Source organism: Anticarsia gemmatalis, chromosome 2 (genome assembly GCF_050436995.1).
Source record: "Anticarsia gemmatalis isolate Benzon Research Colony breed Stoneville strain chromosome 2, ilAntGemm2 primary, whole genome shotgun sequence".
Lineage (NCBI taxonomy): Eukaryota > Metazoa > Arthropoda > Insecta > Lepidoptera > Erebidae > Anticarsia > Anticarsia gemmatalis.
The window spans coordinates 1,902,187-2,190,544 of record NC_134746.1 but is presented as its reverse complement, the minus strand read 5'-3'; the positions used below and the strand labels follow the sequence as shown (position 1 = coordinate 2,190,544).

At 33.6% G+C, this 288,358-nt stretch overlaps 1 protein-coding gene across 2 annotated transcripts; it reads right to left on the bottom strand.

Annotated features, from left to right (window-relative positions):
- Window positions 1-155,249: 155,249 nt before the first annotated feature.
- Window positions 155,250-253,118, bottom strand: LOC142979107 (neuroligin-4, Y-linked-like). Of its 2 annotated transcripts, none has more exons than XM_076123862.1 (11): window positions 252,923-253,118; window positions 192,957-193,468; window positions 187,928-188,145; window positions 173,004-173,156; window positions 170,794-170,994; window positions 169,153-169,651; window positions 167,139-167,229; window positions 163,292-163,462; window positions 162,658-162,809; window positions 160,375-160,493; window positions 155,250-159,924 (listed from the first exon to the last, which is right to left on the bottom strand). In XM_076123862.1, the coding sequence occupies exons 2-11, from the start codon at window positions 193,322-193,324 to the stop codon at window positions 158,909-158,911; spliced, it is 2,988 nt and encodes a 995-aa protein (XP_075979977.1). In that variant the 5' UTR covers window positions 193,325-193,468; window positions 252,923-253,118; the 3' UTR covers window positions 155,250-158,908. The 2 variants fall into 2 exon arrangements, with proteins under 2 accessions (XP_075979977.1, XP_075979985.1); XM_076123870.1 differs by having other exon boundaries at window positions 163,301-163,462.
- Window positions 253,119-288,358: the final 35,240 nt, after the last annotated feature.

Below are 288,358 nucleotides of genomic sequence, written 5' to 3'. Positions count from 1 at the left end.
ATGTATATACCATGCAATAGGTAGCGAACATTATTGTTATATACCGAGCACATTTTAATACTTTAAGCTACTTAAAAAAATCTTATATAAATTAGAATACACCAATTTTCAATTCCAATCAATAGACTTTATTACTTTCATTGAATTTAACTAAAGCACCTGCTTAATAAAATCCTTTCAACTTTCCTCTACTACATAAAACGGCTTACTATCTCCTTGTTACACTGTACAAGGAAGGAAAACTACTCAAATTGATTACTACATTACTACATACATACAAATTGGTTCTAGACACTCAGGATTGTATGTATGGATTAGAACACAGCTCGGCGAATTAGATTAAGCTGTTCTCGCGTAATATGCTAAGCGTTTCTAGTGAAACGTTTGCGTGTATTGATGGAGGTGTGTGGTGTATGTAGCCTAGTTATTTTGATTACAAAATATGTTTTTGTTAATATAGAGGTAGAAAGTTTTAGATACCGGCATGCTGCCTCCGTGGCGCAGCGTGAGTTCGATTCCCACACGGTATAATTATTTAGATCCACAAATAATCGTTCAACTACACAGCTAAATATCATTGGTTTATATCATAACTAATCATAAATGTTATTGGTATTAAACAATGTCAAATGTCAATTATAAATTATTCGTGTGAAAGATTTCGACTCCTGGAGGTCTCTTCTTGAACTTTATGAAATGCCCCAGAAACACGAAGATAACCTCTATGATAATATACCTTAGTCATGATGACAATCTAAAACGGTATTAAAACAAAATATAACAACACTATCTAACATAAAACAATTGCGTGGGGTTATCGCAATATTATACTAATTACAATGAATTTATTCGAACTTTCTCGAACATACTGTTATGATATGAATGACATACAAAGATTAGACTGTTTAAATGACTGTGTATACAAATACGATATTTAAAAACTTAGTGAGGTTCAGATGAATGAATGAATCAGTCAGACAGTCTACGGCTTGAATAGCTATGACACTTCATAGCTATTCAAGCCGTAGACTGTCATATGTATTGGTATCAACCGGCACCGAGTTTTTATGTACTATCAAAATTACAGAGAGACGCTCAGTTTAAATACCACTATGCGGCCACCCATCTCCAGAAGTTAAGCTCTTACCTACTTGCTTGCAATACTACCCCCGGTTTCTTAAGTACATTTAGCGGTAGTTTATTTATTCAGGGGTTGCGAGGTGTTTGATCAAGTTTTAATTTCTGATAAAAGTTATTTGATTGTTTCGTTATAAGGCTCGGCTTTGCTTCTACTACCCTTATCTGTTTTAATGGGCGTAAATACGTGCTTAAGATATAAAGATTGAAGAAACGTTACATAAGAAGAATAGTTAGAGAAACATATCTATGCAAGAAATACTTTCAAATAATAGATGAAGAAAAACTTAGCAGAAATATTTAAACACAAAACCAAAAATATTTTATATGAAAAAAACGTGTCTTTTTCTTTCTATTAAATATTTTCCTTGCTCCAAACGACGCTGCAGGCAAATTCTATCTAAAATTCGAATCAAAAATATACATACACACCCACTCAAAAAAGTATGGAAGCCAATTTGATTGGAGTACAAAAGTTCTTTTTGTTGAACAACTTCGTTTGGCTTCAGCCCAAGTTTCATGTTACATTTTTATCTCCATACAACTTTCATTTAATCTGTTTCGGCTTAAAACTTTGAGCACCAATTTTAATTTTTGGACTTGTGCAAGGATCGTAATTATTTGAGTGGAGGTGCACGGTAATTTTCTATTAAAAAAAGTGTCTTTTAAGTAATTCACGCTATTTATTATCATGTATAATACTTATCACGCCTGCCGATGGTGTAGACAGAGGTGTATGAAATACACCCACACTTCGCCAGTAATGATGTTTATTTCTAAATACAATTCTTTTAAAATAAACCAAACCCTTTAACGGATTCTTATCATAGCTAACACCAATAAGAGTTTCAAAAAGAAAAGACGGTAGAACTATATTTCTTAAAACTGAGTTCTAACTCAGTAGGTACTAAGTTCTTCGACTTACAACGCACGGGGCAATAATTTATGCGATTGTGAATATATATTAGTACAATTGCATAAAAAATGTGTTCCAAGAAAAGAAACCTATTGTAATAAGACGAATCTCTTGTTTTCATATCAATAAGTGATATTTCTTAGAAACATTTCCAAACTCTATTTCCGTACCATTAGCGAACTCCAAACGTCCATTCACGTCTCCAAAAATATCTCAAGGCAGTAATTCTGCGAAGTCATCACTCAGACGGTACAAGAGTGTCTGACCACTGGCTTTAAGGAAAGATGCGAAAAAGCAATATATGTCGCACTTGAAGAGGGTAGCCAGTATTGTTGGCAGCTGATTTTCATTACTGTCCGGCTGTACACCTGTCTGGTGTCTGGCTTAGTTACTGTTTTGTGATACACTGGTTTAAGGGGTGTTTATGTTGTATGTGTTTTTTGTGAAGTAAAGGAAGTTGACACGCTCCTGTACTGGGTCTTATTTCGACTAGCCTTGAAATGTCTTTTATATTTTTTTAGAATTGTAAACTACTGTAATTATAACTAAGTTTATCTGCAACAAAAAAGGTCAAAACAATGTAAAAGAGAACTGACGAAAATACCAAGATTAAACTATTATTTCATTGCAGTTAGTAATAAACTAAGTAAATTTCATGATGAGCTTGGGTTGTAGACGAGTAAGATAATAGGGTCCAAAAAAAATTAAAAACATTGAAAGCTAAACATAGTTTCTAGAGGTATTACAACAAAATTAAGATTGAAAGATAGACACAAGCATTTTTAGTAGCCACCTCATTGTATGTGGATTCATCACTTTTGGACATATATGCAAAACGTGTGTAATAGTATTTAGTTTTACTAAGAAAACACTTACGATATAAACCCAGTGTTATCGTGAAATCACCTTTATATATTTCCAGTGATTGGTCCCGGGTGCTAAAGTTACACAATATTCTTTGTTTGTTCCGTCGTGTTTGGGACTCTCGTTGCCAAGAGCTGAGCTGAGTGGGACGTTGGAACCTCGCCTAAGTATTCAGTGATATTGGTTCAAGTCGCAGGTATCGCATTTGCTTTTTTAAATGGATTTTTGTGCAAGAATGAATTAAGTTTTCGAGCGCTGATATAAAACATAGCATGATCATATATGATTTCCTGCACTGTTTTATGCTTCAGAATACCACCTATAAATAAATAAGTAAACATATAAATAAAACTTGTGCTATGATAAATATATCATTGGACCACTCATACACGATCATACGATTCCAAACTAAACAGAGCTTGTACTGTGGTAACGAAATAATTGATAAACATACTTATAGAATTCTAATTACACATTTATATAACTTAACAAAATTTACGTGAACTATGTTTTTTTAAATAGTGCGCATCAATAGATTAACTTCATAATTATTTCGTAACATACTTGCGCACTGGGCAGACATTATCGCGGCGAATAAATAGATATAACCACTTAGGGCTTTTATCAATAGGACATAATATTATCATTATTATCGATTAAAATGCACAATTGTTGTTTATTTATAGACTTTCAAGTATTCAGACAACTGTAACAATGACTTGTTGACTTATCATAGTATTTTTTATTAGATATTACCTATCGCACAGTATCATAAAATGTGTACACTGTCTCATTTTTAAAACTTTACAAACAATAATTAATTTTTTTTTTTCGTGAGGGCATACAATCCGCACTTGGCCAGCCTGCTGGACTTAAGGACTTACCCCTCACTCGCTCTGGAGTTATGGGATGAATTAATATTTTCGAACAAAAAGGTCCAACTGAAAATATGACTGTAGATTTTAGACTTTACTTAGACTAGAGATTTTCCAACTTGAGGTTTCATTTTATGTTTTTCAATTGGTCTAATCTTATACAAACTATCGAAGACGTTGGCCAAATAAAATCAAATTGTAGGAAATAACTATTTACTGTCCACAATTCGAACAACAATCCCAACATTTTTGTATAATGAAATTTCATTTAAGCTCCAGTCAAAATCCTCTAGGTTCTTTCCTATTTGCATTTATAAAGGAATCGAGTTCAGTAGTTTTTTTGAGGAAATAATACCAAATGTATATTCATTTCGGGATCAAGTGGGACTAGTCTGAGTCAATTTTGTTTTTGTGATCGGTTACAGCGGGTAAGTTTTGTTGATTGATCAGTAGTATTTACATATTTATAGTATATAGAAGTTCTTAAGCATATAGGTCCTGTGGTTAAAGTACAGCCACAGGATGGTGATAGCTAAGTGTTATAAGTTGACACCTCCCAGGTAAGTTGCTGACCGTTCAAACCCTAGGCAGCACATCAATTACTTTTCGAAGGTATGTGTGTGTATAAAAGAAACTTTTACATAAAGAATTGGGAAATGTTGGGTATATCCCTTAAAATAGTTTCGGTCAATGGTTGGTCGAAAGTTACTGCACTAGTAGATGCAGTTGTTGCAATTGTAAAGGTCAAAAATTATTAGTGATTCAAATCGTGTTTCATTCTGTACAATCCAACTGTCATATTTTTCAAGACCTAATTTAAGCATCCACCTAAAAAATGTCTGAGTAAAAATATTACTAATACGTACAAAACATGGCCACGCCGGGTCGTATTCAATATGAAATGATAATTTTCTGTTTTCTAGTCCTCTCTCGTATAAGCTCTAGGGAATTAAACATCTCAATATTCATACGGGTATCTTTCCGAGATTTTTTCGGAGAAGGCAAATATTTGAGCTTGAACTGAGACGGGAAGGGTTGTTGCTTTAAGAACTTAGGTTTTATTTATACGAAGAACATGTATGATACTTTTTGGGGCTCCATACCTAAAGGGTAAAAACCGAACACTATTACTAAGCTTCTACTGTTTGTCTGTCTGTCACCAGGCTGTATCTAATAAGTCGTAATAGCTAGGAGGCTGAAATTTTCACAAATTATGTATTTCTGTTACCGCAACAAATACTAAAAACGAATAAAATATAACATTAAGGGATACATGAAACGTTACGGAACCCTTCGCACGCGAGACCAACGCGCACTTGGCCGGTTTTTGGTGTTCTTGGAAATAAATATGCGCGTTTTGTTCTGTAACTGGGTTATGTTAATCTTTACTCAATGTGTTTGTTCGTCTTGAAAGGTCAAATCGGAATTAATTTCGATGTAATTTGGATCAAGATGTTATTATTTGGGGTATAGACTACTGGCTTTTTTATTACTTTTAATGTCCTATTGCATCTAACTCATATTTGATGATGATCTTAGAAGCATAACGAACGTACAATTAAAAGTAAGACTTTTATCGGACGCGAATTATCTTTAAATATCTATCACAAATTTCCGGCTGAGTGGATCTCCCAACGTATATGTAAAATAATCCTACTAGTAAAATATGTAGCTGTAATTTAGCACGTGCGCTATATTTTAAACAAGCTTCATAAATTCGATGCAAGCAACAATTTCCAGTTGAAAATTTATTCAAATCTGCATAGTGTAATAGGCGCGCAGTTCAAACGAACGCTTAATGGGATGCTAACTAAAATTTCAACGGTTTTCATAAACTACAAATAATGTTCGAAATATCGGTAACTTTTGTGTTAAGGGGAATATACACGGACATGTTTTGATACTTGTGGCATCAATTGGAATGGTGCTTCGCTATTATGTAACAAGTTTGTCTTTTAAATCTGTTTTATTGATTTAGAGACATTCCTGTCACAGTGCTGGCTCTCGTTATGGTTTAACACACGAAAACTAAAAATGCACATTGTATACATTGTTTAATAATAACATAGTAAGGTGAAAATCTAAATCAATCATTCAATGATTTTTATTTTAATTCTAATTTTAATAGTGTTTAATACTTAGTTTTTGTTTTTGTGATTTTATTATAATTAAAATTGTAAAAAAAACCTATGGAACCTGGTTCTGAAATAAAGATTTATTATTATTTTTATTTTTAGTTTATACATTTTGTATCTCGGCTGTTGCCGGTTGTTTTAGGGAAAACACGGGCCGAAGCCAAGTGTTAACCTAAGAGTGTGAGAGTCTTGATGTATGTGTGGGTTCGTGTGATAGTGATGATGTGGTCTGTTGTGTGTATGTAGGCGCTGGACTACTTGTATGATCATCAGTTTGGAGGAATTTCCTGACTATTCTGCACGTGTTCAGAATAGATGCTTTTTGTAGAGTTGTGTATATGTATGGGGGGAGGTCTAATGATTTTAAAGATTGATGTAGTTGCTTAGGGATGACGCCAGTCGTGGAAAGGACTATTGGTACTATTGTAACGTTGTTCAACTGCCACATTCGTGTAATTTCAATTTTGAGGTCAATATATTTGGAGAGTTTTTCAGCTATCGTGTTTTGTTGATTGTGTGTGTGTTAGGGATTATTATTATTTATTCATTCAAGTAAAGAAACCCATGATGGTCAAATACAGTAGGTGATTTTCCGCCATTTCGGATGGTAGAGCCATATACAATCCATAGCTTAAACAGTGCATGTAAAACATTGAAGAACCGAATAGTTGCGTGCCTATAAGGGTCTCCACAAACTGTTCCAGTAATTTATTTCGTAAATGACGGACCCCCCACTGGTAATGAGTCTTGTGTCACAAGGGACATCACGAACATACAACCGATGAGTACAGCGTTACAATAATTAGTTCACATGTGTCGCATGTGCAACTGCCTTTATCTAGCACTTTGAAAATTAGCTTTTAATGAAACATTTGATACGGTGTCATATTGCAAGTGTGTTTTGTAATAGTGTGTGTATTTTTCAGCTGTATTTCGCACTGTTTCAATTTAATTGGACATCGTTTTAGCTCGATGACTTTTAAGGGGATGATTTTAAATACAACTTCCGCACTAAGAATTGGTCTTGTGCCGCGGGGGCTTTTGCAAACATACAAACAACGGGCATGAAATTGTTTCGCGTGAACTCGAATCTACGACCTCCCGACGCAATGGTAGCGGCGTAGCGACCTTAACCACTGCGCTATGGAGGCAGTCGAGTATTTAAGTCTTCGAAAAATGTAGGTCTATAAGGTAGTGGGTATTATTATTGCATGATTGTGCCAAGTATCGTAGGTTTGACTGCCAAATTTGCGTGGGTCAAGCAAATATTTACACAACTGCGAGTATAATGTTTCAAGTCAGAGTGTGCTTTGTGTTTGTACAAAGATGGAAGAATAATACTATGGTAAGTGTAGTAGCTGTATTATGATGATAAAGTGTTTCGAAAAGTCAATTAAAAATCCCTTTAAGTATAGGGCCGGTAGTGTATTCGGCTGCTGATCATGAGATTTCAGGTCATGGTCCCCGGTTCGGTACTATTGGTCTTTTCGCATTTATATAAGATTATATTATTTCTCGTTACGTACCTGGTAAATGGATAGAAAATTACCTCTTAATACAAGAAACCTACATTTAAATGGCGAAACGTGGGTGGATTTACATATGCTCATATGAAAATATCTTAAATAGGAAAGATTTAAAGCTATTAACTAAATCCTGCTAGTAGAAATGGATCTCCGTGGCGCAGTGGTTTAGGTCACCACGCCGCAACCATTGCGTCGGGAGGTCGTGGGTTCGATTCCCACACGGGACAATTATTTGTGCGACCCACAAATAATTGTTTCGGGTCTGGTTGTGCTTTGTGTCCGTTGTTTGTATGTTTGTAAAAGTCCCCGCGACACAAGAGCAATTCTTAGTGCGGGAGTTGTCTTTTTAACAAGAAAAAAAAAAAAAAAAATTACCACTTAAATGAAGTATTTAAGTGTTTATTAAATACTGTAAAAGGAAGTCAATCAACATAGACATCTCTGAACCAAAAGTCAACATAATCAAACTTTTTCCCACTCAAATATCATTACCAAGAACTTAAATATCTTACTGCGCTAAAATTGGAAAGGAAATCTAATCTAAGCTTATAAATTCCGAGAAATTTTCATTAAACTCAGTCACATGCAATCATGTCCTTAACTTTCCAAAATTTCATTTTGTGAGTATAGATTATGTTTGTGGATATCACCAATAGTCAATATCATTCTGTGCACTAACAATATTAGCTTTTAATAAAGAGTCAGGAAGCGACCCGTTATTGGAGCCATGTTAGGTTGCAATTATTGCTAAATTGTATCCCCGGGTCCTACTATCGGAAATTTTACGAAGAAATAAGTATTGGTAGATATTGTGTATCTGGGTGATATTTTGATATGTATTAAAGGATGTTTAGGTTTTTTATTTTTGTTAAATAGAGCTATAGTACATACTGATTTTCGGAGCACATTTGCTATAAATATATTTTAAAAAGATTTTAACGTTTATGTTCTTTAGTAGGATGTCAGTTGGTCTTGGCTATATAACTAACCAACGTCTGAAAAGTGTAAGCGGAACTTAGGCATATAATTTCTTTCAGTACTTTTCTTCTTTAAACATATCCTTCACATTTAGAAGACTATACTAAACTATATTTTTAAGAACTTTACAAAACAACTTCTCAAACTACAACCACTTACAAAAATTAAGAGTACAGTCCAAAAGCTTAAACATTCTTGAAACTAAAAAGGCAAGGAACTAGTGTACAAATTACAATAATTTAAAGTTATAGAGCAGTTGGCCGTATACCAGGAAGACAGAAACTATCGGCACACTCGGGGTAAGTGTGGGCCGCACTTAGACGACGTACAATTTATGTGTTACTTAGCAAACGGGATGGCCAAGTTGGGAGTACGGCTTTGAAGGCAGCGAGTATAATAGCAGGTATATTATTTATTCACGACTTAAGAAGTAATTAAAGAAACAGTCAAAACAAAAAATAACGTACATGATACATTATATTATGACAAAATACAGGTATGAGTAAAACTTCTTCATGCGCAGCTTGTGAGGATTGTCCATAGATGGGTGACCACCTACTGGTATCGTGGGTGTATTTGAGTTCAGCAGAGCACGTTAAAAGTGTTCCCAGTAGCTCTAGCAAAATTATGAATAAATCATGTTATTTCTTTCCATGATAAACTTCCTAAATAATAAAAAATCCTATATTAAGAAAATATCTTTGTTTTAAAATTCACAGACACAGCTACATTTTATAAAATAAATACTATTCTAGTTGTCCCTAATAGGTGAAAATGTAACAGAAAACTACATATTCGAATATCTATTCGACAAAGCCTACCGAAATGCCACAAAACCACGTAGCAAACTGCAATTTGCGTCTCTACGAATTCGCACATAGCATGTACTTTGTATTTACGCATGACGACGTGCCTCGCACACGGTTGCCGCCACGTCCCCGGCACGTTGCCGCTCCGTCGTGCGGCAAAACAGCTACGTCACAGTGAATGATAAACGAAAGCCGAAGACGTGACTTTGACGAGAATGTGTCTTTGAGAACAGGTAATAAGTTATTTATTATTTACGTGATGTACAATTATTAAGTGTGTCACTGTTGTAAGACAGACTGTATGAGTTGTGACATGATTTATGTAAAGAAGTAAGCAAGCGTCTTGGGGAAGGGGATTTTGCACACATCATAGCGGTAAAGCTGCGACAAAAGGAATTTAAAAAATAGTTTCTCATTTTATTGTGATGAAGTGAACACGGTTGTTTCGTTACTCGGATTTCAATGTTAATTTATTTATTGTCTCTCGTAAAATCATCATGAATTTTTGAATCCAATCTAACCTTTAAATACATCAAGAAGCGAAAAAAAAGTTTTACATCAGTCTATAATGGTTTAACGGCTAACCTGCTCAATACATCTAGGCAAATTAGCAAGTTACAATTTAGAGTGCTTTTAGTATACACAAGAGAAGCACCTAACAAAAGCCATTTACAATAAAAAGCCCAAAAAATCCCGCTAACTTCGAAGCCCAACAGAAGTGTTATCAGATGGAAAAATAACATCGAAACTTTTAGCGTCCAGCCGTTTAAGTGGTTGGTTTGTGACCAACGAGTCGGTATGTCGTTGAGTAGCTGCAGTGTGTTGTACAATGTATGACCGATACACGTCAAGAGGAAAGTTACGGTTTATGGTTTTGTAGAAGTTTGGCTTAGGTTGCGAGTTTTTTTTCTGTTGCTTAAGCTTTAGTAAGGCTTAATTTGAGAATACCTTTGACCTGTGGGATAGTAACGGGTAAAAAACGTTTTCGTCAGTGGCCTGTGTTATATTATTAAGTGTCTATTTAAAATCATTTCGTAGATTGTAAGCTTAAAAATAACAGTACTTTTGCCATAGCATTTTTGTTAACTTTACTTTTTGAACCTTTTAAAAAATAATTTCCTTTAAAATATTGGGGCCTTTAGCAAAAAATGTCCTTTAACAATACAAAACAATATGTTCCAGAATCCCCACTATACCGAAAACAATCATCTCTTGTGTATCCAGTTCCTGTTTGGTTCCCTTTGAAGTAATTGTTGCGTGAACGCGTACTTAATTAGACACGTGTCTTTGTGGGCTTGCCCTGTGCGGCTTGTGGACTTAAGATTTGTGCAGTTGAGTGGAAACATTCATATTAACTGACGAAAAATACACTGGTAGGTGAAACACAGTTTGTTAAGTGGTAAAAGGTTAGGATTTGATTCGACGGAAAAGTGTTCACTTTCTGTAGCATTACATGTAGTAGAATTTTGAAGTATCTTTAAGATACTTTCGAATTTATAGATTGTAGAAATATTTGCCGAAACAAAAGTTCTTTACACTATGAATCTAGCAATTAAATCGATTTATAAGATTAGTTTTAAAAGTACCTAATCTGCATTGTTGGTATTTGCAATAAGTCAACCTCACTTATTAGTAACTAATCCAAAAACAGAGTGATAACAATAATGCTAGGACATTCTTCGTGTAATTTCCTAGCTGCTTAGTCCCTATTATTATTATCTTCTACTCTTTGAAGTTCTCACTAACACTATTCACAAGATAAATGTATATCACATTTTTCTATAGCTTATCAGAAAGTCTTCCTTTCCTTTGAGCCGTTCAAAGCTAAATCTCATGAGCTTGCTAAATTAGATTGCGCTTCTAACTTGAGGGGTTTGGTTGAGATAGATCGTTTGATTAGCGTTAAGCTAATGTTTGCGAGAACATTAATTAGGTATTCCACCCAGTATCTTGAATTCAAGGACTAAGGCTTTTGCTAGAAATTTTAAGATGCCGACTTGTTCTATTACCCTACCTTTTGAATATACAAACTTAAACTGCACAGACCTATTTTTATAGCAGGTTTCAAAATGTGTTTATATACAATAATGTATAATCAAAATAATATACATACATAAAGGCATTATCTCAGTGTCTATCGCCTATCAATCATAAAACTCAGTTTGCCGGTTTTAAGTTTTCCAATTTTTGATGCCATCTTTCTCAATTCCATCTTAGAGGTATTCTGAGATGTTACAGCAGATATAATGAGTAAATAATAAAAAAACATTTCTACTCTAAATGCACCAACAAGTTTTTTACCGTTCTTTTTATTATTGTGGATTGAATGTATCGTGTACTGAATTTATTGCAATCACAAAATGTTCAGGATTTAGGCAAAGTTATTTAACACTAAAATACTAGTTACAAAACTAAAGCTCTCATGTATCGGATACCCAAAACTCTACTGTTCATAGTAGTTTCAAATAGAATACCAATCGATGTGAACGTAAACAAATATCGTCGAATCTCTAATTGCCTTCGAGCGCGTTATTTTATTTATTTAAATACACTCTGCCCTTCTCCGCAGTATTGATGGTCGTACAAACCTTACCAACATCATTTTACATTGCAAAACAACCTTATACATAAAGAAATAGGGTCTATTTTCGCGCGCGGTGGTTGTAAAGCCAAGTAAGCACACGTCCCCGGAATAGATTTATATTCAATTTAACTTTTCGCTGTTAGGTTTCCATTGGTCACAATAAATAAGGTGGTGATAGTTCGGTACGTTGTTACGGATGTTAAAAGATTGTTCTGTAGTGCGGATAGTTGTGATTTTGGGATCCAAAATGGCTTTAATATTGCCTATTATGGACATTTACTTCCCTTAACTGGTAATGTTATTTGTTTAGGCGTTTGTGTTAGTATGTGTCTTTGTTTAGAATGATTGGTGTATTTTTAAGTGGTTTGTAGCAAATTAAATATTATTTGAGACGATAATATTATTATAGTTTTTTGAAGCTCAGTGGCTGTCAATAAAGAACTAAATAGTTTAGCTCTTTGTTTACCTTATCAGTTTTGAAGTAATATATTACGGAGTTATCTCTGCCGTTAGTGACTAACTTTAATATTTTTTATAAAGAAGTACGCATTCCTAATGTGAAATCCAAAAAATATTTTTATTCATAAAACCAATTAAAATGTAACATCACTCACCAATTTAACAAATAAATTACTCAGTTCAATGCAACACAAAAATTCTAAACATACAATTTCAATCACAATTAAAAACATGAAACAAACAAATCGAGCAACAAGTTGAACTTTGACCCCCAAACTATGCAAAATGTACATCAAAGGGATCACTGGAAAGCATTCAATTAAAATTTACGTACGTTTGTCGGAATCCGTATCAAATTGAAATTGCTCGCGATTCACTCAATCATTGAGATGGGTGTTATTGTGTTAGGACTTGGCGCTTTCACTACCGTGTGCTAGTGTGTATCGGTATGTGAATAATATTTTCTTGGTAACTGTTATTTAATGTAGATCTATTGTATCCCATTAGAAATTATATAATAATTCTGATTTGAAAAATGTTGAATCAGTTTGCTATATTGGTCATGAGCATAGGTCTAATTTATTAGTAATTTTTTCAGACAGTGTTTCCCAAAGAACCTTATAAAAAGGTAAAATTTCGGGCTAAAAAGAATCATACCTAAGTTATTTGTTAATTATATATCATACTTTTTTCTTTATAACATTAAAATAAAGAAAAAAACTGAAAACATTGTGCATTGTACAGTACCAACTGGAACAATTTCCTTGTTCTTCTTGAATAACGTTAACTTAAGCAATGAGAATTTCGACAAAGACTAAACGCAAGTAATTAGGCTAATTTTATTACCTTAAAATATCTTCCATCTCTTTCTTGCACCGTACATCAGAAGAGAAGGTAATGAGACTAAATTTAGCTCAGTTTCAAACTAGAATCTCGACAACTTTAAAACAACGAAACAAAGTTCCGAGTTGCAGATTTATTTAACCCCGTTTATACAAGAAAGTTTATGTACCTAGTTGTAGGTTGTTTTCCAAGGAAATTAATGTAAATATTTTGTTAAAATTACCTGAGTGGCTTGTGTAATCTTTTACTTGCGTTCATTTTGGGAAGCGTTTCTGTTTAATGTATCTGTGTATTTAAGTACAAATTAAAATTATTTTGAGTTGTAAAATCATTTTCAATGTGAATTTTAATTTGGTTTTTATGGATACCGTTCAATTCTTCAATAAATTGTGCAATAAACGTCACATAAACGCATTGTTCATAATTTTGTTACATTAAAGCCGATTCACAAGCCAATTATTGAAAAATCTATATATGGTTCTATAATATTGAAATCTCGCGACAGGCGTGCTAGCCATGTTAATAGTTTGAATTAATTGTAGCGCGATTTTCTACCATTATTGACTACCGACATCCGGCTTGTCATCGAGAAATGTTGTACAACAATCTGATCAAATTAGTAGAGAATCGAGTTACATGAGTGCTAGATTTAAAGTGACACGAATTCGATAGCGATTTGATAGTCGGGATGATAGTAGTAGGCCCCATTATAGCGACGTTACAATCGAGTGCATAACAATCGCGACATTACGTCTGTCGCGAGCAATGACGTTTAATGCGTTGATTGATGACGCTGAATCAGACAATGATGTGCAGTCTAGCTGTTACTCTGTATCCAGTTAATTATAGCTGCTATTTGGAGCTCTAGAGCGGGAAAGTCTTCTGGAAATGTATGTCGAAGTAATTTTCTATACTGGTTCGAGATTTTAATAATATTGCCCCAATACTATTGTAACCCAAGTGGCGATCACGGAGTTGGATTTTCGGATTTGTTGAGGGCATGTAAAGTCCCCAACCCATACATGGGCAGCATGGTGGACTCAAGGCCTAACCTCTCCCTCGATTGGGAGGAAACCCTTTCCTAGCAGTAAGACAAAAATGGGCTAAAAAATGTTAATCTGGTATTTAGTGACGAGCCCGATATAGCCATTATGTTCGCTCCTTTAATATATGTATTGTATATTATAAGATTGAAAGGTGAAATATTATACAAACCATTAGTTATTGATCTGTATATAGTTGCCATTGAGAATTTGTGAACAGAAACTTGATCAGTGCCTTTGAAAAAACTATTTTTATTGGTTTCAAGTATCAATCGTTACGAAGACGACATCACAGAAAATTCGTAACCTCGTTTCAACCCTTCCTTCTCACAAAACACCATCGCTCAAACAAAAATACATACTCATATAATTTCCTTAAACTTTCAGTACAAAGCTACTCAAAATGCAAATATCATGATATGCCTTTATGGCACAAGTTGAGTTCATTAGCATTGGAATCTTGCAGCACAGCTGCTACTTCGGAACTAAGTACTGGCGTACATGAAGTACGATACTATTCGATATGATAATTTGTTTTAAGGTGTTTGGAACTTCAGAATTGCTTAGTTTGAGGTAATGGGTGTGGGAAATTTCGTTTGTGGAGTTCTGAATGTATATTATACGTTATATTTCATTTACAACAAACGTGTAATCGTGTGTGTTTGTGCGGACTCACTCTGAGTATATTATACATTTTATTTAGTGATTTACTACCACTACATACAACTTTTCTATCGGCTCGGTGATCATGTATGACAATATGTATTGTTAAGTTTATAGCAATCTTAGCAAGTGGAGGACTTTGTTCTCTTCCTACCCCTATAGAAAAAAGGTGTTTTTGTATGAATGTATTTAATATATAGAAGCAATGATAGCCGAGTGGTATTAGTTGCACCTACTACGCTAATAATCTAGTGAGTTAATTTAGGTTATAAACTATCTGTGTACTTACCCAATTTCTTTAAAATCCTCCTACGTTTTTTTTATGAAAGTGTAACAAACATACATAAGATACAAATTTTCGCATTTATATCTTTTATTAGTATGATTCTTACGTTCATCCTCACAAAGTTTCACACTTCAAATATTAGCAGGATTACTCTACAAAAACAACTACATGCAATACTATATCATGACCTGTGATAACAAACTTGCGCAACACCAGGTATTGTGCTATTCTTTTCAACTTTGAAACAAGGACAAAAACTCGCAGCGTAAATAGATTCAGCTTATCCAGACCTTGTTAAACTAAAAGCAAGCGATAACTTTTACGATTTAAACAACTAAGCTGCAACTTGTCCGGCGTTGTACGGATCTTTAGTCGTTCACTGTTATTCTATTTACTTGGTTTTTATTTCTATTTGTATTGGTTTTGTGTTGTAAAAATATTAGTTATTGTGAATAAATACTTTCATTTATTAGAGTTAGTTGTCAACCTAGTTTAAATGTTGGTTAAGCCATCCAGGATAACCTTCTTAATATATCCAATTATTGGCTGATCGTGCGGTTCCAGTAAAGTAGGTACTATGTTTGTTCCCATATTTTAAGCACTTATAGTTTTTTCAGAGGTTTCATACTCTATGTTTGATGCTTGATCTTCAATTATTATCGGCATGCTAAATTGCATTACAATCAGCTTAGTGGTTTGGCTTACAGCTAATCGTAAAAATAGACCCATTGGTAAATATTTCGAATCTATTGAAATCGTCTAGTAAAGCTTAAAGACTTGTGTTTTACGTTATTTATTATACAATATAAAAACCCACGCTTTATCGATCGCATCTATACTAATCTATACTAATATTATAAAGCTGAAGAGTTTGTTTGTTTGTTTGTTTGTTTGAACGCGCTAATCTCAGGAACGACTGGTCCGATTTGAAAAATCTATACTAATATTATAAAGCTGAAGAGTTTGTTTGTTTGTTTGTTTGTTTGAACGCGCTAATCTCAGGAACTACTGGTCCGATTTGAAAAATTCTTTCAGTGTTAGATAGTCCAATTATCGAGGAAGGCTTTAGGCTATATATCATTACGCTACGACCAATAGGGGCAGAGTAGCAATAAAAAATGTTACATAAGCGGGGAAAATGTTGACCCATTCTCTCTTATGTGACGCAAGCGAAGTTGCGCAGGTCAGCTAGTATTTAATACAACGTCAATACTCATTAATTTGTCTAAAACATAGATCATAGCAACAAACTCGTAACGAATCTGTTTGCGTTCCAATCAGCTGGTAAGTCGACAAAAACAGCCGCTTCAACTCTCTAGTTAATTGGTTACTGTTTACACGGAACTAATTAATACATTATCTTAGGGGACTCTCTATCTGCTTACAAGAGACTGTTACTAATGGGGGGGAAGATTTATAGGGAGTTTAGATGAATTAAATGTATGGTCGTTTTGATTTCATGCTAATTAGTATAAACGGTAGTTACTTGTTTTAAAGCTTCGCTACAATATGGCATTTAGTAAGCCAGGCCAAAAAATAATACTTCTTTTTTAGCGCCTCATACCATGCAGTTGGTAAAACTGGCCTAAAACGCAAATTACCAGTCACACATTAAGTCTAGTCGCCTTACACTCATTACAGACTTTATTCAGTATTCTATAAAAACATGTGAATCAACGTTTTCATTAAACAAATTGTTGCAACACCTTAAGTTTCCATATTAGTGATTGCTATATTCAGTACATTTTCAAGCATCAAACAATAAACCATATATGTACATCTACTCTCAGAACGAAAATAATGGCTTACGAACTTATGATAAAATAACAAAAAGGAGAATATTGTACAGTATCTACTGAATATTTTTGCTAGTACCTAAATAATTCTGAAGCCACAGGTCTCACGCAAAACTTCTAAAAAAAGGTTGTAATCCATCTACAAAACTTGCTATTGTCCTCCTATTAAGAAACTGGTCGTTAAGATTCAGATAACGCCTTAATTGCTACCAAACCAAATTTCTTATCTTTGCCAATCTTTTCTAAAAAAACTTTTCAGATAATGACTTTGTAAAAGGTTTGAATGAACCATGATAAGGCACAAAGTTTATTTATCTTACCATCGGTCCAAGTGTAAGTTTAGATCGATGAAGAATGGATATAAAAGTCGTAAAAGTGCAAGATAATAAATCTTGATTTGTGCGATTCATTGGGAATCTGTTTTGGGACGGGATTACTTTTTGAGCGAGACGATTTATAGCGTTTTCGATGTTTGGTATATAAAGATAGCTAGTTAAATATGTACAATGTGATTTATAGGGAATTATAATCGTGTTTTGTTTAAAAGTTTAGTGTCTTGCGTCTGGTTTAAAGAACAATTTTATATCATAGTGGTTGATTGAAATAAATTGATTGGCTCAACGACCCAAAATGTGTCTTGGCCTCCGACACGAGAGAACGCCACTTTGCCCGATCTTTGGCCACTTCTTGCCAATCCCCGGCTTGAAGCTCCCTCAGATCCGCCTCCACTACATCCTTCCAGCGGTATCTTGGGCGCCCGACAGGGCGTCGTCCTGTCGGTCGACCTAAGTACGCTCTCTTAACACTACGATCTTCTCGCATTCTCTCGACGTGGCCGAGCCAACGGAGTCTGTGAGCTTTTATTTCTCCTATGATGTTAGGATTGGCTACGAGTTCCTCGATTTCGGCATTTTTGCGAATCCGCCAGCTCCCATCGGGTCTCTGCACGGGGCCCAAGGAAATAAATTGCAGTATTATCTAATATGTGCACGATATACGAGTATTTTATGCTTAAAATTGATTGTTTACTTAATGAAAATAGTGCGAAATTCAGTGTTAGTGAGGTGAGCGGTGGCACATTTCCATAGATAAACACAATTCATACTAAACTATTCTCAAGTAGAAACAAACGAACTTTATAAAAATATGTGTTATTTAATCAACTGTCATAAAGGTACCTTTACCAAAGTACTTTGAAAACAAATATTACTCAACAATACATATCTTCATACGTCATCGTGAAGGGCACGTTCACATAACAAGCGCTCAACGCGCGTTTACAAGTGCTAACATTTTAAGGTTAAGCTACGCTTACCGAGGTTGCTCTGTGGATGGGTGACGAACTTATACAAATCGAGTGACTCCGTGTTTCGGAAGGCACGTTAAATTGAGGGTTCCAGCTGTCTTTTAGATAGTCGTTAACAGTAGATAGAAGCTTGAAAGTCTGACAACTAGTCTTACTGAAGGGTATCGTGTTATAACCCAGATGACTGGGTTGTGGTCAGATAGGCATTTCCATCCAATGGTTGCCTAGAAAAGATTGCCACTGTGTGAGAAGGCCGCCATTTGTACTATTATTTTAATTTTATTTTGTTTTTATTTTTATTCAAGTCTATTCTTTTTCTTGTATCTTCTTCTTTATTTTATTTATTTATTCAGTACAATAAAGAGTATTTTCTGATATGATACACATGCAAACGCTTTAACCTGAACAAAATGTTGGTAGTTGTAAACGTCGGTTACCAAAACGCACGTTGAACGGTTGTCATATATTGTGAACGTCCTCTAAGAAATATTTTTCGTAAACTTACTTCCATATAAAATGGGTTTACTGATAGTCTCATTGTGCCCGAACCTTACAAGTTATGGACTTATGTATAAACTAGAAAAGAAGGCATATTTCTTACCAAATCTGTAAATATACGACACTATATTGTTGGCGGAGTATTTCATAATATTGTGTATATCTTTGTTTGTGTCGTGACGAATAATCCTAAGTAGTTTTAGGGATTGTGTATCCGGACCTAATTCTTGAAGAAGATAATATATTTTTGTTTATCGCCTAAGTTATTTAGGCATTCGCTATATTTAAGGAAGTAATTTTCATCTTCATTTTTGACACTCGTAGATTATTATCTAATTATTGTTTCCTGTCTTATGAATATTTTGGGATTAAATAATAAAACCTATTACATTAACTACTTCGCGACTAACGAGAAAGAGATTTTTAAGGGCGTTAACAGATTAAATTACCTTACAGTCGAAATTTTTTCGAAACGCGACGATAACGCCCCAAAAATCCGTTACCATATGTTACCAGTAATCAGTCAAGCACATCACAATTCTACAAGGTATTCAACATTTCTAAATGTTTATTTTAACACTTGATAAAGTTTGAAGAAGTTTTGCATCTTTTATAACAGAAAAAATATTATGTTTGTCTTTCTATACCTACCTAAGTCTAAACGTAGATACCAAAATATGTATTTACTTATTCACATTTGTCTACATCTTCAGGGAAATCTTCCCACTAATATTTCCTATTGTTCAGTAATGCCTTATTTCTTCAGTAAATAGATAGTATTTTGTATTCCTTTCTTATTTAGTTGTAGATAATGGCAACATCTGGAATATCTAGTTTTTATCTATTGAGTAATGTCTCATTGATGTAGTCTGTTGATCATGTAATATGGTATTATAGTCCGACAACTTAGTAAAAAGCCATAGAATGTACGATTTGTCGACATATAGTTTACAACAAAAAAAAAATCTGACACCACCGTCAGTTGCATATTATTATGTCTGCGGGTGACTAATGTTCTAAAGTCAGAATTTTTATACTTTCGCCAGCCGTGAACCCTGCATATAAGGTTCTACACTAAGTTGGACGATGTTGGACTATAGGAGCTTGTATTAGAAATTGAGCAATTTAAGTAAGGATTAAATTGGACCATGATGATGAAATATTTGGCTACACTATAAAAAAGACCTGCACTGTGGACCGGTTTCAATTTAACTAGTCACCGCCGCCGTAGCTGAATATCGGCAAAGAGAACATTATTTTTATTAATTTATCGAAAACCGACATGATTAAACGATATGATTGACATTTGATAGTTCTTTAAATTTAAATATCTTTAAATATAAAAAATACATTTTTTCCAGAGTTCTTGAGAATATCTTAATTTTTATTCAAGAAAAATAAAACATTTTTTTCGCGAGAAATAAAATGATGTCTAGATGTCTATCTAATTTATTTAACGTAACATGATCTTAAAGAACCAGAAGGTTAGCTCAGAAACCTGATGCGAACCTGAAATTGATCCTTTTGACGAACTAACTCAAATACTTCAGTTTTAGTTCAGGTTTATTTGTACTCAATATGGTTTAGTTACTTTAATGTTTGTGTTTCGTATCTGCTAATATTAAATTTAATTACTTACTCAAAGTCTAGACTATATTTAGATCATAGGTAGTACAGATTTATATTTAAGGATGGTTTTTATTTTAGGCTTACTGTACGAATGTAAACCCATACGAATCGTGGCGTTTGTTTTTGTTAGACTGACGTACATATGTGTTAAGAGATATAGTACAGTGAGTGGTATTTGATTTCGTGAGCTCAAAATATCGTTAAACTAATATCCATTACTTTTTACCACTCATTTTTTAACTAGAAGGGAAATATATTCACCAAGTAACAAAAATATATTTTAATTACCAAGGCAAGGCTGGTATATAAGAACGTGGAGATAAAAAATAAATAAATTGTACAGTTTTCTTTACACCTTCCGTCCTGTAGTGCAATCTAATTATGTGAAGCAACTCGCCGCTTGCGGGCACAATCTAAGTGAAGAGCATGTCTGAGGTAGATGCGGTAGTTATTCTGTTCTGAATAAATTTTGTGATGATTATGCAGCTTTTATGAAACAATTAACAGGCAGCTCTATGTTTTCAATAACAGTTAACCCCCATTATCATAGAGCATCGTACATGTTTTCTTTAACGCGTTTTGTCACACAGCTGGGCACGAGTCTTCTCCTAATAATGAGTTTAGGGTTCCAGACATTCAGTCTACCAAGCTGGAAAAATGCGAGTTAGGGACTTAACATGCTCTTCAAAACGTGTGTAATAAAGAACTTTTAATCATGCAAGGTTTCCTCACGATTTTTTCCTTCACCGTTAAAATAAGTAATAATTTTATTATACACACACATCTTCGAAAGTTATTAGTTTCTAGCCTCGGGAATGAACTCTCGACGACTTGCATGTGAGGTACAAGCTTAGCTCGGGTAGCTATCATTGCTTGGGAAACTTACTTTAAGGACTAATAAAATCAAATCATTAGTTTACTTACGTCTAATACTGGCTTTGAAGACTGTAGAAAATTACGCTACTGTACAATTATTACCACTCAAACATACCACATCTCGGTCTTCGTACATCATACAAAGAGGAGTCGCAATACGAATAAAAAAAAGGTTGTATTTTATTACAACGTCGCCTGTTGGTTCAATTTTGAAATTCAATTTAGATTTTAACTTCAAGTTAAATGTATCAAGTACTCTAACCGTACTGTTTTTGTAAGAATTAATTTGTCGCAATTGCTTTGAAATGTAATTTTTCAAGTATTTGTTCCTTGTTTTCTTGGTCTTCCGGTTTTGAGACAAAGGGGTGAGGCAAAAAAAATAAAAATAGGAATTCGTATTTTTATTTAACACTTGCTTCTATTAAAGATTGAAAATATATAGTCGACAAGAACCTAAAATGTGGACATAGAATCATAGAGTTACTTGTAACGTTTTTGTCTACACGTTCTGGTACGTAAGCATTTCAAATTTTACCTGTCAATGATCCACTGCTATAGGCAATGGAGGGCCTCCAAGAATGAGCGAGCAACCAGGCTCTAAATTAAACTCGTTGGTCAAAAACAGTTTGGAAACTTTACATTCCTTTAAACTGTTTTAAAGATCTCTATTGCTAACTTCTCTATCATATCAAGAAAATACCCTTTCCCGGTACAGTAATGAGTAAAATATATTAAAAGACCTCTTGGGCATGCCTGTTTTCTTAACCATGTTTTTCATCAACAGAACAAGCGATAATCATTTCTAACGAACACATAACTTCGAAAAGTCATGGTTGAACCATCAACCACTTGCGTGGAATCACTGTGTTACCGAATAGCAGTCATAAAATAGAGAATTCAATGAAAACACACACGATACTCGCACCAGTTTCTGAGCTATGAAAGCTAGTGATTTAAGCGTAGAGGCCGTGTCGTCGCATAACGAGACGACTTAACTAAGTGAACGTTAACAGCTGTCTACTTCATGCTTTTATTATGAAGAGGACAATGTGTGTTATGTCTTGATATATATAGATTATTTACAAAATTATTTAACAGTCATTAGGATTATAAATAGGTAGTTCATCTCAAATGAAAGTATTCGAACCATAATATTAATAAATTATCAGTATTTGACAAGGGTAGTAAATTAAGGTTTAATTTCTCTAGTTTTGAGAAGAGTACCACGCCCTGCAGTGGGATAGTACAGATTGAAACACCGTTCTCGTGAAATACCAATTCATATAGGTTTTTATCAGTTTCATATAGCAACAGATGCAAATAAACTTCAACACTCATCAACCTACGTACACAAAGTATCAAAATTACATTCCTTAGCTAGATTTTATTGTCCTGGAATACAAAAATACCTTTATTTTCGTATTTTATAGTCCCTCGACAATAACGAAACCTCACCTCGGCGCCTCATTACACAAAAAACGTTGACGTCATTACCCGCGCTTCATTTTTCAATAAACATCATTAAACATCATTCATTCCTGGTCCGTCAACTGAGAATTTATTAAATTTTCGTCCACTAAGCCCAAAGAACCACAATGACGAAACACTTTCAACGAAATGAAAAGTATCACGTTTATAAACGCCACCCATAAATTGAAGGATTTTCAACACTTAAGGAAATTGAATTTATATTTTCTTTGCGGTTTTGAGGTTTTGATTATGGGTAAATAGAGCCTGTTTTTTTATAAAGCTTAATATTACATTTAATAAGAATATAAGGAAATACAAGAATAAGCAGGTATGACGTTTATGATTAGAATTAATTACACACAAATCATAGCAGGTGTGGTAGTAGTACCTACTTATTATTCAGTGGTTTGAATTTGGACTTAGACTTATTTACAATATGCATTGTTTTTTTTTATATTTTCTCTGTTAGGAACAAAACATGTCTTGTAAAAATTTGTGGAATGCAGAATATTTTAATTTAAAAAAGAAAATACTGTATGAAAATTTCACACACGAACGAACATGATTTTAACATACATACATTATGTGGTATGTTTTGGAAAATTCAACAAGAAATACACACAAAAATATGTAACAAACTTCGCTACAAAACTAGCATGCCAAATTATATTTTCATTAGTACGAGGAAACATTTTTCTCAATGTTTAGGCGAAAATAAGATTTAAGTGAAAGCCACGCTAGAGCGGACACGACTTGCGGTGGCGCGAGAAAATAAGCACTTTCTTCTTTAGTCGCAGTAGCACTAATGCAGCACTTTTAGTTTTTCTTCTATTTGTACCTCTCGCTGTTACTGTAGACTCAAGATGCATCTGTGAATAATTCGGAAACATCATATTCGGTAGTAAATAGGCCATATTAAAGATTGATCCTTCTAGAGGCTACTCTAGACCTGTCCTAAGCTAAGTGGATGTTTTTTGGAGTGCATGCATTTGTTTTGATGGTTTATCAAAATAGGAGTAAGAAAAGATAGGTTTCTACGCATGGGTTTATTGTAATAAGAATTACTAGTAATAAACCTTTTCATCATTAATTGCAGATGTCGACATTTCACTTAAGTGCACGAGTGTGGCATCTGGTGAGGGAGGCAGCGACATTTTTGTGGCTAGTTCGTTATGTGTCTTTTGCTTTTTAAATTTAAAGCTATGTAGTTGCATTTTTGAATTAATTATGCTGTGAGAGTTGGCTTTCAATATATGCAGTAAATAATAAAGTATTTTTGAGAAATGTACTACTACGTCATAAACTTTCCTAAACCAATACAAGTAAAATAAAATCTAGACAGTTTTCGGTGGTCTATATAAAAATGCTGATCAGGATGTTTTGATTCTTTACTTAATCCTTATCTAAATTACGTCTTCTAAATAACTACAAATCTTTATTATTCTATAGATACAACAAAATAAAATAATAGAGTAGTTATTATTAGTATATAGAAGTAATGTGTGGTGAACCTAAACTCCACCTAAACTCCTTCTACTCTATGGTAGATGCCATATATTAATCATATAACGATTTGGCATTCTCTGTCAATATATATATCAAACACGTAATGCTTGTATTTTATTAATACATAATATTGGCGACGAGAAAAAACTGAACCTAAATGGAAAAATTACGTAAAAAACGGAGCACCCTACGTGGGATGCTCACCAGACTCGATACCTACATCGAGCAGAGGGCGACGATGTCTGACGAGGACATCACCGCTCGCTCCGCAGCCTTGAAGGACACCATAACAGCACTGCGAGAGTTACAAGAGAAGATAGAAAACAAAACCATAGATGATAACGATGAAACAGCGTATTTACACGAACAAAATTACGGCTACGAATTCGAAGAACTTCACACTATTTTAGTATCAAAACTTTTAACAAAAAAAAACATTATTCAAGGTCAGCGACAGGAAGACCAACATAGAATATACCAATACCATAAGATTACACCAAAAATACAATTTAATCCTTTACATGAATCAGAAACGTTCAATAACTTTAAAAAACGTCTGGAAGTGTACTTTAGACTTAATGAAATTACTGAGCCTCACATGAAGACAAATATTCTTCTGTCTACATTATCACCAGAACTCCATGAAAAATTATGTGATTTAATAGCACCAGACGAACCATTGAATAAGACATTTAACGAAATTACTGAAACACTTGACGACTACTTAGACCCAAAACCTAGCAAATGGGTTCTACAACATAAATTTATATCGAGAACTCAAAAATCGGATGAAACAGTAGCGCAATACGCCGCAGATTTAAAAAAGCTCACTACCAACTGCGAATTTAAATGTCAACACTGCCAGAAAAACATTTCAGAAAGCTTTTTATCTCTTCAACTCATAAGAGGATTGAAAGATAGCGACGCACGTACAAAAATTTTACAAGACCGAACAGTATGTACATTTAAACACCTGACACAGATTGCAACATCTATTGAAATGAGTAAAGCAGAAAATACATCAATGCTTCCGAATGAACAACCAAGTAGTGACAATATCAATAAAATTTCCACTGATTCCTACAATAATCCAAAAAAATCTCCTTTTAGAGGAATCACACCAAGAGATTTAAAAGGGAAATGTTTCCGCTGTGGTTTAAATCACGAAACCAAGAAATGTAGCGCTATAAACATAACATGCTATAAATGCAAGAAGGTCGGACACTTAGCTAGTGTGTGTCTACAACGGCGCTCAGATGCGAAGCCCAGTAAGACTACACCGGATATAAATCAATTAAACGACTCAGCGATAAGCGATGATGATGAATGGAATGATATTAATGTTATATCTGGTGAAACATCCGAAAAATACATGATAACGGTACACATTGAACATGCTAAGATGAAAATGGAATTTGACACTGGAGCCACACTTACTTCTATGTCATTACGAGACTACAGAAAATTGAAAATCGGCAAAAGAATCTGTAAAACTAATATAAAACTCAAAACATACACCGGCGAAGTAATCGAACCTGCAGGTGTTGCATACGTTCAATGCAGATGCCAAGGAAAAGAATTCCACGGTAAATTATACCTCATCAACAACAACGTTGACCCCGTTTTTGGCCGGAGTTGGATGAAAGAACTCGAAACTCTAAATTTAGCAGACATAAAAACCTTACAGCAATCCGAAAATCTAGAATTAGACCAGCTTTTGGAACTTTACAAGACATCAGTATTTCGATCCGACTTAGGCGAAATACCCAATTACAGAGGACACTTAAATCTACAAGAAAACACAAGACCAATTTTTATCAAACCACGTAGAATACCGTACGCTTTAAAAACCAAAGTGGATGAAGAGATCGAGCGACTATGCAAACAGGGTGTCATCACGAAAGTCGACCACTCTGATTGGGGTACTCCAGTGGTACCAGTTGTCAAACCGAATGGGAGTATCCGATTGTGCGCTGATTATAAAGTTACACTAAATAAAGTCATACAAGATGAACAATATCCAATACCTATGATAGAAGATATATTTGCAGAGATGAACGGAGGTAAACTATTCTGTACACTCGACATCACCCAGGCATATCTCAACATGACAATGGATGAAGAAAGCGCAATGCTACAAACACTAAGTACGCATCGAGGCACTTTTAAGGTGAACCGCCTAATGTTCGGCGTTAAGGTCGCGCCGAGCCTTTGGCAGAAATTTATGGATAAACTCCTTCAAGATCTCGAAGGTGTAAAATGTTTCTTTGATGACATTATCATTCAAGGCATCAACAAAGAACAATTACTACAGAGACTTAAGCTCGTGTTAGACAAACTAAAAGAAAGTAACTTACGAGTAAACAAAAATAAGTGCCACTTTTTCAAAACAAGCATCGACTATTTGGGACACACTATCGACAAAGAAGGTCTACACAAAAACAGAGAAAAGATTAACGCAATAATTAAAACAGAACGCCCAGTCAACACCGCAGAATTGAGGACATTTCTTGGAATGGCAAATTTTTACAACTTTATACCCAACCTATCATCGATCACGAATCCACTGAACAACTTACTCAAGAAAGAATCTAGTTTTCGATGGTCTACAGAATGCGAACAGAGCTTTATACACATTAAAAAAGAAATTCTAAGCGAAAGAGTACTTATACATTTTGATCCCAAGAGGCCCTTGGTTCTTGCAACAGACGCATCTCCACTGGGAATCGGAGCAGTACTATCACATAGACTCCCAGATGGATCAGAAAGACCGATAGCATTCGCTTCCAGAACACTATCGGATAGCGAGAAGAAGTACAGCCAAATTGACAAAGAAGCTACTGCCATATACTGGGGATTGAAGAAGTTCTTTTATTATTGTTACGGTAGAAAATTTATCCTAGTGACAGACCATAAACCACTGACAATAATTTTCCACCCACATCAAACGTTACCAGCAATGAGTACAATGCGATTATTCCACTACGCTCATTTCTTATCTGGATTTGACTACAACATTGAATACAGAACTTCGCCTAACAACTCAAATGCAGATTACCTATCCAGGTTCCCAGTAGAAAACACAAAGGCAAACAAAATGGACCAGAATTACAGCTTTCAACTTCAACAAATACATACCATTGATGTCAACCCAAATATCATAGCGAAAGAGACAAGTATTGATTCCGATTATACACCATTAGTACTCGCATTACAAACTGGCCGATCACTTAAAACGCTCGGTTACAATGATAATGAATTTACTTTACAAGATGGATGTATACTAAGAGGAACGCGAGTCTTAATCCCAAAAACATTACGCGAACGAGTGCTGGACGAACTACACCTCGGTCACCCGGGCATTGTGAAAATGAAGCTACTGGCCCGCAGTTTTGTATACTGGAAAGGAATTGACAATGATATCGAAACAAAAGTTAAGTCCTGTAGAACATGTAGATTACAACAAAATGAACCAGAGAAAGCACCACTACACCACTGGGAACACCCAAAGGGCCCCTGGCAAAGGCTTCATATTGATTTTGCCGGACCTGTTTACGGATACTATCTTTTAATAGTTGTAGACGCATTTTCGAAATGGACAGAGATTATACCTACTAAATCAACGACAAGCTCTTGGTGCATCCAAAAATTGAAAGAACTATTTTGCACCTATGGAACACCTCTACTCCTTGTCTCAGACAATGGCCGACAATTCGTATCGGGAGAGTTCGAAAAATTTCTAAAAGACTGTATGATTTCGCACAAAACCTCTGCTCCATACCACCCTGCAACCAATGGACAAGCTGAACGATACGTACAAACAGTCAAGAGAATCTTACGAAGCTTAGAGGGAGAAAGGGGTAATCTTCAAGAGAAACTTGTCTTGGTAAAAACTCGCCTCAGACGGACACCAAACTTGAATGGTCAGACACCTTATCAGTTAATGTTTGGAAGAGAAGTTCGAACAGCATTACACTGCATGTTTAGAAACACCCATAAAAAAACTACATCAAAACATCAAGAGATCAAGGTCAGACAGTTGGAAGTCGGCGAACGAGTACAGGCCCGTGACTACACGAGTGCTAAGCACCATTGGCAGTTTGGTACTGTCACAAGACGTCTAGGCCGACTTCATTATGAGATCCGCACCGACAACGGCGATGTCTGGCGCCGACACCTCAACCAGGTGTTGGCTGCATCTTATATTCAGCAGAACAGCTAAGAGGTTAGGAGGGGAGAAATGTGGTGAACCTAAACTCCACCTAAACTCCTTCTACTCTATGGTAGATGCCATATATTAATCATATAACGATTTGGCATTCTCTGTCAATATATATATCAAACACGTAATGCTTGTATTTTATTAATACATAATATAATGATTATGTATTAAAATTTGTACATTCATTTTAACATAATATATTTATAAATATCGGATTTAAAGCACTATTTATCTCTACAAAATACTATACTCCATCCACATACAAAACAGAGCGATAATAAAATCAGCGTGTACATAGGGCGGGGACACACTCATCTATCAACGCGAGCGGTAATTGACGACGCTCATTAATAAGGCCAGCCGGGTGTGTTTTCCGCCTTAGTTGCGTATTGGACATGTTCCTGTCCCCGACATGTGATGCTCTGCAGCCACTGTTTTGGTTCAGATTGGAGTTTTTAGGGAATGCCTATATGGATAATGACGTCATAGTACTTTTATATACATTAGCAAGCTGCGCTCACCGGTCGTTAAACGATCTGTGGGTTAAGCAACCGTTCGTGGGTCATTCTATGGATGGGTGGCCGCATGGTGGTATTTGGACTGATGGTCTCCGTGCTTCGGAGGGCACGTTAAAAGTAGGTCCCGGTTGTTGTCAATGAAGACAAAAGTCGTTAAGATACGTCAAAAGCCTTTAAGATCTTTAACACTAGGTTGACCTCTAAGCATACGATGGATAGGTAGGTTTTATGCATTCGTCAGTTTTATTGCTAATACACACGTATCTTCGAAAAATCATTGGTGTGTCACCTGTGAACCTGAGACCACTTGCGTGGGAGGTGCCATCTTAATTGATTACCTTATATTAATTTGCCATTGCCATATTGCCACCACCTCGATTACCATCAAACACTGACTGTCTTGAAGTGAAATCGATATTAACCCTTCAATATAACATCACCTTCTTAATAGGCCTGTTTAACCCTATAAAATATAACAACTTAATTTAGAACAAGTTACCCCGAACATGATGTAATTTTATTACAATTAGTGTAACATTACATCGTAACATTACCTTCCTTGCACGAATAATAGCGCTATAAGAGTTCATATTTAGATAATTACATTAATTTCATTTGAAATGTGTGTTTGTTTCGTACTCACTTGAAAACGGTTGTATCGATTAGGATTAATGCCAGTTTATATAAGACATAAGAATATAGAAAAGACGTACGTTTCAAAGAGCAACTAGGGCGTTGAGGGCATAAATTAGTTATAAACCATGTGTGAGCTTAATCCTTTTAACATCAAAACAAACCGAGTAACTGCCGTGATTATTCTGATAAAGGTATTCGAAGGACTGAATGCTATAGGTCACTTTTAACCGCGCGAAATTATCTGATTGCTAAAAAAGGCGTGTATTACCATAGTGTAGGTATTACTTTTAACTGGTAACAAACGGCACAAGCAAAGTCACGGGCAACAAGCACTACGCAATAAAATTTCATACAACACTAAACCTTACGGTGTTACAATTAACTTAAAATGGCTTATATTCATTGACCTAGTTACCAAATTAAATTGAACTCTATTGCCGTTACCTTAAGGTGTATTTTTACTTGTGTTCTGTATGAATATTTCATAAAGGTGGTGCTACACAAGTCTACAAACCTCATTATGTTATGTAGTAATGAGCAGTGAGTTGCAGATTCCGTTTTGTGACAGTTTATATGTGTGGGCGTACCTTTGTTACACAGCGGTTTAAGTTACAGGAGAAAGAGATTCACTTGTGTTGAATTTTTGTCGCATTTTTTAACAAAAATCTGCAATTTTTACCTCTTATCGCAAAAACTGTTTAATATTTCACTTAGAATTAACATGTTTAACCCAATTTAAAAGAAAAAGTCTTAATTTTTTATAGGTCTACTAGGCATTGCCCTTTGTAATGTTTGAAAAATACATCAAAAGTAAGCTTACAATACACATATTGGTGTTTATTTCTACAAATCTGAAATGAATCGTGCTTAATGTTTTCAAAAAGCTTGTTTGTTAAAAAGTTTGTTTTACAATTTTAAACCTATAAAATTAAAAACATTAAGACAAATAGTATAACGGCCTTGAACACTCGCTATTGCTTACTTCTTCCACCATATAACAAAGCCTGTATTCAGTTGTTAGTGCAGCTCAAAGTCACGTTCACGTGTTACAATGTCGTATCGGTACTATTAATACATGAATCATGCACATTATGCGATCGATACTGACAGAATGGCACACCTCTCTTTAGAGAGAGCTAAATTGTGATCATGGGGGGTAAAACTAAGACGAAATGTCAAATTATTTAAGGTGACATTAGCCTTAGCCCTCTTACGCACGGTTAACCGCGCTTGACAGATAATGGTGGTTAAGTGCATATAATCACAGGCGGTTGCTTACTAAACTGTAACCGCGCGGCTAGGCGCTCCCGCGAACAACTGCTAGTGTGTAAGTGGGTTTAATGCGTAGGGATATATGCGCAGGGTATAACTGCCTCTGTGGCGCGGTCGGTTGTATATGCGACTGCGGTGCGAGAGGTCTCGGGTTCGAATCCTGGGTCGGGCCAAAAAGTCTTTTCTGAGATTTTCTGTTAAGAATTTCTTAAAGATTGCCCGGAGTTAGGAAGTTGAGGTCGAAGACCTCCGTGCCTCGGAGAGCACGTAAAGCCGTCGGTCCTGCGCCTGACCTCTCACTGGTCGTGTCGGTTGTCCGTCCCACCAAACTATGAGAGTGATGGAATAGAAAGTGTACCTGTGTATTGTGCACACACTTGGACACTATAAACAAAGTCCTGCACAGATTGCCAGTTTCAATGAAACTGACCGCCGCGCCCGCCGTAGCCATATATCGGCTAGGAGGACATTATAATGCGTAGGATAGTGATTACCGTTTTTTTACGTACGGCTATGTTGATAGTAGGCGCGTAATATTAAATGCATTAGCTTTAATGGAGAAATTGGTAAATCCAACAGTTCTTAAACTGTTACTGAAGGAATTTATAGTGTCTTGGGACCCTCTCTCTTTCCAGGATGACATACTTGCTAGCATTAGGAAAGTAATGAGTTACACTTATAATATATAATTAATCAATTCAGTTCTGTTTATAATGTATGCTTAAGTCGACACAAATGTAGCAGCAAAATGCAACAAAGCTCACTATCAGAGTACTAAACTAAAGTATTGTAACACTCAGTTGTCAACTCTTAAGTGTTCGCTAACTGTGAGTGGTAAGGAGTCACGTACGTGGAGATAATTTGTACTAATTCTAACGTTTGTCGCCTTTGTTCCCGGTGCTCTGTACAATATGTCACGGTTGCATCTCAAGAGAGAGAGATATGCAGGTTTAACTGTTTGAAAGTTTATTATTTTAGTTTAAAATATTACGGTTCGTATGGACTTTTTGTACTCCTCTTAAATGTAAGAAGCATACAGTGGCGTGATACTTCACCACTATCGACTAAGAACAACCGGTTAGCTATTGATAAAATTTCGTATGAAAATTGGATCAGCGCCTCTAGCGGGCGTTGTAGGAACTAAATTTTAAGTACATTTTAAATATCCAAAACTCTGTATTCGATAGTGCTTGCTAGAACACTGCTTGTATATGATAAGTTCATAGAGAGAGATATGCACGTTTAACTGTTTGAAAGTTGAATTGCTATTTTAGTTTAAAATATTATAGTTTGTATAGACTTTTTGTAATTATTTCAAACTAGAGGCCGCCCGCGACTGCGTACGCGTGGAATTTCTTTCCGTATAAATCCCGATCCCTCGGGAACTCCGGGATAAAAAGTTGCCTATGTGTTATTCTGGGTCTTTAGCTACCTAAGTGCCAAATTTTATCGTAATCGGTTTTGTAATATTTGCGTGAAAGAGTAACAAACGTCATACATACTTACTCACAAACTTTCGCATTTATAATATCAGCAGGATGTGACAAACGTACATAACGGTAGTAGGTATAAATCGGTTAATATAATAAACTGTGTAAAATGGATATCTGTTCCTTATTTATGTTAATTATCAGAACAATTAAGATTAAAAGCTGTTGAAAGGTTTTCTATGAATTGTATTTGAAGTATTTGTTACAATTTCAATGTCAAACACTCGATACTCGATTTTATCTACCGACTGTAGAGCATCGCGCTACAAGCTATAATATGCAAGTAAAATTATCTAAAAATGTGCAATTAGGTATGTTTGTAACACAATCATACAAAATTTATAAAAGGGTTTTGCGTGAAATCTCTAACTCAGATAACCTGAATAAAAAATCTATACTAATATTGTAAAGTTAAAGAGTTTGTTTGTTTGTTTGAACGCGCTAATCTCAGGAACTATTGGTTCGATTTGAAAAATTCTTTCAATGTTAGATAGCCCATTTATCGAGGCTAGGTATATATCATCACGCTACGACTAAAAGGAGCAGAGTACCAGTAAAAAATGTTACAAAAATGAGGAAGATTTTGACCCATTCTCTTATGTTGACGCAAGCAAAGTTGCGCGAGTCAGCTTGTCATAGATATAATGCAGATTTTTAAATAACAAAAAAATCTAATGTTTATTTTACGCTTACAAGCGTACAAAACTTAATCTAATTTCTCCATTCTATCGGAATTAGACCACAAAACATTCAATTTCCTTTCAGACCCTTCTCAGGTAGGCTACACGTCAAAATAGTACGTTCAAGTAAAGGGTCTGGCAAACACAAAAAACTATCTAGACTTCACAACAGAATGACTGGCAGAAATAAAATGATTGTGTCTTTTAAATACAATCATTGTTGAATAATTCCAAAAGCATTTTTTTTAATTGACTTCTTTATTTTTGTTACCTCTTTTCTTACAAACAATATAAAAACATAATACTATCTCCCCATAACGAGAAGAGACGCGTACCTTATCTAATACGGGAGGAGTAGGGCCTCGAGTCCACCATGCTGGCTTAGTGTGGATATATAAACATATATTTTGCACTTTCGTGCATGAAAGGCTTAATCACAACATTTTCCTTAACACTTAAACAATTGATAATAATGTTTTTTATTGCATTCATCGATATCTTTGAAACGTCGTTTAAGTACCTATATGTTGCCAAGATTTAAAACCTCGACATCTTAAGGAAAAAGCGTATAAGAATATTAAATATTTATTATTCATCTTATTCACAATTTCATTTACTACTAACAAAATACATGTCATATTTTAAACCAAGCTTTCAAAACTATAATTAACGCGTACATAAGGGCATCTAATTACGCCCTAGGTCTCCTGAGATCTAGTTATATCACATAAACAAGTTTACTTCGTACAAAGCCTAACGACGTCACGTGATATTTTATGTTTATATAGTAAGTACTGTGTAAGTTGTTCACTATCAAATTGGGTTTTGTAAGTTGCAAAAAGATGTTTTCTGTACCTCGATTGTCTACTACTATCGACTACCGACAACCGGATAGGGCGGATAGCTATCGGAATTTTGACATTTAGAATGTACTGCCAAAATGTTTCCTACGACACCCGTCTGAGGCGCTGATCAGATTTTCATACAAAATTTCTCGGTGACAGGTCGGTAGTCGGTAGTCGATAGTAGTAGAGAATCTAGCTACTGATGTTAAATGGTAAACGATGTCTACCGCGATTTCGATATGTATCGCTTTCTTTAAAACAATTTTACAATAGTTTTTTGAAAATATGTTACGAAAGCTAATAACATTTATATAAAATATTTCTTTATCTCTGAAGCGGTGAGCCTCATTATAGCTAAACATTTTTTTATTATTCGAGATCAGTGCAACAATTACTATAACATATTAGGTTCACGGTGCTTGTTACAAAAAAGACTACAAAATTACTTACTTTAAACTTTCCATTACATGTGTAACAGAAGGTTTTAGTTTCTTCTTTGTGTAAATTCTTATAGCGTCATCATCATCATCAACCATAATTTTGCGTTAAATATTTGTACATATTTAATTTATACTTAAGAAACTGAATACACTAGAATCTAAACATGGCGCGATCATCTTGCCGTGCATTCTCCTAACTTGCATCCCGAACTTTCACCTCAAACTCAATAAAAACAGCTTAGCCTCAACAAAAGCTCGATCATTATTAGCCGCGCTAACGAAGTGGCTAGCTCATCCAATTACTGCTATATACCGCTGGGTGTAACTAACGTAAAGGTGCTGTTACATTACGTAACTAGCGGGTGTTTAGAAAACTGGTGTTAAACTTGAATAGTTAAATTGAATTATTCATGAACATTCTTTTTACTAATCGTACATTTTTAAGTTTGTAAAGGTTTGTATATAAATTTATAATACTTCTTCCATAAAAACTACTTAACATCTTTGATGAAGAAACATTGTAGCGACTATTACATACATACCTAAAATATACCCTAATTTTTAACCCAAGATTTTTTATACGCCAACGAAGTGGTGAGCATAGCTAGTTAAAAATAATAAAGGTCAAAACAACCTGGCCTCTAAGATAGCGTAAGAATAAACTAGTTCATCTTATGATTTGAAACACGATTTATTGAGATGTATGCAGGTACGTTTGTTACTTATTAAGCACTAGCTGACCCCCGCAACTTCGCTTGCGTCACATAAGAGAAATTGGGTCATAATTTCCCCCGTTTTTGTAACACTTTTTACTGATGCTCTGCTCCTATTGGTCGTAGCGTGATGATATATAACCTTTAGCCTTCCTCGATAAATGGACTATCTAACACTGAAAGAATTTTTCAAATCAGACCAGTAGTTCCTGAGATTAGCGCGTTCAAACAAACAAACAAACTCTTCAGCTTTATAATATTAGTATAGATTACCTACTCAGTAGACTTCATAATTGATTCAATAAATATAATAATACTTTGTACCCCAAAAAATATTTTCTAACTCGCGAGTAACTAGCAGTGTAAACGTATCTTTATTGTCACTATGCAACTAATTTGCGGGTAGTTGTGATTGCACTCGGATGACGCGACATTGATAGCCTCATTACATTAGATTAAACTCACATATTATTAGGGAAAATAACTTAAAAACGAAGTTTAATTAACTTAACAAATAATAAGAGATTGAGATGAGGTGGGAGTGAACTGGATTTGATGATGGGTAGTATTTATGAGATGCCTGTAGGAAAAAATAATGTGTCAATGAAATATTATAAACTAGATAACCCGGCAAACTTAGTTCCAACATATTTATATGTCAAGGTGTAGACAGAGGTGTAAGGGAGACCTGTATTAGCTTTTATTAAAAAATAGTACATATATTTTTATAGGCAAAAATGCATCTACGATTTAATTTTGAACCTAAAAGCTTTAATAAGACGCAACTCCACCGTTCTACTTTATAACTAACCCAACAACAAAGTCCCAACCATAACGCTCCCTTTTATGTCACTTACCAAAAACATCCCTTGATTCACCCAAAGGCACCCCAAGGCACCCCAAGACATCCCAAAACATCTCAAAACATCCCTAACAACCCAACAAACTATGATAATCACACAATAAGGTAAACATAAAAAATAATTCAGTACGTCATTACACCAATAGATGGCGTTGTAAATAATAAAATATCGACACTATTTTTCAGGGGAAGAAACCGTTAAAATATTTAACGTCCATTATTCGTTTTCTGAAAAATGCGGGTCCCTTCCGTGCCCGTACTTTGTATGCAAATATGAAGACGGAGTTAGTTTTGGAATGTACGGGAGAGAAATTGAAGCTGTGTTTTTTTGTTTGATTTTTTGTTTAAGGTGTGTGGTGAATCTATTGTATGGGCATAATGTTAAAAAAAATGCATTACAAAAAGGATTATAGTTAGTAGTCAGTACATAAAAGTCTTTTCGCATTATAGTATGTTTGAACTTGTAATAAAATCTCTTTGGCTTCAAGAATCACAAATGAGTTCATTAGGTTTCTTTCAGTGAGCTGGTGAGGTACCCGAATATCGAGCTCTTTTGTGTAGAAAAAAGATTTTACTACAAGTTCATACATACTATAAGGCGAAAAGACTTTTTCCCCGAACTAATACATTCATTTCTTGAAAAAAAAATTTTTTGTTTAATATTTTTTTTCACTATTTGTTAAAAAAAATTAAGCAAACGTCCAAAGCTACGTATCAGATAATTTAATATTTTCAGTTCAAGATTTTTCACGATGCTTCTATTTTCACAAAATGTTTTAAATTTGTACTAAAACAGTATTGTTTTTTATTATAACCGTCGAATGGCCAAATTTCTATAAAACATTCAATAGCTTCAATTTAGTTCAATAAACATTTGATTTTCAATTTGTCACTAAATGTTAAACTTCCCTTTCAAATAAATAAACCCTAATACAAATTATATTAAAGTTCATAATTTAAACCGAAAGCAAATAAATATTCAATTAAACCATTCAAAACTAATTTCTATAAACCTATTATTTGATTCTTGGTAACGATCAGACCCTTTCATAATTTGTATCATAAATATTTTCAAAATATAGCTAAAAGACCCTTTTAAATTAACTAATAATGCTAAATACAATTTGCTATAAACACGCGAATGCAAACAATTTGTGGCAGAATATTAGCTTATGCTGACTTGCTAAATCATCATGCAATAGTGACGGTTTTATGTTTAAGTTTATCAATAATGAGTGGGTATGTAAAGTTAGCCAGAAAATTTATGCCCTGTATGAGTACGCTCATTTGTTATTTGCGGCAAATATTTTGCATTAACGTAAATTTGATATTATCAAATAATATTTATGAAGTAAACTTTTCTAGAAAACCCAAAGGTCGAGTTGGTTCCTCGAATATTTGAAACTGTACAGTATTCTTATCTAGAAAGGTGTTTCTAGAAGTTTCCTTAGGTATAATTATACTCACAACTAAGTAGTTTAAGAATTCACATAGTTAAATTAAATTGTTACAAACGAGTAGTTTAAATAGAATTATACAATGAGTAGATATTATTAGAATGAGCATTCGTAATACTTATTTTATTAATAAATATTTTTTACTTTATCAACATTTAAAAATGATCGAAAACACAAACTTTTCGTAGCCTTATATTATTTGCTTTCAATTATCGATTTGAATTATTATATATACCGCGAATATATGTGCGTGTGTGATATTATTGATGCAACAAATGTGTGTTTGTGTGTGCCTGTGAGTGTGTGTATTACGACATGTTGAATGGCTTCTTAACCTTTTACTTTCAAATATCTATACGAGCAAAGAAAATAACATGATTAAAAAATGCACTTAGACAGTTTCAAAAGAATTCTCAAAGTACACTCACACACATAAATGTGTGTACACTGACCGTCTAGTGGACTTATAAGTAGTGCTAAAATGTTATAACAAGTATTAAGAACTGTGCTGAAAGCATTAGTGTTTGACTTCGTCGCAAATGGCGTTGAGTTTGAAAACTATTTCTAGGAACGAGGATTCTTTGAGTGTTTATATAAATTGTAATATTACTGTACTTCTGTGTATTTTGTAAGAGCTAAATATTGGTGTTAAAATATAGTAAATAGATTATATTTGTCTTGTTAAAGTGAAATACTAATCATATTGGAATCTAAGAAGTGAGATACCAACTTAGAAGATTGTAAAATATTGGCCATTTTTTAAATTAGAGATAGCACCCAGTTGGCTGAACAAGTAATAACTTAACTACATGTACTAAGTTTTTTTTTCAAATGAAAATGTTACTCGTAGCTTTTGAAGCAAAGTATATGCTCTTAAAAGATAGGATAAGCCACGGATAAAAAATAGCGAACAAAAGGATTTTTGGTCCCAAAAAATAGAATTTTCTCGACAAGTAGGTAAGTATTTAATCGAAATTTATTGATAAATAGATGACAAAATTCATATGTACATATATTTGTGACCAACTGTACATACTTTTAACCGCATTGTAAAGTAGAATTAACGTAACATTACATAGATTTATCATTATAATTGAAATGACCGAGTTAAATGAATTCAAATTCATTTCCATTTCGTAATGCAAATGTCATGTTTGTGTCATCCTGTCATACAGAATTACGTTTGTTATAGTATTTATCATGTGTAATCATGACAATACGCGTAGAACAATCATTATTATTCATTTATGTATATGTGGGATATTTTCACTGGTTTATGCTATGGAAATTCCATTATTTCAATGGAAAAAATTGTATGGAGTAGATTTTGGATACACTAAATACCACAATCGTAAGAATGGCAGTTTCATTGATTCAATAATTGCATTGTGGGTGCTAAAAAATGAGCTGCAAAACTATTTGAACACACAGCAAACATATTATAATATTATAGATTCGTAGTTAGATTTTTCTGGTTGATGAAGTTGCCTGTGAACTTTAATTCTTAGATCATGTATGTTGCCTTAAAAAAACATTTGAATACGGTTGAACGGATATAATAAAACAAGGCTGTAGTTTATGTATTGAAAAAGGACATAAGCTTATTTTTTGGCAGGCGAAATCGCTAGGTAAAATAATCATCTCATTATGGACTCAAGGCCTAAATCCCCTGGTTACAGGAGGAGACTTTTGCTCAGCAGTGGGTTTAAGTGACGTTAATGAGTTAAATTAATTATTATTATTTATTTGAGCAGTACCGCTCATAACTGACTCCCGTATATCCCATCAACTAAGACTAAATTCTCGTACGTATAATACGTACATATTACGTGGGCGTTACAAAAACGTGTGATAATACCCCGTTTATGACCTCTCTGATATATTGTGGTTGTCTGACGCGAACGATATATTTATATACTTCTTCACATTTTCAAACTGTTTCATGCGTTGGAGTAAATTAAAGTGCAGTGGTTTTTAAATATGAAAATTTTTAAGGTAAAAAATGGAGTTTTTATGTGTGGCTATGAATAACTCTTTAGGTGATAGAAAAATGAGTGGTTTATGAACACTTAGTTTCGTTTGACGGTAGGTAAAGCAGCGAATATAGCCATTTCCGTAGGCGGCGAAAATTGCACCGTGCTTTGAAGTAACGTTAAAAGATGGTCCCTATTGTGCCCTGAATTTAATAAAAAATAGTTGGTGAATACAAGTGCAACCAGACCGCAAAACAACTGTACGTAAAGCCATAGTATTTTGTGTATGAAAATCACACTCACGACCTCATTACGCCACAGATATCGTTATGACCAAGTAACAGCAGTAACTGAATATTTTAAGGCACGAAAATTACTCCCAAAGAAATTCCTTTACACAAAGGTCCAGAGAAATCTGTAAAATTAATACATAATAAACGGAATTACTATCCGGTCTTGCTATAACCGTTTATAGCACTATTTAAGCCTAAAAGCTTTTAGTACGACCCATTCGAAACCCAAAACTAAGCCCAAGTATTTAAAAGCTCTTTTCATTATTACCTACTTGTGTGGTTCTAGGAATCCAAAAATCTCTACTCTAAGATTAAAGCTTTGAGATAATTCTCGCAGTTATCATTATTTATTAATACTTCGAAATATTAATATTGAATTTTTTTTATGTTTCAATTAGTCTAGTTAGTAACAGATTTAAAAAAAAATCGTTACACTTTGGGTATAATTTTGGGTATACCGACTAAAAACCTGACGATGTTCCTTCAACTGTTCTTGAAAGTAAGGTGGCTAATACGCGGTACCTCCAATTGCATACTCAGCGTCATACTCTTTGCTAGGCTGGGAATGGAACCCGGGGCCTCGTGATCGGCAGCCACGTACTAGTCATGTAGCCAACGAATGTGGTCAATCTCAAAAACTATTTCGTGTCATACCTACATTTTTCTGATAACTAGCTTACGCGCACCTCCACTCGCGTACTAAAGTTCATCTCTAATGTAAACAGCTTAGGGGGTTAGTTTTTTAAAGATAATTAATCTATATTGATGTATGGATGTCAATGAAGCAAAGAAAGTTTGTAAAGACCGTATCAAGTGCTGCTCTGGTCTCTGCCTACTTCTATGGAAATAAGGTGTGATTTTATGTATGTATGTAATCTACGTTTCATCAATAGTATTCAAACATTTTGCCGTGAAAATGTATAAGACTGACAGAATATGGGGTATAAAACTATACTCACATAAGGAATCGTTTTAGAGAGTCGTTTAAATATATGAACTCATAGTAGAGGGTTAATAGCGACATCTATTTGTGTGGAAGATCGCAGTTTGTGTGGCCACTGTTAATATACGACCGGTCAGCTTACACTTGGGTGGCTATTACACCAATGCGTAATGTACTGTTAAGTTTTTGAGTTTTGGAAAATATGTCAATGTCATTCCTCGGCATGTTTGTGGTTGAGATTTCATAAATCGTGTTTGTTCCTTTTGGTAAATGGACAATAATTGACATGTTAATATTTTATTTTGGAATTATATATCTGTTTTTCCGAAAACGTGATGTATCAATTAATTATTATTTCTATTCTTCGTAATAAGTATACTACAACTCAATCAAATCATGTTATTCAATATTAATCTTCTTCAAAAAAAAATTGAATAATATTTAGTAGACCCATGATGAAAATACAGTTATTAAAATAAATAAAATGTTTTTCTATAAGTTAAATAGTATGTTTTAAATTGTTCAGTCTTTTATCCTACACTTCGGTGTAACTTCACCCCCAAATCTGAGGTCACAACGTTTTACCAATGGCTTACGATTATGTCGGATATCGGGAGTCAGTATAAAAATATGCGTACACGACGTGACGAAACGTTCGCGTCTGTGTAAATGTGGTTCGGAGATATAGATGGCGTTGTTCTGATATATTTACTTGTAACTGTGTGTAGTCTTGTTCTAGATGTATAATGTTTTGTGCAGTGTGTACTGTGTATTACTATAATTGTATGTTATAAAGTTTGAGGTTTCGCTGTTGAACTTCTTATTGTAGTTTAACAACATAGTAGAAAGCCTTGTCAGCATTTTTTCTTCTAGCAAAGGTATACAAGATTCAGAATTTAGAACATTAGTGACCTGACTTATTGAGTTGATGGTAGCCTGCATGACATAGCTACTTTCTTAAAGAAATAAAAAGATTTATAAATTTTACTCTAAGTAAATATTGCATCTCGAGGTTCTCTACTAAGTTGTGGACTATATATTCAACTTTGAGCCTAGACCGACATTACTGCCTTTTCAGAATAAAAAATATATCAATTTAAATAACAAATGCTTTGATTCAAACTATAAAATAAGACACATCTTTTCAACAATTATAACTATTCGTAATTTTTCAAGTTTATTATTTACGAAAAGACCAAATGAAATCTATAAAGAAAATAATCAAGTAACAAAATCATAGGCAACAAAATATTCATCTATTTCTAGACATTTCATACTACTCAAGTGTTCTTACAAAATCGCTGAAGTCTTTGTTCAAGTGGCTTGTTGAAATAATTCCTATTTGTGTGAATTCTACGAATTGTTTCCAAGGCTGTGTTGTTGTTTTGACTGCGATAAGTTTTAAGTGGATGTGGAGTAGTATGATGTTGTGTACAAAATTATAATAATATTATTATTAGGTTGTTTCAAGATGAGATGAAGTCGTTTGCTGCATGCGTTTAATACAACTTGACGTAATAAATATTATTGTTTAATTATTCAAAAATATACTGACGGTTATTGTCTATAGTTATTACTTATTTATGTGTACTGTTTATAGACTAAAATCAATAAATTAGGTCGTAAACTGCTACGCAAAGTAAGGGAATGTAATTTGTTCCAACGACGAAAAATCACGTAGGTCACCGATCTATGTATGTAGTTATCAAGACTAAACTGTCCTCACAATTTTATTGTTCTTATTTTCCAACCACTGAAGGCGAGAATCATTGCAATGAAAATTTCGAGACTAAACGCGTCTATCTCAAAACAGTAATTTGTAGTGCATTTCTAAGTATATTTGAAATCCTAATAGCTCAGTACGGAGGTCCAAGTTTCACTTGATCCACAGTCACTCGTTCATTCAATGTTCAACGACCTGCCTCGCTCCACTGCGCTCTGACTTGTTGATGCATCGGCCAGTACGATATGTTTCGCATTTGAATATACTGTAATGTATTAACAGATTATATTACATATCTGACACTTCTTGGGCATTCAAATATCTCTGGTTTAAGGCTGAAACCCAGCTGCAAGGGAACATACAATTTATCTAGGCAATAAAAAAGCATATAATGAAACACCGGGATATAGTTTTATACTCTCACAAATTGTCACATCATCATCATCATCATTAGCATTATGGACTTACATCTATTGCATATAATTTAATATATTAACGATGGATGTACTCCTAAATCAATTCTGTAGTTTAGTTTAAAACGCAACTAACATTTTTTTAATCACATCATGTGTAACATCATCAGTGGTAACATTTTAAAAACCTCTTATTCTCATTTTGTAAGTTCTTGAGTGACCATCTTCAAAATTTTACCAAGACAAAAGATAGCAAAACTACGTGAAACTACAATAATGTACTAATTAAATATTATTACAAGGCTCCAATGTTCTAAATATATGGGATACATTCTATATTTATGATAAGACACCTCGAAACGCATCGTCAATATTTTCATTAAAACTAAGTCTACATCTAAACAATCTCATAAACATACTAATATAATAATGCATAGAACAACATTTTTATTTCTAACACGTAGTTTATAAAAGTGGATGTATGTGTTACGTGAGGCGAAGGATTTAAATTTTGTAATAAACATAAGACGACTTTGGAATAATGACTGTCTTGGAAACGTGACTCGGAATCGTGAGGATCTAGATTTGATTCTAGTTTATGGTACTTTTTCAGATATAAAAGAAGGCAAATCCATGTGTTGAACTGTGTTTTATCCAAGTGAATACTTCTTTCCATGGTTAGGCAAATATTGTTAACTATTTCGTTTAACTCCTCGGTAGGGTAACAATTAAAAAGTTTTCTCCATAGAAGCAATCAAGGCGCTGCTACAACGCATAAAACTTCGGTTAATGTACGGTAGATGTCGCGTGAATCTCTGCAATAAATGATAGTATCGGGAGTTTAAAACGTACAATCACCTTATAGATACAATACCGACTGCGCCTACTCATATTATACGTGCATATATCCTCCCAGTGATATGTCATAAGTTCTGTCACGTTAATACATAGTGCATCGCTATTATGTATTCTGTACACGAACTTCATTCAACTAGACGTACAGCTCTGCTTTGTATGTGCTTGAAGACGAGGTACGTGTTTGCTTTGAAAAAATACGTAATATAAAGGAAACAAGCGTATTTCTAAGACTTCACACGACGCCATGGTTAATTATACTCTAGATATTTTTTATTTACTAGCGATCTGGCCTTCGAATAGTACAATTTTATCTCGTTGATTGGTTCGTGGGAATATTGATCCCATCGATCCCATATAAACCTTATTACGACAGTTAGAAACGTATCAAAAAGAGAATTATCCAATTTAGTCTAGCTGCTCAAAAGTTATGCGCGTACATAATATGTAGGTACATTTCGGAGATTCATTTTTATTTTTATACATAGATTTGCTCTAGATATACAAATTAAAAACAAACGCAACACTAGGCAGCTAAAATCATAAGCGATGAAACAACCACTTTTGGTTCTAATAATTATTTGGTGTTTTCTCACGGAATTATAATTAGGTTCTCAATCATATAATCATATTGTGCCTGTTTTCCCTTTGCATTTCCTTTACCAATTCCTAGACATGCAAAGTTTAGTTAAGTCAAGGGCGAATTCTGTTAATTTTAATAAACACATGGGTCACTTAGCTTTAAAAATGTTATTGGTGTGATTCCTTGGGTTCAAACACTCGATTACTTGTACGCGAATAGTTAAAACATTCAGATAAGTACTATTTCACAATAACTGTTATTAAAAACGTGTGTTTATGTATGTAAGCCCATTTTATACATGTAAAAGTTTATACAGAAGCGTAAATAAAAATAAACACAGTAATATCCATTGAACACGCAAACCAGTGGCAATTAAAAACAAAAAGCACATCAAAGGGTTTACTAAATAAACGTATTAATAGAAATAAATGAAAGAGCAAAAATCACCCAAACCCACTGATGTTTATATCAAAAATTGTGGAACAAGTGAACCGTGAAATGCTCGGTAATCCGTGATTAATTCGAACGCGATTATAGCTCAAAGCGATGAATTAATATGGTTTGAGCGGCGAATTATACTATACTTGTATGTTGATAGTAGCTAATGTTCGGAAATCTGCCCGTGATCACGTTTTTTTTGATAACGGTAGATTTTGTCATACTACAGGGTGTAATCTATAACCTTTTTGAATATATCTAATTCGCTTGAGCCGTTTTGACGTTTGGCAACACTACATACACGCTAAGATACCTTAACAATAGTTTATACTCCGTTTCAGTATAATATTATGATCACAACTTCATCAAAATTGATTCAGCGTTAAAGTGTAAAACAGGGAGATACTCAGATTTTTAATTTATCAATACAGTGTTAGATAATTCCCACGAGCTCTTGCTTAGATTACGTGAGGTAGTATTTCAAGTGTAGGTGCATGTTATTTTTGGTACATAATCTAAAACGCTGCCAGGCTTGATAAAAATCCTAGTTTGCGACAAACATTCTCATTTCCATGAGATTTCACATTCATAACAATAGAAGCATATGTTTTGAAGAAACTGAACTATTAAATAAAGCAACTTTTACAAGCAAATCATCTCGCAAACATCTATGAATGCATAATGATGTATTTGCAAGCAATTATAACATGCAGAGTAAACATTCATGAATACTGTTTCCCATTCAATTACATGCAGCTCTGCTATCGTGCTATTAGCATTAATCATCTACTGGATAATGTCTATGTATTATCTTGCAATTATGCCTATATTTAAAGGCAATAGAAAATATCGTTTTGATACAAGTCTTAATAGGTACAGTATTTTTTGTTTGACGTAAGGTTGTTTACCATTTCTGTGTTACATTTCGTTAAAATTTGTCCAGTGGTTTAATCATTAAACCGATACAGACAGGCTGACAGAATGTTACTAGTGTTTCAAAATAACGAAAAAAATATGTCGTAAGGTTGAATGCTACTGTTTGGGCTTAAAGTTTACTACCTCAGCTTTGATTTCCAAGCAATCTTAAATCTTTGCATTTTAAAAAAAGTCTTAAACACAATAATTATTGGAACAGAAAAGGTAATTACAGTTGGCGTGAAACTCGAAAAGTAGTAGTAAAAGTAGTTCTGTGGTAGGAAACCACATGTACAACTTTTCATAAATAGTAGAAAAATATAGAAGGTGTGCTGTTAAATAATAACGCTTCTAAAGTAACATTTTTAAATTCAACTATCTTTCAACCAATCTGCGCAACATTAGCGCTTATTTACTTCAAAGGCAACTGCTTTTTTGACCTGTAAACTGCAAGCCACGGAACCGCTAATTGCTAACAATAAAAACAAAACTGAAACTATTGGCTGCCAGTAAATTTACAAGTGAGCAAAATCGAATATAAAAAGTCCAATTAACGTGGCCACAGAGATCGCTACTTGTTGCGGTGAAACGGTTTTCAAATCAGATAGATTGTTAAGGGAATGACGTGAGATTTTATATGACTACGTCTTTATTAGTTGTCCTAAAAAGTATTCATAAAAGACTATGTAAACAAATATTGACAAACACAAATTCAAGTATTTTTTTTAAAATGAATTATGAATGATGAAATGAATTTAAACAATCAATTGTTAAAAGTGATTCTGTCTTCCTCATTGATTTAAAGTGATTCTGTGTTTTTCATTCTTTGGCAACGATCAGTTTTTACTTGAAGTATATGCCTTCCACGCAAGTGATCGAAGGCTTAATCATAAAACAAGCATCAATCTGAAGTAATGAGTGTATCAAAAGTTAATTATTACTTGTTTACAGGTAATAAAAACCGGGAGACCAATCTGATATGACAAAAAGTGTTGTGAACAGCGCACACCTGCACTTGACTAGCAAAATGGATTTTAATTTAACTCAAACCTATTGCTCGTGTTACTTTCTAATAAAGCATTTATCGTATATCTGCGTTCAACACAAGGATGTTAGTAGGCATAGTTCAAAAATATTATACCAAAAGTCAAGCAAATAAACTTTCTTAGACTATTCCTATGTAGGTAGCTGCTTACTCCACCGATAAATTTAACGCATACTTTACTACAAACCGTTTAAATTCGGACTTCGCTTTAACAGAAACTATTTGCATTCAGTTTGAACGGCAAACGAGAACGTTCCCGTAACGATTTCACTATATTTGTGATTTTCAAACCTACAAATATCTATCAGTTGCAAATAGAGCTAGCGGTGTGTTAGTACGATAGTGTGTTTATTGAATACGATTGTGTTGTTGATTTAAATGTGGGCAATATAATACATATATGTTGGTAGTTGTGTAGATTATTGTGATAGTTCAGTGAACTGTACAGTATCCAATTTCCACAATTTACAAAAAGGTCATAAAGAAGCCATATTAAGTTAGTCTACTATTTCGCAATTGTTTACGTAATTTGTATTCCAAAATGTTTGCATTGCTTTCAAAATATTTTTATTTTTTTCTGATGATAATAGAAAACCGGTCGTCAGCGAAATTTTATTGCCATTTTTTTTACACCTACTACGCGTAACATGTATGTACAAATTCTTCGAAATTTTCGTTATCTAAAGACGTAGAGTCTCATGTAACTTGAAACGCCAACGTTAACAACTTTAACGAGTCATGTTCTTTCCAAAGGGCGATATCCTCAGGAAACAGCAACAGAAACTTTCTGAGAATCAAACTAAATTCGGTGTTCAGTGCTACGGGCATGTGACGTCAGCGCTACGGTTGCTACGCGGTTGTAGCAAACGCTACGCGTGGCTACGCGTATATAGGCATCGCCTACGCGTGTGTGTTTATTTTAGGAGTCGTGTTTCATTTATAATGAGTTTTCAGCCATTTTTAAAGCCTTTTATTTTTTGTATCAGTAATTAATTATATTTTTTTTGTGTTTGCGTTGCTATCTAAAAATGAGGTGCAAGATCGATAAATAATAGTAGGCATTGGGATGATTATTCTAATAAAGAAGAACCTTAAATATACTAGGGAGATTCGAAAAACGAGCCTGGCACCTAACTTTTATACATACAACTACTAGTTGTGTCGACGAAGAACAAGATACATTACATATAGTTTTATGTTTTCTTACACGGTTATTTATAACTCACACATTATTTCCTGAATTCTCAAATTCAAACCTTCTTAACGAAAAAGATAATAAATGTCGTTTTAATCAGGACTCACTTAGAAGCATTAAAAATCCGTCTTGTGCCCAAAAGTCCTATTTAAAACAATTGCTATAGAACCCTCGTTCACGAAATGGATGGCAATGTCTGTTCACGGTAAATTGAGTCTTAAAACTTAGACGATAGGGGAGAGAATTGATAATTGATTCCGTCGATAATTGGAACCCCGAGTGATGTCCTTAAGGGGAAATTATTTAGGATACGTTGTGTTACTTATCTTTAAATTAGCTCCTTTTTAATGTGGATTTTAGCGATTTTGTTGCAAAATCAGTAGGATTTAACAAAAAAGTTGCGCTTTGGTACTATGTATTACGCGACTATTAAACATTCTTTATATACACTCATACAGGTCAGCCTTGGAATGAAGGACTCTAAAAACTGAACAATATTCCACTAATCTAATAAACCGACAGTGTTTTTCGGATTGCAATTTTCTATAGTATGTAATGAAATGTGCATAATCAAAAAATAGACGGCGCGAAAAGATATGTTTTACATAATATTCCAGCCATCTTCAGGTCTCAGGACTTACACACTTGGAACATATTCACTCTCCCGTTGTCTTTTTCTTTATAAATAGATATCTTACCTTAAAAAGACCTTCAAAATATTGGACAATATTTCTTCAAAAACAAATTCTCTCCAAAAATCAGTGACGCAGAAATACTATAGAAATCCACAAGTATTCTGTATGTCACAATGGTGGATCGTCGTTAGTTGCGAGCACCTTTCATTTGTGTGCAAACGGGCCAAAGCTATGGGGATTTGAATGGGCATTCCTGGTGTTGATACGAAGCTGTGGCTCTCAACATTTTTATTACTCAATTTTAGTTTTAATAAAAACTACGAATGTACATATATTGGAAAAAAATGTTATGGTGTTTTGAGGTGGTTTTCCAAAAAATGTAATGGTAGTTTCACTTCATTAACTGTATTTTTGTTACGAAACTTTTTTGATTTCGAGACGTGTGCAAATTAAAAAATATTAGGATATGATGTCGACTAAAGGCCGCAAACCTTCAAAGGTTACCTCTAATAGACTTGGTTGCCTGACTGTCTTTATTGGATTTTTTAAAATGTAGTCATATACCTTTGGGGATTAAGAAATAAGAGTACATACTGTCAACCAGAGCATGCAAAGTTTTAAAAGTAACCATTATTTACCTACATTAATCCTTATTCAAAATTTGACCAGAAACTATTCCAAAGAAATGTTGTAAAGACATAACTTTATCTTAAATCTACATAAAATTTTTTTATATTCGGTTGAGTTTGAGAGCCACTGGTTTAGTTCGTCCTTGGCAATGTTCCGGTGTGATCCATTGTGATTATTGAAGGTGTGTGGGGCGATTAAAATATCTTGTGTTGTGTTCAGTGTACACGTAGGATAGTACTATAGTGACTTATTAACACTGTGTATGGAATAGAATAGAGTCAGCCTGCGACCACTGCGAGTGCAACCTGCACTGAAACGTTAGGTATTTTAAGGTAAAATGCGTGTTCGCGAGAGTTTAAAAGTTTTGACTGTGTATGAAACTTAATGATTTTAACGTTAGGATAGGAATGAGATTGTAAAATAAAAATCAGTAATAAACCGGCAGTCCTGTATGACATGATTTATGGATGTAAATGTAGTAAAAAAAAGTTTGTCGGGATCGTAGTATGACGTGGCGTTCTTTGAATTCTGCCTACTCCCACGGGAAAAAGGCGTTATTTTATCTATACTAATATATAATATTATAAAGCTGAAGAGTTTGTTTGTTTGAATGTTTGTTTGTTTGTTTGTTTGTTTGTTTGAACGCGCTAATCTCAGGAACTACTGGTCCGATTTGAAAAAATCTTTCAGTGTTAGATAGCCCATTTATCGAGGAAGGCTATAGGCTATATAACATCACGCTACAGTCATTAGGAGCGGAGTAGCAGTGAAAAATTATACAAAAACGGGGAAAATTATGATTCTCTTATGTGACGCAAGCGGGTCAGCTAGTATATCATAATATAGTATAAAGATATGTATGAATAACTGAATGTTTGAGGTTCTATTTCTGGGTGGTCATTGGAATATTCCAATTTCCGTAGCAAAATTCTCAGTAGCAGCCCAGACTGTTAGATGTATGAAAATAGGCGTACCATAATACAATATCCTAGACTTTCTAGTTGCATGGTTACGAAATATAAAATAAAAGAACATGTATTGCATCTTAAATTATTTGACGTTACGGCCCATTTACACTTATTACATTCTAGTGAGAAAGTATTCTAAAAAAAAAAATCCCACGAAGAATTGGGCTAACCGCACAAAGATTTAAAACAGTAGCATTTGAGGTGCTCTTTTGACCAGTCCAGTCTCATATTTCATTCTACCTAGATTGTATGAAATCTTTTCCATTACACAGAATCTTACGTATATCTAACAAAATCTATCAACCGTCAAGAATATTTCATACATAGAAGTTATTTTCCAACGTATTGGAAAAAGGTCCGGTACTTCAATAAAGAATCTATTTAGGCCTTCTATAGTAGTTTTATTGAAAGCTTTTCGTTTAGGACTATTTCGATGGATCAAAAGAGCCTTTGAAAGAGAAACGTCGTAAGAGGTTTGATGTTGATATGATCTTACGTCTTTCTGTCTTGTGATTTTGATATTGCGTATTGTGTCGAAATGGAGACCAATTTCACGTTTGAAATAATAGTTTGTGGTTCTTGTATGTATGTTTGTTAAGTTAAAAGTATTTTTTTCAAAAGCGGGTAAAGCATGTGATATCCTAATTAATACATTATTCCTTAACGATTCTTCAAATACGTCTGTTATATTCAAAAATGTTATTCTAAAAGACATTCATGTTTTACCCATGTCACCAAGTGGACGACTGCAATATGACAGACCACCATACTTCGAGCTTCGTTAGAGCAATTGAAAAAATGCTAACAAAAACAACCGAATAGCACTCTTCTACTAGTATCACACTGTCACATTTTGGCAACTTGGTTCAGTTGTTTTAGCACATTCAACTGTAGACAAACTAAAACATTCGTATTTTTATCAACGAGCGTTTTACTGATTTTAAATAATGGCAAATTTTGTTTAAAAAAAATGGTAGACTCCCCTAGCATATTTTAATTGGCCATAGTTAAACGGAAAGGATCCAACCCACACTATGGGTAAAATGAGTTATGTATACCAAAACACTCGTTGAAGTTAAAATTTTAATATCACGGAAACAATCCAAGTAAAATTCAAACCCACCATGAAGTTATAGTCCTGAGTTAGTCCCCAAAGTTAAAGTGATCTGAACTTAAAAGTTAAATATCTCGAAACTACGCCTGTGTGGGTTGGATCGTTTCCGTTTAACTATGGCCAATTATCAAACGCTTGCCATTAGTACTGACCATACAAACTCGGACAATACAGACATAGACATAATACTATAAAACCATCTAATTCTAACAGAGACAATGTTTTTCTTCTCTCAATCAACACCCGAGGTAAACAAACTGTTCTAGCCTGATAACCGAGCTGAATGCACGCCAATAATTAGTGCGCGATGAAATTAGATCCGGCTGCAGTAATTGCAGTTATAATTATCAGTTCGCAACACGCTTGCTTGATGAGATCGTGTTATTATAATATATTAATATGTTTGCTGTATCTCATTTGATAAGGTAGAGAGTTCGTGTAATATTAATGTTGTTGAAATTGATTGAATGGTATTAAACTTTGTGTTGAAAGATTGATGTGGAGCTTTTTATTTTTGTAATTAATTCAACTACTATAATACAAAATATTGTTTAAGCTATAACTAACACAATTGAATTTTGAAAAGCTTGGCTCCATTATTTAGATTTTTTCTTAATGGCGTAAAGATGAAAAGATTTTAAATTGCAGTTAGAAATTTTGAAAAAAGTCATCTTGTTTTTTAATTACGTAAATATACCAACCACGTTGCAATTTAGATTTTCACAAATAACCGACTCCCAAAAACAGGAAAGCAATTTCTCATAAAATAACAAATTTAGTTAAATTCTGATCTGATAAAGTGTTGGAGGGAAGGTCCCCGAATTAATTTGAAAGATAAGAACCGGCAATAAATAATAGGAACGACTGCAAATAGAGAGACTTCATAAAAACTTGCTATTGTACCGGCTCCTTAAGAATTTCTTTGTCCAAAAATTTCAATAGACAGTTTATTTTTTATTCAATGTGAAAATGGGTTTGCTTTTAAGATAAGGAATCCTTTTTTTGGTTTGTTACTGAGTGGACTATTTTTAGATGGGAACGAAAAGGAATTTTTCTTTCTGTTTCATAACGTTGAATCTAATATTGTTTTGGAGCTAATAAATAGAATGCATTTTGCTGCTACTTTCTGCTACCACTACCAGGCATTTTCAATTGTCTGTTTTAAAATATTTCTTTCTTATAAATGTATAGACAATACTGTTTTAAATTTGTACAAGCTGCTAGCTTTATTATTAGATCTGGTGAATTATTTATAATACAACATAATTAAAACTTAAAATACTAATAACTACTACTAATTTTTTATTAGCGCAAAAAAGTAGTAGTCGAATTTTTTACTTACTTTGATTTTGAGTTTACTGCTATCGAACAATTAAAGAATCACGCCAAATTTATTACAATAGAGCAACTAAGTACAAAAATATTCGACAACCCTTTCTCCCCAAGCATTTGCAGCTATAATTCGCCGCCAATTTTTCGCATACATTGAAACAACTTATCAAGACACAATCGGGTACATCTTGATACACGTCAAAACGTCCGTCTGTCCCAACACGGGTCCGCTCACATATCAGAAGGTAAAACTACTTGAATTTGCTTGGATAGTGACGTTTTGTTCCGGGCCTGTGATGGTTTAGGAAACGGGTTAAGGTTAACGTTGATTTGGTTAAAGATTTTTAGTAACACTTAGGAGTATATATTTGTTTTTATTTTTACAGTATTAACAATTTTTAAAGTATATAAAATATTTATTTCGTATTAAACGTGTTTTAATCGGTCATTTGTCAGATTTCGCAATACTTTAATAGTTATCATGAACGATTGGAATCTTATAACAAACACACATCACAAAGAAAAATAGGGTGGACCTTTATGACAGTTTTTTTTTTGTTAAAACATCAATCAAATCATTCAGGAAACCACGGCATTAAGAATGCATGTTAGCGCTTATTTCCGAATGGTTTTCGACCACTTAACATACAACACAAAAGTCTTTACTTCGTATGCATTTATCTTTTTAATACATAGTTGCTCGCCCTTACGAGTGCATTATTTTAGTATTCATTAGTACTCGTTGTTCTTCCAGAACAAAACGATGATACACGTACAATAAATTCCCTCTAGCTTCCACCTAAAGACGAACGACCAACTAAAATGATCCCAGCAATAATCTTCCCAACACATAATCATTACGCAAACAATGGACCTGAATAATTTCAGAAGCCTCTACGTTACGAGTTAAAATATTTACATTTTCTAACCAAACAAAGCTAGGTTGTTGCCCAAGGGAGCCATTGAATTAAGCTACACAGCCCCTGGCCATACGAGCTATGTTTGTGTACCTACAGTAAGATCGTTTTAGTTCTTGATTCATGATAGGTGTAATTTGCTGTTGTGTGTGAGCAGTTGTGTGTGTGAGAAGATAGTTTTGAATGTGTGTGTGTGAGAAAAGATAGCTTAGAATGTGTGTGTGTGTGTATGTGAGATGATAGTTTATTTGTGTGTGTGTGTGTGTCTCTTTCTGTGTGTAAGGAGGTTACGAGGTTAAGTCAAAATTTGATGTGCCGTATTGAGATATAATTCTGATGGGCTTTAAATTTTGATTACGCTTGTGGTGCAACAATTTACGGGGTAAAGTACACAGGACTGCGTGTGGAGATTTATATGATATTTTTTCTGTCTAGTAAAGTAAGTTATGTGTTATACTAAAATACTTTTTATTGACTGTTATAGAATTTAAGTATTAATCCCCACGTGAAAAAAATTAAGATTGTGTAAAAGTTATTAAATTGATTGTGTAAAGTTATAGTACCAAAATAATAATAACTGACTTTTATTTCTATTTTTATAGGTTGGACGGCTGAGGAATTTAAACTACCTCGTACAAATTCAAGTAAGTACATTTTATACAATTTTGTCATCTTTTAAAATTAAATCAAGAATAGTTCAAGTATCACGCGACTGAACAATAAAAAGCGTAACAGTTCAGTTTTCACTTAACACGGCGCGGATAACATCAGATACAATTTCCTGACGCAAGCAGGTGTTCGTGTGCGTTTCCATTGTAGGCTTAAATATTGACAAGAGGATCTTGTGTTGCTGTACCCCAAACCTATAGTTTTGCGCTTGAAATAGTTTGTTCTAATTTTATGCATTCGTAAATTGGTTTTTTAAGGTTCCTCAGTGGCAACATCTTCATACAGGCTTTTATGATACAGAAACCGACTGTTTTTTATTAAAAGTGTCGATCCTTTCCGTATTACGTATATTGTGTGTGTGTATATTTATTCTGTAACCTACGAATAATCAGACTCGAGAGACGTATTTCGAGTTATTCTATTTAAATAGCAGCACGGACTTAAGTAAAGAGAGAACCTTAAGCTTTATCAGCTTAACTTATATGGTAATTAGATTAACTAAATAGTAAGAAAATAAAATATTTTTAAACCACACCAGATAGAGACAGATCAGGAGACAACTAGTTAAGTCAAATAAGCATATTGTATCAATCACATTTCCACCCACACATTTTAAACATACGTGCCCTAATTCACAATCCCAGTCTTAGCAAATGACTTGCCTAAATTGTGACTGTCCCTTACAATGACGCGAGAAACGTCGTACTTGATCTTAAGCTGGCGTTGATGAATGGAACATTATTATTGTGTACATACCTTTATAATCCGAATTTCCGAGTTTAATCTTTCACTGGATTAGTGCGAACTTGCGTTAGAGAGAAAGGGTAAGTTTGACGTCATAAGAGAGAATAGATTCGAATTTCAGTTTTTTTTACATAAATGGGGATCGTGAAATGTTTTTGAGTTTTATTTGTATTGTACGCTTGCCGTGTGAAAAGTGTATTAAATAGTCATATTTCGAATTGTTTTCATGTTTCTGATTTCACGTAAAATAATCTTTTCCCATGTATTGAACTATTTTTTCAATTTGCTTGCGCACACGCCGAATCTGAGTCCTCGTGCTTAGCAACCACACACATTTAAAAACCGCTTGGACCGCACTGATTCTATATTCACGATTGTATCAAACGTATATTTGAGTCGCATGTCGTTAGAAAATATAATAAGGCTGATTAATTTTCTAGACATAAAAGACGCTCCCTCTCGCAAAATAATCGCGTCTCCCAATTCTTAAATGCATTCCGTATACATTACTTATCGTACCGTACCAAACAATGGATTCAAACACCACTCCGTTGTTAAGGCACATCGACACGTAACTTCGAACGCGTCACTGGCTAGGTTTAATTCACGCCAAATTGGCCTTTATTGCGATACGAAGGAATCGCACGACTTTTACAAGTGCTTATACTGAAAGACAATAGGGATGTGATCATGTTATTGAAAATGTATTTGTTTTTATTTAGAAGGCATATATACCTAATGTATGTGTATAAGTAAATGAAGGAAAGAGGTACCCTGAGGTATGAAACTGCGTTGAAAGGACGCCCGCGGAGTCCCATACAAGTTTAACCAGCGCGGGCACCCGTCGCGGCCTAAGACTTATTATGTTAAGGGCGCGTCGAGTAGTAGTCGCATAAAATGGCGTAGCACAAGTTTTGACACGTGGTTTTAATGATATTTGACGTTTAATACCATCAAAGGCTAAGCTCTTCTTTCGATAATTATAGTCAGTCTCCGAAACGACAGTTGCAATCGAAATGATAATTGATTCAGCAATGCTAATGGAAATTACTCATACGTTGAAGGCACTCGGTGCTTCGAAAAAGCAATCCTTTGGGAGTAAAGTTATCGAGTTCTGAATTTCCTACTGTATTGTGGTTACTTTGTATTTCAGTACATGGTGAGACAAAAAGGCAACAAAACTAAAATAGGTTTTTTTTTTACTTGCCGTATCGTATACCCAACCAGCATGCAGCATGATGGACTCAAGGCCTAACCCATCCATCATTTAGGGAGGGGCCGCTTGCTCAGCTGTGGGACATTAATGGGTATTCCAATATACCAAGTGTCAAAGATTTTTTTGGCAATCGATGGCTGTGATTATAAAGTTGCAGTCGTCTGAAGCATGGAAACGTTCGCCTTTAATACTATTAAGCAGACAATCGTCTATGAACAAACCGAGAAGAGATTTGCTTATAAAATTTTGAATTGTATGTTGATCGTTTTTAATAGTTGTCCAGATTTAATTACGTGCGCTACTATAAGTAAACCAACAATATCAAATGACTAAACAAATTTCGATACAGTTTTTTCCACAGTAACGAGTATAACAGGCACGTAATAAAACAAAACCTAGAACTTATTCATCAAGCTAATATTTTTCATGTCGAACCGAAGGGCAAGTAAAAAACTAATACACGTAAAGTAAGATAATAAATCAATCACTATGTCTCCTAGACATTTTGTTAGAAGCTTCTTTGTTTATACATTGATGTTCAATAAATTATGAAAACAGCTTAGACAAAGGCTTTGTTGTAAGCCAACTACAAGTTTTTTGTCGTGCCTTGGGTGTTATAAAGCAATTCTTATAAAAATATATAATTTCGTCTGTTGTAGCAAACCTGACTCGCGTAGATCCTCTTAAAGTCTGTCCGTCTGTTAGACTTCAGATAACTATTTAATAAGTTTTTTGTCGTGGCTTGTATATTATGATTATGAAGCAGCTCTTATAAAATTATATAATTTCGTCTGTTGTAGCAAACCTGACTCGCACAGATCCTCTTAAAGTCTGTCCGTCTGTTAGACTTCAGATAACTATTTAATAGCCACTATGGTGTTCATTACTTTTTCCATTGGATAATGATTAACACGTTGCACCAAAAGAGGAATGGACTAAATAGTGACCATTAGTTTGACGTACCCTAGTTGTAAACTGAGATACCTGATACGCATACAGACCCGTGAACGCATAAGAATGCGAAAGGCAAAAAGCCAGAGTGTATTAATAAGAGCGATCTTACAAAAATAATCAACAAATCTATACCAAATCCAAGCTAGATTTATCATAATCATAGGGTAAACCTACCATTACTGTGCCGTCAACTATATAGTAGTAACAGTGTCTGATGTCAGGCAAACGATACGTGTTGGTAATTAACTGACGCAAATTGGCTCTGCTACCTCGTATACTAGGTGTCAAAGTTGTAACTTGAACGCACTTTATGGTATGTTGATATTAATATTTGTTGTTTATATTGATAGTAGTTAGGAGATATTAATCTGGAACTGATTCTAACATAACATAGCTCTGCTTTTCGCAGCAAACGTGTTAAACCAGTCTAGATCGAAAGTGAAAAAATTGTATGAAAAATGGTAACATTTTTGAAGACGTTTTGGTTTGTTCAGTTTAATCTATTGATTATAAGAGAATAATATTATAAATAGAAAGTAATACATAATAAATAAGAAAAGAAAATGAGAAGTATTCTTCTGAATTCACGATTGTTTCAGTTACTGTTCTGTAAAAGGGGTGCCGCAACCTAAGGAACAAAGCAAGGATTTGTGTGGTTTTCAAAATTATTTTTAAAATCAGGAACTGGAACTTTGTTAAGGAACGACTGAAAGCTAGGATTATAATAGGTACACCTAACTTTAAAATTATCTGCTTACTAATACGATCTATCATTACCTCTATATCTATCAAATATCCCACAGAAATTAACAGAACCACGTATCAATAAGTCTCATTCAATGCAACCACATTTTGCGTCCCATTACCCACTTACGCGTTTCGAATTCTAATTCCGAATTAACTTCAAAATCCATTGCAATTTCGGTAACATGAAACTGACAGTCCCAAATTCCGTGGTCTAATTGAATCAGGACATCAATCACTAGTACGGTTATAATAAATTTGGCTTGTGTTTAAATCACTACAGATTTGGAAGGCATCAGGAGGCTGCAATTCATTAAGTGGACCTATGTGTCTGAATGTGTTTGATATATGGATGGAGAACGCGTTATTGGCTGTGGGTTAAGTAAAAGAAGGTAGCGGGCTTGTTAGCAACTCACTTACAACTATATTACATCGAAGGTTTTAGTGCTCATAGCGAATAAATATGACCAGTTTGGATTAGTAATATTGGACACTATCAGTTTGCTGACAAGTAATATCCACTGGAAAGTTCGCTTACGCATCGTTGCTTACTTATCGTACGCATTGGCAGTATCAGTGAGGTTCAGATTTAAGTTACTTCAATATCTTTGCGACTGCTCAACGTTGTTTGTAACAATAATTATTTATCACTAGCTCTTACAGTGAAGGTTCGCCTTTGAGGAAATCTTGCGTAACACAGTTTTTTAATAGACGCTGCCTGCATGAACGGACGCAAGGTCGGTTCTCTGCTTTAATCTAGGGAAATTACACTAAGTTAAATTAAATTAGACTCTCATTGGTATCATAATTTCGTCATTTTTTGCTCTACTTAAATTAAATAGATACATATATCACTGAATAACTTATCAATGATTTTAGCCATGATAGAGTACAGCAATAACGTCTAACATCTCATAGCTTGCACCCAATATAACGGGGTGATTTGTAGCCGGGCACGGTGCGTGATCGGCCGATTCACTCGCGCCTGTTCATTATTAAACGCAATTACCGAGTGCTGTACTTTGTTTTATTTTCCAATTGTTTTCTCTCTTATGCCTTTTTTGTTGCTTGTTTTGTGGAGTTGAATTGTTTTTGCGTGTGAATTTCGATTGAATAGGCTCGGTATATGAAAGGTTTTGGTACAGTGTTGTAACGTATTTGAATCGTTGGGAATCAATGTTTAATTGCAAACTGTATAGTTGTGTAATACGCGAAAATTGGTATAGTTTTTTTTACTGTTTAATAACTCAAATTCATAATATAAAATATTGTGCTCGAGACTTATAAATAAATAAACTTTGCAAACGATTGAAATGTTTTCAATCGTTACCTGATAATATTTACAAAGGCAACATTTTCGTATGACATGTAAATATTAAAATAAATAGCCAAAAAGACACCCTGCGGCCAAAACTGTCCACAAAAAATAACCTTCCATAGGTACTAAAAATACACCAGTGACGGCAATAAAAAGTCCAAAAGCCAACCCACAATCCGTCAATCAAATATTTCGAAATCCCTAAAAAAATTGAACATGTTAAAATCAGACACGTTCATACAGAGATTCAAATAGTGAATTTACAATGATTCCTCGCTTCTGAATGCGTGGATCCCTTTACAATGTAGATTAGTTCCGAGTAGGAATAACGCGAGACCGGAATGTATGGCTCTGATGAAAATTTAAACGGTCAAATGTTTTTTAAGTGGGTGATGAATTTTAAAGTCAGCGAGATGTGTTGCCGATTGGAATGTGAGATGAATTTCTGTAAGGATAAGTTTGTTTTTGTGTTGTTGTTTGTTTTGCAGATGTTGGAAGAAACGTTACGATATTTTGTTTTAGCTGCGTAGCTTTACCTGAAAGGTGGTTGTCTACCAGTTGAATAATTCATTAAAATAAGTAAGGAGAGTTTGTAAGGATCTTAATAAGTAGCGTTCTTTAGTCTCTGCCTACGCTTATAGGGACAAGGTATGTATGCATGTACTTTTTGGCCAATGTCGGAGTAGCTGAAGAGGTCATTGGACCCAATCACAGTATCTACCTACAAATAAAGGACGGACTGTTCTATAAATTTCCTCTAATAACATGGACATACCCTTTAACGTATATTACATCCTCATTTAAACCACTATCAGTTATGATTAAAGCTCGCACGATGCATTAGCGCGTCATCAGTATGGCCGTCAAATCGACGTCGAAATGGCGCCGCATTGCCTTCAAAGTGCCGCGCTATGCCATGTGTAGAGCATGTGGTCGTCTAGTCGATATTATGTCAGTGTTACGGCGTCAGCAGACACAAATTGTGTTTGGATTTCCGTTAATTAATGTTGCAATTATGCGTATGTGTATAGTAATAGTCTGTTGTTATAATTTGATCTGAAACGTTTTGTATTCGGATTTTGGATATGCTTGTAATCTATTGAATGTAGATCGTACAAAATTACAAAATTTATAAGTTTCTTTGTTAGTTCTTGTTTTACAAATATGGATAATTGTTCTCCTAAAGTGTAGGCACCTTATGGATAACATTTCGTTTTAAAAAGAAGATTGAAAGTCGCTTTTTTTGGATCAATTTTTATGGTTTAAATTTTGTTATGTTTATACTTTTACCCCATATTACACTACAATAGGTAACACAGCTGCACGAGTCGTGAACATTACTTGCTCAATTCCAAACCACCATAATTCTCATCTAATCTAACCAGCAGTGTAACTTAATACACCATCGTTCCCTCGTCTCGTATCTTGCGATTTTTCTTAGTTTAGTAGCTAGACTAGACTTTTAGCGAAGCATACACTGTATCTGTAGCTAAAAGCTTCATTATTATGTCGCTATACCTTCAGGAATAGGTTTGAGTAGCTAAAGAGCGTATCGATGTATTATCTAGAAAGAATTTTAGTATAGGATTTTAAAAATCTGCTACATAGTAGTCAGTTACAATATAGAAGAATAGTTTTAAGATTTTGTGTAAAAAATCTACAACGAGAAGGTTTCTAGCAGATCACCTGATTTAGAAATTTTAGTATGAATAAAGTGTTTATTTTTTGCCTTCAATAATAACTTTATTCGTATTTGCTCAACATGTAAGAGGTGTACTAAAATAAGCCAACATTTGGATGTTCAAAATGGGGGACGAGTTCTTCTAAGAATATGAAGTTTTTGAAAGAATCTAAATAAATAAATAAATTCACTCACTTAGCTAGTAAGATGTCTACCATTGGCCAAGTTAACACTTGTAATCTTCTCTCATAGTAGTCTTCGTAGTAAGCTAAATTTATTTTACTTTTCTGTCACACAAAACTTTTATCGTTACACTAAGGTATCCCCAAATGTATTCAGCATTTCTCCACACACAACGCACCGATAAATCCCGCTTAACAACTCAGTGAATATTAGTCCATAAGTCGCTTTGACTTTACCCCGACTTTTAAACTAAAACTAAAGGTCGTTTATTAAAAGGGTAATTTAGTAATTTATATTTAGATTTTAATTATTTTGAATGAAAGATTGTGTTAATCTTTTCGTTGGAAAATATTTTGAAGAGTCCTAGACGGTTTTTTAAAGGCTTAAAGTTCGGCTATTGTAGTACTTAGTTTGTATTAAATTTTTAAAATTAATCATTTTTTGCGTGGTTAATATTAATGTTTTAATATTGGGTTAAAGTGGTTTTACGCAGTTAAGCATTCTCAAATCTAGACTTATTAATATAAAATATCAATAATAACTTACTGACTGCAATAATTTTTTTATAATCCTTATTTCCAGTAAACAGTAACCTAATAGTCTCAACTTTGAACCAATTGGATTAGATGTTCAATAAAAACTTTGTGAAACCCAGGGATTTGTCTTTCTTGCGCCTTACTGCTTTTGCCTAAGAGTAGTTAACTAACTAGTAAGTACATAAACACATTTTGGTATAGAAATACGGTGTAGTGACGTCACATTTTCGTATTTTCGTTGGTACCGAAAAAATACATAGCCTGAGATTTTTAGATGAACCTATTAATTTTGCATCTTTAAGTTCAATATTTTTTTTGTTCAACGAGTCAACTACCCAATTGATCATACCTATTTGCAGCATTGCGTCGCATCGCAACTGTCGCTTACACAAGACAACGCCCAAAACGACAATATAATCCAAAAGCAAGTGATCTGATTTGTCTACCTAATTACAAAAATACCTTATTAAGTCGCGTAGTCTATTTCTCAACTCCCTTGTGCCCCAAAATTCATATCCATCCCACAAGCTGTCATTAAAAATACCTTTTTCAAAATACAAACAATATCTGGTCAATTCCAGTGTTTCGGCGTAACGCAGGTGGACAGTACGTAATGGAAAACGATGGATGGGACAGCCGAGACAAAGAGGAATGGTGACGGCTTTATTTAGACCGGCGTGGATTGCCGTGCCGTGATTTGGACTGATGGCTCGAATTGAGCGGGACTAGAATTGAGCGAACTTGTATCTCGAATGCACTTACTTTAGAAGCTGGAAAAAAGTATTGGAACTACCAGCGTATGTTTCAAAACCAAAATCTAGAGTTGGTCGGTAGGTTTATTTAGGTTTTTAAGTCTCTCTGCCTGACTGTCAATCTGTCTGCCTGTCTGTCTCGTTTTTATGGCTAAGTTTTGATAGTGTGCGATGTTGGCTGTTATAAGACCCGGGATCAAATGTAGGCTATGTATTTAAAATAACCCCCTAAATTTCTGGCCATTGGCCGAGTTTACCAGGATTTCTTTAATTCATCCGGCTATTAGAAACAGTTGTTGCATAGACAACTACAAGTTCTATATTACTCGAAATACGATTCCACAAATATCTTACATTTCTATTCACAGAGAACACTAAAGTCAGCAGTCAAATGAATAGCGAGCTTAGAGCTCATTTAAAACCGCTTAACAAATCGACGCGAGTGAATCCTCGAAACACTCTCTAATTAACAAAACAAAGTGCAAACAAAACTGCTGTTTTGTTTTAAAAGGCCAATCTTTTGTCTTTAAATAAATGTGACTGGCTTTTGAGTAGTAGTTTAAATTTATTGTCAATCCTTTTGTGAAAAGGGCTTTATAAATACATGCATAATATCACGTACGTTATACACGCAGGTGTAGGCAGAGTCTGAAATATGTACATCCACGTTTCGTCGTTATTTATGTTAGTCCTATGTAATACTGGGCGAGCATATTGCCACTTACCGGGTACGTAACCAACTATAATAGTATATTGTGAGTATACAAAAGTATTTTGACCAACTTGGGAATCGAAGCCGAGAGCAACAGTCGGATTCACCACCGACTAACACACCATATGACGGGATTGCTTTCCATGTGCACGAAACGGCAAAAGAAGCAGTTACTTATTAAAATAAATTCAACTCAAAGGCACAAGTTTCATCTCAAAACAAAAAAGCACACAAAATACCAAACCAAATCAATATTTACCATATTTTGGGGTTTTTAGAACTCTAATTTTGTTGAAAACCCAATATTGTCACTGCTAAAATCTTTATTAAACAACAATATCCAACGCGTTTCTAAAAACTATACCAATGTTAGAATTTCATTTCCTTCAACATTGACTTCAAAATCACCTTACATCGATACTAAGAAAGATGAAAACCCGATAACATAACCTTTTAAAACGAAAATTATAATTTTCGTTTCGGAGAATAATTATTCTCCGAAGCCTCAAAGTAAAAACAAAACTTATCTCCTATTATTTCTGCATTTTAATTTTAAAGTATTTGAAATCGGATTTCACCAAAGATTTCTCCACTGCATCTGTTGTACAGAGTTTAAGCGAAATTTGATATCATTTCTCGTTCATTTTGAAAGAAAACACGCAACATCTGCGCGAAGATTTTAAAATGTGCTCTAAGATGCTAAAATTTTCATATTTTGTTGTTCATTTTTAGTGGTTTTATCGTGAAAGACGTTGTGTTTCTATTTATTTGATGTGAAATTTTATGAGTTTTATTATTTTGCTGTTATATTGTCATTCAAGTGAAAATACTATTATGTGCTCTTTCTTCCCTCGTAGCAAAACTATTTGGTTTTCGTTCAGGAAATCTAACAATTTCTTATTTTTCTTTAAATGTAGGTAATAACAATTCTATTCATGTCACAAATTATTTGTTAAGGGGTCACAATATGTTGCTAATAAAGAAGATAACTCAATGATTGAGCAGACTTACGATCAAAAGCGTGTCTTCGAAACCTCACCCTTAGGACTAGTGATATGAAATACCTTTAACACAAGTCTGCAGAAGTTAACAAGATTACTAAATTTATAGCATAACTAGTATCTTAAGTAATCTTTATGAAAAAAAACCTTAGTAAAATGTGCAATCTCGTCTGCATTTTAAAAATACGGAGGTGTAATACACTCTTGTTCTTCATAATATTTACTTGAAAGTTCACCCAACACTTAATTTTCCTCTCATAAAAAATATACTCGGTATTCACTACTTTTTTATTAAGTTTGCCCTCATAAAGTCCACGATATGAATAACATTAAGCACAAATTACGGTTTTTACGCAAACTTTTTAAGACCCCGGAACAAAATTAATAATAAACTAGATTATGAAATGTAATTAAATACTGTGTTGCTTTACTTTGTGTAGTGTGTGCACAAAGAGTTGTGATAACGTTTATTTAATTTTTGCAGAAGTACAATTTTTTATTGTTTTCTAAAAGCAAACTTGTGTCCGGTGATTGCATGAAAGAGACAATACACAACTACATCTGGTACTAAACTGTTTTCCGAATGGGAATCAAACCCACGAAGGTTAGGGCGTAGCCACCGTCTAAATACATTCTTTTGTCAGGTATATAAAAGGCGTCGGGCAGCAAATAAGGTATCCTAATCTTTAAATTTTCAATCGCGTATAAGACCCGTTACATTATAATATTATGTGTACTAGTCGTGAGAGTTTAAAAACGTTATATAAAAGGTATTTTAGTATGCAGTATCAACAGAGAAGCTACATGCAAATGTATTAAATAATACGACCAAGATCATATTCTCATATATCTCTCTTCCATGCTATGAATCCCATATGGTAGAGGGGTCAGCGTTCCTGATCTTTCACCTCCACTTCACTTTGTCCTGGACATCGTCTTCTAAAACCTTACACTTACTCATATCTTTTTGCACTACAGTTACTCATCTAGTTTTGGACAAGATCACAATCTCGTATATTTTATTAATACTGATACACAAAGTTCATTCTTTTTCGCAGAGACACGAGTAACGCCTACGCAATGTCTGACGTCACAAAACTGTAATATTTCACCTCGAGGCTAATTAGTCTGTGTTCAACTAGTGGACCCGTCTTGTAGCTACAGACGTCTGTCCGTCAAAGAGACTGTGACGTCACACTGCGAAGTTTCCAGCAATACTTTTCACGTTTCGGAGTTCGAAGTTTTGGTGCAAGATTGATGTGGGATTTATTGTTTACTGTATATTCTTTATTTGTCTTGTAGGGTTTTCCTTCTACTATCGACTGTGTGTCAAATATTTATTAAAATGCAACGGGTCTTTAACGCGATTGAAAATTAAAGGTTAGGATACGAGCGATGCTCGCTTGTGACACGGGCTGACTCAGCCTTGCGTTATAATATGTGTAAAACGCTTGAGAATTTGAAATCGTTAATGTTTGACAAATTATCGAATACCAATCAGTGCTCCCAGCGTGTTGCGCAGAAACTATATTTCTAATGTTTGCTGTTTGATAGTACCAGGCTTATAGAGGTAAAATCACGCTGCAGTTAGATATGGTTCTAATCATTTTTGTTGCACTACATACATAAAATTTCGCCTTTTTAGCATAGGGGTAGACAGAGACCAGAGAAAGCCCCTAGGTACGATCCTTCCCCATCGCCCAGTGATTCTGTCACTGCAATTAGTCACCTTCAACTGTTTTGTTCGCCGTGTCGACGTTTTCTGCGGACGTTCTGTGTTTTACATGCAGAGCGTTGGCGGGGGGTGTCTGTGGGGCGAGGAAAACAGTTGAATGGAAATAACAGGTATGGTCGTACCTTTAGTCTGGTAAGACATCGGCCTAAGGGAGTACACCCCGACAGAAAAACAACACTGATATGATGGCGAAGAATAAAAAGAATAATTATATACCCCAGGTGGGTACCTCTTACTCCGTAAGGGGAGAATCCCACACCGATTCGTCGGTCTGTCCCTCGTATTCTGGGGGGGACAATTCCCGCCATTGTGCCATTAACGACACATTAGAAGATAGTGATGGAGAGAGAGCACACACGTGCTCGGAGAAACAGGTTCAAAAATCATTGAATCTACATGTAGACAACCGTACGGAAATGGAAGTTCAGGAGAATCGGGAGAAAGATTTTAATAGTTCAGCTGCATTTACGCGGCCTGCAACTCCGCGGAGAAAGGTGACACGACAGCAATACGAGTCGGAGGAGAGCGACAGTTCTCTCATGTCTTGCGCCTCGGTTAATTCCCAGTCCACCGGGACATTGAGACCGCGAAAACGGAGGCCTCGCGATGAAGTGTCAGATCAACGGGCTAAGCAGCCTAGAGCAGACAATAATGTGGTAGAGAGAGACAAAGCTTCCAGGAGATCAAAAGATACGTTGCCTCGTGTCGAGGATATTGTTGAGGAGCTGAAGGATCAACCAACAGCACAAATTGATGCCAGAATTATGGAATCAGTATGTGCTGTAGAGAAAGTTGCAGATACTTCGCGTAATTTAAAAGGCGAGTTTGTACGCGAACTTTGGTTAGCTGCGAGAAACATGCAAGCAGCTTCGAGGGAACTGAGTACAAGGAGCAATGTAGTAGTTTTGGAAGGACTTCGGCATGAGAACCAAGAACTTAGGACTCAGCTGGCCTCTTTGGAAGAGAGAATGAGCACTATGTCCTCAGAGCTAGCAAAGCTTCGTGAAGAGCGCAGTAAGTCACAGTCCAATAGCATGTCACTAGAGACTAGACAGCAGGAAATAATTGCAACACCCACTCGAGGAGTGAAGCAATCCAATGATCCGGCAAAACAGCAAAAAAAGCGAGACGTCGTGCCAAGGTCAAGCAATTCACCTATGGAGCAGTTGGCAGCCATAATGGATCACAAATTGCTGGAATTTCGCACCAATATAATTGCAGAACTGTTCCCAGGGAGGGCCATTAGACCAACCCTGGGACAGGAGACGGTGAACAAGGAAGGATTGAGACAGAATCACACAGAGCCGCTGCCTGCAAAGAAAAAACAGAAGGCCAAGAGAAAAAAGAAGAAGAAGGGGCAGTTGGGTACTCAATCATCACTAACACCTGTATCTATACAACCTTCTGTACTGTTAACACCTGAGTTACAGGAGTCGACGTCACCAGCCATGGAAACGTGGGCCAAAGTTGTAGGGCGCAAGCAGAAGAAGTCTGAAGCAATAGCAAATAGACATGCTCTTCCAGATAAAAGGGTGGAAACGTCACGCATGCCTCGACCTCCGAACACTGCTGCTGTGACGATCAGTGTACCTCAGGATTCAGCTGTTACTATAGGGCAGGTTATGGAGGCCGCAAAAGCGAGAATAAGTTTGAGTGAGTGTGGTATTGCAGAACTACGACAAAAAAGGGCGGTAACAGGAGGATTAGTACTGAAAATCTCTGGTCCCGAGAAGTCAGCCAAGGCAGATCTTCTCGCTGACCGTCTGAAGGTAGCGCTTGCAGACCTGGGCGCAATAATTGCACGTCCGACCAAAATGGGCGAAGTGCGGGTGATGGACCTAGATGAGTCTATTAAATCTCATGATATTGTAGCTGCAATAGCTGAGGCAGGTGAATGTTCTCAAAGCGAAGTGAAAGTCGGTGAGATTCGCTTTAATTCATCTCATCTGGGGACGGCCTGGGTGAAATGCCCTCTAACCGCAGTCCGGAAAATATCTCAAAGCAACCGAGTTCGGGTTGGTTGGATTATGGCAAGGGTGAAAGTACTGACAGCAAGGCCATTGCAATGTTACCACTGTCTCGAGATAGGACATGTAGTAGCACAGTGTCCTAACCAAGCTGCCGACCGGAGTAAGTGTTGCTACTTTTGTGGCGATCGAGATCACAAGGCACGGGAGTGTTTAGCGAGCGTTCCAAAATGTCCGGTCTGTGCGGACCTAGGTCAACCCTCTAATCACAGATTGGGAAGCAGGAAATGCTCTCCACCTAGACGAAAGATGGCAGTTAGAAGAAAGTCCTCTACTGCTTCAGCCACAATGACTTCTATTCCATTGTCGGCTAGTGTAACGTCTCAGTCGGATGCTCATCCGGCAGGGGAGGTAATGGAGGCTTAACATTCTTTCCTCAACAAACTATTTTGCAGGGTAACTTAAATCACTGCCGCGCAGCACAAGATCTGCTAATGCAGACAGTTGCGGAGTGGTCTGTTGCCCTAGCGGTAATAGCGGAGCCTTATTCAGTCCTTGATCATCCACGGTGGTTTGGGGCAGAGGATGGATCCGTTGCTATTCACTGGGCCGACGTGAACAATGGTCACCATTGTAATCTCCTCTGTGTCGGAACTGGATTTGTTGGTGTAGAGTGGGGTTCAATGATTGTAGTGGGCTGCTACATTTCTCCGAACAGTGGTTTAGCCGCTTACGAAGCTTTTTGGATGCATTAACGAATGCTATCCGCGGCTATTTAAATCGTCCCTTACTTGTTCTGGGTGATTTTAACGCACATTCCAAAGAGTGGGGTGATCGTCGAGATGATGTAAGAGGAGAAATATTATTGGAATGGGCGGCAGGACTAGACCTTCGTCTGTTAAATCAAGGTTCGATTAGTACCTGTGTGCGCTGGCAGGGGGAGTCTATCGTTGACTTGTCATGGGCGTCTCCCTCGGCGGCACACATGATTTCGGGATGGAGAGTCGCGGAGAACGTTGTCAATTTATCCGATCATCGCCACATTATCTTCAAAGTAACCTTCCAACGCATGACGGGCGGTTCACAGCGACGTGATAATAGCCTTGTGCCAAGTAGTAGCAGTTCTGTTCGGCGTTGGTCTCTTAAGCGCCTCGATCGAGATATGCTAGTCGCTGCATGTCATGTTGTAGATTGGTCAGCAGGAGACGAAGATATGTTGGCTGACCCGGAAGTGCATGCATCCTGGTTCCGGAACATTATGATATCAATCTGTGACACATCGATGCCCAGAGTCAAACCGGCTAAGAAGGGCTCAGTGTACTGGTGGTCAGACGAGATCGCGCAGCTACGAGCTGCTTGCCTAAGCGCTCGGCGTCGGTTTCAACGAGCGCGTAGAAGACGGCGAGCTACACCTGACGACATCACTGCAGCTTATGCAGTTTACAGAGATGCTGCAAAGGCGCTGCAGGTCGCTATTGTAGACGCCAAGGCTCGGTGTTGGAATGAGCTTATTGAAGAACTGAACAGAGACCCATGGGGACGTCCTTATAAAATCGTTTTAGGGAAGTTGAGACCGTGGGTCCCTCCTCTGACGACCACTCTGGAACCAGAATTTGTAAACCGCGTTGTAGATGCTCTCTTTCCGAGAATCGATAGTAGTTCCTCAATCTCTATCCTTCAGTCAGAACGGCCGGAATGGACTGATGACCTTGAAATAACAGAAGGCGAATTGGATATGGCTATACGTCGTCTTGCAGCCCGTAATACCGCTCCGGGTCCCGACGGCGTACCAGGACGAGTCTGGGTGTTATCCATGCCGATAATTGGGAATCGACTCAGAAAACTTTTTACCAGCTGCCTACGTATTGGTGTATTCCCTAGTGATTGGAAAGTTGCAAAACTGGTTCTTTTAAAGAAAGAAGGTAGGCCTATTGATTCTCCATCAGCGTTCCGTCCAATATGCTTGTTAGACGAGGCGGGTAAGCTTTTTGAACGTGTCATTGCATCCCGCCTCAACGAGCATTTGTCGCGCGTGGGTCCTGATCTCTCAGACTTTCAGTTTGGGTTTCGTCGGGGAAGGTCGACAGTAGATGCGATCCAACGTGTCCGCTCTTTTACGGAAGCCACTGTTCAAACGGGGGGAATGGCGTTGGCTGTGAGTCTAGACATAGTCAACGCTTTTAATTCTGTCCCTTGGCTGGCGATTCGGCAAGCACTCATTTACCACAATGTCCCTCAATATCTAAGAGTGATCGTTGGGGTCTATTTGCGCGATAGGTGTATAGAGTTTACTGGGCGGGACGGAGTCATGGTTAGAAGGGATATTACTTGTGGTGTTCCGCAGGGATCGGTATTGGGACCCTTACTGTGGAACCTTGCATATGACGCGGTACTTAGGATCGACCTCCCCTCTGGAGTGAATGTCATATGTTACGCAGATGACACTCTAGTTCTTGCTCGGGGGACAGGTTATCGAGATACGGTTCAGCTTGCCGAAATTGGGGTTTCACAGGTAGTTGAAAAGATTCAGTCGCTAGGCCTTCAGGTGGCAGCTCATAAGACCGAAGCTATGTGGTTTCACAATCTTCGCGGAGGAGTGGATCCACCGAATTCGTACATTCGGGTAGGTGAAGTAGAAGTCCGGGTAGGTCATTGTATGAAATACCTCGGTCTTATTCTGGATAGCCGCTGGAGTTTCAGTGAACACTTCGGAAAATTGGTACCCCGAGTGCGTAGAGTTGCAGGTAGTCTGCACAGACTGTTGCCTAACATTGGAGGTCCTCGGGAAGAAGTCCGTCGTCTTTATGCAGGCGTTGTGCGGTCCATGGTACTCTATGGGGCGCCCGTATGGTCACACGATTTAGTCGGTGCCTCACGCTGCAGAGCTCTACTTAATAGCCTGCAGCGTGTGATGGCCATTCGGATCGCTCGCGGCTATCGGACTATATCATTTGAGGCAGCAACAGTCTTAGCTAGCTTTCCACCCTTTGACATTCTTGCAGAGATGGATGCTAGAGTTTATGGTCAAGTTCGTGGCATCGACTGGGAAGCAAATGACAGTACGTCAGCTAGATCGTCTGAAGTTGTACGACGTAATGCGCACCGACAAGCTCTTGACACATGGCGAGCGAGACTGGGCGAGCTACCTAGCGCGCGTCAACGCGCTGTTGGAGCAATATTGCCTAATTTTGAGGGCTGGATTAGTCGCCGATGGGGCAGCATTACTTACCGACTAACTCAGGTGCTCACGGGGCATGGATGCTTTGGCGAGTATCTGAATCGAATCGGGAGGGAAGAAACGGCACAATGTCATCACTGTGCAAGCGATCGGGACACTGCTCAGCACACACTAGAGGAATGTCCGGCATGGATAGCTGAGCGTGGCATTTTGGTACAGAAGGTTGGACGAGATTTGTCTCTACCCGCCGTAATAACGGCAATGTTGGCAGACAATGAAGGTTGGCAGGCTATGGTCTCTTTCTGTGAAACAGTCATGCTCCAGAAAGAGGCCGCCGAGCGGGATAGGGAAAGAGCCGATCCTACTAGGCGAAGGAGGCGGCGTCAAAGTGGTGGTAGTAACCGCTAGGTGCGAAGCCGGATTTGGACCGTAAGCGCTTACAGTAGGGGCTGTAGGCTCTTGGATGCGGTCTGGGATGTATAGGTGGCACCCAACTAGCACACAAGCGCTATAACAAGCTACACAATGGCTGGTTAAAGGATTTTTATAACGCCTTAGGCTCCTTAGTAAGAAGTATAGTGGTTCTATAAGCGGCTACAGATCTCTTGTAGCGTCAAATAGGCCCATACTGTCCAGCTTATAGCTCGATATTGGATCTACAGTGGTCGTAAATAGTAATTATAATAGTACGTAGTATAGTAGTAGTACAGGAGCGCTAAAATAAGATGAAGGTGGTATAATCGCGCTACAAGAGCTTTTTCGCAGCTTCGTGGCGCTTACCAGCTGTTGTACAGAGGTGGTTAGCGCCACGAGCGTTCGAAAAAGCTCTTGCAGCGCGATTATACCACCTTTACCTTATTTTAGCGCTACTGTGTAACGGTTATAAATGCTAACGCTCTAAATTAGTAATATGGTCGGTTTATTATGGTGTAAACTAAATATATTTTTTTAAAATGAATCATCAGTGACAAATGAGGAGACATTTTATTTTTACGGATTGGATTATTAAAATAACAAGTAGTCTATCGCTTTTATTTCTTTGTGTACGTGATATGAAAGTGCGAGTTCCAGTTTGCTGTCAATATATGTGTATATTATCGTCAATATTTTCATGCGCCCTCAAAATATTCAGTTTTAAATGCAAAAATTATATAGATATGTGGATTTGGAAATTGTATTTTGAACATAAATAAGACTTTGAGGGTTACAGATAATTTAATTAGGGTTATAGGTAATAAAAAATGATTTTAATTATGTTAACGTTACCAGGCTATAGATTTATATGATCTTCAAAAGATCGTAATAACCTCAAAAAATATGTTTACCAAATGCTATAATGGCGTCTCGATCAAGCAGCTCTCAGAGTTGGTTACATCTGCTCTAGCGCCTTAAGCTGTACAAAGGCTCTAGTGTTTGCTGTTGTAGACCTCAAGGTTCTGCAGTTGTGGCATAAGAGTGCTTCAATATAACTGTTTTGGTCGCACACCAGCATTTTACTCGTACTTTTAGGGGTCAGTCGTTGAATATTAAAATAGTTTGAAAATCATTTTTTTTTTAATTTATTTTATTTATTTTATTTATTTTATTTATTTTATTTATTTTATTTATTTTATTTATTTTATTTATTTTATTTATTTTATTTATTTTATTTATTTTATTTATTTTATTTATTTTATTTATTTTATTTATTTTATTTATTTTATTTATTTTATTTATTTTATTTATTTTATTTATTTTATTTATTTTATTTATTTTATTTATTTTATTTATTTTATTTATTTTATTTATTTTATTTATTTTATTTATTTTATTTATTTTATTTATTTTATTTATTTTATTTATTTTATTTATTTTATTTATTTTATTTATTTTATTTATTTTATTTATTTTATTTATTTTATTTATTTTATTTATTTTATTTATTTTATTTATTTTATTTATTTTATTTATTTTATTTATTTTATTTATTTTATTTATTTTATTTATTTTATTTATTTTATTTATTTTATTTATTTTATTTATTTTATTTATTTTATTTATTTTATTTATTTTATTTATTTTATTTATTTTATTTATTTTATTTATTTTATTTATTCTTTAAAAACTTTGACAGACTGAACCATCACTGCACCTATGTAAATATATTATGATAATAATTTTAAGCTTTAGTATAAAGGTATATTACTCGGTTATAGCGCTTTAGGTGCTTAACATAATTCTGTAATCCCCATGGCTGTAAAAATGTTTCGAATGATACCTTATACATCTATTTGCCGTACAGAAGCCATATAAATATCTGATATAACGCTCAAGGCGCTATTAAAGACCTACGCAACTCTTTTATAGATGAGTAATACACTAGCCCTAAAAAAATCTGTTATAGAACCTAAGGCATTACAAAAAGCTTATTTACGCTCTTGAGCGCTATAAGCGCAACGCATAACTCCGTTTAAACTCCTTTATCTCCTAAAGTCCCCTTATACAGTTAACGGTGTTATAGAAGATTCCATTAACTCAGTTATACTTCCCTAGGCCGTCTAGCGATGCAATTACATGCTCATATATCACTATAAGTCATTAGTTTCCTACTAAACGGCTACTGTCCCGCCTAGCTGTTAAAGGGTTTTTTAAATAGCTAGTATACAACTTATAGAGAATTGTACAGCATTTGAACGACTCTTATGCAACTATCAGGCTGTATAACGACTGTATAAGCAGCTTGTGTGCTAGTTGGGCAACTATGATGATCCGGGTTGCTACCAACATGGAGTGGAGGCATATTCTCCGAGTAAGGGTCTTAAGGCAAAATGCATATGGGGGGCACTGGAGTGTTTTTTAGGTCCCAGGGTTCTCTCAGTAGCGCATGTAACGGATGGTTATCGGGGTGGTTTTTTAGTGGAATCACCACATAACCTGCTATTTCCTCCCCTAGGGATAGCAGGTATCCGAAGGGATTTTTTCCCCCCGTAAAAAAAAAAAAAAAAAAAAAAAAAAAAAAAAAAAAAAAAGGTACGATCCTTACAAACTAAAATAAAAAAAACCTTTCTACGGCTCTTCAGATTCTGAGAAAAAGAGTCTCACCCCACAATTAAATTAGACGCTGCTCGAGTAAGAAAAACATAAGAGAAATTTGAAGGGCCTTTTAAATGTTCATTTGAATAAAGATTTATATAAACTCTGCACTCATTAGTCGATACACCCATAGGCTTTTAACGTACTAAAGGCTTACACTAAAACCGTTAAGTTTTCAACACAAACATTGAAAGTTAGAGTAATTAACAGAAGCATTGTTAATTAACGGGTTTCATTGGATTTGGAGCGACGATTTGTAAAGCGGCTTTTAATCAATTGTGCGAACCATTCGATTCAGTTTGTGGGACTGTCATTTGAGAATTATTGTGGGATATTTTTGGCGTAGGCTTTTGTAGCTATTCATAATTTTATTTGTTGGTATGGTTACGTGGTAAAAACGTATAGAATTATAATATTATTATAGGTATTTTGTGTTGCTGATAACCACAGTTTTTTTAAATATCATGTTGACTATACTAAAAACTGTGTAAAAGAAAAAATAAACGAAATCTTACACAACGTCAGTATTTTATTATCTATTGACACAAGCTGCATTCCGCCAGGAATCGAATGAAAACTCTATAAAATAAACAATTCCGTATCTATTGTACCTTTACGATTGTATGAAAGCAGACAATAACCATTGCGCCGTACACAGAAGCCTCCGGGCTCGTATATAACACAATCTGTTGCAAATCCAATCAAATCCTCTCAAGACAGGATGCAGTGTGACAAAGAAACAATCGTAAAGCTTAGCACCACCATAATCACACGCACACACATGTGCACATGTACACACAAACACATACACACACGCACACACACAACCTTATATTTTATGTAGGTACAGTCGTAAGCGTAAACATTCTATCCTAATTTTAAATATTATTAACCAACAAAATCTTTGAAATGATGTATTATTATTTTGTATTATTAATTATTATTAAACTTCAGTGACGACTTGAAGCAGCGTAAATTTACTCAGGTCGTAATTGTTTTCGCGATAACACAGGATTTAATAAGAGTATTTATAACATTTAGTATAAGGTTTTAATAAGCATTAGTTTTAAAATGATGCTTTGCACACATTTATGCTAACGACGGTACATACTCGCACGTATTCACTCATACGCATACAAACACACACATACGTAGAATAAGAAAATCACACACATGTCATCATGTCCCCAACACTCCGGCGTTGGTGACTCCTTTAAGCCAGGTGTTAGGCCACACATACCTGAATTTCGAACCGAATTTCTTGACTAACATACCAAATATTGCCCAGTTCTAGGAAATAGCTGAACCGTTCTTGTTATTGTAAGATGGCTTCGGTCATGTCGTCCTTTAAGCCCATACTATAGAAACGAGAGGATTTCGTGTGCTTTAAATTTGTCGATATAGCAGCGGAGAAATTTTACTACGAAAATTTGTGAGTGACCTTGTTAGAGCACTTAATTTTTATGTTAGAAAACTGCTATTTTTTGTAATCCTATTACAAAATACTATTGAACCCTTTTTAATCTCGTTTCGAGTATTATGTCTGTGTTTGATCAAAGTTTGTCATTTAAGCCTTCCAGGTAAAGGCAATTTTAACAAATAATTTCTAGGTGTAGATATTATATTACCAGTCTGAGACGTGTACGCTTCCAGCAATCCATGAGACACCATAAGCCAAAAGTTTTATTACGACACACACACGCACACACACACATACTCATAAAAATGTTCACACACATGACAATAGCGACTCTCACACACGGAAATTCTTTCAATTTCGATTCAATTTAGATTTCTTGCGAACGCGAAATACAGGCTGTTCGATTTTTGGAAACGTATTTTAGTTTGGTGTGAAGTTGTGGAGATATTTTGAATGGTGCAGATTTTTCCAAAAGCTTTTTTTTCGATATCGTTTTGTCTTTTTTCAGACAGTTCATACTCTGTTAGAAAACAATATTTTACGTTGAAATTTCTCTGTACCAGGTGCCGTTATAGTTGAGTTAGTACCAAAAACTGTTTCATTGAAATGTGAAAAGAATTGAGCGATGTGTGAATTCTGTTGCCGTCGGATTTTATAGCTATAGGTGTGATAATCTTTTTGACTAGCGCAATATATGACGGAATACAAAAAAAGCGAATGTTTTTTAACTGATTTTAATTTTACTCAAAACATCAGATACATTTTAGAACCTTTTGTTAGAATATAGTGAAAGTCAGGATCACTGAAAATAGATGGCTGCGATGAAATTATGTTTGTTTTGTTGCACGTGACATCATACATTGGCAAATCTTCTATTGTAAGTCTATTACAACTCGGTGGTATGGTAAATAGTCCCTAAAGTGATAATTATTTTTTATACACACATAACTTCAAATAGTCATTGGTGTATTGCGCCGGGTACGAAACCTCTACCAATTGCGTGGAAGGTGCAACTTAAACCTCCTTGCTGTCGGCTTAACTTAAATTTACTTAATCTAAAACATTTCTTACAGTAATTAAACAAAATATTTCCAACAACAGTAGGACTCATAAAAGGGAGTATTTCTAACAAATCAGCATCAATGTCCCTTTGTTTATACCGAGGTTTTAATACAAAACGTTATTTTAATGTTTCGTAACACGCGATATGACATTCAACCAGATTTGTGGCGAACATTTTGAGTAAATAAATGCATTAATTCATTGGACTATTATACTTGTTGAATAGTAGCGTGCTTTACTTTTAATATTAACCCTTTGACCTAACGGGGAATAAGAAAATACGTAACGTTTGCGATGTTTTTGTAAAGACTAAACTTAAAAATAGATTTTAGCAATTCAAACACGGTTATCTGATTCCAAACTAAGCAGAGCTTGCGCTATGGTAATTTGCCAAATGATAAACATACTTATATGCTACTATATTCATACTTATATAAATAATCTTTCAACCAGCTTCATTGCACTATGTAAAGAATCTTTCAACCAGGCAACTCATTGCTCATCACACTTAATATTTGTCCTGGGTAGGTTTAAACTTACCACACGCGGCGCTGGGGTTTTTGCGGCATTAGCCACTGCGCTAAACGTTAAGTTAATGAAATAGATATATAATGAGTGCGACGTTTTTATGCCAACTAACGTGTTCAGATTCTTTTGGAACAATGCAAATTAAAAGACAATTTTCGTGAGGAAGCTTTGCATATCCGAGAATTAATTAAAACGGTTTACGAAGGAATGCATATACCCCTAACTGCATTTTTATTCGTTTTTCTTCTTATAAGAATTTGGAACGCCTTTATTCACCAGCGCCGCAGAGCTGGGCAAGACTCTCCTCTTGGACGAGGACATGGTTAGGCCTTGAGACCACCACGCTGGCCAAGTGCAAGTTGGGGACTTTACATGCCTCAACATATATGTATGTTAAAATTTTTAGACATCCATCTTTTGTTACGATGTTTTCCATCACTGAATATTTATTTTTATTTTATTTTACTGATGGGCGAAGTTAGAAACATAGATACAAGTATTTGCATTAGTCTTAATAACTAAGTATTCAACAAACATATTAATTGACTCATGAACATTATCCCGATTATACAGCACGGCAAATTTTCAAGATCAAAGACTACTCAAACTGTAGACTACTTCACATAAATTGAGTTAAAAATAGAACCTACAAGTACATTATCATCTCAAAACTTGAATTGAAGTAGGAACTACGAATTGAATTAGGAAATTAATTAAAATAATTTCGAAACACCCTGTACGTCACCTGTCCCTCGAGATAAGTCGAGTGTTTTCAGCCATCGAAGGTGTCGAATACTTGAACGAATGAAATGATCTAAAGACGGTATTCATCAACCGTTTGAACAACCAACATTTTACTTTCAACCTTATGTCTAGAAGATTACAGTTTAAAATGATTTGATAGTAAAATTATTTGTAAATTCGAACTCAAAACGAAGTGTTAATTTTGAGAGCTTTAAACTAAGATCGTTTGTTCGAAAATTTCGTGCGTACATAAAGTTTTGTAATTATTGACGTCTAGTTCGTATGTCTGTGTGGGTGTGAGAGAGATGAAAGTAATGTTGTCTCGTTCTAGTTGAGAGATAAAATAAGTAGTTTCTATGTTGATTGGCTTTTATACTGGGTAAGTTTATTTACTTGAGCATAACAACAGCTGAGTGGCGTCTCTTAAAATTTGGATAGTGAAGATATTGTTTTAATACTTGAATTCTCTTTGAGTTATAAACATGAGAAGGTTTTAGGAAATATAAAGATTGCTATTGCGTCTCTTTAGCAGTGACATATCCAACCAACCAATAATGTAGAGCTAGAAAGTGTTTATAATTAAGTCTATATAAATTCTTGTTTCTCTATGGGCTTCTGCCCATTTATATAGAATTTATATAGTTTGAATTTGGGTCTAGATTATTTTCGTGAACTGCATGGGCAGCGTAATCACAGGCCCCAGTTAATATAAGTTACTATTAGACAAGTTTTACTTAAGTTAACACTGATACCAAAATATGCACCATTAATCCACTTAGTAAAAAACACTACTCATACATCACTATCGGTGTACAGTTTGCAAAAAAGTATCCAAACTTTTATCGTTATAAAAAAATAACAGTTAACATAGTAAACAAAACACCTGGTGTCATGTAACGTTATAAAACATATTTTTATCCGCACAGCTTACCATCTGGTCACGTCGCATCCGACTTAGTATCCGCTTTAATTTCCGAACGGCATTTAACGTGATTTCGTGCTCTAACGACTTGTAAGGAGGGGGTCGTATCGATATTATCGGTTTGTCGATAGTTTTGTAGTGTGGGGGGTTTGTCGATGAAGTTGTGGGCTTCTTGTCGTTTTCGTAAGTGTTATTGCAATCAGTTTTCTATCTTATTTGTGGCGTTAAACGGTCTGTGTCGTGGTTCAATTAGAGGAATTTTATTAGTTAGGAGTATTTTTTATTAATAATGTATTGTTATACAATTGTTTGTTATCCTGAATAAATAAAAATAAAAATAAAAATAAAATAGAAGTGAATAACTACAACTTTTAATGTTTTCACTCAACACGTCAGTTATTAAATAGCTGCAAATATAAAAGTATATAACAGAAACATTTTTTTTTAAGTAAATGAAGGGTGATTTCATTCGCTTGTTTTGAATCGTAGGCATTAAGAGCTAAGAGTAAGTTAATACACTATCCACAACCCCAAAACTACTACTCATTCACATAACTACATTAACCAAAAGCCCAAAAAATACAAAAATCAGACCAGCCAATAAAGTTTCGAACGAGCTATCGTAGCTAATTGAATTATCGATAAAACACCACCCCTCCCTAGTGCCAGTGCGAATGAAACCAGAAAAAGTAGCGGCTGAAACTGCGGCATATTATAATTTAATTGTGGTCTTCGAATCGACGTCATTTTTTAATTTGTTTCTTAATTAGCAAACGGTTTTATGGTCTGACGTGTATTGTGATGGAGTAACTAATTGGATTGTTCAACGAAGTGTTTTAGAATTGACGTAATTTATGATAAATAGTAATTTAATTTTATGGCTTTAATGACTTGATTGTTATATTTAGATAGCTGACCCGCGCATCTTCGCTTGCGTCACATAAGAGAGAATGGGTCAAAATTTTCCCCGTTTTTGTAACATTTTTTACTGCTGCTCTGCTCCTATTGGTCGTAGATGATAGCCTGATGATATATAGCCTATAGCCTTCCTCGATAAATGGGCTATCTAACACTGAAAGAATTTTTTAAATCGAACCAGTAGTTCTTGAGATTAGCGCGTTCAAAAAACAAACAAACAAACAATCAAACAAACAAAGTCTTCAGCTTTATAATATTAGTATAGATAGGTGTTGGTTTAAGCTTAGCTTAATTTTTCTAACTTTTATTGTAATAAACGTCGTTTAAACTTTGATTAGTTATACAGCGTTTTGTTAATTCCAACAAATTCTTAAAATATGTAACAGTGAAAAAGACACCTAATTAGATCTTACATGACATGTATTAGTAAGAGAAGATATAAATATAGTGGATTTGTACTTTTGTTTACAACATGGTACAAAAGTAAACTTATAATAGAGGCAGGTTCAAAATAAATATCGCTAATTATTTACTGCATATTTGTTTTGCAACTTAATCTTTTTTTTAACGTTAGTGCAAAAATAATTTAATTTAAATAACAGCTGGTTTCTAAAGAAATGTTGAATGAAATTGTGTGAAATTATTTTTCGAAGAACGATTCCAATCTCTAGTCGTTCTGGGAACAAAATATATATTTTTTATATTTTTGCAGATTGCAATTGTTCAAGGAAATTTTTAAATCTATTGTTTAATCATTTCTACTTGTTTTTTATGTGAAAGTTTTTGTGAACGGCTGGACAGATGTTTTCATTAATGTTTCACGCATTAAAATTTTGATACAATTTGTTGAAATTTAGTTCATAATTAATAAAAAATCGTTGTTAATTACAAATTTTACTACTGAAGTAGAGTTAAGCCTTAGTTTGACAACAGCACAATTGTAAATAAAGACCGCATAATATTAATTCCGTAAGATTTTTCAACGGAAAAGTTGCTTAGCTGAATTGAAATTATAGCTTTTTCTTCAGGGTAATTCAAACATAATATCATGTTACGTTAACAAGAAATACATTCTTAATCCAAACAGTACAGTCTAAGTATTTCTTCGTATTATAAACGGTTCGCTTACCACAACGAAACGTAAGAGCAAGTGTACATTGTAGATTGCGCATGTATTGTTCGTCAATACACGGGACGAATGCTCTCTGAGAGTTCGATGCCATCGTTAAAATTTGCCCTATTCTTTTATGTTTCACCATTATGGGTTCTATTTGTTATTTAATCAATTTTTTTTAATTTCAAATAAGCATAATGTGTACAACATTCGTGACTGATGTCAGTTTTTCCATCGAGATTTATGTACAAAAATGCCCAGTAGTTATTAATTTCTAACCACCTAAATACTATTTTATATAAGAGATTAAAACACCAATGTTTGAATCCTATGTTCAAAATTCATTTTAGTCCATGTTATTGCTTATTAAGTATTGTCTTCATGTAGGGTGGAGCTTTTTACGAGAATAACTAATGTATACACCTGTTTACAATAGGTCCGCTTACCGCAATGAGATCGTACAATAAATCACTGGTTGGAAAAAAATGCAGATACGTATAAGTATAGGATTCGTGAACAGCCAAGGAATTATGATGAATGTTATAGTTGCGTGCCCTCCGTTGTGCAAGGGCTGGCCCTTGTTAGTTTAAATGTACATTATTATACAGTTTAGAAGGGTTCTAACTTACAGTAGGGGTTGAAAATGGGGGAGAAATTATTTGGTGAATTTTTCGTTACAGGATTTCTTGTTGAAGGAAATATTTTTTTATGGTTAATTTATTTGTATTTTGTAACAATAACAAGAATAAAAAGCATGAGTAAAACAATAACAAATATGAAAACTGCATTTTAATTGGTATAAAATAAATTGTTAATGAAAAAAAAATATGTATTTAGAACAACGAATAAATTTATTTGACTCACTAGAGTCGCAGTTTTAATATCAATTAAGTTATGAAAAATCCACTTCTTAATGTAGCTCAACTAGACTTAATTTTAAACTCAGCATCAATGCTAATTATATTTTTAACTTAACTCTTAACAACCTGTCAATACTTAGGCTTAAGAAAATACTGACTTTTATTAAATTCTTCACAAAAGCCTTAAAAGTTGACTAGTTTAATTAATCTTATTTTAATCTGGTTTGTAACCCTTTTCAGGCTATTATTTAGGGCTGGCTCTAGATAATCGCCTTTTGGATGTTTTTTTGGTGGTTTACCAGTTCTGAAATAAGCCGTTAACTGCAAACAGCACACGACCGCAAATTATTAACTGTGTTCAACTGTAACTTTGCAGTCTAAACGCTGATTATATAAAATAAAGAATTGTATAGTATGTAAATGATAACGCGAATACGCAAATATTCATTAATTGGATGTTCATTAAAATAAAATATAATTTATTACATGAAACATCACAAAGAAAACCACAATATGAAACAAAAGTTTATTCAATAACAATATCAATTAACGACTTTTAGTTTTCAACCGCATTCCTTTGACAATCGACTTTTTACAAGCAATTACCTTCAACCCGTGGCTTTGTTTATACATACCAATGATTTAACTTGATATTTTAAGTATTTTTTTAATAATAGACTAGATTTCAAAAAAAAGTGTCAAAAGAGTCAACCCCTAATTTCACCACTTTAAGACCTATTTTTCAAACTATTTTAAACGCTAAAATATTATCATAAGCAAATTGTTAGCCTATTATGTCATTCATTGTCACTCCCTACTGTACACCCCAGGGGTGGATTAGTATAGTATAAGTCCTATACCTTAATTAATCATGATTGAAACGAATCCAAATAAATCGATAAACACTTTAGTCATGAAAACGTAACATACATTATAATTTATAAAATTACTGTAGCATCATAAAAGCGGCCTAAGTACAAGTTCAACCCTAACAGCAAGGCTCAAAAGAAAATGTATTATTTGTAGCATTATATTAATTACCCGCAACTGCGCTACCTGAAATTATTACAGACTAAGTATGAAATTAATTATTGTAATACTGGGGTAATGCAGATTTTGACAGGTAAGGTACGGCGCACGCTAGGCACCGACAAATTGTAGGCGTTATAACCTGACTTTCCACTGAATGAGAGCGAGATAGCTAAGCGATGAGCAAAATAAAATTGAACTAAAACTTAACTCTACTCTACATTTTGCAATGGTTTACCTAAGTATTATTATTTATTATGAATTGAACAATTTTTTTCACCTTGTAATGAAATAAGTTACAGTTTTTAAATAACAAACAATACAATATGAATATAACTTCGTTGTACATTTTAAAAAAAATAATTCACCCAAAATTTATTAAAAGAATATTTGTACGAGCAAGAACCATAATATTAAAATTCTCGCATTAATAGTTATACAATGCAAAAGTCATGCTAGTGAAAGGCACAAATGACAAATGCATCATAATCGTATTAAAAATATACCTAAGTTTCAATATGAGAGATTCCTATCGGTTTCATTTTAGTAACACATGTCCTTTGCGATAAATCTCATGCTCAGTGGAACAACAGCCTAACACTCGAAGTAAAGTGTATGTAGAACAATGTTATGGTAATAAGGCTTGCATTAGAGGTTGGTAACGTTCGTGAATTATTTTGACGGGGAAGTGTAATTGTTTCAATGTTTATGAAGATCTTGATGTATAAATATTGCGGGATTACGTCGTGTTTATGTAAATTGATTTTACTAGTTTATGTATTTAAAGCTACTTATGTGTGTAATGTAATGGAAATATGGGCGTAATGTTGTGTTAAAAGCATTGTATTAATTTCATTTTTGTTATTTGTGTATTTGTAAAATATGTTTCTTATTATTTATTAACGTTTGTTAGGTATAGAAGCAAATTAATTATATAGTCGAAATAAACGATTTACCTACACATTTTTCATTTTACTGGGAAAGACCTTTTTTTAGAATTAGAAAGAATTAGAGAAAGATCCTTCAAAAAAATGTTGTAACACTTTCTGTCGTAGCAAAGGCTTGTGCGGTACTCTTAGATAGGTAGGTGTCAGCACACGTGGTTTTGTGCTAAGAAATCATAATAAACGATTAGAAAATGAAGTTCTATAGCTTTTTTTCTAATTTTAAACAAATACTTCGCAAAACTTCAGACTTCTCAATTAATTTAAAAAATTTAATTATAATCTTGTATTCATCAATCGTAAATATCTATATAGAAACACACGAAACCACATCTCTATAACATCTTTATAATGTTCGTAATAGAATTAAGATTCCGTGGCCCATATATCAAATGACAACAGCAAAGTACTCAATAATAATATGGTAATATATTTGATCAGTTTCACAAATTAATTGGCTCATTTAATATTGAATCAAAATACCAGATATGGTTCATAATTAAACCACAGAAATTGGATTTTTGTGGCCTCTGATTAATCAATTATCTGGGGATTTGAGGTGACCGAGATACCTAGTTGTGAGATAATTATATTACTAAGATGATTATTAAGGTAATTATATATTTAATATCTTGCTCGAGAAGATTAGTGTTATTAGCTTTGTATGTCTAACTATGTATGTCTAGCTGATTTGCGCGTACGTGTTCTAAGTACCTTCTTTTCTGCCTCTTATGTGATGATTTATGAAAAAAATGGTTTCTTTTGTTTGATTCCTAGTTTTTCAAAGACTAGGGTAGATGGTTGAGCCTTCACAGCTAAATATAAATACAGACATTTACTTATTTTTATTATTCTCTAATATAGTTTCAGCGTTGTTCAACTTTATAACATGCTCAAAATATACTTTTCTAGATTATGTTTGTAAGTATCACACAAAGTGGCATTCTTTGGTCTCGACTTACCTCTATTGGAAATGGTGAGATTTTATGTACGTACATATTATGTATCTTTATTCTATATTTTTGTCAGTACGTACAAAAAACCTATGTAACACATAAAATCCCAAATTAAATTTCCCAACACTTTCAAGATTAATCCCTTAAAATCTTTTCTTGTAACGCACGCTTTTAACCGTAAAGTGACAACTAAAGTATGTTTATAGCCCGTTCCTCGCTCTAAAGACGACGTAAAAGCAGTATTAGATACAGTGTAAATAAATTCACTTCGGGCGCAATAAAATCATCCTGTAGCATGGAGCAGGTTTAAGACGTAAAATTTTGGATGCGAGTGACTGTTTTATTGTGAGTAGGGTGTTGTTTTTGTGTTAGAATCTGTGAGGTACCTATGTATGTATGTCGTTGTATGTGAAACATTTCATTAAGTTTATCTTGTAAAATAGCTTCCACTTCTTGTTTTTGCAAGACGAATTGTTGAATTATGTTGTGTGTTCATTAGTGTTGTGTTTTTTTAATGCACAAGAAACTACCTGCTAGAATAAGCAGCTCAGCCTAAGCGTCCCCAACAAAGTCATATTTTGATTTTAATGACGATAATATATGTACCTGAATACTTAAAGTACTTATTGATAGTAAATCAACAGTTTATAAGTTATTTTGCTTCGTAGATATTGCTTGCAGACCATTTTCCACAAGAATATCGAACCCATATCATACGAGAAGACAATTAGGCCATCTACACACATTACAACGATACAGAATCCTCGCAAACATTTACAAAGTACCCTAGGCTTTCATGTGCAACCATCCTACATCTTGAGGCTGCTCACGTTCGCTATGAGGCGAAGTGGCCTGGGGGGCAAATATTGTGTGAAATAAGGTTCCACTGTATGTTTATATGAAATGAGTTTGGCCTTTAAAGTATACTGTGTATATCTTGATATATTTTAGAGGCTATGGGTTGAAATTGGGGTTACATTTTTATGAAGAAAAAATAAGAACATGAAAGAAAATTGAGTTTAAAAAATTTGCTTTTTTTGTAAAATAAAATGTTGTAATTTTATAAATCGGTAGTGTATTTTTTGGAATTAAAAGAAAGTAGTAGATATAAAACAATTTCGGAATTCCCACTTCGAGTTTTACTTTATCATCTACAGCTAATAATTTAAATAGATAATAGAGGCTTCCATAACCAATTGCGCTCACCGGTCGGTAAACGATCTGTGGGTTAAGCAACCGATGGCGCGGTTATTCCATAGACCGCATAGTGGTATTTGAATTGGGCGTCTCCGGGCTTCGGAGGGCACGTAAAAAGTCGGTCCCGGCAGTTGTCTACTAAGACAACAGTCGTTAAGCCATGTCAAAGGCCTCTCGGGCGGCTTGAGCAACTTTGACACTAGGTTGACCACTAACCATACGACAAACAAACAATCAAACAATTTAAATAAGTAGAACAAACAATACGAGACATAAAAATTGTATGAGCATGATAAACATTTTGAAATAAATTTCAACTTTAAAGACGCTTTAAGTTGAAAATAAATTTTATACGAACATAAGAACACTTAAGTATCTCTTAACATACATACAAACATAAACTGACATAACTACATACATACAAAACACATTACCAAACAAATAAACAACATCATCAAATAAAAACTCGTCTACGTGTGCTACGAAGTGCTACAATATCGTAGACAATTTGTAGACGCTGCTACGAGCATTTACTTTAAAGCTCCACTGAATATAACAAAGGCTTACCGACAAAGAAATATAAACTGATGTGAAATGAGAGATACTATTTACGAGTTTAAGGATATAATCTGTATTATTTCAAAATGATATCACAGGTAGAAATTGTTCAAGTAAACATTTTTCAGAACCGAAAGAAAATTTTTAAAATACATAAATACCTATATTATGTTTGTTTTTATTCGGACATCACGTGCGGTTATTCCATTGGAGATATGAACATAAGGCTATGTAAAGCTGTTAACCCTGACGTTACCTATAGCAAGTATTACTTTGTATATAATCTAGACCAGTGAAAATACTGGATGCAGTGCAGCCATTTACTTAGCTGTTGTTTGTTCGAAAATTGTTATATACAGGCATAATAATAATATGATTATGAAATAAAAGGAATTTGAAATGATTTTAATCTAAACTATATGTCTTAAACAATACAAATTACGAAACTACTTTAATAGAGATCAAATATTTTATATGTTTAGATAAAATAATGTAACAGTAAAGGTGACAAGGTCTACTGTCTGTCTTAGATATGAATGAAACAAAAATAATATGCTATATAAGCAGGGATGGTAGTTAGAGCATTCATTGAACTCTGATCGCCCAGTGAGAAAAGTGCATGCTTACTCGTACGTATGTATGAAACCAATTATAATAAATTGTTTAGGACTTAATTTCTTGAATATAACAAATGCGATGTTTGTCTCGATGGATTTGTGCACGTATGTATGTTTGTTACTCTTTCACGAGAAAACTACTCAATGGATTTTAATTAAATTAGGTTCACTGATAGTTTATAACCTAGATTAACACATAGGATACTCTTTTCCCCGGAAAATCATTTCGATCGGACGTAGTCGTCAGAAGCTAGTTTCTAAATACTACGAAAATAGTACTTGAAACCGCATTAATCAATCAAATTAATCTGTACACATCTGATCAATTGCGTCACAATGAACGATTAGATGTTGTAATAAGCCGCACATCAATATTGATAATGACAATATCCTAAGGTTGTATTACTAGTCAATATTAGTGTGGCTTATGGGTAATGTGATGGGTAAATAGATGACTATGTGCTTTTGGTTATAGGGTTTGAAATTTGAAAGTGACGTGGAAATATCAAGTCAGTATCAGATTTTTAATAATAACGACATGATACTGGATGCTAAGAAAATTAAAATATTTACTTGACCGGTTCGAAAAACATATAAAAATATCAGGACTTAGTTGGATTAAACCGACCAAGGAACATAACGTGCACTAAATATAATGCCTATTGCTAGACATGTATTTGTTTGTTGAGGGACTAAAACTCACGAAAAACATTTGCATATAATGCAATGGGGAGGTCTCTTGACAGTTTTACATTGTGGCAGAGGTAATTACTAATCTAACACGTTAATAGATGCGACTAAGCCGACTTGCGGCGAAGCATTTGAAGGTACTGCACCTTAAAACTGTATAGTCAAATTGAAAAGCCCCGTTAAGATGAAATATTCCACTAAAATCAATTCGTGTCTATAATTCCTATAGTAAAACCTTAAGTTTAATTTTACTCGACATAATAAGTAAACCAGAATTATTCTGATACACAGATACACCAAAACTTCAATCACAATAGCGTAGTACATCATTATTTCCATCTAAAGTTAGTCAGTTTTAGATTGCTAGACGCGAGGTAGACGAAACAAGAGTCGTATCGATATTCCAATAATGTACGTGAGCACTCTAACTCAATGCAGTTACTGTCACAAACAAACTTGCTTTTATAGGTAGAGTCGACTCTACCAGTGATCTAAACAAGTGGGTATTTCGCAAAGTGGGATATTCTGTTTGCAGTTACTGTCACTAACTGGTGGGAAACTGGTTCTATGTAATTGGTAGAGTCGTTTATGGAACAGATTTTTATAAAAACTATTTTTTAAGAAAGTTAGGAATATGTTTAGGCAAGACATCAAGGACAGTGACTGCATTTTGAAGTTCAGTTGTCACAGGATTTTGAAAAAAAAAGAAGATATAGAGGTATTGCTTCTATATTGTTGTGTGTCTTAAAATAATATCTTTAAATTTAATTTGGTGCATGAAATATAAAATTCAAAATTTACCATACTAGCACATAATTTGATTACAGACCACACCAACCTGACGCTCATATTCTCTTTAAAATATTAAGATAGAGTCAATTCCTATAATAATTTATTCAAGCAATTCCCACTGAGGTTATAAATAAAGCCGTACTTATTACTCCGGGCAGATGGATGTCACAAATACGTTGAATATGAATGTGACTCTACGTAGAGCCAAGACGCGCCCATCGAGCGGCCAATAATCTACGAGAGCTGAGCATACACTCGTGCCTGGCTGTTACTCGGTCGCTGTCTCCGTAATAATTACATTTTTACTTTTGTTTGAAAGTTCTGTGGTTTCTGTCTACCCTTTAAGGGAAAAGGGGTGATGATATGTATGTTTGAAAGAATAGTGGTAAAGGTTTTTGTGTGCTTTTTTATGTTTTCTTCAACGAATTTTATAGTGACAACAATATTGTTAAGAATGATCCTGAATAACAGCGATAAACTTATTATATTCGTATTCTTATGCTTCATAATGTTGAATTGAAAAGAGTTTAACATTGTCATTTACTATAGGGTAAAACACTTGAACACCCCCTATCTTACCCTGATTATACGTATATTTCGAGAAAAATCGTGATTTACTTTACTACAGTAATAATAAACTATAACGACCTCACAAAGTATTTTATGTTATTTATTAAATTGTAATTTTTATTTTACTTGAACAATTATAATAATTAAGAACATTCTTAAAGAATAAAATACTTCTTAAAATACGTTATCAACCTCAAATCGGAAATCTACATTTAATAATAAAAACTGCCCAATAAAATAACGGAGACACATCTCTCCGTATAGCCGTAGAGCTAACACAGACCTAAGTAAACACACATGTTTGCAGTCCGCCTTACGATCCCTCACTACGAGGTATTGTTACCTACGTAATGCATTGTGATGGTAATTATGTATGAAACATTAATGGTGAGTTTATTGTGTGGCTTTACCGGTTATGTACATGTTGAAAATTGTATGAAGGGCTGTTTTATTTTGTAATCTGTAAAAACATGTTTTCAGTAGAAAAAAAATGTACTGTACTGTGCCTCGATTCTCTACTACTATCGACTACCGACAACCGAACTGTCATCGAGAAATTTTGTATGAAAATCTGATTAGCGCCTCTGACGGGTGTCGTAGGAAACATTTTGGCAGTACATTCTAAATTTCAAAATTTCGATAGCTAGCCGGTTGTCGGTAGTCGATAGTGGTAGAGAATCGGGGTACTGTACTACTGTGATATCTGGTAGTGAGCGTGTGATATATAAAATGATCTGAAAATAAAAAGGGTTTCACGCATTTTTCAATAACTATTTCATTGCGATAGTAGTTGGCAAACGTCAGTAAAATAAAAGTGATATTTTGTGTTTTACTAGTATATTTATGTTAGAACATGCTCCTAGATATAACTCTCATATATTTTAACGAGTAGAAGGGTAGTCATTACAGCTGTTCATACAGTTATTTGTAATTATCTTTTGTTTTTTTCTCTTTACTAAACACAACAAAAACACATCAAAACATGTTAGGAGCGGAGTGTTTTAAGTCTAATTTGGCTCCAAAATAACATACAGTTATAATTTTAAATCAATAAGAAGTCCATTTATAATCCAACCAAATCGAATAACAGCAACAGCCGCGAGTATCAAGACAAATTCTCTATGACAACCAACAAATCCATAACTCGTAAGAAACACCTGTATACATAAACGTACATACTACGATACAAACGTCAACCCTTTCACATGGACCCTTATCACGGTGACGTCACACGTCGCGTCTTGTCTTGCCATGTAACGGCTGAAGCGCCACGTGGTTGAATTATTTCAGATTACGAGACGGTTTTAAATACCGAGCACTGATTTTAACCGCGTTTAACCGTTTATCGGTATTATTAATGATGAAAAAAATAGTGTATTTTTTAAGGGTAGCTTAAAAATACAATTTTGCGAAAACTGTGAAGTGCCAATAAATGACAACAAATTTATACACGGGGTCGCTGATCAGTGTTTGTACAATGTTTGTTGGCAGCTACTTAATTGTTACCAAAATTTTACCAAAATCACCCATCTTACGTAGATTTTGAAACCCGTATAAATAACCACCGATGGTTGCTGCAATCTGGATGAAATGTGTAGTTAGCCAAAGTTCATAATACATATTTACAAATTCTCAAAAACAATTTTCATCAAAAGGACGAGATCGTATTAATTACAAAAAGTAAGATTTTGACTTTTATTATAAAGTTTTACTTAACGTTAGAGTTTTCACTTAAGTTAAAGTTTTTCGTTGTTTTACACTTTTGATTGTTCATCTTTAAGATCTGAACCAGACACTGAAGCATGAAGTTTTTTTACTATTATTTATTATTTTATGAAGCGGCCATTACTAAAAATGCAAAATCATTAAAAAATCACGTATAGTTATTGTCATTGTTTTACTTTCCTTAAGTATTTTGCGATCAATTTGATTTTATTCAGTTTTAATGAGACTTTCCTCCTCTCATTTTTTCTCAATCCATCCGTCACTTCACAATACACCATAATCTTTTATTCTTCATATATATTTACCTACATTTCCCACAGAGGTTTTTGGTTAGCAACAACACATAAACCTGCTTATTTACTCTCTACATATATTATGTACATAGAACGATAGTTATAAATCTCTCAAGGGAGCGATGTTCGTGCATTTGTCAGGCCGAGTCCCTTGTCGCTCCAGGTTCTGGCTTTACTTAAATTAATAATATTGTTTTTCTGTGTTTAGAATTTAGTTTTAAGATGGTTTGGTGAACGGATTTTAAGCTTAAATACTTTAAAATCTGATTTTGTTAAGAGCTACAGAATATGAAAACAAGAAGGCAGTTTCTAATATATATCGTAGAAAATTAATTAGAAAAACTCCATCCTTTACTTTATTCTTATACATCCTTTACTTTATACTCCTATACTTATTACTTTGATCCATATTGCTAACCAAAATCTTAATTTAGAATTGTAAATTAAGACAACAGTTTACATAGAAAAAGTTTACTATCACGAAATAAAATACGCATCTATGTAAAGCGTGTATTGTATCTTAAAAATGTTGAAAAACATCTATAACCCAGTGTTTGATTCACACAAGCTGTACGGCTTAAAGAAAATACGAATGTCCTTCACATCTTCCCTGTAAAACCTTTCTAAATATAGCCGACAGACTCACTAATAAAAACATGTGACCAACAAAAAAACCCGTTCATATCGTTTAACCAAACATTTTGTTCCGTTGGCCTTATGGTGGCATTTTTTACAGCGACACACGACTGCGACATTGCCATCGACACACACGATTGCGACTAGTTGCGTACTAGTCAATAAATGCCAGTAGTGGTTTTAAAATACGCTTGAGGTACTGATCAATTCACTGAATAACTTTGCATATTTCTTAGATAGTGGAAGGTAATTGCTCCTTTGATGTCAGTGCCCGCTGGTCCTCACAGTCTTGAAACACAAAAAAGAACCAGTAAGATTTTTGCATCTCAGCTACAATCAATTCAAGCCTTCGTGTGGTTGCGCTAAGAAGTAGTTCGATTAGTGGTTTTGACAACAATCCCGCTGATTCTCGGGTTGGCCAAAGTCAGTACTGTAAGCGGTGGAAAACAAGTGTTTTTCGCTTTATCTCTGTCTTCATAACAGGTTACGGCAGCGCTATTCTCCACCACTTGGCATACCATTAGCTATCGATAACCGTCTAGATATTGAAAAATGTCGTATAAAAATCGGATTAGCGCCTCTAGCGGACGCCTTAGGAACTATTTTTGCTGTACTTTTTAAACTCTTGATACCCAACAGTTACTGACTGTAGACAATCGCGCTACTTAAAATATTGTTGTGCGACCCGATCGCAGTCGTCGCCTGCGGTTGCTAGCATTAGGATCCCACCTTTAAGGGTCACCCTTATCAATGGTGTGGACACTGTAGGAATGGAATTGTCATGGTGAACGTGGTCAGAATGTTAGAAGGCTTTTATTTTGGAGGCTTCAAGTGTTGTTTATGTGATGACGTGGGAATGGGGTTTGAGTTATGGCCTACGTGCTGGATTTTGACTACAGTGACTTTTAAATAATGCTTTTGCATTTATACAAAAAAAAATACTCTTGAAAGGGGTTTTTAACGTATGTTATAATACAGCTCTTTAGTTATGATAATCTGCATAAGGTATATATTATGTTTGTATTAAGTTTGTTTCAAAGTCGAGAGAATTTCAAATGAAAAATTTAACTAACGTCCATAAAATTTGGTTTGGTTTGTAGTAAGTACCTTTAACTGGTCCATGGCCACTAGTACTATTAGTACTATAATGTAAATGCTAAAATCTCTCTCTCTAAACTTCAAATTGCATAGTACCTACTTATCATGAATAAAATTGTAATTGAACTTAATTTCATGTGGACCAAGACGTGGGAGGCCATTAGTATTGATTAAAAAAAATTATTCCATGTAAATATTATTTTAGTATAGAAATAAAACGACTATTATAAGTGCACTTTAACTTAACTCTAGTAATTTCCTGTATTTAAACAAATTACTTTCTTAGTTGGAAATTACACTGTAACCGCTAACCAACAGTTTTATTACATTGTACTTATTCAATTTTCTTTCAATTACCTTATCAAGTACGAGCGGGGTGCATGCTACGCTAATTTCGTTCTAGTTAAAATTAAAATTGTGTGTACTTTTCTTAAAAGAATGTATACTTTGCTAACTTTAAGGAATAAAAGGACTTATGCAAGTATTTTTTTTTATTATTCTTAACGCAATCTCAGACTTGTGAATACATACGAATGTGTTTAATAAAATGTAACACTTTATTTTTTTAATAATTTCAACCCGTTTACGTCCCACTGCTGGGCATGGGTCTCCTCCCGTAATAAGCGAGGGGTAACACTTTATGCCATTTTGTAAATGTATTTTATACACACGCTCAATTAGTAGTACTTAGTTTACCCATTACAAAATTGTGTAGGTTTGACACATTTTCGGTTAATTTGGTAAGGTTTCGCAGTAGACCTTAGTCGAGGTAAAATACAGACTGTGTTCAACTAAAACGTAGTAAGAGAAGTAGACTAGCCAACCTGCACAAACTAGTGTAAATAATATTTTTAACTACTTACTTGAAATAATTATTTACATAACTCAGCATTCGAAAATATTTTATCACTATAGATAGATACTAATGAATTAAAATCCCACCTTAATCTTTGCCCTATATTATCTTCAAAGATCATCAAATAACAACAATTCCCCACAATCTATTATTAAAGACCAAAACACAAACGTGAAATTTGAATCCCATTGACGAAGCCCAATGCAGAGATATTAATTTAATAGCGCTTATTTTGATTATTAAGCTTTGATGGGAAATAAAATTGAATTTGTAGAGCAATGGAGCGGATTATTGAGGGTCTATTTGATTATATTGTGACGTCACGGCTCAATCATCTTTGGTTACTAATGGATTTTTGGACAAATATATTGTTAATTGTGTTAGTTGAGGATTAAATGGGTAAATATGGGGTAAATATATAATATATGTTACTCTCAAACTAAACTTTAATGTTTTGATATTTGGTTGTGGAATTTAGAAATGATTTATTAAGTAATTGCCAATTTCTTTAGGAGCAGAAAACCTCATCTGATTTGTGAAGTAATTCTTAGACTACCCATAAAATGAGTTAATTTGTTTCAAACACGTCTATAGTTAAACTGCTGAACCAATTTAAATGACATAATTTTGCATGGAGATTATTAGACGAACTTAAATATAAGCTACTTTTTTGGCGACAATTGTTATTTGATTTAATTTTCTCCATTTTATTATAAAATTTTATAATTAACATGTTTATATAAAATTTATAATTATATATATTTAGTAGTATTATCAATTGTATATTGAACATCCGTTAGCGTGAGTAGTAACATAGAGTACTTTGCATTTTAGTGCAGAAATGGGACGCAAACACGAAAAATTAGCCGCAAGATTTATTTATCCAACTGTAAGCATCCAAGTTAGTCTCGTGCTTCGCTACCGATATACAATGCTATAAATTACTTTAAACAGTACAAAACATGACTCTTATTCGCAGAATATGTTATAAATATAAAGCGTAAGTTCTCAGCAGTTGTTCAGTAAATTATTTCATCTTAATTGCAATTAAAATCTTTGTAACACAAGCGTTCATAAATTAATTCAGTATTCTATTTGTTTTATATGTGATGTATTTAATTGTATTTTATGTTCTTAATTAACCGCTATGTAGCATGGAGTGGTGTACAATTAGATGATGTTTTGATTTTGTGTATTTTCAATTTATAATAATAATATAGATAAAATGGTAAGCGTTGTTATTATTCAAAATATAAATACCTGCATTTAGCTAAACACATAGAATTATTTTAAATTAAATATTTACACAAACGAATTGCTTAGGTTATCGTCACAACTCATACCTTGGGTGTATTTTTAAAACAAAGTTATATTTTGTGTTATCCAATGCGTTTCACGAAACGACTCGAATTTGTTTATAGTTTATGATGATAAAATATCTATGAGCAGGTTATTTTTTTACTTACTAACTAGTTAATTTATTAAGTACGTAAATAAAATTCCTTAGAACAAATTTTAGTTTGGGACATGACATCTCACTTCTTTCCCATAGGAGTAGTCAGACACTAAAAAAACGCCAATTACTACGATTTCGAGAAACTTTGTTGCTTAATTTATGTTTCGGGATAACTTAGTAGGTACCCGTTAGCGGTGGTTCTCTATGACAATGTGTGGATGAGAATCAGACAAGGGAAGTCTGTAAGGATCGTATGAAGTGACGTTCTTAAACCTATCTAAACCTATCCCTACGGTAAAACGGCATATTGTGCATGTAGGTATGTTTTTATGTAAAATCTTTAATATTTTCTATACTAAAATAAATAGCCTAAGAAAACATATTCCAAATATCCCTATACCATCCCAATCTTTTGAAACCAAACATTTACAATGACACAAGACAGGCTCCGAACCCATATTTCATATTTCCCCTTTAGAGGTCCAAAAATACGGGCTCAGTGACCCCGTGACTTTTACTTTCCTGTGCCCTGTGAAATTGATTACGCATCGTTTCCTACTGTAGCGAATTTACTCAGCTGTTTTGGGTATGTAGGAATGGGTATGAACATGTTCTCAATGTTATGTTTGTCAAATTATTTTTTATATAAATGAAATGTTTTAAGAAATTTGTAAAGCTTGTCATTATTTTTAGCAACAATTAACGAGAATAACAAAAAAATAACATAAATATAATCTCAATATTTGAATAAATTGTGATTTTCTACAGAAAAATCGTAGAACATGTCCTGTAGAACAAATGTCGTAAAGCTACGTCAACAATAGAATAACGAGAGAGGATTTTTAAATGCTGTTAAAACTTGCTATCGACTGATGTAGTAGAATTTAGAAGTTATAACTGTAATATATTGAATTCCTTTTAATATGACTGCGTGTTACACCGAAAAGATCCTTAAAACCCATAATATTTTTATGTCCGAAACATTCGGTCACAATAATTTACTTACTTTAAAAAATGTATTAAATAATATAAATATTATGGTAAACTATACGAAAATCACTGCCGGTATTGTGTTCGTATATTTGAAATAACGTTTTTGTGAATAAAATTTCAACAACATATTTTATGTAGTTTTTTGTTTATAAAAAAGTAATACCAGTTGGCTTCTGTATAAGTTAAAATGAAAGATTATCAGAAAAAAAAAGTAATACCAGTTGGGTTATCTGTAACTTAAAATGAAAGATTATCAGAAAAAAAAAGTAATACCAGTTGGGTTATCTGTAACTTAAAATGAAAAGATTATCAGAAAATATTCATAAAAATATGAGTTATTTTTGTTGTATTTTTTTTTCTGCAAGTTGTATTTACAGCTCAGATTGTATTGGAATACACACCGTGCATAAAACTCGTTTTGCATTTTTTATATCTTCAAGCCGCGACAGTTAAAAACGTTTAGGAATATCAACATTAAATGTAAATACGCCATTATTGTTCTAATAACAATTGTCCCGATGAAGTAACGCTATGGTGTAACACATACTAGACATTGAGTCTACAAGATTTAAAATCACTTTTGATGAATTTCCTCATCTTAGAGACATCTATTGTACTTACAGGACGCTACTTACAAGTATTTGTAGCAGTCGAATAGAAAAAGTCAAATGTTACTGCAATAGAAAAATAATGTGAAACTATAAAAATGGGATAAAATACTTTATTAATTGATTTCATTTCCCACATCTATTCTTTATCTTTGAACTAGCATCCAACTGGTTCGAAAAATAAACTCGAGAGAAACCATATATAAAATATGTTTGTTTTTCTCACTCGTTTTGACTTATCTTTGTGTTGGCTGACTTATCTTTAGACTTAAGCAATATTGAACAAAAAAAGAAAAATTCGAACGGAATAAAATCATTTCTACATCGAAAATAGATTGCTAAGTCAAAATAGATACCTATAGGATTCAAATCGGAGAATATTTCATGTTAAGGAAAAAGAATAAAAGTTAAACTTTCCACGAAGCACCAACTAAATGTGAAACCGCGCCATATTATTATAGTTTTATATCATTTGGTTTTAGGTTACAAAGAGGATCGTCCCTCTCCCTCCCTGGAGTGTCGTGAGGGAGTAAAGTATGGCACTTATGGGAGCCAGCCTATACCTGCCAACTAATGACTTTATATACTGAAACTTGTATTATGTAGGTATCATGTTTTAAGGCGAAAACAGTATTTTACTACCAGTCTAACCAGCTACTCTTTTTACAGCGTCAACAACACTTTAAAGTATAGGAATGCTAACGTAATGATGTCATGATGGTATTTTTCGACGCAATCAAATAATTGATTAATATGTAGTTAGTTTGTCAACTGTTATGTGGTTATAATGTAATCTAGCTTAAACATTTAAAGTGTATATTTATCGACGCACGTTTTAATTTTTTCGTTAAGTAAAATGCCTTATTGTGGTTAATTTGTTAGTTTTTGTCGTGCTTTTTGCTTAAATAAAGTAATGTTTTGGAAGTCTTTGAAGAATATTGGTTGGTAACGAAATTACTTCTTGTAACTATAAAAGGTTAGTTATAAGTAATACTTTTAGCAACCTCTTAGAGGAGTGCTGCGATCTTTAGGGAAAAGAAAAATTTAATGTTTTTTTAAAAAGTTATTTGTACTATGAACAAACTAAAATTAATTTGAAAGTGCATTTTTTACTTGTCTAAATTAAAGTGGTGATTTACATTGCGTTTTCAACATTGTTTAACAAAGTCAGTGACACTGTAACGAAAGGTTGCGGACGGACACAAAGTACAACTAGGCCCGAAACAATAAATTGTGGATTGCACAACTAACTGTTCCGCGTGAGAATCGAACTCACGACCTCCCGACGCAAAGACAGCGGCGTTGCGACCTGTAGCGAAATTTTCTACAATCGTTACTGTCTAGTATCGAGGCTTATCATTTAGAATTTACTGCCAAAATAGTTCTTAAGGAGCCCGGTAGAGGCGCTCAACAGATTTTCGTTTAAAATTTCTAAATAGCTAGTCGTCGGTCGTCGATAGTAGTTGAGAATCGATCTGCTAAACCACTGCGCCACGGAGGCAGTCAGATTTACAATCAAAACAAAAACAGTGCTACGTATATTAATATCAGTAATGACAAAACCACACCACACATTACGAGGACAATTAAAATTACAGTCATCAAACCGAATTATATTATTGATCGACGGTTCACGTGCGGCGAAACACATATTATTCATTACGGCTATTCTGCGGTTTTGTGCACACTTATTGCATAAATACAAATAAATCTGACACGTTTTTGTTTTGATTCACTTTACTGTTTGTTTTGAGTTCCGTTGGTGTTTACGCATTGTTTTATGCAGCATTGTTCTTTTTTTAAAATAATTAGTGGTTAGCCTGTTATCAAAGATAAGGTCTGAGATATGGTCGATGACTGTTATCTTAAATAAAAATTGCTTTTTGAACCACAGTTTTACTTGGCTCATATTACACTGATGAGCAGCCAAATATTCTTACAATATCCGTGTCAAAGATAATTCCAATCATTAATATATTATGATGAGAGCCCCTGTCTGTGTACTTTGTTTGGCATAAGCATGCGCTACTCAAAAATTTTGAAAGTAATATTATTTTAACTTTTATTGAAGTATCTGTACTGTTTTGCTCACTCCTAAAATAGGTTTTTTGGGCAAGTATCTAAATGCATAATATGTTTTCTTATTTTCGTTTAGCACTACGTAGCAAAAACCTAAGTCACTTTAACAATTTCTTGACCTCTACAAATGAGCCAAACGAACCATACTCTACATAAAGAGCGCACAAACGCTCTGCCAAACTCTACCTAGAGTTTCGCAACTCTTTGTAACAAAAGAACCTGTATACCTTTCAGAGCCCAACATTTGCGTACCCATTCACAGTTTTTCGAAAGCCTTTGACCCCGAATGAGTATTTTAATAAAAATGTATCGGATAATACGGTAGAGCGAAACAAGGGTAAAGGTAGAGCGCTTATTATTGTGTTACTCGATATTTTTCCTTTTCGTTTTATATTTTTTTTCTCTTGACACGTGGACTTTAATATAGAAGTACAATTGACACGTTTGATGTAATATAATGGACACAAAAGACTGTTTTTTGTTACAATGGTAAACTGGTTTCTTTTGAAATATTAATTTTTAAAATTATAATACAAAATAAAATTTTCTGAGTGAGTCTTTTGCTGTTAAACAAAAATTTTAAGGTAAAATTACTTAGGCGCAAGTATATTTGTTTACTTGTTCCACTCTTCCGTAAAAAATGGCTGAATTTTGATCATGGTGTTAATCTGGCGGAACTACAGAGGTAAATATCTAGTCTAGTAAAGGGTATACCAGGATATAATTATTATTAATTTCCTGTGAGCGAAGCCACTAAGATTAACTAAAGCCCGCAAATACATAGTTTAACAAAACTAGCTAGCTTTGTGTTAAAAATCTCTAATCTATTTTATTGCAATCGTCTTGTCCAACAAGTGAATTGAATCTGGTACCGCTCGATTAGCCACGGTACACCACCGCAAGAATCACCGAAGAAAAACTTATATCTGATTGAGTTTGAGTTTTCGTAGAATGAGCTTCAACCGAAGCAAGATCCAATTCATTTTCTGCATTGTTCTTTTGAAAATACAGTCAGCACCAAAACTATTAGATAACTTTCTTATAACTTGCAATAAAAGTAATGTCATGTACATATTTAATCCAGACTAATATTATAAATGCCTATAATAATATGTTATTCTTCTAAAACCAAACTACTGTATCGACTATACTAAAGTTCATCATAGACATACTTCCATGTCCGGGTAAAACAAAGAGAATGCATATTTTTAAAATAGTTGTAATTACCTAGCCATGGAATCAGAGATGTATGGGTCAGTAAGGAAAAAAAATAGGGTAAGGTTTTGGAAGAAATTAGTCTTTAGTTACCGCCATGTACTTAATCTATACTAATATTATAAAGCTGAAGAGTTTGTTTGTTTGTTTGTTTGTTTGAACGCGCTAATCGCGATAAGTTCATGCTGTCGGTACGTTCACAATTTTCTGTGAATCCAATTTGTATTAGAGACAGTAACAAGCTGAAGCTTGTTTACTCTCTGTTGAACTTTTGTCGGAATGTAAATTGTGAAGTCATTGCACCTTTTATTTTATTTGTGAGCTTCTAAGTATCCGACATCTTGGATGGGAACTTTAAGATCTTGAATAATGAAAATTGTTGGAAAGAATAAATAGTAAAAAATATAACAAGAGCGAAGGAAGTAAACCATCACCGAAAAACTGCACGTTATTATCTTCTGTTATTTATTCTCGGCCTAAGTGCAAAACCTATGAAAAAATAATTTTAAGAAGCTTTGTAAAAAGCCAGTGGTCATACTTTTACTATAAAGGTATCTTAACATCACAACAATAAATAGTAACTAAATTAACAACCATTTCCTTTTTAGAGTAGCTAAAAGTTATAAAAATAATATTTTGATAAGTACATAATTTATTGTTGTTGTCTCCATTTAGTTTTGCGGTATTAGCAAGGTTAACGACCCGTCTAAAAAGTAACCCAGCAACCTCTAAACTAATCCATTAAAATCTACTTGAAAAACTTCTAAAACCGTGTTAACTACTTTTATCCCAGAGTCCGTCTGGACAGCTTCGACCTCGGAATAATTTAATACCTCATTAAAACAATTCCAGAGATTAAACGAAAAAACTCGAATTCTCTGTGAATGAACAATGAAAATAAAAAGCGGATTACTTAAATAGTGACCATTTTATGTTTCGCTGTAGCATATGCGATAAAAATGTGAAAATAAGTGCCGTCGCGATAGAATAGAAGCGTAATATGGGTAGATATTGGTAAAGACATGTTTGAAACAGGGATATTTAACTGACAATCGTTTTACGGGGTACATAGCAGAATAACTAAAAAGTCGTTATTTTGATTCTTACATGATACAGCTACATCTGTGGGACTTCTATTGTAATTAGTGTTTTAGTACTGTATTTCACAAAATACAACTAAATTTGAAATCTTCATTTACGGATCGGAAGGTAACTTTGGTATATTTAGTATAGTATAGTAATTAATTTTACATATGGTCAACAGTCAGTACTATATTCGTATGAAAGTTAAACATTTTCTTCCTTCGTAAAACCTACAAAAGAATTAAATTTGTTAAGATAAACTATTTTATGATGTTATCATCCTAAAGAATAATCATTGATACAAAAAGATTGACGGATGAACTACAAATGCTGTCAGCAATTACACCCTTTCACGATTTTAAAACGTGGCTATTGGCACACAGCCAAAAAAGTACTGAAGATAATCTTGAAAATTTAGCCATTTGAGTAGACGGGAGTATGGAGATCACGTAGAGGTGACGTGAGAGGAATACCAGGTAGAAGGAAGGAGTGGAAACTGGGATTAGTGGGAATTTATTTTAAAGTTTTTTTGTTGTAAATTGGATGTTGATTGGGGTATTTTGTGGGAGGTTTTAACAGCTTTGGGGTTTTGTTAGTGCTTGATTGCTGTGTGGCGTTAGATGAGTTGAAAATGGGTTTACTTCGGGGAAATTAAAGGATTGTATTTTAAATTAGGAGTAGAATGAACTTGTTTTTACGTAATTAGTTCTCCAGTTTCTTTAAATTTTCTTTGTTAATTTTATTTCATACACCTGAAGTTTGGTCTGGTTTTTATTGCTAGTAATTTTAATTCATACATTTAGTTTGGACCAAACTAACGAAATTCGATTCCCACACGGGACAATTATTTGTGCGATCCACAAATAAATGTTCCGGGTCTGGACAGTCTAGGCCCACCAGGCATGATCCCTTAGCCTGGTCGGCGGATCCTCCCTTTGTATTGGAGGAACACACCTCGTTCCTCCACAAGCTTATTATATTATTATAGTTATTGACTAATTACATACTGATCACCTAATAACTAGTAATCCAGTAATTACGCGATTACCACATAATCAGTTGTTCTAGTAGCACATCTATCCTAGGGTCAAGAAATGAAAAAAATACCGCTCGCAAAACTTCAACCATCGTAATAGTCCCTTTAATACAAAACGCTCGTTCATCGATACAGCTGATCGGGCCGCCATTTTAGCTGTACACATTAAAGGGACGGAATGCAAGGTAAATATTTAAAGTCGATTTGATACCCAGAGCTGTGTAATTCGTTTGATTGATAAAATATCTGTTTCGTTACGAATAATTGTGTGGATTTTTTCGGTAGCCGGATTAATTTTCAAACGGGTTGTTGTGTTTCGATTTCGAGTTTCAAAACCGGGAAATTGAGGAGAAAATTGAAAATGCTGTAATGTTTAGGATTTTTGTACGAACATATTGAAATTAGGGATGTAGGTTTGTGAATTCAAATTCTTGCATGTGTTGATTTCTGGATTTACTCAGCTACTTAGTACCTCATTGCTAAATAGGTCTTTAACGCGATCAGATAGTTTTAAATCGTTTAGTTTTTATAGTTTTATGATACTTAGACATACTACTGAAATATTAATGCATCAAAAAGATTACGTATCCTTCATCACAGGTTTTCTGATTATAACCAAAATTAATTAACTTTTATTTTAACCTCTTAGAAATCTATTAACGTAAACTTTTCACTGGCTTCTCACTTAATTAAAGCTCTGACTATAGTTACATTATACAGTAACACTTCACAAGCTTTTTTCTCAAAGCAAGTCAAAAACTAAAAGAATAACATCCACTTCCCAAATAACGTAACAATATTTTCCGCAGTCACAAACTTTAACCCTTTTAGCCTCGCCCAGTCGGCTAAGAGCTAACGACGCGTGATGACACATAGTAATTTGAGACCAACGGTGCGTCCTAAAAAACAAGCGAACAACTTTACCGCTCAAATGTACATTGAGCCCGTATCTTGGTACAGATGCATAAAGAAATATAAAACAGTTGCATAAAAAGAAGTTAGTGGTATTTTTGGAACATTGCATTTGAGATCTGGAGCAATATCTAACGATTTGGGCATTTGACAACAAGCCAATAATATATCGTGAAATATTTTATCAACATAATAGAATACAGGTGAAATAAAATTGAATCCGAAGTCTTTGATTACGATACTATAGGTTTTTGTGCGTCGGGCGTATATTTTTGTGTCCACATGAAGCAAGAAAAAATAAGAAAATGCAGCATATACATCGTCTGTCACTTATCATCAGTTATGATTGCGGAGACAAAACCTGATCTTTAAAAACAACTACATAGTTACGTCACTATTCATGTTTTTAGGATTAGATTCTTGGCTCTTAGAAAATCCAATATGGTAGACATTATTTTACAAGTCGGAATTAAAGATCTTCTGAAGTACAGCAGTGAAAGACATACAACTAAAGTAAAGGCACCTTACATTAAGTTTTACTTCTGTACCTAAGAGTTCTGTATCCAGATCCCGTATCGTCGAATAAAAAAGCGTTGCACAGAAACTTTACCTTCAGTTTATCGTAGATGTACGCTCGAGAACAAAATGCACTTCACTCGTATCCTTTTTTCGATTTAGGCTGAAGTAGGGTTCTGAAGAAAGTTTTATTTTCCTGTTTGAAGAATAATGTTGAGTGCTGGCTTTTGTTTTGATGTGAATGTTTGATGTTTCTGCTTTTTGTTTTTGCGAAACTTTTGCCTCTGAGTTCGTGTAATTAAGGCGTAATGTTTTGGTATTTGCATATTAATGAATTTGATGATAATAACATTCGTTGATCTCGGTTGTGTAACGATGTGGTGGTTGTCGGTTAGAGACTGGAGAACGAGCGACGTTAATATGGTTTTGATTGTCAAACAAAACAAATATTTACCAAGTTTTAAGTGGTGTAGTACCTAATAGTGACTGCTGTTTAATATACAGGACTTTCTCCATTCATAAAATACTACATACTCGATACGTTTAAGAACCACTTATGAGTAAAAGTACAAAGTCAATGTAAAATGTTATTTTTCAAGTAGATATTTAGGTTTCATATATTATTATCTTACTATTCACATGTATCCTTAGGTAAAAGTCTCTTACCCGCGTGTAAGACTCAATGCCTAATCGCTCCCTAATTCTGGGAACAAATGCCTAATCCCTCCCTAATTTTGGGAAGACCTTTGCTCAGTAGTGGAAAATTAGTGGTCGTTTTTAAATTATAACTATCGCACTGATCAGAACCTAAATCACCCTTAAAGCGTATAGTTTTTTTCAAATAATATAATTGTTATGTTTTCTAATAGCTAAATAAGAAACTGTCCATTAGTTGCTCGACTACAACATAAAGTATTCAAAATATTAATTAACACTTGACATCTGAATGTTGAACAGACAAACATTACGTTTATTATTAATTTGAGGGTAGTTCGAGATGGAGACTTGTTAATTAATTATGCTATTACCGTACAGATGGAATAGCTAATTGGTTGGTTAAGAAAGGTGTTTGCTAGGATGTTGCGTGTTCCTAGTCATTCTGTATGATATTATATTTGTATATTTTAGTGAAATGGATTGTAATTTATTTGCTTTAGCGTAATATGTAACTTTATATGTAGGTAGTGTTAGTGTAAGGACTAAAGAAATATATTTATGCAATCATATTAATCCATTGCTGGACTTACAACATACTGTGTCGCTATATGATTATGCTGTTGCATAGCTCTTTTTGTTAACATTAGCGACGTTTAATAGCTAATATGAGACGGGGAATTAACGCAATTAAGCTTATTTTCTTTTATTTTGATAACTGGATAGTATCATAGACACGGTCATAACAATGCTGCACGTAATTTGATATTATTACCTTTGAAACATGTACCCTTACAGTATTAGGCTACTGAATAAAAATACGCACATTTTCATAAAACGAAAACGAAATAAAATAAGCACTCAATTTGAAAACGAATAACCTCCTCAATTCGCAAGTAAATCCGAACTAAGATCTGAGCTGTTGACGGATTTGAGTGTAAAACTTAGTGATGATAACTAATAAACTGGCGTTGCTATTAACACCGCTCCGTCCAAGAATACTTGCCTAAAGTCCCGGCTAAAGGACTTTGAGATATAGAGGATGATAGTTAACTGAGCAGCTGCTCATCTTGTTTATGAATTTGTGTTTAAACTATTACCCTCTTATTCATAAAAATATATTAAGTTATGAAAGGCTTATTGTTTTGTTTCTTTCAGACCTTAGCAAAATGAAAAAGAGAAAACATATTATAGTAGCTTTTTAACTAAAATAGGTTTATAGTGAGTTTATGAATAAGAGGGTTAGTATACATTTGTTGCCTAGTGTATGTAAAACATGAGCGGTATCAGGCTTTTCAAGATAATTTTAGAGGATAAGCAAAGTGTAAAAGATGAATTAAAAAGTAATATTACTTCCATATGGGATGCATAGCAGGAAAGATAGAGAAAGAGAATTAAAGTACATTTAAACAGTTCTTGCCTACTGTAACTTTGTACCTATGTATAATGTAAACTAATTGCGATGTTCTAAAGCACTATCTTAGCTTATGTCAAAGGGAAGTTTTCTTCTGTCAGATTTTTTTTACTCCACGAGAGACTCAAAATTAAAACAGATACATCGACTAAGCGACATAAAAATAAAAAAATGATATTTGTTTAGTTAAAACATAGCTATATGCATACTTTTTCTTAACACTTTGCAAGTAATTAGATCTTAAATATTTTTTTATTGATTTACACAATCTTGAGCCCATAGTCTGAGTATTTCATATTAAGATACTACTTGCACCTGACTATGTTCGATAAATTCTTAAACAGTGTATCACAGCCGAACTTCCGAGATAGTGTACAAGTTTCCCATGCAGTTGACTTGCTAACTTAGGTAACTTGATAAATAACTATATTATACTTAGCGAAGTTCCGACTTAGTTACTGTGGTCAGTTTGCCTAGCAATTTATTGGGTTTACGGCAAGTTTCTGCATAAAATTTGGTATTCGAATATGATTGTTTTGGAATTGATTGATGGTTTAAATAAACTTTGGTTATTTAGGAGTAATGGTAGGTGTAGACTGTTAAATAATTGTTATAAATAACACGATAATTTACATTTTCAGTGTTATGAATTCGCGTAGAATATTTTTCTCTATGTTACTAGCAATAAATACAAATTTCAAGGAAAACTTCATAATATTTGTAATGAAAATATCGGCTGTTATGCATTTTTTTTTATTTATGAAATCTTTAGATCAATAATTTATTGTCTGCAGAATTTTTTACTTTTCTTGAATAAAGTCAAGTTCATTATATAAAAAACTGGTCATTGTTATAACATATATAAAATACACATAAAAGCAACAGCAAATAAAAAAAATCTAAACAAAGACAACAAACAACAAAAAGTATTAAAATTACAGTTAGTACAAAAAGTACTAAGTACTAAAATATAGTTTCATTCATTATTATTATTTATAACAGCTGCATAATAAAGTCTTCATAAAAATATAATCACATAACCACAATTTAGTACCACAACACGGAAATGAACAAGTTAATATTACAATAAATATGTTTTGTTTCACAAAAGCCATTTTAACTAAAACAATATGTTGCTAAACACTTCTCTCATAATGTTCCACCGCAATGAATTGTTTAGTTCGAAATAATATATCGTGTAAAATGTTTAATATTTGAACACATTTCTCATATCTGTGTGATATTATTTTAGTTACTTTTTTATATAGTACTTCATTTGTTTGAACCCATTACTGTCCCACTGCTGGGCAAAGGTCTCGGGACACGTGATGGATTTGGTTTTTTTACCTTTGTATATATTTGATAAAATAAGTATAAATACGGAACAAATATCAACAACGACCTTTTAAATTTATTTGATAATTGCACAAATGCAATTTTCTGGATTTTTTTCGACAGTTGTATATCGATTATTTTTCACCTATAATATTTAACTTTTACTCCTAAACGCTATATAAAGCTGAGACGTAACTGTTTCTAAGGCAAGGCTATTTAGCAACTCGAAAGCACAGATTCTATATACTCGGAAATAAGGTCTTGATACTTGTGAACTAATTACTAAAGTATCTAAGAAACTTTAAACTCTTCAACAACTTAAAATGTTACCTTGTAAGGTACACATTGCTAATTAAAATTAAAGCACTTTCTTCAAACACAGACACACTGAAGAAGTGCATTAGTGCTACGGAGCTACGGTGCTACGAAATACACGTAGATGCTACGAAATTGAGTCTTTCACGTAGCACGTTCGTAGCGTTCAAATTAGTTTTAAATGAGATCTATTTTGAAGCTTTTTGAGGTAAATTGGTACGAAATATACTTAATTGTTAAATAAAACTGTTTCATAATATATATGGGCCATAGCTTCAAATCGTATAAAGTTGTAATGATTAGATTTTATCTTAAAATAAAATAACGCGAACAAAACTTCATTACAAATTTGGAAATAAATGTTCATTATAATTGATGAAACTAAATAATACAACTTAAAATTTACACCCATTTTTAGTCCCTTTGGTGCCTGCATATAACAAATATTAAGTAAACATTAAAGAATACCATCCCAAAGCTACATTTTGCCATAACAAGTGGCAAGGGAAGTGAACTTCAAACATCACAGTCAACAGCCATCATTACGACCATTAAGCTAGCACGCCAATCTAAAAACACCAGTAGCACTAACAGGCCATTATACAGCATGTTCACATAATGGATATAATATCTCCCGACGACGGTATAATTTCCGCTGCACATCTAAATGAATGTGATGATGTAATTAATGAACACGCTGTATATGAAGCGCGTTTGTAATACTGTTTAGTTGGTTTTGATGTTATTTTGCTGTTCGCCGCCTTTTTGCTGTGGTAGTAAACTCGCTTACTGCCCAGAGTTCAAATTCCCAGACAAATATTAGGATCGGTTTTTCTTTTTAAAATCTTAAAAAATGTTATCTGAAGTGAAGGAGTTGGGGTCATAACATGTCAAAAGTTTGTTCCGACGTTTTATAATAAAGATTAAAAGGATTGAGCAGCTTTGATAGACCATCCCATACGAAATATACATATATAAATAATCTAGAAGGCTTACTTCTATTTTCCGAAACAAATTGTTGTAAACACTTTTTCTAGTTCATGACGTCACTCTATTATATTTTTTACACAAGTAATAAATAAATTTAACCCATTAATGTCCCACTGCTGGGCAACGGTCATACCAGTGCACTTGTTTAAACAAGTGTTATATTAGCATAATTATCGCAAATTTCCAACAACAGAGAATTTAAGTTGAGCCTCAGGTCTGACATTTCGCACAGGTATACTGATACACATTTACTCTGCAGGAGCAGACTCACAAACCTTTATATAAAATTAACACTGCGTTGTAAAATGTACAATATAATCCCCTGAGCGGGATTAACGTGTACATATGGAACAATGTCGAACAAACAAATCCGGAGATGCGAGAACTCTAATCTGCTCAAAAACTGACTGTGGATTTTAACAAGTGACGTTTGTTGGCGTTATGTTGCTGCCTTTTTGCAAATATAATACGTAGGTACATGTATGTAGCCACCTATATATTTAGCCAAAGTTTAACTCATTGTTGGGTACAGGAGCGCGATTCTCTATATTTGATACAGGTATCAAGAGTTTGACATTTAAATGCGTGCTGCAAAAATAGTTTTTACCGCGCCCGCTAGAGGCGCTGATTGAATTTTCTAACAAAAATTATCGACAGCAAGGCTAGGCTCTTGATAGGCGATAATGGCAGAGAATCGCGTTTAGATTCCATCCTGAGAAAAGGTTGTAAATATATTTTGAACAACAAAATAATAACCAACTAAAAATTCAAAACCAGATAATATTATTAATTTTATTATGAGTGCAAAATGCATTGAACACTCTTGATTTTGACACTAAATACAATAATTACATGGGAGAATAGACTCCTCACAAATTTAAAATAGCGCTTCATTTGTTTAAAATCCTAATGCAATTCCCAAAGAACAAAACTGATATATCCCCCGATTGGACACTATAACAGATTACCGGACGATCCCAGTTGAACAAAAACTCCACTGAATTTGGGTCAATGTCCAACATTAGGACACACGCGATGTTCGGCTAATGCTAGCATTATGCTGCTCCTACATTGTGGTTGTATAATGTTGTAAAACATAGGAAAATGTGATGTTACTGTGTTAGACGGATGAAGTTTAAAAGTGGTATATAAAGTGATACAATTTTGGATTTTTGAGTCTCTAGTTTGGTGTTTGTATCACCCGACTATAATGTCGTAATATCACGCCCGTTATACCCGTAGTGGTAGGTGTATATAATACACCCACGTTTTGCCTTTAACAATGTAACTCCTATGTAATTGGGAATGAACCTTTTGCCTTATAAGTACTGGGTACAGTGGGTACGTTACCGAACTTTTGACTACTATTGAGAATAATATAATGTAAATTAGTAAAAGACTAGCACTTAACCGACCCTGGAATTGAACTCGGAACGCAGTTTTGTGTATGTTCCCATTCGGGTTGCTTGCAAAATAGTTTTAACAGGTTCATACAACACTTAATGTTACTTAATACCTTTCTTTAAATAAAAGCATTAGATTTACATCAATCTAAAAAAACTAGAGCTAGAGCATTGAGTGTTAATCAAACTACAGTGACCGGAAACAAATGACAATCAAGTCCAAGTGGCAATTTCCGAAGGGCATTAACAATAAAAATTACTAAAATTTACAAAAGAAAAATAATGCCAGACTTCAACATCACAAAGCACAACAAATTAAGTAGATAAATAAATAAATATCATTGGACAATTCACATACGGTCATTTAATTCAAAACTGAGCAGAGATTGTACTATGGTAACCAAATAACTAATAAACATACTTATATACTTCTAAACATATACTTATATAGATTGACAACCAGACTCAGGACAAATAGTCAAAGGATAGTCAGTAATACCAACATTATGTTGATTGTTTGTTGCCCTCTGTTGCCTGCTGTTGTCCATTCATATTTGTGCACTTAGAATAAAAAGTTAGTACCTAAAATATTCCTTTTTCGAGGTACAAGTAGAAGTTTGGTCGCAGCTGTTGGCTAGGGACTGTCTGCTTTTTTATATGTGAAGTGGAAAGCTGAATTTAATAAGCTTAGGTTTATTTTTGTACTAGAATATTATTGTGGAGACGTGACAGGAGCTAGGATGAAAAAGTCGGTTAGTTGTTGCTAATAATTTGTAGCAGAAAGCGGTTTGAACAAATGTAAAAATATTATTTTGATCTTTTTATATACAGGCTTCGAATTCAGACTCTATTTTATTATTTGAGCACAGTTTTTTAGAAAGCATTCGCTTTTTTACTTTCAACAATAGCAACAGCCATTAAGGATATTTTGCTTTGTCATGAAACCCCATACAATATTAAGTAAAAAAATAATAATTTCGACTCAAATCATGCACGTAATTTTAATTCGTTAATATTTTTAATTCCAAAAACGTTACAAAATAATGCTACCCACTTCACTTTAACAAAATACCAAAACATTTCCCATAATACCGATCAGTGAACACAAAGTATACAGAAATCAATTTCCAAAACATTTTCAAGCTAAAGAAGTTTTGTGACATCAAATAACACAGATCAAAGGAACGTAAGTGATCATTAACTGTAATTTGTAATTAATTAGTGTAGAAGCATCTAGAATGATCGCTTGAGTTGCCGAGAGGTATAGGAATTTATTTGATCAAACGACGTGGCTCGTAGGTATGTCGTAGTATCGTTTAAAAATCAGACGTTTGTTGGTATTTCTAGGAGGTCTTTTAGTAGCAATACTCTGACAACCGTCACCTTAGTATGATAAATTTAAAAAATCGTCGTGTTAATTTGTGTATAATGTAAGTTAAGGCTAGACTAATAAAAACCACCTTAACTATCTTAAAAACGAAGAGTCATGTTGATATGATTTAAATTGAAAATCGTCCGTTAATGGATCCCGGATAGAAACGTTGTTACTGCGATTTTAAGTCATAAAACGTTCTTGTATGTTCAATTCAAGTTTATTTTGAAACAATATCAATATCCATTACTACTGTTTTCCAAGCAAATCTCCTCCTTGAATAAAACAACACGGGCTTTTATTCTATCGCACTAACCAACTGTGAGTTGAAGTCACATAATATTATCGCACACACTAAAATTCAAAGAATTTAGAAATACCACAAAAATACTGATACGAATACTACATGCAACACGACTGTTTATGAACATCAAGTGCTAGCAATGAACAGTAACAGGAAATTAGTGCTTGTCTCAGATTACGTTCATTACTTGGGTATTAATGTTCATGTTGAAATGTCAACGGGGACTTATTAGAAATAACGGAGATTTTACAATTAACAAGCTTGTATGGAACATGAACTGGCTTTACTTGGGGTTGATAAGTATTAAGAATCTTCATTTTATTTTTTTAAACATGGAAATGCACGAACTTGTTTTTTACACTGATTATGTTTTGCCCGTGCTTCTGCTGATGTGGGATATGTTGTAAAAGTGAAACAAATAAGGCTTTTTTAAAGTTATGGATATTAATGTGGGCTACGAAATATTTTTAACTATATTTAATACTTTTAATTGCCTTTAAAACACTTCCTTGCTCATTTTTGACCCCAACATGATATTTATATTTTTTATAGGCCAGAAGTGTAAAATTCTCACATTGAGTTATATAGCAGTGTTTGTAAAATCAATACCATACAGAAATAAAACTACTATAGCGAGATAAATAAACGAAATGCATTATTGATTGTACAACACACGGTTTACAAGCGTACCATATCGCAGGAATACTGTTTTAAACAATACAAAATTCGCGCAAACAACACTAGAACACAACATCAAAAAAATTACGTATTCATGTAACACTCTAGCATAAAACCGTCCAACTATGTAGTAGCAGTGAAAGCATTTCATTCATTGCTATCTTTTGATGAACACCATCCACGTTTAATGCATGTCACTTTACTATGCTATCTCTACTGAACAATGCTTCGCAGTTTAGTTTTAAATGTGCAACTGTTTTTTTGATGTGCCAGTATTTTTGAATAAAAGTTTTCTGATGTGGCTGTAGTCTTTTTTGTTTTATTTTTAATATGTCGCTTCTGGCGTTTATCGAGACCTCGTAAACATTGTATTTTTTTTTTAAGCCACAATACACGCTAGTGCCTGTACCTGTCTGGTCTGTAAGTTAGCTAAAGTTACCATTGATAACTAGGTCTTGAGTTCTATTTCTTGATTTAGAGTGCAATTTTCTGAATTATATACAGGATAAGATGACTTTCTGCCTATAAGTCAATGTATCTGATTGCTATTTTGAAACACCAATACAAAAAACAATGTTGCAACAGCCAGTCCCCAAAAGATATCTACGCAATCAAACTACAGTAGGTTAGTCTTTACCACCGATAGGTTTTCGAAACTGCCCGTTAAAATGTAAGTGCAGCACTTGACTTTTTCCGCCATTCTAGGTGCAATGTTAGCAACAAATTCTAGTTTCCAAACCTAGCTGGATTTTATTCTATTTTCAGTCTGCATCTGAATTCATGGCGTTCGAAAATCTAAAGTCACTATTCGTGTTTATTGGGCGCAGTTTCAACTGTGAACTTTTGAATGTGAGAAAATGTAAATAACATTTTTATTTGTTTTGGCGTGATTTAGTTGGTTTTAGGTTTAGTTCTTTGATAATTTTCCGAAATATATTTGCCGATAGTGTTGTTTTTGAGTGCATGTGATGAGTATCGTAGGACCTGTCGTCTCGTCTAAATTTCTTTAGATTTTTACCGTTAAAAAAATAAACGTTAATGCATCGTTAAACTTTAATCCACTTTGGTTCGTAAAGCACCGATTGCAATATCCGCAATTGATGAAATCAAAAAAAATAATCACACATTATCGAAAACAGCATCGAAGATTTAATATATAAAATGAATTTAATAATTAGTTCCTCCTCCACCCACTAGGGGCGCTAGTTTGTCAATAGTCAACAGTAGTAGAGAATTTTACTACAAAACCTACCCAATGAAAGTGGCAAGGCACACGCCACTCAAACACGATCACGTTAAACATCAGCTACAGATTCAAACATCACACATCACTTTGACTGATAGTTCGTAGTTTGAGGTCAAATCTAGCTTCAAATTTGAATGCCACACACGAATTGACTTGGTCGTTTTATAGGTGTAATTCAATATTATTTGAATTGGTATTATCATGTCTAGTAAATTTTAATCAGTGAAGAATAGACCCAAGGTCATTTCTTTCTCACTGGCCTTATATGCAAACATTATTCAAAATATCACGCCTGTTATACCTGGAGGTGAAATATGCCTTCGTATTGAAGATTACTTTGTCGCTATTCACAATGTTAATCCTGTGTATTAAGTGGCGAGCCTATCGCCATATCCTAACCACGTAACCAAACTACCGACTATACAAATAAGAAAGAGAATAGTATCACTTTTACTGATCCGGGAATAGAACCCAGAACCTCGAGGTTAGCAGTTGGATACACTACCAATCGCGCTGTAGAGACAGCCTGCATAATATAAAAATATATTTGCTAAGTATCATTAATTCGCGCACAAATCACTTACAATTATCTAAACATCTATACCCATGAAGGAACTCCGGTGTCATGTTACCAATTACGTGAGGAAAACTGTCTAGAAAATAATAACAAGATGAAAATAAGATCCGACACTTGCCAAAGGGCCAATATTAAAACAAAGCCTTTGCCCTTTAAGCCTTATTTACACCGACAGGTTTAAGGGTCGATTTTGTCGCAAATTTGGGGGAATTGTCGAATTTTGCCTCGGTTGTTATAATATGAGCAAAGTATATCGAATGTTTTCTTTCGTTGTCTATATCTATCTAAAAGATTATTGAAAACTATCAATTTTGGTATGTAATTCGAACATGAAATGAAAAAATAATATCGTTAACAAACACTTAATTAATAAACTTTACATAATATTCACTATTATCTAATATTAAGATAATTGGTTTATTTGACATTTCGGCGCTTTCAACAAGTCCTAGAACGTTATAGTCGTGAATTCAAGATCGTAAAAGAGCATCAAGCAGACAGGAAATCGTTTTTGCTTTATTGATTTTGATAACTACAACAGTTAGATAGTTTACAGCCAAGATTAACATTTGGAAGTTTTTAAACCCGGACGTTTTCCCACATAAACGAAGTCGCAAGCAGAAACTAGTATATTAAAATAAAATCGGCATCCGCGCTCCAGAAAACTTACAAAAATATAGCAAAATAAATAGACACGGAACTCTCTGTATAAACAGACCCTTATTGTCATATGTTATTGGAGTAAGGGACCCTTCAATCCGTGTATAGTTTTGGGAAAGAACATGGCAGGCTCCTTTTAATATCTGACGGGTTGAATGGAATGAGGGATTATGGCAAATGTATGGATGGAGGGTTAGAACTTTGTATGTTTGACCGTTTTAATCTTAAGTTTTTGGGAAAGGGTTGCTTTGAAATTGATTTTTGTTTGGTGGTTCGATGACAGGTTTATTGTTGTTGTGGTGAAATTTCAAGTCTTGGATAGTCAATAGTACAGATCTCAAAAGGAATAAATGTATTTGTAGGATTTTAAATTAAAAACGCTCAATATCAAAGATATTTATAACAAAATAATGGATATTAATTTTCACTACAATTAAAAGATTTTTCACACTTTATTACTAAACTTATGAATTGAGTAATGGTTTAGTCTGTTCAGTCTGGTTTAATGGTCGCAATTGTGAAATATATAAGATGATATAATGTATTTGTATTTAGCTACAAGATAATGATAAATTATTTTTGTTGAGTTACCGAGAGAGGCTATTGCAGTACACACGGTGGGACACGAACAAAGGTAACCGCTTGAATCATCGCATTGGACATTTACATAACATTCTACCATCTCCATAAAATCCTTCCATCCATAGAAAGAGTTAAGTACCCTACATGAATTATAAAACCACTATTGCCAGCTCACCCAACCATATTTCATCCTCGTTGACATACCAGCATCCATTTCCCTGAACTCAATTGAGCATCTCGGCAAACCCTTAGAGGATCCCGGTTGAAAATACTTTTACGTTTTATGCATGGTAAATAGGCTTATGCGTCATAAAATGTGACACCCATAACTCGGGGTGCGCCTCATCGAATATAGGTAATAAATCTGCCAGCGAGATCGCGCGTGGGAGATTCAAATTATGAATGCGGTCGGCGATAAATTTTGTTTTAAAGTTTATGTTCTGAGGTTGGCAATTATGGCTTAGCGTGTTTGGTTGGTAATTCTAATTTTTAGTTATTTTTAGAGGCTATATTTGTAATTTTGCTGTCTTGTATCAATATTTAGCTAGTATTTTTATCGCTAATGATACGTATTCGCCGTATAAATTATAGTTTTGTTAAAAAATATTCTTAATGTAAAAAGTATTGTTGACAAAATTTCCTACTACTAAATGTATTAACTTTAATCGCTGATTGTTGAATGTATATTCCACTAAATACATTTAGGGGGAAAGAGAAAGACTTAAATACTAGACCAATATATGACAGGTACAGTGTAGCAGTTAACGATTGTATTTTATATATAAATGACATTTCTGCAACTGTATTAATTTCTGCCCAAGATATTTAAAACAATCAGGTGGTTATCACGGAGGTCATATTTGAAAGCCACAACTGTATTGTTAAAACCATATTGTATCTACTGTTTGTTCCCTTAGATTATAGTTATTAACACATTACGTTGAAACAGCAATGGACTGAATAGTGACCATCAATTTGACTAACACCAATTGTCAACTGAAATACGTGATACGCCTACACTAATTTACATAGAAGATCCTATTAAATTTTAACTCTACAGTTTTCACATGAACCGGAACGAAGTAGGCAAACTTTTTCTTTTATGCAGTAGAAGGGGGAGTGCGAGCGTGTGTAATGTTCTGTAAGTGGCGATAGCAGCGCCACCTGTGATGATAGGTGGGAACTAGGGAATGTTCGCAGTAATATTAATGCACTTGTATGTCGCTTGGGATGTTTTATAGTTCGTGTAACAAGCCTGTAATTATTTATTAAGACTACGTTGAAAATGTATTCTTTCCTGAATCCATATTTGCATTTTGTGGTCTAAATCAACACCCGTATACAGTAGCTTCTATTAGGAAGTTAGTTAATTATCTGTAGATGTTAAGCTTGCACACATCCACTGCTAAACCAGTGAATTAATATTGATAAAATCTTGCATTTTAATAGATGAAGGCCACGCCTAAAATAGTGCGATTTTTTGTCACAAATTGGAAAAACACTTTGATCTCAAATATTTATTTGCATCACCCGCTATTCCTCGCTATTCCTCGCTAGGGAAACCGCGTGGTTTAGCTAGTCTATCATTATACGATCTACATCATCTTCAAAAGCGTCTTTAAAATAATTTACTACTTTCCACATATCACTTCAGCTATTCGCCATAACTTTACACTTCGTAAAACAATCCCTTTTATGGGTTTCATCACTTGAGTAAAAAATACAAGCAAAGCCTTCGACCCGGAAGTAATGTTTACAGGTAGGAGGCTGTATTGTGTTGTCTGTTTTGATTCAGCTTGTTAAAAAAAGACAACTCTCGCACTAGGAATTGCTCTTGTGTCGCGGGACCTTAACAAACATAGTATACATACAACGGATACAGAGTACAACCAGACCCGAAACAATTATTTGTGGATCGCACAAATAATTGTTCCATGTGGGAATCGAACCCACGACCTCCCGACGCAATGATATCGGCGTGGTGACCTAAACCACTGCGCCACGGAGGCAGCCAAATAAATAATATTGAGCCAGTGTTTTTGCTTTATCTAGTTTTCGAAATATTTAAGCAAAGAAAAGTTATGGCTTTATTATCGTATCAAATTGCTTTTATTTACCCAATCATCATTGCCCAAATTTAAGAAATTTTATGTTCTCACATTTTCCAACACTTGCACAATTAATATGAACTTCAAAATAAAGTGTATCATGCTATGTTACACAGACTTTTCTTTTACTAAAACTAGAAATACAAACCCGACATCTTTATCGAAGGGGATTGATACACGAACTATCACAGCAACCACCAATTTAGGTGTCAGTTTCTAACTCGAAACAAATCCAACTCTCTTGTTCCTAACTTACAACATTGTTTAAAATGTAACTCCGAACTGCGCTCGTATTCCTAAATCGATTCTAAACCATGCACTTAAGAGAAACTTGTATTATTTAAAGGATATCCCAAAATTCCGGGCATACTCCTTGATTCGGGCAATTCTCTCAACTCCGAAGTCAGATTAAGGGAGGCGAGAATCCGAAATACTTAGTGCGGTTGTAGAATAACGCTTCTGTGTATTTCACACTGTAAGAAAGCAGAGCATTGAGAAAACCTTTCAAAACTTCAAGTCAATTTCAACCTTACCGTAATAAAATTAAGATTTAAATTTGTTTGTATGTGTGGTCGTCTTAGAGGATTCAAAACATACGCCAGTTACCACAAGTTTTGCCGCGGATTTTAATTCCGAACGCTTTTCAGAAAGTTGATAACTGTTATATTTGAGCCGGTCTTATAAGAATAAGTAAAAGAGAATGATATTTATTTCATTTGAAGTCACCATTTTTGGGTTTTAGAGGCCGATTAAGATTCTTTGTATTTATTTGAAATAGGATTGTGTTAAATACTTTAGGCAGAAGCTAAATCTGTCATACTATTACACATTGATCCTCTTAAATTTTCACTAGTACTAGTGCTTATTATAAAATGGTTTTGTGAATAATTATCCCTAAAAATTTGACATAAATAATTATAATAAATAAATCTATTACTCAAAATTTATTAATCCAATATTAAAATTTGACCTACATTAAAATTGTATCAATTTATTGTTGATTAATTTATTATAACCCAAAACAAAGCTAAAAGATAAATTAATTATTAATAAATTTTCTATTTAAAATAGACAGCTTTTATTCGTAAATGTCATTATTTGCAACTTAAATATTTAAATATTATTTAATTTTGTGTTTTCGTTTATACTACAGTTTAATCCAATTAGTGCTTCAAATAATTCGTTTTAATATATTAACGTATTTACACAGTTTTATGAAAGTAGCTGACCTATTATAATGTTTTCAGAGATATTTATAGACCAGACAGCCATCTATAGGCTAAATTAGCCAAAAAGGCTTTGTTTCGACTGATATATCCTTTTAAGACCTGTTAGTTTAATATTGGGCTTACTTGTTTCAGCAGTTTAACCGAAAATTACTATCATTTAATTATCATAATACTTGCAACACATAATGGATTTATATTTTTTCCTTATGGCCATTTAATACTCTAAGCTTAATCATTTATTTCATAAGTATTTTTATACATACCTACACAATAGAACAGAATAATAAACAATACACAAAACATTATACTTTACACCAAACACGGTTAGTTTATAATTTCACAACAAAATTACCACCATCTTCAAACCATTACAAAATTCCGCCAGTTATTTTCCACTAAGAATAACTTCCCAAAAATAATTTTCCCAACCTTAATTTCCCCAGTTCCTCGCAAAGTCCGTCTTGAAATACGCCTTAAGCTGCAAGGCGTCGGAAAACTATTAAGGTTTGTAACCGAATAAAGTTTTTGAAAGTTTTCAAGATCCTTACTACGTGTGAACTGGGACGATGGCAGAAATGCCACGTTAAATACGTTTACCCACCAAGAGAGGGGTAAAAAGAATTTCTGGGTAATTTTTGCTTAAGAGTAAAGTTTTCCCGGAAAATTTCGTTGAGGAAGGATGTTTAGTTTAAGTTTTTTCCTGAATGCTAGATTGCTTAAAGATAAATTGGCGTGCAATTTTTTACTTTTATTTCATTTCTGAGAGAAGCTATGACAGTTTGGTTAGTTAGAGTATTCGTCTCTCTCAATAGTTCAAGTCGCTTTAACATAATAACTTTACAACGTTATGTGTGTATTAGAAATAATTGCCAGTATTATCAATATCGGTATCGTAATGCGTCCCTGCCTCTATGCGACTGCCGCGCAATAAGTCTCGAGTTTGAATCCTGGGTGTTTGTGTGTCTTACTGGCAAACAATTTAAACAGTTTCGAAAAGCTAAGCCAGCGTACTTTTTTAAATAATTTTAAAACATTTTGGATAGCTCACACATGGTCATTTGATGCCAAAGTAAGCAGTGTACAATGCTAACCAAATTGGAAAAATTGCAGTTGGAGAGTAATAGCTTATATTTTCAATTGAATCATCCATATTGCGTGTATCAATATAATTGGGAATTATGTACTGGTGTATAATTAATTGTTAGGTGTTAATTAATCTGCTTAGTTCATAATTGCATTATGATAAATTGTTACAGATAATATTAGGCATTTGTGGACATTATCTATGTTTGTATGTAATTTGTGTTTGGGCTCAATAAAATGTAGTAAATTTCCTTTTATATTATGCTGATTTTAGATTGTTTGTCTGTTACTCATTTACATAAAACTGCTCAACGGATTTTGATGTATTTTTTAATACACGTAATATGTATTTTTTTACTTCGATTTATCGTAGGATAGATAGGATTTATACCCTGGAAAATATGTTCTCGCGAACAGAGCCGCGAACAAACACTAGGATACCGTCCTAGGGTGTGTGAGTTGTTTGGTTGTATTTCTTTGAAATGACTATAAGATTTTGCCATATTATTGTAATAGCTGATATTAAGACCAAGGAATGGTACTAGTGTAATTTTATCATTTATGTAGCGATTTCTTAGCTAAGGCAAATTACAAAAGAAAAAAAAAATATAATAATCAATTACCTACCAGTTATAATCTCAAGTGTCGGCCATGTAAGTTATACATCAACGGAGAGCCATGAATCAATCGTCGCTTCGAGGAGAATTACATACTGACATGATGTATACTGCGGCATATAATTGATATATTTTGTGTACGGTTAACGACGCAAGTATTGCCAATGATATGTATTTTTATTTTCTACTTGGTTGCGCTACCAATTCATAGTAAACGAGTTTCGAAAAATTTTCGTTGATAAAATATTCCTATGCGTGTGGACAGGGAACAAAAAATTCCACTTACCACGATTTTTACAAATTTCTGACTTCCTTGAGAGATCTTAAGACAGCCAGACAGAAGGGCAACTTGTTTCCATTTACGTTTTACTATTTGTAAGTTAGCATTTAATATCTCGGTCTATCTCTCTCGCGTGATCGTGAATTGTAGCAATAGAAATACTAAATACGTTTAGAATAATATCTTAATTATTAAACCATACTTAATTCTAAGCAAACTTAATATACTAAGATAGTGTTGTTAGTGACTGTACAGCGTCAACAATCGCAAGTATTGTTCTCCAAAATTGCGTTAACACACTTTTCACGGCAACTGTACATAATGTACCGATCTTCGTGCGGTATATGAGTAATAGTTATGTGTTACATACAAACTATGGGGACATACACAATAATGCATGTTACGGAATGCATCTCAATACATTATGTATTAGTATATAAACAGGAATGTTAGGAAATATTATGCTGAAGTTAGTTAGCTAGGGTGATTGGTATGTGACTGCTTGTGAGAGTACGAGTTTCATTATTAAGATTTTTTATGGTTATGACCAAGAGAATAAACTATATTTTTTTTGTAAAAAGTGCCTATACTGTTAGGGTAATCTTTCAGGTACATTTATTCGATGTTACGCCTTTTTTAATGGAAATTGCATACATGGGAGCAGTGTTTACGGTGATTACCTGTAATGATTTTTATTTACTTATTGACACTTTTTACTCTCCAAGTATTAGTTGGCGAATTTATTATTAGTCTAAAATAAATCGAATCGAAGCGAGAATCTACATATGTCCCACTCATTTTAAATTTCAGAATCTTAATACTACAGATGAGCATTTACTTTGAACTTTCAAAGCCCTTTGTCGCTTGCTAACTCTGTCCTTTAAAAAAAAGCACAGCCTATGCCTTGTAGTTAATTTAATCAACCACCCCTGTACCAGGTGACATCGATCGCTGTGTTTACGACACAGCACATATACGGTACAGGATCGCGAGCAATAAACCGAGTTCGTTCGCGTTTACGCTTCTATCGTAAAATTGATAGGTCCGCGGGGAAAGGGATTCCGTTCCGTATTCCAAATTTTGTAAGTAATGGATAATGTGTTATGCTTTAATCCTGTGTTTTTGGTTTATTTTTGGAGTTCGATACTGTAGTTGATGCAACCTTGTCAAGCATCATAGCCAACTCATGTTATTATAATTATATAGAGACGCAAACTTTGACTACTACATCAAAGTAATGGTTGACAGTTTCACGTATTATGGAAATAAGATCCAGGGTTTTAATTCAAAGCTAAGGGAGTGTTTTGAACTTCTAAAAAGTGTTACTAGAAACAGCATGTATTTGCCTAACATGTGAAAAAACCAACCGGAGAAACCTACCTTTTGATTAAAAATATGGACTTGCATGACTATTATATAGTTTTTTTTTGTGAGATTTTTAAATAATTTTCGAGATATTTTTATGTAGTTATTTGACGATGTACGTATATAAGCAAATCTAAACACGGTCAAAGCTAGGGCTACTAATATGTTTTCAAAAAGTTTCAAACTATTGAAATGAACTGGCAAAATGTATTTGTGCTTTTCAAATAAAACTCGCAAGTAATACACTAGCAATAAAATAAATTCAATATTTTTGATGGCATTTTTATTGGATGGAAAAGCGTGAACTATTTATTAATGAAATATTGGGCACCTGACTGATGTGATAGATTGTTCGCTCGCTGAGGTCCAGAAAAAATAATAGAGATTTGATTTTAGGGCTGCTTTACCTGAAGATGTATTGATGTACACGATTTTTTTATCGTAGTGTCGCTGATTTCATAAAAAGTTTTTTTATTAAAGATTAATTTAAATGGATGGTCCTTTGGAACAAATAGGAATATAGAAAATAGGAATCGAACCCGGGGCGTTGTCTTGATTAATATCAACAACTAGACAACCTCTCATTTAAAAAAATACATAAATCATCAAATAATTTTATAATTTGTATGTCACTTTAAGAACTACAACATCCAAAGCATTGTGTAAACTACAACAATGCCTTTAAACAGTATCACTTTGAAAGGTAAACACCAAGTGGGTGGGAGTAAACATGTCGTCTAATGAAGTAATCAGACCTAACTAGCCGGTTAAGAAACTTATAACGAGCACAAAACTATGAGGCACGAGTTCACAACATCGATTAAACTTAGCTTTCTTCAAAGATATTTAGAGGACTGGATACCGCAAAGTCATAAATGTTACCTTTTGTACCTCGATTCTCTACCCCTGTCGACTGCCGACAACCGGCTAGCTATCGACGTTTTGATATTTAGAATGTACTGCCAAAAAAGTTTCTACGACACCCTTCAGAGGCGCTGATCAGATTTTCATAATTAATTTCTCGATGACAGTTCGGTTGTCGTTAGTCGATAGTAATAGAGAATTGAGCTACTGATTAGAACAGGTAGCTGTTTGGTGTTATATGATATTTACGTTCTAAATGACGGTAAATAGCTGACAGAATTTGACTTAAATACATACATTGATTCTGTTCAGCACTCGAATTTTAGTTGCAATATTTTTATTTGAATCGCATTTCTGATCCAAATGGTGTATGTAACCGTAGAGTGGCAAGGTCTCAGGTTAGAATACCCAGTTGGGCTTAGTGTCGAGCTAAACAATATTATTATATACCTTTTATTTTACCTCTACTTGCATTGCATCTTTGCTGTAACGAAGGCTCAGTTTCCACAAAACTATATTTCTCTGCGTCACATACGTGTACGTGCTGCATCCACGTAAAAAGTGCCTGGAAATCAATATTGTATTGTATTTCCGTGCACTTTTTATTGTTAACTATACTATACTATTGTTGACTAAGTTTGCCGTATCTAGACGGCTCAAGATCCTTGGTTTTCTTGTAGAAAATATTATCTGGAGCGTGAAAACTCGCTTACAATATTGTTTAGAATTTTGTTCGTGAATTTTGAAGTTGAATCTGGTTTAGAATAGATCTTTACAATTGAGTCTCTGAGAAGTGTATGTGGTTTGAAGTTTGCTTTATTTGAGCTTATGTAGATATGTATTTGTTTGAGTTTTCCAAGCAGAAATGAATACTAGGTTGCCTTTATGTTGACACTTGGTTTACTATTTAACTAATTTTAAATTAAATGAAGTCCTTAGAGTCACTATCAAGGTGATGGTTGCGTCGTCATCAATGCGCACGAATGTCGTGGGTGGCTCTCTCAAGTTACAAACCCGAAACCTCAACATAATTATTCAATTACAGTACAGTTATCAGTTATAACTACTGTTACAAAACTTAATTGACTCGTAGGGAAAATTTACATACTTATATATACAACAGATTCAAAGTATCAGTTCCGAAAAACTATTTTCAGATCACATTTTGGAACCAAACCTAAGACCTCTGTTTTCAAACACACCAACAACGATCCTCACTCCTATCACTATTCACAGGGGTAACTTAATCAAAATTTATCTACCATAACTAATAACATCATAATTTCATAAACAAATTCCTATAAAAACATCCCACCTATTCCTCTACTAGAAATAGTATAAACTTATTGCGCTTGTCGTTAAAAAGTTAGTGCACGACGGCCCTAGAGAAATAAATGGGATAGACCTAACAGTTCTAACTTTTTACTTTTAGTTCCTGCACAATTGGCGTTCCGTGTTTTGCGAGCAGCGTACAAATAAGATGCTATGCGGGTGGCAAGGTGTGAGGAATAAGTTTGTTATTTTGTAGGTGAAAAGAGATGGTTTTAGTAAATTGATTCTTGGATTTATATGAGTAGATTAGGACTTCCAGAATGTCAGCTGTGTAACGATGTCCATATTACTTCTGTATTTTACATCCAATGCGAAATCTTTAAACTACAGCCTTACTTTTGATGCACCAAAGTTTTATTTGAGACTATTAAGGTTAATGACATTAGTTTTATTATTACTAGCACAAATTTTATATCATTTTCAATTCAACACAAGATTTAACCGAAAAATACAGTTAATAACTGCGAAGGGCCCTGAAAACCTAATTTTGAAAGCAGTAATCGTTTAGGAAGCATATTCCGCAAGTCTTGGTTGATTGTCGTCCTTTGATTGTGGGAATGGACACTTAGAGGGAATGTTAGTTGGCAAGTTTATCTGCAGGAAATAGGCCTTTTTATATTATGAAATAATGAGCAAAAAATAGGAATTTGCGACGCTTTCTATGAACGTGGTAGTTAGATTTCTGTTTTTACGTGGTATCTACACAATTAGGATGCAATGTAACAGTGTCATAGTTCATAACCAGCAGCGCAATTCTCTACAGTCGGTACTATCAAGTTTAGTGTCGAAAGTTTGTCATTCAAAATGTACCTACTGCCAAAATAGTTCCAAGAGAGTCCGCTAGAGGCGCTGGTCAGATTTTCAGGCAACAATTCTCGACAGATAGCCGGTTGCCGGGAGAGGATAGCCGTAGAGGATTGAGCTTCAGTAACTGTATAGTTTATATTGGAGAACTACTTTTTCCACAAAATCAACTTCTTAGCGACTAAAATGGGGGAATATAGAACGCATACATTTTGTATTTTTATTGCTGCATTTTCGTGATAAAGACTGCAATAAAATGGCTTCCAGTTTCTCCAGATATTAAATATTGTCTAGAACACGATGCAATTCCAGATATTTGCTGAAGAATCTTAAAATTTACGGTGATAAAACATTCCAGAGCTAATGAAATGAATTTATTTGTCGTTTTATATAAAAGAATACGAGAATTAACGCGAACACGAATTTAGAATAAAGATTAAGAAATAAGAATGCATGATGTATCGGCGCAGGCTGCATCAACGGCCAATGTAATTTTTAGCGTTTACCCTTTAATATTAGGTCGGTGAAAAAGGCTTTTCGCATTATAGTATGTATGAACTTGTATGATCTCTTTGACTTCAAGAATCACAAATGAGTACGCGGTTCATTCGGTTTCTTTCAGTGAGCTCGTGAGGTACCCAAATATCGAGCTTTTTTGTGGAGAGAAAAGATTTTATAATAAATTCATACATACTTTAATGCGAAAATACTTTTTCCTCGACCTAATAACTGTTAATCCCCATTTTTATTATTCAAATAAACATGACACGTTTAAAAATATTGTGTCATTTAGTAGGTATAAAGCAAAGTCGCTTCCCGCGTTCATCTACGCAACAGATTTTGATGCTTTTTTTTTTAAAGATTGAGTGATTCAAGAGGCGAGTTTATATGTTACAGTTGTAAAGTTTTTTTGTAAAATAATTGTCTAAACCAGGCGAAGCCATGAAGGGCCGCTAGTACAAAATCCAATATAAAAAACAGACAATTTACACATACATTCTTCAACAGAACCAGTTTAATCTACCACAAAACATCGACTTAAAGCGAGTTCAAAGTCAGCCTTGTGAGAAAGCAATTGAATAAGCACTGGAGTGCGTCAAATCGTTGCGGTATTTGTGCACCCGCTGATTGAGAAATATCGATGCATTCTTGTTTTTATTTTATTTTATCTGGCTTTTCAAGTGGAAAATTAGAAGAATTTTGTAGAGAAATGGCTGTTTTCAGTTCTTTTCTCGATTATTTTGTTAGAATTTTATGTTTTTAAGCACTTTTATGAATTTTCTTAGAAATATTGTTTGAGATTGTGTTATAACACTAACTGAGCGTACTTTTAAATACGTCAAATTATTGAAAGCAATTGGAGACATTTCATAATCTCTGTGTTGCTATATGCGCTTCGATTTCCAGCCAGAATGAAATTAGATAATATTGTGATTCTTATAATCTGTTTTGGGTCTGTTTCCCATCCGATGTTTGTAATAGTAACAACGCTACAGTTCTAAATGTGAAAGAATTCTATTTGATGAAAAAAATATATAAAAACGGGTCCTACATAAATGAGTTACTACATAAATAGAATTATTTTTCTATCTCAATACCTACTAGTCCATTTTGTATTGAACTGCAGCATAAAGGAAAGATATCAAACACACTTTGTGGTCAGACAGGGAACTCAAAGTTCCGGTCACTAGAGTAACAAGAGAACACTGCCTCAAGTTTGAACTGTATTTTATCATTCCGGTGCATTTTGAGGTGAGTTCACATGTGAGTGTTTGCTAGAACGTCGAACATTCGCAACCCTCCTATCAAACTTTCTTTTCGATGGATGATAACATTACAGATGTATTTACTATTTGTTTGTCAATATTATAAATGCAGACAAAAAACGTAATAATGTTTCTTACTCAATCCTGCTAAAACTCCAGTACTGACTTCAATGAAATTTTGTACACAGACAGTATATAACCTGGATTAACACATACTGAAACTTTTGATTTCGATTTGACTTTTGCAATATAGTCGCGGAGGAAGTCGTAATTTCGTAATCGAAATCTCCTACATTCCAGTAACGTACAAAAGTACTCTTTAAAAAAATAAACATACCCACTAATATTTCCTTGAACAGCGAGCATTCGCAAGAATATTACCTTTCTACGTGTCCATATAAGCCCGTCTTGCCAACGATATTTGCAAATATACCGACAACCACGTCCGGTAATCCGCAGGTTATGAGAGTAGTGCGCTGTAGACACAGGGAATTTGCGATTTGCAAACCTATGCATTTCATACGTATACGTAGTCACTGGACATTTACATCGCTCCGGGTTGAATGCGCTTTTGCTGTGATGTCGAATCGTTAGTGCTTTATTTTGTGTTATGTATTGTCATTATGTTGCGAATTTGACTATTCTAATAACAGTTGTAAAATCCTTTACTGGGAACTTGAGATGCTATTTTTCTAATAGCAATATGGTATTAAAAATAATCTTATACATTTTTACATTCAAGTGCATGCGAAGGAAGGCGTAATTAAATTTTTATTACATTTTAAAATTTAACCAGTGATTTTGGAGCATCACTGGTTAAATAAAACAATCAAAAAATTAAAAGGAAACACGCATTTTTGTAACAAAAATCCAATAATACTTTGTAACACCTAAAATTAAACCAGTGACTTTGCCTTAAGAGCTATTTTGTGCTACATTTTTAATGTCAAAAGATCGATACTCGATAGTACCGACTCAAAGATTTGCGCTTCTAAAGTACCTATTATTCAAGTACATTGAGTTAGTTGTAACGTCCTCCAATAACAATTCAAAATTCACTCCCATTATAGAATTCAAAATATTTCTCTCCGACACATAAGGGGTCGGAATGTTCGCGTCACGACAACTTGTTTAATGAGGGTCCATAGTGCCTTATGTGAGGATCCCTTCGTGTCTATTGTTACGGAACCCTGTGCTAACGAAGTTGGGATATAACGATACACAATGTATGGGAAGCAACAGGATAGTGTGTTGTTTTGAAGTATTATATTATATGTTATGGTGCTTTTATATAGTAGTTATTATGTACTTATATAGAAAATATATCAGACAGGAATTATTAGTATGTAGAAAATGTCAAATCTGATAAAAATCTTTTCCCATGTGCAACTAATTTTAATAATCTTATAATATAATTAATGGAGGTGAACTACGGTGTGTGGATTTGATTACTAGATTTGTAGAGATCTGTAAAGAATATTAAGTAGAAATAAAGCTATTATTATATATTGTTGTATTATAATAAGTTTTTTTTAAATATTATTATATAAATATTTAAAAAAAAACTTAATATTGTTATACAAACCGCACACTTAAATAAGTATTATTAAATTTACTAGATACTTATTTAACATTAACTAGATAGCCAAATTGTTTTACTCTTTTTTAAAAATGATTACGGTATGCCTTTCTACTTCGTGGAATAGGAATTGAATAATATCATGTCTTTATAAAACTACTAGATGAACCTTTTATATTCTAAGCCTAATTTTTAGGCCTTATGTACAGATGCTATGTGCAGACTTCTGACGACGATCGTAGCGCAGTATGTAAGGATTATTACCTTGGCGCTAACATTACAGCTATTTTAGCTATTTATATCATTTATTTAAATTGAACAATAACATTTACATTTTCACAAAAATCGCTAAACTGCATAACAGTTTGTTGCCGAAAATTTAAGAGCCGTGGGTTTCAATTCTTACATACACCTTCTATTTCGCGCTCGAGTTTGTATGGTTATAAAAACGTCGCTTTCCTAATACCGTGACTTTTTGATGTCGTTCAAGGAGCTTGAATGACACTGACACTTATTATTACACGAAACACAAGGAAGTTAACGTCTCTTTAAATCACAATCAACCATACGAAAAAGAAGAAAATCTATACAAAAAAACTAAATATTCATTTCTAGAACATTTTCCACGATTTTTTCTTTTGAAACTTGGTCACGAGACAGTTTAGAATTTCTTGGAACTCTTCGAAGCGTTATTATTCAACGTCTGTTTGGTGACCACGGAACATTTTTGTTTCGAACTTGCACTGGCCTGATTGTGGATCCGTTTTATGCGGGTTTGTTGAACAATTTTATTTATTTTTAGTGCATTTTGTTTCAGTTGTAATGTTGTAAATATAGTTTTAAATTGTTAATGGGGAATAAAAACTTACAGCCTACATCTTTTTTATATCTTATAATAAGTGGCTTAAGCATTTACCGCGGATATTGTTATATTGACTAACGCCAACACACATGCCAATTACTTTAAAATGTTTTAAATATGAGGAAATATCTCAATTTTAGATTTCACGTGTAAAAAATCTTTAAAAAGTAATCTAATCGAAATTTAAGAGTGTGATATGCTGAAGGTTTATACAAACGAATTATAATAGATTTGTGTGCCAGCCGTGGAACAATTATATTTGAAAAAAAAAATAGTTTTTATAATAACGTCGATGGCCCGAATCGTTTTATTCTTACAAACAAACATTTTACCAGCGTAATAAGTCTAAACTGTGCGTCAATTCTCTACTACTATCGACTACCGACAACCGAACTGTCATCGTGAAATTTTGTATGAAAATCTGATCAGCGCCTCTGACGGGTGTCGTAGGAAACATTTTGGCAGTACATTCTAAATGTCAAATGTCGATAGCTAGCCGGTTGTCGGTAGTCGATAGTGGTAGAGAATCGAGGTACTGATCTTTACGTATTTTTAAAGATCTTTGAAAAAAACTAACGCAAGCTTGTATGAACTATATGAGAAGCGTATTTTAATAAACGACACGTGTGTCGTGCTTGAGTCTATTATACGTTAGGACACGTGTAAGTTTTTACTTGATTTTTATTCGTGAATATTGAAAGCCTGTCAGGTTGTAATAAACGGGATGGCTTTTATTAAATGTGCTTCGAAGTAGATACAAACACGTGGTGAATTGTTATTTTCTTATTAAAGACATCCTAAAATACAAAAAGATGATCTAGAGAGTTATTGAAGACTTTTGTAGTCACCAGCAATATTATAAATGCTAAAGTCTGTCTGTTTCGCTTTCGCATCATAACTGGTAAATCGATTTTGATCAGATTCAGCATAGATATAGTAAAAACCTTAAAGGAATTAAAAAAAAATCGAGTTAACAAGTAAGGTATCCTAACCTTTAATTTTGAATTGCGTTTAAAACTCGTATTATAATCTTAAGAAAAAAAGAGTTACTATGGAGATGGTAAGTATCTTCATAGAACTCTTTCAATACGTATGTATCCATATATTTTGAGAACACTTCCAGTGTTATCTTAAATCAGTGCTATTTCCTTTCCTCGTCCCGATTTGCATATGAAACATTTCAAACGTGCATGTTGGGTCTATAACAAAACGTTAAACTTTGTTTACTTTTCAGAAATATACATTAGATAATAGAAGACCGTAAAATAGTTGCCCTCTTATTCATAAAAATATATGAAGTTATGAAAGGCTTACAAAGTGTTATATTTCTTTCACTCGTTAGCGAAATGAAAAAGTGAAAACATATTTTAGTAGTGTTTTAACTAAAATAGGTTTATAGTGTGTTTATGAATAAGAGGTTATATTTTGAAGGATAGCTGCGCGAATGAGTATAAAGTAAGTAAAGGTATTAGTAGGTCAAAATGGGGATTAAAAAAAATGAAGTGTATGATGCATGTTAATATGATGTCTGTACATTTGACGCGTGAAGCAGTTTTCCCCTAGTAACTATCTCCACAAAGTCATACGCTTAATCTTCACCTTAGAGGAATATTTGGGGGATGAATCTTTTTGTCATCATTTGTTTATATGTTTCGCTTTCCGCCTTTTCTTTTGCCTAATGACCAAAGTTTGAGCTCTATCTATTTTCAAAATTACGAGTGTGAAACTTTACAAGTATATGATTTGTTCTAAACAAATCCCAAGTTTAATATCGCTGGCAATACTACCCATCTAAAGTATTTTCTCTCACTTATATAAAGATGCAAGCAGATTTAATGAAAAATCTCTAACCACGTATTTTCACCAATGTGTAAGCGCCCTATACACTAACCTTTAGAATCAGTTCCGTTGAAATGAGTTGAAAGCAGGTCCTTCAGATATTTTAAACTTTGAAAAGAAATGTATGAAAAGATTATTACGGCGTGCCAACCACGTGTTTTGTTAGACAAAAATGTTTTTAAAATACGTCTATTTTTAGTCTTAAAGTGTTCATGTGAAGTGTGAGGTTTTTAAATGCTTTGAAAATGTGAGTCGTAAAGTGAATCGTTAACTTTTGAGTTGTTTATTTTTTTGTGATATAGGCATGAGTTCTTGAATGTCCCACTACTACATAGGGATTATAACGATAAAATATAAAATTATTTGACTTAAACAAGACGACAGCATCTTAACTTTTAAACATTTAGGGCACATGTTTCTAAGAATATTATAGTGTAATAGTTTGGCAACATGTTCTCCACTTTTTGCCTTTATCAGCTGATTTAGAGGACTCCATGACAATACCCTTAATGAACCTGGAATAAGCTACGATGTTTTTTATTTATTAAACACTCAAATAACCACATTGACAAAACATATTTTGTTACTGCAATTAAATTGCCACAAACGACCACAGTCAAATAAATTGTCCAATCTAAATATCACATTTGATCATCACAAAAAACAAACAACAAATGAGAACTGACATTTGAAACAGGTAAAATAAAAAAAGCTAATTTTATTCGAATCGCGTGCATTTTTAAAATAGTCAAATTATGATGTGTAAACTAAGTTTCAATTCAAACCAATCCGCATTGATATTCGTAAAGGGATTGGGAATGAATGGTTGAATGACTGAGTGAATGGAAACAGTCGACTCGCGACAGTTACAACTGTGACACGATTTAAAACAAAAAATCTTTCTATTGTTAAATATTTGGATAGACTTACGGATTACTTTGGTTTTGCTTGTAGGAATGTGAAGTTTGTTTTATATTTTAACCAGATGTATTAAAGTAAAATACACTATTATGAAGCAATAAGTATACTGAATTATTTATGAATACCTACCTATGCATATAAATTCACGCCTGTTATTCCATCAGGTGTAGGCAGAGGTCTATGAAATACACCCAAGTTTCACCATTAACAATGTAAGTCCCAAGTAAGAGGAGGCGAGCCTATTACCATTTACCGGGTACGTTAACAAACTCCGGTCTACTATTGAGAAATATTTTAATATAAATTAGAAAAGACCAAAAGTACTTTCCCCAACCCGGCAATCGAACCTCATGATCAGCAGTCGGATACACCATCAACTGCGCCACAGTGGCATAACATTTCTAAATACACAACTTGGAAAATGTAAATTGATTCTTAGTAATGTGTTCGTAGGTACAGTAACAAGCATGAACTTCTAAGGAATGTTGTAGCATGATTAAAGATAACTGAATATCGATAATGTCACCTTTATGACAAGTGTTTGACATTAAAATTACTTGGAAAAAATGAATACACGTTGATACATTTTATTTCAACATTGAAAACGTTCTATACAATGTTATATTATTTGAATACGTACATAAAATCACACCTTCTTCCCACTAGTAGGCAAAAACCTAACATCGCCACTCAGTATTATTATTTAGTGATAGTCATAATAATTGACCCCGAACAACATTGAGACATCGTAGTGGACTCAGGTCTAATTTTATACTCCCTAATTTTTGGCAAGGTCTTTGCCCAACATTGGGCTAGTAAAAGATTTTTACCCACTTTCATACTATGGTCGGTAAACGATTTGTGGTTAAAACAACCGTTGGCTCGGTCATTCTATAGATGGATGACCGCATAATGGTATTTGAAATTACCGTCTCCGTGCTTCGGAGGGCACGTAAAAACTTGGTCCTGGTTGTTGTTAGTTAAAATAACAGTCGTTGATCCATATCAAAGGCCTTCCGGGCCGCTTGAACAACTTTGACAATAGGTTGACCACTAACGATACGATAAATAGATAGACTTATTCTAAGGCTATTTAAAGCACACTAATGACGTCATCAAAAATCCCATTTTCCGTTGTAACAGTTCAACTTGTAGAAATTCTTCCGCAAGACTAATATTAGTTTTGAGTCAGATGTTTGCTTTTGAAACTATGCTTGCGATACTAGATGTCTGTGTGAACTTGTAATTAGTAGTTAAGTTGTGAAACGAAGATAGTTAATGTGGTGTAGTGGAATAAACAGTCTTTAGAGGTGTGTTTGGTGTCGCGAGTTCGATTACTGTGTAGCAAAAGTTTTGTAGTGTAATCTTAAACAGTTGTTTTCCTGCTTCATGAATTAGTCCTTAATATCCAATAATGTTGCTCATGTTTGTATGTTTTTACATTTATTATTAAACATAAAATTGGTATATAAATTTAAAAACAACGGCACAAAAACTAAAACATGATATTTATAATTTTAGTGCTAGACAAAAATATATTTAAAAAAACACTTGGATACGAAATAACTTTGGTCTAATAATTTTATTTACATGCCACTAAAAGTAATTATGTACTGTACTTTACTGTGTATTATACTGTACTACTTTTAAGACATTTAATCATTTGTGTGTTTGATCCTTTGAGTATTTTATTCGCATTTTAAACACGCAAAGTCGAATCAGCCATATAACTTTTCCGCTCCTAAGGCTTTCCTCGAAATAATTTCCCAACACAAACAAACATACAAACTTTCGAACTAGAATATCATTTAATGTAACAAAACCAGCCAATTAGAGTTCGAGACCACTTCTAAGAATCACTTCGGAACTTCGAAAGAATAATTTTAACGCTACACTGACTACAAATTATTATTTCAAGTTTTCAGTCTTGACATTTTTGTTCGAAACAGTTAATTCTTATTGTTTTTTGTTACTCGATACTAAGTATTTGGGAAATTGAATCCAGTATAATTTTAAGCCTAGCATACTTAGAATGTCAATGAGTAAATAAAAGCTACATTTTGTAACACTATGTTTAAGTTTCTTTTTATATTTAGGGCGAGAGCCTTTTGCCATTTACCAAACACACCCATTTACTCTATATGAACATTTAATTCAACTTACAAATTTAACCCAAAGCAACAAAAGTTGATAAAAGGCAGAAATTCCGCTCTAAAATATAATAAACAGGAAGATTAATTGATACAAAATTGATGAGGGCTTTATAAAAGTAACATTCTGGTAACTAACCCGATGACAAATGCAACTCGTTTAAGAAAATAGGTACTGTTGATGCGATGCCGTTCGTGTTCTTCTGTGGAAACCTATTTTTATTATACTAATACAATATCCTTATCGCTGATATTAGGCTGCGGTGGACAGTTTAATTGAAATCACATGTGTTCATTTATAGTATCTTAGTGTGTCCACAATATACCGGTGCAATCTCTATTCTTTCACATTCTTATATCATATAGCTCAATGAGAAAGCCAAAACCAATAGTAAGTCAGAAATTAAGACAAATTGTATACACACAGATAAGCTCTTAAAAAAAGACCACCATAATAATACCAGTCAATATTTATTTCCAACACAAGCTTATCATTTCTTTGGGCACTGTTCCAAAGTTGAAGTACGACTGGGCTATATTCCAAAAAGGTCGAGTGATACCTATAAACGAACTGGCAAGGCCTTCAGATACGCTTATGATACTAAGTCCTTTTTATTACCTTTCTAAAACGATATGAAGCTCACATTTTTCATTGTGGCATATTGGTATGACACGGTGGTATGACATAAAAAAGATTTTTGCTAGACCTGGATTAGGACAGGAACTTTTCTGTTATTCGACCCCTGATTAACTGAAAAGGTGTATTTTTCAGACTAGTGGGCGCAAAAATATACATATTTATATATTACTGTACTCACGTTCATGATTTTAAGTTACAGTTTTGATTGGCTATCGCCTTATTTAGGTAGTCGACATTTAGGCGGAGGTTTAGATCGTTAGTTGACTGCAGCCATATAAAATAATACCAACACGTATTTCTGTGACAGATTTGTCATTGGACATAAACAAAGTATTACCGAGTACGTGTACATTAGTTTTTGTCACCGTCTACGTAGCAATTACTATTGGTCTTCCCACAAAAGGTTTTTTTTAAACATAGGTATGCTTTAGATTTAGAACACGAGATTTTTTGAAATAAGCTATAATAAAATCAGCTCAAAATCTGGAGAAATCTATTATTAAATATTCTTCGAAAACTGCTAAATCTATACTTAATATTATAAAGCTGAAGAGTTTGTTTGTTTGATTGTTTGTTTGTTTGTTTGTTTGAACGCACTAATCTCGGGAACTACTAGTCCGATTTGAGAAATTCTTTCAGTGTTAGATAGCCCATTTATCGAGGAAGGCTATAGGCTATATATCATCACGCTAGGACTAATAGGAGTAGAGTACCAGTGAAAAATGTTACAAAAACGGGGAAAATTATGATTATCTTATGTGACGCAAGCGAAGTTGCGCGGGTCAGCTAGTATTTTATATGTGTGAGAATCGCGCGAGGGATTCAGAACTTTCGAAAAGGTGGTCTTTGCAGAGAAGGTTTATAAATAAAATAAATATGATTGGACAACTCACACACGGCCATTTGATTCCACACTAAGCACAGCTTGTATAAAATAAACATTCATAAAACAAATCCCAACACTCTTTAGTCCTAAACATTCTTGTAGGAGCCAAAATCAGCCGTGTTCTTAGCTACACGTACACTACATATTGGAAGTCAAAAATGGCTGAAACGCAGTCGCAAACGTTTCAGTATTTACATCTGAAACGTGACTGGGTATGAATAAGTCATAGTACAGGTACAACAGCTAATACATACAGAAGCACGATGGAAATCTTCGATTCGATAGTATCGAATTGTATCGATTATAATAATATGTCAGTTTGATAATGTTTGATGTTCGATGATTATCTATTCTTTTAACGTAAATTAGTACGTTGGTGTAATAATGTGACGTAGGAACTTTTTTTGTCATAAATTATTCTGTGTTTCAATGCCGTTTTAATGTTACCTTCAATAAAATGCAACTGCAAACTTTACATACGTATCGTATATGATAGCATCGAAATAGTATCGTTTAAATGTCAAATAGATAGTGTTTCTATAAATTTTATGTTTAATTTCCATTCCTGTCGTCTTACCACCTTATCGTTACACTCTGTAATAAAAATTATCCTACATTTATTATAAACCGATTTAAATAATAATTCAATTTCATTAAGTATCTTGTAAATGTAAATTAAATCGCATACTCTAATGTATGTCTATGGGATCTCTAACTCTCAAATACTTACTTTTTAAAGCACTAAAGCTGTCGTAAAAAAATCCTTTTAACTATAACTTAGTCTTACAGAAAATCTGCAGGCTTTCATGGATTTTATTCTTCCAAATGCAATTTAAAACACATGTAGAATAAAATTAACTAGCGCTCGTAAAACAAATCTATACGGAATCCATTGAAATTCTTACCCAATAGAATAGGCTATATCTGCGTTCGATATGTAAATGAATGTCGGCTGCATCAACGGTACAAATCATGTGAGCAAAGCCTTAGGGAGTGTACGCACTGGGCGGGTGCTACGACACGGATGATCTTCGATTTTGAAGCTCCTTTGGTATAATACTACTGGGTGTTGCGTAGATTTGTATACGGTTATGAATGCATTGCTTTATGTATGTTTCAACAGCAACACCTTTTGTATCAAAAGCATTAACAGCTGAGGTTGACTTAATATAATGTCCTGAGTTTCTATTGCTCTAAGGCATACTCAATATGCAGGTACGACTTCTATTCTCTGGATCTAATTTCTAGGCTTTTGTCTCTTAGGTTATTGAAATTTTCTTAAATTTCCATAATTTTCACACTGCATGGAGTTGATTTTTTCTCATTTTCCTCATGATGGTTACGATCAATTCCGTAACCCCGTCTCGGCTTGATGTTGAGTACTGGGACACCCTCTATACGAAGCCCAGAGGCTCTATGAGACAGTCGCATATATACAATATCGACGCGCGACAAAGACAGTTAAAAAACTTCGCCTAATGTGTACAATATAAGGCATCAGTTCCGTATGTGATCTGAATAAAGCCACTTGTCTTGACTTTGTCTGTTATAGGGTTAACGGCGACGGTTTTCTATGTTTGCTGTCAATTTTCTTAGATAAATGTATTGCGTTTTTGTTTTGACGATGTGATGAGAAAAATATTTGTACACTATACCATAGATAATATAAATTTCTTGAGATTCAAATACGTGTGGAATTACATTAATGAAGTTGCATTTTATTTAATTTAGACACAAATTCCTTTTCATCAAACTTGTACTAAAAATATTATAACGATAACATTACGACAGAAACAAACAACAGAAAAAAACTATTTTTACTATACTAATTCAATGGGAACCGAACTTGCGACCCTCGTCTATAGTAGTAGTGTCATTGTCCAGTTTATCTGCGTCACGAACATCGTGAACACGTTCCACTGACGTATTTATTCTTCCAGGAAACAGAGCTCTTGTGATTCTTAGTTATTAGACTAGGTACACATGCCTAAAACAACAAAAGGTATTCACTGGTGATATAAATGCGCCTCTAGTGAAAAACGGTGTAAATAATAGTTAAAAAGTTAGTTACTTTTATCCCACTTTTGCAATATTTTTAGTGTAAGTTACTCCTTTTGCAAATCACTTACTTTCAAATTCAGATTTTTAATTGTAAAAAATATATGTTTTCACCAACCGATAGAGCATTTATGCTGAAAATTTTGGTATACTTAACTCATTTTCGACAAAATTGGACTTATACTCTTTTTCACTAAAGGCACAGATAGGCTTTTCACTAGCGGTCTGACGTCATAACATTACTTGGAAAGTTCTTGTGAAATCGGAACCTTGCCTTTTCCCTTGCATCACCATGGCAACAAGCAACGACCCTTCATTCAAGAAAAAATAAAATTGTTTTATTACCAGCACACCCCCTACACGAGCTTTTAAAATTGAAACACATAATTATCCTCCCCTTCGAGATATGAACATGAAATAAAATCACGTTTTCCTCATAAGCAAATACGAAAATAAAAAATTATCAAAATTTTTCACAACCCTCGTATGGACTTCCTTACTTTTACAAAAAATGCGAATGTATGTTTGTAACACACACGTCATAGTAGAACCTTAGATTTGTGTTCTTGCGTAGATAGTTGGAGAGCTGAAGAGTAACATGGGCTAATTTTGACTGCTTAAAATTATTTTATTCTTAGGGAAACACATACCTATCATTGCCCCAATAGATGTTCCTAACTGTTATGACTTAACTAAGTAACTGTAATGACTTGTAAGCAACAAAATTGTAATTATGCGTCTTGAATTCATACTTACAAGACTACAGTTTCAAAACTGACAGCACTGATTGTCTTATTAATTTAAGCTTATTACATTGTCTTTATTTCATGTTAAAATGAAGTTAATAAATATTTTACAGAAAATCAAAACCTGATAACATCATCACAATATCACATCTCAAAAATCTTTTACACTACAACAAAATCTGAGAGGCCTATTTACTAACAGCACACAAGCGATAGCATTGTGAAAGTTGTTCCCGATCCACAATCGGGAACTTGGAACAAAGGGGAACAAGGGGAGGGTGGGACACAACGAAACTTGTTCCATGGAACTAAAAGCGCGAATCCTTCTAAAAGTTGTGCATTATCATAATGTTGGACGGGTAACTACAGGCTGTTTTCGTTTTGTATTGCACGTGGTTGAGTTTTAAATGGAGTTGTGATGTGAAGTTTGAGAGATAAGGTGCCAATTCTGAATGGTTGGTTAAACATGTATTTTATGGAGTTTTATAGTTCTTTGGATGAAAGTTGCTATAAACTTTAGATTTTTTAAGTTTTTCGTGTATTTTGGAGTTTTAGTTGATTTAAGTGTAACTTATAAAGATACAAAGGTACATATGGTACAAAGATACAAAAGAACAGATACAGATATAAAGGTACAGATTGTTAGGCTTAAGGCGTTGTAATTGTCATTGTTTTTCGCTTTTAATAAGCTAGTGTTATTATAATGTCAGTAATTAAGTGTTCAACCGCATTGAAACATTTTTTTGTGTTAGACACATTGTCCGAATTTAGCAATACGTAGATATAAATTTCATTCTAATGAGAGGTCATTGCCCTCTAACCTCATATTTCCGTCCACATTCATACCTAAACACAAAGGATAAAACCTATTAGTGTTAACCTTAGTACGTTCATATACAGGATGGAAACTACTAGTTGGTATTGATTTTAGGAACTGTTTGTTTAGAAACTTTTTCTTTCATAATAAACTTATCTCTTGGTTGTCAAACGGGAGTCAAATGCCCAATTCAATGATTAATGTAAAAATATGACATTCAATTAATGCGACTTAAAATAGTCATTTATTAAGAACATTATTTTTGATGCAAATATTTTTTTGCTGTTCTATAAAAAAAAAGTTGATTCTTACCTATACTTAATTAGTTTTCCCGTGTTATAATCATACCTTATTTAAATGTGAAACAGGGACTGACGAACATTCATTTTATTTATTACACCGAATTAATTCGATCGAAACGTCGGGTAAACAAATAAGGTATCCTAACCTTTAATTTTCAATCGCGTTCAAGACCTGTTGCTTTATAATATTAAACATTATTATATCATAATAATATTTTAAAAGTTTCATAATATACCCGAAACTTATTCCCACCCTGTACAATAGTAGGCTTTTGTCAGACGGTTCCATGTAATGAGTACTATTGTTCTCAAATAAACTCATCTTTCTCAAACCTCTTATTATTTGTATACTTTAACGTGGCGGTTATTACCAAGTTTTGGAAGATCCAGATAACGCCGTTGTTCTTTAAATAGATAATGGAGTGAAGGAAAACAATGTTGGTTGCGATGATGTATTTACGTCACTGGGTCAAATTGTGGGTCTTTGGAAGGCGTCCAGAAGGGGAAAAATTTAAACGCGAGTACTATAGGCACGTGTGTGACTCACATTGGTACTTAGTACATTGTCAAAGTACTTTTGAGTTAGCACGACGCCATTAGCAGTAAATTAGCAAATTCTTTTCTCTATATGGGCAAAATCTTGATAGTTTCCGTGACAAATTGAAATTTTAGAGTGATTACCAATTGATGATATGATTATTTTGTAGAGGCTCTCTTAGGCATTAGAAAGCACGTAAAAAGTTGGTCCTACTTGTTACCAATTATGAAAACAGTCGTTAAACTATGTCGGCTTGGACAACTTTGACACTAGTCTAGTTTAATTACAAACCATACGGCATAATAAAAATAGAAAAATAATGTCAATTGGTTTTCGTAGTGAATTTTAAAGTACAAGCTTCTAATTGTACTTTTCTATACTTCTAACTTTGATTAATTATACAATTTGTTGTTTATTTGACTACTATTATTTGAAATAACATTACTCTCACCACACTTTTGCTTAATCCTATTTACTTCTACATTAATATATCAAAATCTTCTTATCTAAAGCAGACAGTAACCGCAGTCAAAGTTAAACATGCCGTTCATTTTATATAGCAAGAACATTTTATTTTAATATCTCAACATATTCTGTAAGTCATACGCGGACCGTATAGAAACTACACATAAAATAATCGTAAAATGAAATCAAACGGAATAACTTTTGATCAGATATTTATGTGTATTTTTAGTGTTATGACGTTGTATTCTATTGTTGTATAATATGGTACATTTACTAGATTTATAAATTACAATAGGTTCGCTCCTTATTGGATAGGATAACGATAGCTAATGACGAAATGTGGGTATCATACATCAAAGCCAAAGGTATAATATAGGTCTGAAATTATGAATGTAATGTTAATATGTATTTTAATTATGGGTCGAAAAGGGGAAAATGGCATCGCGTAATCATTATGTACTAAAATGTTATGTTGTTATCATCAGCATCATCATAATTCATCACAGCTCTTCTCTATCCACAGGAAGTCAGGCATTATACCTGTTTTTAAAAAAATAATAATGTACTTGCTATAAATTATGTAATCACAATATAAACAAGGCCGATTTTTTTAATAATTCCCAAAATAATAATGTGATTGCTGTAAGCAATATCTCAAATCAAACATCAAAGATCGCAAATTATTTCTGTTACGTATTTCTGTATCTTTGCAAAATATTTAATGGTATACTTATGACAACGTTTCTACGAAGGTCTCTTTTTCATAAGATAGGTTCACAGGCCTGATCTAAACTTAACCTTTCAGACGTAAAACCATGCTTAACATATTTCAGTACTTCCAAAGAGACTAAGCAATAACAATTTCGCGGAAACCCTTTATCATTTTGTTTTTACTACTAGAACGAAGGGTTATAAGCAGTAAAGAGGTAAAGCATAAAATAATAGTATACAGTATTATAGTAGATTCATGCATCTTATTCAATGTTTGTGAATTCTCGAAAAGTCTATTAGTTATGGTTAATCGTAAGTTTAGTGGGTGCGGTTTCGAAGGATTTTTCATTCTTTACCTCTAAGATAATTAAAAAATATTTACATAATACGATAATATTATTCACGCCTTTAAACGAGTACATAAGCATACAATTTTTATCTATGTGTCCGTACACCGAAATGGAGGAACCGATTCAAATTTGGAAAGCCGATTTGAAATCAAGGAAGATTATATTCCGGAAAGGATTTTTTCCGACAAACTAAAACTACACGATCTTCCAGCTTAGACTAAATAAAACTATCATTTGGCTGGATGCATTTGATAAAGCATCAGCTACAAAGCTCTGTAATATTATTGCAATTTCAAATAACATATTTTTTTAACCCGTTTATGTCTCATTGCAGGGCAAGGTGCTCCTCCCAAACGAAGGGAGGGGTTAGGCCTTGAGTCCATCACGCTGACCAAATGCGGGTAGAGGACTTTGCAAGCTTTCAATACATTCATGAAATTACAATGAATTTAACATCAATTACAACATCAATTTTAAACAGCAAATTTAAATCAAATCAACAATTCCAATTTAATTTATATGTAACTTGAGTCCACTTGAGAACGTAAACTCGATAAAGAGATTCCTAACTAAATGCCGGCGCGTTGCGCTCGGATGTGTAACATAGATTAAACAATCAATGTCAGTTATCAATCACTTTGACACCGGCCGCTTATAAAGGCTCCTACTGAGATGTACAGTCTACGACAAAAATGTGCTATTAGTTGTGTTTTTACGAAGAAAATAGGGTATTGAAAATGCACTGATATGATAATAATGAGACAGTAGATTGAGGTTTCCCGGTTCGATTACAAAATTGGGAGCGTTGTTGGTGTCGTCTAATTTCGATTGAAATGCTCTCAATAGCAGCTAGAGATTATGATACGCGGGTAATTTTTTTTCGATTCTGTGTTTGGAGAGACCAACAAGTTTGATGTTAGTAATTGTTTATATTTTGATACAGTGTTTGGACATAACCATGGTTTGGTTTAAGATTTTAGGAATACCAATTTTTAGATAATATGAAATGTGATTTAAAAGCCAATGATCCCAATTTCCGTCTATGGGAGGGCTCTAATTTGTAGTAAGTACTTCAAAGCTAGTTCTTCAGTGTAGGTTGTATAAATAAAATGTTCAAAGAGTTTTGTCGCTAACTGTATTTGTAATTGCGTGCAGACAGTGAAATATAGACATGGTAGTGTGACTGTTTCCCAAGGAGGGTGTAAATAAGGGTCGCTGAACTTTAAATCTTCACTGACACTCAGTGTTTTAAAACTAATTAATTACAAATGTTTTATAAAAGAAAATAAATTTAACCCATTAATGTCCCACTGCTGGGCAAGGGTCTCCTCCCGTAATGAGGGAGGGGTTAGGCCTTGAGTCCACCACGCTGGCCAAGTGCGGGTTGGGGACTTTGCATGCCCTTAATAAATGTTTTAAACAAATTTTTAGGCATGCAAGGTTTCCTCACGATGTTTTCCTTCACCGTTGGAGCATGTGATAATTATTTCTAATACACACATAACTTCGAAAAGTCATTGGTGTGTTGCCTCGGGTTTGAACCTTTGTGGGAGGTGTCAACGTATACCACACGGCTATCACTGCTCTAACAAATGTTTTAATTGAGTATTATTTGAGCGTGACTTTTAATCACCTGTCTTCAACTTTTAAAACATTTATTTAGAGAGCGTGATATTGAATCACTTTGTTAAGTATGATATCTCGTTGAGCTAAACGTTGTAGAATAAAGTGGTAATGTAGATATATGATAAGCTTTAAAATTTATTATTTACCTCAATTTAAAATCACAATTATTGCAACATGGCTGCAACGTTCCGTATCAAATTACGTTGCATGTTCACGTTAATTCCCGTATAATACCAGATGGTGAACATGCAACGCAAAAGTTAAAATATCATATATCATGTCCATATTATTCCTTATTAAAAAGAAATAACGGATGTGATAATGCCTAAAATAAAACAGTTATATTTATACCCTTCTTCTATTTGTCAATACATCTAAAAGACTTGTCTAATCACGGACAAGTGGTGCGTCTATCAATTAATCTATGTCGCCTCTGACGTGTGTCTTCAATTCGGTACGATAGTTACTTTGGCTGCAACCTTGCGTACCAAAGTAAGATGCATGTTCGCATTAAAGTCCTTATAATACCAGGCAGCAAACATGCAACGTTAAAGGTAAAAAGTAATTTATTAAGTCCACATTTTTTCCTACTCCCTGCAAAACTAACAGATGCGATATTATGAAAAATGCTAGTTATATTATACCTTTCCTCTATTTGTCAATACATCTAAAAGACTTGTCTAATCACGGACAAGTGGTGGGTCTATCAATTAATCTATGTCCCGTCTGACGTGTATCTTCAATTCGGTACGATTGTTACTTTGGCTGGCATGTGTCCATATTTGGACCGGCTATATTAGATAGCTCATTTTGGCTTATAAGGGGATTGTGTATCGAGTTGTGGGTTGTATTTTTAGGTTGTTATATGTATCTTAAGTCAATGCTACCTACTGCTGGGCAAACATCTTCTTCTGGATTAAGGTATTCTACATTAAGGTTCTTTAGGCTTACTATGCTGGCCTATTAACGCTCCAGGACTTTGCGGTTACTTCAAGAAAATTAATTTCTTGTAAATTCAAAATTTTTGTAACTGTTATAATTATTACTTAAATACATTATTGTTTGATTGCAATACTTTAAGATGATTATTTACTTAAAAAGTGTGTTTTTTAGTACACACTTAGTATTTTTTAGTTTTAATTTGAAAATCTTACAAAAAATCATTTTTACAAGTATTTTATAAGTTGAAGTCCCATAGCACCTTCAAATAATATTTCTTTTATAAACCATAAATACAGTCTACCTAACTTTCTCTTTAAAAGTACATGACTCGTATTTGCTAGGTAATGGAGAAACGCAACCCAGTCGCAACGTCAACCGACGTTTGATCGAATGCATATTGCATTCCGGTCGGGGCTACTATTGAACCCGACCGAACATAGCGTGACTATGCTCGCAGTTTGTCTTGAAACACATCGATTGGGTTTATAAGCTGAGTAGATAATGTATACTAAAATATTATTAAATACATTATAAACAGTAACAGGGAAAAGCTGAGAGAAAAACTAAAAAGATGAATGCACTTCTCAAGGTTTTCTCAAAAATTGAATGCCTAGCGTAATGCAAACACATGTTTATGTATTAGCAATAAATAGCACTTGCTGTTACGATGTAAAAAATAAAATTAAAGGTTTTTATTTCAAGTTCTTTGAACTTTCCTTGTCAGTGTTGTAGACACCAATTGTTTCTTTTAAATAGCTTAATTTTGCTATCCCAGTATTGAGACGGTAAAGGTCTTTGTTAGGTGATAAGTGAAAATCATGTACACCACAATACATACATCTACAAAATATGCAACTAATACAATTAATCTGTTTCTAATTATCATGATTAACTTAACATCAAAAGCATATTTCCTCCTTTTAATCACGCATTAATCCAATATCAAACGGCTAATAAAATGAACCAAACTTGGAATAACTAGATAATCTAGTGAAATTCGGTAAATATAAAGAGTATGTAACTCGATCAACACGGAAGTTTATCATTAGGGAACGAACTAACTTGCGTAATACGTTGAAAGAGTAGCTGTTAATGTATTTTATTAGTACTTTGAGAGACTCAGTTGATTTCATGAGTTATAGATAACTTTTAGTCTAATACTAGTTTTGCCTGCGACTGTGTTCACATTAAATATGCCCATATTTTGTGTTTCAAATTTGAACTTATTGAGAACAATAATTTAAAATTCGTTCAGCCGTTGAGCGTGTGTAGTAATAGACAGTGGGCCTTTTGATTCGAAGCTTGCTTCTCCCTCAGCGATTAACTCCAGTGATCTTTGCCAATGACAGTAATGGTTTAAATTTGTATGAGTTAAATGACACTTAAAGTAAAGAATAACATGTTAAATTTAAAGTAGCATTCTACCCGAAGTCTTGTCATTAACAACTAAACATTGTTTTCTAAAACGAAATAACAAAAACACTCGACATTCTTTTCTCGAGTCACGCGGCAACTGAGAAAAAAACTACTAGTCCCAAATAAGCGTTGTTCACTTAAGTTTTACATAGCTAAAAGGCTTTTAAACAATATATTTGTCCATTAGCGAGGAAGCGGAATAGAAGAAAAAAATAAAATGCTTTTTACGCTCAAGTTGAGTGAAGCACATCGATTTCGGATGTCGGCTAAAAATAGTTGCTGGCTTTTCTACTGTTTTGTTACGGATTATCGTTAGTGTGTATTGTTTTTGTTATTTTAATGTTTTTTTCGCGGTTTTCGGTGGTAAAGTGTGTTTATTAAAAACCAGTTCACGGAATATGATGGTATGATTATTTTTTGTGAGAATTAAAACAGTAATGTTCCGTTGAATAATAGTTAAATTTTTCGAAATATATAAATACCTATAATAATAATTATTATTTACCTATAGGTAAATAAGTTTATACGCTTGCTTGATACTCCGATTAGTCGAACAGTTTTTTATGATACGTTTTGTTGCAACATTAAAATTAATGAGCAGTTTGTACTTAATTGTCAAATTATATTTAATAATGAAATTAAAATTGTATGTAGGCCTGGTTCAAATGAAAAATTTTTAAAGATAATAAAAATCCTCGATTAGTATACCACAAAACAATAAAAAATACATCACATCTCACATTCCGACAGTCCGTGGGTTAACAGAAAAAGGTCAAACAAAAGGTCACCAAAGCAAAATCAAAAATTCAATTTCTCTCATTTTCATTTAATTTCAACAAAAGTTAATCTGGCTTTGTGATGTAACTGAATTAATTACTCACCAAATTATGAGTTTTTTTACTGACATTTTTTATTACGATTTATTTGATGTTTAAACTCTTCGTTTACAAAATTAAATCATTTCTAATGACGTATTTAATATTAATTAGGAGGAAAAAAGGACAGGTCGTAAGCTGTGTAATTATTTTTGATGTCTCATTACAGTTGAGCAGTAAAAAGAACATATTAATAATGAGTTTTAGTTCTTAGACACATATTTTGACTTAATGCTATTACTGAGAACGACAAAAAAATGCGTTTGAGGCTTTGAACCAAGTTGAAACTTAATAGTTGAGTCCTTGCGTCATGAATCTCTTTGAAACCAGACTTACAAAAAGAGAGGTAAACATAGCTATAACAAAGAATGAAAATTACGTGACGAAACCTTGCATAGTTAAAAAGTAATTTAACTGTTTTTAAAGTGATTCCTAATCTATAAGGACGTATGAGGCAATTTTAAGCCTAATCTCATTCATTTTGGTGACTACTTTGTCTACCGTGTTAGAATTCTGAAAGGTCTTTACTCTAAGAATAAGAAAAGTTTATACATACTATAAAGTCCTATGACCTTTTGCACCTAGAGTAATGAGAATTTTTACGAACGCCCTATGTTATACCTTCACCTTGATCTCATATTGGCACAAGTTTGTTTATAGTGGTGTAAACATAAGTAAACCATAAACGGCAGGTCAGTGTAGCTAATTCTCATTTATGTTGCATAGTTTTCATTCTTGATTAAGAATAAAATGGTATCAATGTAATTCCTGCGCAATGTAGCTGCTAATTAAAGTTTATTCAAAAATACTGATGATTTTTTAGGTTCACTAACTGGCGAAACATCGGAGCCTTAAGGGTCACCAAGCAAGCTACTGGACCCACGGCTTTGGTATATTAATTATTTGAAGATATAAGTCTTTAGACTCTAGTAATCTATAAACAAGTGTCTGTCAAAGTAAAAGTAGCCTTTTCTTAATAATATCCGACTCGTATTTCCATAAGCTAAGTTACTAACTTTGAACTATTAATCGAATGAATTTCAAAATTTCACGCTAATCGCTGAGTAGTCAATTAGAACGACCTAATGACATAGAACTAATCCGTACATCAAAAATAAAATGATTTTTCATTTATAACATCTGCCACATAAAGCCAGGATGTATAAATATTCCTTTCTCAATAAAATCTCCAATATCGTGGTCTATAACTATATCGCAGCTCCATAAAAACTAGGCCAGCAATTTCGCCCAACATTTACAAATTCAGGTAGCCAAGACCGAATCGTTCTATTCACCGTTCGCAAATAAAAAATACGGGCAATTCGTTTTGTTATGGCGTACTAAAAGTACTGCCTACAATTTCCCGTTTTATGTCCAGTTACTTTGGACATCCGGTTTTGTTTGGACCAAGGAGATTTTGTTAGAAGATCGCATGACAGGTTGCACTGAAGTTCAGCATGAATTTTGAGTTATAAAATTGTACTTTCTTTTTTCTGTTACAACATTATTAGAGACGGAGATTCTTGGGATGAATAAGACTTAAAGTTAAAGATCTTGGCTACGTAGTATAGCAAATAAGGCCGTTTTTCATTCGCCTAATCTTTCACTTTGCTTAGAGTGCACCTTGATATCTGTGTACAGACACTTGAAACCAAATTAATGACTACTCTAAAGACAGAAATCCGGCAAATATTGACTTATTTAATTTAAAATTAACTGATTTTGAGCACATTTTAATACTTATTTCAGCAAATATTAAACAATTTACATCACACATAGAATAAAACAAATATACAAATATACACCCGAAAAATCCTTTGCCCAAGTCCCAAAGTTCACTAACACCACAGCTTAATTCAACGTTCTTACAAAATTTGCCTTAATGAAACGAGCAAAATGAATTTTTTCAACAAAATAACTGGACTTGGTATATATTTTTATTACAGCTTAAGTAATGAGTGGATTATGTCGAGCATTTGTTTAAAAGCGCTATATTAAAATGAGAAAAGTAATATATTTTGGGTTTATTAAATGTTTTTTTTTTTATTTAAAGATGGTGAGCGATTGCGTTAATTGCATTTTGCAGTTTTAATGATTTTATTTATTTTTTATAAGTTCATAGAATGTGCTTAAATTTTTTGGGCCATAAATAAAGGGCTTCAAAAGTATAAGCTATTTTTTTTTATTCGATCCTATTTTTTCTTACCATAAAGAACTTCAAGAAAAGTATTTTTATAAAGAAAATATTCTATCAAAAATAAAAAACCACAACCACTGCAGTGCATAACATTGCACAACATTGCAGCTTACAAATAAAAAGCTTTATTAATAATTAATACACGAACTGAAAACATTCTACAATCAATACATAACAACGTCTATATTCTTACAAAATCCACGTTACAAGTCCTCATAAAGAGGGGTCACTTTGAACGAAGCTTTCAGCCTCTTTTGAAGGCAGTAATCTCATCTAGCTCCCAAGCTTTTAAGCATTAGTCGTTTTAAACTGCACTGATTTCGCGTCACCTAGCTCTTCGACTAATTCGCTATTCATTTTTAAATTGAGAGTGTTGAGTTACAAAGCTAAAAGAAGTGTAGCTTCATACTTGCAATAGACTGTTTTTTGTTCAATAAAACTTGTGCGGAGGACAAAATACTTTCTGTCTATAGCACCATTATTTTTTACACATTGAAGTCGATCTCTTAAGGCTTGCTTAAAGGTGTTTGATGATTTAATATTTTTTATACCAAAGTAGCAGAAGCATAATAGGGGTAGGTACCTTTAAAAAAATGGAATTTGTAATCGATAGTGCTGTGATTAGAATAGTTATCATAATTAATCTTTTCAGGTAAGTATGCATAATGTCCGTGTACAGGACAAGTCGACAGCAAGCCATAGAAAATGGGCCGCTCAGGAACGAATAGTGTTACTATTACTTGAATGGCGGTTTGTTTTATTGATAAAAAATATAATTGATACTTTTGGGTCTGATTTGGTTATCAGATATTGTGTTTTGCATTACTTACTAGGTTACTTCTATTATAATAATAAATACAATTGATAGGTACTTAAAAAAAAATTCTACAAACAAAACTCAATAGCTTATTAACTTAAAAGCTAAAGCAAGTGATTTAATGAGATGTTTAACAACTTTGTTAATATTTGTATTGTACCCTCCCAGTGAGTTAGCATCCTGAACAAATATATTTCACTCATACAGTTCAAGTTTTATACGTATAAATTCTTGTTTGTTTTGTACTTAATTGGGTTTTAGAAATTTTTATTGTTGATGAGTATGAGTTTCTTTAATTGTGATATTAAATTTTTTTTAATGATTTTGTGAGGGATATAGTACTTTATTAGCCCAAGTGCGATTACATATCATAAAGTCTCAAGTTCGATTCTCAGATCGAAGAGTTTGAAATCGCCTCCGCTAAGAAATATTATTGAAAAGTTATAGAAAAAATTGTAATTTTTTAAAAGTCTTTTTGGCTTTTTAAAGAAAAAATAATGTTGAAAATCAACGAGAATTCAATCATACATTAAAACAATGAATTGAAATTCGTCTATTTTGATTGTTAAACAAATGACCTTAGCTTAGCCTTTAGTTTTGCAACAAACAAAGTTATCAGCGGAAAAGAATAAAATTCAATAACTATGTTCTAGTCAATTCTAGTCAACAATAATTGCAACAATAGCCAGGACAAAACTAATAAAGGTATATAACACGAAACTACTCGATAGCAAACTCATAAAGTATCCGAGTAACCTCCACAATATGAAGCTATTACATAATTTGCTAATGTATAAAATGACGTGCATGTGACGAGCACGGGAGAGCACGTTAGACACACGTTAAGTGTTCAAATGACTCTTGTAGCCCCTTTCATAGCGCCAGGGCTGGTACGGAGTAGTGCAAGGACTTAAAATTGTATACGCATTTTTTTTTCTACCGGATTTTTCTATCAGATAAAGTGTAGACTAAATTAACTCAGTTAGGATAGAAAATGTGACAATTATTTTTCATGATTTTTGTGTACTGCGGCCCAACCCGCAAATTTTAATTCAAATTCAAAATATCTTAATCTTATTATTGAGAATTGATCTTAACTATCAGTGAAAATCGCATAAAAATCCGTTCAGTAACTTTTTACGGCCAGCCTGACAGACAGACGCGGCGGATAACTTTGTCTTTTATTTTGTAGTTGCGATATTGTTCCGATTATCTCACATTTTGAAAGTTTTTCGCATAAGTCTATTACAAAGATATATATTACTAGCCGACCCGCGCAACTTCGCTTGCGTTACATAAGCGTTAAAATTTTTCCCCGTTTTTGTAACATTTTTCACTGGTACTCTGCTCCTATTGGTAGTAGCGTAATGATATGTAGCCTATAACCTTCCTCGATAAACGGACTATCTAACACTGAAAGAATTTTTCAAATCGGACCAGTAGTTCCTGAGATTAGCGCGTTCAAACAAACAAACAAACAAACAAACTCTTCAGCTTTATAATATTAGTATAGATAAACTTATATTTTCAATCCATTTCAAACAGTGGAACATCAGAACCTCTTGCGTTGATAGTAACAACAAATCTTATACCAAGTACCAAATTCAAATACTCAACACAAACCATCTAAGTATCAATAAAACAAATCACTACACATTATTAATACACTAAACTCATATAAATCCATGCGTACATTAATTCAAGGTGATTCACTATCACTGTCACTATACACATAAATAATACACACATAACTGCTTTTATATGATAATATCGTTGGTTTATTGCTTCCTTCCCTCGCACAATTAGAGGGGCAATTATAAGCCGCCGCGGTGTCTGCCTCGCATCTCATGTTCGTGATAGAATATTGTGGGAAAATATTTGATGAGAATGTGACTTTTTGTTGTACTTTTGTTGTTCGTTGTATATGTGGGTGGTAATATATTAATATTATGATGTTATTATGTACCGGTGTTGTTATAATTTTGAGTAAGTATATACAATTTTTATATTAAGTTTAAGTTCAACTTAGAGTTGGCATACGCACGCGACAGTAGCGGTGTGGTCTCTTATGTCTTGCTGTCAGACATGAGACCTGTTTAAAACAGGTAGAAAACTTGGCCAAAACGTCAAGAAATTCAAAATAAATTTAGCTCAATAACAGTAAACATTTAAGACTTCATTATAATTTGACGTGTTTCAAAGTTATGAACAATAGTTCGGTAATACTATGCCCGAATTAAATTGATACTTGGCACACAATAAACAGAGACAAATTATTATTTCTATACTGCCACCAAAATATACATCACAATGAAATGAAATAAATTTGCATAAATAACGAAATTTAAACAAAACCAAACGAACAAAACATTCACAAAATTGAAACAATCAAAACTTGTTTTATTAATAACAAACCGAAACTATAATTTGATTTATCCAACAATTAGTTTAATCAAACGTACCTTTTCAATTTGAATAACTATATTTAGTAAGTGTGGGGACCACAAACAATGTCTCTAATATTTCTGATACAATATGTTGTAGAATTATTCAAGTTTACTAATATTTTTGGTGACTCAGCGTAAGACTAGGCCACGTTTAAGGGCTAGACTTAATTTAAAGATCAAAGAGTAACATAAATATGCTTACATTTTACTAACAATAAATGCAGCTGTCAGAAAATGTCTTCGTAGATATTATGTATAATAGGGACAGAGTTTGATTAACAAACGCATACTAAGGAGGTGGTCACATATATTTTTAAACTTTATAAGTGGTTAGTGCATACGTATGTTAAGCCTGAAATGCGTTGCCAAACCAATTGACTTGCTTATAGATTCTTTGATTGAGCGATCAATTTCCGTACTAAAAATCCGTTTACTATGCAAATTAACCGTGATTATTGCATTCTATTAAAAATTGTCAATTAATGACATGTATGAAATTCATCCCGTTAAATTCTTAATGATCCCAATTTCGGTTGTTGCTCGGGTTTTTACCATGATTTCAGTTCGTGTCAGCCCTATCCGATGTTGCATACGCTGTGGCGACGGCAAGGGCCCTTCAGCTGGCCCGAGGGCCGCGTAATTTGGGTCAGCGAACGCAAAAGTTTCTGTCTAGCGAAATTTTTAATTTGATTAGACTTCATTTCTGGCGTTTTGACTTCGTTTCAAGCGGTTATTCTAGTTTCGGTTATTTTTGTGTCTTTTTGTGACACTTTTATTTGTGGTTCTTCACGAATGAGAGTGGCCTCTTTTTGTCTCAATGACTACTTGTGTAGCTCTACATTGAAAGAACGTGTTTACGTTAACAAGAATGTCGTACTTTAATTTCTGTGATGAATATGAAAGTTGTACTGTAATTTTTGAAATGAATATAACACACTAATGTCGTGTAGTTTTTGAAATAGTAGTTCCTCCATTTTTAGCGCTGACAAGAAAAAATATATTCAATTACAACTCTATTTCATTACACTTGGTTAATAATGAACTATTGAGATTATGATCATAGTTCATGTGGGTACGACGTAATCATTATTTTATGATCAATTGTGTCAATGAGAAAAAGCCTGCGTTCACCGACAAAACCATAAATAGCCTTGAATTTAAGCCATTACTCCTGAATAGATAAAAGAAGAGAGTATACGAACCGACTCACATATTTAGTCTAAGGACTGTTCCCGAAAAGACCCAAAAAACTAAACTTCCCATACATATTCAAAAATAAAAACCATCCCGTCCCATATTTCACACCATAAGCATATAAGCAAGCCATGAAAAAGATGACGAGATAACTTTGTCAAAGGTGCTTTATATCGTATGTAGGTATCCTTTGCAGCTAAAAAGCATCGGAGTGCCTTTCAAAGAAAATGGCTATTCGCTTTTAGCAGAGGCCCTGTGTGACCTTTTAGTCACATTTTTACAGCAACTTAGTAAATGTGTAACTAATGTTTTCGGCGTGTATTTTTTATGACTGGGCTTAAGTAGGTTGTTGAATCTGTTTAAGTAGTATGTAGGTTTACGCGTGGGGTATTGTTTCGGGGTAATGAAAGTGGTTTGTAGTAGGTTAAAATAAGTAGTAGATATCTGATGATATTCTTAACAATGATAGACTTTATTATCCCTGTAATTATTGTTACTATAAAAATCGTAAGTATGCATGATAGTGTTAATAATTTTACTGTTAAGGACAAATAAAAGACATAATCATATTACAAATGCTTAAAAAAATGTCTGAGATAAATAGCCCGATTACCTAAAATTAAAATGCCTTTTTGTGATTCTATATTGACTAAGCAGTATTTTAAAATCCGTTTTATTCAAAAGTGATTTTACGTACCTACCTGCATTTTAATGGAACTTTTTTCGACATCATGCAAGCAATATCAAAAGCAACATATGAATATAATCTACATACTTTCAAAATCAACTTACTGAAAAGTCCAAGTCATGTTTAAAGTGCACACTTCACCAATATCAGTAGCCAAATCATAATTCAATTTCAAAGTTTCAATTTTAATAAAATGTTCAAAACTGCCATCCATCATTTTTACGGTTCGCGTTGAATGACAGCAGACGAATTTTATTATACTTTCATTCGTACCCACATCTGCATTGAAAATGTGTAGTGGAATATTTTTACGAGTTTTAATGTTAGGGCGATGACACTTCGTAACTTTGATCTGACATCTAACAATTATAATTGGTGGAAAAATTGTTGATATTGTCGAAAATGAAAACGTCGTAATTTTTCGATAAATTCTATGTTAACGTTTCATAATAAGGCCCAATTTCGTCATTTGTGGAGAAGTATCAGATTGCTTAATAGATAAAGTATTGACAGTTCTTTTCTTACAGTCGCTGCCATTTTATCTAGTAGATAGGTTATCTAACAGTTAATCGGACCCTGTGACACTGGCAATAAACGAAACACATTTCGAAAACGAAAATAAGTAGTTCTGTAGATTGTTCTGTAGGTGTGGCTCTAGTATTTTGATAAACCGCAGATACATTTCTAAAGGTCAACAGTGACGTTGGTTTTTGGAAGGTTAAAGAACAAATGTGTCTGGACTAACTAATACTAAAAAATAGATCTTCCTTTACACGTAGTCACACATTTATGATGTTTGCCATCTCCTTCAGTTTTCCAAATTTTATACCATAGTTTGATACTCACCGGGTCAGGGATAGTATATCTTAGATTCAACTTATCTGATATTTTTTTAACACTATAAATGTACAATTTATCAGTTTACCGACTAGAATTTGGTAACTAACCAAAACCAGGAAAATAATATTTGAGTAGCATACCTAAAAGACGTTACACATTCCCAAGAGATTCATAATAAAGAGCATGCTTATGACGTCATCGTTATTATGATGCCCACAACAACACGGCTATCGTAAATAAACTCCCAAATGAAAACGTAAATGTGTAGGAGCCTTAAAAGCGCGTAACGCGAGTCGGGTTCATGAGCGGTCAATGATCGATCGTTTCGGGTCAAGTTATCGTCCCGAATGAGCCTTCAGTAGCGCGATTCCGTACAGTCGGTACTGTCGAGTATTGAAAGTTTGACATTTAGAATGTACTGCCAAAATAGTACCTACGGCGTCCGTCAGAGGCGCTGATCAGATTTTCATACAATTTTTTTCTAGGACAGATCGGTTGTCGGTAGTCGGTAGTAGTAGAGAATCGAGAATTTCGATACTATAGATGGTACCGACTATACAAAGTCGCGCTACTATATTACTCTTATAAAGATTTTAGGTTAATATTTTTAAAATATGAACGCATTACGTTTTTCGTATTGAATTATTAAAATAATTATTATGTCCATTAGTGATTATTGGAAATTAGAGTGTCTATCATTATATTCCTAGAAATTACGTTTTGGATTTGAAATAGTCGTAGCTGTTGAATTATTATCTCATTTATTAGATTAATTTAATTTCAATGTCATACTTTATTCTACTAGATAAGGTAAATGCATGAGATATTTAACAAAAAAATATTTCTAATTTTTATCTCGGCATCGATATTCTAATTTATTATGTGTAACGTTCGTAAGTGATATTATATTTCGCACGCTAATTTGTATTTTCGTCTTATATATGCGTACAGGTTTGAAACTATTAAGAGTTTAACTTCGATACTTATCTCATTAGAATTAAAAAAAACTTGTGGTCGTAGTATAATATAATATTTGTGAAAGTTTTAAAATAATATGGTTATATTTTGTATACTAAAATTGTAGTGTTACTTATTTATGGCTGTCAATGAATAAAGGAAAAAAATAAAACAAATCCCAAAAAGTTTTTTCACGAATTTTATTCTGTCTTATTTTTTTAAATTTTGATACTTGTCATAAGATTTCATAGTAACGGTTAGATAACTTGTTATCTTATAAATTTCCAACATATTATGATAATTATGAAGTTAATAATCATATATTTTTACACAAATTATTACAAAACTATTACAGAAGTTACAATAACATAAAATATGTGACGATTTAAACTTACATTATCAGTTAAGACATAGCATTATTATTTATAGCACTAGTAATTGGCCTAAGAAATAAAAATACTAAAACAAACAAGAACCGTAGTTCGTAGCAACGTAGATCACGTAGCACATCTTTCGTAGCACTGCTACGGTCGTACGGTTCTACGATTTTCGTAGCTATGTCGTAATAGGTAGCTTAATCGTCACACGAATCAAGAATTATATTATAATACAACAGTTATACAAAAAATACATTAATATAAAAATCGTTGGAATAAAAAACACGACACTGTTAGATTCATATGACACAGATTTTTTTACGATTCCTGTCTAAAAAGTATTCATATTTTTACCTAAAATAATTCAGGCATCTTGAAACTTAGAACATTTGTTTAAAAACACATTTTACTGGAAGTATAAAATTTATATGCTTTGAGTCACAAAACCGGTACCCAGCAATACCTAGACACGACTCGTAAAATAAATTTATCGTTCATATAAAAACTTTTGCAATGTTCCTATAATTTAACGGTCTTGATTTAAATAGTTGAGAACAGCTTGCTTTAAGAGAACATTAACACTATTTCTGATTGTAATCTTGACATTCCCGTATCGTAAATTACGACGCTAAAAGAAATATAAGTTGTAATTAAATTAAATGTATAAGGAAGAGATTTAATTAAATGTATAAGGAAGAGATATTTAGTTTTTCGTTATTCAAGCCTCCGACAGAACGTCATATTCGAAGTTATCCTGTAGTGAACACGTATACCGTCACACCACAAATTCATTCAAAGTTTACTCCAAGCCAACACATCCATTGATTACTTTTACCATTTGACTAGAAAAACAGGGTTGGATTGATAGCCAGTCACAATATCAACAGTGAACCCGCAATGCAAGCAACATTTTATCTATACAAGCGGAAACTGCTACACAGCCGTGCCGTTTACCCTGTTCACACGCAAACATCCGCAACATAGTACACTCTATTTCGATAGCAGTTTAGTCTGGGGCAGATAATTTGTAGTCTTTAGGCAAAGATAATCGACAAAAGTAGTGATGGTCCTAGATTAGTACCTTGTGGTACACTTATGACATAATAAGTGATGTTTGAAGTGAAGTAATATTTGAGAAGTTTTGAGAATTGCGTTGTAATATGAAGATATTGTATAGAGGTTCTGTCGATATTTTAAAGATCAGTAACGGTAGTTATTGACTCATAGAATAGGTGAGTGACTAAGTCAAACGCTTTAGTCAAACAACTTTTAATCAACTAGTTTTACTTCGCAATTAGTTGCATTAGAATTTATTCAGTATGTTTCATATTAATTGAGCTTTGACTCAGTTACGCTTCAAAATTAAACTAACCCGCAAAATCTACAGTCTAAATAACTCATTTTCTCTTCATCATTTCAGTATGGAACCCTATACAAAGTTGACTTTGTGCTATACATTCAAACGCCTCACTATGTACACTATATTAGGTGCCTACATTTCCCGACCTCATAAACCCGCGGTGTGTTTATATTAAAGCCACCCTGATACGCAGAGCGAAATATTTTGCTATTTTTTTCGAATATTTTATACTGATCCGTGTCTAAAAATATGTTGGTGTTTTTATGGAAATTTCCTCGTTTTTAGCACGTTGCTAATCATTTTTCTCGGTAACGAGTTTATTTCGGCTTTGTGTGTTAGATCGGATTATAGCTGTAGCACAAAGAGCAATGACTGTATTTAAACTGTTGCGATGTGAATAGCATAAAGCAATAATTCGTAGAATTCGTTTATACAACATTTTTATAAAATGTTTTTGACAGAACAAAGTAAAAATGTTATTATTAAACAATTTAAATTCGTGTTAAGCCGTTGTGAAAATGTATGTGAAATAATGTTCCTAGTCATAACATTTATTCTCGTGAAGTGTTTTTCACTCTTGTACTTGTAGCGTATCAGGTCATTACTGCAAATGATCTCGGTGAGAGATGGCATGACTATTAAAGATTATGACAGTATCTGCTCAAGAAGAAAGAAGCTTGCTGCTACATTATCAATGCATTCATCGGGCTTTAAAACAATCTGAAAAAATCAATAATAAACATTTTAAAGATCCTACTGTTTTCGACGTCGTGGAGCGCTTTAATAAAATGTTTATTGTAAATTCTGAATAATAAAAAGTCACCCCCAAATAACACCAACGGTGATTTGATTCTTGCTCGGAAGCCATCACAACAAGTAATCAGCTTAAACAATAAAAATTCACAACAAACAAATCCGGCGTTTCAATACAAAATATTTCAATTTACAAAGCCCCGTTACAATTTTGTCCGTCGCTGCACACAACGGAATGAAAACACCGACGTACCACCGTCGAAACGATTTTTATTGATGACAATGAAAATTGTTTTTCTTTTTCCTTTTTTACTCGAAATTATAAATGCGTTTCAGGTATTTTTAATCACGCATTTAAAAGAGAGAGCAGTGAAGGATTTACTTGTCGTTTAGTTCAAATGTTTGGTATCGTGCTTCTGCATATTAAATTGTAATTATGCTAACAAATGCACTAAAATATGCTATTGTAGATTTTAAATGAAATATTTTTGGAGTCAAAGACTCAAAAGACTCATATTCTTTTGTAGCGAAGCTAAAAGCTCGGCGTACTTTAAACAATTAGTTATAATAGAGTTAAGCATCCTTTGCCGTTTGAAGTCCGGTTTTTATTTTTAGTACCCGCTATTTCTGTTATTTCTGCTCTTAATTTAATGCTCGGTCAGGTTTCTCGTGTAAATGAGACGAATAAATTTTTCTTTCTATAAAGTTCTGAGTACGTACTTAGGCGGAAAAATAAGATAATTCCCTTTGGAGTCTTAAAACTTCGTAATGTCGACACTTTAGCGTCTCGGCGAATTTCCTTCAAACAAAATGTAAGAATCTGTGTCATATGGCTCATAAGAACTTAAAAGTTTTCTTATTTTAAGTATACAGTCTTTAAGATTCTAATTTATTTACAATAATAGTCATTTTCAATGACTGACTAAGTGAAGTAACAATATGTATGAGTGTATGCCATGTTTCAATGACTCGTGACCATTCTTGAACTTTTTAATTACACTGCAATGGTAGATGATATTTGATTTCGTTAATTTCATCGTCTGCTCGGATTTTCCTCCATTTTTAATGGTAATGATATTACATTTATAATATTTACATGAACAACAAAAAATTCAAAATGTACATAGTTCGCTTTTATATTTTTGATTTCTGAAAAATTGGATTATCCTTAAAAACTGTCAATTTATTCAGAAACCTCGAATTACATTACACCTATGAATACTTAAAACGTTACCTGTATTACATATTACATTAATTTAACATTGTATATACACTTGTAATTGTCCGATATTTACAACCATGCCATGTCCCGTGACCTGTCACATCACACTGTTGGTTCCAACACTGTCACTTTACACATAATTGTAAATATCTTCCATGTCTCATACGTTCATCTCTGACATTGCAGCTTGAGGGACTCGCGACTGCGAGAAGTGCTGCGAGGGGGGCGAAGACGGCGGGGGAAGGACCGACCCGTTCCCGGGCCCCTGACCCTGGCCGGTCTGCGCCTGTACGTCCGGTAAGTTCCCGGCACTGCTCATAAACGTCGCATTTTTCGGCAACGTCATACAATTCGACGCGTTACATATCTGATTTTGCTGATAACTGAACCCCACTTTCCTCGGCAATGTGGTACATTGTCCCCTATTAGTTGGCGGACTCGTTTTCTGCGACAAATTCGACATTTGTATCCCCGTGTGACAAACGTTCGGGCAATTCGCTGTAGTGAAGTGGGGAACGCGATTTGTCATTGCGATTATCGCGTTTTTGTCCTGATGATCGATGTCGACTATCGTACTCGAGCTCTGCGAGTGGCCGACGAAGTAATGCGGATGCTTCGACGACACGCTGTCGAACGTTGAATTATGGTTCCTTTTCTGCTGCTGTTGGAGCGCTTTTACCTGCAGCCGGGTCTTATCTCTCTGATAGTATACGCCGGCGAATATTAAAACGTTCAGTATGAGGAGGGAGCATCCGATAGCTATTGTCACGCTCAACGCTGTCGAGTAAGCGGTGTAGCCGGCTACTTCTAAATTGGAAACGTCCTGGGTGTGAGTGTTATTTGGAACTTGGCTCTGTGTGACAGCAGAGCCGGGGCGAGCCGACATCACACTAATACAAGTAGTGACGTAAGTGTCCATAGTAGTGGAGGGTATGTCTAAGGTGAGGTTGTAGGTCGGCTTGCGGTATAGTTCTAACGTAGGGTCGAAATAGTTGGCGCGTGTGAGAGGATCGGGTCTAACAAGGCCGTCGTACAACTCCGGGTCGTTGTGGTTCCTAAAAAGGTTGTGTTTAGCGACCACGTCCTTCATCCCCGCGCGGTGAATCTCTGGGATAAGCCGCAGCCACACGGACAGCTGGTGCGCCCTATAATGGTTTTTCATCCGCGGCTTCATACCTGCAATGGAATTTTTGATTGTATAACGGGTTAAGGAATTTCTAGGGGCGAAATTATGCGGCTTGGATAAATGAAAAAGGTCGACGTAATTAACTTTGGAATTGATATTACGCAGCGGTCGTGAGGTGAGCGAGATTAAATTTTGTCTTTCACAGATTAATATTAGGATAACGTTCTGTTATTAGGTTTTTTAGATAAGAATGTTCATTGGGTATTAGACTGCTTAAAAAAGGTTGTGCTGAATTCGCTTTATTCTGGTTTATTTTTAGCCTACATTTTCATATTTGATTTTTGTTATCCCGAATTGTGTTTTCAGCAGTAAATCAACTTGATATCTGTAATATAATATGAACGGGCGAATCATGTTTTATTATTCTAACATTTTGCCAGAAAACATTCCTTTGTTACGCTACGCCACTGACGTCATCAAATTTGGGTTTATCTGCTTACCGATCTCTAAATATTTTTGGTAGAGTGTGTCGTATTCATCCCAGAGAATGCTCTTGTACTTGTTTCTTTCTCTTGATATTGGTAGCACTGATTCTTGGCGATGAACTTCATTGGGGTTTCTAAACAAGAAATAAATAATACATCACATAAACATCTATGTCATTGTTCTTGGCAATGTATTTGGTTCAGATTTATTACTACGCGCTGAAGTAAATACAATCATACATAAATCACGCCTTATTTCTATGGACTGGGTCTACAAAAGACCACTTAATTCAATCTTTATTTTGTCATACTGTAGAATACAAATGAAATAAGCATTCGTATATCTGGACAGATTAGACATGACTGGTATAGCCAACATTGTACGTGTATCTATTCATTTTCTTTACCAATACATTTCATGACTATTGAAGAAACTTTTTCTGTTGTTTACTATTATTATACTATACTATTAATATATTTTTTAAATCTCACTTTATAAAAACGAATTATTAAGTAGTGCAAACCACTTTAGCCATATTATAAACTATCGTCATTTATACAATCCCTGGTGACATTCAAATAATAACTAGAAAGAGAAGAACAAGTCTCAAAACTTTCAACAGAACAAACCTTTCTTCAAAACTGAAACTGAAATATGAGTTTCATTTGACATTTCACAATGTCGCGAATACCGTATCATAGCGATTCAGTTGCCCGTAAAATTGTTTCATAAAACAAAGTTTTCGCAACCTGTTTTGTACAAAACGGCTTAGTTTTAATAGTTACGATAAAATTTCAAATAAACTTTGTTGACGAATAGTTAGTGTTACAGTTATTTCAAATTAAATTTTGTAAATAAACAATTGTTGTAGTTCTTCAGTTGGAAACGTAGAGGAGTCATTGGAACATTTATTTAGCTGTTTGCTTTTGTATTAACCGGTGTGTTCGGAATAAAATATCTGACTAGCTTTTTTTGTTCTATCTATTTTTGCATTGAGCTTCTAGTACTGTCATTGTACTGTAAAGTAATTATTTGAACCTCCACATCTTTTACGTTTTTAATGGCCCGAGTATTGTATCTGTGGTATATTGTAAAATAGGATATTCGTTCTTAAATATAAGTCATGATTTTAAAAATTTATGTATAGTAGAAAACCTACTAAAACTAAATTAGTGAGCAAATATAAGAAAAATTTCTTCTTAAATTACTCAATTTCTAGACTACTGATAATGAAACCAATTAATTGCAATCTATTTGATTTGAAACCGTCGGCAAATAACTATAATTCCTCACGTTTTTACTTTATATAAATCAGAAAATATTGTCGCCCTATTTTTGTATTACTTCAGGCATAAACTACAATCACAGACTACCTATTTGTCCTATTTGTCTTCACACATAAATCAACTAGCATCAAGTAAATACAAAATAACATAGCATAAGCTAAGTATGTCTCAGACAGGAAGGTGGTTGTTAGTACTCTATTTACACATTCAACGTTGAGTAAATAATGATACAGTGTTTTGTTTTATTGTGTTGATTAATGTGCTTTCGTGAGAAATAATGTTCACGCTTAAATGGTTAGACGGGCATGAATTTGTTGCTCACGCAATCATTAGGTGGCGTGTGGTAGGTATGTTATTGATTATTTTGTTTTAGGTTTTGTGTTGGGATTATGTTCTTTGAAGTATTACATATTATTATACTTAAACTGCACGTTTGGCGCAGTGGTTTAAGCGGTCACCTCGCCGCAACAACCGTAGCGCCGCGTGTGGTGGGTTCGAATCCCACCCGGGACAAATCTTTGTGTGATGAGCACGAGTATTTGTTCTGAGCCTGGATGTTAATGTATCTATATAAGTATGTATTTAGAAGTATATAAGTATGTTTATCAGTTATTTGGTTACCATAGTACAAGCTCTGCTTAGTTTGGAATCAAATGACCGTGTGTGAGTTGTCCAATAATAATATTTATTTATTATGTTTCATATGAGTCAAAGTTTTTTTTATGAAATTGAAGGAAAGAGATTTCAAGAATAGGTAGACTATATTTAGTGATACTCAAATTTGTGTGAGTTTTGAAAGAAAATACTATCCGTTTCTTAATCGATTGAAAACGCGTTGTATTAATTAAATCGCAATTAGTAGTTTCCGTGGTTTTTGATTTGATACCAGTGAAAGTAAGGCGTGATAATATGTATAGTTTTGTAAGTACTTAAAAATATTAAAATTAACTACAAACTTTAAAAGACCTGACGTTACACTATAACTTTAAAAACTTTTTCAAATCAACTCACCCGCTTCTAGCAAAGTTCGCCATGTACAGTATGAAGGATTCAGACAAAGCCACTTCAGACTTTGTATAGTTCTTTGGAAAATGCCCCAGACCATCCACTAGTGGGGCTCCGAAGAGGTACGGCAGTTCTTCACCATGAACTGAACCCATGCGCTGAAATTTAGGATTATATTAGAAATTGGAAATTAATATTAGTAGCTTTAGAAATATATGAAATCGTAATTAAGAAATATTGTTAAATTTTATGAGTTAATAATATAACCAATTAAATTAACTATCACTAGGTTGTGAGTTTGAAATAGGTACGCACTTACAATGTGAATCTACGAGTTCTTTTGAATTGGATTAACTTGCATTAAGTAAGCATTAATCGTTTTTAAGAAAACTACTATACTAGTAGTAAAACAGTGATTTGAATATACAATAAAAATACTACAGATATATATGAAATCAAAGTAAAAATTCAAACTTTCTGCTACACAAGTTAACGGTACTAAGTGCCATATAATATTTTCTTTACAATAAAACAAAACAAACCTATAATAAAGACTTCTCAAAAACATTACTGGTGAAATATACAAAAGAAAAAAAAAACAAGAAAACCAAAATCAAAATTAGAATCGAAAATTAAGCACCTTACTCACCTGTGGGTAGTCCCCATCTTTGGTCTGGTAGTCGAACACGTAGAAGAATGTCTTCGGTCCACCGTCTGGGGTACTTAGGAAGTCTCCAGTTTGGACTAATGGGGCTACGTATTGAGCGTCTGATAACGCTAGGACTGCTGCATCGCGCGTGTTGATTGGGTGCTAGGAAGAAAAAAATATATATTAGAAATTTGAAAAAATACAAAATTATTTTGTAATTCTTCTTGGTACAGATTTGGATAAAATTTAGCAGGGCGGTATTTAGCAACTGGAAATTTGCTCCAAAATGTATTGAATGTACAATGTACTATTGAAGGCTACTTGGAGCTGCACGGTTCAGCTAGTCCATACATTCGATCCATTGATATAAAAATTGTTGATAGGTTTATATAACTTTAGCGTACATCGAAATTACGTTGTGTTGTTTGTAATCAGTCTGCTATCCAGTATTCATATCTTGATACTAATATTTTGTGTTATTAGTAGCATAAACGAAATTGATTAACCTATTTTCCTTATTCTACTGTATACTTTAACTCAAGAAAATCTTCCAAATCGTACTATAAGCAGCCCTCAATAAAATGACTCTTAATTTAATGAAACAACATAATTAAAGCCAGTCTTAAACTCAGCCTTTCCAAATTAGTTCGTCCAGATAAGTTAATTCCAAATAATTTAAATCTAGGTTATAATTTTCCGAATTGTTGGACGAAATAATCCAGATTTGGGACTGGAACAAGTAATTTTGTTTATTTGGGTCAAATTATAAGGAATATTTTGGATTGTATTGCTCGAATTACTAGCCTAGTTAGAGAGCAATGACTTGTATGGGGTACTGAAAATTAGCTAAGATAGTCTATAGGTCATATGTCACGTTTATTTTCTTTTAGGTTTTCTCAATTAGTTCATGTTTTGCTCATAAATAAGATGGCAGGGAATAACATTTTTAGGTCATTGATTAAATTACTAATTTCCCGGTACAATAAACTTGTCTCACATGGGAATGAGGTGGATAATTAATTCAGATGAATATTGGAAAAATGTTGTCTGAATCTATTTTTAACTGTGTCTATATGATACATTTAACGAATTTAAACCCTCGCGACTTGTACACATAATATTTTAGTGTTACGGGTCTTAAGTGGGATTGAAAAATATAGGTCTGAATAGCTTATTTTATATAATTACGTATTATTATGTTATATAATTAAATTAAAATAAGAGGAGCTCGTGGCTTAGTTTACAACAGCCGCACGGATCGATCTCTGAGGTTAAGCTACGCTTGCCGAGGTTGTTCCGTGGATGGGTGACCATCTTATACATATCGAGTTCCTCCGTGTTTCGGAAGGCACGTTAAATTGTGGGTCCCGGCTGTCATTTTCGAAGATCTTTGACAGTCGTTAACAGTAGTCAGAAGCTTGAAAGTCTGACAACCAGTCTTACCGAAGGGTATCGTGTTAGTACCCAAGTAACTGGGTTGTGGAGGTCAGATAGGCAGTCGCTCCATGTAAAACACTGGTATCCAGCTGCATCCGGTGAGACTGGAAGCCGACTCCAACATAGTTTGGAACAAAGGCTAAGCGAATATATATATATTATTATGTTATATAATTACGTAAAAAAAAATATCAATACATGGATTCGCATTTCAGGAAACATGTACGACTAACTTTTAACTATTTATGCAGGCGAATTCGCAGCCAATAACTAGTTTAGGATAAATAAAGTACCTTGTTAGAGTTCAACAGTTGTTAACTAAAATTACAAAGTTTTTCCACTTGCTATCTAAGTTTTTTAATTAAAACTATAATGCTTATGAAAAATAAGAAGAAAACAAGCATACCTAACTATAATTATAAAAACAAGTCTGGATTACCGCAGTACTCAACAAAAGATTTCAATTAAACAAGGCTTTTAAAATTCTTTTCCTTATTGACCAAATACCTGCTTAAGTACTTAAAAAACCCTCAATCCCTACTTAAAGATACATTAGCTGCAATAAAGGTTCGCCGCAAACATTTGAAGGGGTTAGATTTGAACCTTTGACCTTTGCTTGAACCCTAGTTTCTATAAATACGTGGGAGTATTAGTTATTTATATAAGCAGTTTACGGTGTCCGATTATGTGGAACACTTTATTTTAGTAGTGAGGTCTATTTTGGTTGAAATAAATGTTTTTTTAATTCGTTTCGACAAAAAATTTATTAAACTTTTGGGAATATTTGACATATGGATGAACAGATGAATTAAACTGTTTAATTCGATTTAAATTTGTTTTATAATTCATATTTGATAAAAAATAATCGATATCGCACATACGTAAATTTTGACACTTTACTTTCTAAAGTTATAAGTTCGCAGGTTTGCCGTACTTTTAAAAGTAATCTGTTTGTTCCTAATCATTATATAGGGACTTACATTATTATTTCCATACTTGTTTGACAAATGACAACATTTTATACCTTATAATTATTCATTTCTACAACAAATAAATTATGGTCTCCAAACATAAACAAAACACAATAAATCTTAGCCGAAACTATTCAAAAGTTACCCTATAAAATATATCCGGGCACCAATATGAAGTAAGTTGAACTCCGAAACAATAGGAATTTGGCACGAGTATGAGTTCTGAGCGTGGTGCCAAGGGTTTGGGTGCCAAGTCACTGAACGTATGACTAAACGGTTCAAACTATCGGGTTATGAAAAGCTTGATAGAGATGAAAATGGGTTTCGGAGTGTGTGATACGGGTTTGTTTGTTTTTTTTATGAAAACGGCTAAGACTATCCGATATACTGCTCAAAAAAATTGTTGATAATTTTAGTCTTTACCTAATTTAGTACTTTGTCTTGGAATTTGTTTGCTTGCTTTTTCAAGTACACTTTTAAGAAATGTTACAATATACTAGATGAAGGTATTACTTGTTTTCAATTATTGTCAAGCAAATATTACTTTTTACTGCAAATGTTTGTAAAGCTTTTTTTCTGTTCCACTGTCATGGTTAATCCGAATTATGTAAATAAAATATCATTATGTTATAAATATAAGATAAAATTAAATACTAGTTACAGGCCGTAATAACCCCTTTACTATACGGCATAACTAATTATAAAACATCTGTAACACCCAAGCTCTCAAAACCTTGGACTAATCAGAAAGTTTTGACAATAGACGTTAATTTACTCGATCGACACCGTTAATTAATTCTAAAGGTCGTATGTCAATGACCTTTGTTGTAATATACTGAGGGAGATTTTATTATAATATATAGAATACCTTTTAAGCCCTACTAGTTATTAACATTACATATTTTTTTCAGACTGTGAACTCATTCAACCATTTGTTTGTTAGTCTCTGACGCAACAAATACAATCAATCCTACAAATATTTTAAATGTGAAAATTCATGAGCATGGATATACATGTTTGTGACTCTTTTACGACACTACTAAACGAATTTCGATAAAATTTTATACACAGATAGTTTTTAACCTAGATTAAAACTTTTTACCACGGAAAATGTCTTCTCGCAGACGAAGTCGTGGGCCGAAGCTAGTATTACGTAAATATGCAATAAATCTAAATCTTTTGAAAAAGTCATTATATTCAAAGGAGCACAAACTTCATATTACAAATTGCTCACATCAAAATCATTAACATTTACGTTTCATTCAACATTCATCGCTAAATAATATTCTATAAAATAAAATATCAAAATAGCTGAACACTCAATTTCGAAAAAGGCACAACTCGCCTTACAAAGAGATGAGTTTGACTACTAAAATGGCATATCTCACATGGATATCAAAGGACATGTGCCTTTTTAAATCTAGACTTACCTGTACAGTCCGTTCCCAGTCTGTGTACTCGTTCACTATCGTGAAGAATATTTCGCTTAAATGATATGTGTACGCGTTTCTCACGTATGTCCTGAAACAAGGGTTATCGGTTTTATATCTGTATAGAAACAGCTGTTAGATAGATAGCTTGTACTTTTTTAGGTCTTTAATTGAAAAAGTTTTGCAAATCAAACGATCAAAAAAAATATTACTCGTTAAATATGAAATATAAACTTATTCAGAGTAAGATTAAATTCAATTTTTATTGTTGTCATACGTTACATATAGTTATAATGTCAACACGAACGCAGTAAGAGCGCAGCAAATCTCTTATAATATTATTCAAACATAAAAAAACATACTAGCCAAATTATGACAATTTTCAAATAAATTACACTATTTCCAAACAATACGTTGCTTTTATAACTTTTAGTGCTTGTTCACGTTGGAACTCGCGGGCGCGGTGGCGGTCGCTAGCGCGGGGACGTGGCGATTTGTGTTCACGTTGGCCGCCAGGCGGGCGTTTGGCTCAAACTGGCTCAAACTGGTTGATCTTACTTGACATCGCGAGTGGATCGCGCCCGCCACCGCTAGTTCGACGTGAACACACACGAACATCTTCACTTGTTTGATATTGGCGCGAGCGCGCCACGCGGGCCGCGCGCGACGCCGCTAGCTCGCCCGCGACTTAGACCGCGCGAACGGTTTGTACGTGAACACTTCGTGCTTGTTCACGTTGGAACTCGCGGGCGCGGTGGCGGTCGCGAGCGCGGGGACGTGGCGATTTGTGTTCACGTTGGCCGCCAGGCGGGCGTTTGGCTCAAACTGGCTCAAACTGGTTGATCTTACTTGACATCGCGCCCGCCACCGCTAGTTCGACGTGAACACACACGAACATCTTCACTTGTTTGATATTGGCGCGAGCCCGCCACGCGGGCCGCGCGCGACGCCGCTAGCTCGCCCGCGACTTAGACCGCGCGAACGGTTTGTACGTGAACACTTCGGTACATCGCCATACGTTTGATATTTCGCGACCGCGCCCGCCACCGCGCCCGCGAGTCAACGTGAATGAGCACTTAGGTACATCGCCATATGTTTGATATTTTGCGACCGCGCCCGCCACCGCGCCCGCGAGTCAACGTGAATGAGCACTTAGTGAACTTGATGAAAATTAACTTGGATCACCCCTTCACATCTGCTTTAGGTATAATCGTATAAAAGAACAAAAATACAGAGATCGTAAACCAAAAATATCAAGCCCAAAATCACAATAACTCTTATTCCAAAATAATAAAGCAGTACCCTCTCGTTAAAAAATAACGCAATACATTGGCATCGCGCGAAATAATTTAATACGTCATAAAACAACGTGCGGCAACATCAAAGGCTTTCACAAAACCCCTTTTAGTCTCGCAGAACATAAGTCTGTAATTGGTATCCGAAAAAACTGCAAAGAGAACGGGCTCGTACCGTGACAAGCGCATTAATACGAGAATTTACAATCCTCATATTTTAAATTTTAACTTACTACTTTTAATGGAGCCAACATTTGTTTATTTGTTTTTGTGCCTCGAGATTAATGTGAAAACCACTCCGAATTTAAAACGTGACAAGTCTACTGACGTATGAATAGCTACTTACATTTTAAAATGAATAATATGGAAAATGAGCTTCACATTTACTGGTACTTTCAAAAGAAATATTTTACTTCATTTCTTTAATCTGATTTAAAATTTGAGCTACGAATTTTACGATATAATACTAGTTCTTTGCCACTGAGCTCATCATTTCAAATCAAATTATTTTTGAACACGTTTACTTTCACAAACAAATTTTGAAAGCGTATGTCAAAAGCACCCAAACGTATGAAATAACAAAAATAAACTATTCAATTCGATGAAAAATATTTTTTTCGATCACCTTCACCCAATACGTTTGATTACGACCTATTCACAAGGAGACGCCCCATGACCCAAGTTCAAACACCAATTTGCTGAATAAACATCGACCTCACCTTATTATTCTATCCCTTCTTTCGCCTTCGAACCCATTTTGTATATCCTGAGCCGAAAATTTCCAGAGGGCTTCACTGGTAACTACTCCGAAGAGTAGATCGTACTTATTTTGACCTCCTCTTATCCCGAATATCCTGTCTCCACTCCTTTTATCAGCTTTGAGGTTGTTTACTCCTGATACACTAGAGAACCCTTGCAGATCGTTTGGTATGAAGAATGTAAGGAGCTCTTTAGCATAATCAGTTTTGACGACAACACCATCTACTGAGGGGCCGAAAGCTGTCAGGTAACTTGGTGTACTGATCTCAGCAGACATCAGCTCGTCTAGAGGTACTTCCCTCAAGCAGTCTACTATGAGTTCGTGGTCTTTCACAATGTCTTCTGGAAGCGTGCAGTTGGCCTGTTTTGCTAATTGGACGGAAAAGCTAACGGGGTCTTCGACTAATGCCCAAGAACTTAGGGCTGATCCTGACAGAAGAATTGAACGATGGAACAGACCTGAAACAAATTATTCTGTAAATATTACATTTAAAGATTCTGAAAATAGGCTCCCGTCTTACGACCTAGTTTATTACATGAAATAAATTATGTTGCTTTAAATAATTACGAAAAGAGAGCTTAAAAAGTCTCTTTTATCTGCTTGATAATCAAATTAAAACGTACTTGATGAAAAAAATATTCATGTTGAATTTTTTAACAAGCTTTTCGTTCATCGTATTCGAAATATTTTTCGCAGTCAATATACCATTTCAAAAGTATTACGTGACTAAACTAAAGCGTCAATTTTGAATGCTGAAATTCTAGTTTCATCGAAATACATTTGAATCCCCAAAAGTGTACTAATTGCAAAAGTAGAGGAATATATTCCCGTTTCAATTTTACCAAATTTGTACACAGCAAAGCGGCTCATGATTACTTTGGGAACATGAAGCGCTTTACTTTATAGGTTTGTGTGTCGAAAATGAAATGTAGCTGATTCGAATGTTTTTTTTTTGTAGCCGAATTTTGATGAGAGTTTAATTAATGGTTATCGTTTTTTGCTATCAATGCAATTATTGCGTTTTACAAAATCGTTGCAAACGTGCTTGTTAATACAAATAATACAAGGAAATAATATACAGTTATGTTTTTGTGGCCCAACTTTCGGTATTTCTACCCTCTTGTATTTCTGGATAAAAAGTGCCTGTACCCAGTAACAAGAACACAACCCGCCCTTTTAGTGTTTCGTAGATGAAACCTTTATGTAGCTTGAATTTCATTTCTTCTACTACTATTTCAGTGCTATTTATACTTGAGGCTCTTGGAGGCATAGTTAGAACAGTTAAGTTTTACTTTACTTTTACTATAAATTTTAAAATGTATGTTGTGAAAACAACAACCGTAGAGCTAACCAATTCCCGTTATTGGTCAGCATATCCATAATTATCACACCAGCTATTTTCGGTTTTATCTAAAGTAGCTTTCGAAAACTTTTAGTCACATCACAGGTACGTCACACAACATTTTTCTTCTATATTTGACGAATTTTCCAACCGTCAGATAACATAAATTAAGTCAAACGTTTTGGCTGATTATTTACAGCACTCTCCAACAAAATTATTGTGCCTAAACACATCTAATTAGTAGTAAGTTGTACATACCAGGCATAACAGTAGGAGATATCATCAGGAAGTTAATACAGGCCGCTCCGGAGCCATGTCCCAGCATAGTGACATTACCAGCGTCACCACCAAACAGGGCTATGTTCTGCTGTACCCAGTGCAAGGCGGCTATCTGATCCATAAGCCCGTAGTTCGCCACGCGGGCTTTTAGGTGCGGTATCGGATTTGCGTTGAGGAAACCTGTTGAGAGAGTGGAAATTAGTAGTGGTTTGATGTTGTGTTTGTTGGGCTTGAGCGGTTGTTATGACGTTTTAAAGACCTTTTTATGTTGCTAGTTAATGATTTGTTAATGTTAACTTCACAGTCATTAAACACATAGTGTACACGATACAAAAATATAACCCAGTACTGCCCAGTAGCAATTTTGATGACTATCTATGAGGTATCAGTTGCATTTTCAGTAGGTACATTTATGTACAAAGTAGAAGCGTATTTCACTTTCTGGCTAGAATAGGCTTCCTTGACTTATGCTATATTAATACCAAAGACTTGATTTAAAGGGTTTTTCTTTTTTATAATTTCCTTTTTATAATAGCGTATTCTAATCCATTTTGTTTTTTTTTCAAGCAGGCTTAATGCTTACATTTACGCCATAATTTGAAATGATAAACACATCATTCAAATTCGTATTTTAAAATATTTTTCTTATGCGACTACGTGACCAAAATTTGTAATTGTAATTCTGTCACGAAAACAGACGATGAAAGGTCTGTCATATTATTTGCAGAGTATGTTTTTTAAAAACGCTATTTTCTTTCCAAGCTTTAAAATTAATGCCTAAAGTAATATTTCAACTCGTACTTGTAAATCAAGTACTTAATTTTTCACATTTTTTTTCAACCCGGCCTTTATAAGTTTAGGCAAAACTCGTCCTAATAAAAATGTTACCGAGGGGACGATATTTGCGTCGCTTTTGTTTTAATATTTCCTAAACTAGTCTAGTTTGTAACATGCCTACTTTCTTAGTAATTGAATAAAAGTTTTATAATTTTTTTAAGTCTCTCCGCTTGGATTCAAGGACTGAATAGAAAATGACTGTCCTTGAATATTTGATTGTACTTTTTAGTTTTCAAATGATACGACATTTTATTAAAAAATTATAAACACATCATTCATCTTTATTTATATATAATATTATATGTTTTCTTGTGTAACTGTTTATACGTTCACGTATCGCAGAAAACGTACAAATGTCGTAATAATAGAATTTTTCTCTGACATCTTTTTCAACAGATATGTAACAACAAAATGTTGTCGAAATAATAGAATTATTTTCCTGGGTGGGATTTGAACCTACCACACATAAGATAGAGATGATTACGCTAATCACTGCGCTAAATGTGCAGTTACTTTGCCGACACTACTCTTAATGTTTTAGACTGCCTAATAAGAGTCATAATGTAGCTAGGAAGAGAAAGAGTTACCTAATTAAATAATTTAAAATAATTGCATAACAACAGTTAAGACTAAGGTTGCAAAGAACCTATTACATCACAAAACACTACTTCAACAAAAATAATTTCCTCCCCATTTATCTCAACCAAATATCATTCTTATAACTTGAAGGAAAAAGTTCATAATTCAATGAAGCAATCTTGGCGGTAACTTGCACAAGTAATGTTTAATTAAGAAGAGTGGTACGTGACGAAAGCAAGAGTTCAGAGCTAGTCATATAATTAGATTGTATAAAAACAAGGGCAGTTAATGGCTTTGGGAAAATACAGTTCGTAGATAGAATCAGTGAATGAACGTAAGTTGATTTTGAGTGATAAACTAATCGTGGGTAAGTTTCGCCCGTTTTCAGATTAAGAATGTGTTAAATTAGTTATAATATTATCTTAAGGATATTTCGGAAATTAATGCAGATCAATAGTTTTAGATAACGGTTTATATATTTTTATGTTTAGCAGATAATCATCATGAGACTAACATTACCATAAGGATTATTTTTGGTTGGTTTAGTTTTGCATATTTGTTGTTGAAAAGTTCCGATACCATCATTGTTTAGTATTTTAAGATATTGTATTAATTTTTGCTATATTGTATATTTCTCTATATTCATGATATTGAGATGATTCGCAGTATTATGATATAAAAGATAGGAACGTACGTCAGTAAAAAACAATTCATATTCATCACTTCCAATATATCAAATATAGTTTTAATAATACAAAAGTTCAGCAACTTACCCAAAATTCCGAGCCTATAGTTGATGGTTATAACAACCATACCACCGTAGCTGGCGAGGACAGAGCCGTCGTATACATTCCCCGAGTTCCACTCGAAAGACTCGCCATGAATGAAGATCACTACGGGATACTTCGCCTGAAGAGTCGGACCAACTGTAACAAGAAAAGAAGATTTAGTATTTGATAGAAATCACATATAAATTATAATAATGCGGACTCTACTTGGTTCTGTGGCTACTGGTTTACAACTGTTGGTTGCGAGACTGGGGTGACATTACTAGTGACCGATTTTTAAAGTCAATATTGTAATAAGAATAAAAAAAATGATTCCAGTTTTATCATTTAGTACCTACCAAACAACAATAAAACATTCATAGTTATGTTAAAAAAAATAACAGAATCACCTAAAAAGTCCTAAAAATACAACAACCATTTGAAAGTCTAGACCAGATACAGAATACAGATACATCAAAATATATCAATCAAAACTATGAACGCTAGAAAAATTCAAAACGTTTCTTTAAAGGCGCTCGCTTTTCCAACCACTTTTGTTTATGTTATCAAGTTTTCGCATGACAGCCGCGTTGTGCATGGTAGATAAAGTCAGAACATTGGATATGTGCCAACGGAAATGAATTATATTTTTATCATTGAATAACAATGAATATAATACATATTGTTTTCCAAATAAATGGCTCCGGGGTACCATTCTGGGGTGCGGACGGCCAGTGGTTTGGCTTTACTCCGGTATTTACCCGATTATGCTGTACAAATTATGACAAAGACTAAATGAGGTTTTCACGTTACACTGTTGCTTAGTGAATCTGGGTTCAATACTTTAGTTTTTACTTCTAATACAATTTATAGTACTAGAAGTCCGTTCCTCTCTTATATTTAATTTGCAATATGGACTACATAATATCAGTCAGAGTTACTAAGTTTTGAATGAGCAGCAAAGATTGCTAACTTGACAAGTTTTAATAAAACGTAGAAACTTTACTAATTTAACAAAAAAATCATTGAAATACACAAAATCAGTATTACCTTTAGTTTTTGGAAGGAATTCTAAAATAAACATTACATATTCATCAACATCATAATCATCATGATTATAACATACAGCCTAATCCACCCACTGCAGAATATAAGCCTCTCTTTGTTTGTATTTGTCACGCTCCCTGCTCCAATGCCTATCTCATGCAGGCATGCCCCGCATTTCCCAATATTATCCACACAGCGTGCATATTATATTTAAAGCATATTTTAAATTAGGTCGCCATCACGTCGCATACCAAAACTTCCATACAAAATAAACAACGGCGTTACACAAAGGGGTGCTTCTAACGCATCACTACGAAAGTAGTGCACCCTGTATATTTCGCTGACATAATTCCTATGTCGTCTCGTGCGGAAGTGATGAGATGGTTTATTCGCCGTGAAAGCCTTGCTATACAGTATGTTGGGAGCACTCAACAAAATAATATCTGTTATATTTTTGTTTAGTGACACTTTTGGGGAATGTGTTCTGCCTTTTTCTCGAAAGGATAGGTGTAGTGTGGTTATACTTAAGAGTAACCAGTTTTGGCTATGAAACACAAGATGACTATCATTTGAATCAGTCGTGAAGACAAATTAAGACTTAATCAATTTTGACATTAAATTATAGTCACAATATGCTGCATGAATTGCTAATCACGTAAGGAACGTAAGGAAGGTAAAAGTAATAGTAATTTTGCGACAGTAGTATTTGAGTTCAATTTCGTTGTGTAAGTTGTGTTTCAAACTACACCTCAAGATTTGAATATAATCTTGAACAGCAGATGACGTAAATACATAGGCTTTCAAACAATTGAACAATTTCAACTACAACTACACGAAATCAAGCAAGACTATAAAATATATTCCTCCTCTAGTAAATCCGTAGTAGCAAGATCGTTACGTGGAAACGTTATCGATGTTATTACGCCAGTGACTTGTGAATTCGATACGAAAATACTAGTTATTCGGGGTTCCAACACGTGGCGAGATTTCACGGAGAATCCCGAATTGATATCGCGTTGCTCCGTATAATATTACCGACTTGGAAGATTTGTGATTTGGTTTTCAATCGACCTGGGCTTGTAGATTTATTTGATTCTTGATAGTTTTCGTAGGAGGAACATTTTAATCTGATTTGATAGAATTGGCTGATCTATCTTCTGTGTTTTCGGTCCTAGAATTTATTTTCTTTTGATGGGCGAATTCGGTAAATCAATTTGAATTTACTAAAAAAGCTTGTATATTGTTTTCTGAATGACAATATGGATGTGAATGAGGCAAGGGAAGTTTGTAAGGATCGTACCAAGTGTTGTTCTTTGGCCTACCTTTTAGGGAAAAAGGTGTGATTTTATATATGTATAAAGAGGTTAAAGAAAAAATACTTTATTTAAATAAGAATTTAAGAGAATGGATAAAAAAATCTAATTAAATGTCTAACAATTTCAATTTAACGTCGATAAAGGTACAAATCGATAAATCTAAGAATTTTGTCCCAAACTCAGTGACCGTTATAATGGAATTTCTAGAAGGGTCCTAGGAAACATACAATTTGGTTCAATTCGTCGACGCTTCGATAGATGAACAGACATACTACTAGATCGACAAATTGGGACCTCACTACGATTTAGAAGCTAGAAATGTAGGTAAAGATCGCTTCGTGATTTTCTACAAACATTATATAGATGTAGGTGATAAATTGGCGGTACATTTACGATGTATATTGGAAGACGTTGCCTCGTACTTTGCTCTATGTTTTTGTGAAGATCTCAATAACAAAAGAAAGACGATTGCGATAGCAAAATAATATGATTGACTATAATCTAAATCATTGCACTGCTGACTGATATGCTCTTCAAACAAGACGTATATTAGCAAATGTTATTTCAGCTACCGGTTACTCAGAATCCATGCGATGGTAAAATAATATGATCAAAATATTTTTGGTTAAAATCTAAAGTAACGAATTGTTGACAAAAATGATGTACAAAATAGTCTTATATTTTGCAAATGTTACTCAAGCTATCGGTTACAAGGAATCTAAAGTTTAAATATTTCTGAGAATTTCAACAAAAACACTCGATCAAACTTTGTACAATCAATGATACTAGAATCGAGATGTTATCAAATGAATTATAATTCTCAAGTAATATCTGCACCAGTAGGTATTTCAATTTTATTACTAACTGAGTCCCGGGTCGAGAGAAATGCTATTGGTCTAATTTATATAATGTAATTATTCTGTAATATAATAGTCAGTCTGTCAATCCATGTGAAATACTGGTTTTCAGGTGTATCCAGTGAGAATGGAAGCCGACTCCAACATAGTTGGAAGATAGGCTAAGCTGTTAAAGAATAACAATAGGCCTTTTAATTTATGGGACTTACAGTCTAAAATACCAAAGGTTTAATCCAAACCTGTGTTTTCATTCGGGTTTCACCGGCGTGACGTTATACATATAAATACAATACCTACAGTTGATACTAATACAATACCTAAAATAATACCACCTATACCCTTAGGAAATTGAATAGGTATAAAACACACCTGATTAAAATACCATATTACTCTTTTTATCCTTAAGTTTATATCATACGTTTCAGAAATACATTAGTATAAGATATTCAATCGACACATTCAATATAAGCATTTGCATACCACCGCTCAGTATACCGACCATCTTGCTTTGAACGCTGAATAAATATTTATTTTGTGCTTCAAGAGGCCTGGAAGCCCTGTTAATGTACTTCGATTTAGGTTCACCAAATTTGTTTACGAGATTCCCAAGGTTTCTTATTAAATTTCAAGACGTTTCAATGATCGTTTTATTTATGTGTTGCCAATATTGAAACGGTTTGGGCTTCCGAGAATTTTATTGAATCTTAATTTTGATATACAACATTTTCTTACAAAGTATCACACAAATAGCTTTAATTAGTCAACTTTAGAATTCAAACGAGTTTTGCTTTACTCAAAATCATTAAAATGTCATTTTTTTTTCTTTTTAATAATAAGAGAAAAAACTAATGTTATTAATACTTAACCTACTTATCATCTATGGGTATTAACTTTCACCATCATCATGATCACTTAAACCCCAAATACTCCATTCGTTAGTAACTTTCTTCAACATTTTTACCCTATCGAAAACCTCACCTAAACATGTTTACCAACATAAACTATCACCTTGTCTCAAGAGAAATATACAGCACAAACATTTGCTTGTATCAGTCATGTACTGTCAGGAGCCCATACACCGAGGGCAATAAGTTTTTCATAGCGTGACAAGGTAAACATACGTAATATTATAACACCTTCCGATGGGGTGAAGATGAAATGCTACTTAGTATGATTTTTCACTCTTATATTTTATCGCATATTTATATTGTATAGTTTTATCCTCATCAGTCTCTCAGGAGTTGATTTTTTTTAAGAAAAATGTTTTGAAAGTTTTACCATGAAAACCGGAATATTTATACCAATAGTAAGGGCTAAGTCTTGGGAAAGTCAGTTATTTTTTAAACTAGTAAGCATATTTAGATTTACACAAGGAAACTGGTAGAGAAAAAGTGATTTCCATATAAATATAACCTAGTTAATTTTGCATAAAAAGGTAAGCATTTAATCACAGCTACGGTTTCTCGAAACATTGTATTTCGAATTTGCATGTAAATAAAAAAAATACCATTAATCATGAGTAAAAGAAAACTTAAAATAGAGAAAATTTATAACACACGCTTTGTATTCAAGAAGTGAATTTTAAATACAGGTATTAAAACTTTGTGTAGATAGTTTGCCAATGGCGGTTTGACGACATCGTTTCATAATATAAAGCAGATGAGCTTGGGACGAAGACGATGGAAGAGGTTTCATCGGAAAACTTTCTTTGCACAAGTTGGACCATAGCAGAATAAATTCAGTATTCAAGAAGGAAAATAACCAAGATTCTAAAGTAAAGATGAGGTAAAAATAATATTGAGTAAAACAATATTTGATCAAATATTTTTACTGTTTGAACAGAATCTGGTTCTATTTAGATTGTAGCGGTCCGGAATACTAGATTTTTTTTCATTTAAAAAGGAATTGCCGCAGATGTCACTTATTACTAGAACAAAGAAATGAGAATTGTGTTTTATATAAAACTGGCTATCCGTATAACTCCTGTGATTATAAACTATATGTAATACGTTTCCGAGTAGTTAGTGGTCAACCGAGTGACAAAGTTGTATAAGCCGGTCAAAGGCTAAACATGGCTTAGCACCCGTTAACAACCGATACCAATTTGTTGTACGTCCTCCGAAACACAGTAGTGCTTAACTAAAATACCGCTTTGCAACCGCAGTTTACGGACGTACCGTGCCAAACATTAATCCCTACATTATTCATCACAAAAAAATACGATTACATCATCCAGATAAACACACAAATTCCTTTTTCTTAAATAACATGGTGTTATATTATTTTCTTAAGCTAAAAATAGCTTTTTACTGCTAACTTATATCCATAAAGAACGTTGAATTCCTATCAAAAATTAATTCTGCCCAAAATGTCTAAATAAATTTGTGTAACAATATTTGATGGCAAGTACGACGGGGATCCATAATCGTAAAATTAAATTAATTTGTTATTTAACAGGCAGATAAGAGAAGATGTTGCGACACTTGGGAGTTAAATTGGTGAGCAATAACGTTTTAAGTGTTATAGACTGGATATATGGATACTTAAAAGTCGATTTGGGATTAAAAGTAAAGTAATATACCTACAGTTTTTCATGTATGAACAATATCTTATGATATTATCCCACACTCGATATTTGATATATTTGAATTTTATGCGCTCGTTTACGTGCTTAAATTTTGATATCTAAGCAGATATTTTGACAGAGATTCCAAACGAGTACACTTAGTGCTTTTTGGCAGAAGTAAATTAAGTTACATCACAGTAGTGTTTTTCAGTTTCTGGGACATAATTATGTGTCATTTGATCAAAATGTAATAAGAAAGAAGTACAATATTGCACTTTTCATTGATTGGAAACAAAACTTTCAAACTACAAACCACAATCGACACAAGTAACCTTATTATCCGTATCAAAAATAGCTTTCATACAAAAGTTTATAATGCAATAACGTTTAGAGCGTCGTTTAAAACTTTACGTTCATAAAGTGTATGAAGAGCTGAAAGTTCTTAACTCTAACGGATAAAAGATAGCCCGGTTGTTTCGCGTCGACACACTTTACAAAGGTGTATTATACTACTTATTATATGAAAACTTAAAGTTACACTCATGAATTGTTCATTTTCGTTGGTATTTTAAGTTTAGGGTTTATCTGGTTTTGTATGTGGTTTTAGAGTTAACAAGTTTTGGTTGCTGTGTTAATTGTTGGGTAGTAACGAAGTACATCATCATACACAAAAGGAATTTATAAAACATGGCTCGTACTAGTTTCATGATAATTCTGATAGAGTACCTAAAAAAAAAGACGCTTTGAATTTTCTTTGAAGCCCTAAAAATGGTTTTTAATTATGTTTACTCTAAACTCCATCACAGTGAAATCTTAAGAATAATTTTTGTTAATTAGCTGTAACTAGATTGTGATTGTACTTACTACTTAGCATAAGCTTAAGTACATTATGAAAAATCTCTATTATATAAATATTCAAAATTAAATTATTTCACAGAATTTTACTCAAGTTTACTTCAAAGCAAAATTTCACCGTAACATGAGAGATGCAATAAGCTTTTAGTTACTTTAATATAAATCTCAAAAAGGTGTCTCCAGACTACAGCCTTTGTAAGCAACCTAAGTAAGAACGACGTACCACGAGCTAGACTCGTTAGCCAAGTTTGTATTTTGCCAAGTATGATCTCAAAGGTAATTTATAGTTTCAGTTTAGTTTAGTCGGTTGCGAACAATTCATTACATACATAAGGAAACCACATTTTACTTAATTGTACCATTTGAATACAGACGCAGTAAATCTTAATTATCTTGACTACAAGTTGTTTGTAGCAAACTAAGAAAATTGCGGTTTCGTAAGTGTTATATTGTATTCTATTTTGGTTTGTTTTGGGAGCTTATTTGTTCTTAACTGAATGCACGTTTCTGTTTCTCATTAAAGTAGAATAGAGGCTGATCATCTTTTCTTAAATCATTATCTTCCTAATGATATTAACATTATATAAAGACCACGTTCTCTCTTAACGACATTATTTTAGATAGAGGACGTTTTTATTTAAAAACAATCAAGTTTAAAAAAAAATTCAATCGTAGTGGCCTTGGTTTACCCCGAAAATCAATAACACAGAATTTAAGTCCCGTTTAAAACTAATTCCCGTTTATCTCACCAAAATTTGGCAGAAAACAGTAAACACGACCATTACCAAAATATATTGGGCAGTTGTTAAAAATATTATTAAGAATTTTTATGTTGATAGAGTATAAAAGCTGTTTGCTGACTGCTTATCATATCGTGCAAGTAGTAAATTTCGTACGCGGGAAGCGGCCGACTTGGCCGTCGTAAACAGTGGCTTAGCGTCCCTTTTCTATAAACACCATGCTATAAAATATCGCGTGAAATATAGTAGTTCTGTTGAATATGACGTAATTTATTATGTGCGAAACAGATAAAGAAGCCGAAATAGCGTTCAAAATATTTGCGGGTTAGAAAGTCAACATAATAAAGAGTATCTACGTCAATGTTTTACGACTATTTTAGTTTGCAAATGAGTTTCAAGGCTGGTTCTAAAACTTCTATTTGCTATCAATCGGTACGAAGATATTATTATTTGTAATCCTGTCTTTTAACTAATCATCCGAATTTTAGACTAGACAACGTAAAAATGATACTTTTTTGTGATATAGGGTAGGAAGGTATAGGCAGAGGTGATTGGGGACACCCACATTTCACCCTTAGCAACGTTAATCCCATGTATGATATCAAACTCTGGGTTAGATATTGGAATACGTTTGTATAAATGTTGTAAAACAATTACATCAGATTGTACAACAAAAAATCTTGGCAAATGTAAATTTTGGGGCAAGGCCAACTTACAGCAACTGTAAAATAACAAAACTCAAGTCAATGTACGTAAAAATAACCCTAACAAAAGTAGGTTATGAACCGTCATATTTACAACATTTTCCTTCTCCTATCAACTATTGTATATTTCTTTGTAAGAAACCTTTATTACACTCTCAATGTCACCTACACATTTGTCCCAAGTCTTTTATCAATAACCACAAAAGCACAATTCGGTCTGACGTTAATAATTTCTTCACAAATACTTCCTTCACAATCTTACGACGCTATCGTAGGGTTGGTGAACGACGGGTATTTTGGTAAAGGCTCTTTGAACGTATTTTCTTTCACCTTGTACCTGTTGCGAAATATGCAAGAATATTATTGAAACTTTCAAAGTACAAAATATACTTAAGAGATTTCTAGCAGTTAAGTCTACTATAATCAGGCCGTTATAAACGTACAACTACTTCATAATCAAAAGAATGCAATTATTGTGACAATGTGAAACGAGAGACTCCGATAAAATGAAATGACTTATTTCGCACGTTTGAGATGGCCTGAGTGTAATGATAATCACTAAAGAAAAGTAATGAGAGACAATATTGTAGAACTAAACCAGTTACTTCTGGGTGTTAACTAAGTGAAATCATGGGGCTGTTCTCAAAATAAAATCTCTAGTAAAAAAATAACTTGTACAGGTATCTGAAATCGATGACTTCTAAGAAAATCTATACACAGGTAACCCTACTCACGTGTCTTTTGTACAATCGAACAAAGAGACTATCGTAACAAAACTATCCAGTTGGAAGAGGGGACCAACCATTGTAAACTGTGATTAAAATTTAGGAGCACTGTCTGAAGAACCGTATTGACATGGAATATTAATACTCGAAAGATCTGTGGATATGAAAACTTAGTGTTTGTACGATGTCTGCAAATTTGATTACAACATACGTGATGTTTGAAACAAGTTGATTACTTTTGCTTCATTGAATTATATTATATTGTCTTCTTAATCAGATTTTCTTTTGTTATCTTCACAATATTACAAAAAATAACCATACAGATATAATCATTTATTTACACATATTTTTTATGAGAAGTATTCTGTTTTGTTTTGCCTTGACGACGTGTAAGGAAAAGTTTGTGGTTTCATGTTTTCTAAAATATGCATGAACTGTTTCCTAGAACAAAATTATTGATAGATCACAAAAAATTGTCATTGTATTGTATAATACCATAAACATTTTAATAGAGCTCTTTCCAAACAAATTACATTAAAATATAAGGTATTTTTTTCCTTCAAAAATTAATTTTGTGTTATTGTATTTTAACACAATTCTGTTTATCCAAACTACAATTAAACGTTAAGGCTGATATTCAATTTTGCCAAATGATTTTATTAAATTTTCATTCATTTACATATTTCCCACTATTGTTTCGTTTGTTTGATAATTGCTATTGCTTTTGCCTTTGTTGAATCTTCAATATTATCAAACTCTGATTGTATCTGGAATTCGTATTAATTCGTAACCCTATTTGTTTATCTGATCTAAATTGCGTCGCTATTTTCATTGGAAATCATGCTTTTTGTAAACAATGTTCTAATTTAGTTACAAAAATACGTGGAATACTAAAATAAAAGTTTATTTTGGTTCAAATTATATTTGATTATTAAATAAATACCCGTAATTAAGCAGGGCAGAGCGTAATTACTATTTAATTATTTATTTATCAACAGTGACGTTTATGAACAAAACTAAAATTAGATTTAACATTTCAAAATGAATAACATTCCCACTTCAATAGGCAATAATAATTACTAGAATAATGATACTAATCAAATCAAAGCAAAACAAAATGAAGCCGTACCTACAAAAACAGATCCACACAAAACGAATGATTAATCGAATATAATACAGATTACAGCAAAAAATACTCGATTAACATCTCCACATGCTACATCCTCGAAATAGATTTTCCTCAAAACAATACCGAATTCTATGTGCAACAATGCGTGAGGCTCGAAGGCTTACGTTTAGGTGCAATGAACCGATGTATAGGTGCATTGTGCGGAAACTGATTTATGGCCCTTCGTGATTAGTTGCGCCAAGAATTCCGGGCCGGAAATCTGATTTAAGATGTGGATACGATATAGGGATATTATTTCGAGAGGCGATCTCTGAACTTCGGACCGCTTTTTCATTTGTAATATAAGAATGTGCAAAGTTTTGTAATATATTATCACGAAACAAATATGACAAGTGTTTTTACTGCAGATAAAGTTGAGACTAGTCAGAAGTGGATGATAAGTTATTTATAGTACTGATTAACAAAAAAAAAATGACAGAGGTCGTGAAACAGATCCGAGTAATTAAGAAAGTCATATTAACGTAAAAAATAATAAATCTTTCAGTAACACGTTTAAAGGTGATAAATATTCTAATATAATACACACTCATATAATAAATTGAGTGCGACATTAGAAGTAAAATACACACGACATTTCTATTCCCATTAAAATGTTATTACTGCTTTGATTGATGACGTATTTATACATAAAACCAGTTATTTCAATTTACAATACATTAGAATTCCATTAAAATTGATAAATTACATTTAGATAGTATACGAATCTGGATTAGTGTTTTGTGAATATTGTTTTTGGAGTGCAATTATATGGATTGGATTCACTGACCATAAGCGGTTTCGATTGATGTGAAATGGGTGCTATTGAAACTAGATTAGACTATTTGACAGTAATGATGCTGGTTAGAGTGTTATGTACATTAATAAGCACGGTAACGGATAGCACTAAAATAAATGACAGTGATTGAGTGTCTTTTGATTTTAAACTATGTGTAAGCTTTAATGGTAATGTGTTTTGTTTAACAGCACCGTTGATAACAGTAATAAATAATAATAGAAAATTGATAGGAAATTTGTTTGAGCATCGAATTTTTAGTATCCCAGGTAGTTATCTCATTTCTTGTGAACGGTATCTCCCAGTGGATCGTAAGTTGAAAATTCAGTACCTAAACAAATTGGAGATTGAACAAAATCAAACACATTACCAAAGGCAAATGTTAGTGAAGGTCCCAGAACACGTCCCTGAGGTAAACCTAATACAATTCACAAAACTAATCGTACCACATCAATAGCTTCGAACAATCAAATACAATCTTAAATTATCTCAGACGTTACGAAAAAAGGCTTTTGTCAACAGGATTACGTAAGCAATAAAGGGGAAATTGGGTCAAAACCGGGACATACGTGCTTGGAACACTAAATGACATGTTTTGGTCACATTTATACGCCACATAACGATGACAAAGCATTTGAACGAATGCACGCGGAATCATAAATGAAATAAATTAGGATGTATGAGTAGAGCCTAGAATTTGAGATATGAGTGAACTTAATCTTAGATTTTGTTTACGAAGATGGATTTAGGCTTGAACGTGAAGGGTTGTTGAAAATGGATAACAAAGTAGCAGACCGTGTTAAGAAATATATTATAAATTTGTCGTGCGTCAAATTGTGAGGCTTAGAACTTTCTTGTTCTAAGAAATTCTGGATGACAGGACAGATCCTTTCTCGGAAAAAGTGGATTGATGTTTTGTGGTCAAGTGTAGCTTGAATAGATTACATTTTTCTGAAGGTGCTCTTCTTATTTTTTATTACTTATAGTAAACTTTACCATTTTAGGCACAGTATTTGATGACGATAAATATCAGCAGAGAGAGGCAATATTTTAAAAACTGTCGCAAGATTCTCTGCCCCTATCGATTATGAACAAAGGGCTAGCTATCGAGAAATTTTGTATGAAAATCTGACAAGCCCCTCTAACGCACAACGCAGGACTATTTTAGCAGTATAGTTAACTGTCAAATTTTCGATATTTGTCAGTACCGACTAAAGAGAATCTTGTACTGTAACAGTCACAAAGTCACTAGTTTAAATTGGAACTAAATAAGTATAGAAACACAGAAACAGCTGCAGAATGTAAGTCAATCTTTAAAAGTGGGACAACATAGAAGGATTGTAGCATACAAGTAGAAAGTGTTGCACTTCTACTTTAATCTGAGAATGGAGGTAGAAATAAAAGGAACGAGAGATTTATTTACTGTTTCACGTAATTTGTTAAAGTCAACCGTAACAAATAGGTGAGCTGGTATTTGGCTTTATTTAAGCAGTTTATATATCACATAACTCGTCAATTCAAGTATAGTTTAGATGTTTTTATTAGAATTATTGGTCATTTAAAACATTCGGTCACAGAATGACTCACTTTTATATGAATTTACACCTCTGTCTATATTTTCGGTTATAACAGGTGTGATATGATGAATATACCAGATAAAATAAAAACTGGGTTTTTGTCTTAAAATGAAAAGCAACTGAATAGAATTAAGATGACTTATGGACAAATGAACAATTAAGTCATTTGTCCATAAGCCCGCATATTTTGATACATTGGTTCTAGGCTGTTGGTTAGTTATTTAACTTCATGTGGCAATACAATTTAATAGCGGTAATAGTTATTTACAATGTAAAAAACGTGGCAAAGGAAATAAATACTACTACATACACTAACATTTCCATATTCCTGAATAAAACGTTACCAGTAGAACTATTCAAAGGTAGGAAAAGATCAAACTTCAGCACCACACGTTTCCTTACCAACTTTGACATTTGCAAACTCAATATTTTCGTTCCATATAACAGCCTTCCGCGAGCTAGTCTAAGCATTTCTGTTTGAACTCGAAAGAGCTCGAAATGCAACCGACAAAGAAAATATTACATTTCCTTTAAGTTTCTTTACGAGGTTACTTTTATCCGGACCTCTGTCGATCGACGACAAATACGTAGAGAGGGTACAGTCGATGGATATTTCCTATGATTTTCATCCAAAAATATTTCCGTATCTAGCCTCTAGGGTCCGGGTATTCGATGTTGTAATGCGAGGCCGTAAACCAGGATAAAATTGGGGAAATAAGCGAAATGAAATGTCTATAGAAATGTAGGTGGATTATCTCTGGTTTGGATGGTAGAGGGAATATTAACCTTGAGGCCGTAGCTTTTGATCTAAAGTCTACGAAAGGCTTGATAATGAATGTAAGATAACTCACAAAGGCGTTGTAAGTAATTAAAATTAAGGAATGTATATTTGTATTCGGGAAACATTTTCAATTTTCGGCTAGAGGTTTCTGTATCTGTTGGAGTTGTATTATAATTTTGTGAGAGACTTTTATCTTGATGTTATCTGTAACTGAGTTATTATTATAGTGATATTAATGTTCTTTAATATTACGGAACGAAAATTGTCTACCTTTTCGAGTACTTAGAATAATATCATTATTACAAACTGTTTTAATGTTAATAAAGAATTGTTTAATACAGAATAACATACAATTTTATACTTGTTCATATTTTTTTGCAATTGAGAACTGTTTTTTTATGGAAACCCGTTTCTAGTAATGTTGAATTCAAATGAAAATTAGTTTTGACCTAAAATATGACATAAAAAGATAAGGAAATTGCACAAAAAGTTGAAATGTTAAGCTTTTTGTAACGACATGGAATATCAATGCGGAACTCACGATGGGAATAGTCTAACATATATTACTTTTACGCGCCGTTTTGTCTCCATATACCATCGTTTACATTATGCATAAAAGAAAGAAAATATAATGGTGTCCTTAAACAAAATGGAGAGATTTCTTTTCATAACTTTTTCCCTTTGACGTTTGTTCTTTCGCTAACAATAAAACAATTTTATGTAAATAATAAATTGTGTTACATCATTAAATTTGATATTGTTCCCGATCCTATTACATTGTTTCTAATAAATGTGTTTTCGTATTTTCCGTTCATTTGATGCCTATTAAAAGTATAAAAGGATTGTGAAAACATTTGATATTTATTTCGGTAAAAGAATCGGGGTTTTTAACTCAATAAATAGGCTTTTGATGACATATTAGGCAAATAAATTGAATCGGTTACATAAAAACTGTCAATCTTAGTTATGTTTTAACTACCTTTGAAAATACTTTAACAAACATTAGGATTTGTTATATTTGAGAATTAAATATTAGATGTTGTTATATAATCATAGCTGCATACTCTAATCATTTAGAAATCAGAGACAGTTAAATAAATTTTCTGAGGGATTAGTTTTACTTTATCCTAATCAATCATCATATCGTTTTTGTAAGTCGTTGAAGCTTAAGTTCGCAATTTCGAAAAGGACATATCTCACATTACAAACATAAGACATATGCCTTTTCAAAATTGCATATTCAAATGGGTTCTGCTCCCCACAACTTCTAATATTCCGAAGAGAATTTACACAGGTTTCCACGCATTACCTACATCATTCAACCGAGTACTAATACCTACAAAGGTCTGAAAAGTTAGGCCTTAGATTGAAACCCAAGCACGTGCGAAGGCATTTCGATTAGGTTTCGAGTATTATTACTTAGATTCACACAAGTAATGATTTATTACAATTTAGATCGAGTGTGTAAGGTCTGGTGATCATGAGGAGGGCGATAGCCAAATTACTATTTGTCTTTAAGATGACCCGTGTTCGGTAAAGGAGCACTGGGCAGTGTTTAATGAAAACCAAATCTTTAGGGTCCAGGTTTAATTTTGTCACCTACTTTTTCTTTAATTACAGCTTTTACGACTTTTACAAACATACAAACAACGAACAAAAAAAACTGAATCAACGTATTGTGACCCACACTGATATTTGCTATAATTGACGTACCTTTAATGAGTCGCAAATTAAAATAAAAATTATTCGAATAAGTTACTGGAAAACGTTCAAATAAAAATTATTCGAAAAAGTTACTAACCTTGCACTGGCGTGTAGATATTCATATAAAGACAGTCTTCGCTCTGATTCTTCAACCGAGGCAGTAGTCTTCTCAAATACTCCAGCCGGCCTTTGGGCATCCTCTCCAAAGCCAAGGTCTCGTTGGAGATGTCTGGTAGTCTTTGGGGACAGACTGGTCCCATTTGGTCAACGGTCTTCACGTCATCCCATGGAGCTGGTGCTCGCGTTGGCGCAAACCTTTGGACAAATGTTTGATTAGATTTACTTAGTTTTAACATAATGTCTGTTATCATGGCTGCTTTGAAATTAAAGAAAAAGTTATTTTGTAGTTGCCAAAAAGATAATTCTGATTAACGATAATATAATAAGTACATATGATTATGATATTAATGTTACTGGTTCACTGCGTTGGATCGGAACCAGAGTGTACGGACCACAAGGATTTGTTGCTTTGTATTAATTTTTATGGTACTGCGTTTACTTGATCGGCGCCATGGAAATCAATACAAAATTACAAATCCTTACCATCCATATGCTCCAATTCCGACACAGTGGACGCGAAACTTTAATCGACATTAATTATACATAGACTCCACTAAGATGATTTTTAACAGCTAACCTAACTAGAAGAGTGGCCCATAAAATAGCCGCATAAAAATTGTTTTTATAAAATTATCAACGCCTAGAGTTCTTTGACTATTTACATCAAAAGCGTACATAATTCAAATTAATAAAAGACTTAATTTAATATCTTTACTATCTTCCAGTTTTATCCAACGCCGTAATCTTGGGATTACTTCGCGTTATATGAATTTACTTCTTAAGTTTATTGCGGGAGCTCAGGTAATTATAAAATTCTTTTGTGGGTGTTAATTAAGCGGCGTATCTATGAAGTCCAGGTTTGTTCTGAGGGGAGCGTCTTGCGAATATCATTGTAGCTTGTGGTTATCTTATGCACCTACTTTCTGTGTAATTGGGTCAAGTATTTTTTTTTTACTTTTACTTTATTTTAGAAGTCGACATTTTAACCAGTTTACTTTGATGTTTCTTGAAGGAGATCCAACTGAATTAACATATTTACCCGGGTTTTTTATTATGCCCGAAGCTAAAATTCAGGTATTCCAATTTTAAAAAAATCCTACATCTTTAAACCGTCATCTTTTAGTTATGTGAATTTTATGATCTTAAAACTAACCTAAACCAAACGTTATTATGAGCCAAATCAATATGGCACAAATTGCATCACTTTATTATTCGGTAAATACGATAAAGATGCAGCTGTAATAAAATAAGTTTTTACGACATAAAGTAAAAACGCAAATAAGCATACCTATTACTACCAAATTTTATTATATTTGTAATATTATCTAAAAACAAATTAAAATTTTATGACAGTAGAAGCTGCCCAGAATAGGTTAACTTACACGTATTTTCTTAACATTAAACATTTTGTCACTTTTTAAAAACTATTACAAATTTTAAAATCAAAATAAGCCAAAACCCGTTCTTATATTGTAACGAGGCTCACAAACATCATAACAAAACAGTTATTTCTATGAACGAATACTACAAATATTTCATTAGAATTTTCCATTTGTAAGCTAATATATCCTACCTTTAATGAAACTTTCATCCTAGATACAAACACGTCAGAGCGACTGTTGTCATGTCTCTCATTTCCCAGTAATTGTATAATGAATAATGTATACGAACATATTTCCCTTATATCTAGTGTAAGCATTGTTTGTATATTTAATAGAGGAGGAAAACGTTTGTGTACACAGTATACAGTATATAAGCCTGATTTAGAGAGCTTTACGAATTATGTTTGTATGTTTGACTACTTTTTTTATATGAATGTTGAGATTATTCCTCGTTTGTTTGTTGTGATTATAAGTTTAGTCATATTTCTTGTAAAATCCACGTTCATATATACATCTATCTTTTTACAAAGATAAATCTGCCCATAAGATAGTTCCTATGGGTAGATTTGTCTTTAAACTTTATTATTTGTTTCACCCTGGTTTTTCGTCTATCTATCGAAATTTATGAAAAATTGGTTCAGTAGTTTGGTCGTTAGACCGTCACACACAGACAGATAGATTATTGGCCTTAATTATGGTCTGTGATGAGTTCCATATTAATACTATAAATATCTATTAATTCATAAATTTGAATTGCTCATTGAATAAAAAAATCTCGTTCATAACATACAATTCTTAAAAATCCTTCCTACATCATTGCAACCGCATACAAACAAAGAAATCAATATTCCAGCACAGAACCGGGAAACATTTTTCTTACAAAAAGAGATTCAAAGTCTCACTTCGTTAATGAGTTCCGTGTTTTGACTTTGTTTCCAAAAGCTGCAAGTGAAAGAAACTGTTCCTTGAAATTAATTTCTGCTAATTGGACGTTTAAGAATATTTTTCTTTCGGAAGATAAAATGACAGATTGCTCATAGATTCTATAAGACTAGATGAAATATTAAGATGCATACACATATGAACATTCACTTGTAATGCATTGCTGTTGCGAATTATTAAAATACGTAACTATTTTGTTATTAAATTCTTTGTTATAGTTTGTTCCTTTTAGTGTTTTATATTTAGAAAACAATCACTGTGATTTAGATTTCATTCGTATTATTATATCAACCACACCGAAAATATATGTAACTGCTGGAATAGAATAACTAAACAATGATAAGAGCCAAATAAAAATGTGACTTACATCAAAAAGGATTAGCAAGTAAGTTCATAAACATAAATCTGCGGATTTACGTGACGTCATTAGCGAGTCAACGTAACGTTGACTCGCTAATGACGTCACGTAAATCCTAAAGAATACTTAACTAAACCACGACTTGACCTTGAAACGTCATGATCAGCAATCTTACTTAAGACAACTAAAAGCCTAAGGGAGTAAAAACAATCTAAAAGTAAATGTCAAAAGATGTATTAAAATCCTACGCTTTTATTCCAACGAAATACGAGTTTCTCTTTATTAATAATGATTTGCAAAAACTTTTATTCTGGTTAAAGCGTTCATTCATTTATATTAGACTAACATTAAAGTTTGCTTTTGCTGATCGTAATTTTGCCTTGCCTTGGGCGTTTGTACATTGGATGTATTTTTAGAATTGTGAAATAGTGGGCAAGAGTCTAGACAGTTGCTGTGACGATAGAATTTATGGAACTTTTTGAAAAATAGACAAAAGATTTGTCCGGCGTTCGTTGGCGCGAGCGAAAAAAAATACGTGAACTGCAAAATTTGCAATTTTCGTCTTTGTTCGTCTTCTCCAGATGTAAATAATCTCTGTTTAGTTTTTGTTCACGGCATTCACTACAATAAAAAAAACGATAATCTAAGACTCTCAGAGTCTTACCGTAGGGTAACAAATTAACAATCAAACCATATAAGGTCTCATCACAGTTTAGTGGTTAAGATTTGAAATAGTAGGAGAGTAGTGCTCATCATTTTCACGACCATCTTGCCAACATTCATCATTGGACATAGCCGCATTAGGTCTGGTGCCAACAATAGCACGTTCTACAAATCAAATAAACCACCAAATCTGTAAACGCCTTTACATTAAAGTTTGTTTCTGCTAATAATTTTCGTAACTTCGCCCGAAGGTAGGCTAGGTTTTCTGTTACATATTCACAAAGTATAAAGATCTGGTTTTATTGCGTTGGCGGGTCCCGGTAACAGAAGAGAATTTTATGTTGTACTGAATAATTATGTTTTTATGTAATTGACTCTTATAAAACATGGAATAACTCCCGTAAACCAAAGGTTTATTAATTAGTACATACATCTACTTGATGTTGCTAAAGCCATGCGTGAATTATTAAAAATCTTTTTGAAAACCGTCTATAGTGTAAAACTTAGCGATAATCAAACACAATTCAAACAAAATTCGTCACTTGCTTTCGTTTAGCATAAACTTTCGAATGACCATATCTCTTCTAAAAACATGACTTAGAACTTCCACGCGCCATCATGTAAAGTTCTTTTAAAAGGTATAGTACTAAAGTTGAACAATTGGTATTCTGTTTTATAAATTGTTACAACCTTCTAAACAAGGCTTATGATTAACATTAATTATTTTCCCCAAATCACTGTCAAAATATTCAAAATTTAAACAAACTAGTATGTTAAAGTTCCAAGAACAGGCCACAAAAACCACAATGAAAATTAATTATTCTTACACAGAACAAAATAACAAAAGCCTTTCGTTTTATAAAATAGAATTTCTAAAACACACAAATATACCTACAATAAATTGGAATGAGAACATTTCGGGCTAACAATAATACCTATGAACTCTCGGAAATATTAAATCGAGATACCAAAGCACTGTTGACGCTTCAACTATTATTGAAGGAAATAATATTCTAAATTTGTTTTGTTTGAGAATAGCTATTACAGTCCTATCTTGCTTGTTTCCTTAGACAAATTCGTTCTGTGAAACCCATCCTTACAATCGACATTTCCACTTTGCCAGCACGTCGGGAACTAGCCGAGCGTTTAATAAGATGAAGCTGGCTGACCATAAAATAGAGGTCATACCTGTTTAAGACTGTGGGAGTGAGCTAGTTGCTGAATGTGGCTGTTTGGAAGTCACTAGCTATATTCTTAGCTGGTAGAATAAAGTGTTGTTGAACTTTGCTTGGGTGCTTAGATTTTGAATTACAGTTGCCCCTAATTTACATCGCGTAGACGTTGGAATGACAAATAATTCGAATAACAATTTTAATGCAGTAGGGTAAGATAAGATAAGATCCCTAGAACGATAGCGCAGATCTCTACAGTGTTATCTATATGTTCAACCAGCGAGCGTTTATCATAACAATATTATTGTAGTAAAATTATAAAAAGAAAATATGTGGTTCTAGCGAACTATAAGAGCTGACTGGCTGTTGATATTGGGTAACAGTGTGAAATCACCGCATTTATCTTATCAAATGCCCATAAACAACGGTGGATGGTTTATTTTTGTCTTTCATTTTAAAATGAAGTGGAATATAAACAGAAAAACATACCTGTTCGACCCCGTCGGCGGCGTGGCATACGGGACTCCAAGGTACGCCTCCACCGGCTTCAAATACTTATGCTGATCCATCGGCAATATCACACCTTGGAGCTTCCCGTATCTTGTTCCAATTACTCTCGTCCGTAACATAGAATTCCTACCACCAAAACCGTTGCAGTCCGAATTCTGGCTCATCAACAACACAAGCAGTATCACTATCTTCAATTTCTCTTGCAGTCCCAATTTTGACACCAACTTCCTTTTCAATTCGTTTATCTTTTGGTAACGGATCTTCAGCAACTGAGGAACTATATCTATCTTCAAAATGTACTGTTTTATTGAATTGCAAATGTGTAGTGGCAGTTTATGGGTGTCCATTTTCTGTGAATATCACCTTTGTACACCCATTTCTTTATTATGTTTCTATTGTATTTCCTTTTGAATTCATTTGATTTATTATTATGACATCCTTGGTCACAGTTTATTTCGTTGGCACAGGATTACCACAGCCATTTTTGGGAGCTGGAACAATAGAATCAGTTGTTATTGTTGTTTGAAACATTTTCTGCTGAATAAAACCGCAATGTAAATAAAATGTTGTTTAACTAAAACGTTTGCTGTTCAATTTAACGTGTAATGAATTGGTAATATTTGGCTTATCACCAATGGGCATGCATTAAAATAATAATCGTTGCCGTTTGTAATATTTTTATCTGTAGGTAATTTGTTTGTTGTGTTATGAAGATAAAAGAATCGCTTCAAGTTTAGTTTTTAGGATTTCAGTGTGTATTATTTTAAGAAAGGAACAGAAAGGCATCAAGACTATTTATGTAGAATTTGTAAAGCTAACTTAAATATGTAATAATAACTTAAAAAGGTAATGATATTTGTTCGAAAACGTTTTAAATAGATACAATCTACAAAACTGAGTAGGCTCCTTGTTTTTTCCTAAAATAATATAATTTGATTACTCGAAATAAAAGAAGGTACAAAGTTTATAACTTTATTGTATTTTGTACTAAAAGAATATTATTTTCCTAATTCAGTCTACAGTTTTTGTTAATTTTATTTGTTAGTATAACAAGTTTTTCCTTTGTGAATAAAACTTTGAACTATGTTAAATGAACCTTACTAATTCAATTGTATGTCTGGAAATGGAATTATTATTAATTTCTATTTGTCCCTGTTTCTGTTGTAAATTAAAACATTTTTTTTTCTTTATGAGCGTTAAATTTAATTCCTTATTTCTTGGCGTGGAAAACGATTTATCATTTTTATTTATTATTTATTTAGTTCATTAATAAAATTAAAAATATATTATTATTGTAGGTACTACTTTATTAGTCGACTAGCCACGCAACTCTGCAAATATTTATCGTTTCATTCCATATATCATCTGTTTAGAGGTTTGTTTTTGGAAAAAAGTAGTGGTTTCGCCTGTGTCACGTTACCGAACTCCGCGCTACTATTGCAAAATATTCTTATATAAGTTGCAAAGGACTACTACTTGGCCCAACCCGAGGAACAAACCGGGAACCTCATGATTAGTAGTCAATTACACTACCGAAAGCGCCATATCGTGTCTTCAGTAGAACTACCTGATTTTATCAGCGAACGTGCTTAAACATATTCAAACCAATTTTTAGAATTTCCTTTAAATTATTAACAAACAAATAATACCCGGATAAAAATTACCAACATCAAAAAGAAGCCGACAAACGCCCAAGCACAGCCGGGTAAGGGTAAAAAAATATCAAGTTTTTGTCGTTACGGCGATGATATTTAACCGTTTTTATCCGTGCACAACCGGATAGCCTTTACCCCTATGCCCGTTAATATGAATTAATAATGCGGTCCGGGTAAAAATTTACCTCTTTTTGTACATAGATATTGAATACGTAAATAACAAAGGTGGTACAGTCAGCGGCGAAATTCGCTGAACTGAGGATTTTTATACAATATAGCATAATTTTCTGAAAAACAAAACCGCTGAAATTTTATTAAGAGTTTGCATAGCTTTACAGTCAGATGTTCCGTAGAAGTAATAAATACTTAGAAAGCAAACATGAAAAAAAATATCTCACTGCAATCCATATAAAAGCAAAATCACAAAGTTAATCATTCCAAGTCTCGGAACAACTATTACTGAAAAGCACAAATTAATATTTTTCTGTTTCATATCCACTGCGCACTTTGTATCGCATTTTTTGTTGCCAACAGTACGGCAAAGTCTTGTATGGTAAAATATAATTCGTTACCGTGATTTCTCTGTATACAGGGTGAGAATAAATTTTTCAACTGTAAAAAATGTGTTTAGAACCTTTTCATGTGTAAATGGGCGTGCAAATTGTTTTGTTTGTTCAGATGGGGTGACGTCACATGTCTGGTTGTTGAACTGTTCTGAAGGTGATTAGGGAACATGTTTTGGGGTTTTTAATGGGCTGTAACATTAATGTAATGGGAGACTGTGGTTTGCAAAACCGCGAGTGGCTAAATTGACTTCTCTACGTCCTGGTTTTATTCTCATGACTGAACTATTTATTACATTTGGAATAAGTTGTTACTTTGAAAACTTACTGAGATTGTTTCTTGAATGTGATACTATAAAATTTAATTCAACTTATTCATTTGAATTTATTGTTTACTTAACAATGTGATACACTTAAAGTGATGATTTCCAAGGTAGCTACTAATAATTTACATTTATTTCTGAAGGTAAAGACAATGAAAATAGTATTTTAGTAATTAGACTTTCATTGATGCTTTAAAGTGCTCTGTCACACATCACTCAACAAAGATCAAACACATTTTATAAATAGGAATAAATTAATATAATCCTGTATAAAGTACTACAAACCAAACAAAAGTGATAAAAACAAAAGTGATAATTGTGTATAGTTCAAGTAGCAAAAGAAAAACTAACAAAACTGCGCTCTAAGAAAACTTATATCAAGAACCAAAATAAAATAAAAGCAAACCGTTTGACGCTAGCCCGATAGTTTCAATATCAAAAGCGCTTGCAGCTTCAACAACTAGTTGTTTAAAGACCTATTACAAAGGAATGAAGATGCCAAACATTGTAGCGTAAAGCGCTTTAAAACTTTTAATGCACTTGATTGGGCATCTTTATATTCCCATCAGCATAATCGATGGATAACGAGAGCGTCGGTGAACTGTTCATGAATGAATATTGAAATTATATTTAAAACTGATAATGAAAAAGTTAGTGGCAGACTTGTAGGTTAAGCAAGTTTACGTAGGCCAAGTCCTTTATGGGAGACCGGTTACAAAAGTTACTTCGTACCTTGGGTATATATTTTTGGCCTTTACAGGTAATTTTCAGTAAGAAATCAACATGAGTCATTCAAGTAAGTCTTTAGGTGAGGAATACTTTTTGCAAGTACAGTTGCTACTACAGTTAGCTTGACCAAAACGTAAGGCAAACCATAATTTTGCATTAGCAAACATTATTACTACGATCTACCTTCAACAAATGGAATTTTTATATATAAATAATTCCAAAGTTAAAGTTGGTTCGTGAAGGCTGAAACATCAGCACCAGACTCATAGTATAGCAACCATTATGACCACGACCAACCTACAAAAAACAACTTTTAAAGAAAATTATCATGAAGAAAATCGGCTTTTTAAGGCCGAACCGAAAGCACCAGATTTATTGTACTTATGTAAAGTATAATAACAAAACACTGGTTGACTATTACCATCAACAGCTTAGCTATTACATCACTTGTTGAACGCAGATAGCGATAATACCAGCGCACCGCAAACATAATTTATCGTCCCAGGTGACTGATTCACACTATCGACTATTCAATACTATCTCTGAAGCATTTGGTACCCATACAATGATTCTTAGAACTGGAATATAGAGCATGTCTTGTGGATAGATAGTTTATAGGTCAGGAGTTAAACTGCAAAGCTTTTGATTGGTATGCAATTGGAAATACAGTGTGAGTGATATAACAGGGAATAGTGTGAATGGAGATTAATGTTTAAAGGCTGTTTCCAGTACTTTTGCGGTAAGAGTCGCACATGCTAAGCTCTTAATTTTAGTGATGCTAAAGTTTCAATACCATGACACTAAAAATATTTCGGATTTTCTTTTTTTTAAAGTAAGGAATAAAGGTTAAAAGGCATATCTAAATAAAACGGTGTCTAATTTATGTATAAGAAAAGGAGCTAATATTAGCATTATCTATTTCAAATCATATAATTTCATCATAATCTTTATCATAGTGTACAGCCCAATTCTTTCTGAGCATAGACCTCTTATTGTTTATACCACTCTCTAAAAATAAATTCATATTTAATTGTTGAAAAACAACATTTTACAATAAATATCCCGCATCATTTCAAAGATTATCCACACATCTCAAAGTTGTCACAAAGTTATGGATTTATGACACTGAAATTATTCAGAGAAAGTATAAAAAAGTGATTTGTCATCCGTCCCCTGTGATTTGACTTCGTTTCAGATTGGATATTCAGAGATTGCTTATTAAGAGGAAGTCTTAGCTCCTATTAGCTTATCAGATGACGTTTTTAAAGCTGTATTAGCTGTCACTTTATCTCTTGGATAAATTATCCAAAACTTGACTACAAGGCCCAGATTAACCACTTGAGGGTCTTTATATCGTTAGGGAGATAGTTTTATTAGATTATACGCGTAGTTAAATCTAGTGGGAATTTGTTTTCTTTCTATATTATGAAAATTTACGAAATTAGAAAATATCGTTTAAATTATTTACAGATCTTAAACATAACGACTATTCTTTCAACAGAAATAATAAGGGCACCATTTTAAATGTGCCGTTCCTAATTTTAATATTTTGTTCTCTTTATTATTTACCTAATAAAATTCTTCCCACTCAAAATTTGTTTGATCTACGAATAGACGAGTCTGATTGTTCGTTGAGTCTGTTGTCCACGCGACATTATATCGTAATTTTCTTTATAATAACAACCTATTGTTACTTTTAAATAATATTTATTGCAAGAAGTATTATTTAAAAAAAAACAACAGAAAAGGAAATCAATATTTACATACGAGACAAATATTTGAACGAGATCGTAATACACCGATGTTTCGTCATTTGCAATGTAATAAAAAGCGAGCCGGGCTACTGTAATATTACCACACATAGGACATGATTCTAAACACGCAAATATTTCAATCAATTAGAAAAGACCAAAAGAACTTTGCCACACTCAGGAATCCTCGTGATCAATAGTCACTTTAGCACTAGGCAATGCTGAAAAATATTCCCATTGCGTAGAGATTCTGCTTATCTCTTACAAAACCATCTTGATAGATATCAAAACCATTGGATTCACAAATTATTGCTATCAACTAGTTATACCAGGAGACTGGGCGCTTATAACCAATTGCATATGCTTATTGATCAATTATGTAAGCGATCGTTGGATTGGACAATCTATAGATAGCTGTGTGATAGTTAAACGGAACATTTCTAACATATTCGTGGCTTCAAAGTGGGCAAATGTCGAACCAATAGCCAATTCGGTTGACCTTGAAGTGTTGATAGAAAGTTTGTCACGAGTCCTAAACTGTAACAAAAGTGTGATAAGTTTTTTCTTGAAGAAAGAGCTAAAGGTTTTGTTTCCTAACGTTCTATAACATTACAATAAATTTATAAACTTCTTAAAGCTAAGTGCGATTTTATTTGAATTGCAATTTATTTATAAAAAAACACAGAAGCTGTTCTTTGTCGCATAGCAACACAAATTCGTAGCACGCGCCTCTTCTTACTTTGACACAAGATTTCCTCCGAGAACTAGAATGCATGTCTTCGTCTTAGCTATTACTACCCCTACTTGGTTCCTAGATTCACCAACACACTAAAGAATCAGCATTAAATAACATAAGCGGTGAAGAAAGTTATAAAACAACACGCCTAATGCCTACTGTTGCTAACAGCCTTTAAGATTGACGATCCCGATTTGAGTAAGATTAAAGAGCTCACCTTAACCCAACGCGACTCCATCAAATATTCACAACAAATATCGATCAACAAAATCATATATTATTTATTCAAACAATATTGGTATTTGAAAAATGAGGTCTTGAAGGGTCCGTGACGTCATTCAGCCTCATAAAATATTAACCCAAAGGGTATAGGCACGATGAAAAGTAGCGTGATCCATCAAATAAATATTTAAGTTTGTTTGAAATTGTGGCACGTAACGATTTTGTATATAATTTGATATGAACTGGGATATGTAAACGGCTTACGAATTGTAAGTATTTGGGTCTCGTTGTGGGTTTTCATTTGCGAATTGATAGTATTGGGTTTTTCCTTTTCCTTGGCTTTGCATTCGAATGGTTAATGAAATGAGATAGCCATAACTTAAATATTGTTACTGTCTGTTACACGTGTCTATATTTAACTTTGTTATAAAAGTGTTTTAATGTTATTTTTATTATAAAAGATACCACTCCACTTATTAAACAGCTATTTTTAAAAGACTTTATAAATGTCAAAAGTGGAATTCGTCGGCGTATTGGATGTTCGTAATTATACTAAAATAGATTTGAGAGTGGGTAGACTTTCGATATTATATTACAGTCCGATAACTTAGTAGAGAGCCTTGGCATATTATAATTAGTAGTTTCACGTATGTACAAATAAAGTTATTATAGAAAACAGGCAACCGTCCCAAGTCTGTGGGACACTGGCAAAATTTTGTATGTCTCTACCAGCCACAACCTTTGCATACAATGCTCTTTATTATAGAGGTAGTGCCTCAATTTAGAAGATAGGTTTGGCACGCACAATTTATCTAGGGAATTATTAAAAGTTCCCCATGACGTGTCCAAAACAAAGAAACTGTATCAAATATGCTAGCGTCGGCTACATAAACCTACTGCAAGTGACTGATGTTCTGAATTTGTTTTTTTTTTATACCTCCGACAGCCGCGAGTATACAAGACTCTTTACTAATTTGTTTTATCCACCGCCTCTTATAGACATTTGAAGTATACAAGACGCTAGTCTATTTACTCTAGCCTATAAACCTACCCATATATAACTTAACTCTATACATCACCATCGTATAAACTTAGCTGTAACCAAAGCAGAACTTAGTCCCCAATAGTTCCCGATACAACTTGTGCTAGATTTATAGCTGTGACGTGATCCACTTATGCATTCTCTTCGCGTTACCGTTTTGTATGCAAAATTGATGAAGATGATAATATTTCATTGTTTTCGAGAATTTATCTTTATGGGTTGTTTTGTTTATGTTGTATTGAATAAGAAGAATGATAAATCAAAAGCTTGACGTTGGCGAGAAGCTTTGTTTAGTAGTACTATGGAAGATCAAGATATTGTTCGTTGTTAATGTTAGAAGATAAAAAAAAATCCTTTTTGAAATTTATAAGTTGAAGTAAGTCTTCTTTGTATTGATATTGTTGTAGCATGAGAGTAAATAAATATTTTTTGTTACTGCATACAATCGTAATAGCAATCAGTAGCGAGATTTTGTACAGTCAGTATTTTCAGCCAAACTCTTTATCCATACTAATATTATGAATGCGAAAGTAACTCTGTCTGTCTGTCTGTCTGTCTGTCTGTCTGTCTGTCTGTATGTCTGTCTGTCTCTCTACTGAACCAATTTGCATGAAATTTGGTATGGAGATATTTTGATATCCGAGAAAGGACATAGGCTACTTTTTACCCCGGGAAAATAACGCATTTCCCGGAAAAATTCAGGTGGCGAAAGAAGTCGCGAATATTTAATATTTTAATGACATTGAATTAACAAAATTCCGTTGTCATGGCAACTGTTTTAATGGCGGATATGCCTTAGCGCGACTTCGTTATATTAAGAGATATAAGTAATTTTGAGAATATTTTCGTGACAAAAAAGCATAAGTATTTTATATCATCACGCTACGGCCAATAGGAGCAGAGTAACAGTAAAAATTGTTACAAAAACGTAGAAAATTCTGACCCATTCTCTCTTATGTGACGCAAGCGAAGTTGCGCGGGTCAGCTAGTACTCTATAGTATTAAGAATTTGTTTTTTAATATTATTAATTTCTAGATAGGAGCTATTTTTGCAGAATATATTAAAAACTGCACTCAATAGAGGCGCTGATTAGATTTTCAAATAAAATTTTTCGCTGACAAGCCGGTTGTCGATACTCAATAGTGATAGAAAGCCGCACTACTGATTTTACCATAATAGTTTTGGCTTAAATTTAATTAGATAAAGTAAGTAGATTACGATTAACAAAAAAAAAAATAATATATATAAGTGCTTTGTTTAAAAGCCACAACACAAACATCCAATTTTAATATTTACAGCTAAAAGCTAACTAGAATATTTGTTTGTTAAAACTTCGGAGTTCCTGTTCAAACTAATATTTTATTCAAACGTTACTTTTAATAGGTTTATTCTATTTTTATCACCAACAATACACCTGCGTCCGTTTGTAAAATATATTTTCAAGGTATAACGCCTCTAAACGTGAAAAAAACTCCGATTTGAATACCGTTTTAAAACACTTTTTATCGTAACGAACTAGTGAATAAAAACATGGATGTTCACCATTTTTATTTGAACGAAAAATCCAATGGCCGTTGTAGGTATATGAAATATTTTTTTGTTACAGAGATTAGGAGTGTAAAACATGGTGTCATTGGAAAAATAACTGCATTAGTTTTATTCTATCATGACCATTCTTTGCCCACATATGTTATTTATCTCTGTTCGAAGGAGTGGTTTCGAGATAAAAATATACCATATTGGAGCTCTTCTAATTACTTTTTTAACCGGTAAAATTATGAAGTCATCGGTTATTTGATTTGTAACAATATTTTTGATGTCATTAACAGATATAACAGAATACTAATCAACTTTATAAAAAGCTACATAATAAAAAAATAGCAGAGACATCAAAGTCTCTATCTACATAGTAGTACAATAAACAATAATAATGATACGTTACAAATAATTATTGTGACTACGTCAAGATTATAGGTAATTAGATACCAAAACACACACAAACCAAACTTTTTCCTACGAAAAACTTGTTCTAACACAAATAAAAAACCAAATTTACACAAAGACTTTCAAACTAAAACGAATCGAATATTCCAAAGAAAATCCTGTTTCTCTTTTTACTTTCCATTGAAAAGTTCCACCTTACATAAACTAAAATTACAGGTAACCGCGACTAGCAAAACTTGGGATTTGCATAAAAGTTTTTAATATGGAAAGAATGGAACGATTTACTGCAAAAGATTTGAATATTAGTCTGTCATTTTAGAACAAGTTAGAAGTTTTGAATGGATTTAAAAGTAGATTGATTTATTTCACGTGAAACCACAATTCTGCTGTAATTTAGTAGCGCTTTTCTCTACAGTCGGTACTATGGTGTATCGCGAGTCCGATCTAATTTGTTCTCCAAAAATACAGTGGTCTTACGGCGGTCGCTAGAGGCGCTAATTAGATTTTCAGACAAGATTTCTTGAGAGCTAGTCGGTTGTTGATAGTCGATAGTGGTGGAAATAGCGCTGCAGTAATAATTTGTTTAGGTTGCTGAATGATGACGTTTTGTTGTAAGTTTTTGTGACGACTTCAAGTGAAAATGACTGTTGAAATAATGACAGGAAATTACCCTGTAAGATATAATACTCGGATGAAGTCATGGGCAGAAGTTTTTCTTTACAGTTTTTCTGGCAGACTATCTTCGACCATTGCCAGTGCAACCTGCTGATGCTTCAGGCAATTAAAGGTAAAGTGCATGATCATTTTAATTCTCGTATAATACTGGTTATGATTAAAAATAATATCAATTTGGCTTTGTGTTTTATAAGTCAGTAATTAGGTTCTGATAAACGCAAATATAATAAAATTATTGCGTAATTTTAAAAGCAAACTCATATCGATACACATAAAATCATAAAATACTTTGACATTAAAATATTAATTAATATAAACTATTTAGTGACTTTCCTTAGGTCATTTGTCCATGTAGCGAAGGTCGTCCCGAATAAATTAATAATCAAATTAGTCTCACTTATACCCAAGAGTTTAATGAAACTTAATGAAATTGACGCTCAAAAGAGAAATTATATTTAACATTAATTTTAGCAACAAAATTAAATCTGGACTGAATAAATTAGTGTTAATCAAATTTTTAGTTTATATTAAATATATTAGGGTGACGCTGTACTGTAGTCGTCAAAGTACTTACAAGCGCGCAGACTGATATTTGAACAAGCATGTTATGCATAAGCATGTAGTAAAGTTTACTTTAATCATCTCAATACTTGATTTTCTGAACATTTTAAAATGACATAGTCTTGTGTTTTCTTGTGCACTGAGTCGACTTTCTGAAATGTCTTACTATTTTTCTATAAGAAAAACCTTTTCTTTTTCATAATACTGTAGTTTTGCGACACCGTATGGATATACGTTTAGTTTAAACACGGATGTAGGTACTTCAAATCTTTATACTTAGCACTTATAGAGAAGAAAATAGTCTATTATTTTTTGCTAATATATATTATCTTTTATTATTTTTTTGACAATTATTTTACATACATATATTTATGGCGTTTTCTGGCCACTGCCTACCCCTATGGGAAGAAGGCATGATTTTATGTGTGTGTATTTATTTCCCTATACAACGATTTCGAATACTAAACATAGAATGCTAACGCGTCATCAAGCGTGTTAGTCTGAAACAAGTCTTATGAAACTAGAAATTAATCTTACTAATGTCCCAACCCACGACTTTGTCTGACTCGGTCACCTTAAACGTTGAATGAATACGAATTAATCTATAGACGTAATATGTCTTTATCGATGTTTATTGTGGTTTAATGGTAATTAATAAGACATTTAATGTTGGTGTGGGCTTGTTCTGTTAATAGATAAAGATAATTTAGTTTTGTTTTTAGTTTATGTTTGGTTATCGGTGTTTATACTGTCACATAAATATTTCAGAATAGATTTGGGATAGTTTTAGACGATTTTATTTTATTTCAAGAAATTAAATATCAGCCTTTTTTGATGCGATAAGATAGAGAGGGTGAGATATAAATAAAGAAAAAATATATTTTATAGAGATTGTGCTTCTACCTTTTAGAGCATTTATGTTAAGTTACAATAGGTATGAATTCCATTAATGACAGTCATTGCCTCCTATCATTGTCTTAGAAATGCAAATCTGTAACGTTTTCACGGTTAAACAACTGAACGATTTTTAATAAAGCTAAACATGAAGATACCTGAAAACCTAGTTTAAAACATAGTGTACAATCTTCAACAAAAAATCTGCGGTTCTGTGGCATAAGCTAGTACTCTATAAACGAGTAATAATCACACCAACGCCAGCTTACAGACCATCAAGGAACCCATGTAATAATACATTTTACTTCCATCACATAAAGACTGTCTATATCTCCGCAAAGTTGCTCAAACTCATGAAACATTCACTCCTTAAACTTCACACGCGCAAATGACGAGAAACGCAGCTGCAAAAAAACCTTTCTAAAACGTTATGAGAAAATTTTCTCATCAGTAAAAAGACCCCGAGTTCTGCTGTAAAAGTTAATTCGTGTTTTATTATAGAGATCCCTAATAAAGTTAATATTGCAAGGATCTTGGGAGGTGTGAAATGAGACGCTTATTGATTTTTGCGGTGGATGTAAAAATATACTTTTTATTGGTGTAGTTAAATTTTGTTTGGGGTTAATGGATTTGTTTCGTTATTTCGTAATACAGGAATGTGGAAGATGTTTTGTAAGATAAAGAGAGTGCGGAAAACGTACGATGATGTCTTGTCGATCTAAGGCTGCGTTACATTTGTATTCGTCAATGATACATTACATTAGTTTCTGTTGTATTGTTTTTTTTAACTTAATACTTGCTCCTATTTCCTTTACAATGTCAATTTTGAATTAGAAATGGGTTCAAAACAGGTTATGTTGAAAATTCAGTTTGGGAATAACAACGAACATTCTTTTTTTAATGAACACCTTTTGTAATGGAATGAAAATAAAAAATTAAGAGCTTGACGAGTTTTTCCTGAAATTCTTTAAAACACAAGGAAAATTTCAACACGTAATTCAGGTAAAATAATTTATTAGTTACAGTTCTTCCGGTAACAAGTAAAAGTTACACCAAGCGCGGTTGCAGGAGTACAAGTGTTATTTCAAGAAGGATGGTGACATACACAATGTAAGCACAAGGCGGTAAAGGGGCGATTACCTACCACTATTGACTATCAACAACTACAAAAAAATCACTTTCCTAGCATACTCCGTAGGGATATTTTATAGTACTGAGTGTAGAAAGCAAGAGTGTATTTAAAGCAATTGTAGCAGCTGATATAGAATCCGTTCTTTACCCGCACCCACGTTGCGTATAGAAAGAATAATCGTCACGGTCACGCGTTAAAAACGTCCCGACACGCACCCACTCTCTGTGTGCGTCACGCTTCATCCACGAGGTGAAACTTGAAGAGAGGGCAATCAATTGTTTTGAAGTTTTTAATTTTCCTTCTTTCTTTCCCCTTTTCCTTGATTCTCTTGCATTGCTAAGTTTGTCACGTTTTAATACCAGGAAAAAGTAGAGGAAGCGACCCAACAAAGTGTTTAATTAAGGCTTTTCTTGTGAAATGTTGAGTTGTGAAGTGCTTACGTAGTTGTCATCGAGATGTTTTAAGTACTTTGTACTATTACTTGGAAATAAAATACTGTTTAAGTTTCTTTGTGTTATTCGACCATTCTAAATATTTTTTGGAATACTACTCGTGATGGAGTTTCGTTTTTTTTTTTGACCTATGACAGACTGTCCCTTGCTGGGAAATTGTCTCCTACGGAACGAGGTTGAGCCTTGAATTCACTACGCCGGCCAACATCGGGTTAAGGTCTTTGCATGTATACATAATTATGTACTGAGAAAGCATATAAATATTACTTTTAGTCAATAACACCGCGCAGATGGAATTGCAGAAAAAATAACTTAAATAAATGAGGTAATAATTCAGAAGGCAAGTCTTCAACCCCAACCCTACACAAAAATCCTTCATTTCTCTCAAACATTCTCCATTTAGAACATACACGCACGAATTTCAAAAGAGCAATAACCGAATGAAATATTTTGGACGATAACAAAGGGTAACAATAAAACTCGATGGGAACAGACAACAAACCAATAAACTCCATATATTCCGATATTTGAAAGAAAAAGTCGCGGTACAGCCTTTGAGTGCGCTAACCTTTGAGATATACATACATATATAGGTAATTGTATCGATGCAAGGTAAAGGTGGGAGATTAAAGTGAGATGAGCGAGGTATTAGATGACAAAATGTGTAATGTCATATTATTATGAAATGTGTATGATGTGTAACATTGTGTGTTAAAAATATTCATTTACAGGGGATTCATGACTGCAAAGACTGTCATTTTTATCAAACCTATTTATTAAGGAATAAAAAAATGATTTAAGTAAATGCCTTCAAATTAAGTAATGTATTACTCTGTCATAGTCTCTGTCGGTCAATTACAATGGTCCATTCTGTATCACGATTTGTAATCTAAAATAATGAGCTATTTAATAGAAAAGTGTAACTCGTGAGTAAACAGTATTAAAATTACGCGCTAAAATAAGACAATCATCGTTACATTTTTAGAAAATACATTGTGGACAGTATCATTGCTCATCCCTCCTAATTCTCGCTCCGCTTTATCCTCGCTTAGCTTCTAATACAACCCACACTTCCTTATGACGTATAGAAGCAATTCCGTTTAAACGCCTTTGCACGTAACATAAGATATGAGAATTGTTTCGAAATTACTGTATAATTTGTTTACCGACTTTTGATGGGAGATAGAAATTTAATTTGTCAGTTCTTGAATAAGACGCGAGATGATACTGGTTATGAGAGCTTGATGTGAATTATGTGTGCTCAACCGTTATGCAAAGCATATTGAAAGATAAAGAGGTACAGTTTATGAAGCAATAAGGGCCGTTTTTGTGTGCAGTTATGATCTGTTTTGAGCATAATTTTGGGGGTGAGGAGGTTTATGTAATGCGGTGAGTTTTCTATATTGGTTAGAGGTTTCTTCTTGGTACAGTTTTGAGGCCTTAAAGAGTGTGTTTATTTGGCTGTATTGAGGTAACTAGAAAGCTTTATAGACTAGATTATATTAAAATAAACTTGGGAGGGTTTTGGTCTCCAAACTTGTTTACGTATCATGATTTATGATTACAATAGCATTGGGGCTTATTAAGTTTTGCTCGATATTTCATCAATGTGGTGTTATATGTCAAATAGTCACCCATCTGATACTTGACCTCGGCAATGTCGTTTGACCTCAAATAAAACGATCTGCACAATAGCCACTTTGTCCCTATTTTGCCGTCACATTAACAGAAGCAGACAATTACGAGATTCAAACCCACCCCAGTGTTTGAACGCGGCCGTAATTTTTACTTTTTTGTCAAAGGAATATGCATGAGCCTGTGAAAAAAGGTTGCTGATTATATAAAATTCCCCATGGCATAATTCATAATCCTACCTACACCATAATTACTTTTTAACATGTTTTATTTCGTATTCAGACTACAGCAGCAAAACGTCGAGCGTAAAATTCACGTAACAAAACACAAAAGCCAACGCAGGTAAAGTTTGACTTATACGGCATTCATTGCGTCACACCCACAGCCTTAAAACAACAAATAACGAACAAAACCGTCGTTGTAAGAAAAACAAATTCAAATTTACACAACTACATTTACGTAACCTTCAAATAACGTAACGCACACATAGGCAGAATTATTCACGGGGTAAACACACACATGGAACGGGGGACGTTGATTGGTGCGCTCTCGTGGCTGCTACTGAAATATTCAACACATACAAAGCATTTTAAACTGCAATGTTACCCGAGAGACGGACCTTAATTTGAGGTTTGAAGTGTAGTGTTAAAAGCGGTCAAGTGCGTGTCGTTATGGAGCCACATTTAAAATGTAATTGTACTAAATATTGTAAAACTTTTGTTCATATTTTCAGTTTTTGTGGAATCATGGAAGTATATAATAATAATAGTTCTGTCGGTACAAATTATGGAGTGATTGTATGACTAGTGATCGTAAGTTAATGGAATTTAATAGCGTGATTATTTGAGGTTATTTGAAAAGTCAAGGTTTCTTTGGCTTTCTAGGTCTTTTATTACTAAGGGTTAGAGTTTAAGACTGTTCTAAAAAAGCGCCTAAATTAGCAACAATCATGACATTTTGTTCGAACGAGGAAAGGCACCCTGTCCACCCCGCTGGCCAAGTGCGGGTCGAGGACTTTGTATACCTTCAAGAACTGTTTCATAAGGCATGCAAATTTGCATCATAATGTTTTCCTTCACCATTAAAACAAGTGACAATTATTTTTAAAACACACATAACTTCGAAAAGGTATGTTGTCTTGAGTTAGAACCAACGACCACTAACGTGGGAGGTACCAACTTATACCACTTGGATATACAAAGTTATAAACAGTGACATTTTTATCAACCTCCGATATCGCGAGTCTAATAAACTACGTAATACATATTCAATTATCTACTCATAAACAGCCTTCTATAAACCTAATAAATACTTCATAAATTACAATATTACGATCAAAGCTAAACAAGCTTTGATCAAATTTCATGTATCGCAAAATGAAAATTAAACACTACTTTGGTTAATCTAAAATTCATTAGTTTGAAAATGAATGATTTACTCGGTCATTAGAGGTAAGGGTAGCTACAGTTGAACGGTCGAAACGTCGAGACGGCAAAACGATTATTACTTGCTATTAATTGTTGTAAATTGTAGTTGTTGAATTAGAATTAATGTGTACAGATGTTGCGATTGGAAAGGTCGTTTTTTTAAGTTGAATGCTTTTTCATCTGCGTATGTTTATAGAGGAGCTCGTGACTAATTGAGAAGCTCGTAGCTAAGTTATAACCGCCAAGTAGATTGATCTTTTGGATAAAGCTACGCTTGCCGAGGTTTGCCAGTGGATGGGTGACCATATTATACATACCAAATTTTTATGTGATTCAAAAGGCACGTTAAATTGAAGGATCTTGCTGTAATTTTTAAATATATTGGACAGTCGTTACAAATTTACGTTAGATTCAGTTACGTTTTGTAACTCAGGTAACTGGGTTGTTGTCGTTCCATGTAAAAATTTTGGTATTATGTTCAGTTTTTCGAATTTCAATTCTATATTTAGCCACTTTACCATTCAATTCATAATCTTTTCTATTTTTATATATTTCTGTACGTTCGTCTGTTTGTCCGTTTAATTTATTAACATTGTGCGTGGTGCTTGTATTATTGAACATTCAGGCGCACACATGAATATGTCAGATTGTTTATTCCCTCGTAGAGCCTACTCTTGATGGATTTTAATGTTTAATGCGTCTTCTGAATCGTCTTGAGTCTGTGACAAAGTTGTATACAGGAGATGTTTATTCAAAATTGTTGCTTATAGAGCTGTTAAAAAGTGGAAATGTGTTACTTGAGTGCCGCTAGTAATACTTATAAAATTATATAACGCACCGGGTCTTAAACACGATTGAAATTTTCATTCACGTTTAAGACCCGTTGCATTATAATATTGTGTACACTGAAACTTACTTACGTATTACGCGACTTAGTTCATGGTATCGAAATGCATACACATGAAAATTTTAATCATCTACCGATTTAGTATGAGATTTGAGACTTTCTGCATCATTTAGCTAGAAAAGTCTATCATAAATCCGAATAATGAGATGGAATTTAATCACTAGTAGAACAAATTAAATGTGTACAGTCGCGATAGTTTATCGAACATACATAGCTTTAAAATGTAAATGATTGCTTAATTTTAACACAAGATTGCATACATCACTTATTAATATTATAGTATTAATACTTGACGATTTACACGAAAACTGAATGCTTGTATGCACGCAAACATAGTTTAAATAAATGAAAATAGGTTTTTTGATTTACATATTTATATATTAAATTAAATAGTCATTGCAAAATAACCGTTCGTCTTCAACCAGCCTTAGCAATTAACTACAATATTTTTCCACTAACAAAATTGAAATTTCAGTCACGAAGGTTAATTTTTCTTCATATTTCATTACTTTTTTAGCCCTGAATTATTTCAGTTAATGTTATTGGGCTATTAGCGTAATACTATAGGCTAATAAAAGTTTTTTTCTTCGAACCTAATTTTACTTAAGCGGAATTGGTTAAAGTCGTATTTTAATACAAAGAATCATGGAATTATAGCGTGACTGGCAAGTAGTCTTTCTAGTAACAATGTACGCTTAACAGTAAACAACTAAAGTTTCAACTATGTAAAATATATGTACCTAGGTACAAAAAAAATAACCTATATATTTCCCACTGATGGGCAAGGGTTCAAATTTGAATTCGCTTTACCTGAATTTTATCTGAAAGGCTAGTGAGGCTAGAATTTGGGACTATATTTGAGAGATGACAGTAACGTGAACGAAATCTGGCTCGCTTTATATAAAGTTTACGTATACGGTTTTAGCCAGCAAAACTAAGTTATAAACAAAGGTAATTGGGCTTAAATAGGATCACCATCGAAATAAACAAAAAAAGACAGCTAAAAGTATTTCCAAGCACACCTATATTATGTTTTGAATTTAATTGTTGTTATGAAATAAAATCAAATTCAAACTCCAATGTAGTATTAAAAATTATTACTCAAACACAAAATTACGTTCAATAATAACACGTTACTCACGTCTATTAATTGAAGGCAAGTATCGGCAGGCTTACAACACAAGCAAAAGGCCATAACTCACGTTAAATTTTATAAATTACATATCATTATTCAGTTAAAGTATCATGGTTCGAACAACTTTTAATTACATACGTCCGGGCTAGCTCACAGTTTTCTAGTAATAAATAATATTGTGAGGAGTATAATTATGTTTGCTTGTTAAATAAAGTATTATGAGATTGGTTTCCACAGCTTTTTTATTTACTTATCGGGGAATAAGTGCTTATCTTATAGGTACTAGTTTTCTCCCGTTATAGTGTAAACGCGGGGACCTTTTAAAATACGAGTAGCTGGCTCGAAGGATAGTTAGAATCAGGCCTTTTTGGATTTAGTAAAGTAAGCGTTACGATTCACAAATACCTCGAAAATATGAATTAGCTACTCTGAGATGGAAACGATGGCTGAGAGTGCTATGGTGACCATTTTAAACACAATGGCTTAAATATTATCAAAGGCTAGATAATTGTCAGCAGAGTGAGGATAAAAAGAACATTTTAAATAACATAACTGCAACTTTCATATTTCAAAATACAAACTACAATCTCGCAAAACAATAACAGTACAATTTGGACAACGAACAATTAAACCCGCAACACCGAAACAAAATCCCAACTCGGCGCTCAAATCAATGACAGATCGCAAACGAAAATAAGGCTATTATTGTCACCCCCATGTGGTCAGTTTATTGGTCTTTTCCTCCTTTACTTTCCCCCTATTACGCAGTAAGTGGCCATCTCACGCCCGCTATTCGCACGTACCGTTTCCGTGTTCGAGATAAAAATAGGGCAGTGTAGATGTGTTCTAGTTTTTGAAGTGTCGGTTAATTTTTGTGGAAATGTGTGTGTGGATATTTTCTTTTGATATGGTATTATGGGTACGGTAAAGCATAGTTAGGCTGTAAGAGCTTTTGAAAATTGCGATTTTGAAAACGTTTTTCTTGTACAAAATATTGTTTTTAGGGGAATATCATACATATTATGTACGTATCAACATTTATTTTCTTTACGCAGAGCAAGGCAGAGCCCAAATATCTTTAACATTAGTCAAATTTAAAAGTAACATTTTCAAGAATATAGAAATGACTTGACACATAAAGTACATGAAAATGTGACCATTTCATAACCTGCATGTCCAGTTGCGTAACAATTGCAGAGAGTAGAAGGCTTAAGAAGTTACAACACGAAATATAACCTGTATTAGCCTGTATATTTGATTGCGTTACAATTGCAGAAAGTAGAAAGTTTAGAACTGACAACATCAAATCCCCTACAAAACTTCGCTACAAAATTCCGTAACACACATTAGCGTCTATTGTAACTGACTCGGCAAATACCCAGCGTTTAATATCTGAGAAAAACCACGCTTGTCAAGCAGCAAATCTGCGGAGTAATGTTCCCTTTCGTGGAAACAGGTCAAGATGCCTACTGGCTAAGGGTTGGTGACGAATAGTTTTTTGTATTGACTTCGCCTTTCATTAGAACTGTGAAGTTTGTAAGTGGTTTTTCTGGTTGGTGTTGATAAAATGGTTGGGTAAAGTGATATTGACTTGGTAGTGTGGTAAATGATGGTGATAGTAGTTTGATAGTTATGGGATGACATAAATGATTGATTGAAATGGTCATTAATGGTCATCTTTGAAACACCTGTGTGAATGTTTGCAGGATGAGACATAGTAAGACATTGCATTTAAGGATGCTTTTAATGTTAATTGTTCTAAATTAAAATCTTGATGAGCATATTTTTTTTAGCCTTCTTTGTTTTTAGTTGCCTAATTATCGTAAAAGAAACAATTCATTTTAACTTTATCCAAGCCCAGTTTTCGTGGTTTTTGTTTTATAAGAACAATAATCGTGGATAATTTTCATTTCAATAATGAAGGCGAAAAAAACTCCTAATCAACATATAACGCTAAATTTATTTTTATAAACATAACCCGATAAAAACAAATTTATTTCTCCCCATCATGAATTTCCCACAAAATTTCATTGTTGCCTATTCGCAATCCGTTGGGCAATCGTCTTTGAAATTCTAGTCAATAAGGTAGGCAAATAAAGATTTTACAGCTACAGCCCTAACTTCGACGCACTTTTATTGCTCCGACCTAATTTTGAAGCCAACACTTCTTACTGAATTGAATTTATATAATCCGTAACTTTAGTGCTAGGGCTAGGCTGTGGCTTTACAATGTAGTAATCAAAGTGACATCATCAGTGTATGTTATAGAAAAACAAAACATTATATTTTATGTTATAACTATATTATCATGTTCCTTAAAATTTTAACTGAATAGAATGCACTAAGCATAATAGGATTAATTTTTATTTGAGTACTTGGTAGTACTGGATGACTACAACTATTTTCGTATTTTCGATTCGTACATTTTTTATACATAGTAGATATAATATATCTAGCTATACAAATCTTAAATGCGATGACAAACTTGAAGATTTACGATACCCCATCTGTTGCCCGACGTTCCGCAGTTTCTGCTGTTCACCAGATGAATATAATATTACCCGTCAATATAAAAATTACACGGTAAATGTCCAAAATGCCTTTAAATACAAAACTACTCCGTCCCTATAGAAGCAAACCCTTTTAAACATAATTGTAACGGGCACCATCCGGGATCAACTTTAATGGATTACACATCAAAAAGTAATTTATTCGAACACACTCGAACACCAGAAATAATTACTTAAGCGAGATTTAATTAAAATACAAAAGTTGGATTTTAATAAAACATTCAGTTGTCTGTCGTACTAAAACAACTGGCGAGATTGTAATTATCCCTCAACTTTACGTACTAACTTATTTAACGCAAATGTACCTAACGTTTTGGAGATAATTAAAATTTGAATAACACACATTCAAAAGTCGGGAAGGTATGTGAAGGGATTTCCGTTCGATGTGTGCGTAGCCCTCAAAAAGTTAAGTAGGGTAAAGGTACCGATGTTCTTTTATCGGTATTTCATTTAACATATGGATCGGATGCGTATTATTATCCGTTTTGATCTGATTATAAAAGGGAACTAATATTGTAGGTTCTTTAATAATAGTATTTGTGTGACCCTTCCGGTACGATATTAATTTGTATTTCAGATTCACTTATGCGTTCTTTTGAAACTAAATTTGAAATAAATTCTTACATTTTTTCATACTCTTTTCTTTTGGACATTAAAACATTATCTAACTTTAAAAAAAATGTCGTCGTAAAAATTTCAAATAATATTACTATCATTAATTTTATTAAATTATGATACATCAAAGTACATTTTACAACACTAACTTAATGAAAGTCAGTACTCTGAAGTAATGGTCTTTAGTCCAAGTCTTAGAATAAAAGATCTTTCATCATAATTATTAACTGCATAAATCTTACATATGACGCACTTATATATAAATAGCAAAGAAACAAAACGTAACAAGACACTTGCATAGAACAATATGCAATAGAAAGTGTTGTCCCATTATACAGCGATCATATTCCAAAGTGTCCATTAACGAACAATGTCTTGCTTTTAATTATCTTCAGAACAATGGGTGACAGGAGATGTTGAGTGTATGGTGTTATAAAACCTTTGAGACTTGACACTTTATTATAAAAGCTCTTTGGTATTTTTATGTGACATCTTATAGGAGGAGTTATAATTTGATCACATCCCAATTTGAAAGTAAAGTGAAAAATATACAACTTATGGAAACCATAATGATAATTACTTTCAAGCCTATAAATGTGATTTGAATTTTGAAAAGGAAAAGCTAACTAAAAACGCATTAAGTAGATATTTTTCGTAAATAATCACATTAAAAACACGAACGCAAAAGAAACTAAAAGCGTCTGTTTAAATCAATCATCATTACGCATTTCGTCACGAAACGTCTTAAACGGAATACTTTCTAACAAAACCTTTAATTTCGGCGTGTCTCAGTGAATGCTCGTAAAGAAACGCGAGGACATTCACCGATTCTATCTTGGCAGTAAAAAAAAAGTCTTTTTGCACATAAAAACGGGAGATCCATATCGGTTGTACTCTTTTAACAAAATTGTCGAGTTGATTGCGTTGAATTTAACTTGACTAAGATTCCTGATCATAAAGCTTGGATGTTTTACGAAATTTGCGGCTCGAAGTGTACGGAATTTATGGTGCTTTAATGGCACCAAAATTTTTGGGAAGTTTGCACAGAAGAATATAACTTTGGGAAAATAATGGATAATTAAGGAGTATTTTTCCTGATAGACTGTTGGAAGTATTTTACTGTGTATTTTATGGACGGTTAAAATTTTCGATTTAAAAGTTTGAATCTTAAAATCAAAGTGAACGGAGAAGTTGAGCTTATTGATTTTGTAAATGATTAGCAAGTTTCTGCTCGCAGTATTTAAGTATTAATTGTTATCTGACCACGCTTTTTACGCTGTTGTATATTAGTATACAATGATAAATATTTATGGAACAGAAGTATTTATTTTATGTATTCTTCAAAATCCGATTTCCTTAAGCCATCATGGACTAAATACTCGGAAAAAGTTCTGGAAAAGCTCTATTAACTTAATAAATATTACTTATTGAAATAATATCTCAGCATTAATATTTCATGATTTCGCATAAGAGTAACACGAAACCACGAAATTTGTTAACTTAAACTAAGCCCAAAAAAAGATCTGACAAAACCAATAAAGCTAATAATATATATTTCATCAAACATAAAACGAAAATATGTTTCTACTAGAAATGTACCTACCTGTACTATACCTGTACATATTTTAAGGGTAACCTCCGAGAAATTCCCCGAAAATTTTTGGTCGCAAAATTCTTTGTTCATTATACCGCAAAAACTAAGCTTTACACTTAGATTATTTCACATAACAGAGAATATACCAAAAATTTTGGCGGGAACAAATTCTTATCTTCCACATCATTCTTCAGCGAAGGCCGACGAAGTAAATGCCCCATTTATATTTTTGCACAACCCTTAAAATGGGCTCTACTATGATACGAACTCACGAATTTGTCGTCTGTGTTTTACGAGTGACAAAAACTAGGGCTCGAATGTTTTCGGCTTCATAATGGTAACAAAAACATAAAAGGATATGGTGGCATTTCTGTGTTAATTATGAGGCCTTTGATAGTGGTGATTTGCTTGAAATATTGCGGGTTTCTTTTCCTCTCTGTGTAATTCTAATAAAGTAATTCAGTGGCTTGTAGGGATTTTGGGAAAATGTTCATTTTTTTCGAGCAATTGGTTTGGGTTTAAGGAAACGATTGTAACTATGTAGACAGGTGATCAAAATGATTTCTACAACTACATTAAGGTGGAATTTTTAGTATGCGTCATGTAAGTAACAAAGATTACTAAAGCGTTTGTAAAGGAGCAGTGATAGCCGAGTGGTATAAGTTGATACCTCCCACGCAAGTGGTCGCAGGTTCGAACCCGAGGCAACACACCAATGACTTTTAGAAGTTATGTGTGTATTAGAAAAAAATATCACATGTTCCGACGGTGAAGGAAAACATCGTAAGGAAACCTTGCATGCCTAAAATTTGTTTAATACATTTATTGAGGGCATGCAAAGTCCCAAACCCGCACTTGGCCAGCGTGGTGGACTCGAGGCCTAACCCCACCCTCATTACGGAAGGAGACCCTTGCCTTGAAAGACTAGAGTTTAAATCCTTCTAAATACTGTCTCTATATATTACATTTTGCGTACATTAATGGTAACATTATAGGTAAATTTTTACTAACCACCAGTACCAATCGATAACTAAGATGTAAGGTGAAACCATATTGTCGTGGTCAAGTCTGAATGCGTGACTGTTTACAAAAGTCACTGACTTGCGTGACTCGGGTAACTTGTAAAGCCGTCAGTCACGTGACTCGTTAACCGGTAAACTTAGCATTAACTCGCATCTGTACGTAAACGCTGACTTTAATGAGCTTGAGAATCATGAACGGAAAAACTGTAAAGATCAAAAGCAAACTTAGATTTTTGCTCATATTTAAATGTAATCAAAGATTAAATTGGAATGGTCTTCACTTTTCGTACCAAGTAGGTGGGTTTAATACTTGCAACCGATTACAAGATACTGCAATTTATTATTATATTTAAATTTCCGAACAAAAACTCGAAAGTATTCTCACAAGTTCAGGCATTGAGACTAAGACTTCAAAGTTTACAATCACTTTTGCTTGAAATAATGAAGTCAAAAAAAAAAAATCTATACAATTTTTTTTAATAAGCTGTTCATCAAACTCATTAAAACAAATTGTGTTCATTTTTTTGCAACGTAGTACCAACAATATTGTCAGAAAAAAAAGAACTTTTCGGAAACATGCACACAAAAACATCCGGGCAGAAACTCAAGACTTGCATTAAAGTAATCGGTTTGTATCGAGTACCCATAGTAGTAAGCCGTTAAGGATCCATTTTCTCTTAGCTACAGGGCTGCCATAGCAATTTTGAATGAAAAACCGCCTGCTTCTACAGTTTAATTTATAGCTTAATTTATCAGAACAACGACCCAAGAAGTATGGATAAACAGTCTTGTGGATTCTAAGTAAGCCTCTAATCGAGGCTATTCGGGAATCGAGGAGAAAATATTGAGTTGTTTATTACTACTGAAGAAAGAGGTTTCCTTTGTTTTTTTTTTATTAGATTTAAGTATATTCTCCAATAGCTTTGGTACCTATTTATAGTTGTGGTTCGCAGAAGTAATATCTATACTTTTGTATGAACACCAACTTGTTCCCACGGCTCTGCACGCGTGTATTTTTGTGCATTAGTCTCTCCTAAAGTCTTAACTCTTTATCTCCTTATGCATTTTTTATAATCGGTTAAGTGGTTAAGCGTGAAAGCTGAACAGACTGACCGGCTGACTTTTGCGCATATAATATAAGTATGAATTCATAGTATGAGAGTATCTCTAGGTATTGCCACATTTACACAGCTAAAATAAGTATGTTATTTGCATACCATAACAACACACCGAATAAAACTCCTTATATTTTGTTCTACTTCCTATTGCGACTTTAAATTAACCTTGAAATTAAAAAGCAATACATTCTGAAATTCAAAAGCGTAGTAAACATTAATCACATAAACGGGGTTAAGTAATGCTTTGCTTCTTAATGGCTGAAAGAGAGTTGCAATTACAGGCAAGCGCTAATTGAAAGTACATTTGAAACTTTGCCATAAATACATTGCTGCATTGGTGCAGAGTTGATGTTTGCTACTTAGTTGCTGCAGTTTAATGGAATTACAGCTGGTTCCTTTAGAAATTATTTTGTTAGGTTTCTGATTGATTGCAAATTATGCATTTACGTAATTATTGAGTATAAGAACCACAAGAAAAAATTAAAACGAAGCAAGAAAATAGTAATCCTCAATTAAAACGATGACTTCAATAAAAGTTTCTCTTAAATTATATTAGTTTACGTAAGTTTGTTTTTTTTTTAAAACTATGACAAAGAATTACTCACAAAATTTTAAGCGAACGCAAAGACCATGAATCAGAAATTTTATTGTTTCATGCGGACATAATTTGAACAACATCACACTTACATTTTGTCTGACAAATCTTCAAGACAGCTTATCACCGTCTTCATAGAGTTACTAGACTATTCGTAGACGTAACTTGGTTACCATTACATCAAATTTTACGTCTTAACAACCCACATTATACGCCCAAAGCAAACACGATTGCGGTCTTCTTGACCACCATAATCATTTACTTCGAAACTGCAATATATTCACTAGATGGCACCACCGTCTTACCAACGACCCCTTTCGGTATTCCCTAAGTAGGAGGTCAAGCGTATCGCTATTATGCTAGCAATTTACTTAATTTGAATGCATATGTATTAAGATTAAATGAGCCACTAGCGGCTAATCGTGTAATTGTGGGTAATACGATCTATGATACTAAGTGTTAGTGTAATCACTGTTATATCTGTGTAATCATCACTTAATTATATGCGATTAAGTAGGCCTGAACTAAGATTATGATTTTTGAAGGGCGATTTTCTACTAAAATCGAAATGTGTAACAACTGTCAAAGATCTTCGATAAAAAACCCACTACGTGCCATCCGAAACACGAAGGAACTCGATATGCATAAGTTGATCACCCATCTGTAGAACAACCACGGCAAGCGTAGTTTAACCTTAGAGATCGACCCGTGCGGCTATTGTTACTTAACTATGAACTTCTAGTTCTATCAAAATCCGTTCATCAATTTAGCGTGGTTAAGTAACAAACATCGATCCAAATTTCCAAACTTCCGCATTTTAATACTTATAGATTTGAATATACGAAAACCAAAAATAACACTGAAAAAATAAAAGAACAGTTAGTACAGTACTTCCGAGAAATTACTGGCTTGTGCATTGTCTACGAATAAAACATCTCGTTTGGTTCAGGAAAACTGGAACAAGGTATTCAGGTCGCAATATGACGCAACACTCGTAATGACTTGAGACCGATGCCTACGGAGAAAAAAGTTTAAAACTTTTGATTGCTTTCTACTAATATATAAATCTTACTAATACTTTAAACAAGGTTTGGAAGGATGTATTTTAGTTTATAACTTGTTTGGAAGGATGAATTTTAGATTATCTACCACTATCAACTATCTGAAAAAAATCTCGATAGCTAGCCAGCTATCAATAATTTTTGTATAAAGGTCTGATCAGCGCCTCTAGCGCACGCCATAGAAACTATTTTTGCAATTCTTTTAAAATGTCAAACTCACCATACAGGATCGCGTTAAAGGTACAGTTGGCTCAAATGAATAAGTACTATGTTTCATAATGTTTTTTATATAACTCAAAAGTAAACGATTGATGTTCGTTTTATATTATCAATTAATTTAATTGGTATTCAATTTTTCAATGCAATAATGCTTAAACAAATGTAAAATATTAATTAATGAACCTTTAAGTCGCGGTCAATGCATTCAATTTAAAATTTTCTTTTGACGATATACTCGGAATGAAAACAATAATAATGATAAAATGTGAAGTGAGTCAATTTAATTAATATTTTAACATTAATTGAATTATAAATGTTTCGAATCTTTAATTGGATATTCTGACAACTGGCCGAAGGCTTATACCCAAGATCGCACACCCATGCATTTTACTAGAGATAATAATCTTATTAGGTAATTATGCATTAGGAGTAATGCTCTTAACCTGTAAAGGAAACACTGAAGAACACTGTTAACTAATTTCAAACTACATCAGTTCAGCCGCTTTGAAACAAAATAGGGACACACAAACATACTTTCCTACTAAAAATATTAGTGTGGACTAGTAAATCGTAAAACCAGTAACTCATAAAACTAGTAATTTCTCTATAGTTCTAACAAAACACGCTAGATGGCGTTGCTCCAGTTCACGCCATAATCAGCATACCATTATCGAAAAATATCTAAAATATTTAAGCAATGTTTGTGAACTATTTTCCCTTATATTTGGCTCGCGTGTTCCGTAGAAAGCTAGATAATAACGTTTGTTTCTTATGGTGTACATTTTTGTATCACGAACGAGGGGAGTTTTATGGGAATCGATAGAATGTGTATGGAAGTTTGTTGAGTTATGGTGTATGCCTGTTTGGTATGTATGGCGTTTTTGAATGCGCGATGGATGTTTTGGTACGTCATTTTGTTTTTTTTTTGGGTATACATTTTCCTATATACAGAGAGGATGACAAAATTCAAGGCCTTTTCATCTTTTTGTGCCAGTTTTTGTTCACTTGCATAGTATGGGCGGCCTGCGGTAGTTGTGATGTTGAGTCAAATTTTAATTGCAAAACTAACGTACAAACACACGTCTTGTTTGTTATTAAGGTTTTGGCCATATCTCTACTGATAAATCTTTAACTTGGCGTCTTAAGGTTAAGATTGTTAGTATACTATTAATAATAGTACTACAGTGCCTACAATAGTCACGATAACCATTTAAATGATTCATAAATTAGTCTCAGCAACTGCTAATCAAGAGGGTCTCGGGAGACCACGGTATATCACCATCAGTGTAATTTTGTATATAGATTTTTTCTTTAGTAATAAACCGCAACAAATACAAGTACGTGTCACATTAATAACTTTACACCAAGAGCAGTGGGTAGAACACATAGATAATCCCTTCAGCAGCGCATATTTCAAAGGCAAGAATATTCTCGTCACACACTTCATCTCCCGACCTCAATATAAACACGCAATGAGATCACCATTATAATAATGTTTTCCTTCCATCAATGCATTCTCAAGAATTATTCTAGCCTGAATACGTGCGCATAACTAAATGCGACAGGCCATTGTAATGCGATGCATAATTATGCAGACGATGACAGGTTAGTTTACCGCCATGTAACCTATTTCACTTCGTTTAGCTTAATATGGATAATATGCGTGAACGTATTTTATGATGGCATTTTAATAGCTGCGTAACTTTGTGTTAGTAACAGGTAAATGCCGGTTATATACTAAGAGGATTAAGGCAGCGCGATTTTCAACGGTTTACCGAGTAGAGTGTGAAGTGTAAAATGGCTTGAAAAAATAGTACAAGCAGGATACGCTAGGGGCGCTGATAAGGTTTTTATACAAAATTTGTCTTTGTCTGTTTATCATAAAATTTGTCGGTTCTGTTAGATAGAATAGTGTAAGCAAAAAACTTGAGCACAAATGACATCAATATTATTAAAGAAGTAAATTTTATTGAAACAACGTTTTTCGATTCACGTGTTCGTTTTTTTGTATAATTATAACTAGAACTAGATAATTTTACGAAAACATTATTTTATTTTTAGCAATTTATATGCCTGACATGAAATAATATTTCTTCATTGCCAATATTTCTGAGATCTTTATCTCCTACGCACTAACATTGTCTGTCGCCGCAGGCGCCCTGATAGTTACATATTACAGGGATCGTTATAACATTAAATAATAACCTTAGTATTTTAGAATTTGATCAGAAACAGACTGTTGAAGCATTAAATTATAGTTCTTGATTTGAACATTTACGAGAAATCAGTAGCGTGATTCTCTACAGTCGGTACCACGGGGTATCCAGAGATTGTCATTTAAAAAGTACTGCAAAAATAGTTCTAAAATATGTTCAATCACAATTTCACAAATGTCCTCTAAATACAAGAAAAGATATATTTGAGTTTAATTATAACTTTGTACAAGCATGGATTAATCGATTTACTATTAACCGTAACAAATTATTGCAAAGTCCGAGCACTGAAAGTTTCACTTTTTCCATATTTGCATACTCACAGTTTAAAAGCAGATGCTCAACTAAATGTAAATAAAATATAAAAAATACGACTACTAGTAAAAGAAGATAATGTCTTCTATAAAGCAATGTTCAACTTGTTTTCTTTTGCTCTCAGGCTACGCCATAAAAGGCTCCAGTCATTTTAGTACGACAGTTTTATAGAGAAAATGGGCAATATACTGACTGATATTTTTATAAGTAAATTTTTGTGGCCCGTATCGGGTTTTGCTTTTAAATAACGGTATTATTTTGATATAAAATTTTGTAGAACGAAAATCTAGGTTAGGTTTTTGTGACGAGTTATTAGTGAGATGTGATACAGAATTATTTATGCAAACTGAAACTTTTCATAGAGCCTTTTAATGAAATATTCGGTTTATTTTTGCTTTACGTCATAAAGAGTCAAATATATTTTTAAAATTTTTAGTGCTTTAGATGTAGGTTTACTTAATTTTTGAAGATTTTATCAAATATGTACATTCAATACGAAAAGCACTATTGATGATAATAGTTTAACTACTTTGTGTTATGATGACTCATGATCACTGATCCGCTAAAGAGATAGGTAGTATACCCCAATAAAATCTTTATTTCCAACAAAACAAATAACCGTACAGACTAATAAACAATTCAACGCGAAAAACGAAACACATTATTTCCTCCGATTCGTAAAGACAAAAGATTAAAGGATTAAAAGTAAAATCACAGAAAGCAAAAACCGTATTTTAACGATAAAAATCGACAGTGAATTTATAAGAATCCCTTAAAAGCTGTTGAGTAGGAAAAAGCTTTAATGCTCTAGAATTAGAGATTTTAAAGCAAAAAGGGTTGTTTTTGCTCACGTTGTTTCACGGAAAAACAGTAATGTTAAAACAATGACAGTCCTTTTGATTCGAAATGCAAGAAGATTTGTTTCAAGTAAATGATTTATTTAACAATGATTACATTATCTAGTCTTTGCCTGCGGCTCTTCTTAAGTTGCTAAAAGCAATCTAGGATAATATACTTTTCTCTTAGTAGGAGAAAAGTTTGAAGAGTAAGTTGTCTTTTAAAATTAAGAGTAAGTTACATTACACCCCAAATGACAAATATATAGTTATACCTACTGCTAGTTAATCTTTTAAGATAAAAAATAATTGTTTAAAGATAACATCAAAATCTGATGTTAAATGAACAATATTTAAAACTACATATCTTTACTTTGATACTTTCAACAAAGCATTGTAGTAGAAAACAATCAGAGTAATAGCTTTTATTTTCTCTTTATATAAAATCTATTTTACCTACAAAGCCTATCGGTTGGGTTTCAATTTCTCTAAATAGGACCGATACAGAATATTCAAAGCTACATAATGGAAAAACATCCTTAACTAAATCGCTTCTGCTGGCGGTCATATAAACGGTTGGGTAGGATTCTTTTAGGGTAGGGACCGACTTTTGTAGTATTGTGTAACATTCGCACCAAATGAAATAAGAAAGAATATCTGAGTTAAGATGTGGGCTTAATCTCATGTATTAATGGCAGCAAGAAAATAATTTTTGATACACGAATTTTTTTAACATCAATTACCTTTAGAGAACGATAAACTTTTCTTATTTACATAATAAGAAAATAGAATAGTAAGAGAGATAGACAAATAAAAATTTTATTCAGCCGTGTATAAAAAACTTCGTTTACTTAAGTTAACCTTTGACCACTGATACTACATTGTTATCATAGTAACAAGTGTCGTGACTTCAATTCCCAAATGTAACCAACATTTGTGTGCCTCAAATACAATTCTGTGGCTAAGTTGTCACGAACAAACGTGATTTATGTGTCTGAAAAGTCACACGAGCCATGGGAATCATTATAAATGCATGCGAGAAATTATAATCGTCTCTACGCAAATGCATATATCATGCGGCGAGAATTCGATCAGGTAATGGGGATTTTCCATCAGGAAATTGACTTTCTCGATGAAATTATACGTAGAAAGGGTTTCGAAAAAATGTACTTTAACTGTATTTTTCAAAAATGAAATACCTATTCCGTATACAAAATATAGAATTAAAAGTAACATATTATGTGTGACAATTTTCATCATACTGGATGGACGAAGACAAAATTATACCGAATGATAAATTACAATTATAAATGTAAGAATAACACGTTTCTATGACACAATTATGGCTCAAGCTACTACGCGTTAAGCCTTTAGGCATAAGTTGCTGTGTAATAAAACAAGATAAACATCACAAAAAACAAGGTAATTCTAAAAGTATTTTGAAAATAATATAATTACCGCCACCTCGCTCTAATATTAGGCATCTCTTCACGTAAGTGGCTAAATGTTTGCAGCGGGAGCGGTTCAGCGTTCACTTTAGCTTTGTCACGTAATTGATTAAGTTAAGCGTAAAACGCAGGAGCGAAGTGGTTTGTAAGTGTGTATCGTGTTGCGGTACTTTCTCTCCTAGATTATATAGAGTGGTATAGAATAGAATTCAATGTCATTGTCAATCTTTAGAGCAATCAGATTTTTTGTAAACAGAATTTATAGAAGAGACAAGTATAATTGTAACAAGAAAGGCGATCGACTAGTTTATTTTTAATTCGCTAATCATAAAATGTATATTAAATCTGTAGGGCATATTCCTGCATTTGATCCTATTGTATCTCTATCATATTACGATTAGCATTAAACATTTACTTGACATAATTAGTTCTTTCAGTATACACTAGAGGCGCTGATAATTTTTCATACAAATAGCAATTTGATAATTACCAATCGATGCTTCGAAATCACATTCTCATCATACATTACTATAGATTTGATCAAAAAATCACATGCGAATTACAGCAACTTATACAGTGTAACGTTCGTATCAGTACACAAATCTGCCACCACCTTTATTATCCGCAGGAACTAGATCGCATCACTTGGACCCTTGCCAAGTAGCAACCCTTCCCTTGTATTAAGGGTTTGACCTGTGACGTGCGTGGAACATAAAATGTACGTGCAATGTTTAAACTTGGGAAGTGTTGAGGGAAACTTGATGTAGGTTTGGAGTATAGATGTAGTTCGGATATTTTTGGTTCCAATTTTAGTATGGCAAAAGTATCTGTCAAAGTATAGCTGTATTTTGTGTTCGTGTGATCGTTATTGCAGCAGCATAGTAGTAGTTAGTTTGTGCCTTCTAAAGAAATTTGTAAATTTTGTAACAAGAATGATGTAGTTTTACACATGAACCAAATAATTTTTATTGCCTTGTGAGACATCAGCTTTGTGTCAACAAAATCAACAAAATTATCGCAAAGTAATGATTTGGCTTGCTTATCCTGATAGAAGAATCAGAAAATCAGAACAGAAACATATTCGAAGAAGCAACTATGGAGCCTGAGGGTCAGATAAGCCTATGGAGGAAACCGTTTCACATATTCACACAGACAAGAGACAGAAACAGCATCCAAAAAGCCTCTTCGAGAAAACAACTATTATATCCAAAACATCCTTTGTTTCCTTATTAACAAATTGAATACGAAAATTGAACGTATCTACAGCTTTCGTAATAGGACAACATCCTCAAGCAACTATCAACATTGTCCCTATAAGGAAGTCATTTGGTCTTCCCCTACTAATACATATCTAACAGATTGAATCGAATTACAATTTCTTACTGGATATTGAATGTAATGCGATCGTGTATTCAAATCTTGTTTGTAAGGAAATTGTTTCGTTTGTGAATAGTTTCTAGTGGTATTGAATAGTTGATTGGGAATTTGTGGTGCTGTAGTCTTTGTATTGAACGTATAATAATACAACAGTAGATATTTAGACTTCGGTAATTAGGATAACATAACAAACAAATTGCCGACAAAAGGGTCTTGAACGACTGTTTGTTGGGCTTGAAAATGATAAAATTCTAAAGGTTAGCTATACCTTTAAATTACGTCAAAATCTTTTGAAACGTTTTGTACAGCATTATAGGAATATTTGTTTTATTCCGTTCTAAAATTACTTCTCTAATTCACGGTGGAAACAACGTCCTAAACAACCTCTGCTCCTCCTCCTGCAGATGTTCATAATGTATTATAGTAGAATTTTACCCCATAAATGACTATAGACCTGCATCTATATTGAATTACACACTAACCTTAACTTAAATCCTTCTTAAAGTTTTCATTTATTCCAAACATCACTCAGAACGTATTTATAAAAATCAGACGTGACATTTTAATCAAATACCTACCAATTTCTTTTGGAATCAAAATCGAAGTTTTCAACAAAGACTCACATAACATATCGAAGGCAGACAAAAGGGGATTAGTACAAGATGGTCTAGACAAGATAAGTACGTTGAGAATTGAACTGTCTGACTTATAGTATTATTGTATGAATGTAATACATATATGTATGTGTATGGCGTGATATTATGTATGTATGTTCGCTTTCGTATATGATATACGTAATACGTTTCAGTGGTTGAGAAACCTAGCAATATTTATTAATGGAAGTATTTATCGACTTGATGTTGTACTATAACATTATATCTTAATTGCGTTATTCTTTTGACCTAGCAATGTCACTTCATATTAAAGACATAGGGCAATATTATGAGAGGTGTTCATCTTTTCCAGCGTTCACTTTTAATGAAAGATTTAAAATCTCTATTCTGAATGCGACTGTACCCCTAATTTCACGCAAACGTTTTGCATCGTATTACGGGCTCCATATCAATATTAGAAATCAACAAAGTATAATGCAAAAGCAAGGATCCATGACTAATGTTATTCCTGACTAAAACTAGAATCAACGAACTCCCCCATTAATCGTATGGTTAAGAGACAACCCAGTATTACCGCTACTTACAAATTTTCACTTTTATGCTTCTTAAAAATTGTTACATACATAAGAATATACATATACATAATATCACACCTTTTTCCCCAAAATATAGGCAGGGACCACAGAAAGCTACTTGATACGATCCTTACAAACTTCTCTGCTTCATTCATATCCATACATCTCGTCACACAGGACCGCCGGGTATGAGTACTACACACCTGACCTGTCTCAAGACATCGCCGATGAGATCGGTGTAAGTATTTATTTCAATTGTTATTTAATTCTTGGAAATTGCAGCTTTCTTTTCAATATCCTTAAACATATATAAAGGCTACTATAATTAATAGCCGACTTCTGACTAATAATTCACGGTACTAGGCTATGTATACATTCGCTAGCCGCACGGTAACTTGCGGGCGACCGCGACGCGTCCCCCGCAGTGCGTGCTCGGCCTAAATGTTGAACATTAATAGAACGAGACAGAACAGTGTTGGGTTTGATTGGTGATGAATTGATTGTGCTTTGTCAAGTTATAGATAAGTGTTAGATAAGCTATTTGCAAGGTAAATTGACAGCAAACGCTCGAAAACGATAGTCAACATTTTTTTCAACAAATGTATGAAAACTGATCAGCGCTCATAGTATATTTCATTAAGAACTGGCTAGTCGATAGCAGCGACTGTTAAAGAATGCGATATAGCTTCTTTGAAAGCTGGAGGTAGTATGAGACCCTTGGCGGACCGGACAGAAAGACCGCATAGAAGATTAAAAAAATATTTTGATGTGTTGAGGAAACAATACTTCAATATTGCGCCACTAAAAAGATATAGTTTTGGACCTTATGTTTAAGCAAATTATTTAAACCATAATTATTATTGGCAGCTATACGTCTACATATACATAATTTCACTATATGTTCATAAAGAATTTGAACATAAAATTGAACCTCCATAAAGCTTTTAATTTGTTGTTCCGTTCACGCAATACCCACAGGCGTAGCTATCGGTAATTATTCACAAACAATAATTACTCGGCATTACGTAATCATCTTTTCAGTTTTGTTCGAACACGAATATGTATTCGTGTTTATATTTTTGTGTTATGTGTACTAGTTAAGCCAGGGTTATACAAAAGGTCAAATGTCGTGTGACACGTGTTGCCAGGGACATTGGGTGAAATGGTGGGATGTTGCAGGACTTTGTACAACATGCTACATCTACTTATAGCTGTGCAAGTTGTCATCAGTAGCGCGATTCTCTACAGAAGGTACTGTCGCGTATCGAAAGTTTGACATTTAAAATGTACTGCCAAATGTAGTTCTTACAATGCCCGTTAGAGGTGCTGATCAGATTTTTATACAATTCTCGATAGCTTTCCGGTTGCGTACTCGATAGTTGTACAGAATCGCGCTACAGATTTTGTCAAGTTAAATCGCTTGGCTTCACCTGTCATGTCGTCGCTACATGTTGTGGTACACTTATTTGTCCCGTAGTGTAGCCTCGGCTTTTATTTTTTATGTGTATGTATTTTTTTAATAATTTTCCGCACGTACGGTTGCGGAGTTATTAAAAATCGTGACGCACGAACCCTGTTGTCGTCACGTGAGCCCGGGAAATCCATTACCAGCAAATGCGGTTTGGATTTGTGGAGCAATTTGTAAGAGATAGCGAGAGCGATTTAATCAAAGAAGCAGACGTGGGGCACGTTCAGGTTTAATAACTTTTTTGTATTATTTTTCACGATTTTGTTCTATTTGTAAGATACATATCATCATTAAAAATGGTCCTGGTAGATTCTATAATGTAAGCATTTTATGTTTTCTCACTAGAAATCATAGTCTAATGCTGTGCAGTGGGATTAAACAAGCTCTCTAAGAACCTCGCAATTAAATTCAATATTAATTGCACGTATGATTATAAAAAAAGATATAATCAGTTTTCATACAAGACTATTTAAGAAGTTCTTTGAAACCAATCCAAAATCCTTTGCTCTTTACACAACAAAATCAAATTACAAACTGTCCCACAAAACCGCTACCTCTCTTAACTTACCCATCATTTAACAAACCGAACACGAGCGACTAACGAAATTCGCGCAGAACAAAACCATCTAACTTAAAGTACGCACAAAGTTAAACCTATGTAATAGTTTTACTAGGTTTTATCTTCACAAGTTTGGGAATAGCCGTGTTTTTAGTCGGTTACAAGATTTTATTAGCTCGTTACTGTTTGTAGGGAGTATGTGAGGTTTTCTGGTAATCGTTTTGGGAGAATAGTAGTGTATTTTTGTAATATTTATATTGTAGCTACACCACACTTGTATAACACACAAAAAATAGTACCTAATAACACAAAAAGCAGCAAAGGTGCCTTACATCGTCGTTTGAAAAGTCAGTTAGGTTTTTATAGGTAACGCTAAATGTAATCGAATATCAAAAAATATTTTCTTAAATCTCCCGATTACATTATTGATAAAACACGTTAAAAACAAACCAAATAATTGATAAGTAAATCATTAATACAAAGTCAGCATTGCCAATTATAATTTACGGCCGAAATTTCAGTACCTAAATATCTTTGCACCATTCACACATGATCATCTGATCTCCTAAACAGTCCTCTTATAAAGAATACCAGATAAAACCAAAAACATCAGTTTCAATAATAATACCTATCACGAAAAGAAAGTACTGTCAACAAAATAAAAATACCTTTTAATAAAACATCAAAGTATGACACCATTACATTATAATTCAATTTTTACCACAATGAGATGTAATCAACGCGTAATATTTGGCGGTGACAGACGATTCGTGAAAGAGCTCTCCCAGACAAAGCTTGAACGTTCTACAATTATTATATTTTGTTATATAGACGGTCTTTTTGTTGTAAATTCGATTTTAGCTAGGTACGTTTTTGTGGAAAATATATTAAGTGCCAGTTTCATCTCTTTTTGTTTTCGGCACACAATAATAAAAGTGATCATGAAACCATACTGTACCGTAGCTGGGGAGCATGGGTTTTCTTCGGGAATAAAATGTATGTTGCATTTTTAAACTGACATACCGCTCCTTGAATACAAAAGGGACACAAATCGAAAACTATAAATTTTACAGGAGAGCCAAAACAAATTTTTGAAACTGTTTTTTTACAATATTTTATATATTTATTAATTAAATATAAGATGTTAATATATCATTAGATGCGTATTTTTTAGGTCTATCTATCTACAGTATAAACTTTGTAATAGCTGTTACCTATTAAGAAAAAAAAGCATATAAGTCCGTTTTGCATTCAAAATTTGAACCAATATCATGAAAAATATGTCAAAAATTAAACACACTTTTGCAAATAAAAATGGTTTATTGTAAATTTTTTGGTAAAAAACCGTATCAAAAAGTAAAATCTTATTAGTAAATAAAACCATAAGTGAATAGACACCAGGAAAACATTGTATTAAACAATCTAAATTAAAAAATCTTTACTTATTATTAAGTAAGTAATATAATAAAGATCAACTTTGTGCGTAACTTTCATTATTCAGTAAAATTAAACATCAATCATCATCATCAATCAATGGGTAGAATGAGTGCAGCAGGAGTATTAAAAAAATAAGATAATAGAAAAGTTTTTTGAGTTTAATAAAGCTTTATATTTAGCATTCGTGGATTATTCCAAAGCTTTTGGCAGCATCAGTCATTCCGCGATAGAGTCATCACTCCATAACCAAGACCTTCTTAAAGATACTATGTAGAATCGAAGCTACATACATCAAACTCATCAAAGCAATATACAACAATCTCTCAAAATCTAAAGAAGCGTGAAACAGGAAGACCCGCTATCTCCCAAATTACTTACCAGCACCCTCGAAAAAATTTTCAGGAGCCTGGCGGCAATCAAAAGGCATTGTTGTTAGTGGCAAACAGTTAACAAACCTTCGTTTTGCAGACGTCATTGTCCTCTTCTCTTCTTTTGCATTTGAACTCGAATCAATGCTCAAAGATCTGAGCACGGCAAGCCTTCAGATTGGACTAAGTAAGAACCGTACAAAAACCCAGGTTATGACCAACAACACAAAACGTAGGGTCGAGGTAGGCGGGCACGTCATACACTATGTCGACGAGTACACTTACTTGAGCCAGATAAACTCTTTTAACAACCGACGGGACAAACGTGTCACAAGTGCCTGGAAGAGCTCCTGGTCCATGAAAGAGCTGATGAAAGGTAACCTTCCACTGTCACTAAAGCGGAAGCTCGTCGAAATGTTTATACTACCCGTCCTAACCTACGCTGCCCAAACATGGTCCCTTACGGAAAACCAAAAGCAGAAACCGAAGGTTTTCCAGAGAGAAATGGAGCGTAGTATATCAGATGTAAGAAGAACAGATCACGTCCAAAATTCTATACTGCGCTCCCAAACTCGCATAGCTGATTTAGGGAAGAAGACCGCCAGGTTGAAATGAAACTGGGCCGGCCACATTATCCGCATGCATCGGGAAAGGTGGGCCCGCATATCTACCAACTGGATGCCAGAGGATGGTCATCGCAGACGCGGGAGACCTAAACGGAGATGGCGGAATGACCTAGACGCATTTGAAAAGGACTAGTCGGATCTTGCCGCTAAAAGGGCGATTTGAAAGGGAAGGGTCCCCCCTTGCCTTTCCCTGCATCAAAATGTTAAATTTTATTTCGAAATTTTAACGAAAACTAAAATTATTATCATGCCAAACGGCCATATTTATGGCCTTCCCATTCTAGCACGCTAAAAATAATTATTTATTCCACAATAATTTAACGCAAAAGGGACGTATTTCAAAATATGCTACTGTTATATTACAAAATATAATAACAAATACTAGTGTTTGAATGCAAAACGGTCGTTTTCAGAAATATGGCACTTTTATATTACAAAATATGGTAACAAATACTATAGTTAGAATGCAAAAAGGACGTTTTCCAAAATATGGCAGTTTTGTATTGTAAAATATAATCACATTAACTTGAAATTTTGCACCCAACACAGACGTATTTTGGATTGTGGCACTTTTTGACGCAACTGACAATCATTTGCGTTGAATCTCCGGGCGCAACTCACAAAGTGGCTGTTTTGCACTGACATTACCTGTCAAAGTGAGCTAATGCAAAAAGGGCAGTAAGTCAGTGCAGCCATAATATAAGCAAAAATGATGGGGGTTTTTTTTTCACTATAAAATATAGGCGGTACAGGTGTCATTTTTGCAATAAAACGATTTTCTTTTTTTTTTGAGTTGTGGCCCTTTTGCATTGAAGGAGCGATACGTACAGAAACTACTTTTTCCCACAGGGGTAGGATACACCAGAGAACGTCACTTAGTACGATCCTTAGAATATTCTCTCCAAAACTCCCTTGCTTTTACCTATATACAGAAATCACAAATCACGCATGCAATACATTTTGAGTATAATTTAAGTTACTTATGCCCGGTTTCTGAGTACATTTAGCGCTAGTCTATCCATTCAATATCGTTTTTTAATAAGAGTTTAAATGCTATTGAATAGATAAACTACCACTAAACGTACTTCCAAAACCGGGGGAATATAATAGCTATTAAAAACAGACTAACTTTTGATAAAATTTCCCGTAATCGATAATGTCTCAATTTCAGAAAAGATGAATATTCTGCGAAAACTAATAAAGGTCTTCCTAAAATTCTATAGAAATACCTCAGTCATAATGATACTACTCCCAATAATAAATTAAAGTGGGGCAAATACTTCAACACCGTCTATAAACCTAACTCGTTTCTATATTTGAACGTAAAAAAATAAATTAAAATTCTCACCTGCCAGCCAGCCTTCTAGATTAAATTCACTCACCTATGAAATGAGAATGTGTTTAGAAAGTATAAACCTAATGGTCAGTACACATAAGAACGTTTACTCGTAACAAAATATCGGCACGATTGAACAAATCATGTGCATGTTGGAATGTACCACTATGTTACCTTTGTAGTGTCACATCAAAATAGTAATACTATGTTCTCAACGATAATCCTTTCCAGAACCTACCAGTATGTTAATCTTATAATGTCACAAGAGCAAATACATGTTTACAGTAGTAGTACTAAACTAGTACTTAAAGGTTGATAAAGAAAGGTATCTTAAAGGTTGATAAAGAAAGGTATCTTAAAGGTTGATAAAGAAATGTTGTAACAAAATATTGCAGTCAATGGGCCTATTTTTAGATACCAAAATGTGTTCGCCACATTTACTCATGTGAATGTTCTAATGTGTATTTACCTTAACACGTGCAGACCAGGGAAGGGACTTTAGTCATTACCCTGCAGGGTACAGGGTAAATTAACTTTGTAATGGACTATTTTGACAACTGTAATAAAAGGTCGATCCAGTCCAAAACGACAGTTCTTACGAATAATACCTTTGATGTCACGACAATTAATGTTTGTGGAATATTTCCCTTGGCCATTTGAGTTTAATTCTAAAAATACTTTACGGACATTGTTTTAGTAGCTCATTCCAAATATTTTATGTTAATTTGCATACTTATTGGGGAACAGAAACAAATTAGGGTCTGTCAAGAGGTTAATTAGTTTCCTCTGCGAATGTTATTTTAGATGATTCTGAAAGCCAATTTGGTAAAATAATACTTTTTAATGAAGCCGCTCCAATTTAGATCGATATCCGCTTAGCGATGTTTATTTAAGAGACTTTATACTTAGGGGCGGGCGTAATGAAGGCAACTGTGGCTTGGAATTTTGTAACCAAATAAACCAGAATTCAGTAGTCGTTTTATGTATTCTATCCTTCGGTGGATCTACGTTAGCTAGTGTTTATATTCGTATAAACTCTTGTAGTCCGTCACCACAAACCACACCAAAGACTTTAACGTCTGGCCTGTGTTATAGACGATTCAGAGTTTACATTCTAAAGGAAATAATCACAATCCCTTTATAAAGAGCCTAGGCCAACTTCAATCAGTCAAAGATTCACTCTCTGCTCTACTTAAGATTTTTTTCTTCGTAGCTCTACGAAGAGAATCCTACCACCCCGATTCCTTATAACCTGCCTCAACTCCACATAAAACAAACATGATAAACTCCACACCCACATTTTCATCCATCGCAGAACGACATCAAACTCGTAGCAACTAAATCATCTACGTTAAAACTTTTTCCTATCTATATTAAGCTTTCAGAGAAAAACGGTAGCGAAAACTTTTCTGTCCTTGGGCAACATATTTTCCTGGTCACGACATATGCCAAATATTACGTCATACGAACTAGTTTTGGAAAGATACGGAACTTGGGTGAAAGTGAGGGTGTTATAAAAGATTGGAGGATTGGTTTTAAGTGTAGTCCCACTCGAGTTTCGGTAGTTTTCGGATTATTTATTGTTGGGACGACTAATGTGATGTTTTGGAATCGTTTAGAGAGAACGGTGTTTGGTAGATTTTTGAAAGTGTTACTCGATGGAGGTGATGAAAAGCAGACTAAGTTCTTAAGCAAATATTTTTTCTAATATGAAGACTGCCACAATTGCAGAATGCTGGTTGTCGCATATTTTTATTAGTAAGCAAATTGACTAACATAATAATGCAATAAACTTAAATGAGGTCATGTTGATAGACTACATGAATTGAGTTTATTCAACTTTGTTCATTGAAGTTTCAACATTACATCCTTATTATGTTAATATTTCCTCCATTATAAAATATTAACGTTAACATATTATTCCCTTTATCTAAATATAAGAAAGAATTTAACATTATTAAACTGAACCTTTGAAGCTCTCCATTGGAGTAAGAAAATACATTTTCTTACAAAATAAGCACATATTTTATAACAATTTGATAAACAACAAATCATTATGTGGAAGAAAATCTTGTAGTATATAAAATAGGTTAACATAATGAGATGAAAACTTGTTTCTTTTGTGGAAAACTCGGAGTTTATAAGATAAATACGTAATCAGATATTGTAGGTAATTTGATTATAATGATTACACAATCTGAGCGAAGAGAAATTAAGTTTGGAAGGTTGGGTAATTATTTTCTGGGCTCTGTTTACTTTTGTATGTTTTTAGATTCCGTGATATTTTGATAACGAGTACGGGAATAGTATTTTGCATAATATTATGTTTTATTCTTATTGAGGTAGGTATAAAAACAGATGAGAAATTAGGGAACGTTGTAGTCCCTGAGTTGGTCAGTTTTGTGTAAAAAGATCATTGGAACAATTTGCAAACGATTGCCCAATAACTAGACGAAACGGCAGAATAACTAAATAAAATCCCACTGTATTAAAGCTGTACATACAATTTCTTTATATGTATATTTGACCACGAATATTTTTAAATAAATGTTTTTTAATAACTTCGAGGGTCTAGACAGCCTTAATATTTTATTCTAAGCCTGATTCAAGATCATCCTTAACTTTAATCTTCCCAGTTCCAAAAAAATACGCCTAAGAACCAAAACTCAGTGAACCGAATTCTACATTCGCTTTCCTCAGAGAATTGATGGTATCCTGAGATTTAGGGTCATCAACCATCACGCTACATTGACCCGCCCGCAAATTAATTTATTGAGTCGGAAAATACAAGGCTTTTGTTTCACAAAGAAGTTATTGAGGGGACGGAATGATGACCCTGAATTTATGGGCTTATTTTTCAGGAAAAGATTTTTGGGAGGAGCTAGTAGTCAATTTTCTTGAGTCGGTTAATATAAAAATACTAGAACGTTTAGTATTTTTATAACGGCTGTATAAAACTTTACACCATAAAAATTTATATTTAGAGCATCATATTTCCAAAAAAGTTCTGCCAAAAATATACACGAATAAAATCCGGTAAAAAACGTTATGGAATTCATAGAAATCTTTTGAAAAGAAACACTTTGCATTATGTATACATTGAACACCAAAGTCAGCTAGTTGTAACGGTTCACAGGTGTTAGCAATGCTCGCGAAAATCCCAGAGTCATCACACACACCTTCCAGAAAAATTCAACAAGGCGATGTCTTAGAAAGCAAAAACAGAAAATATAGTTACCTGTGTTGGTTTGAAAATGGTCTCTTATTACAAGTAAATAAAGTGCTGTTTTCGGCAAAATTCCGTTCAGTAAGTCTAGAAGTTTATTATAATATTTAACGTACATAATAACAAATACTCGTTTTTTACGCAAATTATAAGCCTGACATAAGGTCAACGACCTCAACTACAAAAATATTCAAGCTCACTAAATAAAATTTCGCAGTGAAAATAGACAAGCCATCGGAGGTGGTCGGCAGTAATTAAAATATCCATTGTTTTAACCCATGGTCGGTTTGTGCCTTTGTTCCGGCTAATGGCTTTCATAATACGAACCAGATTGGGTTGGTTTTTTGTAACATTAATGAAGCGGTGTATTGGGTTTTGCCTTTTTGAGGTTTAGCCACGGTCTGGGATTTAAAAGGAATTGTATTTCGGAAGGTTTACTTATAAGACTTAAATATTTCATGATTTTTGCTGCGTAAGCCTACGGTCAGTATATATTGTTTTATGTTATTACAAAATATGTGTTGTTTTGACGTCAATAACACCGTAGTTACGAGTAGTGGACTCAAAGCCTAACTCCTGCATAATTACGGGAGGAGACCATTTCCCAGCAGTGGGACATTACTGGGATAAAAAAAAAATTGTCGTACATATTTTTAACCTACAATTCAGTTTACTTAGTTTCTACACCTACAACTACTTTTGCAGAGGCTTGATGATCTGAACCATAACATCACGTAGCTCCGTTAAATATATATGAAAATAGATATATTAATCAGTTATTGATTAAACCAAGGACAAAACCTAATTCTTCTATCTGATATTTATGTCACTAAAATAACAGTACTTGGCAAAGATTTTCAGGCTCTATTTGGCTTAATAAGATTTGATGTTATCCAACAAGAATTATTTATATTAAATACCAATACAAAAATACTGTTTTGTATCGGATTTTGTTATCAATCATATCATTAGAGCCACATTTTATGTTTACCAAGATAACAATAAGAAAAATTGCTATTTTGGAACATTGCCAAGTCTGGACCTTTCCCATAAAATGTTTAGCAGTAAATATGTACTACATAAAAAGTTTATGGTACTATTTGAGTGTGCAGTACATAGTTATGAGGGTATAAAAAAGATGGGTGACCACTTTACATTTTGTTATGGGATTTTTTATTGTTATGGTAATACTAAGGTATAGTTTTGTTTTGGTAGAGATTCTTTTGAATACATTAAGGTTACAGTTTCAAACTGTTTTGTTTAGTTTTACATAATATATTGTAACGGGTCTTAAACGCAATTGAAAATTAAAAGTTAGGATACTTTATTAGTTCACCTGATGTTATTTATTTAGTTGAAAACTAAAGAAAGTAATAGTAAGTATCGTAATTCTCTGCAGTCGGTACTATCGAATATCGAGAATTGGACTTTTAATATTTACTGTAAAATAGTTCCTACAACGCCCACTAGAGGCGCTCATCAGATTTTTCGTACAAATTTGCTCAATTGTCTGCCGGTTGCCCATACCTGATAGTAGTAAAGAATAGCGTTACTACTGATACATATTTTTTGAAAGCTGTGAGAATCTTTACGGTTTTAGACTTCCCTTTGAGCCATCATAAATCATCGCAACATTTCTAAAACTCCAACATTATTTCATGCTAAAGCGAAAAGCCTGAATAACTCAAAGAGACTACATTCGCCATACAAATACTAGTAATCACACGTTTTATGTATGTTTGTTGAGCCTACGGTGACTGATTGAGGCTTCAAAGGGACTGGGAGGCCTTTATAAACAGCACTGGATTAGTTCGTGTATTTAGGGTTGTCTAGCCACTAAAGACTGTCATGGTAAAGTGGTTATGGTTGCTGGCTCTAAATATTTGTAGGCTTTTGATAGTGGAGAGGTTATTGATAGTAGGTCTTGTAGCCGCTGTAGTTATTGTGATGAATTTGGCTGCTAGTAGTGCCGGAGTTAGTGAGTGTGTTTTGTGAGTCGGAATTCACATGGAATAATGCTTTACTGGATTCATGAATTTTTGTTTCGGTTTAATTGCTTGTTATATAAAACGAATCCTCGAAAGGCTTGTTTTTTTTCGAAGCCAGTTTCTTTTAACTAATTAAGTTGCATTTGTAAAAGAGATCGCTGTATTTAAAGACATTCGTAGATTCTACTTGAAGCCAAGTCTATTACGAAAGTAGGCACTTCAACAGTACGTTACAGATTGTGAAAACTTTCTATAAATATTTTTTACATGAACATTAGCCTTGTTAAAATTCAATTTGAAAAAAAAGTCCTTTGTTTTTCCACGCAAATAAATATTGGAAGCTGACCAACACAGAATCATATCAAATCGACTTTTTCAACCCGAACGAACAAAAACTTACTTTACACCAAATAATACGAAATTGATGAAAAAGTTACGACTTTCGAGTGAAATGAAATTTGTTTAACAATTGTTATTTTTTGGAGTTCGGCGAAAAAAATAACGATTTGTTCAAATAAATTCAATGGTAACGAGTGAATATGTATTACATATTGGGAATGCCTTTTTGCATGAGCGAATTTGAAATTGATTGAAATTGTAAATGAAAAAAGTAATACACCGAATTTTAAAGTGTATTTAGATGATTTTCAAATCAATTTGTTTATTCGATTTCATGTAAAAGTTCACTTGCGCTCCACCCCAAATTCGATTACGTTTTAATGATATTGATATATGTTTCTCTAGTACAACATATGTCTAAAAACTGATGGTGAAGGAACAAACGAAATACCGAGTGTCCCTGATGTCTTTATAAATGTAATGGATTGATTGCTAACACAAATTATAATTAGATCCGAAACGTCTTTTGACCACACTAATATTTAATTCTGAGTGGGCATTAAGCCCAATTTTTTCCTTGGTATGTCATGACAAATCTAGCTTAGAATAATATATAGTGGATGGATCCCGTGACAGTATTTTGCATTGTTTTGAAAATATGTTTGAAACATCATGTCTGATCGACCCTTAAAAACATTAATTTATATATTTTGTCATTTATCTAGAAAGTTCTAATTCCTCTTTGCTTTTATTTCAATAAATTTCACGCCAAACTTAATATTTATTACTATCTAATAAATTTTACAGCTGAACACTGTTGAAGCAATTTTGATGCTTACTCAATAATTGGAAATTCCATCAAAATAAGTTTGAGTTTTGATTCAATTAATGAGTTTACGAAACGTGGCACAAATAAGGAATGGGTTTAGAACCGCACAATTATAAGTTCAGAAATTAATCAGAGTATTATTGCAAGAAATAATGCTTTATAGTTTTAGGGTTTATATTTAAATTGTATGAAATTCTAAAACCAAACTTTGTCTGACCTCAAATATGTATGAAACTCAACTCAAATATATTTTGTGGCGCAAATGACGCCAAAGTTAATATATAACATAACAACTTATGTCGCATAAATTTGATTTCTACATACAACATAACAAGTACAACTTAAACTTAATACATGTATGAAATTGAAACAAAACATAAACAGCTATTATACAACAAAGAAACCATTAACGTAAATGTATAAGTTTTCACTACGCACAAACCGGTGGAACTTTCCAAAATAATATATTAAGTTATAAATTTTGACTTTGTAAATTACGTGGTACGTAAAATTATGAATAATTTATATTTAACAATAAAAAGCCGTTAGCATCGCTATTTCATACATGTATGAAACACGTACACTTTTAATAAAAACTAAAAGCTTTTGCATTACTATTTTAATATTTCATAATTACAGTAATAACGATGGAAAAAAGGATATTTTACATAATTTTTACATACAAGTCGTGATGGATGCACATAAGGTACTGCAACCTGCCCCCTATTCGTGCGTGACTGTAATTATGTGCGTGATTATAACTACTTATGCTTAGCCTTAAAGCGTATTATTTTGTTCAACCATAATTGTGTAATTATATCAATTTACGAATTTGTATTCAATTTTCTGCTGATATCAAGAGTTAAGGAAACGAGGTGTAGTTTGTTTCTTAATGTTGTATTTCCTGCTTTTTCAAATTCTCAAGTTTTATTCGGTGAGATGCTTTTTGTTCGTTATAAAACAAACTATTAGCCCCTTGTTTTCTAGCCTTCGTCAACCCAAAGCCTTCGTCAAAAATAAAGAAATAAAGTAAATTATTTGAAATTCGGTTAATGCGCAGATGATAAAAAATGCCTTTCTTTTAGAATCCTTAAACTACAAATTCATCGTAAAAAGAAACCAAAATGAGAAATTACAAAAAAACTCCAATAAAACAATATTATTGAAGATTTTGCAATGAAACTGAGCTATCTAGACAGTAGTAAAAACTAGACCAGACAATTAGATACTCTCAGTTCAAACGACTTAGAAAAAGTACTAGCTCCAAGTTAGAAAGTAAATGAGTATTGATGAAAAAGTAACGGCTGGAAATTGAGGTCTGGGAAAAGCAATATGGCTGAAAGGTGGGATTTTAATTTAGGTTTGTTCATTAGTAAAGTGAACGAATGGGAGGCTGACAATCGATGACCTGAAATAAAGCTTGAGTATTACATTTTTGAGTCAAGGCCTGAACTCTCCCTCATTTCAGGAGGAGAGACTTGCCCAGCAGTAGGGTAGCAATAGGTAAAATTCATTAATTTGTCAAATTTCGTGAACCTATATTGAATTCATATCATTATAATTATTATTTGTCTAATCTAACATAGCATATTAGAAATGGTATCAACATATTACGTAAATATTGTAAAATAAAAACTCAGTAAAGATCATCCTTCGTAATACCTCATGACATGTACCATCTGTCAGAATAATGTACCATTATGTTTCAAATAGTGAAGGATATTTTCAGGTACCATCTAATAAATCGTAGTTGCGCAGATTACTTCATATCATGAAGAGCTTCTCAAAACTGTTATTCACTCTGTATAACAATTGTGATTGTTTGTAGATTTATTCCTTTAAAGTTTTATTCTAAATACTACTCTTTTCGGCAATTATAAGCGCTACCAGTTATTCAACCATCAATTCTAATTCATCATCAAAATTCCCAGAGCAGGTGGCCAGGTTTCGCTAAAACCGGTACCAAAACACCCATTAATTCCAGCGAACTAATATTGATAGTTCTAACACGTTCCACTAAAATTCCGGTCACGTAGAATAACACTCAGACATATTTTATGATGGCTTAAAAAATAAATGGAAGTGTGGACCAAAAAATTTTGCATGAAAAATATTATTTTCACCCAGTTTATTTAAGTACTCTTTATATTTGTCGACGTTTAAATTTTCGTGTAAAAATAAAATGATCGATTTTTAAAAGTTTTTCGTTTTATGGATATGGTGGTGTGGACAGCTGGTTGTGCAATTCTGGGTTATTTTCAATCATAATGTACTTTTTTAAACTTTTATACGATCAATAAGAATGTAATTTTTATTTAAAGCGCTGCATCGTTTATGTTTTTATGGTCCATGTGTCTGAAGGGCAGTTTTTTCGCAGAGTTTGGAATAATAATGGTAAACTTAACCACATATCCTCTAAAATAAATGCATCTATCGTAAACCACAGATAGTAAGACCGTTCTATCGTAAATCGGAATGCGACAATACTGTGACCACAAACCGCCAAAGACTCACTTCGGTTCCTCTTAAAGACACCCAGTTTACAATCAAAACGACATTTACACGACCACAGGCCACAACCTCAAGACAATAAATTTGAAGTCCAAGAAATACGTAGAAGTATTCCATTTTTCATATTTTATGTCCACAATTTTTATGTCGGTTAAGTTTCTCATACCGAAGAAATAATTTCCAACGCAGCCGTCATCTTTTCTTGAGAAAACGTATGAATATGAATAAAATATAAGAATCAAACTTTGCTTTAAAAATACCAACAAAGGAAGAATTTCTTTAGTTCCTCAGATATCGAGTCAACTTTGCATACTGATTCGAGAATAAAGGAAAACAGAGGATCTATAGCTTATCGTTTCGCTCAATTGGTTTGAGCAATAGACCGAGAAGGGAGGAAGCGATGCCTGTAAGCGATAAAACGTGTCATGGCAGATAGAATTCGACAATTTTGATGAATCATTATAATTAGGAAATGGTTTATTGATTGAATAGTAAGAGGAAGGCACTGATTTGACAAACGATATAGATAAAACTTTTTTTTTGTTTAAATTACTTTTAAATATGTGGACTAAAATGACGGATTACACATACGTAGGGGTTAAAAGTAAACTGTAGGCAAAGTTGTAATTACTGATTTTTCATTCATCTTTACAATAGGTAGAAACGTAACATTTTAACCTAGGCCTGTCTCTTTAGGCCTTAGGAGATTTTCCTAATTGACATCCATCTCTGTGACCTGTTCGCAATAAGGAATTCTGTCTATAGTTGCCTTGAAAAAGATTTTCAAAAATAAAATGAACATGAACACGAAAATACCAAATCAAACTTTGTAGACACCGATCAGATAAACCTTAATACCTAACAATACTGGACGTCCAATATATTTTTTCTCTAACGATCCGAAACTCGTACAAATCCCTATCGTAATCCTTAACCTAGAATAGTTTCACAATACCACAGCTGAAAACTCCGATAAACCGTATAATTAGAACTTCAGACAAAGCTCTAACAAATAATTCTGTAGGCTTACTAATAATTTTCACAGCAATTACAGACTAGCGTTTTTGAATTGATTTAAAAAGAGAAAAGAATTTCTCAATTAAATTACATTAGCTTTTTTGAATAGAAAAATAATACTTCTTACTTGCGCTATTTACTAACTGCCGTAGTAGTAGTGTAGTAGTTTTTAAGTAGTTTAATAAGTCGCAAAGAATTACCAGAGCTGCAACAACATTATTCGGATGACATATAAATAAATTGTCCAGCAATTATTCGAACAACACGCACTCTGCAGGAGGTTCTCGTTAAGATACTCCATAGTAATATTTTTTAACCCTTTAACCGTTGAGGAATAGAAACGAAGAATGAATTACCTGTAAATTTTTTCGCAGAATAATTTCTCTGTTAGTTCCTAGAATTGCTAACCCTGTGTAAATAATACTCTTTCAACATAAAAACCATTTTCGGGAAGCACGAGATCGTGAAAAAATCTTACCAAATTCCGGATAGAAAGCCTTTAATTTAAAATCATGTAAGTATTTCAGAAGCCTTCCGTGAATTAAGGTCAAATTCTCAAACACTGAAACGGATTGTACAAAATTTGTATTAAATAATTACATTAAGGTTTCTGTATTCTCTATATTATTATAAAAGGTTTAACAAAGCGTAGGTAGTTGTGTAAACTTTTAGAATTATAACCTTCGTACATACTAATGAGGATCAGATAATCGTCATGAAAATGTGTGAATTTATATAAATCGCTAATTTTGTACAGCCATTTTAGATTTTTATTGTTATTTTCTTCTTTTGACTCATAGAAGATAAATGTTTTGATAATAAAATACGAACACGGATGACTATTAAATCAGATTAAACACCAAAATAATTTCGTTTGAAGAAAAGGACACCAATATATAAAACAAAGAAAGGAAGAAAGGGACAGAGACGCAAAAAACCTTCAAACAAAAGAAGTAAGACAGACAAACTGTCATTGTCAAGTCTCCCGTTCAGAAATCAATACGAAATCGCAGCCTTTTGTTTCCCCATCAGCATAACCAAAATCGTGATCGAACAATTAATGAAAATCAAATAAAGATTACATTAAAAAACCCCTTTCACGTTTAATAAAAAATATCTGGAACGTAATCGAAATCCGATGGGATATAAAATCATTTAAAATCGTTCAGAATTCTATGTACCTATTGTTTAGGTGTTGCCCCTCGAGAGGGTTACTTTGACCCAATTACTGAGTCCTACTATAAATGGCTATCGCAGGAGGGCTGGGTGACATGTTTCGACATTTTTGGCTGGACAAATTAATTTGAGGATTCCGACGGTGTTTTTGTCTGCGTCGTGTGTAATATGATAGTAGGATTTCATGTTACTGTTTTAGTGGGAACAATGACCGTGGGAAACCATACGATATCTATGTTTTTTTCGATCTATTCGTATATTTGATTTTAGTTTCGAGTGACTCTCAGACTTTGATAGCATGCAGCATTGTAAAACTTGTAATTTTTATCGGAGTAACGGAGTTTGCATCAACATTTAGAAAGATTCAATTCTGACTTTTAGTCACAAGACATTCCATGCAGGGGTATATTGCAATTTCAATACAATTACTGAAATGTTACGCATTTAATTATATACGTACTGCTATGTTTTTTACACTTAAAGTAGCTCATAACAATCGTTTAGTGTTTGGTAGGATAGATCTGGCTTATTGCAGCTTGAGAAATGCAATCAACATAAAGTAGTCTTCGTCTATTTAACAAAGCGTACGTAGTTGTCGTCTTCGTCTATGATCAAAACCTGTTAAGAGAACATTTCATACAAACATACACAGTTTTATAACCTCCCACGAAATCAAAACGAACATCCTCCGTATCCACAACTCATGTAAAAATAAGCAGCTTACCTAAAAATATGTATTTCCCCGTATTTTATCCAAAAGAAACATACAAAGAAATCAACAAAGGTTTTAACACCTCCCTCGTATTTTGGGGACGAAAATCAATAGCTCTAAAGCAAGCCGATGGATCTAAATATAGGGTACTATGGACCCTGTGGTTTGTGTGTGAATGGATATTTACCTGTGAGGTATAGTGGGTCTATGATACAGAGATGGGATCTTTTAGTGATGGGCTTTGGTTGGACACAATGGATTGACGGATGCATGGGAAAATGTGAAATAGGGGGTTCAAAACGGAGTCAAAATCAATAAAATACCTATCAGTTGCCTACAAAAATAAGCGATGTAAAATGCTCGTTTACAGAAGAACCTGCTTAAACACTTACATTACAATTTCGATTTCAAAAGGCATACCCTTAGTACAATATTATAGTCATAAATCAATCGAAAAATTATAAGTTTTTTAAACCAAATAAAAAATCTTCCAAACCCATCCATTATTTAAATACACAAAACCTCTATTCTAATAGATAAACACATACAACAAACTAAAACATAACAAAAACCTAGTCTTAAACTTTACACATAGTACCGCAAGACTTCCTTACACGCGTGCTAAACGCAGACATTCGTTCAATCGAAGCAATAAAATAAACCCACACAGGTTTAAAATAGCCAGTTATTTTGTTCTAGGCAACAAATAAAACTGGTTTATAGATAGAGAAAGCTAAATAAAACTTTGCAGAATTTATTTTTGTTTTAATAAGTTGGATTTGGTAGTTACTGTTCAACATCTGTCTTTGCGATCTGAATGGTAATCATCATGCTTCAGATTCGATTTTGAAGTTGAACTTTTTGGTATTGGTCTGTTCTGATTTGTATCCAAATATTTTTAAACAGTAGCTTGGAGTAAAGTGCCCGGAAAATGTACGAATAAATGAATGTTCCACCTACTACTGCTTACAAACATTGACAATGGCAAAAAGTGAGAGTATCATAAATCTTAGGGTATCACTAGAGCGATGTAATATTATGTATTTACCTCGGAGTTTGGTAACTTATCCAGTTTATACCAGTAATATGTTGTTTTTCATATAACTCTACTTTCTTCAAATTTTACAGGCGTGGTATAATTTTTTTTCTAGGTTAACAATTCTTTTCTTAGTATTTCTACATTTTCACTAACCGTTCGTTTTAGCGGAACACTTTATTTGGCGATTCGTCTTCAAGATCCGTATCTACAAAGTTTATTGCCCTCTATATAGGTTTTTGATTGCTTTTGGTCCTGTGTTAATTTATTCTTTATTGGCCTGATTTGAATAGGAATAATTTTGCGAAGAAAATTTACGGGTTTCATTGAATTGGATGAGTATTTTGGACATTATTCACTAAAAAGGAAAAGTGCTGTATTTTCCGTTTATATTCTAAAAATACATTGAGGAAAACGAATTTGTATTATGTAAATCATAGTATTGATGGTTTTCGAAACCCTAGTTTAATCAGGATTCTATTTATTTTGTATAGCATATTTTTGTAACGTCAGAGATTTTCACATTCATTCCATGAAATATATTAACCATATTTTTTTTTTTTTTTTGGTATATATTTATGTTATTTTTTAGTTAACCAATATCTCTGTTTAACGAATAAAGCATTAAAATCATCCAACATCACAAAAAAGACCAAATTATTTTAATATAAACTCTCAAAGCTAATAATAAACATAAAATGCGACTACTAACGCCATCTACGCACAACACCACCCACTCCTTAGCAAACAGCCTTTAACAACAATCTTAAAATATAATCCAAACGCAATCCCGTCACTGAAGACAAATCCTACGTTTCTCCATACACGTAAATCCGTTAAATCTTGTTGATGCTTTAAGATGAAGATACATTAGAGAATTAGAACCTTCCCGCGAATGTTCGTAACTCGTGTTTGCTATTAATTTACTAGTGTGTATACAGCAAAGTTTTATTTCATCATATCATACTAATAATGGATTAATACTGGGTGACATACAAAGCTTCTGAATTTTGACAAATGGTATAGGTAGCCGTCATAAAGCTTACACGATGCAACTTAGTGATCTCTGCCGATTCAGAAACAAAAATCAAAGCTTTTTCAGCTTTATCAAAAATATTCTTTTAAAGTAATTAGGTGCAGTAAACCTTATTTCAGGCTTAATAAATTCATATAAATTACTAAAAAATATTGAGCTTAAGTCGTTCGTCGCTAAGTAACAAGTACGGAACAGGGGTTCTAATCTGTAGTCCTCCTTATATTGCGACATTCGCATCATAATTCCTTCTCAGAATGCGCGGACGGCTCTGAATACGTTTCGTTAAACGCTTTTCATTGCACGAGTCAAAGCAAATGGATTAGTGTTGCTTTTGCTATTAAGTTTACTGAGTAACTAGAGTCGTATGGTTATGATTTTAGAACAGTTTGTAGCTAGGGTTTCTACTAGCTTTCGACAGTATAGAATAATAACTTTATCCGTTTGTGACCAAGAACATTGTATACGCGAAAGCCCAACAAGCTAAGGTATGAGCAGGTTAATATCTGTTCAATATGTGTTGATAGTTGTATAGACACATAGCCGACAAAATGTCCTTAAATTTAGAACTGACTACAAAACATTAAAAACTGACAGCAGAGAAATGGTCAGTGTTTTGCTTATTATTTATTTTATTAATTATATTTGTCACTAACTAAGTTGTGTTAAACAATTGGTTGTTTAACGCATGTCTTGGAGACATGCAAAATCGCCTATCCGCCTGGCTTGGCCAGCGTGGTGGACTAAAGGCCTAACCTCTCCCTCAATTTAGGAAGAGACCTTGCCCATAAGTCGAACAGTAATTGTATTAAAAAAAACATCTAAACAACTCATTTGCACAGCAAAATAACTGAACAGTCGAAAAGCTCGTAAAACGAATATAACCTTACATAAGTACTTATGTTTCAAATCCAAGACATTTATCATGTCAAACCTTAAGTACGGAATTCTATTATCCGCCGAAGACATATGCTCATTTGATTGTATCCAATTGAAAATTGGGCGACGCGCGTTTCAATTTCCTGAGGAAATCTTCGATAAATATTTGGCGTACGAATGTGTTTCTCAGTATTTGAAAATTTGCTTCGAATTCTGAGATTAAGGTTAAGACTTTATTAATGCGGTGTTAATGAGCTTTTAGTCTTGAAATCTACAATTTGTAAGATTATTTTTCTACTTACATACATAACAAGCGTAATATGATATCACGCCTGTTGTACCTGAAGGTGAAGGTAGAAATGTATGAAATACGTTTTGCTTTTGACAAACGTTAGTCCCATGTAATAGGGGCCGAGCCTTTTACTATATAGATTATTTTTCTACTAAAGATATTCTGTAGGTATTTGCTATTATTACGGTGTGTTATATTTTAGTTTCGTCTTTAAATAACATAACATAAAACAATACCGAACAATTTAATGTCAGAAATTGAAAAAATCACTCTTAACTTTAACAAACCGACTTCACTGCTAACGAAAGATTTTTTGCTAACTTTGTGTAGGTTCCTATAAACAAACCTAGTCATAGTCTAACTAAGGATTGTGGTACTGTACATTTAATCCGATTGAACTCGCTGCGGACAGCAGATTAACTTATATAACAACTAAAACTAGCCAGTCATTTGTTTGGAAAACTTTCAGATAACATCAGCTAGACGTGTACGAAGAAAATATAATTTATTGGCCCATTTCCCAAATTGGATGACTGAAATCTGGAACACTACTTAAGAAATACTTAAATTAATCTTCTATTTTAAAAGCTAGTAGAGCTATATATATTTTCCATGCACTGTACGAGCCAGGAGCGTTTGACATATCAAAACTTTTGAATAAATAATAGTTGACGTGGAATATGCTAGGGGCGCTGATCATTTTTTCATACAAAATTTGTTGATAGTTACTCAGCAAAAGATACTGGTAGGAAATCTTCCCTTAAGTCTACCGTGTCGATCGGATATTCAAACGTTTTCATATTTACTGAGAATAGTAATTATATTTGGTTAAAATACATTTCCTGTATTAATTATTACAATGTATTTAATTAATTAAAGATAATATTTATTTAACTGAGATAAATCAACAAGAAATATTGGAAATAATTTCCTTTTTTATGAATTTCATAATGAGTAAAAAGGCAGCAACTTTATTTTATAAAGACCTAGGTCAGAAGAACTAGCATAAGTACAAGGTAAGTAAGGATTGTGGTCTATATTTTTGTTAGCAGATTTTTCATCATAAGATAAATGCCGTTCATTTCGGAAAATGTATGAAAAACAGATTTTCAAAACTTAAGACTTAATAATCGAAATATTTTAAAATCGTCTTCGCTATAATACGAAGAAGATCTTTTATTATGCAATGGAGCTGATAACAAACATAGGCGAGACACTGAAAAGACAGTCAGCTGTAATAGAATAAAAACTCTGACCTAAACTTTAAGTATAAGCACCAATAAATATTCAACACTATTTATTTCTGTAATAAAAGCTGTTATAAGTCAGTATACAAAGCCATTATTTTACACTGCTAGTTCAAGGTACAACTATAGAACTAAACTGTCTCGGAATCCGTAACGAGTTTAGCCAAATGTAAATTGGATTTGGAAGGATACAATAAACCAGCTGAACTGTAGACAGGTAAAATACCTAGACAAGTTGAACTGAAACGGTATTTTTAGTACTAAAAGGTGTGATAATTATAGGCATTTTGTTGTGGAATGTACGTGCTGAATTTAGAGCAGTGAAAAACCGATTTGAAACAAGGAAAGAAACGATAATAGCACTTTTTTTCTTTCAAGAATTTAGTACTTCTTTTTAAATTCAATTTGGTCTAAAATAAAGGGCATAGAGCTTATGTAAATGTAAACAATACGTAAAATGAAGTATCTTTTATGGTTTTTTACTGCAAATAGAACTGACCAAGGCAGGTTACGGGTAGCTGTTTGTTTGTTAAATCTATAAAAATGTATTCATTATATCATTAAAATACTTAATTATTTTCTTTTGCTCCATTCTTATCCTTCATTGCATGTTATAATTACATAGATTCCAACAATCTCTTTTAAAATTAAATACGCTTACAGCAAACTGTGATCCACGTGCGCTAAGTCTCAAAATGGAGTTTTATAACCTACTTATCGTTTAAATTCCTTACTTTATACCGTTAGCGCGCTTCTCTACAGGCGGAACTATCAAGTATCGAGAGTTTGACATTTGAAATGAGGTAAATGTAAAACTAAGGCTTGCGAAATACGCTAGGGGCGGTAACCAGTTTTTTATACAAAATTTATCTACAGCTACTCCACTGTCGATAGTCGATAGTGGTAAAAATCGTAGAATCTACTAGATTCAGCCAACATCGATAACGTGATTTTATAGCTGTAATCAATTATTGTCGCAGAGCACCTGCACTCTCAGTGGAACTTTTAGTCAAAAGTGCTCACTTATCGATAAACGATTAGCGATATTAAGCCACTTCTGCAGCTTTCATTTGTAAATGAATGAAGTTCGGCAGTTATAGTTGCGATGCGAGAGAATGTTTTAGTGATAGGTACAGATAGACTATTTTATACCAATATCGGACAAGCTAACAAATAGCTTTATAGTTAGTATACCTTTATTGTTTGAACGTATTTTTTTCCACGTCAAAGGCCTTCGGGCGGCTTGGACAACTTTAACACTAGGTTGACCATTTAATACGTTCCTGCATTTTGTCACGTATCTCAATTAACAACTATTGTACGTCAAATTGATGGTTACTATTTAGTACATTGCTGCTTTGGTGTAACATGTTAATCAGTATTATTTTAAGGGAGAATCATTGTACAACATAGTGGCTTTCAAATGGCTGTCAACTAAAATACGTGATAGCCTCCTTGTACGTAATATAAATTCGTTTAATACCAGAATCAAGTCTTTAGCATTTATAGTGAAAAAGTTTTATTCGCTGTGTATGTACCTAGAATAATTTTATAGTTAAATAAATGCGTAAGTTTATACCAACTCTAAAGTTGTAGAAAGTACTATAATACACTGCTTATGGAGCTCACTCGCTGGTAATTATAAAGGGAAACTGTCTAATGATATCGATACATTATTTTATCGACTTTATACCTTGTTATACAAAAACACAAAATGGTATTATCTTCGGTATATCAATTTATTGTGTATCCGGAAATAAGGTAACAGTAATTAAAATATCAACATCAAATTATCGCGGTAATTATGTTAATTATGGTCGCCTAAATAATTAGGTCTCTATTTTAAAACGATATGAAGTTTCGATATTAATTAGGCTTTAAATATTGGTGATGACGTTATCAAAATTTAGTATAATTATTATTTATTAGGTGGTTTTGTAATACACTATTAGTCATTTCCGTCGATTTCGTCCGGTAGATATTTTCTCTCGGGGTAAAAATATATTCTGTGTTGATCCAACTGAGTATTGTTCACTATTAAGTATACACATATAAACACACAAACGACTTTCTAATTTATATGATAAATAATTCTCAATAGTAGCGCGGAGTTTGGTAATCTGCCCGGCAATACGCCTACTTACATGGGACTAACATTGTCAATGGCGAAACTTGAATATACCTCTGCCTAAACCTTTTGGGTAAAACAGGCGTGAATTATAATATATGTATGTATATTGATAATAACGCTTTCAAAATGTAGTATATTTATTGTTTGTTAGGTACTTTTGTAATAGAATAATTATACTTTTTGCCTGCAACTTTATTCGTATAGAAAGTTTCATCTGGATAGGTATGTATTCCAAGTTATAATTTCATTGAAATTAAGTACATTTTGCTGGAAAGAATCACAAACATTTCACATCGTCAAAAACTTTTGTGAGTGGAATAGGTACACCTACTAATCCTATAAGTTTAAGATTTATATTAAACTTGCTGGACGTCGGAACGCTAGAATAAAACTAAAAGCATTTTTATGATATAACTTTGGATAAACCTCGTAAATTACGACCGCACATGTTATCATCGTTAACTTATGTCAATAAAAGAGTGCAAGCCAAATGTAATTTCGCAAAGAATTATTTTAAACGGTTTTGTTGATACGAGCACGAAAAAATAAAGAGCCGCGTCATTTTAATCTATGCTCCCACATTATGGTGTATGAGATACGGCCAAGAAGGATTTGGTGGCCCCATATACTGCATTTTATATACTAATTACATATACTAATTACTTACAATAACGAATAAGGTAGTCGAACACAATAGTTATCTATCGTCGACAAAAATTAACGAAATCTGAAATTATTTGAATTTGAAATGAAAACTGATACTAAGCATGTCCTTTCCCAAGTTAAATGTCGTCCGGTTTAAATACTAGGCGTATTTTATATAAAATATTCGGTCACCCATCTAAAGGCAGTCCGTGTCAAAGGTAGCTTAACCTTGTGATATTGATCGGTGAACGATACTGTGACAAACAATACTTTTAGTCCACTATCGTGTTTAACTCACATTATAGTATTGTAATTCTACGAAACGACTGTTTCGAAACGAATTTGCAAATGCAATGGGTATTGTGCAGTAATAAAATGGTTATTTATTTTATTTTCATGTAAAATGCGATGAAAATAAATTAGTTTAGAACTATGTTTGAGTCAAAGAGATTTATGTTTAACTGTTTATATTTGTAATACGAAATATATTGCATAAAAAAGTAGCGAAATAAAGTTATTTGCATTCTTATTTAAATTGATAAAATTATATATTTGCATAAAAATGCACGCAAATGCAGTAATAATGCAATGACCTTATTTATTTGATTTGTGCAATTAAATGCAGTTCGTTGCATACATAACAACGACAACATTAAAATTGTGCATTATAATACAATTTTATCTAATGTGTTTTTAATCATTATTTATTCAGCTTAATAAAGTGTTGTAAAATAAAATTAATAAATATTATACATTTAGACGTCGAGTATAAAAATCTTGAAAGCTACCGTAATACCGTTTGTAATGAGAATACCGTTTTCAAGCCCTGGGGACATACAGAACCGACAACTCAGTTATATTTGACGACCACTTCACATTTTACTAAATAATAAGTTTACATTTAATAACCCCCAGGCAATTTTCATTTACCTTACAACAAGAAATTCGTAAAATTTCATCTTATTTCGGCAACACAACCTCAAAAAATGAGATTTTCGAGATTTTTTTTCTTGAAACGCTTATAAAATTCAAAGCACGTATTTGCCCTACAAAAGGCAACTATGCAAGGATCTTTACCCTCAAAAGAACGATAAAAAAACCTCTATCAGATGTAAAAAGCATAAAATTACTTACATTCCGTGCGTCTCTCGCGGGAACGAACAAATCACTCGCACATTGAACACAGAAATCACTAGTTTTGACACACTGAATCAATTGGAAAACACTGCACTCGACTGCACGCAGTCTCTCCATACAATATACAAACACCGTGTCTATATTTTGGCTATTTTTTCTTACGCACGTGTATTTCGTGAAGGATCGCGTTGGACCGAGGCTTGCAAACGTTGGGGGTATACTGAAACGTGCGGGCCGGGATTGTACTTGATTATGTCTGTCCTTTTCTCGCTCGGGCGTTTAGGTGTACGTTGGATGTTTTGTCTCGCTCGCACGCCCTGAAAGTGTACGAGAGTACTCGTAATACGTATAGGTCAATATGAAAGCTCCTCTGGTGCTGGAGGCTGCAGTTAGGGTGGATATGTTTCAGGGGTATTTGTCGGGATGTGTCAAGTTATGTCATAGTAGGATTTGAACCGTGATAGTGATTATTGAGTGTGACGAAGGTTGGTGATATGGTTATATGTTTTTGGAGGTACTGTTGATTTTTACGATGGTGTTTTACCCTTAACTGATTAAAAAAATAACTAGGTCACCGATATTTTTTATTATTGCTTTTCAGTAAATGCGCGCGGTAATCAGGCTTTAAAATAAGTCAGTGTGCAGTGACAATCCAATCAAGAATCTATCATTTACTTATTAAAGGTATGACCCTTAAAAAGAAGAAAATAAATGTCTTCTAAATCACCACATAACCTCAAAAAAGTAACCACAAAATCACCCAGCATCAAATATCTCTCCAAACTCCATTCTCTCCCATACCCATTCACTGAAAAGCTACGTAAAGCTATGTAAATAAGCTAGGAACATTCTCACGACAAATCCTGCCCACCCTAGTCAATCCGCCGGTATCAGACGGTCCGCGCATGCGCCGTACGAACGTCGACTCACTGAGACACGACACACACACCCCTGAAAATTAATTATTCCAAACACTGAGCGCTACTTCACGATACATTATTATTTATATTCTTTGGATTTTAAAGTGACAGTTTAGTTTTAATCAACCAACGTATGGGTTAATGACTGCTCGAGAGGAATTTTCTTGCAACTGGTTCGAGTAAATTTTGCGACACCAATTATAATTTTTCTTTAGTAAGTTTAACATTTAATTTAGGCCTTCATTGTGATTGGTCATCAGCTTCGTGTGAATTACTAAAAAAATATTTCTGAAAAAATCAGAAATAAATCTTTTAAGTACTACATTTTTTTTTCAAACTGCCTCTAAGGTGCGAGGTTAACATGCGATGGTGTATGCTTGCCGATCGCGAGGTCTGGAAGTCGATTCTGGGGTCGTGATAAAGTGATTTTGGAATGTTCCAATTGCCTCTAAAAAATTTTCTATAGCACCTCATTGTTTGGAAAAATGCTTGGTATTTGGCAATAGGCTTGACCTTTATTACATTGAACATTGTAAATAGTTAAATTTAATGGTATTTTATATACCGTTTTATATAAACAGGCGTAATAAAGTGTGTCCCAATAATTAAAAAAACAAAATATTTTCTCGCGAATTTGTATATACGGACATTATACACAGCAGTAAAGTATGCTACAAAAACTTACAGAGATTTAAAAAACTGCACTGTATTTCGATTACAAAAAAATATTGAGTGTTTCGTAGAGAGTCTTATAGACCGAAATGAGTTACTTTCCCATTAATAAGTATTTAACTACAGGCTCGTATGGGAACATGGTTAACGTGGTCGCCACCGTTACCATAGAATTTGCTTTGAATTACTACAAGTAAGCATTTTTGCAAAGGCATTTAAATTTTTTGGCTGTATTTGCTTACTACGGTCGATTTATCCAACGGCTTATCCCCGGTTTCTGAGGTACATTTAGCGGTAGTTTATGTATTCAATAGCGTTTATGTTAATACTAAAATGACAGTTTGAGTAGATAAACTACCTGGGGTTAGACAACACTATAATCATTTCTTGAAGTAATGTGTGTGTCGGAAAATTGCTGTAAGTGAAGGAAAACATCGTCAAATAACAGAAAGTTTTGTAAACAGTCATTGGACGAATTTAAAGGCCCTTTAATTGACCAGCGCGTTGGTTTCACAACTATATGGTAGTAGGTCTAGTAGTAGATATTTCATATATCATATTGTTTTTATGTTTGTAAAGTGTAACCATTTGGTAAATAGTTTACAAGATTACATGCTAGCTTCTACCTGCAACTTCGCCCGAGCTAAAGAACTTCCCGAGATCATTCGCCAATTTCCTAGTAAGTGCTAATAAATCATAATATAGTTTCCTATTGGTAAGAGGATTCTTAGAATCGTCTGGGTAGTTTCGGAGATTATTTCCTACAAACAAACTGAATAAACAAAGTTTGTTTTATTATCATTATAATTTGGAGATGAGGTTTTGACAACAATAGAAGTTTCGACGATGGCTGTTGTGTCTACCAATGCTTTCAAGTTTGCGGTTGCTATTCCTCTATGGTATAAATTGTTGCGTAATTTACAATTTGTCGGGTCTGTTTTTATTCTTAACTTTAACATGGTATGGCTGTGACTGGGTGCTTGGATTTCAACGTAGAATAAAATATCGATATGATTTTTTTCTAGTTAGTAATATTTTCTGCTATTGAGTATTTTTACTAAAACTGGTGGCTTAGTTAATAACAGCCGCACGGATCGTTCTCTGAGGTTAAGCTTGCCGAGGTTTTTCTGTGGATGGGTTACTCCTTGTTTCGGAAGGTACGTAAAATTGTGGGTCCCGGCTGTCATTTTCAAAGATCTTTGACAGTCGTTAACAGTAGTCAGAAGCTTGAAAGTCTGTCAACCGGTCTTACCGAAAGGGTATCGTATTATAAGCTAGGTAACCGGGTTGTGGAGGTCCAATAGGCAGTCGCTCCATGTAAAACACTGGTATCTAGCTGCATCCAGTGAGAGTGGAAGCCAACTTTAACAGAGTTAGGAGAAAGGCTAGGCTGATGATGATGTTCAGCTGTTGATAGTATTTTTACCAATTCAAATACCATTTCCAGTTACATTTAAAACGAGTAACTTTCACCTTTAAAAATACTTCCTATCTTATTCATAGCTGAATTGAAACTTACAATTCAGTCCTCAATATATCTCGTAAGAAGAGATAGATTACACAAGAAATTGATAGTAGCGTCCGGCTTCAGGGCTCTTCATAGCCTTAGAGAAATCTCAGTGGAATTCGGACGTAAATAGTAAGTAGACTTTAAGTGGGTAAAGCGACTTCAAGTTAGGTGTTTGACCTTTAGGCTTTAAGTATGATTTATTGTATAGATTGGAGAGAATACTGACAGATTTGGTTGGTTTGTCTTTTGGTTTTATTAGACTGATTGTTGTTTTAGATCCATGCATGTTTGGGAGTTTATTAAGGGAAATGTAGAGTGTTTAAATTTCACTTGATCAGGGTGGTGGACCTTCTACTAACCTAACCTAACCCATTCCTCATAGCGAGAAAATACCAACCATGGGTAGAGTTAATTATTGCGTTGAAGTTGAAATGTTCATGGATGCAATTTATAATGACATCATAAACAAGTCAGAGGTTTTTTTATAGGTTAATCTTAAACTAATGAAGAAATGTACAAAACCTTAACTATCTAAAAAAACTATTTCTGGGATTCAAACCTAGACCTTATCACCTTACTAGACCTACAATTCAAATCTAAACGTTATGATAAACTTTTAACTACCAATTCGACTAACGTTTTCGAAAGTCACATATCAAACGATTCACCGATAGTTTACGAAGGAGAGAGAGAACAAAACATCCAATACCTCGACCGGAACGCCGACACTTCGGCCAGTGGGAATTCAAATACCAGGTTAAGCAAATATATATTTAGGTCCAGCACAGATAAGCCGATCTGATTGAATTTACATTAAAGCACGACCCCTGAAAATTAATTATTCCAGACACTGAACAATTATTACAATCAATCGAATCGTACAAAACGGAACAGATGGCCGCTGACCATTTGTGGATATACGAGAATGGTGTTAATTTTATTATATGGGAATGTTCTAGGAAGTGCTTTTGTTATGAATGTTCCAGACTTTGTTTTAAAATTAATTCAAGTAACTAGTTAGGCGACGGCCTCTGTAGGTTAAGGTGGTCACCACGTAACTACCAGTGTCCTTTGTTTGCATGTTTGTAAGAGTCCCCGCAACACAAGAGCAATAAATTCTTAGTGCGGGAGTTGACACGCTCCGGGCCGGAGAAGTTACATGTACAGCGATTTTTTACTGCTATCGTCAATAGTCGATTTAGCTACCGGTTATCTTTTCACAAATTTTATATTTAACATCTATCAGCGCGGAGCCTTTATCAGAATTAATTAAAAATCCCAATAAAACATAATTAGCAAGAACTATTTTGTCAAGTAGGTACTTTTAAATCTCTTGCTTTTAAAAAACTACAAATGTTTTTCCCCTAGTTCCTGATATCCTCGTATGAATAAGAGAAGTGAACAAACTAAACCCTTTCAGTAAGCAGGCCTTCAGGCTATATTAACCCATCTCTAACGCATACAAACAAAATGTTTTGTTTTTTTCCTCATTCCAGTTCGTGTAATACTCATGTATGATGTGATAGGTTTTACTGGAACTAATATCGGAAACATTCTTCGTAGCACGTGATTTCTGTTTTCAAGAAGGATTCGAGTAATTCTTTCGAGAACGGAAAATTCTTGTCTCTGAACAACGTCATTTGATATTTCATATGAAAGTGATTCTGATTAAATGATTTGAATGTAGAATTGTTTTGTATATATAAATGAAGTTACTCCCTGTATGCATTTACTAAGATATACGCAGGGGGCACTTCAAGGCAGTATTTAATGTGTTGCTTTAGAACGAGTGGTCGACGTTTTAAACCGTGACTAGAAGGCACTGACAAACACACGTTTTTAAAAATAAATTTTAATTCCATTTCAAACATTCCACATTTCAAATTCGATATGCTACCAAATTCTCCAAGTCCGGTATTACACCTTAATTATGTACGTAGGGATTATTCTCCGTTATCATACACCATGATAATAATACGTAAACCCTTCATATCCTGTTCGAGGCTATGAAAGTTTTAGCAGAGGCAAATATTGTTCCAGTGAAACGCAAATACACTGTCTATAAGGTTTTATTTAGTTTGGACGGGAAATTGAGTGCCGTATGCTTTTTATTATTAGTATTGAGTATTGAGTGTCGTTTTGTGGAGGTTTTTGCTGTTTAATAAAGAATTGAGAAGGAATGTTTAGATAGTTGGTTGGTGAAGTATGTATCTGTAACAATGCGCACCACCACTAATGACTCATAACTTTCAATTTTACGCGTTGCATGTTTGTTACATACATACTTAATTTGCTTCATTTACATCATTAAGATGTATTATGTCATATAGGACCGCCGGTTGCGAGTACTACGCACCTGACCTTCCTAGCTGTGGCTCTTAGTACCCCCAGCTACTATTATGCGTGTTCGCGTTAATTCTCGTATTCTAAAATATAATAAATCACTATTGATTATGAATAACCGGATCGAACTATCGACCCTTGTATGAAAAACTGATGACTCTAGAGTATTTAGCAAGAAATTTTTACTTTAATCTTTCCATATTATCATATGAAATGTTGCTAACGAAAATTTTATTTCAATATCCTATTAAGAGACGCATGTCAAATTATTTAGAACGAAAATAACAAATAAACTATATTGTACAAAACATTTAACTTCAAAATGTCAAAGACAGACCTTTTTGTGTAATTGAAAACGAAGTCATTAAGGTGGGTTGATGTTTGAGGTTTAAACTAAATTCATTATTGTTTACTAATTTTAGCTTTCAAATTCGTTCCTATTCCGCCATTATTTGTGACTAAGGCATTAAAAAAACTACAATTTTCAATTTTTTAACACAAAAGGTCTCTGGTTGTATTACGACATGAGATAAAATGCTTTTAGATAAAAGATAATAGAAGGATTTTTAACATATTTAAAATAAAAAAGTTTTGATTCAGTAAATACCACAGATTGATAATAAAAAAAAACAAACAGGTATCCTATTTCAAATACTCGATAATTCCATCTTAACGATAGTCTAAACAAATATCTTTAAGAGATATTTTTAGAAGAACTAATATCTAGTCTAACCTTTTCAGACTATAATATTTCTCCTCTCCAATATTAGATACTAAACACAGAAGAAACTAAGAAAATATTTAGTAAAATAATATAAGTCAGCCATCTTGCTTCCATAGTGGCAAAATGCCAATGTTTTGAAGTATTTTTCAATATTTTCCTCTGTTAATTATGTTTTAAGTGTTTGGGGAAGTTTTTGTTTATTAATTAATCTTTGAAAGGATTTTCCTTGCTGTAATCTCATTCTTGCAGATTTTTAGGGAGATTGTGCTATATAAAATGATGACGATGGTTTGAATAAGGTTTCACAAAGGAAGTGACTTTTAATTTATTCGATAAGAATTTTAAGATTTACTAGTCATTTTCTGTTTTCTAAATATTGTTACCGTATCCCATATGCTTCATTTTGTACCATAATATATGAAAATTTAACCGGCGGTCTTGTATGACTAGATGTATGGATGAGAATGGGGCCAGGAAAGTTTGTAAGCATCAATTGGCGTTCTTTGGTCTCTGTCTACTCTTATGGGAAAAAGGCGTGATTCTATGTACCTATGTATGACAATTTCTTGTGACGGTGGGATAGATTTTTGTAGCTAATAAGAGTACGCCTTTATTTAAAATGTTAAGTGGTCCAGCCTTGGAAATATACCAGACAGAAATACATACTATCGCATTTAAAATATAAATTTGGTTATTGGTCACATAGCATTAAAACTTGAGATGAATTGAGTTAACAAGGGTTTCATACATCAACGAAATAAAAGCATTTAAGCCCATTACCCAACAAAACGATTACAATGACACGAATCACCGTTATTCGAACAAAGTGCTTGAAGTGTAAAACAAGTTTCATTACATTGTATTAAACACTCGTAAATATCGGTGATCGTAAAACGGTTTATAGTGCTTTTCATCCGGTACGATATGAGAGGTTGATGCACACATACGTGGAAACAGATTGTCATTGTATTACCGATTGTCTCGTAGTCAACCTTACAGAAGCATTTCTAGAAGCAGCACTTTGAATAAATACAACCAAATTTAAGGTCTTCATCGATTGACGCCCAGTCGTCTACAAGCGGTTGGATGGGGTATAACAACATCGAATCGATCAATTATTTTGCCTGTAATCTTTTAAGTTTTATTTTTCACCGTAGTACATTGACTATGCGATGCCATAGAAGTTTTAACAAACAACACAATCTGCCGAAAAACGTCAATTTAAATTATTTTATGTTTGGGAAATAAGTATAAAGAGCATTATAACCACTACAACACCTAGTTTATAAGTGCATATGTGTGCTGCATCCATTACAGTGCTTTTCATCCGATACGTAGCGAGACTTAGCTAGAAATAGGTTATTGTGTTACTATAATGATGTTGGACCAAAGTTTGACGCCAAATAGTTAGTAGTTTGTTGCTTAGGAGTTTGGAGAAATAGCAAATATGTTCAGTAAATAGCTATACATCGTTCTGATCGTTTTTAGAGTGCATTGTTTCGTATTGAGTGGAATACAGTAGTGATAATATAATTTGTGATGTTGTGAATAAACTTATTGTTGCATTGATAATACCTACCTCTAGCAGGATTCTGTACAGTCGGTACGTTGACAGTTAAAATGTACTGTCAAAATAGTTTATACGACACCTAGACGTGCTGAACCTTAGCTCGATTCACTACTACTATCGACTACCGACAACCGACCTGTCATCGAAAAATTTTGTATGAAAATCTGATCAGCGCCTCTGACGGGCGTCGTAGGAAATATTTTGGCAGTACATTCTATATGTCAAACTTTCGATACTCGACAGTACCGACTGTATAGAATCGCGCTACCTATCATACAATTTTTTTAAAGAATCGCGGCAATTGTCCTACGAATGGTTTTTGGTTTATAATTCCCGTGCTAAGAATTACTCTTCTGTATCTTCGGTCTTCTAGGGGTAGAAAAATAGCAATCAGACCCAATTATACAATTTTAAAGTAGCAAAAATATATTTCGATCGAACCCACGATCTCCCTACGCAATTCCAGTGACGTCCGTCCAACAGCGTAGAAGCTGCCAGACATAGCATCAGAATGTTTTTTTTTCCTCAACTTTTAAATTGCGTAGGACCTGAGGACATTCCACTCGGCTTACTGTTTTTAGAACCAATCAATAAAAAAATCAAGGTATTTTCATAATTATTTTTTCGTCGAAACAAACAAAAAGTATTGTCTGATCATCGTTCCTTTGTCATCTATCATGTCGCCCATCAAACATGAACGATGGTGGCAATATTATTTTATTTAATACCCATTTAAATATATTAATAACGGTCTTGGGATTTAAGAGAGATTGATCTGTTATGATTTGTGGGTTTATTTGGGGTGTGGGGTATTCTTATGTCATAATTTTGATGATAAATAAAATTGTGACATTCTATAAGTAGATTGACAAAAAGAGTGAGAAATAAGTTCTGCTAATATTATAAATACGTAAGTATGGATGTTTGTATTTATGTTTGTTACTCTTTCACGAAAAAATGAATTGACAGATTTTTATGAATTTTGACACACTCATAGCTTGCAACCAGTGTTAACACAATACTTTAAACTCCTGGAAATATTTTCATGCGGCCAAAATCGCAGGCAAAATTCATTGTGTCATAATTGAATTAATATTAAATCCTATTTGACATTTATCTAGATATGGTAAAACTGGTCGATAATCTTACAAGTACAAGTTTTAAATTCAATCGGTCTGATTACAAAACTTCCGTTATTAATAAATCTGACTCCAAGTCAAACTTCTGTATCAAAAATCTTACCTTAGATTCGTACTCGATAAACCAACTTAAGTAATAAGTTCGGAACTGTTGGATTCCATAAAAACTTCGAGACATAACATCTGCCGAAACCATTCGGCCAAAAGTGTTTAAAATTCACTGCGTCTTGCACGAAGCAGTAAAATTAGCAGCCATCTTATCTCAGGTTACTCCAAATTTACGATGTTTGCAACAATTTCTAGCCTTTATCATTGAAAATTTTAACTCCAAGATAATATTTGGTAAATAAAGTGGGGAATGATTTAATTTCGGGGGCTACGGTGTTGGAATACTAATTTTCTTGGGTCGGGACAGGTATAAATAAAGCAGCATTGATGTAACTCACGAAAAGGGAAGAGTTACTACCAAAATTTTCGCTGTAGCAAATTTTTGGGATCGAAAAATTTAATTGGAACACGCCGTTGTAGAATGATGTTAAATCGAGGTTGTTCGGTGAAATTATTTTTGATGTTGAAAATGTTTATCACTTTGTAATGTTATGATGATAATTAATATTAATCGGTTTTGTTACTCTGATTGTAGATTGTTACGTCCTACATTTGATTAGTGATTTGGCCGTATTAAAACATTATTTTATGGTTTCGTTACGAATTATATACCTACATATATAATTTCACGCCTGTTGTACCCAAAGTAGTAAGATGCAGATGATAAGTTTTGTTACAAACTTTAAAAAAAATAAGGAGCACAATTCCAATGCTTACTTTTCTTTTTAAAAATGTAACGTACAAAACAGGAGCAATGGTCAAATGTCATAAGTGTCTCATGTCATTATCCTCTTATGGTTTCTATGAAAGCTACTCTCGGCAGCGATCATCTGGAGTTTCAGTACAAAACTATGGGCTTATACCTACTGTTAGCAAGATTACATTCATTAAAGCTCCACAAAAACATATGCAGTAACATAATTCGCAAGATCAACACATAATGTCGTCTAGTTTTCGCCGATAGCCTCTTGGTTCGTTCTGCACGTGACCGGATAGGCCGAGGCCGGATAAACCCGGGTTCGGAAACATCATGCGTGGCTGTTCAATTGACCGCTATTGTTCTATGTTGGCTTTGTTTGTTGCAGAAATGTATGGAAAGTTTGTTACTGATGTGTGATGTAAGGACAATATCTTGGTTAGTAGAAGCGGTCGATAACACAACAGAACCAACGACGTTTGCGGGTTAGATTTACAAAATATATATTTTGTAACCCCACTTCCTCGTTAGGGAGACCCTTGCCCTACAGTAGGGCAGAAATGGGTTATTTAAAAAAATATTTTGTACCTCAAACACGCAATTGGCCAGCGTGGTGATCTCAAGGCTTAAGGTCATAGCCCACTTACACGACTCTGCTACCACCCGACTAATAAAATGTCATTCAAATATGGGCTGTAAGTAATGTAAGTAGTAGAAGAGAGCAGTGTCCACATGCCTTTAGAACCGCGATAGACTAAACTATATTACCTCTTTATTAGTAAAGGAGAGAAAGAGCAATTAGGTTAATAATCTTCATTCATACATACACCTGCAGATTCAAACATACGTATTGTTTGAAAGTTCACTCCATTTCATTCAGATAAATAAACGTGATACTGTTTGAACTTCATAACACAGATTCTATTCCAGGAACACAAAGCTTTCCTACTGATTCATATTGCCTCTAACTTCAATTTTGTGAGTGATTCGCTGCTACGTTATTTTATGTTTCAAATGTGGATATGCTCTTTTTGGTGTGCATCAGGATAACATACTACAAATATTTTTCATAAAAATAGTTGTAAAATTTGTTACCTCTGCACCGGGTTCTTTACTAAGTTGCCGGACCTTAGTTGCTAATCGTAAGATTCTGTTGATTGCATTTTTTTTTTAAACTTATTTGTCAAGCTTTCAGGTTAGCATTAAAAACAGATGTTGTCAAACTTACTTTTAAGATCTAAATTACTACGCCTACATTCATGGAACATCTCATTTGTATTAGATAAACTTAATTTCTCTTGCCATGCACTGAATATAACACAGTTTTATGTTAAAAATAACCAAATGACGAAAATAGCTAATATTTTTTTTAGTAATGGGACCATGTTGTACGACCACTACTTTTCATATAAACTTAAAACAATTTGACCCCAAAATCCACTGACACTAATACATAAAAAGAGAAACGACAAAAGTCATTCGCATTTCAGTGACGTAAACAAAACTGTCCCAGTTTTTACCTCTCAAAGCGTAGCTGAATGGATAGGCGGGAGTCAAAGAACGATATGTTGTTTTAGGATGACTGTATCATCTACGGATCAAACTTCAAGAATAACCTTTCTACGGTACTCCAACTTATGTAATACGTACAGTTGGGAGCTAAAATAACACCCTTTTTCCGTGAAAACCTGGGTAATGTCACAGCATTACTCTTACATACATGATGTGGGCACTTTTTTTCCTTAAAGCATAATATGTCGTTATCATGAACTATACACAAACATGGCAAATTTTATGTTCATCGACTTAATTGTTTAGCCAGTGTGACTGTATATCATGATGGTTAAATGGTTTACAGAGAGATATTTTCACCTTTAAAAAAGATTTCATTGCTGATTTTAGTGCATTTGTTGTCGAGGCGCTTTAGATAAGTTATTTTCACTTTTTAAAAGAAGCGCTCAGAGCCAGTTGCGCTCACCGGTTGGTAAACAATCAGTGGGTTAAGCAACGCTTGGCGCGGTTATTCAGTAGATGGATGACCGTGTAGTGGTATTTTACCGGGCGTCTCCGTGCTTCGTAGGACACGCAAAACGTCGGTCCCGGCTGTTATCAATTAGGTTATCAGTCGATAAGCTAATCCAAAGGCCTTCCGGGCTGCTTGAACAACTTTGACACTAGGTTGACCAATAAGCATACTACAAAAAAAAACTTATGAAAAGGTCCTGATTGCTATAAACGTATTTTTTCAGTAATATTTTTGAAATACCAACTTAGATCGTAAATGTAAGATATTTTCCTGAAAACATCGCATAACTGTTACTGCATACTTCACGTGAAACTTGCGTCAAATAATTATGTTTCTAGGTTAGTTCGATATTTATACGAGGTATTAAACTATGCCTTCGAATTCATCGAAGTCCTTGAGACTGAAGTTTTGATAAATGGTTTGTTTAGTAATATTATTATTATGTTTAAGATTGCTTGAACTTTAGCTTTGTTGTTTGGGATCACCTAGGTATTTTTATTTATCCTATCTTAGTTTTGTACCTGAAGACATATAGAATACTGGGATTAGAAAATATAATTCATCTACAAACTTTTATTTTTTAAATTATATCTGTGTAGTTGTGGCTTGCAAAGTCCCCAACCCGCTTTTGTAGTGTAGGGGGAACTGACCTAATTTTATGATTATTATTTACTAATCCGTTATGAACCTTTCTCCTCATTTAATTACCAATGCTAAACAATACCTAAAAATAGTGGTCTAAGTTCTGAAAGTTGAAAAAGAAATGCTGCATTTTGTCTTTCATATCTAATCTATTTTAGCACAGTAACCGATGTCATATTTTTTACTAAACGCATTGGAAGCGAATATTCTTTATAATTTTCCTCAAATCTTGATTCTTTCTATTTACTCATTGATGACTCACCCCAAATCATAATTCCGTTTCCCCTTCCCAAACAAACCCTTCAATACAAAATCTCCAATCTTTATTTTTGTAAACACCATTCCGCCATACTAATTTCCGTATTGGTATATTGATCTCATTTCCCATCTGAGTCCTTATTCTGCGATTGGAAAATTGCGTTAACAAAATCGGTTAGGGAAAAATTACCATGAGTCAATTACTCGAAGTGATTTCCCCGAGGAAAGAGAATTTTGAAGTAGGATTAGTTGTTGAAAATACGGTACTTAAATTTTTAAATGTTGTGTGGTGCCAAGGCCCAAGCAATGGGGTATTAACGGGTTAAAATGATTTTGTTGTTGAAATCAACAGACATGTAAAATGACATGAGAATTTATTAGAGTCCAGCTATTATATTATTATTATATGAAATAATTAACTATTTCAAGCTTATCCAATAGGCTTTTCGTAAAGCTTGCTTCATTAAAAAAACAAGTAAAAAAGGTAATATTTTGAGATTAGGTATTATTAATAATTATGCTTACAAACATTCATTGTAAGTACTTATGATGCACTGTACAAGGAACCATTCGATGGTAAAATTTGATATCATTTGCACACATGCTATTTTTCATTGTCATTTAGCCTAGATTTACCACTACATTTTGTACTAAACGTTCTATATTCTACACTAAAATACTAACTAAGCCGCAACAAGCTAACACAACAAGCCACACTTCAAACATAAGCCCCCAAATCTCAAGCTCAACTAGTGTCTACTGTAACCCTGCTGACCCTATTAAGGCGAATCGTGATGTTATTCTCCGTCATGGAGGCGTAAAGCACTGAATACCAATGAAGATCCTTCAAGGCGGGCTTGGTTTAAAATAATCTTTGATTTATCATGTATTTTATGATGTACATAATAATACTAGCTTATGTACGCGGTTCCGTCCAAGCAGTTCCGCCCATACATACGGTTTATTTTTGTCGAAAACAATGTGTTGCATTTGTAAGTTAATTTGTAGACTATATTTGATTCAAAATCAAATCATTTATTCATATAGGTCAAATGCTGACACTAATGATAGTCAATGATGATTCTCGTTCTTCAACTATTTATGTGCTGAAGTTGATAAAGAGAGAGGTCTTGTCGCGACAGACAGACTTTCGTATTGTAATTATATGTATACATTTTGTGATTTTTGTAGTTTAGTGTTTTTGGTTATAAAATTTCGTCTCTTTAAATATATATGACTTAGTGCTTTCGCAAAATGTGATGTGTATACTCATTTTGCGAAACTGTTTCGCATATAACTATTGTGTTAAATCTAAAATGATTATAGAGATGCTGATTTCATGTAAATTTTGAAGTACTCGTATATTGTAATAAAAAATTACTTTAAGCCGTTGAAGTCATTTGAAGAATTACTCTATAAAAAGTTTCATGAATATTTTTATAATCAGTATTTATTTTGTATTTTTTAAGTTAAATCTAAATAACCTAACTATATCACACCCAGCGTTTAATAATTCACACTCGAACACGTCTTAAAATAGAAACAATGATAAATATCCACAAAAATTCTTCGAAAGTTACAAAATTACGAACTAAGTAGTGCTCAGATTTCGCACCTGTTATTTACATGTTTACAACAAACATATCCGGCAACAAAACCCTTAGTCGACAACACAAGGTTCACTAACCACCAGAAAATAAGACCTTGTTTACCGAAATAAAAACATAACTCATTATAATTCTCTAGATTTGAGCTACCTAAAAACATTTTATTATCCACAAGTACTTAAACCATAAAACAGGTATCCCGTTTTATTTATTCCCAACAGCTGTGAGGTTTCACACGAAATTAATACAACAATGTCTTTTAATTTTGCCGTTCTTTGTTTTTTTTTAGTGCTCCAAATAATATTGGTCTTAGGCTTATAGCACACATATTCGGTTTGGCATAAATCGGGCTAGCCAGACGACAAAACCGAATATCTGTGAATTAACGTTCGAGAATGCCGTTGACATCACCGTGCCTGAATGTTTAAATACAATCGTGATGAACGGACCCAAAGGAACTACCCAATCGGCAAAAGCCGAAAAAGTATAAATAAGTATCATTGGATAACTCACATACGGTAATTCAATTCCAAACTAAGCAGAGCTTGCACTATGGTAACCAAATAATTGGTAAACATACTTATATAGATAAATTAACAACCAAGTTCAGACCAAATACTTCAAACCCACTACACGCAGCGCTACGGTTATTGCGGCGAGGTGACCACTTCAACCACTGCGCCAAAAGTGCAGCAAGTGTTTTGGTTCGGTTTTGTTGTTCGATAAATATAGACGAACCGAACGTGCCGAACCGAATATGTGTGTTTCAAGCCTTAGAAAATTGAAGAATGTATAAGATTCTGAATTTTAATGTAGCACAACATTAACTTGATGTACGACCAAAGTTGTTTTGCTATTTAGCTACCGAAGTAAAAATGATAAAAGATCTTGTTCTTTTATACTTTGTTAAATGCGAGATATGAAGTTGTTTCAGAGATTTTTATGATGCATGAAATTTAAGGATTGTGTAGTTTGTTGTCCTACATTTGGTTAGTGTATATTATGAAATAAAACAACAATTTTGATATTTTTTTATTTGAATGATGCTGTAGACAATGATATTTACGTGACTAAAATATGAAAATTAGTTCGTAAGTTTCTGTGACAACCGTATTAGCAGAAATATTTTTATGACATCTATTTGGACAATCACTCTTAAATGAATTTAAGAATTAGTGCTCAAAACTAAATAAAAGATGCCAAAATGAATGACAAAAATACCAAAGCATGATAAAAATATTCAGAATGATAAGACGTAAACATAACTTGCTGCTCGATACTCATTAAATATAGACGTAACCAGCTGAATAAAACGATACAAATTCTTCATTTCTTAAACTAATAAAATCCTTTGATATACCAAAAAATACTTTTCTAACCTTCAAAATAAGAGACAGTCGATACAAGAAATATAACCCTCTGTCTTGAAGGGTGTGAGCCTAAACCAACACTAGAGGGAGGTAATCAAATCACTGACTATGTTTGTTATAAGACCTTTTGAAGTACGAAGAAAAATAGTTGGGGAAGACCTGGTTTTAGTCTGTAGTAGGGTACAGGTTTCAATTTTTGATCTGTTGAGCTGTTGATTGAGCTCTTAAGATTTTTTCTGTTTCGGATAGTTGAGTGTTTGGACTTAGATACTTATATTTTTTTTTAATTTGATGAAAATTATTTTTTTAATTTATTGATATAATGAAATATAACATGGATTTAAAATAAAATGTCGATTTTAATTTCTATTTTTTATCACCTACTATATACTATGTAGTTCTTATTTCCAAATGTACCTACCGACCAAATGACGGATTGCATGAATTATTTAATCAACAATTTGTCAAAGGAGGTATTGATGGTTTTTGATATTTAACTTGATAGTAATTCACAACAATACCCAAATTTATCGCCTTCGAAATAATTTATAATACTTACAAACATAATAATATCTATTTTCTTTATTTCCCAGGTCCCAACTGTCCTCTAATTAGAAATAACATTTAAAAAACAGCCACCGGTCCTAAATAATGGTCATACATATTCATATAAAAATGTAAATCACTGTTTTATACATAGTATTTACCAACAGCTTTCGTACAGTGACGTCATTTAGCTTTTAAACCCGATACTTTATTATGCCCGAAAAACTGAAAGCAGCCCGACTTAAGGGTGCGTTCTTATTTGGCAAGAGTTTCGCTTTTTGACCCCGCCCTGTAGTTGATTCATAGATGACTGCCTCCGTAGCGTAGTGATTGAGGTCAAAACGCCGCTACCATTGGTCGGGAGGTCGTGGGTTCGATTCCCACACACGATTGACATTATTTATGCGATCCACAAATAATTGTTACGGGTCTGGTTGCACTTTGTTTCCGGTGTTTGTATGTTATTAAAAGTCCCCGCAACACAATAGCAATTCTATGTGCGGGAGTTGAATTTTTAAAAATAAAAATTAATAAGATGGTACTGTGTATTGTAGATATGTAGCAACGCAGAGAAAAACTGACGTTTCCAGTCATGACGTGTGTATGCCAACTATTGTCTTTGCTGTAGTCATCCGGGACATGCTGGGACAATATTATTTAGATTGCCGTGTATTTTCCGTCACATTTAACAAAAAAAGAAAACCAGGCTACATGGAAGAAATCTAATGATGTGTACAGATCTTTATCTGATACCTACTCTTGACTTTCGTTTACCAGGTGTAATAACCATATTGCTGATTTTAATATGAGATTAGTCACAAAATTATCATTATCACGGTTTATGAGATACAGTCTAAAGACAGACAGCGGAGGCTTAGTAATAGGGTCCGATTTTACCCTTGAAGACGGAACCTTTAAAATGACAAGCAAAAAATTCGCAACTAACGTTTCGCCTAATCTCTACAATCCCTTAAACACGTCTCATTAAAGCCAAAAACAAAGTTCAACACAGAATAATTTGTTTGTGAATTACTTTCCGGAGCAAACATTGAGCCTTTTGAATCGCAATAATGTTGGTAGGTAGCCTTTATCGCTGGATGAATTACTCGAGGGAGTGTTATTACAAGTAATTGTTGGGTATGTGAGTGTGGAAAGGATTGGTGTTTTTGAGAGCACTTTGTGGCTAGTTTTGTTGGGCCGCAAGTAGTCATTGTTGTGGAAGTATTATGCTTAGTAACAATTACAGGACATTCCTATAAGTTTAATCCATTAATGTCTAACTGCTGGGTAAGGCCTGGCCCAGTGCGAGTTGGGGATTTAGCATACCTTGAAAATCTGTTTTAAAGAACTTTCAGGCATGCAAGGTGGTATCACGATGTAGTCCTTCACCGTTGAAAGAAGTGATATTTCTTTCTAATACACTCATAACTTTGAAAAGTCATTGGTGTGTTGCCTCGCGCATGAACCCTCGACAACTTGTGTGGGAGGCGCGCTATAAACAAAAAAATAATAATTATGTAATCTACAAAGTCTTCTTGTAGTGTGCTTTAAACTAGTCTTACGTCACAACCTTTAATCTATTTAACTTACTAAAATATAAAGTTTACTATATTCACTTCTAACTTATAAAAATAAAACATTTGAATCTCCTTAGTAAAACTTTTTCGTTTGTATTCCGAAATAAAATCGCGTGCGAGACAAACTAAGTTTTCATGTCTCGAATGAAACTTAGGCATATGGGCTTAGAAACTTTACATCGGTGCTAGGTTTGTTAGGCTTTCTGCTTGTTTTGATCAGCGTAAAGATTCTGTTGTATAACTTATTTGTTAAGCATGTCATATTCTGGGAATTAAATGTAATATTAATATTGTACTTGTTTTAATTTAGAGTCAGAGTTTTGTTTGTTTCTGTAGTGTTACGATGTTAAATTATATTACTGTGTAGAATACGTGTGTATCTCTGTCATAGTTATCATGAAGTCTTTTTTCCCTTGGTCCTAAATTTTGAAGGCCCTTCTTTATGCTACAATTGAACTTATTTCCGTAATCGAAGTCTTGAATATTATTTTTTCACTCATTTCTTAGTTACCTAAACTCCCATGAGAAGATTATCTTTTCTATGGTTTTTAAACCACAAAGTTTTTTTCTGGATTTCATAGGATATCTAAAGCAGATCATAATATGAACAACCGTTTTGTACAGTACTTATAAGCGGGGCAGAAATAGTCTTCATAAAATTAATATACCAAAACAAATAATCACCAATTTTCCTTCAGTGCCTACAGTTCTAGGCCAAAAACTTCAACAGCTATCAGCATAATCTACATTCTTACCCCCTAGTTTCGGTCTAGACAAACAATAGAACAGAACAATACAGGCTTGTTAATTGACATCTTACATTCTGAATCCGTGGATGAGAAATTATACGTCTTGTACCGTTTGTGTTCAAGTTATTAATTTGATTGTTTTAGCTTTCATTCGTTTGGTAAATAGAATAATAATTACTAGCTTTATTTGGTTTACAGTATTTGGTACGTTTACTGCTTCAATGATTATTTTAATACGCCTATAGTTCAGTTACTGTCTAGAAAACAATGGCCTATACCGTTAATTTTAAAACCTCTTGGTGGCTTCCTGTCTTTACCCATGCATCTAGAATCTAGATCGTCTTACATTTCTTTCTTTCATAGACTCTATTGTTTTACTTCAACTAGACTTTCAATTTTGGTATAAAAATTGATGAACGTCCCTTGTCTAGTTTGTAAAAATTATTTACTTTTCAATTCCAAATGATAAAGTTTGTGTTCACGGATGGATGGATGTATGTATGTTGCTCTGTCACGCAAAAGCCACAGAACAGATTTTCATGAAATTTAATACACGTACAGTTTATAATCCAGGTTATCACATTATATAATACTTTTACCTCGACAAATCTATTCAAGCGGACGAAAACGCGGGCAGAAGCTAGTTAGCTAATATACTAATTAAGTTTAAACATCTCGGCTACACAATAATTCTACACAACTGCAATGAATTAATGAAACAAGCCGCCTCCACAGAGTAGCGTTGATACAGAGGCTAATATAACGAATGACGGCTCAGATTGCACAGTTTATTTCATCTGAGTCGACGACTCATGTCATATTTACACATAGCGTGAGAGGTGAGATGTCGTGTGCGGTGTGATATACAGCGGGTTTTAAATATCATGAGCGGTAGCGTTTTTGTAAGGAAAACTCTCGTTAAATACTAACCATGTGCGGTGTGGAATGTAAGTTTAAAACGTATGAATGTACGTCAGGATTACCAGTTATGACAGTATTTTTGAATATGCGTTTATTAGTGCTACATACATTGCAGACATACAAACGTACATTTAAACGCGTCGTAAATACAATATTCTTTACGGAATTTACCTTAAAACGGTAAAGCAGCAATGGAACCGGTTCCTTGCTTGCAAATTATAGATATTAATTTCTAAATCAAGCAAAGCATTATCAAATTCAATTATGTAAAAATAAGATTCAACACATTTTTTATTTCAGCAATTGTAGAAAGCTTATGGAAAACTCCACCTTTCTAAGAGGGCGATAGCAAGAAACTAAGGTATTTAAGTTAGCAGTTATGAATATAGTTATTTAATAAGGTCAAAAACTCAACATTATCACACTTTGTATTGCTAATAATCGCTAAAGTGAACGGTTGTGGTCATATTTGATTTGCATAATTTCTACTGGACTGGCATCATTGGGCGTTGTAAACTTTTATGTTACCGACTCGCTATGTAAATGTACAGCGGTAGACGAACGGTTTTCAGGAAGGTAATCATACCGAATGTTTGGGGAATTGCGAACAACGTGTTAGTTATAATGATGTTGGAAAAAAGAGTTTTTTAATGTAGTAAGTGGATATGAAATGCTGATGAAAAGTATTTTGATATACAATGAAAATACTTGCTAAAATGTAAGTTACATTTATCCTTTTTTTAATAAGGTATAATTTGGAATCAATAGTTTTTAGATTCAGCTTTGTGTCATAATTATTTTTATAATCAAAATATTCTTGGAACTTAGAGGTAGTTTTAGTTTGTTTGGTGTTTCTTAATGACTCAATAAACCGCGGTTTCTAGTTGACTAATATTTATCTAATATTTAGAAACGAACATCAATTTGTAATAATAATTAAAATATTTTAATATTATAACTATTTCTTAAAATTACTAATACTTCCTTTCGAATATTATATTTTATTAAGAATAATATCTATGAAATAAGGGTCAATTCTATGCAACTATCATTGTGGAGGTTATGTCACTGCATCCTGCTCCTATATAAGCAAGTATACAATTTGACTGACCGTTGTTTTAAAAATCATATGTTTTTTATTCTAGCAACTTTAGCCGCATAAATATGTCTTTTTATGATAATTTTAAGATTAAAACGCTCCGCTCATAAAACGCCCCGCTAACAATCACACCACAACCATAATGCGCAGCCAAATGCGAACAGGCGCGAACATCGCGTTGATAGAATTCTTTATACCTCTCCATAAGCCTCTATTTTGAATTACTCTAGATATTACTTTCCCGCGGTATATTTCTGCAGTATATCTGTACGTGTTATTTATAACCTCGTAATATGGTATTAAATGCTATTTTGAGGTGTTTTGGGATGCGATGATAATAATATATGTGTAATGTTTGTATACTAGTATGAAAATTAATTGATTCAGAATCATCGACAATCATCGATTGATTCAGAATCAGGACTGCCAGAATTGCTTTGATGGCTGAATGTTTGATACCTAATTAGACTGTAATAATATAGCAAGTAAACAGAAAATAAGCGCTTCAGAATTGTTATCAGGTGTCAGGCTTGTAATATTATTTGTAAAAACAGTTTTTTAACGATGGTTAAACTAGACAATAATATTGAAATCAGCTTTACTCCGATGATAACCAAATAGGCTTCCAAAATTCTTATTTTACAATTACATTTTTCTAAACAGATTACAGGCAAAGACATGAAAAAAGCTAGCATCTACATATTAATAATAACAGACCGCTTGTTTTATGGCCACCAGCTGTTTTTATGAGAGAGTGTTACCCTAATTGGTAGTAGAAAGGAATATTGCATGGATTATTGTGGCTGTATTATATTGCGCTTTTTTCATTACGGGTTAAGCTTAGTTAGGGAAAATATTCCTAATATAGTTGGGTTATTTTATATTACATACTATTAAAATTATAGTAAACTTAAAGTATTGAGTAAAGTTTTTATTGACCTTTCGAGGTTATCTACGTAACAATAAATTGTTACTTGTTCTAAAAGTATAGAAATTATCGTGATGTAGCTTTACACGCCTGAGAGTTCTTTCAAAAATATAATTGGGATGTAAATTAATTAACCAAAACTTCACTTTTCATTAATAAGACATGTCAGCAGAATAAGCACCAACCATTACAATAATTTAGTTATCATGGTGGACTCAAGACAGTTCTCTTTGATTCTGGGAGAAGGCATTTGCACAGCAGTGTAACAGTAAAAGATTGAACATATTACTCATTTGTTTTTCATTCCTTCTCCCTTAAACACATAATTAACGTTTCGTCTACTCGATCGCTGATTGTTGGCAGCAATTTTATTATTATATCAACTACATTGTTAATCTTTTGGCGATTGAAAATAGTGACGGTAATGAGTTTCTTGCTAGCTCTAGCTAGCTCTCATAGGCTCTACCACTTTTCCAAGCTTTTCCAACCTAGTGGTAGATTCAGTCATTGTACCGACTATCGTAAGTGTCAATATTTGACCTAAATGAATAAATGATTTGATTTCGATTTTGATTTTACCAAGAAACAAGAACTTAAAAGATGTAAATAAAATATCTTGACAGAATATAAGATATTCCCCACATTTTATCCGTCACAGTAGTCAAATAAAAACTCACTCGCATTTTAGATTCTAAGGTAACAAAATAAAAAGCAATGCCACTTTTCACACCGCGTTTGTCACTTGTCACTGATAAATTTAAATGGCGTACTTTTTAAAAAGTTTCCACCGTCCACAAAATTACGGGAGAAATTTTGACGTAATTTTTTCTACGTTGTTTGTTTTTTAAAGTAGGTTTCAAGGTACTAGGTATGTTTAATAAGTTAGAGATTTCCGCTTTAAGCTTAACTTTAAGTATGTAGATGTGAATTTCCGAAAACTACCAGTGTAACATGCACTGGAAAAATCAAGAAATCCAACATATATGATCGCTTAAATTGCCTTAGTATGTTTTTGACTGTTTATTGGGTAAGGATGCCTATTATGAGATAGGTGCCAAATATGAGATAGCTAGGTATTGGCCAAACTATGCATGTCAGCCATTTCGCGCTAGTGTCACGCGAATCAACATAGCAACAATACTAAACGTCTGCTAAGTCGCGCCAGCCACCGGCGATCTAAGGACCTGTGCGTGCAGGTTAATACATTGTTGTAAAACCAAATATTTTTATAGAGATACGCAAAAATAACTATTTTTATGTGTTGTACTGAGATTAATATTGTTAGGCATAAACCGTGATAGCTAGAAAGCAGAAATTATCACAAATTATGTATTTCCGTTGCTGCTATAACGACAAACACTAAAAATTAAAAAAGTAAAATATTAAGGGTGGTCCCCATACAGGAAACGTGATTTTTTCGTATTTTTTGCTCAATATTATTTTTTTATTAAAGATGATGGTACGGAATTCTTTGTGCGCAAGTCCGACTCGCACTTGGCCGGTATTTTTTATTTTTTACTCGTAAAATTTTAAAAACCTTAATATTGGATACTATCTTATATTAAGAACCCGTCATATCTCATAATAGGAGAGTCCCTTTGCCGTGGACTTCTTTTCTGTCATTTTTCACTTTTGACACCATAGCCAGAAAAATATTTTATTTAGCACTAAATAGCTATAACACATTTAAAGTACATTAAATTTCCTATCTAAAACTATATCTTTGGAAGCTTCAAATGAAACAGTTTTATTTTTATAAACAAAAATAGAAATGGTATCTCATAATAGGCATCCTTACCCTATTATTTATCAAGCAACAAGAAATTTCGTAAATATAACGACTAGTATTTATATTCAAACATTTATTAAAACTTTATTACAACAAACCGACCGACCAAATAAAAATGTCATAAATAATTCCTCAAACAAAGAACTACAGTAAACTTAATCATACCAAAAATATGAAGTAATAAAAAACTGATTCAATAAGCTTTATGAAATTACAACAATTCGCACAACCCTACTGGCGGACATTGATTGATCACGGCCGTTGTTAACAACGTACTGCGATCACGATAAGGTTGTCACGCCGGAGTTTTTCAGATTATTTCACTTTTTTACTCTCAGTGGAAATTGCATGCATGACAGTTTTTTGTATAGGCCTTCGTCTAGAACAAATTGTATGGAAACGGGAAAATATAAATAAAGCAATTTTGCTAAGCGTCCCTTAAAGTTTATCGTGCGGGAAAGTGATAAGAAAAGAGTGAAGAATTTTCTACTCAGTGTTTTTAACAAGAGGCCGGATTATGCACTATTTTGTCATTGACTTTTAACCTTCAACAAACAACACTACTGCCTACATTTTCTATAAAAAAATAAGAACCATTTTGTATTATTTTTATCAGCATTGAATTAAGCACCCTATGAGTATAGCATATGCCTGATATGTCTTCGAACATTTAAGTAAGTAAATATTTAATGTAAATAATATCACATCTACGTTTTTTCAATCTTATACAAAAATACCTTATTAAAGCAACAATTTAGAATCTTTCCTTTTTAGTCGCTAAAGTTCAACAAATCAAAGCAACTGAATATAAAATAATTTCTAAAACTACCTAATGTTATTTCGAAAGCCCATAATACCTACAGATTCAAGTATTTTCACACCGTTACTACACTAAAACAAATACTTACGAATAGAGCACTTGGCGGTTTTAAATCTGAAGTACTTCCAAATTAATCGAATTCCTCTGTGTAGAATCTGGGCGGATTCTTAGAGGTTTTTCGTCTACATACTCTTTGAACTACAGTGAGGTATTCTGAGATTCGTTATTACTTGTTTGTGGGCCTTACGTGGAAATCTAGAAATAGATTAATTACGTACTATTTTTGTTTGATTAATTTTGGCTCGATGTGTGGCGAAAGTCTGAGGTTAGATGATAATGTAAATATGTCGATACAGTATAATGACATTTAATATACATACATATCATCACACCTGTTATACCTGAAGGGGTGGGCAGATGTGTATGAAATTTTAATACAACCACGTTTAGCCATTAAAAATGATAGTTGTATGTAAAAGGAGGCGATCTCATCGCCATATACGGAGCACGTTACCAAGCTACGAACTGCTATCAAAAATGTTTTATTATATAAATGAGAACAGACCAGTACTAATTTACCCCACACGGGAATCGAAACCAAGTCCAGATCAGCAGTCGGATATACTGCCGACCGCGCTACAGAGTCAAACTGACTTTTAAATCAATAATACTTTCAACCTAATAGACTTTTCAGTTGTCCATTTGTCATTAAAGTAATATAAGGGTCTTAAGATCAATGAACTCTCATAGTGTTTAAAACCTTTTCAAAATGCATTATTAAGTGTACAAGCTGTGATAGATTAAAATCGTTAATTATTATTAATCATTAAAGTAATCTATTGTTTTAAGCGACTCAGCTCAATCAACGATGCCTATAACCAATTTATTATAGTCACGAATCAATTAAACCCATACAATTTTATTCGACAGAAAATATATTACTCTAAAACAAAACTAATTCAACTTTCTTAAGATTTAAATACATATATGAAATCACGCCTTCTTCTAATAGGAGTAAACAGACCAGAGAACGCCATTTGGTACTCGGTCTTTACAAATTTCCTTTGCTCACACATCCATACATCTTGCCATACAGAGGGGCTACCAAATATCTGAGTTGAGAACAATTAGAAAGTCACAATGCTGTACATTGTTTTCTACCTTAGATTTTAGTGATTAAGACATTACGACAAAGCAGCAATGTACTGAATGATGACTATCAATTTGACGTACACTATTTTAAACTCTCGCGACTTGTACATATGATATTATAATGCAACGTGTCTTAAACGCGGTTGAAAATTAAAAGTTAGGATACCTTATTTGCTTACTCGACGTTTCGATTGAATTGACCAACGAATAATGTATCCTATTCCTAACCTTTGCTAGTTGTCGCTACGATAGCTTACGAGTACTACGCACTCGAAATCAAAAAAATCTTTTAAATGTTATTCGAGAGAAACATATCACTCGAAAACATTACTTGTTCAACTTCCTAAGGTTAAATAAAGTATTTCACCAAATGTATTCAAGTACTGAATTTCTTATTCGTTTGAATAAGACTGTCATTTGTTAAGATATATTAAATTTTAGACAAGTTATCAAAGACATTTTTGTTGTGTACGGAGAAAATTTTAATGAAATATGTGACATTATTTGAGTTGTTATATCGTCTTTTATTGTTCAGTTTCGGAGGAAGAAGGTCGTATGTTACCTACTTATGTTATGCTATCAGTTGGAAAATGTCTTAAGTAAGGTTTTTATACAAAATAATATAACTAGTTTAGTACTTTAAGGAAGAATAACACGTTAGAAAGTGTTTACTATTTCTACAAATTTATGTATTTCTACGTATCCTACTACTCGCTACCACACTGTACACTCAAGTAAATAATGATTTTTCTTTTTGATATATTTTTGAGGAGTTTTTAATAATACCGATTTCCTAAAAATATATGTTATTATAATTGTGATAGGACAAAGTATAGACTGAGGATCACCAATGACTAAATTTAATTTAAAACATTATATCGCATAAACTAACATTTTGTGTACAAACTGACAAATTACATAAATGTTGTATCACTAATACGTCACAGACAAGACCTCGTTTTCCCCAATCGTCTGAAAACGTGCCTAGTTTTACAAAAAGAACTAATACGGGTACAGTTAGCAGCAAAAACCACTGTAGATACTTGTACAGTTTACCAAAAAAGCGATTTAATAAGATAGTACCATGGAGAAAGATTTAGATAAAAATCGTAAAACCCTTTAACTACAGTCCTATAACTGATAAGACAATATTAGATCAAATTATTGAATACGAAAATATTTTCTTTGGAAAATATTTTTGTTACGAAAATGTATGTAATGTCATATAGACAAGCTAACCAGATTACTAAGAAAACTACGAACTAGGAAGGGTGTTTTTCTTTTTTGTTAATATAAAAATATTCAGTGTCTTTTCTTTCTGATTGTACTTCAAACCTAAATGTACTGAATACTATCTTCGCGGTACAAATTCTTAGAGACAAAAAATATTTAGAAGCTCAAGAAAATACACAAACATACATATTTGTATGTATCTCTCGTAACATAGTGAAACAGTATACGTTAAAATATTGTATATTTATGCTTCAAACTGAGTTAGCTTTTATATTCAAAGTTAGGTTTTTGTTGGAGAAAAAGAAGCTTGTAAGTCATAGTTTTTGTTACATTGTTTTAATTTAAAGTTGAGTTGAAAAGTGTGTTGGTCAGATTTTACCATGGCTGGGTTTCGAACTCGGGATCACTTGTTTGCTAAACTGAACACACACCATTCACTTTTTCACATTACGTTGTAAGTAAGTACATTAAAATAATAGTATATTGTGGATGCAAAAGTAGTTTAACGATTACGAAACTACTTATATAATACGAAAGCATGAAAACAATTACAATAAGTTTACAATGCAACTATTGTCGCAACAAATATAACAGAGACATTAGGCTCTGTCACAAAATAAATACTATTAGTAGTTATTTCCGGCCTACTTACTTACATATTTCTTAATTTACTTCAAATACCGTGACCCAATGTAAAAAAAAATTTGTTTGTTTTTATTTCAAAACAAAATGAAAACAAAGCTTAAATCAAACAACAAAACCTTGCTCGTATATACCTCACAGCTTGAAGCCTTACCCAAATCCATCCATTTTTCCTCATCGCAACAGATCGACCTTATCGCGTACTGCTTATTATATTTGCTCCCTTCATTGTATTTGAGTATCGACACAATCATAATTAAGTATTGATCTCGTATTTTTGTAAGGAAATATGTTTTGAGAGTTTACATTATATTATTATGACACCTTTTGTATAGTCTAGCAAAGTATTTTTATATTCCTCGGTAATGTCAGCTATATTCAAAGAAAATGTTAAAAAATATCAATGGTATGATTTAGTACATCAAAAGGACTTTTTATTCATAAATCAGATTATCGAATATGATACCGAAACGTTACGAAAGTGTCCTAGTAATTTAATGTATCCCACATGAAACTACAAGGACACTTCAAAGGGTAATCTAAAATTTTCTAACGGGCCCAGTATAACCTTCTAGACGGGCAGCAAATCAACTAATTGAAATTTTTAACCGTTATCTTAACATTGATTTGATATAATTTTGTTGAAATGTTTCCATCATAAATAAAATACCTACCTTCTCTATCTTCGTATAGTATCCCTATGTATCATAGAAGCATACACTACCACTCGGACCACAGACTACCAAATTACTGTTCAGTAATTTGCCCTTTGTAAACTTCCGCCTACGAGCACAGAATAACACCCTGACAACTGAATAAACACATCTTCTAAATTTATACAAAGCCTTCCAAGAAACTGTCTTCAGATAGTATTCCTCTTATAAAATAGAATTAAATGTATCATATACATACATGTGACGTCAAGACACGTGGAACTAAAAGAAAGGTGAACAAAATATTATGTATTTTAGCTCGTTTCAAAAAAGTTTCCGATCGTTAATCAAGATACCCAATAGGCAAACTACTTTTATTGACTTTTTGGTAAGTTGAAAAAAGTCACGGTGTAAACTTATGTAAACAGCAAAAACCTGGATGGGTGTGGTAAAAAATTGACACGAAGTAAAATCAATAGAACTGTAGGCACGATTCTGTACCGCAATTCAGTGCCACTATAGACTACCTACAACCAGCTAGCTATCAAAAATTTTTGTGTGACATTCGGTTCAGCACCTCTAGCGAGCGTCGTAGAAACTATTTTGGACGTACATTTTAAATGTCAAACTGTCCATACTTGATAGTTCCAATTGTAGAGAATTGTGCTACTGATCACACTTCTAAATAGATTGTCATAAACTTGTGAGTGTCGAGAATTTTACACGTAAAATGTACAAAACTAGTTCTCTTGGGCGTCCAATAGAAGCCCTAATCAGATTTTCATACAAAATTTGACGATCGGTAGCCGGTGGTTGACAGCCGATAGTGGTAAAGAATCACGCCACTGGTCAAACAAATTTGTAGCAATGAGGGGTATAGCATTAAAATATTAAATTGTTCCTCTTTTCGAAGTGTAGTATTTATTTTTCATCAGGCCAGTCCTATATTGCAAAATCGACTTAACAGATTTCATGTTAAGTTCATCTTAAGCCCTTTTTCTTCTGGCAGTGTGAATCATGCCTCATCAAACGATATCCCTTTAACTGAATAAACAGGCCTAAATTTACTTAATGCCTTCCACGAAGTTGTATTCCGATTAAAATTCTTGGTATTTCTAATACTCTCTAATACTGGATGATTTGAGTACGTAACGTGATTATTATTATGAGTGAATGAAAGGGAAAGAGTAATAAGAGTAACCACAGCAATTGATCAACGGGCAATCGATTGATGGATATGAATATTGATGCTGAATAGGCGTAAGTACAGACAGGTTTTCGGTATTAGTGTACAGAGATACAATAGGTATCGAAAAGTAAAAAAAAAAGTTTGGAGATTTACTGGAAAAATAATATGTTTTTTTTTAGCCCCACCTCTGCTAGCTCTATCTGATATTAACTGGTAATTGATGCTTGTTCGACAGCTAGTCGAGGCACCTTTCTATTTTATACAAAATCCGTTCCTCCGTGATCTCCTTCCATTCAGGTCCTGCAGCGATAAGCGATATCATGGTGACAATACAATAAAATCTTTTTTTTGTACGAATGGTACAATATTTCTACATTTTAGAACAATAACAATCAAACTTCGCAATTAGTCTTCTACAGTACCTCAATACTATCACAGTTAATCACTCAAAGATTATTAGCAAAACTTCAAACGTTCAGATAACAAAGAAAAGAAAACTTGAGGAGTTAAACTTCAAAGGTTTTCTACGAAATTGAGTAAGGATTTTTTGTAACTACAAAGGGATTCGATCATATACGGAAAAGCCCGAATGTAATACGAACATTCACGAATGTAGGTAATATGGCGACGGATGAAGAAAATATTTTGAAGATTTTTCCTTTTTCGAGTGTGATCTTTGAGTTTGATTGATCTTTTGTGACTGTTGCTTACGGAAGCCGTTTCGCCTACTTATTGTCAAGTTTATTCTTCAGTTCCGTGTAATAAATGATATTATATAATACTGCTTACTTTACGGAAACCCAATTTTTTTTGTTAGTTTAAAAAAAACGCTACCCTTTTCTATATCCTAGAAGGTAAATCAAGACTTACTTATAGCAAGTCAGCCTATATACTTACTAAAATATTGCTTTCGTATTGAGTAAGCAACGCTTAAAATTACTAGTTGAAAATTAGTTCCGTCAAAAATCACTAGAGGCGCTGATGAAATTCCTATATAAAATTTGTTCTAGTTGGTCAGTGCCAGAAGGCAATCGCCCCACTGCGTTTCCTTACTAAGACGATATTGAGCTTGTATTGGTAAGACTTAACAAACATACAAACAACGGACACAAAGGACAACCAGATCTGTAGCAACAATCTGTGGAGTACAAATATTTGTTTTGTCTGCGGTTAGAGACTCGCTATGCAATGGTAGTGATCACCTTTGCACTCCTCGCTCAGTCTTATCTGGATCATATTCGTAATATTATAAAAATTAAGAAGTGGTCATAAATTGTAATAGTATAAAAATAATATTCGTTTGTCTGTTACGGTAAACTGATTAACTTGTTTGTATTAATTGTTTAATTAGTAAACTAAAGTGTTTTAAAATTATGAATAAGGATAGATTTAAGCATGGGCATAGATTAAAACACGTATTGCTTGGTTTTCTTTTAAATCCATTCTACGTTCCTTTTTTTTCCTAGAGCTAACCGCTAATCGAACCTTTATGACTGCTTTTGCTTCATCCACACTCATATTCCTGGTCATATAATTTTAAGGATCGTTTTAAACTATGTATACGTATGCCTTTCCAAAGTGTTATAAATCTAAAAGCAGCTTTACATTATTATACTTGTAATATCATTCATAATACCTTCAAGTGCTACAAAGTAGAACGGCGAGATTATGGCAGCTAAAACTCAAAGATTAAGCCCTGTTTAAGTCTAGATTACCGTGGACTCACGTCACGTAGAGCAATTATCTTTGTATAAAGGTTTGTGTATTGAATGCTTAATAAAGTTTTGAGTAAAAGGAGCTTAGGATGTGAAGCTGACGAAAACGGTACTTTAACGCTTCTAGCGTTTTGTTTTTGCGCTCAGTACTTGTAGATATTAAGTCTATCTAGTTAAATGGTAGGAGAGACTTGGACAAAGGTTTCAGGTTCTAGTCTAGAGTCGTGTTAAAAGTTGTTGTTGAGGGTACTTGTGTATTTTTTCTCGTGTTAGCTTGAAGTATATAGGATTTAGTCACTGTATGGGAGAGCAGAAACAAATTTAATCATCAGCTATAAAAATTAACTGTTTTATTACTATACTATGTATGATTAATGAGTTAAATAAATAATATGAAATATAAAAATAATAATATTGTGCAAAGAATTCAATAATAAGTTTTATAATAAGGGTCATTAACATTTAAAGCAAGCAATTTTAACATGAAATTTTATTCTACGCGTTAGATAATAATCCTCTTATGCGTACTACTTAAGTATAAAAGTCAGGTGATAAAACTCAAGAAATAATGCTTCCAAATTCCATTGAAGACTTAATACTCGACGGAATTCAGAATAAGAAGCTCATATGATTAATTTTCTTAAGGTTCCACGTTTTGTGCAGTCAGTCACACCCGTTGTTGGCTGTAAAGTTTACTGACACGCGAATATGGAACTAATATTAAGGGGCTAAGGTTGGTTTTTCAGTGAGAATGTTTTGTTTAGTTATAGGGTTTGTGTTGATGTCTCTATCCCGGTTATATCTTGTTAAGAGATTTTGATTAAAGATGATGCCGGAATCTTTACGGTTTTCATTCAGAAGGTGAACAGTATTTAGGGATTTATTAACTTTATGAAAGGTGAGAGGATTTTCGTTTAGGTTGTGTTGAGACTAACTAAGAATCGCGGCGTTTTCTTCAATAAATATTTTCACTATACATTTTAATTAATGAAACGAGTATTAAGCGCGATTGAAAATTAAGGTTTAGAAGACCTCGTCTGTTCACTTGGTGTTTTCATAGAATTGCATCCACCGTAGAGCCCCTATGGTTAACGGATCAAACCGGAATCACGCCAAACACTTCTCGAAGTAGTGTTTACAAAAAATAATATTTTTTTTTTTACAGTAAAAGAAAATATCAATATAAAACTTAACATGCCTTGAAGAATGCAGTCTTCGAGCCACACTTAGCCAGCGCAATGGACTCAAGGCTTCACGTCTCTCGTTCCTGGGGGACACCTTTAACCGTATGACAGTGAGTAAACTTTTTTATTATTATATTACTCAGAGCATCAAAATATTCTATACAGAACACTGTCACTACATTTCTACATCAAAAGTATAGTGAACATAAGAAGACACTTACACTGCAAGCCCAAAATACTGCACAAAGTTTAATAAAATTTTCAATTACAGTGTCTTGTTTCAAACTAAGACGTGGAAAGACACGCTAAGCTCTGAAACTTTCAGGACGATGAAAGAAAATATTAATTAACAAGCCCGCGGTCACGGAATGCATTAAAAAGATTATGCAGACTGCGCGGGAATGCTTAAATGTTATTTTGTTATAATTTATCTTTTGTTGGGAATAATTTTGTACTGTACAGTGTAATTTTGTTCTTCAGTAACTGAAGGTGTTGAAATGCAAGAGTAACTTTTAATTATTATGTTAGTTTTGATTTAAGGCTATATTGATTATTAACCAACTGGCAGGTGCAATTTTTGTTTTGTTTTATATTCACGTCGAAGAAAAGTAATGCAATGCATACATATGCAAAACATATAATCTATTTAATAGAACGTAAATATTTAAGTACCTAAATTCACTACTTACTATTTGATATTATTTTCGTGCATCACCTATTCAATATTTCAAATTTCAAACGTTTAATAGAACTAATAGAAATTGAATACATTAGACATACATACGTCACTGACAAGTTAAAGTGACAACACAATAATTTTCTAATGCCTAGTACTCACGCAGTTAAACTCAATCGAGTCTCGACTTTCACTAGCCGTGTTTGCTCGATCGAGTTCACTAGAGCTGGAGTCAATTCTTTACGATAGTTGCCTTTGGAGTCGCAAATGTAACAGTGTAAACAACAAGCAAGAAGCAAAAAATATTGACGCTTGTTTTATCGAAATCGAGGAATATCGTAAAAACCCAGCCTAAGACAAGATTATCACTTTCATTTAACAAATGACAATACTCAAGTCTAAAAAGTGACATGTTTTTTGTACATTTAAAACATTAATATCTTATTTGTATTCATTTTATAAATACACAAACAGTGACGTTGACAAATTTGCTGTCAGAGTGACAGACTCTAGATTATTTAGTTTTTGTTGCAAAAAGCTTGACGTCAAGGTGACCGAGTGTTGACTTTGAAGTAATTGTAAATGAATTGGCTAAATGTGAATCGATTTAAGGGATTAACATTTCAGAGTAAAATAACAATTAAATATTTTGCGTGTCACATAAACATGTTCTAAATTTTACGCGAGAGGTTTGGTGGCTTTTTTATATACATTAAAATCACAGTGCTGTATTCACACTGAAATCACATTTATGAAATAATAAATAGAACAATAAGCAAATGTAGCCAACTATAGAATTTCAGTCATAATCAAAGTAAAAAATGTTTTGTTTCATAAACTATACAAAGAAGCGTCAAAACGACAAAATAAACACAAGAAAAAAATAAAAAAAACACATCTTAACTTTGTTTAACCTTAACTTTGTTTCTCCAAATGCATCTGACTCCGTTACAACACGAACAACTTGAAAACCTCACCGAAAACTCTTTAAACGGGACTTAAGACTTTTTGGTTTTCACCGAAGATCGTATGAGGGTACTTACTTAGAAATAACAAAATACAAATCTGTAATGATCACCCATCCACTACCTGTCCTAGTCAAACATTCCTTAACTTTGATTCTCTAAATGCATCTGACTCCGTACCGACATGAATAACTTGAAAACCTAACTGAAAACTCTTTAAACGGTACTTAAGACTTTTTGGTTTTCACCCAACATCGTATGAAGGTACTTAGTTAGAAATAACAATATACTAATCTGTAATGATCACCCATCCACTACCTGACCTAGTCAAACACTCCTTAACTTTGTTTCTCCAAATGCATCTGACTCCGTTACAACACGAACAACTTGAAACCTCACCGAAAACTCTTTAAACGGTACTTAGGACGTTTTGATTTCCACCCAACATCGTATGAGGGTACTTAGTTACAAATAACAAAATACAAATCTGTAATGATCATCCATCCACTACCTGACCTAGTCAAACACTCCTTAACTTTGTTTCTCCAAATGCATCTGACTCCGTTACAACACGAACAAGATGAAAACCTCACCGAAAACTCTTTAAACGGTACTTAAGTCTTTTTGGTTTCCACCCAACATCGTATGAGAGTACTTAGTTACAAATAACAAAATACAAATCTGTAATAATCACCCATCCACTACCTGACCTAGTCGAACACGCCTTAACTTTGTTTCTCCAAATGCATCTGACTCCGTTACACCACGAACAACTTGAAAACCCTCATCAAAAACCCTTTAAACTGTACTTAAAACTTTTTGGTTTCCACCCAACATCGTATGAGGGTACTTAGAGATAATAATATACAAATCGGTAATGATCACCCATCCACTACCTGACCTAGTCAAATACTGCTTAACTTTGTTTCTCCAAATGCATCTGACTCCGTTACAACACGAACAAGATGAAAACCTCACCGAAAACTCTTTAAACGGTACTTAAGACTTTTTGGTTTCCACACAACATCGTATGAAGGTACTTAGTTAGAAATAACAATATACTAATCTGTAATGATCACCCATCCACTATCTGACCTACTCGAATACTGCTTAATATTGTTTCTCCAAATGCATCTGACTCCGTTACAACACGGACAACTTGAAAACCTCACCGAAAACTCTTTAAACGGTACTTGAGACTTTTTGGTTTCCACACAACATCGTATGAAGGTACTTAGTTAGAAATAACAATATACTAATCTGTAATGATCACCCATCCACTACCTGACCTAGACAAACACGCCTTAACTTTGTTTCTCCAAATGCATCTGACTCCGTTCCGACATGAACAACTTGAAAACTCTTTAAACGGTACTTAAGACTTTTTGGTTTCCACCCAACATCGTATGATGGATGTTTCCATTAAAAGTTAGTGGTGGAACATTGTGTTACAATCACAGTGCAAGTTCTCTCGTAACAACATTAAATATGTTTGAACATAATACTTTTATCGTTGGTTGCAGGCACGGTGTTTGGAATTGTTGAGCTTGGATAAGACATTGTTACTGCTAGCCTTTAATGTTTGAATTTAATACTTGGATAGTAATTTGAGGTTTGTTTCTTGTCCAGTGGTTACGTTGTCATAGTGCGTTTCAAATTTCTTTAACGAAACATTTGAGTATTTTCTTCAAATGAAAATGAATTTAAAGTCTACTGTTTCTTATAGTTTATAGCCCATATTTGTGGCTAATAAATATATTCTTGAAAAAAGCGTACGGGACTTGTAAAATGCTAAAGAACAACAGCTATAGAAAAAAAAAGATATACACTTCCATTACTTTACTTAGCTTTTTCATAAAATTGTGTAAGACAAGTAAGTAAGTAATAATAATTATTATGACCTGTCCAAATGTTACATAATCTTTAAAGTCTAATCACAGTTTTTTTTTTAATTCACACATTTTTTAAGTAAATGTTCTTTATTTGTGATTCTATTACAACATAACTCG

Bases quoted from the DNA above. Each gene is read 5' to 3' on its own strand.
- LOC142979107 (XM_076123862.1), bottom strand. From the start codon at position 193,324: ATGGACACCCATAAACTGCCACTACACATTTGCAATTCAATAAAACAG. The intron at 163,463-167,138 runs GTAAGTCTAGAT...TTTTCTTCCTAG, and splicing joins ACTGGGAACGGACTGTACAG to CACCCAATCAACACGCGCGA. The intron at 162,810-163,291 runs GTGCTTAATTTT...CCTAAATTTCAG, and splicing joins ACTACCCACAGGTGAGTAAG to CGCATGGGTTCAGTTCATGG.